Consider the following 288,358-nt stretch of genomic DNA (forward strand, 5'->3'; position numbering starts at 1 on the left):
GCTGGGGCGGGCAGGAGCTGACAGCTTTTCCCGTATCTGGGGCTCACAAGCATCAGGTGCATGGCGGGTCACCCTCCCGACCAAGGGTGTTAAGCAGGCTCGGTCTGAGTTCTGGGTGCGCCACGCCTGCCTTTCTGGTCTCTGCAGCAGCAACCCCAGCACCCTCAAAGCCTAGCGACCGAGAATGGGAGACCGTGAAAAAAACACGCGGCGGCAGGCCACGCCCAGAGCAGGCCTGCGCGCGCGCGCGCGCGGCCTCCCTCTTCCGGCCACGGGAGCTGGGGGCGGGGCCGAGAGCTGCGTAGGGCTCCGTCGTGTGGCGAGCGGCTGCCTCCTGCCTGCGACGAGCGGCGGAACCCGCGGGCCGCCTCGCAGACTGCTACCCCGCCGCGCTCGCGGCCGCCTGCGTCCTCCTCAGCAGCCCTGCGACAAGTCCCGGCTCCTGCTGCGATTATATTATTTTTATTTTTAATTCACAATTTCCCCTGGCCCTCAAAGCGTTTTTTTGTTTGCGGGCAAGAGGGAGTTAGAGGAGGGTAAAAAAGACTTTGAATGTGGGGCAAAGATGGAGGAAGGCGTCCAGGCCCCAGACTGGGACAGTGATGAAACTGTGATAGAGGGTTCAGTGACGGAGAGCGACCTGGAAGAAAAGGAGCTGAGAAGGTGACCATCATTAGGGCCACAGTGCCTCAACCCTCGCGCCAGGGCGGCCCAGGTGCCCTCTGAGGGGGTCAGAGTTTTGAGTGGAGATCGTGACCAGAACATGTGCTTGTGGGCAGGATCAGAGCCTTGTGGGGCAGCCGTGCCTGAGCTGAGAGCTTGTAAATAAGCAAACACAGTCTGTTCCCATCTACCCCCAACCAGCTAGGGATAAAATGAGGTTTGTACTAGGTGGCTTTATAGCATTTTTCAGAAGGCTTTCCTTTTGGGGGCTTTAAGTCTTTCTGCACAAGCAAAAAAGATCTTGGGTCTGAACTTAACTGCGTTTTGTTTCAAGAGACTTCATTTTGCTTCAAGAGACTCGTAGCTCAGTTCTAGGAAAACGGGTAACAGTTTCTCTCAAGAAAAGAATGTGTGATGGGGAAACTGGTCCCTGCCAAACTGGAAACGAATAGTTTTATACGAATCCAAAAAAGTCGGTATTTCAGGTTATCAAAACCTTTCTCTAACATATTCTCTGTGCTAGACACAGGGAAAAGAGGGCAGGGATGAGGCCACTAGGTCTGCTTCATATGTGCTCAGGGCTGTGTCTGGGACTTAAGTTGGATCGTACACAGAATTAGGTCATTCTCCTTTCCCTCTCTCTCTTCTCCAGGATTCTCCTGCCTCCTTTCCTCATCATACCCACTTGCCAGTTCATATGATCAGAAAGACAGGTTTCTTTGAGTGTTAGCCTTTTCACTATACAGCAGTTCCTTACAAGGGGGACAGCCTTTAGCACAGAGTTAAGAAAAGAGAGAAAAAAGGGGGATTCTGTCCACACTTCAGGCAATACAGACCCCTTTTCCCAGTTCCTCTGGTAGACACTTTCTCTTGAGTTTTATGTTCCCCAGTTGCCATGGTTGGTGTCTGCTCTGAGGCTAGGGCCAGCCTTGGGGCAGGGCTGGGAGGTAAGAGAGAAAGCAACATAAAGCCCTGGGCTTTGTCCTATACCTTCTGGCATGCAGGGGTCATTTTCCTTGGTCTTCTGGATAAAAATAGGTTTACTGTCTGTGCCCACTGGATGGTTCAAAGCTGAAAGACAAAAAAGAACCAAAAAACAAAACCGAAAACAAACTGAAACTCGTCAATAAATGGGTTGTTATTAAGATTTCACCTTCAGTCCCCAATCTACCTGCTATTGTTTACTTTTCAAGGTTCTCGAGTAGTTTTTAAAAAATATTCATTCGGAGTTTTTGGTTGTAATGAGAAACAGGCAGAGGTTGCTGTGAGCCAAAATGACTCCACTGCACTCCAGCCTGGGCGACAGAGTGAGACTCTATCTCAAAAAAAATAAAAAAATAAAAGTACCAGCAAGACTTTCTGTTGAACTAGACAACTGATTCCAAAGTTTATATCGTAAAATAAATAAGAGCAATTAGGGAAAGTCTGAAAAATAAGAACAATAAGGAGGTAATGACCTATAGGATATTAAAATATTTTCTGATATAAAATATTTTAAATATGATACTGGCACATAAAGTGACAGATCAATAAACAGCATAAAAACCCCCAAAATAGAATCACGTATATATGGGAATTTAGTGTATTACAGAGGTGGCATCTCAAACCAGCGAGGAAATGATGGGATTTTTCAAAAAATGATATTGGGATGATGAAGGATGTATGTAGAAAATAGTTTAGTTGAATCCATATTTCACACTGTACTCCAAAAAAAAATCCATATGAATCAAAGATGTAAATGTTAAAAAAAACCCAAAAAGTATTACCAGAAGCCAAAAAGGGATTCTTTTATAACTGTAGAGGAAGAAAGACATAATTATAATACAAAACTCAAAAAATTTCAATTATCAAGATTACAAACACATATACTCTTTGACACAGTGCTTCTATTTTTAGAAAATAGTGTTACCTCTGTCTTCCAATATATATACACTTAGAAAATATCTCTGAAAGAATTACAAAACAATCGAACACCTTGGTTGCCTGTGGGAAAGAAAGCTTATATTTGAGGGGACAGAGAGACATTTTACTACATACCCTATTATATTGTTTGTTTTGGAGACAGGATCTTACACTATTGTCCAGTCTGGAATGCAATAGTGCAGTCATAGCTCACTGAAGCCTCTAACTCCTAGGCTGAAGTGATCTTCCTGCCTCAGCTCCCTGAGTAGTGAGGACTATGAGCATGAGTAATCATGGCTAGTCTATACTGGTTTTTGAATTTTGAACCATATAAATATATTGTCTATTCAGAAACACTATAGGAAACATGAGCAATGAAAAGAAGCATGAATGAGATAGAAATCTGACCTAATTCTACCTGTATTAAGACTTTGGTATATTTTCTTCCAGCTTTCTATGTATGCTTTTGTGTGTGCACCTATAATTCTTTTACAAAGTTTGAATCAATTTGTACAAGTTTACAGTTTTCGCTTAACATTATTTTTAAACATTTGCAATGTCATTAAAATTCTTCCCTAAATTATTGATAGTTTTCTGTCATAAAGGGATAATTTATTGAAGCATTATATGATTTTAAAACAAAACATTTAGTTTGTTTTTAATTTTTTGTTATTGCAAATAACTCTGAGATAATTTCCTTAAGCATAAATTGTTGGGGTTTTAAAAAATAATTTCCTTAGGAAAGAATCAGGACTATTTTTTTTTTTGAGATGGAGTCTCGTTCTATCACCCAGGCTGGAGTGTAGTAGCATGATCTCAGCTCACGGCAGCTTCCATCCACCCAGGTTCAAGCCATTCTCTTGCCTGGGTCTGCTGAGTAGCTAGGACTACAGGCGCACACCACCATGCCCAGCTAATTTTTGTATTTTTAGTATAGATGGGGTTTCACCATGATGGCCAGGCTGGTTTCGAACTCTTGACTTCAAGTGATCTCCCCACTTCAGCCTCCCAAAGTGCTGGGATTACAGGCGTGAGCCACCGTGCCCGGCCCTTATTGGTACTTTTATTGGCATAATGTTAAATTTTTACGTTTACATATTAGAATATTAACATATTTATATTAGTTTTTTATTTTTAATTAAGATTTTAGTAGGGGCAGAAATTCTGCCTTTCCCCTCATAGGGCCCTGGTTAAGCCTAAGAATTAAATATGAAATATATTAAATACTTTAAATATTAAAACTTATGTAAATTTAAAATAAGTTTTATGGGACACAGGAGTCCTCATAAGGAAATGAAGACCCAAAGAAATGGCAAAACCTGGTTGGGCATGGTAGCTGATGCCTGTTATCCCAGTGCTTTGGGAGGCTGAGGTGGGCAGATCACTTGAGGTCAGGAGTTTGAGACCAGCCTGGCCAACAAGGTGAAATCCTGTCTCTATTAAAAATACAAAAATTAACCGGGCATGGTGGCATGCACCTGTAGTCCCAGCTACTCAGGAGGCTGAGGCAGGAGAATCGCTTGAACCTGGAAGGCGGAGGTTGCAGTAAGCTGCGATTATATCACTGCACTCCAGCCTGGACAACAGAGCAAGACTCCCATCTCAAAAAAAAAAAAAGAAAAAGAAAAAATTAAAAAAAGAAATGGCAAAACCTATGTGCTTTTGTATTGGGTTAAACAAAGAGAGGCAGTTGTGGAAAAGTAACTAAATTATGTAGGGAGGCTAAAGGAAGATAAGAATTATTTTAACAAGATCTGTTTGTACAGAATTCTCTTGGCTATTGAGAAATGTTTCTTTTCTCCTTCTACAGGGAGGGCATCTTTTACATAGGAGTTTTTATCTCCTGTTTTCAAGAAGAAAAAGGGAAGCATCTGCTGTTTTTCAAGTTGCCTTTAGCTCAGAGTAATCCGTATGTCACAGTGGCTTATTTTGGGGTGGCATATTCTGTCACCCTTCAAGGAGGAATTTACATAAAGTTCACCTTTTTAAGAGTATGGTTCTGAGTTTTGACAAACATAATTGTGTAACTACTATCACAATCAAGATATAGAAGTGTCATTATCCCCCAAAATTCTTCCATACCCCTTTTGTGTTATTTTTAAATTAAAAAAAAAATCACAAAATTTGGTTGGGTGCAGTCGCTCACAGCTGTAATCCCAGCATTTAGGGAGGTCGAGACCTGAAGGTCAGGAGTTTGAGACTAGCCTGGCCAACATGGTAAAACCCTGTGTCTACTAAAAATACAAGAATTAGCTGGGCCTGATGGCGGGCACTTGTAACCTCAGCTACTTGGGAGGCTGAGGCAGGAGGATCACTTGAACCTGGGCGGTGGAGGTTGTAGTGAGCTGAGATGGTGCCACTTCATTCCAGCCTGGGTGACAGAGTGACTGTGTCTGAAAAGAAAAAAACAAACAAACAAAAAACCTCACAACATTTTAAGAGATAAACTTACCCTTTTAGGGACATTAATAGATAATTTTACTTTTTGGAGGAACATTAGTAGATGGTTTACTTCTTGGAAAAATGCACTATAGCTATGGTATAATTCATATTCTAATAATGAATTTTTGATCCTTAGTAATGGTCAGTAGAAAAGAGCCAAGAAAATGCTTTTCTTTTTATAGCAGGAGCCTGTACTCACTCTCACAGAGGGTGTGTTATAATAGAAAAGTTAAGGATTAGAGTCCTTTTCATTGCCAACTTTTCTGATGCTGAGAACTGTTAGAAAGTTTTGTGTGTGTGTGTGTTTGAGACAGTGTCTCACTTTGTCACTTAGGCTGGAGTGCAATGGCCTGATCATAGCTCACAGAAGCCTTGAACTGGCCTCAAGCCATGTTCTTCCTTCAGCCTCCTGAGTAGCTGGGATTACAAGCGTGAGTGATAGTACCTGGCTTAATTTTTCATTTTTCATAAACAGCCATCCTAATGAGTATGAAGTAGTATCTTTGTGGTTTTGATTTGCATTTCCCCTATGATTAGTGATGATGAACATCTTTTCGTTTTGTGTACTTGTTGGCTATTTGTATTACCTCTTTGCAGAAATGTCTATTCAAGTCTTTTGTCCATTTTCCCGCCATTTAAATAGAAAAGATAAATATTTTAGTTTGCCTAATAGCATACTCATGGTATATCATGCTTATTTTCATAGCTCTGTATCCCTTACTAGATTTGGAGCTTCTTGGGGGCAAGGACTGTGTGTCTTCTGTCTTTGTTACCGTGATGTTCCCTTGAACATAGTAAGAAGTAAATCCAAAAATTAAAGGAATTCTGGGCCAGGTGTGGTGGCTCATTCCTGTAATCCCAGCACTTTGGGAGGACAAGGCAGGATCATTTAAGCTCAGGAGTTCAAGACCAGCCTGGGCAACGTGATAAGACCCTGGCTCTAAAAAAAAAAAATTAATTAAAAAAATAGCCAGGCATGGTGGTGCACACCTGTAGTCCCAGCTACTTGGGAGGCTGAGGCAGGAGGATCTCTTGAGCCCAGAGTTTGAAGTGAGCCAAGTTCATGCCACTGCACTACAGCTTGGGTGACAGAGAGAGACTGTGTCTCAAAATAAATAAATAAATAAAGGAATTCTGTCAGTGCATACTATGAAAATATATACTCAGATATAATCCTGGGATATTAATTTCAAGTTCTCTGGTATAGAGAAATGTGAAGGGAAAAAACCCACCAAGCACTGGTCCCTCAAATGATCTCATTTTATCTCTTTTCAAAAAGTTATTAAGGTTTATTAGACTAGAGACAATGATATTTGTCCCTTACCCCCAAATATTAAAAAACAATAACAGAATATTTGTAAAATTAACATGATGAGTCTTTATTTTTCATCTTGGATGTGTTTTCAATCAAAATGTACATTTCTGAATAACACTTTGAAATAGAAACATTAATAGTGGTATAACTAAGAATTTTAGCAAGTTTTGGTATAATAAAAATGATGGGTAAAATGTTAGTCTTTGTTTAAGACACATTAACAGCTTGTGCCTTCCCTTTTGGTATTTGAAAGGTTGCTGTTTGATCAAGACGCATCTCTTAAATCTGAGTTCGGTCTGCATCCTGATACAAGAGGAATGTGCAAAGGTGAGAATGATTCTTTTCATTAAGTAGTCCCTTTAGTTTCCCAGTTAGTCCTCATTTAATGTCATTGATAGGTTCTTGGAAACTGAGACTTTAAGCAAAATGAATTATAAGGAAACCAATTTTACCATAAGCTAATTTGTATAAATAACAGTTAAGTTTTTATAGCATATTTCTGGTCACAAGAACATCACCGAACTTCTAAATAAACACCAAACACTTCTGATAGTAAACATTGAAATAAATATGAGCTATACATACATTTAAGAAAGATTAATACAAACAAGTAACATAATTGTTAACCCAGTTATTCCACTTCAGGGTTGAGTGTGACCAAAGCCTATCCTGGCAGCTCAGGGCTCAAGGCAGGAACCAACCCCAGACTGGAGGCCATTCCATTGAAGAGCCTGTGCTCAGGGCTCAAGGCAGGAACCAACCCCGGCCTGGAGGCCAGTCCATTGAAGAACGTGCACACACGCGCGCGCACACACACACACAGACACACAGACACACACACGCACTTGTATTGGGACCATTTAGACATGCCAGTGAACCTAATAGGCACATCTTTGGGATGTGGGAGGAAACTGGAGTACCTGCAGGAAACCCATGCAAACATGGGGAGAACATACAAATTCCACAGAGAGTGGCCCTTGCTGGGAATTGATGTTGTTTTTTTTTTTTTTTTTTTTTTTTGAGACAGAGTCTCACTCTGTCGCCCAGGCTGGAGTGCAGTGGCACAATCTCAGCTCACTGCAACCTCCGCCTCCCCGGGTCAAGCGATTCTTCTGCCTCACTCTCGCGAGTAGCTGGGACTATGTGCACGCACCACCACACCCAACTGAATTTTGTATTTTTAGTAGAGACGGGGTTTCACCATATTGGCCAGGCTGGTCTTGAACTCCTGACCTCGTGATCTGCCCACCTCAGCCCTCCAAAGTGCTGGGATTACAGGTATGAGTTGATTTTTTAAAATCAATGTTGACATGAAGTTATTCAAGGACCTGCTGATTACCATTTCATTAACTTCTCTTTTCATCCTTAGTCTTGTTCCTTAATTTTACACAGACTTAGTTTATTAGGGTCTGTTAGACTAGCGACAGCACTGGGGATCATAGCTTCCAGAAGATGCTTAAGATTCCTAGAAAGGGCAACGGAGGTATTGAAGTGCCACCCATATAGCCTTTTTCCTCTTCCAAATCTCTAGCCTAGCCCTAGAACCTGTCTATTTGTAAAAGTAAATAATACTTTTTAATAACCAGTCTTATTTTTCCATATTAAAATTAGGGCACACACATCCTTAGTAAATATGCATTGTAAATGTGCCTTTCTTCTACCAATTCACCAAACATCCTGAGGCCACTTCTAGGTTGATTTAAACATTTCTAGAAAAATCTATCACTGATAGTCACTGTTCAGAAAGAACCAGTTCTGCAGTAGTTGTTTAAATGGTAGGTTGTTTCTCTTTATGATTTCTTCCTGTGAGCCTTTAAAAAAATCTTTTTTTGGAGGATGTCTGGAAATAAGTGTGAAATAGAAAAAAAAATTCCTAAACACCCACGAAGGTTTTCTAACTTTTGTGTATTTATGGTTCACAGTCTTTTCACTGTACATCATCTCACCTGATACCTAAGTGGGAAGTTACAGTTTCATCTTGGAATGCATTTTCTCACATGTAATTGGAAGGGACAGTGTGTAATATTGATCTCCAGGATGCCTTCTTATGATATATAAAGTACCACTAGAAAGGAGTTAGAGGTCTGTTTCAATATTCCAACCAAGTTTTTAAATTTTCTTTTCCAAATGGATAAATCTTTACTATGTCGCTGGTTATTAAAAATACTAAAATATAAAATTATATCATGTAGAAAATGAAAGGTCATGTTCCTTACTCTTCCCTATAATTCTACTCCCAATGATTGCCAGTCTTTAGTATTTGTGTATCCTTCTAATCTTTTGTATGCCACTATAAATATCTTTTTTCATAATTGGTATCATATTCTACATTTTTTCTTGTCTATATTTATTTACTTCAACCTTTTGTTTATTTACTTTCATGTTAAAGAAGTTTATTTAAGCACAAGATCCATGATTCAAAAGGAAAACTATCTAGCAATCATTTTTTAGACTCATTTATTTCTACTAAATGACAGATTGTTCTACATTCAACAGCTACATACAAAAAAAGTTATAAAATTGTCCTTGGTTTTGCAATGATAAATGAAAAACATTAAAATTCTCCAGTCAAACAAGGCATGCAAGGATTTTTATGTTGTTATTTTTTGTGTTAAAATAGAGCAAAATAACTTACTGAATTATAAAGGTAAGAGCTGAGTGAGCATGCTACTAATGGAGAAAGTGGGTATTTTCACAGAACCAGGGTTTTTTCCCATCCCAACTTCATTTGATGTCAATCAAAACCTTTCAATGGCCATATAGTAAAACAAAAGAATGCAATATGTTTGTGTACATACACTAGTTACTTTATGTGCAGTAAAGCAGCGGTCCCCAAACTTTTTGGCACCAGGGACCAATTTCATGGAAGATAATTTTTCCCAGGATGGCGGTTGGGGGTATGGTTTCAGGATGAAACTGTTCCATCTCAGGTCATCAGGCATTAGAGTCTTATAAGGAGTGTGCAACCTAGATCCCTCACATGTGCAGTTAACAGTAGGGTTTGCACTCCTATGAGAATCTGATGCTGCTGCTGATCAGACAGGAGGTGGAGCTCAGGTGATAATGCTGGCTTGCCTGCTGCTTACCTTCTGCGGTGCAGCCTGGTTCATAACAGGCCACGGATGGGTACTGGTCCGTGGTCCAGGGATTGGGGACCTCTGCAGTAAAGGAATAGAGAAGGGAAAATGAAAGAATAAAGAAAACTATGCTATATTAGGATATGGTAGAATGAAATTGTTTTGTAGTTGAGAATGTATTTCTGGTCTGTAAAAATGGAGTTATGGAATCAAGTAGCAGGTTTTCTTTCTTTTTTTAATTTTTAATTTTTAAATTTGTGGGTACATAGTAGGTGTATATATTTATGGGGTATATGAGATATTGAGGCATGATAATCACATCAGGGTAAATGGGATATCCATCACTTTAAGCATTTATCCTTTATGTTTCAAACAATCCAATTATATTTTATTATTTTACAATGTACAATTAATTAATTTTGACTATACTCACTCTGTTGTGCTAGCAAACAGTAGGTCTTATTCATTCTTTCTATTTTTTTGTGCCCATTAACCATCCCTACATCCTTCTCAGCCCGCAATATTTTTCCCAGTCTCTGGTAACCATCCTTCTACTCCTTATCTCCCTGAGTTCAATTGTTGTGATTTTGGCTCCCACAAATAAATGAGAACATGTGAAGTTTGTATTTTTGTTCCTGGCTTATTTCACTTATGACCTGCAGTTCCATCCATGTTGCAAATGACAGAATCTCATTCTTTTTCATGGCTGAATAATACTCCACTGTGTATATATATCACATTTCCTTTATCCATTCATCTGTTGATGGACACTTAGGTTGCTTGCAAATCTTGGTTATTGTGGATAGTGCTAAAAAAAAACGTGGGAGTGCAGATATCTCTTTGATATACCAATTTTCTTTCTTTTGGAAAGGAAAATCCCAAATACCTAGGGGTGGGATTGCTGGATTGTATGGTAGCTGTATTTCTTTTTTTGTGAGGGATTGCCAAACTATTCTCCACAGTGATTGTACTAATTTACATTCCTACCAACAGTGTGTGATGGTTCACTTTTCTCCACATCTTCAGCAGCATTTGTTATTGCCTGTTGTTTGCATAAAGGCCATTTGTAACTGGAGTCAGATGATATTTCATTGTAGTTTTGATTTGTATTTCTCCAATGATCCATGATGTTGAGTACCTTTTCATATATCTGTTTGCCATTTGTATGTCTTCTTTTGAGACATGTGTGTTCAGATCTTTTGCCCATTTTAAAATCTGATTATTATATTTTTTTTCCTATAAAGTTGTTTGAGCTCCTTAGGTATTCTGGCTATTAATTCCTTGTCACATGGATAGTTTGCAAATACTTTCTACCATTCTGTGGTATCAGGGTAATACTGTCCACCACTGGGACAGACCTAAAGTACTCCTGTGGCTACCACCACTGGGACAGATGTGGAGTACCCCTATAGCCACCACCATTGGGTCAGACCTGAACCCAGCACGGTACTGAGTCTTGCCCAAGGCCTGCTGTAGCCATTACCTGGCTACCACCTATGTTCACTACAGCTCTACAATCAGCAGGTAGCAAAACCAGCCAGGCTTGTGTCCTTCCCTTCAGTACAGTGAGCTCCCCAAATCCTCGGGCAGGTCTAGAGATGTTGTCTGGGAGCCAGAGATGGGAATCAAAAACCTTAGAAATTTACGTGGTATTCTATTCTACTGTGGCTGAGCTGGCACTCAAACCATGAGACACAGTCCTTCCCACTCTTCCTTCCTGTTTCCATAGGTAGGAGAGCCTCACCCCATGGCCATCACTACCATAGGCCCAAGAGGAATACTGCCAGGCTACTGCCAGTGTTCACTTAATGCCCTAGGGCTCTTCAGTCAGCTTGTGGTGAATGCTATCAGGTCTGGAACCCACCCTTCAGAGCAGTGGGCTCCCCTGTGGCCCAGGGCAGGTCCAGAAATGCTGTTCAAGGCCTTCTTGAATCAGTGATCCCAAAAGGCTGCCTGGTGCTCTACCCATTGTGGCTGAACTCACACCTAAGGTGGAAGACAAAGTCCCCTTTACTTTTCCCTCTACCTTTCTCAAGCAGAAGGCCTTCTGCACCTTCCTCACCATAGCCACCACAGCTGTCAATGTGCTGGGTCTCACATGAAACCACATGTCAGAATCTTAGGTTTTCTTTTAAGTAGACACCTCCTATCTGCTCTTGGAACACATCACGTGTATCTTCATCCACCATTTGTGTTTGTGTTATTGTTTGCCTGTCAAATTGGAATCTGATCTGTCTCGTTGACAAACCCTGTCATTCACAATAGGCTTTCATTAGTTTACTAAGTGGTGTATGACTCCTAATCCTAAACTGTACTGTATGACCATCCTGCCTACTATTTTCAAATTAATATGGTCATTGTTCTTAGTATTGACTCCTTGGTCAACAAAAAGTCCTTGGGGATTTTGTTGACCATCGCAGTCATTGGAGTCTCTCCAGCTGCTGGTATACAAAAGAGATACTAGGTCCATGTTAGAGTCTACCTCATCCTTTTACATTGCTACGTATTATTCCATTATATGAATGTACCCTATTTAATGAATTAATGATACTTAATGTTTCTCAATACTATTACAAAATATGAAAATATTAATACTTATACCTTTGCCTGCTTTTCTGATTTTTTCCTTAGAATAACTATCTAAAACTTTGTGCTCAGCTCTTGACATATATTTCCCCCTAAAAAGATGTCTCCTTCTCCCTACAACCAATGCAGGAAATAATTCAGTCTGTGTCAAATAAAAAGTATCTGATTTAGTTTGCATTTTCAAGGAATACCAGTGTTAGGCCTATTTTAATATAGATAATTCATAATTATTTTTTGTGTCTGAATTGCCTGCATCTGTCTCCAAATTATTTTCATTTTATTATTGATTTGTAAGAGCATTTTATATATTAAAGATAGCAAATCTTTGTCGTATATATTGTGAATAGTTTTACCGAGTTTTCTGGTTATCTTTTAATATTATTCATGATATATTTTGCAGTGAAGAAATTTTAAGTTTTTGTGTAGTAAAAGCTGTTGGTCTTCTCTTTTAGGGTTTCTTCTTTCTCTATCAGACTTAGAAATACTTCAGTGACCTCAAAACCATAAAGATACATTTTTAATCTTTATTTCCATTGATTATATTTATAGCTTTTATATTTTTAATCTTTGGAATATTTTGGCATATGGGAAAGGTAGGGCTCAAACTTTATTTTTTTGAAATGGTTAACCAATTTTCCTAATATCATTTATTGAATAATCCATCTTGTTGCCCCAGTTTAAAATACCATTGTCATATATTAAATTTCCATATATATGTGTGTATGTATGTCCATTTTCTACTCATTGTTTTGTTTCATTGACCTATTTGACTATTTCTGTGACTATTTCATCAGTACATTATTTTATCATCCTTAGCTTTAGTATAATATATTTCTATATATGGTAGGGAAGATATCCTGTTATACAGAGTAATTGGCCACAGCATTCATCCTAAGTTTCTTTGGTACAAACAGCAAGCTCAATGCAGTATGACACTTTAATCACAGTGTTCTTCCAATTTACCTTCTTCCAACTTTTGTTAGTGGGATTTTCTCTGAACTGGGTGGTTTTCTGGAATTCTAATGGAAGAAATGTATATATATATATATATATATAATTATTTCTGAGAGATCTCTTCCTTTTCCTGTGTTGTGTGATAAGCTGTGTCTTAGTCAGTTGGGGCTACTATAACAAAATACTATAGACTGGATGGTTTGATCTATAGATACTTATTTTTCACAGTTCTGGAGGATGAGAAATCCAAAATCAAGGTGCTGGCAGATTTGGTTCTAGGTGAGGACCCTCTTCCTGGATTGTGCAGATGGCTGCTACATTGCTGTGTGCTCACATGACCTCCTCTTTGTGCTCAGGGAGAGAGAGCTCTGGTTTTTCTCTCTCTTTTTATAAGGATATTAATCTCAGGAGGGATTATGAGGGCTTCACCCTCAATACCTCATCTAAACCCAACTACCTCCCAAAGATCTTACCTTCTAATATCATCACATTGGCGGTTAGGGCATCAGCATATGAATTTGGCTGGGGCGGGTGTGCACAGACATTCAGTCTATAACAAGCTGTTTACTACTGTTTGGGTTTCCTTGAATCCATTCCCATCTTTTGATCTATAGGGGGTATATTTCTATATTCCTTTCGTTTCCATTGTTGCTTCAGATTTTCAAAAACCAAAAATCTAGTAATTTCTTTGCATATTTTTCTATGAACTTGGAAGGTTAAAAAATATGGGCTCAGTTTGCCATTTTGGAAATAAAAACTGTGGCTTTTTTGGACTATGTACTAGTATTATGAGTTTCAAAAAACAATCTAAAATGAATTTAAAAAGGAATTTTTAAATTATTCTAGTGGTGTGTAAGTCTATGTACTTTCTATGCATATTGATTGCCTTTATTCATCCTGAGACAAATAAATATCAAGTATTATTTCATTCAGTGTAGTATATGTGTTTCCTCTTAATAATTAAAAAATATTAACACATAAAAGTGGCAGTTAAGAAATTGTGATATGCTACAAACATATGAAAAAAAGCTCAACATCACTGATCATCAGAGAAATGCAAATTAAAACCACAAGGAGATACCATCTCATGCCTGTCAGAATGGTGATTATTAAAAAGTCAGGAAACAATAGATGCTGTCAAGGCTGTGAAGAAATAGGAATGCTTTTACACTGTTGGTGCGAATGTAAATTAGTTCAACCATTGTGGAAGACAGTACAGGGATTCCTCAAGTATCTAGAACTAGAAATACCATTTGACCCAGCAATCCCATTACTGGGTATAAACCCAAAGGATTATAAGTCATTGTACTATAAAGACACATGCACATGTATGTTTACTGCAGCACTGTTTACAATAGCAAAGACATGGAACCAGCCCAAATGCCTATCAATGATAGACTGGATAAAGAAAGTATGGTACATATACACCATGAAATACTATGCAGCCACAAAAAGGAATGAGATCATGTCCTTTGCAGGGACATGGATGAAGCTGGAAGCCATCATCCTCAGCAAACTAACACAGGAACAGAAAACCAAACATTGCATGTTCTCACTCATAAACGGGAGTTGAACGTTGAGAACACATGGACACAGAGAGAGGAACAACACACACCAGGGCCTGTTGGGGGTTGGGGGGTGAGGGAAGAGAACTTAGAGGACGCATCAATAGGTGCAGCAAACCACCATGGCACACGTATACCTATGTAACAAACCTGCACGTTCTGCACATATATCCCATTTTTTTTTAGAAGAAATGAAAAAAGAAATAATATACTAGATGATTCTTGATAACATTTTGCATGCCTATAAAATTATTGGGCCATTGTCAAAGCAGAGCAATACAACTGTTGCAAATGATTTATGATTATGTTTCACTCTAGGCATGCCTTCTCCTGAGATTCAACTTGGATTTAAGCTCAGAGAGGATCTGCAAGAGCAAATGAATAAAAATAAGATGATGCCTGTTCTTAGCGAGGATACAGTATTACAGGTGTGTAGCATGTTGATTGAATACATACTCATTACAAATTGGAAATGCTATCACTCAGAGTGGCAAATTACTAATGATAATTCTTTTTGTCTATATTTTGCTTCTTTCCTCTTCGTATTAATTTTTATCTCTTTCTTAACTAGTCATTCTATTTCTTTGTTGCAACTTTGATGAAAACAATTGTTTTAGAAGGGAGAATTTAAAATACAGTTGATCCTTGAACAATTTGGGAGTTAGGGATGTTGACCCTCTGTGCAGTGAAAAATCCACATGCAACTTTTGACTCTCCCATAACTTAACTACTTATAGCCTACTGTTGACTGGAAGCCTTATTGATAGTCAATACATATTCTTTTATATGTATTATATACTGTATTGTTACAACACAGTAAGATAGAGAAAAGAATGTTAAGAAGATCATAAAGAAGAGAAAACATATTTACTATTCATTAAGTGCAAGTGGGTCATCATAAAGATCTTCATCCTATTGTCTTCACATTGAGTAGACTGGGGAAGAAAAAGAGAGAAAGAGGAGGGGTTGGTTTTGCTTTCCCAGAGGCGGCAGGGGTTGAAAAAAATTCATGTATAAGTGAGCCAACACAGTTCAAGCCTGTGTTGTTCAAAAGTGAACTGTGTTTTCTTTTGTCCACTCTTACACCTCTTATGTTTTTCACCCTTTGGTAGAGATGCAGATATGAGAGGAACAGACGTTAAAATAGGATGTAATAATTACGATTTTCATCTCCATTTTATATTAGGGATTCTTCTTAAACTTGTGAAGAAGATATAGCCTGTATGGTATAATTTGAGATATAGGCCACTGAAAAGACACTTCCGTTGTCTTATGTGTGTGAGTGTATGTATGTGTATGTGCCTGCCCACACACACACAAAGAATTTTTACTTTTTTTGTCTTTTAAAATATGATTTTGACATTTATGTCATTTCAAACTGCATGTAGATTTCTGAGAATAAATTTTTTTGGTGTACAGATTATTATCACCTGGGTACTAAGCATAGTACCCCACAGTTTTTTTTTTGTGAACCTTTTCCTTCTCCCATCATTCTCCCTCAAGTAAGCTCCAGTATCTGTTTTTCCCCTCCTTCTGTCCATGTGTTCTCATGATTTAGCTTCTACTTGTAGGTGAGAACATGCGTTATTTGGTTTTCTGTTTCTGCATTAGTTTGCTAAGGATAATGGCCCCCAGTTTCATCCATGTTGCTGCAAAGGACATGATCTCATTCTTTTTTATGGCTGCATAGTATTCCACCACGTGCCACCATGCCTGGGTAATTTTTGTATTTTTAGTGGAGACAGGGTTTTGCAGGCTGGTCTCAAACTCCTGACTGCAAGGGATCTGCCCACTTTGACCTCCCAAAGTTCTGGGGTTACAAGCATAAGCCACTGCACCTGGCCTGTTATTCTTTAACTTTTAATAGCCATTTTGACTGGTGTGAGCTGGTATCTCATTGATTTGCATTTCCTGAATGATTAGTGACATTGAGCACTTTTTTGGATGCTTGTTGGCCATGTATATGTCTTCTTGTGTAAAGTGTCTGTTCATGTCTTTTGCCCACTTTTTTTTTTTTTGAGATGGAGTTCTGCTCTTGTTGTCCAGTCTGGCGTGCAATGACATGATCTCAGCTCACCGTAGTGTCTGCCTCCCAGGTTCAAGCGATTCTCCTGCCTCAGCCTCCCGAGTAGCTGGAATTACAGGCATGCACCACCATGCTCGGCTAATTTTTTTGTATTTTTAGTAGAGACAGGGTTTATCCGTGTTGGTTAGGCTGGTCTCAAACTTTCGACCTCAGGTGATCCACCTGCCTCGGCCTCCAAAGTGCTGGGATTACAGGTGTGAGCCACCGTGCCCGGCCATTGCCCACTTTTTAATGGAGTTGTTTTTTGCTTGTACATTTGTGTAAGCTCCTTGTAGATTCTGTGTATTAGACCTTTGTCAGATGTATAATTTGCAAACGTTTTCTCCCATTCCATAGGTTGCCTGTTAAATGTTTTCTACCATTCTGTAGGTTGCCTGTTTACTCTGTTGATAGTTTCTTTTGCTGTGCAGAAGCTGTTTGGTTTAATTAGGTCCCATTTGTCAGTTTTTGTTTTTCTTGTGATTGCTTTTGGAATTTTCCTCATCAAATCTTTGCCAGTTCCCATGTCCAAAATGGTATTTCCTAGGTTATCTTTCAGGGTTTGTATAGTTTTACGTTTTATATTTAGATCTTTAATCCATCTTGAGTTGATTTTTATATATGGTATAAGAAAGGGGTCCAGTTTCAACCTTCTGTATATAGCTAGCCAGTTATCCCAGCACCATTTATTGAATAAGGAGTTCTTTCCTCATTGCTCGTTTTTGTCAGCGTTGCCAAAGATCAGATGGTCATAGGTGCGTAGCTGTATTTCTGGGCATTCTCTTCTGTTCCATTGGTTTATGTGTCTATTTTTGTACCAGTACCATGCTGATTTGGTTACTGTAGCTTTGTACAGTTTGAAGACAGGCAATGTGATTCCTCCAGCTTTTTCTTTTGCTTAGGATTGCCTTGGCTATTCAGGCTCTTTTCTGGTTCCATATGAATTTTAGAATAGTTTTTTCTGGTTCTGTGAAGGATGTCATAGCATTGTATCTGTAAATTGCTTTGGTTGATATGCCCATTTTAACGATATTGAGTCTTCCTATTCATGAGTATGGAATGTTCTTCTATTTGTGTCACCTATGATTTCTTTGAGCAGTGTTTTATAATTCTCATTGTAGAGATCTTTCACCTCCCTAGTTAGCTGGATTCCTACTTTTTTTGTTTGTTTGCTTGTTTGTTTGTTTTTGGTGTTGTTGTTTTGGCAATTGTGAATGGGACTATTACTTTTGGCTGTCAGTTTGGCTGCTCTTGGTGTATAGGAATGCTACTGATTTTTGTACATCAGTTTTGTGTTCTGAAACTTTGCTGAAGTTTCTTATCAGCTCAAGGAGCTTTTGGGCAGAGACTGTGGGGTTTTCTAGATATAGAAGCATGTCATTTGCAAACAGGGATAGTTTGACTTCCTCTGTTTTTATTTGGATGCCTTTTATTTCTTTCTCTTACCTGACTGCTCTGGCCAGGACTTCCAATATTATGTTGAATAGGAGTGATGAGAGAGGGCATCCTTATTTTGTTCTGGTTTTCAAGGGGAATGCTTCCAAGTTTTGCCTATTCAGTATGATGTTTGGTGGTGGCTGTGGCTTTGTCATAGGTGGCTCTTATTATTTTGGAGTTGTTCCTTCAATGCCTAGGTTATTGAGGGTTTTTAACATGAAGGGATTTGAATTTGATTGAAAGCCTTTTCTGCATCTGTTGGGATAATCATGTGGTTTTTGTCTTTTATTTCTGTTTGATGAATCACATTTATTGATTTTAATATGTTTGAATATGTTTGAATATGTTTGATGAATCACATTTATTGATTTGAATATGTTGAAGCATTCCAGAGATAAGGCCTGCTTGATCCTGGTGAATTAGCTTTTTGTTGTGCCAATTCACATTTGGTTTGTTAGTATTTTGTTGAGGATTTTGATGAGCATATATATTGATCAAGGATGTTGGCCTGAAGTTTTCTTTTTTTTGTTGTGGCTCTGACAGGTTTTAGTATCAGGATCATGCTAGCCTCCTAGAATGAGTTGGGAATGAGTCTCTCCTCCTCAGTTTTTTGTAATAACTTCAGTAGGAATGGCATCAGCTCTTCTTTGTACATCTGTTATAATTCAGCTGTGACTCTCTCTGGTCCTGGGCTTTTTTTAGTTGGTAGGCTGTTTATTACTGATTTAATTTCAGAGCTCATTATTGGTCTGTTTAAGTATTCAATTTCTTCCTGATTCAGTTTTGGGAGGATGTATACGTCCAGGAATTTATCCATTTCTTCTGGAATTTTAGATTTATGTGCGTAGAGGTGTTGATAGTTTTCTCTGATGGCTGTTTGCATTTTTGTGGGGTCAGTGGTAACATCTCCTTTGCCATTTCTAACTGTGTTTATTTGGATCTTCTCTCTTTTCTTCTTTATTAGTCTACCTAGAATTCTATCTGTCCAATTAATTTTTTCCAAAAAACCAACTTCTGGAGTTGTTGATCTTTTGTAAGGTTTTCATGTCTCTGTCTCCTTTAGTTCAGCTCTGATTTTTGGATATTTCTTGTCTTCTACCAGCTTTGAGGTTGCTTTACTCTTGCTTCTCCAGTTCTTCTAGTTGTGATGTTTAGTTGTTAATTTGAGAAATAAGATCCTTTTGAGACAAGCAGATGCTCAGGGAATTCATTACCACTAGAACTTCCTTACAAGAGCTCCTAAAAGAAGCCCTAAATATGGAAAGGAAAGATTGTTACCAGCCACTACAAAAACACACTTAAGTACACAGACCAGTGACAGTATAAAGCAACCACACAAACAGATCTGCATAATAACCAGCTAACAACATGATGACAGGATCAAATCCACACATATCAATACTAACCTTGAATATGAATGAACTTAATGTCCCCATTAAAAGACACAGAGTGGCAAGCTGGATAAAGAGGTAAGACCCAGAGGTATGCTGTCTTCAAGAGACCCATCTCACATACAGTGATACCCATAGGCTCAAAATAAAAGGTTGGAGAAAAATCCACCAAGCAAATAGAAAACAGAAAAAAGCAGGTGATGCAATCCTAATTTCAGACAAAACAGCCTTTAAGCAACAAAGATCAAAAAAGACAAAGAGGGGCATTCCCTTCCCTAGTCCATAGCAAGAAAAAGAAGGGCATTACATAATGGTAAAGGGTTCCATTCAACAAGAAGACTTAACTGTCCTAAATCTGTATGCACCCAACTCAGGTGCACCCATATTCATAAAGCAAGTTCTTAGAGACCTAAGAAGAGACTTGGACTCCCACACAATAATACTGGGAGACTTCAACACCACACCAACAGTATTAGACAGATGATTGAGGCAGAAAATTAACAAAGAGATTCAGGACCTGAACTCAACACTTGAACAAATGGACCTAGTAGACATCTACAGAACTCTCCACCCGAAGACAACAGAATATACATTCTTTTCATTGCCACATGGCACATACTCTAAAATTTACCCTGCAATCGGACGTGAAACAATTTTCGTCAAACTCAAAAAACTGAAATCATACCAACCACACTCTTGGACCACAGCTCAATAAAAATAGAAGTCAAGGCCAAGAAAATTGCTTAAAACCATACAATTACACAGAAATTAAACAACTTTCTCCTGAATGACTTTTTGGTAAATAATGAAATTAAGGCAGAAATCAAGACATTCTTTGAAATTAATGAGAGCAAAGACACAACATACCAGAATCTCTGGGGCACAGCTAAGGAGTGTTAAGAAAGAGATTTATAGCACTGAACACCCACATCAAAAAGTTAGAAAGATCCAATTTTTTTTTTAAAGTAAATGTCATGGGGAAAAGTAAGGGATGATTCTGTTAGCACCTTGGCATAAGTAAGTTAGCTAACCAGAGATAAGGAATGGAAGGAAAGATACATACATTTTAGTAGCAGAAACTGACAGCATTTCCCAAAAGTTAATGTGAAGGTCTACTTAATATCATACTTAGGAAAGTGTATCAAATAAATGATCTCTGATAAAAAGCAAAACATTTAACACCAAATATCTTTCCTTGAAATTGAGAGATCTATATTTGCCTTCTAATAACTCATTTAAAAATTAATTTTGTAACTTCTGAGTTCAGAAAAAGTAATATTTATTTCCTCTGGCTTCAGTAATTGTGAAATAGGAGGTAATAATTATTTTTCTTTCAATTTATTTCAGAAACATTTGCTATGTGATTGTTGTACCAGGAACTCTATTGTACCTCAGAACATGGTTTAAAAAGTAAGATTTTCAGACCCATTTGGGTAGCTTTTTAAAATATATGGATTCTCAGACCCATACTTGGGTGGAACCTGGGAATGTTCAGTTTTCAAAAGCCTTCCGATTAATTTCTAATATTCAGTCAGCTTGGAACAATTGCCTTAGAGGACTTGAAGAGTTAACAAATGTATTCTTCAAAACTTTATCATCAGATAGTAAACTAGCCATCTGCTGAGTATGGGCTTGTTATAAAATTAGATTAGGAAGGATAAGTAAAGTATTGGATATTTGGTTCTTTTTAAAAAACTTTCATTGGAAAAATAGATACCTCCTTTAACTTTCTTTTATATCCTACTTTTGTCTACAGTAAAAGGCAATGTAATCCCAGTATGTGAACATCTGTAGCAAATTTTAATTAATACTATTTTCTAAATTGATAAATGTTGCTTCTTTCATTGTTTTATCCTATGAAAATAAACCTTTTGAAATTTAACTATATGAGAGAAACTGATTTTATCAGATAAAGAAATTGAGATACCTGAAAAGGCACTTTCTCAGAGTTTTTTTTTAATTTGTTGTTTTGCAACTGGAATTAGATTTCTAAGTAAATTCTAAATAATTATGAAACAGGTTTCTAAATAAATTCTTCCCAGATTCACAGATACCAGTATTGATATTTCAACTTTAAAGAATACTGTTTTAGAAATGATGAGCTATTTTAAATAAGAACAAACAATGAAGAAATAGATCTTTGATTTGATGTATGTCATAGTAATTTTTTAAAATGTAGGCATCAATCTTTAAAAATATTTCATACTCCTCATTTTTGTTGGGTCTTATAAAATACCTTTTCTAGTTCTTTACATGTATGCTATATGGCAAGCAGTTTTAAAACTTTACATGAATAGATTTTGGTTTGTTTGGAGAGTTTAGTGATATGCCTGGAGAGATAATGGAGACATGGGTATGTCAAAATTAGGGGGGCATGATGGTTCATTTTATGTGTCAACTTGGCTGGGTCACAGAATGTTCAGATAGTTGGTCAAACATTAGTCTGGATATTCTATGAGTGTTTTTGAATGAAATTAACATTAAAGTCAGTGGACCTGAGTAAAGCAGACTGCCCTCCATCATGTGGGTAGGCCTCATCTAATCAGTTAAAGACCTGAATAGAACAAAAAGACCTGCCTTTCCCAGCAAGAGAGAATTCTATAGCAGGCTGTCTTTAGATTTTATCAGCACCATTAGCTCTCCCAGATGATTTCCTGCTGGCCTTTAAACTTCATCTGTACTATTGCCTGTTCTGGTTCTCTGCCTGTTGACCTTTAGACTGGAACTATACCACTGGCTGGCTGTGTCTCGAGCCTGACAGGTCACACTGCATATTGCACTTGCCAGTTTCCATAATTGTGGGAGCCAATTCCTTATAATAAATCTCTTTCTACATATGTACACATCCCATTGGTTCTGTTTCTCTGGAGGATCCTGACTAATACAGTGGGCATCACTGGTCTCATAGTCAGTTTTTGGTCATCTAGAAGATACTTGTTGATAGGGAGTAAAGATTAATTGAATCGTACAATTATTACCAGTAGGCCGCTTCTTCTGCCTCAGGACTATTTATCTGAGAGTTGTGAATACAACTTGAATCTCACTTTCCTTTTCCCTTTTGCAGCCTCCATCTTCTATCTTTATCCAGATTCAGAGAGAGAATCAGTTAAAATGAGCATTAAAGAGAACCTTGAAGGGGAAATAAATAACCAGAGGCTTGTTTGATGTGTGTGTAATAGAAGAAGGATCAGGGCTGGCAAGGCCAGAGCTTATGGAGAGATTATGCATTGCATGGTCTTTTAAAGCCCCAGTGGGCAGGTAACATTCTCTCTTACTAGCTGCCTCACTGAGTAATAAATTGCTGGGCTACTCAAATACAACGTGATTTTTCTAAAGTGAGGTACCCCTGACTCTACTGAGCTGATCACTACTGCCAATGGTATACTTTTCCTGGCTCTTTAATTCATCCTAACTTGCTTCCTAAAATTGCTGTCTCTGTTCAGAAGTTGCAATGACTTAGGAATATTTCTGGGAAGAAGTAGGATGAAAATGGGGCTTTAGCACCTAACTTAGCTGGAGTAAAGACAATTCTCATTCAGTGGTTAAATCACTGTGTATTTAAATTGTGTTTAGATCCTAGTGAGTGGATGTCAACATTTAAGAATACTGAAGCAGTACACAGATGGTACCATATGTCCAGAGGGAATGCTCTAAAAGGCAATTGTATGGATATTTGGAAATATTTTAAAATATCTATATACATGACCAAGTTTGGGTACCTCACTCTGAAAGAAAGATGTTGTTAGGAATTCATCCAGGTGCTTCAAACACTTATTGAATACCAGTAACTACTATTCTGGTCTACCAAATGTGAAGGTAGTTTGTGTGAGACATTCAGTGTGTCATGGAGAGCCAGGATTGGTTGGGCTGATCCGGCAAGCCAGACTTCTTCCACTCCACTCCCAGTTATCCATGAATCAGTGAAAGAGAATGTTCTCAGATAGCAGGAGATTGCTTTTTTGGTTGAGGATATAGAAATAGATTTGCTTCTTTTCTAGATCCTCTAAATTAACACAATTAACCTCTCTTACCTCTCACATCCTAGCTCCAAAACAAAAAAAACAACAAGAAAACTCTACGGTTTAATGGCCTTGTCAAAATGCAGTGGGGTAAAGACAGGGGAAGGTTCAGTCACATGTATTAAAAAGATAAATGCCAATTTGTGTTTCTTATGAAAAAATTGATTGACATGTATTCTTGCATATTGTTCATTAACAAATTAACAGCTCCAGCCCCTACTTGTATTCAATGGCATTAGCTCTTGGTTGGTAGTTCTGTCTGTAGAGGAGGAAATAAATCAGCTGTCAGGAGCAACCTTCCTTCCTACTTGCTTTCTTACCTTTTGCATTTACCTCTTGCACTTTTGGAGGCCAACATGGGCAGATAGCTTGAGCCCAGGAGTTCCGTGTAGAACCTTATGTAGGTACAGTCAAGTGAATAATTAGTCCTCAACAGGAAAAGTCACTGGTCCTTTAGTAAGATAAATGAAAATTACAAATATTTGAAAAATTACTTTGCAGAGACACAGAAATATCTTGTAAGTGTGTAGGTATACCCTGTTTAATTAATTCTTGGGAGTTTCTGGGTTTGTCTCTCGACATTTCTTCTCTCTGGCCTCTGAGCTCTGTAAAGCCTGCTTGGGAAGTATATACGTGTGAAACTAATGTAACTTTGGGGTGTTTAGGGATGCATTATCAGTACATAATACTGAGCATTAATTGGAGAAGGTTGAGGTTATCACATTGCTTTATTTGTGTTTTTTGATATGATTTGCATATTGCTAATTAACGAATTAACATCTCCAGCCCCCACCTGTATTCAGTGGCATTAGCTCTGTATTGTATTAGTGTAATCATGAAAATGCTTGCAAGTTCAGCCTAATGGCTTTATTTTCAGAGAGCTTTATAATTGATCATAGAAACAAACATAGAGGGCCCCTAAAGAGAAGTCTTTTTCTAAAGCTCTTAGATGCTGACAACATATTAAAGGTAAAGATTCCTTTTAAAGTGACAAAAGCCAGTAGGTTGTGAACTCTTAAAATGGAAGCATATTATCAGTGCATTTTATCTTTTTTGAAAGGGACACAACAACTTCAGATTTTCTGATATGAATTAAGAATTAGGCAGAATCAGTTTTGAATTGGGGTCTCTGTCACCCAGGCTGGGGTGCAGTGGTGCAATCACAGCTCACTGCAGCCTTGACCTCCCTGGGTTCAGGTGATCCTCCCACCTCAGCCTGCTAGGTAGTTGGAACTATAGGCATGGGCAACCATGCCTGGCTAATTTTTTTTTTTTTTTTTTTTTTTTTTGTTGTTGTTGTTTTTGTAGAAACTGGGTTTTGCCATGTTTCCTAGGCTGGTCTCCAACTCCTGGGCTCAAGCTGTCTGCCCATGTTGACCTCCCAAAGTGCTAGGATTACAGGTGTGACCCACTGTGCCCTGCCCAGTTTAGTATTTAACACTGTAACACAGAGGTCATATAATTTCTGGTCCTTAGGGGAAATATTAAAACTTAGAACTGGACGAGAATGGCTGTTCAGAATCATCACATATTAATGAAGAGGAAAAAACTAGGAATAAAAAAAGAGCACTTCTCTTTCTCTTCACTTAAGTTCTACTTTTTTGTGTGTGTATGGAAAGGAGTTATGATAAAGACAGAAGAGCCAAAACTATAAAACTCTTAGAAGAAAACATTGGAGAAGAGTATCGTGACATTGGATTTGGCAATGATTTCTTAATTATCACACCAAAAGCACAGGCAACAAAAGAAAAAATAGATAAGTTAGATTACATGAAAATTAAAAACTTTTGAGCGTCAAAGGACACCACCAACAGAGTATAAAAGCATCTTATGGAATGGGAGAAAATATTTGCAAATCACGTATGGTTTACAGAATATATAAAGAGTTCTTACAACTCCACAGCAGAAAAAAAAACAACTGAATTAAAAAATGAGTAAAGGGCTCAAATAGACATTTCACCAAAGAAGATATAAAAATGGCCAACGAACAGATGCTCAATATCACTAATCATTAGGGAAATGCAAATCAAAATCACAATGAAATACCACTTTACACTCATTATGATGACTATTATTTAAAAAAAAATACCCAAAATAACAAGTGTTGGCAAGAATGTAGAGAAATTGGAACCCTTGTACATAGCAGATGGAAATGTAAAATGATGCAACTGCTGTGGAAAATGGTGTGGCTATTCCTTAAAAAAGTTAAACATAGAATCACCTTAATGATTTAGCAGTTTCACTTCTGATTGTATATGCCAAAGAAGTGAAAGCAGGGACTTGAATAGATTTATTTGTACACACATGTTCATGGCAGCATTATTCTCAGTAGCCAAAAAAGGTGGAAGCACTGCAAGTGTCCATCAATAGATGAATAAACCAAATGTGGTACATACATACAGTAGAATATTATTCAGTCTTAAAATGGAAGAAAATGCAGATACATGCCACAACATAGATAAACCTTGAATACTAAGTGAAATAAACTAGTCACAGAATGATTAAAATTTTGTACCTCTTATATGATGTTTCTAGAGTAGTAAATCAATAAAGACAGAAAGCAGAATGGTGGCTGCCATGGGTTGTGGAGAGGGGAGTGGGGAGTTAGTGTTTAATGAGCATGGAGTTTCACTTTGGGAAAATGAAAAAGTTCTGGAAGTGCATGGTGGTCTTGGTTTTACAACAGTGTGAGTATACTTAATGCCAGAGAACTGTACACTTAAAAATGTACAGATAGTAAATAGATAGTAAATTTTATGTGTATTTTACCACAATAAAAAGAAGCTAAGAAAGAATAACACAAAAATTACTTTAAATGTTAATTTTTTTAGCTTGTTGCATTGAATTAACACTTATCAGTTGGAAAAAACTTTTTTTTTTCTAGCAGTCTCAAGATGAAACAGAACGAAATCAAGCTCTGTTACAGTAAGTATACTAATTTTTGGCTTCATTATGTTGTAGGTGTTTTTGTCATTTTGCACATCTAAGATGAATATTCATTTTTAAGAGTTTTAGAATTATTGTATATTTTTGAATAATTGCCCATTTTGTAGCAAAAGTATATGTTATTTTACATACATTCTAGATAAGTTTTATTTCATAAGAAGCATTGAATCAGATTAACTTGGTTCTCTATTATTTTAAAAGCGAATTTAAAGCATAGCTTGAAGGTGCAAATTTATGAAGGGGCTGCAAATAAATAAAAGCATGGCATGAAGGAAGAATTTGTAAAACTTATTGAAATTAGACTTTATAAACTTATTATACCTTAAGAAACTCGGCCAGGCGTGGTGGCTAACGCCTGTAACCCTAGCACTCTGGGAGGCTAAGGTAGGCAGATTACCTGAGGTCGGGAGTTCCAGACCAGCCTGGCCAATATGGTGAAACCCCATCTCTAATAAAAAATACAAAATTAGCCGGGTGTGTTGGTGGGCATCTGTAATCTCAGCTATTCAGGGGGCTGAAGCATGAGAATTGCTTGAGCCTGGGAAGCAGAGGTTGCAATGAGCTGAGATCATGCCACTGCACTCCAGCCTGGGCAACAGAGTAAGACTCTGTCTCGAAAGCAAGAAAGAAAGCAAGAAAGCAAGAAGGCAGGAAGGCAGGCAGGAAGGAAGGAAGGAAAGAAACTGTCCTTTCAGTTCTTTTAAAACAATGATTCTCAAAGTATGGTCTGTGAACACTTTGGGAGTCCATGAGATTCTTTTAGAGGGTCTGTGAGGTCAAACCTATTTTCATGATAATACTAACACATTAGTTGCCTATTTCATGGTATTTACATTTGCACAATAGTGCTAAAGTAATGGTGGGTAAAATGCTGGAGTCTTAATAGGAACCAAGGCAGTGGCACCAAAGAATACTAGTAGTCATTGTGTTTTTTCACTGACGTGTGCTCTCAGTTACATAAATAAAAAGAAGCCAGTTTCACTTAACACAATTTGTGTTTGATAAGGCAGGAAAATTATTAATTTTAGTAAGTCTCCACCTTTGAATATATATATTTTTAATATTCTGTGCGATGAAATAGAAAGTATGCTTAAAGCATTTCTGTGCATACTGCTATGTGATATTTACCTTTTTTTTTGAACCAGAGTCTCACTCTGTCACCCAGGCTGGAGTGCAGTGGTGCGATCTCGGGTCACTGCAACCTCTGTCTGCCAGATTCAAGCAATTCTTGTGCCTCAGCCTCCCAAGTAGCTGGGACTACAGGTGTGTGCCACCTTGTCTGGCTAATTTTTGTATTTTTAGTAGAGACAGGGTTTTGCCATGTTGGCCATGCTGGTCTTGAACTCCTGGCCTCAAGTGATCCACCTGCCTGGGCCTCCCAAAGTGCTGGGATTACAGGCATGAGCCACCGTTTGCAGCCATGATGTTTATCTTGAGTAAAACACCTGTGCACTTGTTTGAGTTGTAAGCATTGGAAGAAAACTGGTTTCACCTTTTTTTTTAACTTGAGAGGTGATTTTTTGATATTTTATAATAAAATATGTCAACATTAGGAAAACGTACATAACTCAGTGCATAAGTATTTTCTAAAAGACCAATGCATGATGTTACAAAATCATGTAAAGGTAAAAGACTCATTCAAAAGTGCAAGATAGACTATGGGTTTTAATGTAATAGAATGCAAAAAGTTCATTAATTTTGTTTGACTTTCCTACATTTCCCTTTTAGGAAAGTATTGTTGATTAAATAATTTTGCTGTAATATTGAAAAAAGAATATTTTAGGGGTAGAGGGGGAAAGAGTCCTCTATCCTCAATGAAGGTTTGCTGAAAATGAACAGACAAAAAGATTTATAGAATAAAAATGTATGTAAAGTTTATTTAATGTACATAGGGGAAAATCACAGGAGTGTGGTTACCCAATAACCCAGTGAGGTCCAGATGTTTATATACCATTCTTCATAGGGGAAGAGGAGATGGAGGATATAGCAGTAAATGATTTTCAGGGGAAATGAATACACCCAAAAAACAATGGCCTGGGACAAGTTCCTCTAAGTTTTGGGGAATTGATGGGAAGATGAGAGACAGAACTTCACTCTAAACAAAGGTTGTCTTAGGCAGATAAAGTCTTGGGTAGTCTCTTGGAGCTGCTGTCAGAAGAATAGATAAAGAATTTGTCTGGACATAGTGTCCTGTCACTTGGCCTTAGAGACTTTTAGTCTTTTCTCTGATGGTTAATCTTTCCTGGTTGTTTAATGAGATTCCTATGGAGGGGATTTTAAGACCATTTTATTTTATTTTTTCAAGAAGCTTTCTCAGTCAGATAAGGAAATTCTGGAGAGAGTCCCTTCAGGTGCTTCAAGAAAAAAAGGATCAGAGAAATGGGGTGGGGGGTGAGGGGGAAGCTCAGATGGAGACCTTGGTTCTGAAGCTTATTTCTCAGGCCTTTCAATTTTCTTTAATTCAGAGTACGCAGCTTGCCATAGCGTCGTATTTTGGGGTATTATTTTCTGTACCCAAGCAATATTCACAATTATCCAAAAAGGCTATTAAAATACTCCTCCCTTTTCCAACCCCGTATCTGTGTGAAGCCAGATTTTTGTTGTATACTTCAAATAAAATTATATATGGCAACAGATTGAATGCAGTAGCAGATATAGGATGATAGTCATCTTTCATTAAGCCACACATTAAAGAGATTATTAAAAATGTCAAAAATTGCAACTTCTCTCACTAATTTTTTTCATTTTGGAAAAGATAATTTTTCATAAAAATATATTAATATGTTCCTGGATTATTGCTGTCATTTAAAAATTTATACATATTTAATTTTGTTCTTCATTTTAATTTCTAATATGTAGATATAAATAAGTGTAAGACACCAATAATTTTTAAGAGTATAAAGGAGTCTGAAGATCAAAAAGTTTGAAAACTGCTATTGTTGTAAAATAACCCTTTTGCCCCAGCTACCAACATTATAAGTTCATTTAAAGAAACAGAAAAAAGAAAAGACTAAGGAAGACTAATATAGCATCCATATTCTCTCTGCCTAGAGAACCATTTGTTAACATTTTGGTACATTTTACTTTAGGCTTTATTTATATTTTTGTTTTTGTTCATACTTTCTACAAAATTGGGATCATCTTGCAGATAGTTTTGTATCCTGTTTTTAAATTTTAAGTAATAGTTTATCAAAGTTATTTTCTTGTGTCATAATGTTTTTAAAAATGTGAATTTTGATGACCTTATAATACCTTATTGTATTACTGACTTTACTATAATTCATTTAATTATTCCTCTACTACTGGACATTTAGGTTGTTTGTAGTCTTACCTAACATAAATAACTATTTGTAATAATTTAGATGAAGCTTTGCTCTATTTTCAGACTATGTCTTAAATACTCTTGCAATTAAGGGAAAAAATTCTGTTAAACTATGGTTTTATTTTGTTTTCAGCTTGTTCTTAAAGAATCACACTTTAGGAAAAAAATCAGCATTCTTTTCTATTTGCTTCAAAAATTATCATTCTACATGAATAGCTTAATTTTTATCTGAAGACAGCTTATATTGATCACTTCTGTTTTTGGATAGGAGAGAATGCTTAATTTATTATTCTTGCATAGGACTCCAGTAGCTGTGCCTACTGCGTTAAAAACTGCTCTTAAAACAGCTGAAATGAGAGGCTTTTTTTTTAAAGGAAGGTATCTTGATTACATTTATGCAGTAAATTAGGCTGAGAAAAAATATAGTTAGCTGATTGCCTTTCTTTAATCAGCTTTTAATTATCACAGGGCAGATGATGAAAATTGCAGATTAGGCATGACCCTTATTTTGCTTTTAACTTCTTCCCTTCGGTATTCCCTACCTTTTCTTTGCCTGCTGTGAAATACAAGAATGATAAGTAATGCCTGGAGAAATTTATCATTAATGACTCTCACTTACATCTAAAACTAATGACAAACTATCAGTGTGTTTGATGACGTAGATAGAAAAACTACGTATTTCAGGACCATTTTCTCCCTGACCTTCCTGCCCCTATTTGGCAAACAGTCACCTCCAAAGTCACCTTTAGACCTAAATGTAGTTTAGCTTGTATATACTCCTCAGGTCATTTATTATTTTTTCAGCTCTCTCCTTCATTTGTGCAGTTACTTGAAATGAAAATGTTAACAAATTGGTAATAATTGTAAAAATAATTGGAATGATATAGCAAAAAATTATCCTATTTGGAAAGCCCTTTAAGTGAAAAAGAAAAATTAAATTGTATTTGAATGAGAAACACTGTTTCTTTTTCCATTTTAAAATTTATTTTTATTAATTGATTTTTTAGGACTAGAAAAAATTGTTCAATGTTCATTGGGTCGTTTCGCCAGTCTGGACTTTCATTGAACCACCAAAATATTGAAGGTATGTTTTCGTGGTAGAGTCATATAAAGGAAATTAGTCTTTGCCTAAAAATAGAAGACTTAGTTAGATATACATTTATTTACAACTAGGCTGGTCAACTATATATGTATATTTTTTGTTTGTTTTGTTTTGTTTTGTTTTGTTTTGTTTTGTTTTTGGTAGAGATGTGGTCTTGCTATGTTGCTCAGATTAGCTTTGACCTCCTGGGCTCAGGCAAATTATCCTGCCTTAGCCTCCCGAGTAGTTGGGACTACAGGCATGCTCTATGGAGCCTGGCTTACTATATGTTTATAAATATGAAATCAGTGTTGCTATTGACTTGGATCATGCTTCATAGAGTTACCTATGGGAGTAGCTGCTCAGATGCCATTAGTATCTGCTACTCAAAATGTGATTTGGGGGCTGAAATTTGAAAACAAAGTTTGTTTCCTATGTTCATAAGATTTTTAATAAGAATTTCATGTCTTTCTTGACTGGCAGTCACACAGGCCAGTTTTGCCTTGGTTTGAGCTGTATTAGAGGATAGCTGTCTATCTCTTTGCAGTGTCTACCAATGATTCCTCCAGAGTGAATGTCAGGTATATTGTGTCACAGTGTAGTAAATATTTATAGTGTTTAATGATACCTAGTATTATAAGAAAAGGATACAAGGACATGGTAACATTTTGGAGAGATAAATTTAAAAAGCTCTGTCTTCTCTTGCTCTGTTGCTACAACAAAGCAGTACCACTTTTGCCCACCACCAGCTCTTACGTGTACTTTTACTGTCTAGAGTTTGGTCTTTAATATTGTTTATTCTTTAGCAAATACTTATTAAGCCTACTATATACCAAGTACGTGGGTGCTAAGGGTGTGAATGCTAAATAAACCAGGGATTCTTAAAGGGTAGCTGATAACTTTTGGAGCATGACAGTATCAGGATGAGCCTGAACATACAATTATTACTGAAAAGCAAGGATGCTTTCAGGGATGTCTGGGGCCAGTGCTGTAGGATAAATGGTTAGCTCAATGGTGCTGTGGCCAAACTGTGATAAACTGGCCAAACTGATAAATTAAGCAGGGATAAAAACCCAGGAATTTAGAGTTAATGGAAATAAGTTTGTGAAAAGACCATGAGTTCATAATGATAGTCAAAAAATGTTGAGTGTACAAAAGATTGTCTCAATACAAAAAGAAAAACAACTATAGCAGGATGTTTAAGAATGGGCTAGATGTGGTGGCTCACACCTGTAATCCCAGCACTTTGGGAGGCTGAGCCAGGATGATTGCTTGAGCCTAAGAGTTCGAGACCAGCCTGGGAAACACAGCAAGATCCCCCATCGCTACACACACACAAAATTATCCAGGCTATGGTGGTTCATGCCTATAGTCTCAGCTGCGCTGAGGCGGGAGGATAGCTTGAGCCCAGGAGGTTCAGGCTGCGTGAGCCATGTTTCCAGCCCGGGTGACAGAGTGAGACCCTATCTCAAAAAAGAAAGTTTTAATGACTAAGAATTGGGGGCCTGTTAATATCTGTGCATTTTTTAAATTAAATACATGTCTATTTATAAAACATAGGATATTTTTGTTTATCACTGTTAAGTAGGGAAAGAGTCAAGCAGTCCTGGAAAAAGTAAGAATTGTACCAAGGAAAGGAAGGCCCACCACACAGTATCAGCAGTGACACATAAAACATATAAAGTGGGGTCTGTGTCCCCAGATGACAAATTAACCTGATATCCAATTAAGGAGACTTTGGTAAATAAAAGCCTTAGATGGCCCTGCCTATCATGATAAGATACTAAACGGCAGGAATAAGTTTCTAATAACACTACATAACATATCAGTACATAATAAATGACAAGACAAAAGCTTTTGTAACACCAACCAACTAAAACTTAAAGCATTCTCGGACAAAACATTAGATTACAAAAAATAACCTTTGTGAAGTTTAAGGTATTTATTTATAAGTAAAGCCAGATAATTGGCTGGTCAGGTTGGAATAATCTTGAGAGAAATAATCTCATGCCCCAACAAAAAAATCAGGTAATCTATAATCCTGGGAAGGTATCAGAGTAAGAATTACTTTAATCTTAAAAAGGTATAAGAAAAAGTATAGAAATAAAGAAGAATGAATTGCAACAATGATACTGTTATTTTAGAATTAGTTTAAGAGCAGTAGTCTTTTATATATTTGAAATGGTAAAAAATTATTTCAAATTTTTAGTTTAAATTGTTTAAGGAAATTTAAGTTTATTATCAATGTTTAAATGATAAATAGTAATTTTCAAGTTTTCATGTCTTAGATATAGAAGTTTAGTAAATTGACCATTAAACAAATGTAACTACAAGTGGTAATTAATGTTCCTCTTTAAATATAAAAGACTTTCTGATTTTAAAAAAGTTTAATAAATATCAAATGGCCTAATATAATTCAGACTATGCCAAACATAATCTCCAAATTTAGTAAAAACCTATTTAGCACTCATTACAAGATGTAGTTATGGATTAAACAAAAAGAGTCATGTTTATAAAACTATAATGATATCATCTTAGAGGTTGAAGTCTTTTTGTGTGTGTGTGTGAGGATGTATTGAACAATTTGAGACAGAGGTGTCATGGATAATATCATGCCCTGGGCATTCCTTTTTCTTCTTTGGGTATTTTCTTTTCTTTTCTTTTCTTTTTTGAGATGGAGCCTCTCTCTTTCGCCCAGGCTGGAGTGCAGTGGCGCAATCTCTGCTCACTGCAACCTCCGCCTCCCGGGTTCAACCAATTCTCCTGTCTCAGCTTCCTGAGTAGCTGGGATTATAGGCACATGCCACCAGGCCTGGCTAATTTTTGTATTTTTTTAGAGACAGGGTTTCACCATGTTGGCTAGGCTAGTCTTAAACTCGTGACCTCATGTGATCCACCCACCTGGGTCTCCCAAAGTGCTGGGATTACAGGTGTAAGCCACCGCGCCCGGCCTCCCCTTTGGGTTTTGACTGTAACAGGTGTCATCAATATTTACACAAAAATGTATTTTTATTTTTCTCATACCCAATTCTAGTATTTATTTTAAAACAGGGTTCCACTATGTCCTATAGTCCCATAACTCCAACCTCCTGCCCATTTGGCCTCCTGAGTGCCAGCCATTAATGCCTTGTGATGCCATTGGCATCTGTGCACTGTTGTCACCACTCTCCTCAAACTTCTGGGTCACAAGTCTCATAGGCTGTTCCTTTAAAAGTGCCACATGGCCGGGTGAGGAAGTGCATGCCTATAGTCCCAGCTACTAGGGAGGCTGAGTTGGGAGGATCCCTTGGGCCCAGGAATTTGAAGTGGCAATGGGCTATGATTGTGCCACTGCATTACAGCCTGGGTGACAAAGCAAGACCCCCATCTCTAAAAAATAAAAAATAAAAAGTAGTGCCACATGCACCAGGATTATTGCTTTGTGTGTTTCTTGCTGCCCTAAAGCTGCTGTGACTAGAGATCCTTAGAATTGGTAGTTCTCTTCCATTCTGGCACTTCATTGCAGCTCTCTCTTGCCTTTACTCCTTTCAGAGTATTCAGAACAAGAAGCTCGTTTTATTATAATTCCAGACTATAGGTTAAATCACGTACAAGTAAATTATTAAATTGTTAGCTTTTATAGTTGACTGTGTTCTAATACAGACCTCTGTCCCAATTCAAAGGGTAAATTCTAATCAAATTGTAGAAAGATAAAGATAAGCAAACTACCTTAAGCAAATATAATAGCTTTGGCCTTAAAACACCTGTGTATAAGTTAAATTTTGTGTATAAGTTAAACCAGGCTTCTCTGGCCATTTTCTTTGAATTTGATGCTTTAGAATTATTTCTCATGTATACCATTATATTTTGCCTCTCTAAAGTGAAAGTAGAGAATTTGAAAATTCTTTTAATGATTTATTAAAGGATAGACAAAAATTCAAGAATTCTTTATGTATTTGTAAAAACTTTAAAGTAAAATTTGTAGTTAGAAAAGATAATTCCTTCTAAATGTGTTTGTTTTTAATATAGTAATCAAATTACTGTAAAATATTTTATTAAGTTTTTAAAATAGTAACTGTTGGCATAAAAGAATGATCATTTTGTCAACGAGAAGAGTCAAACTCTGTAAAATATTTGAAGAGATTTATTCTGAGCCAAATATGAGTGACCATGGCCTGTGGCACAGCCGTCAGGAGACTCTGAGAACATGTGCCCAAGGTAGTCAGGGCACAGCCTAGTTTTATACGTTTTAGGGAGACATGAGACATCAATCAATATGTGTAAGATGAAGTACATTGGTTTGGTCTGGAAAGGTGGGACAAACCAGAAGCAAGGTGGGGGCTGGGGGCTTCCAGTTTATAGGTGGATTCAAAGATTTTCTGATTGGCAATTGGTTGAAAGAGTTATTATCTAAAGACCTGGAATCAATAGAAAGGAATCGCTGGGTTATGATGATAAGGGGTTGTGGAGACCAAAGTTTTATCATGCAGATGAAGCTTACAGATAGCAGGGTTCAGACAGAGCAGATTATAAATTTTTTTAAACAGACTTAAGGTCTGTGTTGATGTTAACACTGGATGGCTTTTCCTCAATTCCAGAAGGGAGGAGGGTGTAATGAGGCATGTGTGACCCTTTCTTCCTTTCAAGGCCTGAACCAACTTTGGAATGCCCATGGCCAAGAGGGGTCCATTCAGATGATTGGGAGCCTTAGAATTTTATTTTTTTTGCTTTATAGTTTTGAAGATGAAGTTGTTAAAGACAACATGGGAGAAAATGTCTATAAGAGTTGTTTCTTTATGATTCAGAGAAGGAAGAAAAGTGAAATCTCTTTTTCTGTTTTTGAATTCTAATCCCCCAAAGATCAGAAATTTTATTTAAAAAAAACCTCTCCTTGCAAAGGTAGTTGAAGATGTATCTATTATTTTAAAATGTTTCTTTCATTGGTATTAAAATTTTAAGCAAGTAGAGATACAAAATGTTAAGTAAGATACACACAATGAAATATGTCATCACTTGTTGACAGGAATAATTCTAAACCAAGGATAAGAAATTATTTATTCTTATGACTTTTTGCTTATCATGCTGTGAGCAAGTAATATGCCATGATTTTAGCCCTCCTAACTGATTTTCATAGCTTTTTATCATTAAATTGCAAAGATGAAGCGAGGGAAAAAACAGGTTTATTATTATTTTCTTTTAGGATGTGAAGCTCAGCAAGAATATTTATGCTTCTTTTTCCCCCTGAAAAACCTGTCTTGCTTATGAGGATGCATTTTGAGGTTCAGCAGATAATTACTTGCTTTTACTTTAGCTATGTAGACATCACCTAATCAAAAGAAACCAAAAGAATGACTCAGATATATGCTTGAAATTCCAGTGAGTTCTGAATTCCTATTCAGGTGTGTCAGAATATTTGGGTCTTTTTTTCTTTTCTTTTTTTTTTTTGAGGCGAAGTTTTGCTCTATTGCCCAGGCTGGAGTGCAGTGGTGTAATCGCGGCTCACTGCAACCTCTGCCTCCCAGGTTCAAGCAATTCTCGTGCCTCAGCCTCCCAAGTAGCTGGGATTACAGGTGTGTCCACCATGCTGGCTAATTTTTGTATTTTTAGTAGAGACAGGATTTCACCTTGTTGGCCAGGCTGGTCTCAAACTCCTGACCTCAAGTGATCTGCCCACCTTGGCTTCCCAAAGTGCTGGGATTACAGGTGTGAGCCACCGTGCCTGGCCAGAATACTTGGGTCTTGATGATGAAAGTAAATGGGCTGGGTGTGGTGGCTCACACCTGTAATCCTCCCACTTTGGGAGGCCAAGGCAAGTGGATCACTTGAGGTCAGGGGTTTGAGACCAGCCTGGCCAACATGGTGAAACCCTGCCTCTACTAAAAATACAAATATTAGCTGGGCATGGTGGTGCGTGCCTGTAATCCCAGCTACTCAAGAGGCTGAGGCAGGAGAATCACTTGAACTCAGAGGCAGAGGTTGCAGTGAGCCAAGATCGTGCCACTGCACTCCAGCCTGGCCTACAGAGCGAGACTCCATCTCAAAAGAAAAAAAAAGAAAGAAAGAAAGAATGTAAAAGGAACAGTGGAGGAGAACTATCTTTTTTCCAAATCCTCCTTTAACCTAACTTGGGTGTGAATTGCTGTTTGCCAGCTTGGCTCAGAGGGGGCAGGGTGAGAGTAGATAGTGAATTTGCAGTCACAGAGGCAATGCAGCAATCCTCCATAGTGTCTAGGATGACCCTCTGTCCTTTTGACCCCTATAAGGGGCATTTCTTTTCATGCCTAACTCCAGACAGCATGAGTTCATTTAAGCTCTAAGTACCTGTAGTGGAAGAGATAATGACACTGAGAAAGTAGATAGTCTTTTTCCTATGTAGTTACAAATGCTGTACTTAGTATAATTCAGCCAAAATAGAGTTCTTGGTTTTTAGCTAAAATAATTCCAAATAGTTACAATTTTTTTGGAGCTATATAAAATTTTTTTTAAGAAATGCAAGAATTTTATAATTTCATTTCCAAAATAATACTTTTATACGAATAAATTTATGTAATATTAATAAAATATATGATGTGTCACTTGACTGAGGGAGTTTAAGTTATATGATTATGAAATGTCAACTGAGAAGGTATGTTTTTAGTGCTTCCATAAAACTGGAGTGAAAATGCATTGTTTTTTTCTAGGGCCTGAGGCTGAAAGTCCTGAAGTTTTGCCACACATAGAAAAGGTTGGTCTGTATAACAGAAATTAACTATGTAGATTGTGAGTTTAGATTTTTAAAAAAATTATGTCGATTAAAGTATCAAGCTCATTTAGACCCTCACCCTCATCTACTAAACCATTTCGGTAGGTAAAAATCTATTCTTGTCTAATCACCTCTTTCATGTTTATTCTTCCTTATTGCTAATAAAAGTGTTTTCTTGATCTGTGTCTCTTATCCAGTACTGTTAAGTCTCTTACTTTTTATCTAGAGTAGAAATACATAACTTGTTATCAAACTAGTTTCTGAGATAATGTAGCAAAGTTCCTTCCTGCTTTGGATTTGCTTTTTACTTGGTGCTATGGAGAATCAGAGGACTATAGGACTGGCTCTGCTTACAATGAACTCAAGCTTTCCTCAGGGATACTAGGCAATCAAAGACCTCCCCAGTGAGATAAAGTCTCACTTTGTTGCCCAGGCTGGAGTACAGTTGTGCAATCATAACTCACTGCCACCTTGAACTTCTGGGCTCAAGAGATCCTCTCACCTCAGCTTCCCCAGTAGCTAGGACTGTAGGCCCATACTGCCACACCCAGCTAATTTTTTTCTTTTAATTTTTTTGTAGACCCTGGATCTTGGCATCTCACCCAGGTTGCCCCTGTAGCTTACTTTATCTCAGCCACACCTTACACTTTCCTGCCTTCATGCTTTTGCTCAAATCGGGAGCCAGAAGATGGGAAATAACATAAAATTTGGAAACCAGATAGGTCTGGGTTCCAAGAATAACTGTTTATATCTGTAAGATAGGGACAGCGATAGCTGTCTTACAGGTATTGTGAGGACCGAGCAATGATGGTTCATGGTGTCTGGCACCTAGTTGGTGCTTAGTAAATGTGTGTTCCTCCATTCTTTCACTCCACAAATCTTTAATTTCTGGCTCAAGTACCTGTTCTTCTGTGGATCTATTTCAGATAATTCTGGCGATCTTGACCAAAGTAATTGCTCCCTCTCTAGCACTCATTATTTACTGACTATATCATTATTTTCAAATCACTTGTACTCTATAATATTAATAGATCTTCTGAGGAGAAGGATTTTTTTGGACAAAAATGTTTGGAGAACACTGTGTCCTAAAGTTCCCCAATGCACATGGTTTGGAAAGTCCTGTCGCAAAGTAACTTGTTTAACTTTGCTCAACCAAGTATTTTTCAAAGAATCATGAAAGCCCTCCACTGCCTCCATTTTTTTCTTCCCCAGAAAACTCATTTTTGCAAGACACTAGGCTTTGTATGTTATCAAGCAAATGGGCCTGCTGCCTGATGTGCATAGAAGCCAATGCTGTGGCATTGGCTTTTGAGGGAAAAAAAGGCTTTATTGTGAGACAGGCCAGCAAGGAGACAGGAGAGGCAGCTCAAATTTGTGTCCTCTATTTAGGGTCTGGAACAGGTTTAAGGGGGCAGAAGGTAAGGGAAAGGACTTAGGAATGTTGGCTTGGCAGAGTCTGATTAGAAGGCCTCGAATTTGACCATTTACGGTAAGGTATATTTAGGCAGATTTTAACACCAAATCTTTCTGGCCAGCAGACCTGTTGCTTCAGAAAGAGTACCAGTGGTCAGGTTCCAGTCATTTCTCAGTCTTCTTGGTTCAGGAGGAGGGGGAGTCATTTTTCGGTCTTCTTGGTTAAAGGTTCTGGCTGCGTTACATGACTTGCAGTTTTGGCTGTGTTATACCTGCAAGATGACTTGACATTCTGTTACCAACAAAGTACGGCCAGTTTGGGCTGGTTCTGTGGTTATAAATGCAACTGCTTGATATACACTAGTTTATGCCATTCATTTGATTTCATAAGTGTTCTATGACATTATTTGTATTCTGTTTAATGTCCTAGGTATTTATGTCTTGAATCTTAAGTTAGAAATAAATTGCTTTAAGACAGAGCCCAATGTATATACTTTATTATACCTGGTGCGGGGACTTCAAATAGTGGAGAGGCCTTGAACTGAGACTTAGAGAGTGAGTAGGATCTGGTTCTTGAATTTTGTTCATATTCCTTTTATCTTTCTGAGAAAATTATAGTTAGCATTGCTAACAAATAAATATGTTTTCTTAAGTGCTGTATGCTATTAATATATACAAAGTACCCAAAGGTGGCAGGTAGAAAAGGACAGGAGGAAGAATAAAGTGGTTTTGATTCTCTCACTCATACCAGATTAGAATATTAGAAGGCTTACGAGTTGCAGCACATCCTGTCAAAGGTATGGTGGATTTGATTTTTGGAAAAAACCAAAGTCATTGAAACCCATTCTGTTATTTAAGGCCGATAAAAAGTATTTAGTGTTTGAAAATTTTTCAGTGCCTTTAAAGCACATTATTTTCTTGAATGGCTTATAAACTCATTCTGAAAGCAATTTTGAAAGAGGGATTCTAACAGTATTTTGAGTATTAGAAACATTGTGAGGCTGGGCACGGTGGCTCATGCCTGTAATCCCTGTACTTTGGGAGGCCGAAGCAGGCAGATCACCTGAGGTCAGGAGATTGAGACCAGCTGGACCAACATGGTGAAACCCCGTCTCTCCTAAAAGTACAAAAAATTAGCAGGGCATCGTGGCAGGCTCCTGTAATCCCAGCTACTCAAGAGGCTGAGGCAGGAGAATCACTTGAACCCTGGAGGCGGAGGTTGCAGTGAGCTGAGATGGCACCACTGCACTCCAGCCTGGGTGACAGAGTGAGACCTCATCTCAAAAAAAAAAAAAAAAAAAGGAAAGAAAAGAAAAAAAGAAACATTGTGAGAACAGGTATAACCTATTAAGGTGATGTCTTAGAGAAATAATAGTCATTTAGAAATGTTAAGTTTAGTGGGTTTTTTTGCTTAAAATAACCACAACTCAGAGCCATTCATTCACAGCTAGGGCTTGTAATATTTATACATAACTGTACCCTCATTTCTCCACCTTTTCCCTCTGACCTCTTGTCCTTTGGCCTCTTTACTCCACATTTGCTTATTCCTACAAAGGTGGGGGAACAAAAAGAAGGTGAAATTTTATTCCTAGTTAATAATTTTATAAATCAAATAGGACATTTTGGCAAGAAAGAATTTTATAACCATTAATGGCTATGAAGCTTTGGGATCATCTGTTAATTTAACTATCCATGCCATCTCTACTTCTTCTGTTAGCACAGATAATTTAAACTTAGATGAATAATTTGCCATCCGTAATTATGGTCCAGCCAGTTATGCTCTTGGTCTATTATTAAATGTTTAACCATGTTTTCAGTAATTAGTGATTTCGTATAGGAAAGCAATAAAGAGTATTCCCTTTATTTATGGAAGGGAAGGAAAGTTGATGATAAATTTTGAGGGTAGCTTACAAACAAGATAAACTATAAAACTATAAAGTTTTCATTTTAAATACTTTATTGTATATGCTGTAATGATGTAATTTCTATTTGTAATACACAGGAACTAAGTGAAGGCAGAGATTCTCCTGAAGTTAGCCTTCTCTCAGGCACTGCTATTACAGTACCTGATACATTTGCTGTAAAGGAGACATCATTAATAGAGCCAGAGAAGATCTTAGCAGCACCAAATACATTTTTTGAGCCTAGAAAGGAAGTCACAATGACCATGACTTCTGAAGAAACTAAGGATGAAGAAAGCTCTCTTGAAACCTTTGTGTCTGCCTTAGAAAGTTTACTTACATCACCAGAAAGCACCCAGGAGGAAAGATTGTTTGAATTAGTAAGTGATTTTGATCGTAAAGAATTGATGAACCCATTAAGTGACTCTCTTAGTTCCATATCAATACCTTTGAATGCCTGGTCGGCATGTCATAGAGATTTACTAGAAAATGCAAAGGATGATGCATTGCCAGCTGAGTTATTGGAAGCCCTGAACACATTGTCAGAAGCCAAGGTGGAAACCATCTGTCACAGAAAAGAGGGAGGTAGCAGTCTCATTGCTAGAAATGAATGTTTAGAAGTGGGGTTCAATACATCTCAGACCAATGAAGATTGTACACAAATAGCAGAGGTGAATTTTGAATTTCTTTGTTCTACTCCACCATTTGAACATGGTTCCAAGTTAGCTGAGCTATAGGACAAGCATCTTTCAGTGGAGCAAGTAGCTGAAAATATGAGTCTATGATTTTGCCTTTTAAACTTCAACAAGTTTTCATTGTGTTAAAATCAAATCTACCCAAATATCAACACCAAGAAGATGCTTTGTGACTTGGAAGCATAGAGTGATCTTTTCAGAAGTTCCTAGGATAGAGCTTTCGAGGAGTTAGGAAGTTAAAAAAGAAAGGTTTCTTCTCAACAGGCCTGAGAAGACATACCTTTAGATTGCTTATATGTAGGAAGGAAAGAATTCTTTACTAAAATTTTCTCTGTTAGCTCAGAAAATCACTATGTCTACCTGGGTGCAGAGTACTAATGGGATACCCCACATTAATTTACATTTTGACATAGAATATATGCAGTTGGGATGCCAGAGGAGGGAAAAAATATACCTAGCTTAAGCAGAATTTTGACTTCTATGTCTGAGAATACTATCAGGTGGCATAGCTCTTGGGGTTTAGAATTCTTGTAGTATTATGCCTGGAGGCTCTGTAGTGGCCTATCACTCACAAAGTCCCTTTGTCATATTGACAGTTTCTTTGTCTTTAAAAATAATCTTTATTTTTTCCCTGATTATAATAATAATGCATCCTCATTATAAAACAAATTTTAAACCTTACAGAATTACATAATAATATGGTAACAAATATCCTCCACAGTTTCACTCTTTAGAGATAATCACTGTTAACTGTTTGGTGTATCTCTCTCCAATTATTTCCATCATATTCTATATTAGTTCATTTTATACTAATGGGATTATATTATATATAATGCCTTCCAACTTATTTTTTAAATTTAATAATGTGTTTTGTTTATCTTTCAATGTCAGCAAATGTAGCACTACTTAAATCTTTTAATTTGCTGAATAGTATTCCACTGTGTGAATATATTGTAATTTATTTAATCAATTCACTAATGATGGTCATTTGGATTGTTTTCTTTCTTTTCTTTTTATCTTCCGATTACCAAAATGTTTCTGTGAACATCCTCGTGAAGATTTATGTAACAAAATGCTGAGCTCGTGTTGCAGCATACATACCTGGAACACTACTGCATGAAGTTCTGTTTAACAAATCTCAAAACTGACATAGGATTTTTTAAAAACCAGAAAAAGAGAAACTAATTATGGAGATAGGCATGAAGATTAAACATTGCAGTGTTCTAATATGAAAAGAGGGAATATGAGTAAAGTGTGGGAAATTATGATTGGTATTAATACAGTGAATATGAATTTAGCAAGTCTTCAAAAGAGAAAAAAATAAACCCTCTTAAGTAGAAAGGAGACTTACTTAGAACAGATCAAATAATATACTCATTTACTCAGCTGTAATAAAAATATGGAGCTTGTTACCTTGAGAAGCTTTGCAAGACGGATATGTAAGTAAGCTGAAGAAAGGTTTAGATGATATGTATAAAGAATACATATGTTCATGGAAGTTAAATCTATAATGAATTATTAAGGGAAAGAACAATTCCTGATACCCTGTTAACCTTTTAAAATCAGTGTAATGGAGGTTATGTACTATCTTGTTCCACAAAATATCACTTGCTGCTGCTGTCAGATAATAAAACCCTAGGCTGAATAGTCCATTGATCTAGCCTAGTGTGACATTTCTAATGTTTTTGTAGATCTCTCATCATTCTACATTCCAAATTTCTTGCAAAATTAAAACGCCTAGAGTGACCATAGATTTGCCTTTGAATTTTCTTTTTTTTTTTTTTTTGTGCTAAATTTTCTTTTTTTTTTTTATTATACTTTAAGTTTTAGGGTACATGTGCACATTGTGCAGGTTAGTTACATATGTATACATGTGCCATGTTGGTGCGCTGCACCCACTAACTCGTCATCTAGCATTAGGTATATCTCCCAATGCTATCCCTCCCCCCTCCCCGCACCCCACAACAGTCCCCAGAGTGTGATATTCCCCTTCCTGTGTCCATGTGATCTCATTGTTCAATTCCCACCTATGAGTGAGAATATGCGGTGTTTGGTTTTTTGTTCTTGCGATAGTTTACTGAGAATGATGGTTTCCACTTTCATCCATGTCCCTACAAAGGACATGAACTCATCATTTTTTATGGCTGCATAGTATTCCATGGTGTATATGTGCCACATTTTCTTAATCCAGTCTATCATTGGTGGACATTTGGGTTGGTTCCAAGTCTTTGCTATTGTGAATAATGCCACAATAAACATACGTGTGCATGTGTCTTTATAGCAGCATGATTTATAGTCCTTTGGGTATATACCCAGTAATGGGATGGCTGGGTCAAATGGTATTTCTAGTTCTAGATCCCTGAGGAATCGCCACACTGACTTCCACAATGGTTGAACTAGTTTACAGTCCCACCAACAGTGTAAAAGTGTTCCTATTTCTCCACATCCTCTCCAGCACCTGTTGTTTCCTGACTTTTTAATGATTGCCATTCTAACTGGTGTGAGATGATATCTCATAGTGGTTTTGATTTGCATTTCTCTGATGGCCAGTGATGATGAGCATTTTTTCATGTGTTTTTTGGCTGCATAAATGTCTTCTTTTGAGAAGTGTCTGTTCATGTCCTTCGCCCACTTTTTGATGGGGTTGTTTGTTTTTTTCTTGTAAATTTGTTTGAGTTCATTGTAGATTCTGGATATTAGCCCTTTGTCAGATGAGTAGGTTGCGAAAATTTTCTCCCATGTTGTAGGTTGCCTGTTCACTCTGATGGTAGTTTCTTTTGCTGTGCAGAAGCTCTTTAGTTTAATTAGATCCCATTTGTCAATTTTGTCTTTTGTTGCCATTGCTTTTGGTGTTTTGGACATGAAGTCCTTGCCCACGCCTATGTCCTGAATGGTAATGCCTAGGTTTTCTTCTAGGGTTTTTATGGTTTTAGGTCTAACGTTTAAATCTTTAATCCATCTTGAATTGATTTTTGTATAAGGTGTAAGGAAGGGATCCAGTTTCAGCTTTCTACATATGGCTAGCCAGTTTTCCCAGCACCATTTATTAAATAGGGAATCCTTTCCCCATTGCTTGTTTTTCTCAGGTTTGTCAAAGATCAGATAGTTGTAGGTATGCGGCATTATTTCTGAGGGCTCTGTTCTGTTCCATTGATCTATATCTCTGTTTTGGTACCAGTACCATGCTGTTTTGGTTACTGTAGCCTTGTAGTATAGTTTGAAGTCAGGTAGTGTGATGCCTCCAGCTTTGTTCTTTTGGCTTAGGATTGACTTGGCGATGCGGGCTCTTTTTTGGTTCCATATGAACTTTCAAGTATTTTTTTCCAATTCTGTGAAGAAAGTCATTGGTAGCTTGATGGGGATGGCATTGAATCTGTAAATGACCTTGGGCAGTATGGCCATTTTCACGATATTGATTCTTCCTACCCATGAGCATGGAATGTTCTTCCATTTGTTTGTATCCTCTTTTATTTCCTTGAGCAGTGGTTTGTAGTTCTCCTTGAAGAGCTCCTTCACATCCCTTGTAAGTTGGATTCCTAGGTATTTTATTCTCTTTGAAGCAATTGTGAATGGGAGTTCACTCATGATTTGGCTCTCTGTTTGTCTGTTGTTGGTGTATAAGAATGCTTGTGATTTTTGTACATTGATTTTGTATCCTGAGACTTTGCTGAAGTTGCTTATCAGCTTAAGGAGATTTTGGGCTGAGACAATGGGGTTTTCTAGATAAACAATCATGTCATCTGCAAACAGGGACAGTTTGACTTCCTCTTTTCCTAATTGAATACCCTTTATTTCCTTCTCCTGCCTGATTGCCCTGGCCAGAACTTCCAACAATATGTTGAATAGGAGCGGTGAGAGAGGGCATCCCTGTCTTGTGCCAGTTTTCAAAGGGAATGCTTCCAGTTTTTGCCCATTCAGTATGATATTGGCTGTGGGTTTGTCATAGATAGGTCTTATTATTTTGAGATACGTCCCATCAATACCTAATTTATTGAGAGTTTTTAGCATGAAGAGTTGTTGAATTTTGTCAAAGGCTTTTTCTGCATCTATTGAGATAATCATGTGGTTTTTGTCTTTGGCTCTGTTTATATGCTGGATTACATTTATTGATTTGCGTATATTGAACCAGCCTTGCATCCCAGGGATGAAGCCCACTTGATCATGGTGGATAAGCTTTTTGATGTGCTGCTGGATTCGGTTTGCCAGTATTTTATTGAGGATTTTTGCATCAATGTTCATCAAGGATATTGGTCTAAAATTCTCTTTTTTGGTTGTGTCTCTGCCCGGCTTTGGTATCAGAATGATGCTGGCCTCATAAAATGAGTTGGGGAGGATTCCCTCTTTTTCTATTGATTGGAATAGTTTCAGAAGGAATGGTACCAGTTCCTCCTTGTACCTCTGGTAGAATTCGGCTGTGAATCCATCTGGTCCTGGACTCTTTTTGGTTGGTAAACTATTGATTATTGCCACAATTTCAGCTCCTGTTATTGGTCTATTCAGAGATTCGACTTCTTCCTGGTTTAGTCTTGGGAGGGTGTATGTGTCGAGGAATGTATCCATTTCTTCTAGATTTTCTAGTTTATTTGCGTAGAGGTGTTTGTAGTATTCTCTGATGGTAGTTTGTATTTCTGTGGGATCGGTGGTGATATACCCTTTATCATTTTTTATTGTGTCTATTTGATTCTTCTCTCTTTTTTTCTTTATTAGTCTTGCTAGCGGTCTATCAATTTTGTTGATCCTTTCAAAAAACCAGCTCCTGGATTCATTGATTTTTTGAAGCATTTTTTGTGTCTCTATTTCCTTCAGTTCTGCTCTGATTTTAGTTATTTCTTGCCTTCTGCTAGCTTTTGAATGTGTTTGCTCTTGCTTCTCTAGTTCTTTTAATTGTGATGTTAGGGTGTCAATTTTGGATCTTTCCTGCTTTCTCTTGTGGGCATTTAGTGCTATAAATTTCCCTCTACGCACTGCTTTGAATGTGTCCCAGAGATTCTGGTATGTTGTGTCTTTGTTCTCGTTGGTTTCAAAGAACATCTTTATTTCTGCCTTCATTTCGTTATGTACCCAGTAGTCATTCAGAAGCAGGTTGCTCAGTTTCCATGTAGTTGAGCAGCTTTGAGTGAGATTTTTAATCGTGAGTTCTAGTTTGGTTGCACTGTGGTCTGAGAGATAGTTTGTTATAATTTCTGTTCTTTTACATTTGCTGAGGAGAGCTTTACTTCCAACTATGTGGTCAATTTTGGAATAGGTGTGGTGTGGTGCTGAAAAAAATGTATATTCTGTTGATTTGGGGTGGAGAGTTCTGTAGATGTCTATTAGTTCCGCTTGGTGCAGAGCTGAGTTCAATTCCTGGGTATCCTTGTTGACTTTCTGTCTCGTTGATCTGTCTAATGTTGACAGTGGGGTGTTAAAGTCTCCCATTATTATTGTGTGGGAGTCTAAGTCTCTTTGTAGGTCACTCAGGACGTGCTTTATGAATCTGGGTGCTCCTGTATTGGGTGCTTATATATTTAGGATAGTTAGCTCCTCTTGTTGAATTGATCCCTTTACCATTATGTAATGGCCTTCTTTGTCTCTTTTGATCTTTGTTGGTTTAAAGTCTGTTTTATCAGAGACTAGGATTGCAACCCCTGCCTTTTTTTGTTTTCCATTTGCTTGGTAGATCTTCCTCCATCCTTTTATTTTGAGCCTATGTGTGTCTCTGCACGTGAGATGGGTTTCCTGAATACAGCACACTGATGGGTCTTGACTCTTTATCCAACTTGCCAGTCTGTGTCTTTTAATTGGAGAATTTAGTCCATTTACATTTAAAGTTAATATTGTTATGTGTGAATTTGATCCTGTCATTATGATGTTAGCTGGTGATTTTGCTCATTAGTTGATGCAGTTTCTTCCTAGTCTCGATGGTCTGTACATTTTGGCATGATTTTGCAGCGGCTGGTACCGGTTGTTCCTTTCCATGTTTAGCGCTTCCTTCAGGAGCTCTTTTAGGGCAGGCCTGGTGGTGACAAAATCTCTCAGCATTTGCTTGTCTGTAAAGTATTTTATTTCTCCTTCACTTATGAAGCTTAGTTTGGCTGGATATGAAATTCTGGGTTGAAAATTCTTTTCTTTAAGAATGTTGAATATTGGCCCCCACTCTCTTCTGGCTTGTAGGGTTTCTGCCGAGAAATCTGCTGTTAGTCTGATGGGCTTCCCTTTGAGGGTAACCCGACCTTTCTCTCTGGCTGCCCTTAACATTTTTTCCTTCATTTCAACTTTGGTGAATCTGACAATGATGTGTCTTGGGGTTGCTCTTCTCGAGAAGTATCTTTGTGGTGTTCTCTGTATTTCCTGAATCTGAACACTGGCCTGCCTTGCTAGATTGGGGAAGTTCTCCTGGATAACATCCTGCAGAGTGTTTTCCAACTTGGTTCCATTCTCCCCATCACTTTCAGGTACACCAATCAGACGTAGATTTGGTCTTTTCACATAGTCCCATATTTCTTGGAGGCTTTGCTCATTTCTTTTTATTCTTTTTTCTCTAAACTTCCCTTCTTGCTTCATTTCATTCATTTCATCTTCCATTGCTGATACCCTTTCTTCCAGTTGATTGCATCGGCTCCTGAGGCTTCTGCATTCTTCACGTAGTTCTCGAGCCTTGGTTTTCAGCTCCATCAGCTCCTTTAAGCACTTCTCTGTATTGGTTATTCTAGTTATACATTCTTCTAAATTTTTTTCAAAGTTTTCAACTTCTTTGCCTTTGGTTTGAATGTCCTCCCGTAGCTCAGAGTAATTTGATCGTCTGAAGCCTTCTTCTCTCAGCTCGTCAAAATCATTCTCCATCCAGCTTTGTTCCGTTGCTGGTGAGGAACTGTGTTCCTTTCGAGGAGGAGAGGTGCTCTGCGTTTTAGAGTTTCCAGTTTTTCTGTTCTGTTTTTTCCCCATCTTTGTGGTTTTATCTACTTTCGGTCTTTGATGATGGTGATGTACAGATGGGTTTTCGGTGTGGATGTCCTTTCTGTTTGTTAGTTTTCCTTCTAACAGCCAGGACCCTCAGCTGCAGGTCTGTTGGAATACCCTGCCGTGTAAGGTGTCAGTGTGCCCCTGCTGGGGGGTGCCTCCCAGTTAGGCTGCTCGGGGGTCAGGGGTCAGGGACCCACTTGAGGAGGCAGTCTGCCCGTTCTCAGATCTCCAGCTGCGTGCTGGGAGAACCACTGCTCTCTTCAAAGCTGTCAGACAGGGACATTTAAGTCTGCAGAGGTTACTGCTGTCTTTTTGTTTGTCTGTGCCCTGCCCCCAGAGGTGGAGCCTACAGAGGCAGGCAAGCCTCCTTGAGCTGTGGTGGGCTCCACCCAGTTCGAGCTTCCCGGCTGCTTTGTTTACCTAAGCAAGCCTGGGCAATGGCGGGCGCCCCTCCCCCAGCCTCGCTGCCGCCTTGCAGTTTGATCTCAGACTGCTGTGCTAGCAATCAGCGAGATTCCGTGGGCGTAGGACCCTCCGAGCCAGGTGTGGGATATAGTCTCGTGGTGCGCCGTTTTTTAAGCCGGTCTGAAAAGCGCAATATTCAGGTGGGAGTGACCCGATTTTCCAGGTGCGTCCGTCACCACTTTCTTTGACTCGGAAAGGGAACTCCCTGACCCCTTGCACTTCCCAGGTGAGGCAATGCCTCGCCCTGCTTCGGCTCGCGCACGGTGCGCGCACCCACTGGCCTGCGCCCACTGTCTGGCACTCCCTAGTGAGATGAACCTGGTACCTCAGATGGAAATGCAGAAATCACCCGTCTTCTGCGTCGCTCACGCTGGGAGCTGTAGACCGGAGCTGTTCCTATTCGGCCATCTTGGCTCCTCCCCCCCGAATTTTCAAGATAAATATTGATCAAAATCATTTTTACTTATGCTCTTAAGCTTTTAAATCTGCATTGTCCTTTATTACATTAATTATTATTAAATCTTTCATTATGTCCACATATGTCTATGAATTCTTGTACTTGGATCCTATAATTGGCATTTTAATTTAATCAAAGGTCAAGACAAAATTTAACTTCTTATAGTTTTAATTTTTTTGCAGTGTTATAATTTTTTGTGGATGTATTTACGTATTTGCAGACTCCGCAAGACCCAAATCCATCTGGATTGCAAACTTTGGCTCATCAAAATATCACTTCTTGTGAACCACTAAGTAATAAGAGAAATTCAAATTCAGTGACAAATAGCTCTGATCAGGAAACTGCGTGTGTGTTGAGGAGATCATCCAGACTAGAAAAACTGAAAGTAAGCAGAGATGCAAAGTACTCAGATCACATGTATAAGATGCCAGAAAAGATTTTACCAAAAATCCTTGGCTGTGAGGACCTAACAAATAATAACTCTTCAGCTCAGAATTTCAGGTATGCAATGAAATTATGTCTTTATCTCCAGGTATGCTATAGACATTATAGATAATTATATGCTTGGGGACATCAGGGTCAGTATACAGTTAACACAGGGGAAAGAGCTTTATTTTTTATATTATTGCTTTTTTTATTTTGCAGTTTTTGATCAGTGCCATACCACAGAGCAAGGCTTTTTCCTCGCAAAGAGCCTGCATCTTTTTCTCTAGAGGGTGAATAGAGTGGATAGTGGCATGCCAACTTGGGGAGTGAAGAGCAGGAGATTCAGAATACTCACACTTGTAGATGACTAATCCTAAAGAAGAGAAACCCACAGGTCGGGCAAAGAGAGGGCTAGAAGCCGTGATGACTGGCATGCCTGCTGCAGAATTACCTGCAGGAGCCATCTCCATGTTTAAAACTGCCACGCCACTTGAGAACAGCTCAGTAAAATACCCTGGAGTTTTAATATTGTATTCAAATATTGGTATAATTCTCTGTGAATGTTTGCAAAAACCATTATAGCCATTTAAAAAATACGTTGTTTTTCAAGAATGCAGGATCCGGCTTTAATGATTGATGGTAAAGAGAAGAATATGCATTCAGCAAGGTTCAAGAATGGAAAACAGATCAGGAAAAATGAACAATTTTCAGGAAAAAAAGGTGATGCATATTTTGAGTATTTTTCTATTTCTTTTACAGAAACAGAATTGGTAGAAAGGATTCAGAGATTATCTTTCTCAACTTTCTAATTTTGCTGATGAGGAAACTGAATTTCAGATAGGTTAAGTGTTTTTCCCAGAATCATACAGCTCATTAGTAGCATAATTGAGAATTGATCCTGAACTTCTGACTCATAGATTAGTACTTTTTTCTATAGTTCTGCTTTGGAAAGAGTAGTTACACACCTCTTTTTAAATTTACATGTGTGACTAACCTAGCATATGGCTATGAAAAAGCATATCAGGAGGAATAAAGGAAAGGACAAGGCACGATTGTTATTATTCTTAGATCTTATTTCTGTGTTCCTATAACATCCAAAAGATTGAACTAAAAAACTCTCAGAAGCAATAAGAGAATCTAGAAACATTGTTTAAAAAATAATAGATAGTAGAACAATTGGCAAAACTGAAATATGGGTTGTAGATGAAAAAATAATATTGTATCAGAGGTAAGTTTTCTGAATTTGATAATAATACTGCAGCGATATAAGTGTACATCTTTGTCCTTAGAAATATACATTAAAGTATTAGTGAGTAAAAGGGCATGATGTATAAAAGTTACTTTTTATGTATACATGTGTCTGGATGCATACGTATTTAGAAGAAAGAATGGTTTAAAGTCAATGGCAAAATGTTAACAAGGGGTGAGTCTTTTGTTCTATTTTTACAACTTTTCTGTAAGTCTGAGATTATTTCAAAAGAAAAAGTTTTAAAAATGCGATAAGCTGGAGTCAACAATTAATGCCTTTCACATATATATATGTATTAACTTGTTAGAAAGTGTAAAAGATTATCTCATTTATAATTGTTCCAAAAAGAAAATACTTTTATAACTAATAAGAAACGTATCATACTTATAAGAAGAAAGTTTAAAAATTCTACTGTGAGATGTAAAAAATACTTGAATAAATGGAAAGAAGAACCTTGTTCTTGACTAGAAAGATTCAGCATTGTAAGAAGGTTATCCCTAAATTATTCTAGAAATGCATGAGATCTCATCAAAAACAGATTTTTATTTATTTGCTAATTTTTTTGTTTTATTTTGTACTGCTTTTACAGGGATAGAGAGTAGCTATGAGAAAATTTCAAAGAAATACTAAATATCACCTAGAAAAGTAAATATGAGAGACTAGCCAAGAAAATTCTGAAAAATAAAAGCAAAAAGTTAGAGTGGCAGGACCTTTTCTCCATAGTATGAGAGCATATTAGAAAGCTACAGAAATTAAAGTCATTTGACACTGGAGCAGGAATAGACAGATAAATCAGTAAAACAGAATAGAGAGTTTAGATGTAGAAGCCAGCTACAGTGAGATATGGGAAAGATATGTAATATAGATGGCATCTCAAATTGTGGTGAAAAGAAAGACTAAGCAATAAGTAGTGGAAAACACAAACAAAATTGGATTTCCATAACATTACTTACACTAACTTTAATTTCAGATTGATCAAAGATTTAAATGAAAAATAAAAGTTGTAGAAGAAAACGTAAGTGAATCTTTCTGTAACCTTGGTGTGGAGAAAGTCTTTTTAAATCCTCTTGGTTTCTGAGTTTAAAATCATAAAATTAACTACATACCTTTAAAAGAATGATAAAAATTCTTTTAAAGAATGATAAAATTAACTACATACATTTAAAAAAATTGTATGGAAATATACCCTAAAGAAGAATCAAATATCAAATAGCTAAGAAATATTAGCATCATTTGACAAGGGTTTAATTGCATTAGTATGCAAAAAACTCTTATGAAACAGTAAGGATAAAGAACAGGGGTGTATGTCATGGCCTTAATTGTGGTGATGGTTTCATGGGTATATACTTGTCCCCAAGTATACTGAATTGTGTACATTAAATAAGTATCCCTTTTTACATGTCAGATAATAATAATAACAATAATTAATTAAAAAATTTTAAACTGGGGGAAAAAAGTAAAAAGAACATGAATAGATAAGGAACATGAACAAGCAGTTCACAGAAAAAAAAATACACACGCACACACACATATATAAGCACCTCAATCCAGTCTTATTGGTCTAGGACTTCAAGTTTGAGTTTTGGGAGGACACCATTCAGTCTGTAACACCTTCAGAGGTGAATTCTACAAAATATGTAAGGGAGAAATAATACCAGTTCATCACACAATTTTTCCAAAAAATTAAAGATGAGGAAACACTTCTCAACTCATTTTAATGAGGTCATCATTAAACTGATACCAAAATCAAAGACATTATAAGAACAGAAAATTAGACTAAGTATCCTTCATGAATATAGATGCAAAAATTCTAAACAGGCCACGTGCAGTGGCTCATGCCTAGAGTCGCAGTACTTTGGGAGGCTGAAGAGGGTGGATCGCTTGAGCCCAGAAGTTTGAGATCAGCTTAAGCAACATGGCGAAACCCTGTCTCTATGAAAAATGCAAAAAATTAGCTGGGCATGGTGGTGTGCGCCTGTAGTCCCAGCTACTCGGGAGGCTGAGGTGGGAGAATTACCTGAGCCTGGGAAGTTGAGGCTGCAATGAGCCATGATTGCACCACTGCTCTCCATCCTGGGCAATACCCTGGAGAAGAATATGGAGATCAAGACCCTGTCTCAAAAAAAAAAAATTCTAAACAAAACTTGAGCATATCAAATCCAACATTATATAATACATCATGACCAAGTGGTGTTTATCCTAGGAATTCAAGATTGGTTTTACACTTGAAGACCAATCGCTGTAATTCATTGTATTAACAAGCTAAAAAAGAGAAACCATATGATGATCTCAATAAATGCATAGAAAGCATTTGACAACATCTAACACATTTGTTCCTGGTGAAAATTCTCAGCAAACTAGGAATTCAACCTGACAATGGACATCTACAGAAATCATACAGCTTTATACTTAATTGTGAAAGACTAAATGCTTTCCCCCTAAGATCAGAAAATTACATAATTATAATATAACAAGTACAACTGGCACAGGCAGATTTGGAAGTAAAGACTGCTCTGATTATGGTAAGCATGCAATTTGTCTAGTGGGAAAAGAATGCTTTGTAGTCTGGTATACAAGAAGGTAGACTCAAAGTTCAGCAGTTAGGTTTGTTATACAGTGGGACTGAATCAAGGGAGTCAAACGGCAAGGCAGTTGATACGTCGTCCATTAAGAAAGCTGCTGCAGTACTCAGTTACCTTTGTAAGGTTTTAGGGTGGGGCAGGATAGCTAGATACAAATTGGAAAAGCTATCATCAAGCTATTCTGAAATTCAGAAAATCCAGATGAGTATTGCCCTCCAAATTGACAGGATTTGGAACATGTAAATGAGGAGCTTCAGTATTTTAGGAGGCACAGTGGAGAATTGATACTTGATATACATTATCTGGAAAAGTATTTTAATTGTGCATTTCTGGCTTAGTAAATAAAAACAATTGCAAGGATCAAGGCTGTGGTTCTCTGCTTAATTTCATTAATTTATTTTTAGCCAAGAAGGAGAATTTTGCATTCCCTTTTCCAGTCTCACTGGGATTAGTTTTTGTATCTTATATGCCTCTGAGATTTTCTCCTCATGGTTTTATAAGACATTTGGTAATATAACATTTTATTAAATTTGATAATATATTATTCTAGGTTTAAATAATCCTTTTCACCAGAACTTTTAAGATTATCTGTTAGTCTTTTCATATATGCACCTTTCATGGGTTTTCAATCAACACACACTGTTTATCATGATTTATAGTTTACTTCAAATATTTTAAGACTAGTGGCATTTGTCTCTTTTTCCTTTTTGTATGTAGATAATATTATAGTTGGGTTAATGGATGAATATTCTCATAATATAATATACTTCACTTCTAGACTATTGACTGAGTTAATCCTGTTACCTATGTTCGTGAAGTTTGTAGTTTGAAATATGTGGTTTGTAATCCGTATTCCTTCTGATATTCAAATAATGATTTTTTTCTTTTGTTCATTCCCTCATTTCAGAAAAAATGAAGGTGAACAAAATATCTCTTGGTAGCATTAACCGGAGAAACATTTTTGGAGAGAACTTAGTATATAAGGCTGCTCTACACGATGATGCTGATCTTGTTCATCGTTGTATAAAAAAAGGTGGAAATGTTAATCAGCCAAGTTATGCTGGTAAGTTAGGATTACCACCCACAGTTACCTTTAGAGTGGTTTGTAGTTTCAGCTGAATCACTCTTAGGAAAGTATAGCAAAGTGAGCCTAAGGTAAGTTCCAAACAGAAGGCTTTTGGGTCATTTTCCTATTGAAGTAGCTCATCACCATTATCTTTCAGGGAAGAGGGCAGGGTGAGAAGACTGGGTGGCAGGAGAAGAGCATTATGTTTCTCCTTCAAAGATTATGCCAGGTGGGTTATGTGCAGTAGCATCCAGAAGGTACCTGGGGCTGGCTTTGCATGGTCATTGTTACTATGAGACTCAGCCTTGAATGAAGGAGAAATGATGTCAAACACTGGAAGAAGCTGATGGTGCACTGAGCTATAGGGGAAAATTCATCATGAAATGGTAGATGTACAGCAGGAGCAGTGGCCAGGGAAATGGAAAGAATACAGTATGAAGCACAGAGGTTGGGACAGGGAGCTCAGAAAGTGCAGTATTTCTGCAAGGCTGGGTCACTGGTACAATGTTCCCTGTGGGTAGAATGTGACATGTTGTGCTAGAGAAGAGTGATTCCTTAAAGGTACTTAAGTACTTAATACACTGAACAATCCTTGGACAGCCTGGATGGTGCTTTTGGGTGTCCATACTTTTCATGTTGTTTCTAAACTTGCTCAGTTTAGAAACATTGCAAAGAGTCTTATGGTGCACAGAGATGGCACAGTAAAATCCAGGGACAAGCAAGTGATTTCAAGTGCACCCCCAGTACTTTACCTTAGCAAAGCCTGGGTTTACACTATAATCAGGATTTTAACAGGATATTATTTTAAATGTCATACCCAGGTTATAGCCCTGTTATAACCCTCAACCTTGTATTCTTATTTGCCAGCCACAGCACTTACTCTCTTGTTTTCAAGAGATATGCAGTTCTTTCTGTTGGTATTCTTTGTCTGCCCATTGAGTTCAAGAGTAGCCCTATATGCAGCCAATTTTGACTTTATGGATTTCTCAAGCCTCTCTTAACATGTTTCTTTGTATTAGCCTTTTGTTTTAATGTGCCAGTGTTAACATTCTCAGTGGCTGTTCCCTTCTTGTCTTCAGCCAGTTAATATATACCTTTTCCTCATTGTCTCAGGTACTTCTGTGACCTTCATGAATTCTTTATCCCTATCATATTTTCCTGCATTTTGAACTCACTTGTTCTCTACTTTTCCTTCCTTCTTTGCATCTTAGCTCTATCTTTATTTCTGGCTACCACATCCCACAGAATTACAGAGGACAGTGTTTCCACAATGTTTCCATTTTCAATAGAATCACCTGCAATGTTTGTTTAAAATGCAACCATCATTTCACCTCCCAAAACACACACACACTCACACACACACACAACAGAATCACCGGCAATGTTTGTTTAAAATGCAACCATCATTTTGCCTCCCAAAACACACACACACACACACACACACACTGTGTCTCATACACACACACACACACTCACTCTCTCAGCTATATGACCTCTAACGTGTTAGTTCAATGTAGTGAGCGTTTACAGTATGCCTTCTATGTACCAGATGCTGTGAAAACAAAAAGATTAATAATCTCTAGTAGGAAGATTTAAGTATACTTATTTTGTGGTACAATTTAAAAAAAGGCCCACTGCCCTGTGAGAAATGAACAAAATGTAATAGTGGACCAGTGGTCTTTTATATGTAACATTTTGAATTTTATAAGTCCTCATTTACATTTTATGATATTTTTGTCTTTGATTAAAAAACAAATTGCAGGGAGCTCAGAAAGAGCAATAATTCTTTTTCCAAAAGCAAAGGTGACAGCCATGAAGTAGGCTAAAAAAAACTCTGAATACTCAAAATAGATCACATTTTAAATTTTTGCCAAAAACCTCTGAGAACAATGCCTTGAGCTTTATTTTATGCAGAACTCTTTCTGATTCCTATACCTGTAACACATTGGAACTGAAAAAGAAAGGTTGGCCCAGACCAGGGTATTAATGATAGCCTGAAGTTTAAGTCAATAACAAAGCAAGAAATAGATAACATAAAATATGAGAGACAAAACTGTTTAGGACTATGTAATGTAGAAAGGAGTGCGCTTTATACTTCTGTGAGTGTTAACGATGGCTACATTACAGCATATAACAAATTTTAGTGTAATCGTAAATCTTTTTTAAAAATGTGTTATATTCTCTTTGAAGGAAATTTATAACTATATTCATTTTTTTAAAGAGATTTCCTCCAATTTCTTTTTTTAAATAAGTTTTTTTGGGGATCTCCCAACCTGCAGATTTGGGAGGTAATAAAAGATCTGTTGTAGAATGTGTTCCATCTTTATTTTGGAGGGGTGGTTTTACAATGCTGAAGGCATAATCCTTAGGGGAAGGAAAATTCTCTGTTACATTTGATTTCTTTCTGTAATCTGTAGTGATTTCTGTGGTCTTCAGTGGCTTTCTCTGCAGAATAAAGCGCCTTCTGGCTTTATTGACACTGGGAACTTCTTTCAACCCTGAAACTGATAATTCTTCCCTACTGAGTCATCCTTTTTTAAGTCTCACTTCAGGTAGCAGTCATTGTTTTTTCTGGAATTGGACACCATTTTTTACTTTTAATGGATACATAATTATTATATAACAAATAACTATAATTATATGTATAATATATGGTATATTATAAACATACATAATTATACATATTTATGGGGAACAACGTGATTTTTTAATACATGTATACGTTGTGTAATGATCAAATCAGAGTAATTAGCATATCTAACACCTTAAACATGTATCATTTCTTTATGTTAGGAACATTTAAAAATCCCCTTTTCTATTTCGAGACATGCAATACCTCTTTGCTGACTCTAGTCACCCAACTCTTCAATAGGACACCATCACTTATTCTTCATTTCTTTTGTGTGTGTGTGTGTGAGATGGAATCTCACTTTGTTGCCAGGCTAGAGTGCAGTGGCATGATCTTGGCTCACTGCAACCTCCGCATCCCAGATTCAAGCGATTCTCCTTTCTCAGCCACCTGAGTAGCTGGGATTACAGGCGCCCGCCAACATGCCCAGCTAATTTTTGTACTTTTAGTAGAGACAGGGTTTCACCATGTTGGCCAGGATGGTCTCGATCTCCTGACCTTGTGATCCACCTGCCTCAGCCTCCCAAAGTTCTGGGATTACAGGCGTGAGCCGCTGCGCCTTTCTGTTCTTCATTTCTAATTGCAACTTTGTACCCATTGACCGTCTCTTCCTAATTTTTCCCCTCCCACTACTCCCCTCAGTCTGTAGTAACCACTATTCTATTCACTGTTTCTTAGGATCAACTTTTTAGATTCTGCATATGAGTAAGAACATGCAGTATGTGTCTTCCTGTGTGTATCTTATTTCACTTAACATGATGTCCCCCAGGTTCTTCCATGTTGTTGCAAATGAAAGAATTTTATTCTTTTTTTATGGCTGATTAGTATTCCATTGTATACATATACCACATTTGCTTTATCCATTCTTCTGTTAATGGACACTTAGGTTGAGTCCATATCTTGGCTATTGTGAATAGTGCTACAGTGAGCATGGGAATTTAGATATATCTTTGACATACTGATTTCATTTCCTTTGGATATATACCAAGTAGTAGGATTGCTGGTTATGGTAGTTCTATTTTTAATTTTTTGAGGAATCTCCATATTGTTTTTCATTATGGCTGTACTAATTTACATTCCCACCAAAAGCGGAAAGGTTCTCTTTTCTCCACATCCTCATCAACACTTATCTTTTGTCTTTTTAATAATAGCCATTCTGAGTGGAATGAGGTGATACATTATTGCGGTTTTGATTTGCTTTTCCCTGGTAGTCAGTGATGTTGAGCACTTTTTTTGTATACCTGTTGGTCTTTTGCTCATTTTTAAATGGAATTATTATTATTATTATTATTATTTGGCTATTGAGTTGTTTGAGTTTCTTATATATTCTGCATATTAACCCCTTGTCAGATGCATGGTTTGCAAATATTTTCTCCCATTCTGTAAGTTGTCTCTTGACTGTTGATTGTTTTCTGTGCTGTGCAGAAGGTTTTTAGTTTGATGTAATCTCATTTGTCTGTTTTTTAATTTTGTTGCCTGTGCTTTTAAGGTCTTATCTAAAAAAGTATTGCCTAGTGTCATGAAGCATCTTTCCTATGTTTTCTTCTAGTAGTTTCAGTTTCAGTATTTACATTTAAGTTTTTAGTCCACTTTGAGTTGAATTTTGTATGTGTTGAAAATAAGGATCCAGTTTTATTCTTCTGCATGTGGATATCCATTTTTTCCAGCACCATTTATTGAAGAGACTGTTTTTTCCCCAGTGTGTATTTTTGGCACCTTTGTTGAAAAGCAGTTGGCTGTAGATGCATGGATTTATGTCTGGGCTTTGTATTCTGTTATATTGGTCTGTGTGTCTGTTTTTTTTTTATGTCAATATGATGCTCTTTTCATTAATAGAGCTAAGTAAGGTAATATGCCTCTAGCTTTGTTTTTTAAAAATTTTTTGCTCAAGGTTGCTTTGGCTGTTTGGGGGTCTTTTGTGGTTCTACATGAATTTTAGGGATTTTTTTTTTATTCCTGTGATGAATGTCATTGGTATTTTGATAGAGATTGCATTGAATCTATAGATCATATTGAATCTGTAGATTATTGTGACAGAATTAATTATTCCAGTCCATGAACATGGGATACACTTATATTTATATGTGTCCTCTTCAATCTGTTTCATCAATGTTTTGTAGTTTTCAGTGTAGAGATCTTTCACCTTCATCTTAAATTTATTCCTAGGTATTTTATTTTTTGGTAGCTATAATAAGTAGGTTTGTTTTCTTGAATTATTGTTCTGTATAGTTCACTATTTAGCATATAGAAACACTGCTTTCTGTGTGTTGATTTTGTATCCTAAAAGCTTATTGACTTTATTAGTTCTTACAGTTTTTTAATGAAGTCTTTAGGGCTTTCTATATATAAGACCATATCATCCACAACCAGGGACAATTTGACTTCCTCCTTTCCCATTTGGACACCTTTTATTTTTTTCTTTTGCCTAATTTCTCTCACTAGGATTTCCAGTATAATACTAACTAGAAGTGGTGAAAGTGGACATTCTTGTCTTTTTCCAGATCTTAAAGGAAAAACTTTCAACTTTTCCCTGTTTCATATGAAGTTAGCTATGGGTAAAAATAAAGCCCATATATGGGATTTATTGTGTTGGCGTACATACCTACGGTACCTAATTTGTTGAGAATTTTTATCATGAAGGGATGTTGAATTCTATCAAATGCTTTTTCTGCATCTTTTGAAATGATCATATGGTTTTTGTCTTTCTTTCTGTTAATGTGATATATCACATTTATTGGTTTGTGCATGTTAAATCACTCTTGTATCCCTGGGATGAATCCCAATTGGTCATAGTGAATAATCTTTTTAGTGTACTGTTGCATTCAGTTTGCTGGTATTTTGTTGAAGATTTTGCCCCTGTGTTCATCAGGGGTATTGTGGATTCATTTTTAAGCACCTCCTCCCCCTGCCCCATCATTGACTTTGGATCACTCACACTTGTATCTTGTTTTCTTTGGGAATTTTCTTCAGTAACTTTAAAATAGGATACTGGCTTTTCCTTGGAAGCCATATGTTTACTTTTATATTTACCTTATCTTTCAGGCATTCAGGGCTCAAGGAGAAAAGTAATATTTGGTTGTGGTTATTTTCTCATTTCTATAGTAGACATTTTAGTCTTTTTTTTTTTTTTTTTTTTTGAGTTGGACTCTCACTCTTGTCACCCAGGCTGGAGTGCAATGGCGCTATCTCAGCTCACTGAAACCTCCCCCTCCCAGGTTCAAGAGATTCTCCTGCCTCAGCCTCCCGAATAGCTGGGATTACAGGCGCTTGCCACCATGCCTGGCTAATTTTTGTATTTTTAGTAGAGATGGGGTTTTACCATGTTGGCCAGGCTGGTCCTGAATTCCTGACTTCAGGTGATTTGCCTTTCTCGGCCTCCCAAAGTGCTGGGATTATAGGCATAAGCCACCTCTCCTGGCCCATTTTCGTCTTCTTTAGGAAACTAATTTTTATTGTAGTTTGAGCAAAATCTAGACAAGGAAAGGAAGTTTTCTAGAAGGAAAATCATCATCTGCATTCCAAAGTTAATGACTTTTGAGTTTCTGATACTTAATTTTTCATCCCATCTAACTGGGACCTGTGATAGATAATCAAGTTAACCAATGTACATATTGGTAAGCAAATTTTCACAGGTTCCAGAACCTAAACAGTAAGGAATTCATACCTTCTATAAGAAACAATATTTGGGGGAAATCATTTTTGTATATACATTTTAAAAATAGGTAGTTTTAAAATATTCAAAAAGTTCACATGACCTATTTATTTATCCATATACCTACTATCTAGATTCTACATATTTATTTTATCAGATACCTATCCATCTTGAAATCTCTCTGTCCATCCATCAATCCATCTTTATTTTGGTGCATTTCAAAGAAATTATAGAAAACAGTGTGTTTTATTTTTTTTTATTTTTTATTTTTTATTTTGTTTGAGTCTACCATGTTCAACATGTGGCTTCTTTTTTTTTATCATTACTATTATACTTTAAGTTTTAGGGTACATGTGCACAATGTGCAGGTTTGTTACATATGTATACCTGTGCCACGTTGGTGTGCTGCACCCATTAACTCATCATTTAACATTAGGTATATCTCCTAATGCTATCCCTCCCCCCTCCCCACTCCCCCGACCCCACAACAGTCCCCGGTATGTGATGTTCCCCTTCCTGTGTCCATGTGTTCTCATTGTTCAATTCCCACCTATGAGTGAGAACATGCGGTGTTCGGTTTTTTTGTCCTTGCGATAGTTTGGTGAGAATGATGGTTTCCAGATTCATCCATGTCCCTACAAAGGACATGAACTCATCATTTTTATGGCTGCATAGTATTCCATGGTGTATATGTGCCACATTTTCTTAATCCAGTCTATTGTTGTTGGACATTTAGGTTGGTTCCAAGTCTTTGCTATTGTGAATAGTGCCGCAATAAACATACGTGTGCATGTGTCTTTATAGCAGCATGATTTATAATCCTTTGGGTATATACCCAGTAATGGGATGGCTGGGTCAAATGGTATTTCTAGTTCTAGATCCCTGAGGAATTGCCACACCGACTTCCACAATGGTTGAACTAGTTTACAGTCCCACCAACAGTGTAAAAGTGTTCCTATTTCTCCACATCCTCTCCAGCACCTGTTGTTTCCTGACTTTTTAATGATCACCATTCTAACTGGTGTGAGATGGCATCGCATTGTGATTTTGATTTGTATTTCTCTGATGGCCAGTGATGATGAGCATTTTTTCATGTGTTTTTTGGCTGCATAAATGTCTTCTTTTGAGAAGTGTCTGTTCATATCCTTTGCCCACTTTTTGATGGGGTTGTTTGTTTTTTTCTTGTAAATTTGTTTGAGTTCATTGTAGATTCTGGATATTACCCCTTTGTCAGATGAGTAGGTTGCAAAAATTTTCTCCCATTTTGTAGGTTGCCTGTTCACTCTGATGGTGGTTTTTTTATTGTGCAGAAGCTCTTTAGTTTAATCAAATCCCATTTGTCAATTTTGGCTTCTGTTGCCATTGCTTTTGGTGTTTTAGACATGAAGTCCTGGCCCATGCCTATGTCCTGAATGGTATTGCCTAGGTTTTCTTCTAGGGTTTTTATGGTTTTAGGTCTAACATTTAAATCTTTAATCCATCTTGAATTAATTTTTGTATAGGTGTAAGGAAGGGATCCAGTTTCAGCTTTCTACATATGGCTAGCCAGTTTTCCCAGCACCATTTATTAAGTAGGGAATCCTTTCCCCATTGCTTATTTGTGTCAGGTTTGTCAAAGATCAGATAGTTGTAGATATGCGGCATTATTTCTGACGGCTCTGTTCTGTTCCATTGGTCTATATCTCTGTTTTGGTACCAGTAACTTGCTGTTTTGGTTACTGGAGCCTTGTAGTATACTTTGAACTCAGGTAGCGTGATGCCTCCAGCTTTGTTCTTTTGGCTTAGGATTGACTTGGCGATGCGGGCTCTTTTTTGGTTCCATATGAACTTTCAAGTATTTTTTTCCAATTCTGTGAAGAAAGTCATTGGTAGCTTGATGGGGATGGCATTGAATCTGTAAATGACCTTGGGCAGTATGGCCATTTTCACGATATTGATTCTTCCTACCCATGAGCATGGAATGTTCTTCCATGTGTTTGTATCCTCTTTCATTTCATTGAGCAGAGGTTTGTAGTTCTCCTTGAAGAGCTCCTTCACATCCCTTGTAAGTTGGATTTCTAGGTATTTTATTCTCTTTGAAGCAATTGTGAATGGGAGTTCACTCATGATTTGGCTCTCTGTTTGTCTGTTGTTGGTGTATAAGATTGCTTGTGCTTTTTGCCCATTGATTTTGTATCCTGAGACTTTGCTGAAGTTGCTTATCAGCTTAAGGAGATTTTGGGCTGAGACAATGGGGTTTTCTAGATATACAATCATGTCACCTGCAAACAGGGACAATTTGACTTCTTCTTTTCCTAATTGAATGCCCTTTATTTCCTTCTCCTGCCTGATTGCCCTGGCCAGAACTTCCAACACTATGTTGAATAGGAGCGGTGAGAGAGGGCATCCCTGTCTTGTGCCCATTTTCAAGAGGAATGCTTCTAGTTTTTGTCCATTCAGTATGATATTGGCTGTGGGTTTGTCATAGATAGCTCTTATAATTTTGAGATATGTCCCATCAATACCTAATTTATTGAGAGTTTTTAACATGAAGGTTGTTGAATTTTGTCAAAGGCCTTTTCTGCATCTATTGAGATAATCGTGGTTTTTGTCTTTGGTGGTGTTTATATGATGGATTACGTTTATTGATTTTCATATGTTGAGCCAGCCTTGCATCCCAGGGATGAAACCCACTTAATCATAGTGGATAAGCTTTTTGATGTGCTGCTGGATTCGGTTTGCCAGTATTTTATTGAGGATTTTTGCATCAATGCTCATCAGGGATATTGGTCTGAAATTCTCTTTTTTTGTTGTGTCTCTGCCAGGCTTTGGTATCAGGATGATGCTGGCCTCATCAAATGAGTTAGGGAGGATTCCCTCTTTTTCTATTGGTTGGAATAGTTTCAGAAGGAATGGTACCAGCTCCTCCTTGTACCTCTGGTAGAATTCGGTTGTGAATCCATCTGGTCCTGGACTTTTTTTGGTTGGTAAGCTATTAATTATTGCCTCAATTTCAGAGCCTGTTATTGGTCTATTCAGAGATTCAACTTCTTCCTGGTTTAGTCTTGGGAGGGTGTATGTGTCGAGGAATTTATCCATTTCTTCTAGATTTTCTAGTTTATTTGCATAGAGGTGTTTATAGTATTCTCTGATGGTAGTTTGTATTTCTGTGGGATCGGTGGTGATATACCCTTTGTCATTTTTTAATGCGTCTATTTGATTCTTCTCCCTTTTCTTCTTTATTAGTCTTGCCAGAGGTCTATCAATTTTGTTGATCTTTTCAAAAAACCAGCTCCTGGATTCATTAATTTTTGAAGCATTTTTTGTGTCTCTATTTCCTTCAGTTCTGCTCTGATTTTAGTTATTTCTTGCCTTCTGCTAGCTTTTGAATGTGTTTGCTCTTGCTTCTCTAGTTCTTTTAATTGTGAAGTTAGTGTGTCAATTTTAGATCTTTCCTGCTTTCTCTTGTGGGCATTTAGTGCTATAAATTTCCCTCTACACACTGCTTTGAATGTGTTCCGGAGATTCTGGTATGTTGTGTCTTTGTTCTCATTGGTTTCAAAGAACATCTTTATTTCTGCCTTCATTTCATTATTTACCCAGTAGTCATTCAGGAGCAGGTTGTTCAGTTTCCATGTAGTTGAGTGGTTTTGAGTGAGTTTCTTAATCCTGAGTTCTAGTTTGATTGCACTGTGGTCTGAGAGACAGTTTGTTATAATTTCCGTTCTTTTATATTTGCTGAGGAGTGCTTTACTTCCAACTATGTGGTCAATTTTGGAATAGGTGTGGTGTGGTGCTGAAAAGAATGTATATTCTGATGATTTGGGGTGGAGAGTTCTGTAGATGTCTATTGGGTCTGCTTGGTGCAGAGCTGAGTTCAATTCCTGGATATCCTTTTTAACTTTCTGTCTCGTTGATCTGTCTAATGTTGACAGTGGGGTGTTAAAGTCTCCCATTATTATTGTGTGGGAGTCTAAGTCTCTTTGTAGGTCACTAAGGAATTGCTTTATGAATCTGGGTGCTCCTGTATTGGGTGCATATATATTTAGGATAGTTAGTTCTTCTTGTTGAATTGATCCCTTTACCATTATGTAATGGCCTTCTTTGTCTCTTTTGATCTTTGTTGGTTTAAAATCTGTTTTATCTGAGACTCAGATTGCAACCCCTGCCTTTTTTTGTTTTCCATTTGCTTGGTAGATCTTCCTCCATCCCTTTATTTTGAGCCTATGTGTGTCTCTGCACGTGAGATGGGTTTCCTGAATACAGCACACTGATGGGTCTTGACTCTTTATCCAATTTGCCAGTCTGCGCCTTTTAATTGGAGCATTTAGCCCATTTACATTTAAGGTTAATATCGTTATGTGTGGATTTGATCATGTTATTATGATGTTAGCTGGTTATTTTGCTCGTTAGTTGATGCAGTTTCTTCCTAGCATCGACGGTCTTTACAATTTGGCATGTTTTTGTAGTGGCTGGTACCGGTTGTTCCTTTCCATGTTTAGTGCTTCCTTCAGGAGCTCTTGTAAGGCAGGCCTGGTGGTGACAAAATCTCTCAGCATTTGCTTGTCTGTAAAGTATTTTATTTCTCCTTCACTTATGAAGCTTAGTTTGGCTGGATATGAAATTCTGGGTTGAAAATTCTTTTCTTTACGAATGTTGAATATTGGCCCCCACTCTCTTCTGGCTTGTAGAGTTTCTGCCGAGAGATCAGCTGTTAGTCTGATGGGCTTCCCTTTGTTGGTAACTCGACCTTTCTCTGTGGCTGCCCTTAACATTTTTTCCTTCATTTCAACTTTGGTGAATCTGACAATGATGTGTCTTGGAGTTGCTCTTCTCGAGGAGTATCTTTGTGGCGTTCTCTGTATTTCCTGAATTTGAACGTTGGCCCGCCTTGCTCGATTGGGGAAATTCTCCTGGATAATATCCTGCAGAGTGTTTTCCAACTTGGTTCCATTCTCCCCGTCACTTTCAGGTACAGCAATTAGATGTAGATTTGGTCTTTTCACATAGTCCCATATTTCTTGGAGGCTTTGTTCATTTCTCTTTATTCTTTTTTCTCTAAACTTTTCTTCACACTTCATTTCATTCATTTCGTCTTCCATCGCTGATACCCTTTCTTCCAATTGATCGCATCAGTTACTGAGGCTTGTGCATTTGTCACGTAGTTCTCATGCCGTGGTTTTCAGCTCCATCAGGTCCTTTAAGGACTTCTCTGCATTGGTTATTCTAGTTATCCATTCGTCTAATTTTTTTTTCATAGTTTTTAACTTCTTTTCCATTGGTTCGCACTTCCTCCTTTAGCTCGGAGTAGTTTGATCTTCTGAAGCCTTCCTCTTTCAACTCGTCAAAGTCATTCTCCATCCAGCTTTGTTCTGTTGCTGGTGAGGAGCTGCGTTCCTTTGGAGGAGGAGAGGCACTCTGATTTTTAGAGTTTCCGGTTTTTCTGCTCTGTTTTTTCCCCATCTTTGTGGTTTTATCTACCTTTTGTCTTTGATGATGGTGACATACAGACGGGTTTTTGGTGTGGATGTCCTTTCTTTTTGTTAGTTTTCCTTCTAACAGTCAGGACCCTCAGCTGCAGGTCTGTTGGAGTTTACTGGAAGTCCACTCCAGACCCTGTTTGTCTGGGTATCAGCAGCAGTGGCTGCAGAACAGTGGATATTGGTGAACCGCAAATGCTGCTGCCTGATTGTTCCTCTGGAAGTTTTGTCTCAGAGGAGTACCCGGCCATGTGAGGTGTCAGTCCGCCTCTACTGGTGGGTGCCTCCCAGTTAGGCTACTCGGGGGTCAGGGACCCACTTGACGAGGCAGTCTGCCCTTTCTCAGATCTCAAGCTTCGTGCTGGGAGAACTACTACTCTCTTCAAAGCTGTCAGACAGGGACATTTAAGTCTGCAGGGGTTATGGCTGTCTTTTGTTTGTCTGTGCCCTGCCCCCAGAGATAGAGCCTACAGAGGCAGGCAGGCGTCCTTGAGCTGTGGTGGGCTCCACCCAGTTCGAGCTTCCTGGCTGCTTTGTTTACCTACTCAAGCCTGAGCAATGGCAGGCGCCCCTCCCCCAGCCTCGCTGCCACCTTGCAGTTTGATCTCAAACTGCTGTGCTAGCAATGAATGAGGCTCTGTGGGCGTAGAACCCTCCGAGCCATGTGCGGGGTATAATCTCCTGGTGTGCTGTTTGTTAAGCCCGTTGGAAAAGCGCAGCATTAGGGTGGGAGTGACCCAATTTTCCAGGTGCCGTCTGTCACCCTTTTCTTTGACTAGGAAAGGGAATTCCCTGACCCCTTGCGCTTCCCAGGTGAGGCGATGCCTCACCCTGCTTCAGCTCACACACGGTGCACTGCACCCACTGTCCTGCACCCACTATCCGGCACTCCACAGTGAGATGAACCTGATACCGCAGTTGGAAATGCAGAAATCACCCGTCTTCTGCATCGCTCACGCTGGGAGCTGTAGACTGGAGCTGTTCCTGTTCGGCCATCTTGGCTCCACCCCAACCAACAGTGTGTTTTATCACTAAACACCCCAGCGTGAATATTATTAGAGTTCAGGGGTGTGTGTGAGTGTGTGTGTGTGTGTGTGTGTGTGTGTGTGTGTGTTTTCTGAGGTAACATTTTCATATAGTGAACTACAAATCTTAAATGTGCCATTTGATGAATGTTGACAGATACACTATCCCAGAAAGTTCCCTCATGCCTCTCTCAGTCATTCCTCACTCTCAAGATGCCACTACTGTTCTGATATTTTTCACTCTATATTAGTTTTGCCTCTTTCAATATTTCAGCATATTTCATGATTAAACATGATTTTAACTATAGGTTTTTATAGATGCTCTTTATCAGATTGAGGAGTCTATTCTTTTTTTAATATACTTTAAGCTCTAGGGTACATGTGCACAACATGCAGGTTTGTTACATAGGTATACATGTGCCATGTTGGTGTGCTGCACCCTTTAACTTGTCATTTACGTTAGGTATTTCTCCTAATGCTATCCCTCCCCCAGGCAACCGCCCAACCCGACAGGCCTCAGTGTGTGATGTTCCCTGCCCCGTGTTCAAGTGTTCTCATTGTTCAATTCCGACCTATTAGTGAGAACATGCGGTGTTTGGTTTTCTGTCCTTGTGATAGTTTGCTCAGAAAGATGGTTTCCAGCTTCATTCAAGTCCCTGCAAAGGACATGAACTCATCCTTTTTTATGGCTGCATAGTATTCCATGGTGTATATGTGCCACATTTTCTTAATCCAATCTATCATTGATGGGCATTTGGGTTAGTTCCAAGTCTTTGCTATTGTGAATAGTGCCGCAATAAACATACATGTGCATGTGTCTTTATAGTAGCATGATTTACAATCCTTTGGGTATATACCCAGTAGTGGGATGGCTGCATCAAATGGTATTTCTAGTTCCAGGTCCTTGAGGAATCACCACGCTGTCTTGCAAAATGGTTGAACTAATTTACACTCCCACCAACAGTGTAAAAGCGTTCCTATTTCTCCACATCCTCTCCAGCATCTGTTGTTTCCTGGCTTTTTAATGATCGCATTCTAACTGGCATGAGATGGTATCTCTTTGTGGTTTTGATTTGTATTTCTCTGATGACCAGTGATGATGAGCATTTTTTCATGTGTCTGTTGGCTGCATAAATATCTTCTTTTGAGAAGTGTCTGTTCATATTCTTCACCCACTTTTTGTTGGGGTTGTTTTTTCTTGTAAATTTGTTTAAGTTCCTTGTAGACTCTGGATATTACCCTTTTGTCAGATGGGTAGAGTGCAAAAATGTTCTCCCATTCTGTAGGTTGCCTGTTCACTGTTCACTCTGATGGTAGTTTCTTTTCCTGTGCAGAAGCTCTTCAGTTTAATTAGATCCATTTGTCTATTTTGGCTTTTGTTGCCATTGCTTTTGGTGTTGTCATCATGAAGTTTTGCCAATGCCTATGTCCTGAATGGTATTGCCTAGGTTTTCCTCTAGGGTTTTTATGGTTTTAGGTCTAACATTTAAGTCTTTAGTCCATCTTGAATTAATTTTTGTATAAGGTGTAAGGAAGGGATCCAGTTTCAGCTTTCTATACATGGCTAGCCAGTTTTCCCAGCACCATTTACTAAATAGGGAATCATTTCCCCATTTCTTGTTTTTGTCAGGTTTGTCACAGATCAGATGGTGGTAGATGTGTGCTGTTATTTCTGAGGTGTCTATTCTGTTCTGTGGGTCTATATATCTGTTTTGGTACCAGTACCATGCTGTTTTGATTACTGTAACCTTGTAGTATAGTTTGAAGTCAGGTAGCATGATGCCTCCAGCTTTGTTTTTTTTGCTTAGGATTGTCTTGGCTATGCAGGCTATTTTTTGGTTCCATATGAACTTTAAAGTAGTTTTTTCCAATTCTGTGAAGAGTCATTGGTAGCTTGGTGGGGATGGCATTCAATCTATAAATTACCTTGGGCAGTATGGCCATTTTCATCATATTGATTCGTTGTATCCATGAGCATGGAATGTTCTTCCATTTGTTTGTCTCCTCTTATTTCATTGAGCAGTGATTTATAGTTCTCCTTGAAGAGGTCCTTCACATCCCTTGTAAGTTGGATTCCTAGGTATTTTATTCTCTTTGTAGCAATTGTGAATGGGAGTTCACTCGTGACTTGGCTCTCTGTTTGTCTGTTATTGGTGTATAGGAATGCTTTTTGATTTTTGCACATTGATTTTGTATCCTGAGACTTTGCTGAAGTTGCTTATCAGCTTAAGGAGATTTGGGGCTGAGATGATGGGGTTTTCTAAATATACAGTGATGTCATCTGCAACAGGGACAATTTGACCTCCTCTTTTCCTAATTGAATCCTCTTTATTTCTTTCTCTTGCCTGATTGCCCTGGCCAGGATTTCCAACACTATGTTGAATAGGAGTTGAGAGAGGGTATCCTTATCATGTGCTGGTTTACAAAGGGAATGCTTCCAGTTTTTGCCCATTCAGTATGATATTGGCTGTGGGTTTGTCACAAATCGCTCTTATTATTTTGAGATACGTCCCATCAATACCTAGTTTATTGAGAGTTTTTAGCATGAAGGGCTGTTGAATTTTTTTGAAGGCCTTTTCTGCATCTATTGAAATAATCATGGGGTTTTTGTCATTGGTTCTGTTTATGTGATGGATTACATTTATTGATTTGCATATGTTGAACCAGCTTTGCATCCCAGGGATGAAGCCGACTTAATCATGGTGGATAAGCTTTTTGATGTGCTGCTGGATTCGGTTTGCCAGTATTTTATTGAGGATTTTTGCATCAATGTTCATCAGGGATATTGGTCTAAAATTCTCTTTTTTTGTTGTGTCTCTGCCAGGCTTTGGTATCAGGATGATGCTGGCCTCATAAAATGAGTTAGGGAAGATTCCCTTTTTTTCTGTTGATTGGAATAGTTTCAGAAGGAATGGTACCAGCTCCTCTTTGTACCTCTGGTAGAATTCGGCTGTGAATCTGTCTGGTTGTGGACCTTTTTTGGTTGGTAGGCTATTAATTATTGCTCAGTTTCAGAGCTTGTTATTCGTCTATTCAGAGATTCAACTTCTTCCTGATTTAGTCTTGGGAGGGTGTATGTGTCGAGGAATTTATCCATTTCTTCTAGATTTTCTGGTTGATTTGCATAGAGGTGTTTATAGTATTCTCTGATGGTAGTTTGTATTTCTGTGGGATCGGTGGTGATATCCCCTTTATCATTTTTTATTGCATCTATTTGATTCGTCTCTCTTTTCTTCTTTATCGGTCTTGCTAGAGGTGTATCAATTTTGTTCATCTTTTCAAAAAACCAGCTCCTGGATTCATTGATTTTTTTAAGTTTTTTTTGTGTCTCTATCAAGGAGCCTATTCTTAATTTGCAGAGTTTTTTTTTTTAATCGAGTTTATGCTAGCTTTTCTCATGTACTTTTCATACATCTATTGATATGACCATATAATTTTTCTCTCTTATTTCACCACTATGGTGAATTAGCTTTATTGATTTCCAAATATTAAACCAATCTTACATTCTTAGAATAAACTGTATCTGGTCATGATGTATCATTCTTTTTATATATGGCTGGATTCGATTTGCTATAATAAGGGTTTTTGCATGTATGTTCATGAGTAACATTGGCCTATAATTTTGGGGGAGAGATAATTCTTTTGTCTGTGATTTTTTTGAGGGGGATAATGCTTTTTTCTGGATCCTTTTAATCAAGGTTTGCTAATATTTTGTTAAGAATTTTAAAAAATCTATCTTTATAGATTTATAATTATCAGTGTATAATATTTTTATAATGCCTTTAATTTTGGTATCAGGGTTATGTCAGCCTCATAAGTTAAGAAGTCTTCTCAGCTCTTCTATTTTCTGAATGAATTTGTCTAACATTTAAGTTTTTTTTTTTTCTTTCTTAAATGTTTGACAGAATTAGGAGTGAAACCATATGGGCCTATAGTTTTATTTGTGGGAGAGTTTTGATAATAAATTCATTAATAGGTATAGGCTATTCAGATTTTCTGTTCCATCTTATGTCTGTTTTGGTAGGTTGTGGTTTTTTTTTAGTTGTATTATTCAATTTTATTGATTTTTTTCAAGAATCGATTTATGGCTTTTTTAGTTGTCTTTGTTATTTGTTTTATACTTTATTGATTTCTGTTCTTTTTCTGCCTTCTACTATTTTGGTTTTCTTTGTTCTTTTAGCTTTAATAAGGTAGAAAATGAGGTCACTGATTTTGCACCTTTTTGCCTAATATAAGCATTTAAAGCTTTAATTTACCTCTAAGAACTACTTTAGTAGTTGCATCTCACAGATTTTTATATGTTTTATTTTCATTGTAATTCAGTTTGAAATATTTTTAATTTCTCATATGCTTTCTTCTTTGATCCAGTGATTATATTAGAAGTTGTTTAATTTTAAAATGTTTGGGGATTCTCTAGATACCTTTCTGTTATTGATTTCTAATTTGACTAAAAAGAACATAAAGGATACATTTTACATGATTTTGACCTTTTTACATTTATTGAGAATTGATTATTGCATAATACATTATCTCCTTTGTTGAATATCCTAGGTGCACTTGAATGTTTATTCTTTAGTTGGATGTAATGTTTTATAAATTTCAGCTAGGTAAAGGTGTTGATAATGTTGTTCAGCTCTTCTATATCTTTATTGATTTTATGTCTCGTTGATCTATTTTTTTTTAGAGAGATGTTAAAATCCTCATAAATGTGATTGTGGAATTGTCTGTTTCTTTCTTTGATTCTGGCAGTTTTTGCTCCTTATATTTTGAAGCTCTGTTATTAGATACATAAAGTTATGATTGTCATGTCTTGTGATAAATTAACCCTTTCATCACCATGAAATGTCTGTGTTTATTGCTTGGTAATATACTTTATCTTGAACTCTACTATATATAATATTAATATAGACATCTAGTCTTCTTATGTTTACTGCTTATTTACGATATGTTTTTCTATCCTTTTACTGTATCTTTTTCTATCCTTTTATTTTCAACCTATCTGTGTCTTTATATTTAAAGCATGTTTCTTAAGATGGGAACAGTAGACACTGGGGACTACTTATGGGAGGAGGAAGGGAGTGGGGCATGGGTTGAAAAACTATCTGTTGGGTACTATGCACACTACTTGGGTGATGGGATCATTTGTACACCAAACCTCAGTGACACACAATTTACCCATTTAAAAAATCTGCACATGTACAACCTTAACCTAAAAGAAAAGTTGGAACAAAAATAAACTATGTTTCTTGTAAACAGCAGACAGTTTTGCTTTTTTTATTCATTCTGACAGTCTTACCTTTTAATTGAAAATTAGCGTGATTAGTCAATTTACATTTAACATAAATGGTTGGATTTAGGTCTGCCATTTTACTAATTGTTTTCTATGTGCTTAATCTGTTTTTTGTTTCTTTCTTTGTCTTTGCAGTATTTTTTCATAGTTACTCTAGGGATTAAGTGTACACCTCTAATGTTTCACAGTTATCTTTGAATTAATATTATAATACTTCATATGAAATATGAGGACATTGAATACATATAGTCCATTTATTCCCCCATATCCGTTGTGCTATAGCTATCATTTATATCATATCTACAGACATTATAAATGTTATAACTTTTGCTTTAAACAAGCCATATTCATTTTAAGGAAATTTATAGGGAAAAAACCTTATTAACTATATATTTACCATTTTGGGGTCCCTTCATTTCTTCCTCAAAACTTAGTAATTAATACTATAGGAGAAACTTCTTCCCTGAGGCAGTGGTTCTCAACTGGAGTGCTTTTGCTCCCACACCCTCCCCAGGGGACTTTTGGCAGTTTCTGGAAACATGTTTAGTTGTTAGAACTAGGATAGGAGTTTCTACTATCATCTGGTAGGTTGAGGCCAGGGATGCTGGTAAACATTCTGTGATACTCATAAAAACTAAGAAACATAAGCTGAGATTCGTAATCCCTGTTTTATGATGAGTGTTCTGAGAAGAGCTAGTGAAATTCTCTTTTGACGTGCAACTTTAAAGTTTTCTTACATCTGTCATATGATTTATTGGAATTTAATAAATATCTGTAACTTATACCATTGTCCTTGGCCAACAAAGAAAAAGAATATTTGCCTGTATGACTGGTTTTCTTGGAGCAGTTTGTGGTTTGTTAAACTACTATAAATAGCTTTTTGTAAAGAAGGAGAAAAAATGAATATATCCTTTTGAACTGAGTGATACGTAGTCCAGCCAGCTGGATACTTTAATGGAAGTACCTTGAACTAGAAATAAAACTTTTCTCCCCTCATCTCTGCAGAAAAGCAGCCTGCAACCAGCATTCACTTTGAGTTGATAATGACTCCTGCACAGCCTATTTATTTGGAGAGGTCAGGATTACTTTCAAATATTTTGTTTCTTTTCACATTTTTGCACAGCAGAGTTGAGGGGTAGGAGTTTGATTTGTCCTTCAGGTTTATTGAACCTACCAAATAATACAGTGTGCTTTCAGGTGATACTATCTTGACTCATGTAATCAAAATATTTTTGAAGAAACAACTTAGAATCAAAGTTGTTTTTTAAGGGCAAGCACAAAACATTATTAAGATGCCAAATATAAGCAAATGCCATATCTTTTTGTATGATAGGTTGGACAGCACTTCATGAAGCTAGTGTAGGAGGATTTTATCGGACAGCAAGTGAACTATTAAAAGGTGGAGCAGATGTAAATATCAAAGGAATATACCAGATTACTCCCTTACATGATGCAGTGATGAATGGACATTATAAGGTACTGTGATGCTTTTATTTGCAGAACAAATACTATATTTTGCAAATATTAAATATCTCTGGGACCACACAATAGAAAAACATACAGAAATTTTAGTTTAATTTCATTCTGCTAATGAATACTTAGAATTTATAATGAAATTTTACTGTGTGATGGGTTTGTTGTGTGTAATATGATAGGTGTCATTTTACATGTTACTTTTAATAACCATACAGAGCTTTTTGGTTACACAGTATTTTTTTCAACTTGTTTTCCTTTAAAACTCCTTTAATATGGTGCTTTATAGGGTTTAGAAGAATGTTTCCTTCTTATAGAGTGTTACGCAGTTATGTCCAGTCCTGATAGGAGGTTTACAGCTTTATGGAGTCTGGTGTCACTTTCATAATTGGCCTAAGGCAGGATAATGTTTCTGATCAGTTCAGCTTAATGATCAGCCAGGATATATCAGCAGGTTAAAATATCAGACTACTATAATTGCATACCAGTTGGTTAATAGTAACTGCAATAAATGGTAACATTAAGATTGTGAATTCTAGTATACATGGTTTATCTCAGAAACCATATTTATTTTAGCTTACTACATATTTTTTCTGGCCCCGGGACAACATTGCAAGGCTGAGGCACTTGCTGAAGATATCTTGTTATTCATTTCAGTTATTGAAAGTTGCCTCTGGGTTTAACAACTTCTAGGATGGGAAAGGGTATTAACTATCTGGGATTAAGAAGATTTGTTCTGCCTATTTCCAGAAGGAATGCCTAACACAGGCAGAGGTGGAGAAGGCTGCTGGGAGCCATGGAAATAGACAGGGCATATTCCTTCATAGTATGAAACAGTACTTCAGAAGGGTTTAGGCAGTTTTTTTTGTTGTTTGTTTTTCATTGTTTGTTTGCTTGTTTGATAATGTGTATCTTGGTGATGGGTGGTCATTTTTGCATATAGTTTAGAGGACTAGGAGGAGAGAATTCTTCCCAGGATCCAGTTTAATGGCCAGAAGAATGCAGGCTTGGACATGTGACAGTGTGAATCCTTTCTCCGTCAGAAGCAGAGAAACTTCATGCCAAAGCACTTCTTCTGTCTAACACCATAGCCCATTTGCTCCCTCACTTCCCAGAGCTGACCTATACTGATCAAGAGTCTTTTCTTCCTTTGAGTAAAGTGAGCCCTGAGCATTTTAATTTTTCTTCTTTTCTTTCCTATTTGTTCCTTTGCCCCACTTTGAACTTGGCTCCAATCCATTTCTGCCTCACAGTCTAGCATTGGCTGTCTCCTATTTGGCCTTTGCATATATGAAATAATCTCTGGTTCCTTCAGTGATGTTAAAGGAACCAAAGACACAGGCCTCTATTCCCAGAATCCAGTTTCCCCACTTACTGCATTCCCTCTTGCCATCCTCCAATCTGCCTGTGGTTCATATGCTCTTGGCACCATGGCATATCCTGACTAGTGGTGAGAGAAGAGAATGACAAGACAGGAGTGGAAGTCTAGAGAACAGTCATGAAAATTAAAAGCTGAAACCAGTAGTTGGTGTGATGTGAGGCAAAGATGATCAGAGAAATGGCCTAGGCCCTGGGTATTGGATTGCTGAAATGCCTTTGGTGTCACAGGAGTAAAGATGTCAAACAGGGAAGCCTTGGGAACCCAATGCTGGTCCTACTACCTGGGGAGTGTGAGCTTCTTTAAGCATTCTGGAGTGTTAAAGGAACTAGAATATATTATCTTACAGGTCTTAATTGTTTTATGGGAGAGATACTAAAAGATAATATCCTATTTTCTAAAAGTGAAAAAGCAGTAAAAAAAAATCCACATCTTACCATTCCATTAATTTGAAATATCCGTAATAGTCAAATCTATAGAGACAGATTAGAGATGGGGGGTCTAGAGGGTGGGGAATGGTGAGTGACAACTAATGGTTAAAGGGTTTCTTTTAGGGGGAATGAAAATGTTCCAAAATTAGATTGTGGTGAGGGTTATACAACCCTCTTAATATACTAAAAAACAATGAATTATATTCTTTAAATAGGTAGACTGTGTGGCATGTGAATTACATCTTAATAAAACTGTCAATAAATACATTTTTTAAAGAGTGGAAAAGTTGGAATTTGAGAATTACAAATGATCAGCTCAATGTTGTTCCTTAGAAAATGTGCAAAAAGTTATTAAATATATGGTTGGAAGACATAGGCAAGAATGTAGTGCTCTTTGGGAATTATAGGCATCACTAAGAACAAGTCATGCCAGACTAACCTTTATTTCTCTTTTATTAGGTTTACTTTGTTAGTAGGTAAAGGTAATGGCATTGAAATAAGCTATCAAAACTTTAACAAAGTTTTTATTTGAAGTATCCTGTAATCTGTGAGTGTATGGGATGTTGAAATGAAGGCGTTTCTTGGCACTGATTTGGGGATTCACATATATTGAAAAAATAGGCCTCAGACATGGTGATTATTCATTTTATGTGTGTCTACAGTGAACTCTTTTTTGTTTTTGTTTTTGTTTTTGTTTTTGTTTTAGACAAGAGTTTCCCCCTATCACCCAGGCTGGAGTGTAGTGGCGTGATCTCGGTTCACTGCCACCTCTGCCTCCTGGGCTCAAGCGCTTCTTGTGCCTCAGCCTCTTGAGTAGCTGGGATTGCAGGCATGTATCACCATGCCCAGCTAAGTTTTTGTATTTTTAGTAGAGATGGGGTTTCACCAGTTTGACCAAGCTGGTCTCGAGCTCCTGGCCTCAAATGATCCGCCCGCCTCGGCCTCCCAAAGTGCTGGGATTACAGGCAGGAGCTGCCACACCTGGCCTTGCAGTGTGTGAAATTGTGAAAATTGATCGTACGTTATATTATGTGGTAGAACTCTGGACTGTTTGGCTAGAACATGAACTGATTTTGTTACTGGAGTATTTTAAAGAAATCCCAGACATAATACTATTTTACCCATAAATACTTGAGCCCAAACCTCTAACAGATAAGAAAAAGTTTTTCATACTCGTGATATCATTTCACCTAATAAAAGTCGTTTCTTTATACCATTTAACATCCAGTCTATATTCAAATTTCTGAGGTTATCTAAAATATGTTTTTTTGTAGAAAGTTTTAATTTGAATTAGAATACATCAAGCTTCATACATCATATGTATTTGTAATGTATCTTAAATATGTTTTAATCTACAACAGTCCTTTCTATATTTTAGGGTTTTTATGTCTCCTATTTGTTGAAAAAAGTGGCTTATTTGTCCTATAGAATTTCCCAAATTCTGGTTTTGGCTCATTTTATCTTTGTGATATTGTTTAGCTTATTTCTTCACATATTTTCTGTAAATTGTTATGTTTTAATGGAAAATCTACTTAGAGACCACAGTCTGGGTGCAAGGTATGCTCATTGCTGTTGGATGTTATTGCTTTTAGGCATTTTCAGTGAACTATATCCTTTTAGAAGGAAAAAAAATCATGAGTTTATGCTGATATTTTCATTTCAGACTTCATAGCATAGATTTATGCTTAACTTTCATTCTCTACCTACTCGTATGTCTTTTTTTAAGCTAAACATTTGTTTCTTAATACAGTAATTGAATTATTTCTTTATCATCTAATATACTTACAATATTACTATTAACAGTGCCAGTATTACTATTAACAGTGAAACTACTAATGATGTTTATTTTGGTAGTTCTTTTTCTTAAAGTATATGCTATTAGGGATGAAGAGTCAGAATACTGTCTTTTGAAGTACAAGTTGAATATTCTTTATTTGCAATGCTTGGGACAAGCAGTGTTTAGGATTTTGAATTTTTTTTGGATTTTGGAATATTTGGACTTTAAACCTTTATGATCACATGGTCCATACCATGGAAGTGGGTACAAAAAATTACAACTCTGAAAGCATAAGACACTGAATCACAACAAAGGACACAATCTAATTGTAAAAGCTATAAAATGTCTTGGAGAGAAAAATGCCATACATATCACAGGGAGAATACAAGTCAAATCCCTTAAAAATTATTAAGACACAGCAACCTAAAAATTCTACCTTTCAAACTACTTTACATTGGGAATTTAAGGCCAGCTAGGGAAATTGAAAGCAATGGTAGATACGATTAAATCTATAATTCATATACAAGCCATATACAAGCAAAACATAAAGAATTTATGCCTGGATATTTACATTTTGTTCAGCAAAGAAAATACAGAATGCATTGGTTTCTTTCAGGAAAAATAGTTTTATAAGGAGGTTGCTATAAGAGCTGTGGTGTTTATCTCTGGAGGTTTTGTGTCAAATTCAGGATCAAGGAGCATGAGAAAAAGGTACAGAGGAAGGGAAAAGGCAGAAGCTAGAGCCTCACTCTTCTGGAAATCCAGTTGGTGATCCCAAGGGAGTGAATACATTACTTTGGCAGTAACTAATACTTTGGCAGTCCTTTCGCCAACTATCTACACTTACCAATTCCTCTGTAGCCCAATACTTGGAATTCTGACGCCTGCTTATGTACTCTCTACCTTTAAAAAGCTCTCTCCTCACCAAAGAGTAATAAATGACTTTCAGTGAGTGTCCACCTACTTTAAACCTACATTCAGGTTCTGTATTAATTATCTGTTGCTACCTAACAAATTACCACAAAACTTAAAATAATAATAAACATTTATCATGTTGCGGTATCTGTGAGTCAGGAATTTCAGAGTGGCATAGGTGAGTTGGTTCTGTCTAAGGGTCTCTCATGAGGTTGTAGTCAAGATGTTGACTGGGAACACAATCAACTAAAAGTTTGGGGCTGGAAGATCTGTTTCTAAGGTGGCTCACTGACATAGCTACAGGCAGGAGCCATGTTCATTGCCACATGGACCCCTCCATAGAGCTGCTTGAATGTCCTCACAGTATGACAACTGGCGTCCCCCAGGGTTAATGAATCAAGATTGAGAACAAGGAGGAAGCCACAGTACTTTTTAACCTAGCCTTAGAAGTCACATACTGTCATTTCTGCCATATACTATTTGTTAAAAGCAAGCCACTAAAATTCCAGCCTGCACTCTTGAGGAGGGAAATCAGGCTCTACCTTTGGAGGCAGGAATGTTAAATTTACAGACATATTTTAAAGCCACCAGGGGTTCTTAACCGGAACAAGAAGAGAAATTTCAGTAAGTGGCTATCATCACAATCATCACTTATTTAGCTTAAACAGTAGGCCCCTTAAGGAAATACACTTCTACTTAAAGCTTGCCCATGGCTTTTCACCTTTGATCATACTATTGATTCAAGTACTTTCCTCCCTCTAGAATCAGCTGACTTTCTTACATAAGAAGTTAGTAGGATAGAGAATAAAATTCTTTCAAGTCCAGGTTGAGCATCCCTAACCGAAAAATCAGAAATCCAAAACTTTTTGAGTGTTGACATGATGCCATGAGTGAAAAATTTCACACCTGATTTCATGTGATGATTGCAGTCAACACACTGGCACACAACATACCATTTATTCAGTCACCCTAAGAGAAAAAGACCCTCTTAGCTCCCTTCAGCTGCAATTCAGCTTTTCTGGACATGCCCAGATTCCCTCATGCAAGCACATCCACAAAGGGTAATAAAATAGCGCACGTTCAGACCAGACACACCAACACCAGGTTCCCCACGTTGCCCCACATGGGGCCAAGACCTATGTGTATTACTCACTGTGGGTTTTTTGCTTATTTTCTTCTCTGTGGTATAAATATATTATTGAAAGTGTCAAAAAGGCCTGCATCATACCCATAGCGTAGTGCAAATATTCCAAAATCCAAAATTCTAAATACTGCTGGTCACAAGCATTTCAAATAAAGAATATTTAACTTGTACTTCAAAAGACAGTATTCTTTCTCTTCATCCCTAATGGAATATACTCTAACAAAAAGAACTACCAAAATAAACATCGTTAGTAGTTTCATTGTTAATAGTAATACTGGCATTGTTAACAGTAATATTGTAAGTATATTAGATGATAAAGAAATAGGTAATTCAGTTACTGTATCAAGAAACAAATGCTTAGCTTAAAAAAAAGACATACAGGTAGGTAGAGAACCAAAGTTAAGCATAAATCTATACAATGAAGTCAGAAATGAAAATATCAGTATGAACTCAAGATTTTTTTTTCCTTTCTAAAAGGATATATTTCACTGAAAATACCTAAAAGCAATAACATCCAGTAGCAATGAGCATACCTAGCACCTGGGCTGTGGTATCTAAGTAGATTTTTCATTAAAACATAACATGAGAACAGTATGGGAGAAACTGCCCCCATGATTCAATTATCTCCCACCAGGTCCCTCCCACAACACATGGGAATTATGGGAGTACAATTCAAGAAGAGATTTGGCTGGGGACATGGAGCCAAACCATGTAATTCCACCCCGACCCCTCCTAAATCTCATGTCCTCACGTTTCAAGACCAATGATGCCTTCCCAATAGTCCACCAAAGTCTTAACCCATTTCAGCATTAACTCAGAAGTCCACAGTCCGAAGTCTCATCTGAGACAAGGCAAGTCCCTTCCACCTATGAGCCTGTAAAATCAAAAGCAAGTTAGTTACCTTGTAGATACAATGGGGGTACAGGCATTGGGTAAATACAACCATTCCAAATGAGAGAAATTGGCCAAAATGAAGGGGCTACAGGCCCTATGCAAGTCCGAAATCCAGCGGGGCAGTCAAATCTTAAGGCTCCAAAATGATCTCCTTTGACTCCATGTCTCATATCCAGGTCATGCTGATACAAGAGGTGGGTTTCCATGGTCGTGGGCAGCTCCGCCTTTGTGGCTTTGCAGAGTACAGTCTCTATCCTGGCTGCCTTCATGGGCTGGTGTTGAGTATCTCTGGCTTTTCTAGGCACATGGTACAAACTGTCAATGGATCTACCATTCTGGGGTCTGGAGGACAGTGGCCCTCTTCTCACAGCTCCACTAGGTAGTGCCCCAGTAGGGACTCTCTGTGGGGGCTCCAAGCCCACATTTCCCTTCAGCACTGCCCTAGCAGAGGTTCTCCATGAGGGCCCTGCCCTTGCAGCAAACTTTTGCCTGAGCATCCAGGCATTTCCATACGTCTTCTGAAATCTAGGCGGAGGTTCCCAAACCCCAATTCTTGACTTCTGTGTACTTGCAGGCTCAACACCACGTAGAAGCTGCCAAGGTTAGAGGCTTGAACCCTCTGAAGCCACAGCCCAAGCTCTACATAGGTCCCTTTCAGCCATGGCTGAAGCAGCTGGGACACAGGGCACCAAGTCCCTAGGTTGTACACAGCATCGGGACCCTGACCCTGGCCCTGGCCCTGGCCCATGAAACCATTTTTTCCTCCTAGACCTCTGGGCCTGTGATGGGAGGGGCTGCTGTGAAGATCTCTGTCATGCCCTGGGGACATATTCCCTATTGTCTTGGGGATTAACATTCAGCTGTTTATTACTTATGCAAGTTTCTGCAGCTGACTTGAATTTCTCCTCAGAAAATGGGATTTTCTTTTCTATTACATTGTCCGGCTGCAAATTTTCCAAACTTTTATGCTCTGCTTCCCGTATAAAACTGAATGCCTTTAACAGCACCCAAGTCACCTCTTGAATACTTTGCTGCTTAGAAATTTCTTCCACCAGACACCCTAAATAATCTCTCTCAAGTTCAAAGTTCCACAAATCTCCAGGGCAGGGGCAAAATGCTGCCAGTCTCTTTGCTAAAACATAACAAGAGTCACCTTTGCTCCAGTTACCAACAAGGTCCTCATCTCCATCTGAGACCACTTCAGCCTGGATTTCATTGTCCACATCATTATCAGCATTTTGGTCAAAGCCATTCAACAAGTCTGTAGGGAGTTCCAAACTTTCCCACCTTTTCCTGTCTTCTTCTGAGCCCTCAAAACTGTACCACCCTCTGCCTGTTAGCCAGTTCCAAAGTTGCTTCCACATTTTCAGGTATCTTTTCAGCAGCACCCCGCTCTACTGGTGCCAATTTACTGTTTTAGTTTGTTTTTTACACTGCTGATAAAGACATACCTGAGACTGGGCAATTTACAGAAGAAAGAGGTTTAATGGACTTATAGTTCCATGTGGCTAGGGAGGCTTCACAATCATGGCATAAGGGGAAAGGCACTTCTTACATGGCAGCAGCAAGAGAGAGAATGAGAACCAAGAGAAATAGATTTCCCCTTATTAAACCATCAGATCTCATGAGACTTATTCATTACCATGAGAACACTGTTCGTAGAGAAACCGCCCCCATGATTCAATTATCTCCCACTGCATCCCTCCCGCAACATGTGGGGATTATGGTATTACAATTCAAGATGAGATTTGAGTGGGGACACAGAGCCAAACCAGACCACCACTCCAGTTCTCTTTTGCCATTTGCATGGTATGTCTTTTTCCATTCTTTGACTTTCATCTTGTTTGTTATCTTTGAATCTAATGTATGTCTCAGATAGTATATTTTTAAAAAGAATCACATCTTACCATCTCTGCCTTTTGATTAGGTTGTTTAATCCATTCATATTTAATGTTTTTATTGATATGGTTGGATTTAAACCTGCCATTTCCCTTTTTGTTTTCAGTCTATCTCATCTTTTTGTGTTTTTCCCACCTATACTGCTTTTTTTTTACATTAAGTGAATATTTTCTGGTGTAACAATTTAATTCCTTTAATTTCTTTTAGTATATTTTTGAGTTATGCTCTTAGTGGTTGCTCTAGGGCTTCTTAAGTTATCAGAACTGACTTCATACTTATGCTAACCTTTTTCCAGTGAGATATAGAAACATTGTTTCCGTATAACAAAATTATTTTTCCCTATTTTTGTTCTATTACTGTTATACGTATTATGTTTGTATATTTTATAAATACAATATATTGTTACAAATATTACTTTATATGGTCTTATGTCTCTTAAAGAAGCTGAGATAAGAAGAGCAAGTATTTATTTATAGAGTTTATTTTATTAAGCTTCCTATTTTACATTTCTGGTTCTGTGCATGTTTTCCTGTAGATTCAAGTTACCAACTGGTATCATTGTTTTACTCCAATTCAGCTTTATTCTGATCTGCCTCTTTTGTGGTATTATTGTCAAGTATATTACATTTATAAATGTTATAGGCCTTATAATACAATATCATATTGTTTTATGCCACTGCTTTTTAAATCAGTTAAGGGAATAAAGGAAAATAAATATACAGTCATATTATCTCCCATAATTATCTGTATAATTACCATTATTCATATGCTTTTTCATGTGGATTTGAGTTATTGTCGCTTGCTTTCAGCCCAGTTACCTTTAGTATTTCCTTTAAAGCAGGTCTTCTACCAATAAATTCTATCAGCTTTTTTTTTTATCTGTGAATGTCTTTATTTTGCTTTCATTTATAGTTTTGCTAGATATAAGATTCTTGCTTGGCAGTTTTTTTCCTTTCAGCATTTTGACTGTCTCATCCCATTGTCTCTGGACCTCATTGTTTCTAATAAGTGAGATGCTAATTTTATTGGGGTTCTTATCTAAATAAGTTCTTTTTCCTTTGCTGCTTTCATGATTTTATCTTTGACTTTTAACATTTTGACTTTGATTATGTCTAGATATATATCCCTTTTGTTTATCTTTTTTGGAGTATGTTGTGCTTCTTAGATGTGTGCATTAATGCTTTGCATCAAATTTGGCAAGTTTTCAGCTATTAATTCTTTGAATATTTTTTTCTGCTGCTTTTTCTCTCTCCTGTCTTTCTGGAACTCCTGTAATGTGTATGTTGTTGTGCTTAATGGTGCCCCATATTTCTCTGATGTTCTATTCATTTTTCTTCATTCTTTTAAAAATCTATTCTTCTGATTGTGTAATCTTTATTAATCTGTCTCTCCAAATTCAGTGATTCTTTTTTTCTGTCAGCTTAAACTTCCTGTTGAGGCCTCTGGTGAATTTTTCTTTTCAGTTATTATACTTTTGAATTCCAGAATTTCCATTTGATTTTTTTAAAACTTTCTGTTTATTAATATTCTCTATTTTATAAATTATCACCATATTTTTTTCTTAATTCTTTAAACATGGCTTTCATCAGCTCTTTGAACATATTTATAATAGCTGTTTTAGAGTGTTTTTTTCCACGTATAGGCCCTCTCAAAGCAGTTCCTGTGGCTGCTTTTTATCCTGTGTATGGGTCATACTTTAGTGTTTCTTTTCATGTCTGTCTTTCTCTCCTTCTCACTATCTCTCTCTCTTTTGAGACAGAATCTCACTCTGTTGCCCAGGCTGGAGTGCAGTGATGTGATCCTAGCTCACCGCAGCCTCGAATTTTTGGGAACAGGTGATCCTCCTGCCTTAGCTTCCTGAGTGGTTGGGACAATAGGTATGCACCACCACACCCAGCTTTTTAAAAAATTATTTTTACTTATATTTTTTGTAGAGATGGAATCTTGCTTGTGTTACCTAGGCTGGTTTAGAACTGCTGGCCTCAAGTCATCTTCCTGCCTTGGCCTCCCAAAGCACTGGGACAGGCATGAGCCACTACATCCGGCCAAAACTGGACATTTAAGATAATGTATTATAGCAACTCTGGATCCTGAGTCCCCCAACCCACATGCCCAACTTGGGTTGCTTCTTTGTTTGATAAGTTGTGAAGTCTATTTCCCTCACAGTGTGCAGTCTTGTGACCCTGTTTGCAAAATTTTTTTCTTGTTTTTATCTTTATCCTGGTTTCCAACAGAATACCCTTGGTTCAAGACCATTTAGTGGTCAATTACTGATTGGTTAGAGGTTGTGTTTAACCTTCCTGAATCAGAAAGATTTTTACATTTTACTGTTGGATCTGGTGTGGCTTATAGACTATGTTCATTCTTCACGGAGTTTTGAGTTTGGCCTACATTTAGCCAGGGACCAGTAACTCAGAAGTTTCTTCTCTAGCATCTCCTCGAAGGACATTGCCTTGGATATACACAACATTCTTCTGGGCCACCAAGATGGACTATAGTTTTAGCCAGGCTCTCTTTGACTATCTATTCACTAATCTCCTAAGCTTCTGACTAGTCTGCCTCTATTATATCACAGCCATCTGTTACTCTTCACTCATTGCTAACTCTCTGTTCTTGGTGTTTTCTTTTCTTTTGAAGGGTAGCATACATTTGCAGGTGAGTAGTTTCATTAACCTATTTACTGTCTCTAAAATCTTGGCAGTTCTTCATTTCATTCTGTCTCTTTCAGTCTAAGATGCAGTGTTTCTGCAGACAGAGCATTTTCAAAAAACCTTGTGAGTTTACCATGTGTGTCACAGGGATTCATGCTGTTAGACAACAGGGTCTTTCATAGATCAGGGATTCATACCACTAGACAGCAGGATCTTTCACAGATATTTCCACAGGCCCACCTATATTTCTGGCTTCTGCTAAGATGGTTGAATGGGTCCATGAGTCACATTCCTACTCTCTTCAGCATTAACAAAGGTTTTCCAGCTATGCCCTTGGCCTTCTCTACAAAGCACACTTTTCTTACAGGAATCTCCAACCTTTACCATCTTTTCCAATCTCGATGGACAGAATTTCCCAAATCATCAAGTTCTGGTTCCTTTTTGCCTAACAGTTCTTTCTTCAATTTATCTTTTTCTCCTCACATTTTACTATAATCCCCAAGAAGAAGCCAGGTTGCACTCTCAGTGCTTGACTTGGAAATCACCTCAGCTAAACCTCTAAGCTTAGCATTTACAAGTTCTGCTTTCACACAACTTGCAGGACAGATCTAGGTTTTCTGGTACTGTATAGCAAGGAACGCCTTTCCTCCAGCTTCTAAAAACTTGTTCTATATTTCCTTCTGAGCCCTTGCCAATAACACCTTTAATGCTCATTTTTTCACCAACATTCTGTTCATGATGATATATGCATTATCTAAGATGATACAGGTTCTCTCTAATATGCTCCTCCTGAGCCCTCCCTGGTAGGATCTTTAACATCCACATTTCTACCAGATGTCTGTTCAAGACAATCCAGGCTTTCCAGTTCCAAAGCCACATCTACATTTTTAGGTATTTGTTACAATAGCACCCCACTTTCTGGTACCCAAATCTGTATAGGTTTCCTATGACAGCTATAACCCAGCACAAACTGGGTGGCTTAAAGCAACAGAAATTTATTCTCTCACAGCTCTAGAGACTAGAAGTCCAAAATCAGAATCACTGGGCTAAAATCAAGATATCAGTGGGGCTTGACTCCCTCCAGAGGCTGTAGAGGATAATCTGTTACTTGCCTCTTTCAGCTTCCAGTGGCTGCCAGCCTTCCTTGATTTTGACTGCATCACTTCAACCTCTCCCTTGACTTTACATCAGCTTTTGCTCTGTGTGTGCATGTGAAATCCTGCTCAGCCTCTTTCTTAAGGATGCTTGTGATGGTATTTAAAGCTCACTGAGATAATTGAAGATAAGCCCCTAATCTCAAAATCCTTAACTTAATCATATTTGCAAAGGTCTTTTTTCCAAATAAAGTTGACATTTACAAGTTCTAGAGATGAAGACATGGATATCTTTTGGTGAGGGTGGATGAGGGGGCATTTTCAGCCTACCACGATAAGTGCAGAGGAACTTTGACTTTCCACTTAATACCTTTCTGTAATTTTTAACTTTTTTTGCAATGTGCAAATATTGCTTTTATGATTTTAAACATGAATTAACATTAATACACCAGAAGGACATGCACACATACATACACACACATCTCAGAGTACGAAGTGATTAAAAAGTAGTTTCAAAAGAGATATGGTATACCTGAGACCACCTAGTTATTATCTCAAAAGAGAGATATATACTTTAAAAGCCTGGCACAGTGGCCAGGCACAGTGGCTCACACCTGTAATCTCAACACTTTGGGAGGCCGAGGTGAGTGGATCTCTTGAGGTTAGAAGTTCAAGACCAGCCTGGCCAACAAGGCAAAACCCCATCTCTACTAAAAATATAAAAATTAGCCAGGCGTGGTGGTGCACACCTTTTCCCAGCTACCTGGGAGGCTGAGGCACATGAACTGATTGAACCCGGGAGGCAGAGGTTGCAGTGAGCTAAGATCATGCCACTGCACTCCAGCCTGGGCAACAGAGCAAGACTCTGTCTCAAAAAAAAAAAAAGGCTGACATAATGTAAATTTGTGATAATCATTTTATTATAGGAAGATGAGGAAAGTGTACCTGCTGTGTCTGTGAGTGGCACAAACTAGATAATATCAAAGGTAAGAGAGAAAGATTCAAACTACTTTAGTAGGCTAGGATGCTTTCTTATAAAAGGAAATATATATACACTTTTAATTTTTAGGTACATACACTGGATAGAAATTTATATCTTTCCTCTCATTCCATACATTAACATGGAAATTTAGGCTTCTTTTAGTATAATGTTACTTAAAGCCTACTCACCATATCCTTCCTGCCCTACATTCATTCTTTTACTAAACAATACTTTTTAGTATTTACTTCACGTAAGATACTAAGATAGTCTCTGGGAATATGAAGACATATATCTGTAGTAAAAGCTTTGAAGCAACTTAAACATTCATTAATAGGGTACTGGTGAAATAAATTATAGTACGTTCACATAGTAAACTATTGCTTAGCTGCTGAAAAGAATGAGGAAGTGTAGTCTACACTGATATGGAACAGTTTCCAAGGACTTGTTAGGAGGGTGGGGGAAAGAAGGCAAAATACAGAGTGTATATAATATATGACCATTTGTGTAAGAAAATATATATACATACATATTATGTATACATACATACATACATACCTATTGGACTAGACTATTGCTGGAAAAATTCCAAATAAATTAACCACGGCTGACTCAGGAAAAAATAATAGTACAGGGGTAGAGGAGGGAAACTTATTTTGCATTGTATTTTTGTCTGAGCCTTCTGTATTTTGAACCATATTCATTAATTTCCTGTTGAAAAATAATAAATTATTTAAGAAAAAGATAGTCCCACCCTCAAGAAAGTTAGAGTACACTAGGAGAGACTGATATGAAAGAAATAAGTATAATATGGAGTATATTGGGCAGTAATATGTGTGTGAAAAGAAGGAGAAGTCGTTTTTCTCTGGGCAGCAGTGGATGGTGAGGCATTGGGGGAGCTCAGGGAGAGCTGTATAGAGGAGGTTGTTTGAGAAGTAGTAACAGTAGTAATAGATTGACCACTTTTTCACCGACAGTCTGAGGAGGAGCAACGGCAGCACAGGTATAGATGGAAGACATAATTATCTCCTGGAACCTGTTAAAATTATATTTACTACTACAGAACCCAGTCCTAATTCTTGGTGTATTTGCTAACTTCATTTCACTAGCAGCTGAGCCACTGATGTTTCTACCTCAGCCTTTCTTGCCTCCTGCCTTTCTGCCTGCCTGCTTTCCCACCTTCCATCCCCCTTACCTCCTTCTGCCTTTCTTTTCTTCCCTCCTTCTTTCTTTTTCTCTTTCTCCCTTTCATTCTTCCTTTAGTCTTTTTTAATGAGAAGAAACTCATGTATCAACAAATTAAAATTCAGTAGCAACTACATTAATTCTTTTTTTATTGGACAAGGATTTATAGATAAATCCAAACTGTGTTTTTGAAAGAGATATTTGATGTTACTTAGAGTAGTCTGCTAGCACACATTCACAGTAATACACCCTCAATCTGGGTTCCCTTACATAAACAACCTTTTTCTAGGTGGCAGAGTTACTTCTTCTGAATGGAGCTGATCCATTATTTAGAAATGATGATGGAAAATGTGCTTTGGATGAGGCCAAGGATTTATGTATGAAGCGTCTCCTTGAGAGATATATCCCTAAACATCAAAAATGCCTTACATCAGGTAAGATTAAACTGCCCTGTAATAGCTATTTGTCACATCAGTGAAGTTACAGAAATTTAATTTAGAATTAAAGAAATTAAATTTATTTTTCTCATGAGTGTTGAGAAAATCCATCCAATAGTGTCTTTTCTTCATTCTTTTAATAAATCACACTGACTTGTTTGCAAATGCACATAGGACTCTAAAAGAAAAAAGAAAGGTAATACTTTTCTGCAGGTTGTACATTGCAAAGAGTTAAGAAACCTTTTATAAATTTGTTTCTTTTCCCCAAAATCCTTTGACTAAATAACATGATATGATCGCCTTTGGTTATGTCCTTTTCAGTGAAAATGGCCAGGATTATTTATATTCATTCCCTAAGAATATTTTCTTATGGCTATACTTTTTCCCTCTCATCCACTGCTCTATTAAATTGAACAACAAAAGAACTTGATCTATAGTTTTCAATAAAAAATTATGTAAACACAATTTAAATACATGACATACTCTTTATAATCTCTAATACATTTGTTAGATTTTTTGGTAACAACTCTACATTCATCTGCTCAGGATTCTGCAGTGGCTCTCCCTTTAATCTAGAAGAAAAGCCAGTATCCTTACAATAGCCTAGAAGTTCCTGTTATCAGCTGGCCACCGTACTGGTTAACCCCTTTTACCAGTACTTTCTACCACCATTACTCAACTTCAGTCATGCTGGCCTCCTTGCTTTTCCTCAGATATGCCTCCCCAAGTCTTAGTTCAAATGTCACCTTCTCAACGAGGCCTAGACCACCCTACTTAATACTGCAACTGCCCGCTTCTTACCCTCACTATATTAGTTATCTATCAGTATGTAACAACGAATCCTAATACTTAGCAGCTTAAAACAACAAACATGTTTTATCTCACACAGCTTCAGAGGGTCAGGATTCTGGGAGCAGTTTAACTGAGTGGTTCTAGATGAGAGTCATAGGTTGTAGTCATCTCAAGTTGCAACTAGGACAGGAAGATCCACTTTCAAATTCACAAATGATTGTTGGCAAAACTCAGATCATTGCTGGTTGTTGGCTGAAGGCTTTAGCTACTTGCCACATTAGCTTCTCCATAAGGCTGCTGACAACCTGGCAGCTATCTCAGAGCAGGTGACCTAAGAGGAGGAGAATGTACCTTAGACAAAAGCCAGTCTTTTCATAACCTAATCTTAAAAGTGATATGTCATCACTTTTGCCATATTCTGTTTGTTAGAAGTGAGTCACTGAGTCTGGCCCATACTCAAAGGTAGCAGAATTAAGCTCCACCTCTTAATATACATGGATACATTAAAAATATATCCATAGATTCACAAAAATCTATGGATATATTTTTAGAATCATTATACTCACTCTATTCCCTCTAACCCTGCTCTACTTAGACATTCCCCATAGCACTTATTACCTAACGCATTAGACAGTTGGCTTATTTTTTATTTTATGTCTTTTTCCTCCAGAATCTAAGCTCCATGAAGGAGAAGATCTTTGTTTTGCCTGCTGATTAATATTAAAGTGTCTTGTACATAGTAGGCATTCAGCAAATATTTGTTGAATAAATATTGTCAGTCCTCTGAAACAAAAACAAAAACAAATTCTTTCCATTCAAGAGATCCATATGTGCTTCATTCCCATTTATTAAACTGTATTTTAATAAAAAAAAAATCCCCAACAGATATTTTCTCCCAAAGGCTTTTATATATTATTATCTTCAACAACAAAGGCTTCTACCTTTGCAGTTCCCCCTTTGTGTGCAGGAAAGTTTAATCTGAAAATCCTTCTCACCATGAAGTGAGTGGGTCTCCCTACATGTCCTGTAGTTCTCCCTTAATAGAACAAAACTTAGGCTGGCAGTGGAAACCTATCCTCTGCTAAAGCTCTGTGTCTTCCTGGGGACAAATAATACAGCTGTGGCTGTTGTCACTTCTTTGATACAAATATAAATTCAAAGTTCTTTGGTGGCAAGTAATCAACTTAAGGCTGAAAAGGGAGTTTCTTGACAGAACAACTCAAGAATTAAAGGAAAAGCTGAAGATCCAGACCTTGGAAAGGTCAAGAATAAAAGCAGCTCCAGGGATCTAGGCAGCAGGAACCAATGGTATCTCTCTTCAGAGAGCTGCCTATGAGGTTATGTGCTGGGCAGGCAAAACAACAGATGCTCTCTAACCCACCTCCACTGGAATTTATTTTCTATGAAGAGTCATTCATTCATTCATTCATTGTATCAGGGTTGCTATGTATCAAACACTAAATAGTGCTAAAGCCTGATAATACAAGATGAATAAGAAACAGGGATAGCAAGCAATTACGATGAAGAATGTGATAAAAGAATGCTCAGGCCCTGTGAGAGTACATAAAAAAGACACATAACCCAGGCTCCTTCATGTCCAGGAGGATAACAGGACAGATATTACATATCTATTCTTGGTTAATGATTAAGTGTCAACACAAACTCTTTGATAAGTCTATTAGAAAAGATCTTTTCCCGATCTAAATGGTTTTAAATGAAATTTAAAGTACATCTCTGTATTAGTTTGTTCTCATTGCTGCTAATAAAGACATACCTGAGACTGGGTAACTTATAAAGGAAAGAGGTTTAATTGACTCACAGTTCTGCAGGACTAGGGAGGCCTAAGGAAACTTACAATCATGGTGGAAGGGAAACAAACACGTCCTTCTTCACATGGCAGCAGCAAGGAGAAGTGGAGGGGAACAGGCCTTTATAAAACCATCAGATGTTGTGAGACTTATTCACTATCAGGAGAACAGCATGAGAAAAACCTGCCCCCCATGATTGAATTACCTCCCGCTGGGTTCCTCCCATGACACATGGGGATTATGGGAGATACAATTCAAGATAAGGTTTGGAAGGGGACACAGCCAAACCATATCAATCTCCTTCCCAGCTGGGTTCTATTTAATATAAAACAGTTCTTCCAATTATTGTTAGGTGTGTCTGTTATTGAAAATTAGGTGCAGTTGAGCAATCTAACAACCAGTCATGACAGTAGTTTTTCTTTAGGGTTAGTGGATCTATTTTATTATTTTATGGATACTTATTTTATAAATCATATACTTGATCAAGAAATGCAGTTGTCTGAATGCTATTGACAAGAACTAAGTCCTGGATCAAAATATTCTACTTTTATAGTAAAGAGAAAACTTCATTGATAATTGAAGGCTACCAGGAGGTAATTAATTAATGGTTCATTAGAGCAAAAAACTTCCTTCCAAGTAGCCAAATTGCTTGAGAAGTGAGACAGACAGTAACTTGTTGAAGCCAGGTCTATACAAGCACATTAAGATAAATTATTAAAACAATCGTATTAACATTTTAAACTATATGGAAAATTGCAAATAAAATTCAGTTGGAGGCAAAAGTATATTTTTAAATTGTTGCTTTGATAATCTGCTTAACTGCTTGACTTATTTATTTTAAATAATTACAACATGCATTGTTTTGCTCTTCTGGAAATGCTTCCTACAGCATTCTAGTCCTTTCTCCAAATCCAGAATCCCCTCTTCACCAGTGCCCACTTTAATCTACTCCTACCCAGTGAAATTTCTTTCATGTAAAGGAATCCCAAATATTTCTCCGTAGGACTAAGCTCCCTCTCTTCCTTTGTGAGAGAATTTACTAAGATGGGTTGCATTACCATGCTTCACCAGATGGTTTGAATATTTCTTAAGTTTAAACTTTCAAATTCCATGATTAATTATCAGCCTACTTTTCAATATGAATGCAAAATTAGGTTATTTAAGTAAAGAATATTTGTGTGTAAATAGAGAATATTATTTCACTTAAATAAGTAGAAACAGAGTATTCAAGTTCCAGATGAAGAGCTTTCAAGTATGGGAATGATGAATAAAGAACTTTCCTCATATAAAATATATTTGCTGCTTTTCTAGCTTAAACTAAAATATATCTACTTTGATGTAGGACAAGGATTCAGTCCTAACTTTATAGCCTCATAGGCTATAAAGCTTATAGGGTAAATTAACATTCCTAATTTTCTTATCTGTAAACTTAGGTTTATAATATCTCTGCATCTACCTGTATACCTATGGGATTGTTAATGTGAGGACTGAAGTTAATATATGTAAATATCTCAACACAGTACCCGGTACATTATGGGAACTCAGAGTGGCAGAGGGAAAATAATATAGCTATATCACCAAATATCACCACCTCAGAATTTATACCTGGGTATTAAGTTGGTTGTATTAGGGAATGTAAAGTCTTAAAACTCAGAGAAAATAAAGCCCTGTTCTTCCTTCCAGATTCTCTTAGGAACCATGTCCCTTGCAGGGTGGTTTCTGGAAAATACGATTTTTCTACTCTTTTATTTAAGATCAAAGGTTTGGAGAAGGTATAGTGTCCTTTTGCTCTTAGAAAATAATAATAACAATAATAATGGAGCACTTTCTCTATACATAGGATTCATGTAAACACTTTACATGGATTATATAATTCAATCTTCACCATTCTATGAGGTTGAAACTATTATTAGCTTTCATTTATGGGCATTTTATGGAGGCAGAGACGTTAAGAAATTTGCTCAAGGTCAGCCAGCTGCTAAGCAGATGAGAATCAAGACTGAAACTCTGGAGTGAGTCCCCAGAGACGGTGCTCCAAAGGAATAGCACCTTTTTGCTTGGTAAAAGGACATTATGTTTGACTTTTTCACCTGTATAATGTGAATGAATCAATGTCATACTTCATTATGCAGCTCATAATTTGATTGCTATCATGAAAGTTATCCCCAAGAAATAAATTAAATTGCTCTGTTTTTGAATTACATCCTCATTAAAATATTTTACATTTCTAGCTTATATTTAGGGAAATTTGTGTTATGTATCACATACAAGATGTTCATTCATTTATTCCTTCCTCTGTCAAATATTCTTTGAATATTTCCTGTGTGTAAGCCATTGTTCCTAGGTTTTTATCTTTTGTAGCCAAATGCATATATAGTTAACTTTAATGCTACTTTCAGTACATAAAGGAGGCTATGAAGAGACACTAAAATACATTCCTTTTATTATCAACTTAGGCTTTTTAAAAATAGCCTTTTTCCCCCTGTGCATTCACAAGATGGTTGGCCTTTTCCATCTGTGTATGTTTTACTTTAAAGAGAATGCAGCATTCAATTAGGACCTTATTAAGCAGGCATATTAGGAGACGATAATCTAATTAATTATAAAATAATTTTTCACCTTATAAAAGTAGCTTGCACGCAGTTACATAATCTATTGAATAAAAAGGTCATATCTGTCATATCTGGATATATCTGTGGGGAAAATAAATACTGAGTTTAATGCCAATCTTTAGTGTTAGTTATTTTGTTAGATCTGTTCTGCTTTCCCTATAGAAATGTTTTAGCTCTCTTAAGATAGTATTTGATTTCTAATATGGAACTTATAGGAATGTTGTATGTGCCAATTTTAATATAAAATGTTTGCATAATTTCACTTATTCCACTTGGTTTTCTCGTGGCAAAGGACTGGTGGGTTTTAGAAGTCTAAAGTCTAAATACTAGAAGCTGTTTCATTGATTTTCTCTTTTTGTTTACAGCTCAAAGGAGTAGCATTGACCCACTAGACATAGAGGATGTGTACCAACACAAGGTATATCTATGTTTAGTAATAAACATTTTTATAGGGATGTAACTTCTGGTTGTTTCATAGATTGTCAAAGGGAAGAGAAAGACTGCTGAAGCTTTAGTAATAATGACTTCACATTTGCTTTTAAGACACTAGAATAATTGCATGAGAATCAGAGGGTTCTGGGCTGTTAGTTTGTGGCATATCTGGGCACGCTAATATACTGGTAACCATTTCCTTCCTCCTCCTCTTTATGGAGCTTAAGGTTTATCAACTATGTCTAATTTCCTGTGGCCTAAGCATAGTACAGGAAAGAGTCAAAGGTATTAGCCCATCCCTTCAAACTTTACATCGTGGGCAGTTACTCTTCATCTGGTACTTGAGTTGTGTGAATGAGAGGAAGCTGTGTTCCTGTTTTAATCTTAGCAGCCCATAATAATTTTTTCATACAGACCAGTTGAAGAGCATATCTGTCTTCCTGTTTTTAAGTCAATTTTTCTGCTTCCATCCCATAGTTCTCCCAGATACTAGAAGAAGAAACCCCTAATTCTAGCTCCACCTATATAACAATTGGGAGAGGAGAGTGTTTCTAAAGCATTTGTGTAAAGCTTCTTGTAAAGTTTATAGAGTCTGACTACTGGAATCTGCTTTCTTTGGTTTTCTCTTGCTGTTTACAGCTCAAAGGAATAGCACCAATCCACTAGACACAAAAGATGTACACCAACACAGAGTTTCCTTGTAAAGGAAACTTTGATCTGACTAATTTAAAAGCCTATAAAAATTAAGTAGATTAAAATTTTTTATTATGTTTAATAAGATTAGTAGTGCTACAATAGTGGCAAGAAGGAATTAAAATCTACAGTAGCAAATAAAGATTAGTATACATACTGAGTCTAAATCTATTACATTTGCCTTTCTTCTATTAGTCTGCATTTCTGAAATATCAGGTTGGCTATATCCCAGCAGGATCTGTGGTTAGATTGAATTAGAAAATAATAGTTTGAATCAAATAATAGTTGATTTATCAATAATCCAGATTGAATTGATATAGTACTACCGCTGAAAATTAAAGCTAACTATGTATTTTTTTTCTATAGAAACCAAAGTTCAGTTCTAAAAGTCACATTTGGCATGTTTATAATGAAAATTCCAACAGACAGAAGCTGGAACATGTAAAAGTCAATAAAGGAAGCAAAGAGAGTTTATTTATAAATAAAGAAGATGTATATGAATATTACCAAAAAGATCCCAAAAACACAAAATTTGGTAAATCTAAGCATAAACAATCAACTCTTAACCAGATATACTCTACAGGACTCAGAAAGGGCAATCTCCATAATGTCAAAGATCCCAACACAAACGTGCCAAAAGGTATAGGAAGAAGAAAAACACAACATAAAAGGACCCAAGTAGATGATGTAGACTGTAATCCAAGAAAGACACTAGCTGTCTCTCCTTCCAGGAGAATAAACAGATTGGTTACCTATCAGCAGCATATTCCAGAAACCCATAATGACCTTCCAGAAGAATTGTGTGAACCTTCCAGCTTAACTCTGTCAAGCCTGAAAAATGGATTAGATAGCAGTACTGAGGCTTGTTCAGTTTCCAAAGAGATACACATCCAGAACCTGGATTTATCAGATAGTCAAGAAGTTCAATGCTTGGAATTAGAATCTGTTGACCAAACTGAAGCTGTTTCTTTCCCAGGACTTTTATTACATAAAGAAATCAAGTTACCAGTTGTTACTACAGATAAGCAGCCTCACACTCTCCAGGAACAACACCGTGTACTTTATAAATCTCATGAAAACAGTAACTTGGTCCCAAAAGATGAGAGATTTAACAAATGGGAAAATTCTTTCCTATCCTTTGTAAAGGGAAATTCTGATAATGATGGTGATGATGATTGCTCTACCTCTGAGAAGGCTATAACATCTAAAAAGGTGTTGTGTTCTACAGGTGGCAAAAAACACTATAATTTTAAGGAGAATTTAACAAATAAAAAAGAAATGGGTTTTCAACAGTTTTTACTTTCTGAAGATCATCTTTCACAGGAAAATGAGTTAAAAGCAGTCAGCCTAACCACACTTCCAGAACAGGAAGCTGTTAATTTTTCTCATTCAGATAATGCAGTTATTTCTGAACATGTTGCAAATTATGAACAATGCATATTTGGACCTTCTTTTGATCACTCAAATGGCAATCCTGAGCAAAATTCCCTGGCTTGTATGAGAACACTTTTGACACATGAGGCTTCAAAGTTGACTAATCATGTGGAGCTATTCAAAAAGCCACAGGATTATATTCCCAGGGCACCAACTTTTTTAATGAATCAAACAGATACACATATTGTGGAAAAGGTGGCAAAGAATTGTGACACTGAGAGGAATTACATTGACAGAGACCAAAAAATAATTTATTCAAATGAGCCTTTATCCATAGTTGTTCATTCTCAAGTAATAGAAACAACTGAAGTTGAAAAAAGGAGACAAAACCATCTAGAAAGTGAGACTATACACGATATAGATTCTCATTCCACTGACAATATGAGTAAAGAATTGGCCAACATCTCAAAACTTAGTCAAAGAGAAAAGAAGGAAATTTCTCACAAACCAGGTATTAGTAATATTTCTTAATCTGTACATATTTCCTATAGATTTACTTATTTTTATAGAAATTTCCAACTGAATTGTATTCAACCGATGGCCAAACTGAGAAGAATGAGGATATGTGGGCCATATTTTGAGATGCCACTAAACCTAGTAGTTAAGTAACAGTGATTACTTCGAAAGTCAAAACGATGTTATCAAAGACGGTTGCTAAGCTGATATTGACTGATGGTAATAAACAGTTTTTTTTATAATTATTATTATACTTTAAGTTCTGGGATACATGTGTAGAATGTGCAGATTTGTTACATAGGTATATACGTGCCATGGTGGTTTGCTGCACCCATCAACCCATCATCTACCTTAGGTATTTCTTCTAATGCTATCCCACCAGTAGCCCCCCCACCCCATGACAGGCCCTGGTGTGTGATGTACCCCTCCCTATGTGTTCTCATTGTTCAATTCCCACTTATGAGTGAGAACATGCGGTGTCTGGTTTTCTGTTCCTGTGTTAGCTTGCTGAGAATGATGGTTTCCAGCTTCATTCATGTCCCTGAAAAGGACATGAACTCATCCCTTTTTATGGCTGCATAGTATTCCATGGTGTATATGTGCCACTTTTTTTTATCCAGTCTATCATTGATGGGCATTTGGGTTGGTTTCACGTCTTTGGTATTGTGAACAGTGCCACAATAAACATACATGTACATGTGTCTTTATAGTAGAATGATTTATAAGCCTTTGGGTATATACCCAGTAATGGGATGGCTGCGTCAAATGGTATTTCTGGTTCTAGATCCTTGAGGAATCACTGTACTGTGTTCCATAATGGTTGAACTAATTTGCACTCCCACCAACAGTGTAAAAGCATTCCTATTGCTCCACATCCTCTCTAGTATCTGTTGTTTCATGACTTTTTAATGATCGCCATTCTAACTGGCGTGAGATGGTGTCTCATTGTGGCTTTGATTTGCATTTCTCTAATGACCAGTGATGATGAGCTTTTTTGCATGTTTTTTGGCCACATAAATGTCTTCTTTTGAGAAGTGTCTGTTCATATCATTTGCCCACTTTTTGATGGGGTTGTTTGTTTTTTTCTTGTAAATTTGTTCCTTGTAAATTCTGGATATTAGCCCTTTGTCAGATGGATAGATTGCAAAAATTTTCTTCCATTCGGTAGGTTGCCTGTTCACTCTGATGATAGTTTCTTTTGCTGTGCAGAAGCTCTTTAGTTTAATTAGATCCCATTTATCAATTTTGGCTTTTGTTGCCATTGCTTTTGGTGTTTTAGTCATGAAGTCTTTGCCCATGCCTATGTCCTGAATGGTATTGCCTAGGTTTTCTTCTAGGGTTTTTATGGTTTTAGGTCTTATGTTTAAGTCTTTAATCCATCTTGAGTTAATTTTTGTCCCCTGAGGGTAAGGAAGGGGTCCAGTGTCAGTTTTCTGCATATGGCTAGCCTGTTTTCCCAACACCATTTATTAAATAGGGAATCCTTTCCCCATTGATTGAATAAACAGTATTTCTATCACTCTTTCTGTTGCTTTTTAATATAGTATTTATTTAGCATCAGGAAACCTAACAACATTTTGATAGCAGGAAATTGTTAGGTCTATTCATTTCAACTATCTACTATATTCCCATCAGAGCTGCAACCAGCAAACTTTTTGTCTGTTACATAAAAACATTTTTAAAAGCTTCCATTTTCTTAAACAGTCCAGTGTGGAACAGAAACTTTAAAAAATTAGAAATTTTATTTTCTAATTGTATAACCAGGTAGGAGAACAACAACACTGATATTGTAAAATGTTTGTTTCAGATGAGGAATTAACTAATAACATCAGTGGAGATGAAATAACTATAAGAAATTGTGAGGAGATAAAAGAAAAAACGGAGTCAGAAATTCACATGCCTACTAATAGCCAAGAACACAAAACAGTTCAGAATTTCAGAAAAAGACAAAGTTTCTTAAAAACTACCTGCAAGCTAGGTTTGTATTCCTATAATTGTATAGGTTAAAGTTTACAAAATCAAGCCCAGCAATTCACTCTACTTCAAGGAATTTCTAAACTTTCAGATATATTGTTTCTTTTTGTAGTTATTCACTGACTTATATGACTATTTCAGCGATATTTGTTGTTAAGGCATCACTTGATAATCCAATAATCTTTAAATATATTCATGTCATACTTCTTTCTATGACTTCTAGTTTATTATATTAGAGGAGATAAGGTAAACTGCAGACACAGCAAGAATATTCAGTGGGGACAGCAGGTGTGAAATGTATCAGATTCTTTAGATACTTCCATTCAGCCCTTTTAACATAAGGGAAATTAAAGAAACATAGCCATTAGTTTGTTTTGTGTCAGATGAGTGAACTATGTGTGTTTCACAGTATGGACAAGCTAAGCATCCTTTGATAGTTCTTGGAGATAGTTCTGTCATAAACAATAGGCTGGACCACTTCAGGTTAAACATTATTCACTGAATGTTGATTTACATACTGTCTGTTAAGAGGTAGGAAGGACACTGAATTAGGCATTCTCTATGAATATTCTTTCATTTTCCCCCTATCATGTAAACTGAAATCCTCCTTATCCATACCTCCTATAGTGGGTTGAATGCTGGCCCCCCAAAACATGCCCTGTCCTAATCCCTGTAGTTCGTGACTATTACCTTATATAGTAAAAGCATGCCTATTACCTTCTTTGCATATGTAATCAAGTTAAGAACCCTAAGATAAGGAGACCATCCTGGATTATCCAGGTGGGCCCTAAATCTAATTACTGTGTCCTTATGAGAGAAACACAGGGAGATTTGAAACACACAGAAGAAATGATGAGATGAAGGCAAAGGAGCAATGTAGCCACAGCCAAGGAAGCCAAGGAATGCTGACAGCCATCAGAAGCTAGAAGAGGCACAGAAAGATTCTCTCCTAGAGCTTCCAGAGGGAGTACTGCCCCGTTGACACTTTGACATTGATTTCTGGTTTCCAAATTATGAGAGAATACATTCTGTTGTTTTAAGTCACCCAGTTTGTGGTAATTTGTTGCAGCTACCACAGGAAACTTCACACCTCTCTAGCAGCACTTAATCATATTTAAATGTAATTTTTAACATGTCTATTATTCCACCAGACTGTAAGCCACTTGAGCAGAGAACTGCTCCAGAGGTAAGAATTTTAGATAGTGACATCTGGGATTCCCTAAAACAATGGCAGGCTTACCTCCTGCTGATCACCCAACAGTGAATTCAACTATGCCCGAGTTCTGCCACATTCCCCTCACCCTCCACAGATTTCCAGTTAGGATTTTAGTTTTCCTCACTAAAATATGAATGAACAGATAGTCAAGGATCGACAAGTATTTGCAGAAAACACCAATATGAAAGATATCAAAGTAAACTAAGCAGACCAAAGGAACCCAGAAGAAACAGAAACTATACAAGAATCAAGAAGCATCTAATATTTTTTCCAAAAAGGTATAGAAAAGAGGGGACAATAAGAGAACAATACAGAGCTTTTAGTTGTTGAAAACAGAAATTAAAATAAATAGATAATATATAGATATGTGCGGCAGGGTTACAAGGCAAAGCTTTACAAGTCTACTAAGGACAAAAAAAGAAAAAGCTGAAAATAGGAGAGAAAAGATAAGATAACATTAAAGATCACTCCAGGAAATCCAGGGAGAATAGCGAGTGAACAGTAGAAGAAATCATTAAAGAAAGAATACAAGAAATGAGATAGGCATTTCCATATTGAAAGTACCACTTAGTGTCTAGTACAGTGAACAAGACACCTCACTGAAATTTTAGAACAGGAATAAAGAGAAGATCCTGAAAGCTTCCGAGAAGAAAAAACTGGTCACATAATGGAGAGAAATCTAAGTATTTAATAGCATTATACTTATTAATAGTAACATCAGATTCCAAACTACAGTGGAGTTTTTGAAGAGGTTTAGGATGAGTACTATTTGTTTCCTTTTGAATTTCTGTCAGATTTTGTTATTTTATGTTTTTAGTCAAATGCTGTACAAACTTATGATGTTAGTAACATTGAGAAGTTTTTGAGTTTTTGCTCCAAAATGTATATTACATGGCTACCTTCTTTGCTACAAACACACCAGGAACAAGAATTTATACCATCCACAGTAAGAATTATTGGGAGAGTTTGTTGTTGTTGTTGTTGTTGTTTGAGACAGGGTCTTGTCTGTCACCCAGGTTAGAGAGCAGGGGCACAATCACAGTTCACTGCAGCCTTGACCTCCCAGGCTCACATGATTCTCCCACCCCAGCATCCCTCAGTAACTGGGACTACATGCCACCACACCCTGCTAATTTTTTTTTTTTTTTTAAACGGAGTCTCGCTCTGTCACCCAGGCTGGAGTACAGTGGCGCGATCTCAGCTCACTCACCCTGCCAATTTTTAAATTTTTTTAAGAAATGTCATCTCCCTATGTTGCCCAGGCTAGTCTCAAACTCCTGCTGCCTCAGCCTCCCAAAGTGCAAGGATTACAAGTGTGAGGCACTGTGCCCAGCTGGGAGAGATTTTTCTATTCAAACTTGCAGTCTGCAGGCCTGCAATCTTAGATATAATTTTCAAATATATTCTCTGTCTCTCATATGTATATATATATATATACACACACACACATAAGTTTTTAATTCTTCCAATAAATAATTTTGGATTGCTAATCTCTAAAGAGCAATATGTTTTTGTCTGGGTGCCAGTGGAAGAGATATATGAGACTTGTTCTTCCCTGTGATTCATATAACCCAAGAATCCATTTTTTAGAGAATGGTTCTCTAATCTTTTTATCTCTTGCCCTGAAACCATATGCATGGTTGATGACATTTAGGAAGTAGAGCAAGAAGATTGTCCCAAAGTTTAATGCAGTGATTCTCAAACCTTACTTTGCATCAGAATTACCTGAAAAGCTTGTTAAAACACAGATTGCTGGGCCCTACCCTCAAAGAATCTGATTCAGTAGGTGTGTTAGTTGTCTCTATTACACACTTATTGTCTCATACTTTCTGTAGGTCAGGAATCAGGCATGGCTTAGTTGGGACCTCTAACAGAATTGTTCATAGGCAGCAAAGTGTTGGCCAGGACTGGGGTCTCATCTGAAGGCTCTACTAGGGAAGGATACACTTTCAAGCTCATGTGATTGTTGGCAGAATTCAATTTCTTGAGGATGGTTGGCTGAGGGCCTCAGTTCCTCACTGGTGATTGGCTGGTGGCCATCCTCAGTTTCTTGCTGGGTGGGCTTCTCCAACATGGCTACTTGCATCATCAAAACTTACAAGCTGAAGGCAATACAGCAAGTCTGCTAGCAGGACAGAAAATGTTACAATCTCTTTTAACCTAATCAGTTAAATGAAATACCCTCAATATGGAAATATTCTATTGGTTAGAAGCAAGCTATTCAAGAGAAGAAGAGTACACAAAGTCATAAATACCAGATGGTGAGGATCATTAGGAGCCATTTTAGTCTGTCCTCCAAAGTAAGTTTGGAGTGGACTGGGGAATTTGCATTTCTAACAAGTTTCCTCCATGGTGCCGATACCACTGATTTAACAAATATTTTCTGTTTCTTCACCCTATCCGTTTATTTTGCTTTGCATCTCAGTCTGAAGCTTCTCTAATGCAGTTCCTTTCTTCCTTCCTTCCTTCCTTCCTTCCTTCCTTCCTTCCTTCCTTCCTTCTTTCTTTCTTTTCTTTTCTTTTTTTTGAGACGGAGTGTATCTCTGTTGCCCAGGCTGGAGTGCAGTGGTGCAGTCTTGGCTCAGGGCAACCTCCACCTTCCAGGTCCTAGTGATTCTCCTCCCTCAGTCTCCAGAGTAGCTGTGATTACAGGCATCCACCACCGTGCCTGGCTAAGTTTTGTATTTTTAGTAGAATGCTGGGATTACGGACATCAGCCACTGTGCCTGGCCCTGATGCAGTTTCTATAGAAAACAAACCTTCAGGTTCCTGGCTTTGGGTTGGAGATCTGGGATAAGAGAAGTGGTTGCTAGTCAGTTGAGGGTTGGGGAAGGAAACTTGGAGTCCCAACTTTTCTATGTAAAAGATCTTATATAAAAGATATTAACCAACTGCCCAGCACCCACCCCCACTGTTCCACACACCTGCCTTCCATAGTGCCTCATTTCCCCAAGTGTGGAGTGCGTGAGTTCAGATTGGCTCTCTCTCTACAATTCCCTTTGCAGGCACTTGTGTTGGAGCATTCCCCATTCTGCCAAGTCAGTTCACTGTTCTCCATCATTGACTTTCTAATCCCCCCAAATTTGTTGAAGTCTTTGTCCTTTATTGTTTCCTCTTTCATTTTTTTTATATGGTACTTTAAAATTTCTTTTACTGTCATTTTAGCATGGTTTTGGCAGGAAATAGGGGGAAAACATGATCAGTTCATTACTTTTAGTTCCAACTTAAGTCTAACTTGTATTGCAAGGAAGAGATTTAAAAAACAAAATCTTTGGTTAATGATATTGTACAGCACATTTTGTGAAAGAAAAATGGAAAACCATAGGCCATAGTTTGTTACTTGGCACCTATGTGATCAGGAATACACCCATTGAGATACAGAATGGCTGTAGAAAGATGATTTTTTATAATATCTCAGTTATCTTGAGAAAAATATTATTCATTATTAAAGGACTACTGAGAATTAGATGAGTGTAGATAGAACTGAAGCAAGTTAATTTGTTTTAATCAAGTGTTTGATAGAGTAATTAATCAACTGCTAGAATGAATACAAAGTAATGTGCTTAGATGCTTATTCTTCACAAATTATATATTAAAACAATAACAGCAATGATAACATTAATTGATGTATGTTTCTGTGTAGTGTGGTATTTTGAGGAAGTTGTTACGTATTTTCTAAGATCCTTTATAACAATCAGCATTTGGCAGAAAATAAACCTCTTGTTTGGCAAATTTACAGGAATGAAAACAGGTGGGATCAACAAGAGGAATGCCAGAGGGGAAAGCCAGCTTCATTTAGCCGCCAGAAGAGGAAATCTGTCCCTAGTGAAAGCCCTGATAGAATCTGGAGCAGATGTGAATCTAAACGATAATGCAGGTTTGGATCCTTTTAATTTAATTACCTTTATAATTTGAACTCATTGAAATACACATTTCAAGACCTCCTGCCCCCTCCAATTTGTTCCTGGCTGATACGTAAGTGATAACTTTGAACAATCTTTTTTATATTAGTGTTTAGTTGAATACTAAGATTTATCATTGTTAAAAGACCTTTTTCCTTTGAAACAGTTTTTAACATCCGTTTGGGAGCATCAGAGAGGGTAGACAGAATGGGGAGTAAAGGGAGTTAGGCCTTTTCCTTGGAAGCCTCAAGTTTATCCTGTAACTTTGGTGAGAATGCAGAATTTTCTCATTCTCCTATCCCTTCTTCTCTTTTCTCCTCCTTTTATACTGTTCCTTTTTCTCTCTTTATTTTTATTCTAAAACTATGAAAAATTTACCTAACATTTTGCTTAAGCACAAAAGAATCTTCTCTGAAGAATTCCACAGGGAAAAACTCAAAGGTTAATTAAACCAGGTGTCATTTTAAAGAGAAATGTGGCAATGCAAAGATACACATAGGAAAGTCAGACGCTTTAATATCTGAGTTGAAACAAATCAAAATGAGTAGTATTTACTCTCATTGTGTTTTGCATTCTGTGAGTCTTTTGCTTTGGCACTTATATCAACAAATATTTGTGATGAGACCAATTTGTTTCCAAAATTAAACATAAATTATAAGTCCATAGTTTTTAGTATTATTTCTTGTTCAATACTTAGTATATACATATGAATCAATATGGATATTGCATTAATGCAACAAAACCTTAGTAATACAGATATTACATGAGTATTGATTCGCATGAAGCAGGGTTTTTTTTTTCTTTTTCTTTTTTTAGGTTGGACACCACTTCATGAGGCATCTAATGAAGGATCTATTGATATAATTGTAGAGTTATTAAAAGCTGGTGCTAAGGTTAATTGTGAAAATATAGATGGAATTCTGCCCTTACATGATGCCGTTGCAAACAATCATTTAAAGGTACAGTGCACATCACATTAAGATCTTACTACTTTTTCTTAGGAAAATGAATGAAGAAAATGAAGATATTTTAAACTGAGAACTAAAATGATTCAGTAAAACAAGTGATTTTTTTAAAACCTGCTTCAAATTACAAATGAAGATACAATAATATATATGGATTAGAAAATCTACGTATCCTAATGAATCATTTCTCCACTATTTCTTCATCACAAAATACATGCAAGTCAGAAGAGTAAAAGTAAACACAACCCATAAATCTAATACATTATATTTTTAATTGTCTAAGATAATTTGCTGTTGTGCACAGAAGAGTCTAATTATAGTGATGATATGTGTGACAGCTAGATTTTTTTAACTTAAAATTTCTCAGTGGGTTAGGGGTAAAAACATGAATCATTTGTTTTCCGGGTGTTTGTTGTATCTTTTTCTCCTTTGTTTTTCTTTATCAAGCACCCATTGTAAAAATATCACAAGAAAAGATTACGAGGGTCATTATTTCAATGACACTGACTTTCAAATCTCGACCTTAAGATTCTTCAGATGTTTACACTCATCTTTCTGTTTGACAAAGCATAGGAGAAAACCCTTATTATTATCCATAGACAATATAGACTTCAGTAATAATTTTTTCTATTGTTACTATTTGTTTTATAATAAAATATTTTTAATTAAAGTATCTACTTTTTTATTATTATACTTTAAGTTCTAGGGTACATGTGCACAACGTGCATGTTTGTTACATAGGTATACATGTGCCATGTTGGTGTGCTGCACCCATCAACTCATCATTTACATTAGGTATATCTCCTAATGCTATCCCTCCCCGCTACCCCCACCCCATGACAGCCCTGGTGTGTGATGTTCCCTACCCTGTGTCCAAGTGTTCTCATTGTTCAGTTCCCACCTAGGAGTGAGAACATGTGGTGTTTGGTTTTCTGTCCTTGTGATAATTTGCTCAGAATGATGGTTTCCAGATTCATCCATGTCCCTGCAAAGGACATGAACTCATCCTTTTTTATGGCTGCATAGTATTCCATGGTGTATATGTGCCACATTTTCTTAATCCACTCTATCATTGATGGACATTTGGGTTGGTTCCAAGTCTTTGCTATTGTGAATAGTGCCACAATAAACATACATGTGCATGTGTCTTTATAGCAGCATGATTTATAATCCTTTGGGCATATACCCAGTAATGGGATGGCTAGGTCAAATGGTATTTCTAGGTCAAATGGTATTTCTAGTTCTAGATCCTTGAGGAATCACCACACTGTCTTCCACAATGGTTGAACCAGTTTACAGTCCCACCAATGGTGTAAAAGTGTTCCTATTTCTCCACACCCTCTCCAGCACCTGTTGTTTCCTGACTTTTTAATGATCGCCATTTTAACTGGTGTGAGATGGTATGTCATTGTGGTTTTGATTTTCATTTCTCTGATGGCCAGTGATGACGAGCTTTTTTTCATGTGTCTGTTGGCTGCATAAATGTCTTCTTTTGAGAAGTGTCTGTTCATATCCTTCACCCACTTTTTCATGGGGTTGTTTGATTTTTTCTTGTAAATTTGTTTAAGTTCTTTGCAGAGTCTGGATATTAGCCCTTTGTCAGATGGGTAGATTCTAAAAGTTTTCTCCCATTCTGTAGGTTGCCTGTTCACTCTGATGGTAGTTTCCTTTGCTGTGCAGGAGCTCTTTAGTTTCATTAGATCCCATTTGTCAATTTTGGCTTTTGTTGCCATTGCTTTTGGTGATTTAGTCATGAAGCCCTTGCCCATGCCTATGTCCTGAATGGTATTGCCTAGGTTTTCTTCTGGGGTTTTTATGGTTTTAGGTCTACATTTAAGTCTTTAATCCATCTTGAATTAATTTTTGTATAAGGTGTAAGGAAGGGATCCAGTTGCAGCTTTCTGCATATGGCTAGCCAGTTTTCCCAACTCCATTTACTAAATAGGGAATCCTTTCCCCATTTCTTGTTTTTGTCAGGTTTGTCAAAGATCAGATCGTTGTAGATGTGTATTATTTCTGAGGGCTCTGTTCTGTTCCATTGGTCTATGTATCTGTTTTGGTACCAGTACCATGCTGTTTTAGTTACTGTAGCCTTGTTGTATAGTTTGAAGGCAGGTAGCGTGATGCCTGCAGCTTTGTTCTTTTTGCTTAGGATTGTCTTGGCTATGCGGGCTCTTTTTTGGTTCCATATGAACTTTAAAGTAGTTTTTCCAATTCTGTAAAGAAAGTCATTGGTAGCTTGATGGGGATGGCATTGAATCTATAAATTACCTTGGGCAGTATGGCCATTTTCACGATATTGATTCTTCCTACCCATGAGCATGGAATGTTCTTCCATTTGTTTGTGTCCTCTTTTATTTCGTTGAGCAGTGGTTTGTAGTTCTCCTTGAAGAGGCCCTTCACATCCCTTGTAAGTTGGATTCCTAGGTATTTTATTCTCTTGGAAGCAATTGTGAATGGGAGTTCACTCATGATTTGGCTCTCTGTTTGTCTGTTATTGGTGTATAGGAATGCCTGCGATTTTTGCACACTGATTTAGTATCCTGGGCCTTTGCTGCAGTTGCTTATCAGCTTAAGGAGATTTTGGGCTGAGACGATGGGTTTTCTAAATATACAATCATGTCATCTGCAAACAGGGACAATTTGACTTCCTCTCTTCCTAATTCAGTACCCTTTATTTCTTTCTCCTGCCTGATTGCCCTGGCCAGAACTTCCAAAAGTATGTTGAATAGGAGTGGTGAGAGAGGGCATCCCTGTCTTGTGCCAGTTTTCAAAGGGAATGCTTCCAGTTTTTGCCCATTCAGTATGATATTGGCTGTGGGTTTGTCATAAATAGCTCTTATTATTTTGAGATACGTCCCATCAATACCTAGTTTATTGAGAGTCTTTAGCATGAAGGCTGTTGACTTTTGTTGCAGGCCTTTTCTGCAACTGTTGAGATAATCATGGGGTTTTTGTCTTTGGTTCTGTTTATATGATTGATTACGTTTATTGATTTGCATATGTTGAACCAGCCTTGCATCCCAGGAATGAAGCCCACTTGATCATGGTGGATAAGCTTTTTGATGTGCTACTGGATTCGGTTTGCCAGGATTTTATTGAGGATTTTGCATCGATGTTCATCAGGGATATTGCTCCAAAATTCTCTTTTTTTGTTGTTTCTCTGCTAGGCTTTGGTATCAGGATGATGCTGGCCTCATCAAATGAGTTAGGGAGGATTCCCTCTTTTTCTATTGATTGGAATAGTTTCAGAAGGAATGGTACCAGCTCCTCTTCATACCTCTGGTAGAATTCAGCTGTGAATCCATCTGGTCCCGGACTTTTTTTGGTTGGTAGGCTATTAATTATTGCCTCAATTTCAGAGCCTGTTATTGGTCTATTCAGGGATTCAACTTCTTCCTGGTTTAGTCTTGGGAGGGTGTATTTGTCGAGGAATTTATCCATTTCTTCTAGATTTTCTTGTTTATTTGCGTATAGGTGTTTATAGTATTCTCTGCTGGTAGTTTGTATTTCTGTGGAATCAGTGGTGATATCCCCTTTATCATTTTTATTGCGTCTATTTGAGTCGTCTCTCTTTTCTTTTTTATTAGTTTTCCTAGTGATATATCAATTTTGTTGATCTTTTCAAAAAACCAGCTCCTGGATTCATTAATATTTTGAAGGGTTTTTTGTATCTCTATCTCCTTCAGTTCTTCTCTGATCTTAGTTATTTCTTGCCTTCTGCTAGCTTTTGAATGTGTTTGCTCTTGCTTCTCCAGTTCTTTTAATTGTGATGTTAGGGTGTCAATTTTGATCTTTCCAGCTTTCTCTTGTGGGCATTTAGTGCTATAAATTTCCCTCTACACACTGCTTTAAATGTGTCCCAGAGATTCTGGTATGTAGTGTCTCTGTTCTCATTGGTTTCCAAGAACTTCCTTATTTCTGCCTTCATTTCGTTATGTACCCAGTAGTCATTCAGGAGCAGGTTGTTCAGTTTCCATGTAGTTGAGCGGTTTTGAGTGAGTTTCTTAATCCTGAGTTCTAGTTTGATTGCACTGTGGTCTGAGAGACAGTTTGTTATAATTTCCGTTCTTTTATATTTGCTGAGGAGTGCTTTACTTCCAACTATGTGGTCAATTTTGGAATAGGTGTGGTGTGGTGCTGAAAAGAATGTATATTCTGTTGATTTGGGGTGGAGAGTTCTGTAGATGTCTATTAGGTCCCCTTGATGCAGAGCTGAGTTCAATTCCTGCATATCCTTGTTAACTTTCTGTCTCGTTTATCTGTCTAATGTTGACAGTGCGGTGTTAAAGTCTGCCATTATTATTGTGTGGGAGTCTAAGTCTCTTTGTAGATCATTAAGGAGTTGCTTTATGAATCTGGGTGCTCCTGTATTGGGTGCATATATATTTAGGATAGTTAGCTCTTCTTGTTGAATTGATCCCTTTACCAGTATGTAATGGCCTTCTTTGTCTCTTTTGGTCTTTGTTGGTTTAAAGTCTGTTTTAGCAGAGACTAGAATTGCAGTCCTTGCTTTTTTTGTTATTTTCCATTTGCTTGGTAGATCTTCCTCCATCCTTTTATTTTGAGCCTATGTGTGTCTCTGCACGTGAGATGGGTCTCTTGAATAGGGCACACTGATAGGTCTTGACTCTATCCAATTTGCCAATCTGTGTCTTTTAATTGGAGCATTTAGCTCATTTACATTTAAGGTTAATATAGTTATGTGTGAATTTGATCCTGTCATTATGGTGTTAGCTGGTTATTTTGCTCGTTACTTGATGCAGTTTCTTCCTAGCATCGACGGTCTTTACAGTTTGGCGTGTTTTTGCAGTGGCTGGTACCGGTTGTTCCTTTCCATGTTTAGTGCTTCCTTCAGGAGCTCTTGTAAGGCAGGCCTGGTGGTGACAAAATCTCTCAGCATTTGCTTGTCTGTGAAGGATTTTATTTCTCCTTCACTTATGAAGCTTCGTTTGGCTGGATATGAAATTCTGGGTTGAAAATTCTTTTAAGAATGTTGAATATTGGCCTCCACTCTCTTCTGGCTTGTAGAGTTTCTGCTAAGAGATCCACTGTTAGTCTGATGGGCTTCCCTTTGTTGGTAACTCGACCTTTCTCTCTGGCTGCCCTTAACATTTTTTCCTTCATTTCAACTTTGGTGAATCTGACAATGATGTGTCTTGGAGCTGCTCCTCTCGAGGAGTATCTTTGTGGCGTTCTCTGTATTTCCTGAATTTGAATGTTGGCCTGTCTTGCTAGATTGGGGAAGTTCTCCTGGATGATATCCTGAAGAGTGTTTTCCAACTTGGTTCCATTCTCCCGTCACTTTCAGGTACACCGATCAGATGTATATTTGGTCTTTTCACATAGTCCCATATTTCCTGGAGGCTTTATCATTTCTTTTTACTCTTTTTTCTCTGAACTTCTCTTCTCGCTTCAGTTCATTCATTTGATCTTCAATCACTGATACCCTTTTTCCAGTTGATCGAATGGGCTACTGAAGCTTGTGCATGCATCACGTAATTCTCATGCCATGGTTTTCAGCTCCGTCAGGTTATTTAAGGTCTTCTCTATGCTGTTTATCCTAGTTAGCCATTCATCTAATCTTCTTTCAAGGTTTTTAGCTTCTTTGCAATGAGTGTGAGCATCCTCCTTTAGCTCAGAGAAGTTTGTTATTACCGATCATCTGAAGCCTTCTTCCCTCAACTCGTCAAAGTCATTCTCTGTCCATCTTTGCTCCATTGCTGGCGAGGAGGTGCATTCCTTTGGAGGAGAAGAGGCGCTCTGATTTTTAAGAATTTTCAGCTTTTCCTCTCTGGTTTCTCCCCATCTTTGTGGTTTTATCTACCTTTGGTCTTTGATGATGGGGTTTTGGTGTGGATGTCCTTTCTGTTTGTTAGTTTTTCTTCTAACAGTCAGGACCCTCAGCTGCAGGTCTGTTGGGAGTTTGCTGGAGGTCCACTCCAGACCCTGTTTGCCTGGATATCACCAGCAGAGGCTGCAGAACAGCCAATATTGCAGAACGGCAAATGTTGCTGCCTGATCCTTCCTCTGGAAGCTTTGTCTCAGAGCGACACCCGGCAGTATGAGGTGTCAGTCGGCCCCTAATGGGAGGTGCCTCCTAGTTACGCTACTTGAGGGTCACAGACCCACTTGAGGAGGCAGTCTGTCCGTTCTCAGATCTCAAACTCCATGCTGGGAGAACCACTACTCTCTTCAAAGCTGTCAGACAGGGACGTTTAAGTATGCTGAAATTTCTGCTGTTGTTTGTTCAGCTATGCCTTGCCCCCAGAGGTGGAGTCTACCGAGGCAGGCAGCCTTCCTTGAGCTGCGGTGGGCTCCACCCATTTTGAGTCTCCCCGCTGCTTTGTTTACCTTCTCAAGCCTCAGCAATGGTGGACACCCCTCCCCCAGCCTCGCTGCCACCTTGCAGTTTGATCTCAGACTGCTGTGCTAGCAGTGAGTGAGGCTCTGTGGGCGTGGGACCCTCTGACTGAAGCGCAGGATATAATCTCCTGGTGTGCTGTTTGCTAATGAGAGGTGATAACATGCTAGCAACCCTCGCTCGCTCTCGGTGCCTCCTTGGCCTCGGCATCCACTCTTGCCACACTCCAGGGGCCCTTCAGCCTGCCGCTGCACTGTGGGGGCCCCTTTCTGGGGTTGGCAGAGCATGGAGCCCACTCCCTCTTCTCATGGGGAGGTGTGGAGGGAGAGGTGCAGGTGGGAGCTGGGGCTGCGTGTGGTGCTCACGGGCCGGTGCAGGTTCTGGGTGGGTGTGGGCTCGGTGGACCCTGCACTTGGTGCAGCCAGCCGATGCCTGCTGGGCTTGATAGGAGGCTGGGTCCCGTGCGTGGACCACCGTTCCCTCTTTGTGGGGCCGTTGGCCAAAATGGCGGTTCTCCATCTCTTTCTCTCTTCTCCTCTTTTCCTCTTGGTTGTGTGGGACGAGCTCCCTCTGGGCTACCGGAGTGCCCGGGCTAGGTGCTACAAAGTCCCATGGCGAGGGCCAGTGAGAGGTGAAGCTGTCTGGGCTTCTGGGATAGATGGGGACTTGGAGAACTTTTCTGTCTAGCTAAAGGATTGTAAACGCACCAGTCAGTGCTCTGTGTCTAGCTAATTGGGTGGAGACCCGGAGAATTTTTCTATCTAGCTAAAGGTTTGTAAACGCACCAATCAGCACTCTGTGTCTAGCTAAAGGTTTGTAAATGCACCAATCAGCACTCTGTGTCTAGGTAATCTGGTGGGGACTTGGAGAACTTCTGTGTCTAGCTAAAGGATTGTAAATGCACCAATCAGCGCTCTACATCTAGCTAAAGGTTTGTAAATGCACCAGTCAGCGCTCTGTCAAAACAGACCAATCAGCTCTCTGTAAAACGGACCAATCAGCTCTCTGTAAAATGGACCAATCAGCTCTCTTTAAAATGGACCAATCAGTAGGATGTAGGTGGGGCCAGATAAGGGAATAAAAGCAGGTCGCCACAGCCAGCAGCAGCAGCCCACTGAGGTCCCTTTCCACACTGTGGAAGCTTTGTTCTTTTGCTCTTTGCAATAAATTTTGCTGCTGCTCACTCTTTGGGTCTGCACTACCTTTATGTGCTGTAATACTCATGGTGAAGGTCTGCGGCTTCACTCTTGAAGCCAGCGAGACCACGAAGCCACTGGGAGGAATAAACAACTCCAGACATGCCACCTTTAAGAGCTGTAACACTCACTGCAAAGGTCTGTGGCTTCACTCCTGAGGTCAGTGAGACCAAGAACCCGCCAGTAGGAAGAAACTCTGGACATGTCCGAACATCAGAAGGAGCAAACGCTGGACATGCCATCTTTAAGAACTGTAACACTCACCACAAGGGTCCACGGCTTCATTCTTGAAGTCAGAGAGACCAAGAACCCACCAATTCTGGACACGCTACGACCATTGGAAAAGCTCAGTATTAGGGTAGGAGTGTCCCGATTTTCCAGGTACCATCTGTCATGGCTTCCCCTTGGCTAGGAAAGGGAATTCCCTGACCCCTTGCACTTCCTGGGTAAGGTGATGCCCTGCCCTGCTTCAGCTCACACTCCGTGGGCTGCACCCACTGTCCAACAAGCCCCAGTGAGATGAACCTGGTACCTCCGTTGGAAATGCAGAAATCAACCATCTTCTGCATCGCTCACGCTGGGAGCTGTAGACTGAAGCTTTTCCTATTCAGCCATCTTGGGACCTCTTCAGTAATAATTATTGGTTTGAAAAAATAGTTAAGGAAACCATCAAGAACAATATAAAAAATTCCTTGGATCCCTCATTGATACCTATTTATCTATCTCTAGATATTTTAAGAACCTGGTAACTTTTTAATGTAATTTTGTGAAAGGATATTCTTGCTGTTTTCAGCCTACACATAGCTGTGTGGAGGATGTTATTACTGAATTTATGATCTGCTAAGAGATGTGCATTAATGATTAAGAATATAGCAGAGTGGGTGAGCTAATGTCCGATGTGGCTTCTTTTGGCTAAAAGAAGCTGTATTAGTTTGTTCTTGCATTGCTATAAAAAACTACCTGAGGCTGGGTGCTTTATGAAGAAAAAAGGTTTGATTGACTCACAGTTCTGCAAGCTATACAGGAAGCATGACTGAGGAGACCTCAGGAAACTTAAAATCATGGCGGAAGGTGAAGGGTAGTAGGCACTTATTCACATGGTGGAGCAGAGACAGAGAGGGAAGGGGGTGATGCTACACACTTTTAAACCACCAGATCTTGTGAGGACTCTGTCAAGAGACAGCACTAGGGGGATGGGGCTAAACCATTAGAAACCACCCTCATGATCCAATCACCTCCCACCAAACCGCATCTCCAACACTGGGGATTACAATTCAACATGAGATTTGAGTGGGGACTCAAAGCCAAACCATGTTAGAAGCCCTTTGGCTTTTACAGTATTTAAATTTAAAAAGAATAGACAAATTATCAAGATCATATGGTCACAAAATGGAAGAAAGGAAACAGAATTATTAAAGTGATGAATCTGCTGGTTTTTTATAGAGGGAAAAGACCACTTAAAGTGAAACCACTTGGCCAGGCATGTTGGCTCATGCCTGTAATCCCAGTACTTTGGGAGGCCTAAGCAGGCAGATCATGAGGTCAGGAGATTGAGATCATCCTGGGTAACACAGTGGAACCCCGACTCTACTAAAAATACCAAAAAAAAAAAAATTAGCTGGGAATGATGGCAGGTGCCTGTAGTCTCAGCTACTTGGGAGGCTGAGGCAGGAGAATGGCTGAACCTGGGAGGTGGAGCTTGCAGTGAGCCAAGATCGCACCACTGCACTCCAGCCTGGGCAACAGAGCTGGACTCCATCTCTTAAATAAATAAATAAAATAAAGTGAAACCACTTAAATAATTATCAGAGTTTCATAGTGGGAAAATCAGGTTTTTCAACATTATTCTGAGGAATGCCACATAAAACATAAAGAAAGTTAATTTTCTTATTCGTATTTGTGTTGCAGGTCACCAGCTTCACCCCTACCTTTGGAGACTTGTTAGAAGGACTTACAGAACTTATTGTGTTTGTACTCATGGCTGAGATTTATTACAGCAGTGTAGTAAGGATACACATCCAGATTGTAAGAGAAAAAGACACAGGTAGAACCTGGAGGTATCAATTTGAAGGTTTTCTTATGCTCTCTTCCTCGTGAAGAGCCACATAGGGCTTAATCTTCCCCCAGCAGTGAAAATGTAGCAACACATATGTTATGGTTCCACCGAGGGAAGCTCATTAGAGACTCAGTGCTCAAGATTTTATTGTAGGCACCCTTTGCCTAGCACATACCAAAATCCCAAAGTCCCAGAAGCGTAAACCACATTGCTTGTGTAGACAGTTTAAGCACAATGAGCCACTCTTATCAGGCAACGTTTTCTATCAGTGTAGTATACTGTTTACAATCCAAGTTCACAGGTGCCAACTAATGGCCAACTCTTCTATGTTAACTCTTTTCTAAACAGTGTTATATTTAGGTTCTAATTGAAATGTGTACTAATTTATTGGGGAATCTGCCCTGATATTCACGTAAGTTCTTTTCTATTTTCCCTAATCATCAGCCGGGTTGAGAAATAAAGAGACAGAGTACAAAAGAGAGAAATTTTAAAGCTGGGCATCCAGGGGAGACATCACCTGTTGGTAGGTTCCATGATGCCCCACAAGCCGCAAAAACCAGCAAGTTTTTATTAGAGATTTTCAAAAGGGGAAGGAGTGTGCGAATAAGTGTGGGTGACAGACATCAAGTACTTAACAGAGTAATAGAATATCACAAGGCAAGTGGAGGCAGGGCGAGATCACATGACCACAGGACCGAGGCAAAATTAAAATTGCTAATGAAGTTTCGGGCACCATTGTCGTTGATAACATCTTATCAGGAGACAGAGTTTTGAGATCAACCGGTCTAACCAAAATTTATTAGGTGGGAATTTCCTCTTCCTAATAAGCCTGGGAGCGCTATGGGAGACTGGAGTCTATTTCATCTCTGCAGTCTCGACCATAAGAGACGACCAAGCCCGGGGGGCCAGTTCAGAGACCCACCCCCAGGTGCGTATTCTCTTTCTTAGGGATGTTCCATGCTGAGAAAAAGAATTTAGCAATATATCTCCCATCTGCTTTTGAAAGAAGAGAAATATGGCTCTGTTCCCCCCAGCTCACTGGTAGTCAGAGTTTAAGGTTATCTCTCTTGTTTCCTAAACATTGCTGTTATCTTGTTCTTTTTTCAAGGTGCCCAGATTTCATATTGTTTAAACACACATGCTCTACAATTTGTGCAGTTAATGCAATTTTCACATGGTCCTGAGGTGACATACATCCTCCTCGGCTGACAGGATTAAGAGATTAAAGTAAAGACAGACATAGGAAATCACAAAGGTATTGATTGGGGAAGTGATAAGTGTCCATGAAATCTTCACAACTTATGTTTAGAGATTGCAGTAAAGACAGGCATAAGAAATTATAAAAGTATTAATTTGGGGAACTAATAAACGTCCATAAAATCTTCACAATCCACGTTCTTCTGCCATGCCTTCAGCCAGTCCCTCCATTTGGGGTCCCTGACTTCCCGCAACACTAATTTCTAGAATAGCAATAAACTGAATAAAGTTTGTTTTATTGGCCTAATTTTTCTGGCAAAGTTGTATGTCAGCACATAGGACATCCTTTATCTCACAGTTGATTTTTGCATCATGTTGTCAAGGAAGATTGTGAGTGGAAAAAATGTGAACTCAAACTATGTTTTCTCCTAGTATCTCAATAACAACAGTCAACACAGAAGACTTCTGTGACCACATGTGTGGGAGTTTCCCCCTACACTCCAGGCAAGCAATCAATTCTGTAGCAGATACTAGCTAGGTGTAACAAAAAGACAAATGAGACTATTAAAAACAAAAATCAACCTGGTAGATTTAAACCCAGCCTTACTGATAATCATTTTAAGTGTAAATGACCTAAACGCTCCAATTAAAAAGCAGAGATACATTGGATAAAGAAGCAATACTCAGTTAAATGTAGCATACAAGAAACTCACTTTAAAAGGCACCTAGCCAGGCATGGTGTCTTACACCTGTAATCCCAATAGTTTGAAAGTCTGAGATGGGAGGATCATTTGAGCCCAGTAGTTCAAGACCAGCCTGGGCAACATAGTGAGACCCTGTCTCTAAAAAGAAAAAAAACAAACCTCTCTCCCTCTCTCCTTCTCTCTCTCTCTCTCTCCTCTCTTTCTCTGTGTGCATATGCACAGATAAGTTATAAGTAAATTAAGTAAGTTTATGGAAAAACATGTGCCTTGCAAACAATAATCAAAAGAAAGAGTGGCTTTGGTAACTGATATGCTTAGGCTTTGTGTCCCTACCCAAATCTCATCTTAAATTATAATGCCCTATAATCCCCATAATCCCCTTAATCCCTGCATTTCAAGGGAGAGACCAGTTGGAGGTAATTGGATCATGGGGGCAGTTTCCTCCATGCTGTTCTCATGATAGTGAGTGGGTTCTCATTAGATCCAATGGTTTTATAAGTGTTTGGTAGTTCCTCCTGTGCTCATTCTCCTTCTGCTGCTTTGTGAAGAAGGTGCCTTGCTTTGCCTTTGCTTTCCGCCATAACTGTAAGTTTCCTGAGGCTTCCCCAGCCATGCTGAACTGTGAGTGAATTAAACCTCTGTCCTTTATAAATTACCAGTTTTGGGCAGTTCTTTATAGCAGTGTGAAAACAGACTAATACAGCAACATAAGACAAAGTAGAATTTAAAGCAAGTAATATTGCCAGGGAGAAAGAGACATATTTCATAATTATAAAGGGGACAGTTTGCCAGAAAGACATAACAATTCTAAGAGTGTGTGCACAGAAAAACAAATTTTAAATACATGAATAAATGGAATTGAAATGAAAATAAACAAATTCACAATTAAATTGGAGACTGCAATTCTTTTAATAAATGATTTGTGAAGTATATACCCAGGATATAGAAGCCTTGAAAAACATTATCAACCGTGTTACCTACTTGACATTTATTGAAGATGCCAACAACAATGGCAGAAAATCCATTCTTTTCAAAAGCTTACAGAACATTCAGCAATATAGACCAAATGTTGGACCATAAAACAAGTTTTAATAAATTCAAGATACATGAAGTCATACAAAGTATGTTCTTTCACCAAAATGAAATGCAATGACTAATCACTAACCAAAATATTTCTAGAAAATCCCCACATATTTAGAAATTAAACTGTATACGTCTGAATAACTCATGGGTCACAGAAGAAATCACAAGAGAAATTAGAAAGTATTTTGAACTGAATTAATGTATCAAAATTTATGGGATTTAATGAAACTAGTATTTATATGGAAATTTAAAACTTCAGTGCTTATGTTAGAAAAAAATATAAATTCAGTGACTTTGGGTTTGACCTTACAAAGCTTGAAAAGCAAAAAAGGAGCAAAATAAGTAGAGATAACAGAAATCAATAAAATATAAAACAGACAATGGAGAAAATTAACAAATGCAAAAGTTATTCTTTGAAAAGACGAATAAAATTTATAAACCTTTAGCCAGATTTTAAACAAGACCAAAAGAAGACACAGGTTACCAATATCAAGAATGAGGGGACATTGCTGTAGATCATACAGAAAATAAAAGGTTAAAAAGGGATTATTGTTACAACCTTATGCCAATAAATTTAACAACTTAAATAAAATGGACAAATTCCTTGAATGCACCTATCAAAGCTTACCCACAAAGAAAAAAAAATAGCCCTTAGAACCCTATATATGTGAAAGAAAATGAGTTGGTGGTTTAAAAACCTTTTCAAAAAGGAAATTCCAGGTGCAGGTAGTTTCACTGATAAATTTTACCAATAATTGAGGAAGAAACAAATGAACCGTACACAAACTCTTCCAGAAAAGTAAAAAGGATGTACTTCCCAAGTGATTTTATGAGGCTTGTATTATTTTTATACCAAAACCAGCCAAAGGCGTTACAAAAACCCAAAACTACAGACCAATATCCTGTGAGGACACAGATGCAAAAATCCTTAAAATATTAGCGTGTTAAATCCAGTAATATATACATACAAATATTACATGACCAAATGGAGTTTGTCCCAGAACATAAGATTAGTTTATTATTTCAAAATCAATGTGGTTTACCAAATTAACAGATCAAAAATGAAAAACTACTTTATTTCAACACATGCAGAGAAGGCACTTCAAAAAAGTTAGCACTCATTCATTATTAAAAGAAGAAAAGCTCAGTAAACCAAGAATAGACGTATCCTTCCTCAATCTGATAGACAGCACCTTCAAAAAACCTACAGATGACATCATACTTAGTGGTAAAAGGCAGAATTTTTTTCCCCTAATATCAAGAACTTAACAAAGATGTTGCTCTCACTTCTTTTTTATTTTTATTATACTTTTGGGATACATATGCAGAACGTGCAGGTTTGTTATGTAAGTATACATGTGCCATGGTGGTTTGCTGCATCCATCAACCCACCATCTACATTAGGTATTTCTTCTAATGCTAACCCTCCCCTAGTCCCCCACCCCCTGACAGGCCCCAGTGTGTGATGTTCCCCTCCCTGTGTCCATGTGTTTTCATTGTTCAACTCCCACTTATGAGTGAGAACATGCAGTGCTCTCACCACTTCTGATCAATATTATGCTGAAGTTTCTAGCCAGTTCAGTAATGGAAGAAAAATAAATAAAAGACGCACATGTATTTGGAAAGTAAAAAGTAAAGCTCTCTTTGTTTCATATACTATGACAATGAAAAACTGTTTCTATTTTATATGACATGATAAAATAATTTACTAGAATTAATAAGTGAATCTAACAAGGACTCAACTGTATTTCTGTATAACAGTAATGAACAATTGGAAGTTGAAAATTTAAAAATACCATTTATCATTATATCAAAATATTAAATAATTGGGGATAAATGTTACAAAATATGTCCAAGACCTTTACACCTTTACACTGAATACCTCAAAACATTGCTGAGAGTAATTAAAGAAGACCTAAATAAATGAAGTGATATATTGTGTTCATGGCTTAGAAGACTCAGTATTTTTCATGTGTCATTTCCACCCAAATTGATCTATAGATTCAGTACAAATACAATAGTCTTAACAGGAATTTTTGAAGAAATTGTTAGGCTGATTCTAAAATTGATATGGAACTCAAAATAGCTTAAAATAGCTGAGACAAATTTGAAAAAGAATAATGTTGGAGGATTTATATTATCTATAGTGTGTAGATATGTGTTCCATAGCTATAGTAATCAAGACAGTATGTTACTAGCATAAGTTAGATTAGGATTTCTGAACCTTGACATAAATGACATTTGGGGCTAGATATTTCTTTCTTAAAGAGTGCTGTCCTGTACTTATAGGATGTCTGATAGCTTCTCTGACCTCTACTCACTAGATGCCAGAAGCACCCATATCCTCTAGTTGTGACAACCAAAAAATGTCTCTAGACATTCCTGAATTTATCCTGGGGCACAAAAATCATCCCCAGTTCAGGAGCACTGAGTTTTACTTATACAACAATTGAACAAAATAAAAGCATTGAGAAATAGAGCCTCATATATGTGTTCAGTTGATTTTTTTTTTTTTTTTTTTTTTGAGATGGAGTCTCACTTTGCCACCCAGGCTGGAGTGCAGTGGTGCAATCTCTGCTTCCTGCAACCTCTACCTCCTGGGTTCAGGTGATTCTCCTGCCTCAGCCTCCTGAGTAGCTGGGACCACAGGCACACACCACCACACCCAACTAATTTTTTTGTAGTTTTAGTAGAGATGGGGTTTCACCATTTTGGCCAGGCTGGTCTCAAACTCCTGACCTCAGTTGATCTGCCCACCTCAGCCTCCCAATTAGTTGATTTTTAACAATGGTGCAAAGGCAATTCAATAGAGAAAGTATACTCTTTCAGCAAATGGAATTGAAATCCTTGGATTTCCATTTTTTTAAATGAACCCTTAATTTTCATCATATATAAAATTAAAACTTGTCTCTCTTTGGGGATTGCTGAGCTTCCTGTGTCTGGATGTCTAAATCTCTTGCCAGACTTGGGAACTTTTCAGCTATTATTTCATTAAATAGATTTTCTATCCCTTTCATGCAAAATGGTACACTTGGAAAAACAATTTGGCAATTTTTATTATCTGAAACATATTACATATTTACAAAGTATTGGACCACCCCTTGCTGTCTATTTACCTAAGAAAAATGAAAGCTTTTTGTCCACACAAAGACTTGTACTAGAATGTGGATAGCAGCTTTATTCATAATAGTCTCTAACTGGAAGGGACCCCAAATGTCTATCAGCTGGTAAATGAATAATTAAGTTTTTAAAAGGAACAAACTTTTTTTTTGAGATGGAGTCTTGTTCTGTCACCCATATTGGGGTGCAGTGTCACGTTCTCTGGTCACTGCAACCTCTGCCTCCCAGGTTCAAGCAATTCTCCTGCTTCAGCCTCCCAAGTAGCTGGGATTACAGGCATGCACCACCATGCCCAGCTAATTTTTGTATTTTTAGTAGAGACGGGGTTTCAGCATGTTGGCCAGGCTGGTCTCGAACTCCTGACCTCAGGTGATCCACCCGCCTTGGCCTCCCAAAGTGCTGGGATTACAGGTGAGAAACAAACTGTTGATATACACAATATGGGTGAATCTCAAAATCATCATGCTAAGTCAAAGAGACCAGACACAAAAAGTGCATTCTGAGCTCATTCATATGAAATTCTACAAAAAGCAAAATGTAAAGCAATAGAGGCAGATCATTGGTTCCCAGAGACCAAAGAGTCTTGGTAAGTGATTGCAGAGGGGCAGAAAGGATTTTTTGTGATGGTAGAATGTCTCTAAGTCATTATTGTAGTCGTGATCACTTCAGTAAGGCTGATTTTTTTTTTAACAGGTAAAATGCCTATTTCTTGGTCACATAATCTTTGCTAATCTCTTTGGCCCTCAGGCCCACTCCATCATGTTACCTAGAGCTCCCTCCCAACTTTAGCTTTAGCTTTTCCTGTTTAGTGCTTTGTTACCCTGTTGCTGTTTAGACTTTTCCTGTGGATGACTATTACTGAAAAACACGATCCAGGGTCCCAGTCTCTCTGAGCTGAGTTCTCTGTGTTCTCCAAATTAATATATTAAGTGAATCTTTTTTTGTATATTAAAGTCGAGGCCTAGAGAAGGCCTCATCTTAACACATTGGCAGAATAGTCATTATTAATATAGCATATGTTTTTAAGACTCTAGAAGTTTACTTTTCTGAAATTCACTTTCTGTCTTCTCCATATAAAGTTTGAAATAAATTTCTGCAAATTAAGGCCTACATCTCCAGTTTGCTAAATTAATCTCGAGATGGTCTCAGGAATCTGTGTTTTAAAAGAATTCAACAAGTGATCTTACTGATCAATCAGGCTTAGAAACTACTGGATTGAGGTAGTTTCTGACCCCATCTTTTAAAAACAGATAAATAAAATCTTCATAAAATCTAAATAAATAGAAAAATAAAATATTTTATCATTTCATACCTTTACTCAGACTTCACTAAGGTGTACAAATGCAGATTTTATCAAAAGTCTTTGCAGAATACTTTTTCACATGCCATTATCTGCTGTCTTTTCACTCTCTAAAAGAAAGCAGGGTATTATGGAGCTAGTTTTATTAGGTGACTACTATGTGCCAGACATTTTACAAGGGCTCACTATTTAATTCTCATAGATAATAAAAACGAAGTTAGAGATGATAAGTAACTTGGCCAAGGATGTAGCTAATAAGTACCAGGAGTGAGGTTTGTGCTTGGCTTTAAAACAAGGGTATTTTTCTTTTCTAATATATTTGTATAAATTTAAAGGGTACAAATGCAGTTTTGTTAAATGGATATATTGAGCAGGGATAAATTCTGGGCTTTTAGTGTAACCATCACTCTAATAGTGTACATTGCACTCATTAATTAATTACTCATCCCTCAACCCCCTCCCACCCCTACCCTTCTGAGTCTCCAGTGACTATTATTCCACACTCTGTCCATGTGTACACATTATTTGGCTCTTACTTGTAAGTGAGAACATCCAGTATTTGACTTGTTCCTGAATTGTTTTCACTTAACAACATAGATGGCCTCCAGTTCCATCCATGTTGCTGCAGAAGACATGATCCTGTTCTTTGTTATGGCTGAGTAGTATTCCATTTTGTGTGTGTGTGCGTGCGTGTGTGTGTGTGTTATTTACCACATTTTATTTATCCGGTCATCCACTGGTGGACACTAAGGTTGATTCCATATCTTTGTTATTGTGAATAGTGTTACAGTTATCATTTGAGTACAAGTATCTTTTTAATATGATGTTTTCTTTTCCTGTGGGTATATACCCAGTAGTGAGATTGCTGGATTGAAAGGCAGTTCTACTTTTAGTTATTTGGGAAATCTCCATACTGTTTTCCATAGAGGTTGTACTAATTTTCATTCCCACCAACAGTGTATAAGCATTCCCTTTTCTCCACATACTCATCAACATCTGTTGTTTTTTGTCTTTTTAATAATAGGCATTCTATTGGCATAAGATGGTATTTCATTGTGGCTTTAACATTTCTCTGATGATTAATGATGTTGAGCATTTTTTCATATGCTTGTTGGTCATTCATGGGTCTTCTTTTAAGAAATGTCTATTCATGTCCTTTGCCAGTTTTTTAATGGGGCTATTTGTTGTTTTGTTATTGTTGTTGAGTTGTTTGAGTTACTTGTAAATTCTGGATATTAGTCCTTGTTGGATTCATAGTTTGCAAATATTTTCCCCCTATCTGCAGGTTGTCTGTTCACTTTTTTTTATTATTTCCTTTGCCATGCAGAAGCTTTTTAGTTTAATATAGTTTCATATGTCTGTTTTTGTTTTCGTTGCTTATGGTTTCAAGGTCTTATGAATTCTTTGCCTAGACAAATGTCAAGAAGAGTTTTCCCTAAGTTTTCTTATAGAATTTTTATAGTTTCAGATCACAAATTTGATTTGTCTATATTTGATTTTTTATATGATTAGAGACATTCTTCTACATATGGCAATCCAATTTTCCCAACACTATTTATTGAAAAAGATATCTTTTTCCCAGTGTATGTTCTTGTCAGCATTGTCAAAGATCAGTTAGCTATAGATATGTGGCTTTATTTTTGGGTTCTCCATTCTTTTATTATTTTACCTTGATCTATGTGTCTGTTTTTATGCCAGTACCATGCTTTTTGATTATTATAACCTTGCAGTATAATTTGAAGTCAGGTAATGTGCTCTCTCTAGCTTTGTTCTATTTGCTTAGGATTGCTTCTGCTATTCAGACTGTTTTTTTGTTCCATATGAATTTTAGGATGGTTTTTTTCTCATTCTGTGAAAAACGATGTTGGCATTTTGATAGGAATTGCATTGAATCTGTATATTGTTTTGGAAGTATTCTCATTTTAATTATATTAATTATTCTGATTCATGAACATGAAGTGTTTTTCCATTAGTTTATGTCCCCTGCAATTTCTTTCATCCGTGTTGTATTTTTTGTTCTTTCACCTCCTTGGTTAACTATATTCCTAGGTATTTTATTTTATTTTTTGTAGCTATTGTAAATGGGATTGCCTTCTTGATTTGGTTTTCAGCTGGATTATTATTGGTGTATAGAAATGACACTCATTTTTGAATATTGATTTTGTATTCTGAAATCTTACTGCTTACTCAATTCAATTATCAAACCTAAGAATTTTTTGAGGAGTCTTTAGGCTTTTCTAGGTTTACGAGCATATTGTCAGTGAACAGAAATAAATTATTTCTGACTTCCTCTTTTCCGACTTGGATGCCTTTTCTTTCTTTCTTTTGCCTGATTGCTCTGGCTAGGACTTCCAGTACTAAGTTGAACAGGAGTGGTGTAAGTGGGCATTCTTGTCTTATTCTAGTTCTTAGGGGAATTATTTTTTTTTTTTTTTTTATTTTTTTTTTTTATTATACTTTAAGTTTTAGGGTACATGTGCACATTGTGCAGGTTAGTTACATATGTATACATGTGCCATGCTGGTGCTATATCTCCCAATGCTATCCCTCCCCCCTCCCCCCACCCCACAACAGTCCCCAGAGTGTGATATTCCCCTTCCTGTGTCCATGTGATCTCATTGTTCAATTCCCACCTATGAGTGAGAATATGCGGTGTTTGGTTTTTTGTTCTTGCGATAGTTTACTGAGAATGATGGTTTCCAATTTCATCCATGTCCCTACAAAGGACATGAACTCATCATTTTTTATGGCTGCATAGTATTCCATGGTGTATATGTGCCACATTTTCTTAATCCAGTCTATCATTGTTGGACATTTGGGTTGGTTCCAAGTCTTTGCTATTGTGAATAATGCCGCAATAAACATACGTGTGCATGTGTCTTTATAGCAGCATGATTTATAGTCCTTTGGGTATATACCCAGTAATGGGATGGCTGGGTCAAATGGTATTTCTAGTTCTAGATCCCTGAGGAATCGCCACACTGACTTCCACAATGGTTGAACTAGTTTACAGTCCCACCAACAGTGTAAAAGTGTTCCTATTTCTCCACATCCTCTCCAGCACCTGTTGTTTCCTGACTTTTTAATGATTGCCATTCTAACTGGTGTGAGATGATATCTCATAGTGGTTTTGATTTGCATTTCTCTGATGGCCAGTGATGATGAGCATTTTTTCATGTGTTTTTTGGCTGCATAAATGTCTTCTTTTGAGAAGTGTCTGTTCATGTCCTTCGCCCACTTTTTGATGGGGTTGTTTGTTTTTTTCTTGTAAATTTGTTTGAGTTCATTGTAGATTCTGGATATTAGCCCTTTGTCAGATGAGTAGGTTGCGAAAATTTTCTCCCATGTTGTAGGTTGCCTGTTCACTCTGATGGTAGTTTCTTTTGCTGTGCAGAAGCTCTTTAGTTTAATTAGATCCCATTTGTCAATTTTGTCTTTTGTTGCCATTGCTTTTGGTGTTTTGGACATGAAGTCCTTGCCCACGCCTATGTCCTGAATGGTAATGCCTAGGTTTTCTTCTAGGGTTTTTATGGTTTTAGGTCTAACGTTTAAATCTTTAATCCATCTTGAATTGATTTTTGTATAAGGTGTAAGGAAGGGATCCAGTTTCAGCTTTCTACATATGGCTAGCCAGTTTTCCCAGCACCATTTATTAAATAGGGAATCCTTTCCCCATTGTTTGTTTTTCTCAGGTTTGTCAAAGATCAGATAGTTGTAGGTATGCGGCGTTATTTCTGAGGGCTCTGTTCTGTTCCATTGATCTATATCTCTGTTTTGGTACCAGTACCATGCTGTTTTTGTTACTGTAGCCTTGTAGTATAGTTTGAAGTCAGGTAGTGTGATGCCTCCAGCTTTGTTCTTTTGGCTTAGGATTGACTTGGCGATGCGGGCTCTTTTTTGGTTCCATATGAACTTTAAAGTAGTTTTTTCCAATTCTGTTAAGAAAGTCATTGGTAGCTTGATGGGGATGGCATTGAATCTGTAAATTACCTTGGGCAGTATGGCCATTTTCACGATATTGATTCTTCCTACCCATGAGCATGGAATGTTCTTCCATTTGTTTGTATCCTCTTTTATTTCCTTGAGCAGTGGTTTGTAGTTCTCCTTGAAGAGGTCCTTCACATCCCTTGTAAGTTGGATTCCTAGGTATTTTATTCTCTTTGAAGCAATTGTGAATGGGAGTTCACTCATGATTTGGCTCTCTGTTTGTCTGTTGTTGGTGTATAAGAATGCTTGTGATTTTTGTACATTGATTTTGTATCCTGAGACTTTGCTGAAGTTGCTTATCAGCTTAAGGAGATTTTGGGCTGAGACAATGGGGTTTTCTAGATAAACAATCATGTCGTCTGCAAACAGGGACAATTTGACTTCCTCTTTTCCTAATTGAATACCCTTTATTTCCTTCTCCTGCCTGATTGCCCTGGCCAGAACTTCCAACACTATGTTGAATAGGAGCGGTGAGAGAGGGCATCCCTGTCTTGTGCCAGTTTTCAAAGGGAATGCTTCCAGTTTTTGCCCATTCAGTATGATATTGGCTGTGGGTTTGTCATAGATAGCTCTTATTATTTTGAAATACGTCCCATCAATACCTAATTTATTGAGAGTTTTTAGCATGAAGGGTTGTTGAATTTTGTCAAAGGCTTTTTCTGCATCTATTGAGATAATCATGTGGTTTTTGTCTTTGGCTCTGTTTATATGCTGGATTACATTTATTGATTTGCGTATATTGAACCAGCCTTGCATCCCGGGGATGAAGCCCACTTGATCATGGTGGATAAGCTTTTTGATGTGCTGCTGGATTCGGTTTGCCAGTATTTTATTGAGGATTTTTGCATCAATGTTCATCAAGGATATTGGTCTAAAATTCTCTTTTTTGGTTGTGTCTCTGCCCGGCTTTGGTATCAGAATGATGCTGGCCTCATAAAATGAGTTAGGGAGGATTCCCTCTTTTTCTATTGATTGGAATAGTTTCAGAAGGAATGGTACCAGTTCCTCCTTGTACCTCTGGTAGAATTCGGCTGTGAATCCATCTGGTCCTGGACTCTTTTTGGTTGGTAAACTATTGATTATTGCCACAATTTCAGCTCCTGTTATTGGTCTATTCAGAGATTCGACTTCTTCCTGGTTTAGTCTTGGGAGAGTGTATGTGTCAAGGAATGTATCCATTTCTTCTAGATTTTCTAGTTTATTTGCGTAGAGGTGTTTGTAGTATTCTCTGATGGTAGTTTGTATTTCTGTGGGATCGGTGGTGATATCCCCATTATCATTTTTTATTGTGTCTATTTGATTCTTCTCTCTTTTTTTCTTTATTAGTCTTGCTAGCGGTCTATCAATTTTGTTGATCCTTTCAAAAAACCAGCTCCTGGATTCATTGATTTTTTGAAGGGTTTTTTGTGTCTCTATTTCCTTCAGTTCTGCTCTGATTTTAGTTATTTCTTGCCTTCTGCTAGCTTTTGAATGTGTTTGCTCTTGCTTTTCTAGTTCTTTTAATTGTGATGTTAGGGTGTCAATTTTGGATCTTTCCTGCTTTCTCTTGTGGGCATTTAGTGCTATAAATTTCCCTCTACACACTGCTTTGAATGCATCCCAGAGATTCTGGTATGTTGTGTCTTTGTTCTCGTTGGTTTCAAAGAACATCTTTATTTCTGCCTTCATTTCGTTATGTACCCAGTAGTCATTCAGGAGCAGGTTGTTCAGTTTCCATGTAGTTGAGCGGCTTTGAGTGAGATTTTTAATCCTGAGTTCTAGTTTGATTGCACTGTGGTCTGAGAGATAGTTTGTTATAATTTCTGTTCTTTTACATTTGCTGAGGAGAGCTTTACTTCCAACTATGTGGTCAATTTTGGAATAGGTGTGGTGTGGTGCTGAAAAAAATGTATATTCTGTTGATTTGGGGTGGAGAGTTCTGTAGATGTCTATTAGGTCCACTTGGTGCAGAGCTGAGTTCAATTCCTGGGTATCCTTGTTGACTTTCTGTCTCGTTGATCTGTCTAATGTTGACAGTGGGGTGTTAAAGTCTCCCATTATTAATGTGTGGGAGTCTAAGTCTCTTTGTAGGTCACTCAGGACTTGCTTTATGAATCTGGGTGCTCCTGTATTGGGTGCATATATATTTAGGATAGTTAGCTCCTCTTGTTGAATTGATCCCTTTACCATTATGTAATGGCCTTCTTTGTCTCTTTTGATCTTTGTTGGTTTAAAGTCTGTTTTGTCAGAGACTAGGATTGCAACCCCTGCCTTTTTTTGTTTTCCATTTGCTTGGTAGATCTTCCTCCATCCTTTTATTTTGAGCCTATGTGTGTCTCTGCACGTGAGATGGGTTTCCTGAATACAGCATACTGATGGGTCTTGACTCTTTATCCAACTTGCCAGTCTGTGTCTTTTAATTGGAGAATTTAGTCCATTTACATTTAAAGTTAATATTGTTATGTGTGAATTTGATCCTGTCATTATGATGTTAGCTGGTGATTTTGCTCATTAGTTGATGCAGTTTCTTCCTAGTCTCCATGGTCTTTACATTTCGGCATGATTTTGCAGCGGCTGGTACCGGTTGTTCCTTTCCATGTTTAGCGCTTCCTTCAGGAGCTCTTTTAGGGCAGGCCTGGTGGTGACAAAATCTCTCAGCATTTGCTTGTCTGTAAAGTATTTTATTCCTCCTTCACTTATGAAGCTTAGTTTGGCTGGATATGAAATTCTGGGTTGAAAATTCTTTTCTTTAAGAATGTTGAATATTGGCCCCCACTCTCTTCTGGCTTGTAGGGTTTCTGCCGAGAAATCCGCTGTTAGTCTGATGGGCTTCCCTTTGAGGGTAACCCGACCTTTCTCTCTGGCTGCCCTTAACATTTTTTCCTTCATTTCAACTTTGGTGAATCTGACAATTATGTGTCTTGGAGTTGCTCTTCTCGAGGAGTATCTTTGTGGTGTTCTCTGTATTTCCTGAATCTGAATGTTGGCCTGCCTTGCTAGATTGGGGAAGTTCTCCTGGATAATATCCTGCAGAGTGTTTTCCAACTTGGTTCCATTCTCCGCATCACTTTCAGGTACACCAATCAGACGTAGATTTGGTCTTTTCACATAGTCCCATATTTCTTGGAGGCTTTGCTCATTTCTTTTTATTCTTTTTTCTCTAGACTTCCCTTCTCGCTTCGTTTCATTCATTTCATCTTCCATTGCTGATACCCTTTCTTCCAGTTGATCGCATCGGCTCCTGAGGCTTCTGCATTCTTCACGTAGTTCTCGAGCCTTGGTTTTCAGCTCCATCAGCTCCTTTAAGCACTTCTCTGTATTGGTTATTCTAGTTATACATTCTTCTAAATTTTTTTCAAAGTTTTCAACTTCTTTGCCTTTGGTTTGAATGTCCTCCTGTAGCTCAGAGTAATTTGATCGTCTGAAGCCTTCTTCTCTCAGCTCGTCAAACTCATTCTCCATCCAGCTTTGTTCCGTTGCTGGTGAGGGACTGCGTTCCTTTGGAGGAGGAGAGGTGCTCTGCGTTTTAGAGTTTCCAGTTTTTCTGTTCTGTTTTTTCCCCATCTTTGTGGTTTTATCTACTTTTGGTCTTTGATGATGGTGATGTACAGATGGGTTTTCAGTGTGGATGTCCTTTCTGTTTGTTAGTTTTCCTTCTAACAGACAGGACCCTCAGCTGCAGGTCTGTTGGAATACCCTGCCGTGTGAGGTGTCAGAGTGCCCCTGCTGGGGGGTGCCTCCCAGTTAGGCTGCTCGGGGGTCAGGGGTCAGGGACCCACTTGAGGAGGCAGTCTGCCCGTTCTCAGATCTCCAGCTGCGTGCTGGGAGAACCACTGCTCTCTTCAAAGCTGTCAGACAGGGACATTTAAGTCTGCAGAGGTTACTGCTGTCTTTTTGTTTGTCTGTGCCCTGCCCCCAGAGGTGGAGCCTACAGAGGCAGGCAAGCCTCCTTGAGCTGTGGTGGGCTCCACCCAGTTCGAGCTTCCCGGCTGCTTTGTTTACCTAATCAAGCCTGGGCAATGGCGGGCGCCCCTCCCCCAGCCTCGCTGCCGCCTTGCAGTTTGATCTCAGACTGCTGTGCTAGCAATCAGCGAGATTCCGTGGGCGTAGGACCCTCCAAGTCAGGTGTGGGATATAGTCTCGTGGTGCGCCGTTTTTTAAGCCGGTCTGAAAAGCGCAATAATCGGGTGGGAGTGACCCGATTTTCCAGGTGCGTCCGTCACCCCTTTCTTTGACTCAGAAAGGGAACTCCCTGACCCCTTGCGCTTCCCAGGTGAGGCAATGCCTCGCCCTGCTTTGGCTCGCGCACGGTGCGCTGCACCCACTGGCCTGCGCCCACTGTCTGGCACTCCCTAGTGAGATGAACCCAGTACCTCAGATGGAAATGCAGAAATCACCCGTCTTCTGCGTCGCTCACGCTGGGAGCTGTAGACCGGAGCTGTTCCTATTCGGCCATCTTGGCTCTCCCTCCCGGGGAATTATTTTCAGCCCTTCCCAATTCAATATGATATTGGCCATAAGTTTGTTGCATATGGCCTTTATTATTTTGAGGTATGTTTTTTCTACTATGCCTAGTTTGTTGAGAGTTTTTATCATGAGGGGATGTTCAATTTTATCAAATGCTTTTTCCACATCTATTGAAATGATTATGTAATTTTTGTCTTTAATTGTGTTTGTGTAATAAATCACATTTATTGGTTTGTATATGTTGAGCCATCCTTGCATCCCTGGTGTGTTATCTTTTTGATGTGCTGGTGGATTCAGTTTGCTAGTATTTTGTTAAGGATTTTTGCATCTATCTTCATCAGGGATATTGGTCTGTAGTTTTTTTTTGTTTGTTTGTGTTCTTGTCAGACTTTGGTGTCAGGGTGATACTGGCTTCATGGAATGAGCTAGGGAGGATTCTCTCCTGCTCAGTTTTTTTTTTTTTTTGGAACAGTTTCATTAAAATTGGTACCAGTGCTTCTTTGTATGTTTGATAGAATTTACTGTGAGTTCATCTTGACCTAGGCTTTTTTTTTGTTGGGAGGATTTTTTTTATTGGTCTGTTCAGGATATCTAGTTCTTCATGGTTCAGTCTTTCAAGGTTTTATGTTTCCAGGAATTTATCCATTTCCTCTAGGTTTTCTAGTTTGTGAGTGTATGGTAGAGTCTGATGATCTTTTGTATCTCTGTGGTATCAGTTACAATGTCTTCTTCATTTCTCATTATGCTTATTTAGATATTCTTTCTTCTTGGTTAGTCTAGATAGCAATTTATCAACTTGTTTATCTTTTCAAAGAACTGACTTTTCAATTCAGTGATCCTTTGTTTTTGTTTTGTTTTGTTTGGTTTGGTCTCCATATCATTTAGTTCTACTCTGATCTTTGTTATTTCTTTTCTTCTGCTAGCTTTGGGTTTGGTTTTTTCTTGTTTTTCTAGTTCCTTGAGGTATGATGTTAGGGTGTTAATCTGTAATCTTTCTATTCTTTTGATATAGGCATTTGATGCTATAAACCTCCCTCTTAGCACTGCTTTGGCTGTATCCCAGAGGTTTTGGTATATTCTGACTCCATTTTCATTTGTTTCAAAAATTATTTTAATTCTTTCTTAATTTTGTCATTGAACCAAAAATTATCTAGGAGTGTGTTGTTTAATTTCATGTATTTGTATAGTTTTGAGAATTCCTCTTGATATTGATTTCTAGTTTTATTCCATTGTGTTCTGAGAAAATACTTGATGTGATTTCAATTTTTTTCTATTTTTATTGAGGCTAGTTTTGTGGCCTAACATATGGTCTATTTGGGAGAATGTTTCATGTGCTGATGAGAAGAAGGTATATTCTGTGATGTTGGATAGAATGTTCTGTAAGTGTCTGTTGCGTCCATTTGGTCTAAAGTTCAATTTAACTCCTGTGTTTCTTTCTTGATTTTCTGTCTCAGTGATCTGTCTAGTGCTGTGACTCGGATGTTCAAGTGCCCCAGTATTATTGTATTGCTATCTGTATCTTTCTTTAGGTTTAGTAACATTTGTTTTATGAATCTGGGTGCTCCAGTGTTGAGTACATATGTATTTAATATTATTATATCCTTTTGTTGAATTGATATCACCCTTTATCATTAAATATCATTTTCCACCCCTCTATCTTTTTTTTTTTTTGATATAGAGTCTCACTCTGTCAGCAGGCTGGAGTGTAGTGATGCAATCTCAGCTCACTGCAACCTCTGCCTCCCGGGTTCAAGTGATTCTCCTGCCTCAGCCTCCTAAGTAGCTGGGATTACAGGCGCACACCACCACACTCAGCTAATTTTTGTATTTTTAGTAGAGACGGGGTTTTACCATGTTGGTCAGGCTGGTCTCAAACTCCTGACCTAATGATCCGCCTGTCTCAGCCTCCCAAAGTGCTGGGATTACAGACGTGAGCCACCACACCCTTTATCTTTTGTCTATGTGTCTTTACCAGTAAAGTGAGTTTCTTGTAGGCAGCATATAATTGGTTCATTTTAAAAATCCATTCTGCCTATCTATATCTTTTAAGTGGAGCATTTAATTCACTCACGTTCAAGGTTAATATTGAAACATGAGGTTTTCTTCCCGTCATGTTGTTATCACTAGTTGTTTTATAGATTCTTTGTTTCTTCATTTTTTTTCTTCTGCGTCTTTGTGATTTGGTTCAGTTTTTTCTTTATGCTATGCTACCTCTAGACCAGTAGAAAAACTAAGAGGTTATCCTTAATAATTTCTACTGGCCCATGTGCTCCTAAATTTATCTGCCTCTTTATCCTTGGACATAAGCAGAAAAATTAAAAACATACTTTATCCACTGGCATATAGTATGTCTCCATTTTAACAAAATCCTGACCATCTTTTCCTAACTAGAAAGTTTTTCAGTGGTGAGTTACTTGCTTGCCTCTTGCAAGTGGGATCATTGTTTTTCACTAATTGACTTATACTATAATTTTTTTTTTGAGACAAGGTACAGTGGCACTATCACACAGCTCACTGAAGCCTTGACCTCCCAGGTTCAAGTGATCCTCCAGCCTCAACCTCTCAAGTAGCTGAGACTAGAAGTGTGTGCCACCACACCCAGCTAATTTTTTACTTTTTTATAGAGAAGAGGTCTTACTATGTTGCACAGGCTGGTCTCGAACTCCTGGGCTCAAGCAGTTTCCTGCCTCAGCCTCCCAAAGTGCTGGGATTACAGGCATAAACCACTGTTCCTGGCTGACTTATACCATAATCTAGTTAGTAACGATTCTTTACATTGGTCAATTATAAATTTATTTTTAACACACAATTTAAGAGTTACTCAGAGCAACCTTATTTATATTAGACATTTTTTTCTCCCCAAAATATCACATCCTCTTTGACCTTAGTTTCCTTTTAGCTAAAACGATGGGGTTTCTAAGTTTCCCTCTATCTTTAATATTCTGTGAAGTTTGTCATTTAGTATACAAGTGGCCAACAAACATATGAAAAAAATGTTCAGTACCACTAGTCATCAGAGAAGTACAAATCAAAGCCAGAATGAGATATCATCTCACACCAGTCAGAATGGCTATTATTTAGAGGTCAGAAAATAACAGATGCTGGTAAGGTTGTGAAGAAAAGAGAACACTTGTACACTGTTGGTAGGAATGTAAATTAGTTCAACTACTGTGGAAAACAGTTTGGAGATTTCTCAGAGAACTTGGAACTACCATTCAACCTAGCAATTCCATTACTGGGTATGTACCCAAAGGAAAACAAATTGTTCTACCAAAAAGACATATACACTTGTGTGTTAATTGCAGCACTATTCACAATAGCCAAGACATTAAATCACCCAAGGTGACCATCATTGGTGAATTGGATAAATAAGATGTGGTACACATATAACATGGAATACTATGCAGCCATAAACAAAAACAAAATCATGTCCTTTGCAGCAACATGGATGCAGCTGGAGGCCATTATTCTGAGTGAATTAATGCAGGAACAGAAAAATCAAATTCCACATGTTCTCACTTATAAGTGCAAGCTAAACATTGGGTACACATGATCATAAAGATGAGAACAGTAGATACTGAGACTATGAGGTGGGGGAGAGAGGGAGGAGGGCAAGAGCTGAAAAACTCTCTGTTGAGTACTATGCTTACTACCTGGGTGATGGGATAATTCATACCCCAAACTTCAGCATCATGCAATATACCCATGTAGTAAACCTGCACATATATCATTTGAATCTAAAATAAAAGTTGAAATTTTTTTTTTAAGTTTGCTGTTTAGGACACATATTTCTGTATGGAGAATATTAAAATGGGTATTAGGTTTCTAAGCTAGTTCATAAAATGTCCTGAACAAGTAGAGTACATAAAATATTGTCTAAATATAATGTTATTCAACTATGTCTAATCACAATTTATAATGTTGTTTTTAAGCAACTCTTACCCCACTTTTCTACCCTATCCTCCAGCAGCTTGGGGAAAGACAAGAGGCAGTGTTAGAGAGATAAATTAAATCCTTCTGGGTGTCAGAAATTCCACGTTAAGATGCAAGTGGCTTAATCTGCACAACATCTAGATCTGTGCTGCCCAATATAGTAGCTACTAGGTACTTTTGCTATTTAAATTTAAATTAATTAAATAAAAAATTGATTTCTTCAGTCACATTAGCCACATTTCAAATGCTCAAAAGCCACATGTGACTAGTGGTTACCTTATTGGACAGAGCAGATATAGAACATTTTATTATCACAGAAAATTCTACTGGGCAGTACCGATCTAGAACTGAACCTCCCTATGCCTACTTCTTACTGCAATGAAGGCAGCATATTGTACTTTCATGTCTTTGTGTTTGGTTCTCTTGTGAGGACTAATCAGTCCAAATTGGATTAGTTTGCAATTGCCACATCAATTTTAATAAAAAATTTTCTTGACCTGAGTTTGAAAACGTTCTTTTGATAGCTTTTAATGCTTGGCAGTGGTGTTTGTGATGAAAACAGAAATTATTCATCTTTGGTGTCCGTAGAGATAACTTTGAAAAAATACTTTGTAGGCAGCTGAGATTCTACTACAAAATGGAGCAAACCCTAATCAAAAAGGTCAAAAACAGAAGAGTGCTTTGGATGAAGCAGATGATGAAAAAATGAAAGAATTACTAAGATCTTATGGTGCTATTGAGACTGTTAATAGAGATGAGAGTGATGCTATAGTCAATGGTATGTATATCAATATTGCTGCTATTTTATATAGAGATATATCTCTGCTTAGGAAAATCTTCTGATTTGTTGTGTAAATTGTTTCATAACTGGGATAGATGTGTCCTATGTTTATTAAACTCTTCAAAAGCCATTATTTATTTTTAGAAATTGGCATTTACAATTTGGTTTAATTTATAGATCATATGACCCTACTGGATTGGAGTTACATGTTGAAATGAAACCTATAGCATTCATCAAGCAAACATTAATGTCCCTAACATTGGGTTTGAGATAGAGACGTAATTGAAGCCAGGCAGATCAGTTTAGTTGTAGTAGGGCTGGAAAAGGGCGACATTATACTGAAGTTTTTGCAGCTAAGAGGAATATAACATATATTACAATGAAAAGAATATTTCAAGGGAATGTACAATCAGGCAAAATTTTATGAACCATTTTAGCAATACTTTATATTTTATTAAGTATTGAGGGGAGGGAATTGTTCTTCCTTTTCCCTCATGCTCAAACCTTGACTCATAGAAGAAGATACTCAGGAATGTATCTATATTCTCACCATGAGGGAGAATGCTGGGGAGAGCAATTGTGTCACACACTTCTCCCCTAGCCTACCAACATCCTTACCAACTGTTGATTTCCAAGGAAGAATTACTGATATAATTCGTCAGAGCTAAGGATATTCATTGTGTTATATTTCACCAGTGGGCTAGATTATGGATAGGTCAAGGTCAAGAGTGATACAAATTTCCTCTTTTCATTGCCTGCTTCCATATAGTAAGTCCATAGGGTCAGGGTCTTTCTTAGAGGCCCAGCCATTTCACTCTCCCTCTTCACAGCTATACCTGAAAGTTCCCATGATTTAGATTAGCTCAGCTTATCAGGGAAGTCTGCATTTGGAGTTGTTGATAGATCTATTATAAAGTGATAGATCTATTCCCACATATCTACTGTTTCTTGTTTCCTTGATCAGGTACCCCAAAGGATGAAGAATATAGGGTACAATGATAATATAGAGAAAGGGAATCCAGAATGGGAGTAGGGTCCAAGAGAACTTTACAGAGGCAATTAATCAAGTCATATTGGTTAAGAGCATGGACTTTGGAATCAGATAAGATCTGGTTTCAGTTCTAGCTGTGTGACATTGGGCAACTTCTTGAACCCCTGTAAGCCTCACTTTCCTCTTCTGTAAAATGGATATAATAAACTACCTACTTCACAGGTTCATATGAAGATTAAATAAGATGATTTATGGAAAGTTTTTGGCACCCAGCATATGACAAGTGCTCAGTAAATGCCAGCCATAAGTAGCCAATTAATGATGATGATGAGTGTTGGTTAAGATATTATAATAGTTGTAGACTTGACTTATCCTTCTCATCCCCATCACATTAAAACTGAAAAATGAAACTATATTTTTGCACATTCTTATTATATTTTCTAATTTTACTTTTTAAAGAAAAAATTCATGCTGTCCGGTCTAAAACACATAAACAGTGTTTTTGTGATGATGGCAAAACTATTGACTCATCTTCCCTTTCACACCAAGAAAGATCAAGTGAAAGCCTTTCTGTGGTGAGTGAAGTTAAAATTACTTTGTTCTTCATCTTAGAAAATGCCATTCTTTGAGCCAGCCAGTTAGTTATTGGCTAATGGCAGTACTTTCCATTTTAATGACACAAAGACAGAAATTTTTTATTTTTTTATTTTTTTATTTTATTTATTTATTTATTTTTTATTATTATTATACTTTAAGTTTTAGGGTACATGTGCACAATGTGCAGGTTAGTTACATATGTATACATGTGCTATGCTGGTGCGCTGCACCCACTAACTCGTCATCTAGCATTAGGTATATCTCCCAATGCTATCCCTCCCCCCTCCCCACACCCCACAACAGTCCCCAGAGTGTGATGTTCCCCTTCCTGTGTCCATGTGTTCTCATTGTTCAATTCCCACCTATGAGTGAGAATATGCGGTGTTTGGTTTTTTGTTCTTGCGATAGTTTACTGAGAAGGATGATTTCCAATTTCATCCATGTCCCTACAAAGGACATGAACTCATCATTTTTTATGGCTGCATAGTATTCCATGGTGTATATGTGCCACATTTTCTTAATCCAGTCTATCATTGTTGGGCATTTGGGTTGGTTCCAAGTCTTTGCTATTGTGAATAATGCCACAATAAACATACATGTGCATGTATCTTTATAGCAGCATGATTTATAGTCCTTTGGGTATATACCCAGTAATGGGATGGCTGGGTCAAATGGTATTTCTAGTTCTAGATCCCTGAGGAATCGCCACACTGACTTCCACAATGGTTGAACTAGTTTACAGTCCCACCAACAGTGTAAAAGTGTTCCTATTTCTCCACATCCTCTCCAGCACCTGTTGTTTCCTGACTTTTTAATGATTGCCATTCTAACTGGTGTGAAATGGTATCTCATTGTGGTTTTGATTTGTATTTCTCTGATGGCCAGTGATGGTGAGCATTGTTTCATGTGTTTTTTGGCTGCATAAATGTCTTCTTTTGAGAAGTGTCTGTTCATGTCCTTTGCCCACTTTTTGATGGGGTTGTTTGTTTTTTTCTTGTAAATTTGTTTGAGTTCATTGTAGATTCTGGATATTAGCTCTTTGTCAGATGAGTAGGTTGCAAAAATGTTCTCCCATTCTGTAGGTTGCCTGTTCACTCTGATGGTAGTTTCTTTTCCTGTGCAGAAGCTCTTTAGTTTAATTAGATCCCATTTGTCAATTTTGGCTTTTGTTGCCATTGCTTTTGGTGTTTTAGACATGAAGTCCTGGCCCATGCCTATGTCCTGAGTGGTAATGCCTAGGTTTTCTTCTAGGGTTTTTATGGCTTTAGGTCTAACATTTAAGTCTTTAATCCATCTTGAATTAATTTTTGTATAAGGTGTAAGGAAGGGATCCAGTTTCATCTTTCTACATATGGCTAGCCAGTTTTCCCAGCACCATTTATTAAATAGGGAATCCTTTCCCCATTGCTTGTTTTTCTCAGGTTTGTCAAAGATCAGATAGTTGTAGATATGCAGCGTTATTTCTGAGGGCTCTGTTCTGTTCCATTGATCTATATCTCTGTTTTGGTACCAGTACCATGCTGTTTTGATTACTGTAGTCTTGTAGTATAGTTTGAAGTCAGGTAGTGTGATGCCTCCATCTTTGTTCTTTTGGCTCAGGATTGACTTGGCGATGAGGGCTCTTTTTTGTTCCATATGAACTTTCAAGTAGTTTTTTCCAATTCTGTGAAGAAAGTCATTGGTAGCTTGATGGGGATGGCATTGAATCTGTAAATTACCTTGGGCAGTATGGCCATTTTCACAGTATTGATTCTTCCTACCCATGAGCATGGAATGTTCTTCCATTTGTTTGTATCCTCTTTTATTTCGTTGAGCAGTGGTTTGTAGTTCTCCTTGAAGAGGTCCTTCACATCCCTTGTAAGTTGGATTCCTAGGTATTTTATTCTCTTTGAAGCAATTGTGAATGGGAGTTCACTCATGATTTGGTTCTCTGTTTGTCTGTTATTGTTGTATAAGAATGCTTGTGATTTTTGTACATTGATTGTATATCTAGAAAACCCCATTGTCTCAGCCCAAAATCTCCTTAAGCTGATAAGCAACTTCAGCAAAGTCTCAGGATACAAAATCAATGAAATTTTTTATTATAAAAGATAAGATGGTGAACAGAATGGGCTGGAAGTTATGCTATGTGGTTAACTCTTAATTATCTGCTTTGAATACAGAACTATGGAGTAGCTGCTATCCTTTATACCTAGTCTGAGTTCTTTGGCTACTTCTTGTCCATAGACACTGCCACTGTCATAAATGTGTCTTCACTCACTTCCATAAGTGTCTAGGAGATACAGGATGTAGAAAAGATTCTGGAATCCAGACAGAGAAGAGGATTAAGCAGCCTGGTTTAGCTGCCCTCGATCCCATATGGTTTATAGTAATAAACTTTGCTGCGAAACCCATCATGTAAAGGTAACTTTTGAAAAAAAAGAACATAGCAGTTGCTTAATAAGATATACATATTGATTGAAATTCTTAGTTGGACAAAAACACAAAGCTTAACTAGACACAAAATCTTAACCAGGGTAGCATCCTCAATGAAACCTTGTTTTAGATAAGTCTTGGCGCATAGTGTCCAAGACTGAGTACATCTACAATATGAGCAAAGGAGAAAGGAAAGTTGGCACCAAAAGATGTTTTCTTTATCGTAATCTGTGGATAGAGCTTAGCCTGGGCACAAATTCTGGCCTTTTGTTTGCTTTTATAACCATAAATCATTCACTGTATGAAGCGGTAAACCTTAGTGTTGTTTTTATTTTTGCTTGATTTTATATTTGTATTTTATAATTTCACTTTGATGCATTTAATAAATGACAGCAGTAAGATTGCTTTACCAAATAATTAGGTTATTTTATTATGTACTTTTAAAATATCTTTTATGGGCACCAAAGTAAAATTTCAGGGCAACATACTTCAGAAGGCTTTGAGGACCTACATGTTTTAGAAATGAATGTGTATGGAGAATATATTAAAGGATAGGTAATATGAGTCAAACCATCAGTCATCATTAATGGAGCAATGGCTATGAACCCACAATGTTGAAACCATATACAAATATAAAAGGCATGCTTCTGCCTACAAGATCTCATTGTCCTGATGAGGAAATATAATGTACAAGACATTATTATGTTAGTGTTAAATTATGTAGCACCGAATTTCTTAATTCTGAGAAAAAGGAAATCAGCATGGATTGGATAAGTCAGAAGTTTCCTGTATGAGATGGGTTTTATATGATTATAATATTCACTATTTAGCGGATTCTTACTTTGTGCTGACATTGTCCTTAGCATTTTCATGTGTTATAGAATTCAGGCACAGAGAGGACAAGTAACTTGCTGGAGTCACCCAGATAGGAAGAGGTGAAGCTAGGATTTACACCCGAAAGTCTGGTTCCAGAGCCCACTCCACGATTCTCTCTCTCATAGGGAAAGAGAAGGATCAGGGCAGAGTGAATTGAAAGCATTCCAGGAAGGAAGATTAGTACTGACAAGGGCATGTAGGAGTGGTATTAAGTCCCCTTTGTGAATTTTTGAGAGCATAGTGTTTTGCATTTCTAAGATTATGTATAAGATTTTAATAGTGTGCAATGAAAGTCATAAGGCCTTAAAGTGAACTTTCAATGTTATGTGATTCATTTTTCTCCTACACCTATAGTTTCAACAGAAGTCAGTGAGAAATTGATTTCTTATGATTGCTACTTTTACATTCTATTTTCCAGGAGATCTACTACATAATTCAAAATGTATTTGTTTGCTTTTGTTCAAATCTGCAACATTTATACAGTTAAGCTTATACAATGTATGAGTACATTTTGAGCATAAAGAGGAATGAGCATTTTTAGGAACACTTTCTTTAGTATTTTATTTACTCTGTGTTTGTCAATGGCATATCAGAGAGCATATCTACCCCTTTATAATGAAGTTTCAAATATTTTTATCTGATAGCATCAGACCCTCAGTGCCGTTCTACAAGATATAGAAGAAAAACAAGAATATTTATTAGAGTTTGAAATAAGAAACCCTGAAGATGCAGGTAAATATAGACTCATACTCAAGTATGATATTTTCAGATACCCAAGGTCATCTTCTTAAGGTACATATTTATTTCAAAGCTCACAAAGGCTGAAAAAGTGGTCTTGTATTTTTATGTGAGAGGATTTAAAGTGCTAGGAATTATTAATATCATTAAAAGTAGACTTACTTTAAAAGTAAGTCTCAAGTAGACTTGTAATGATAGCTAAAAGGCTGATTTTATCATGATGCAAACCAGTAGTTTGTGTTGTTAAAGATACTTCTAGATGCTGGCGGGCGCTTGTAGTCCCAGCTACTCGGGAGGCTGAGGCAGGAGAATGGCATGAACCCTGGAGGCGGAGCTTGCAGTGAGCCAAGATCGCGCCACTGCACCCTAGCCTGGGTGACAGAGAAAAAAAAATACTTCTAGATGCAAAGTGCTGCAAGAGTAATTTGAGAGACATTCAGAACTATGATCAGAGATAAACTATACCAGTGATATGTTTAGATAATCCTATGACAGAAAATGTAAGATTGTGACAAGAGATGAGATTACGTTACCCTGTGGGTTGTCAGCTTCACCCAGCTATGGTAACCCTTAAAAGTAGATCAGAAATAGTTCAGTGGAAGGTGGTGCAGCAGTGACACAAGGTAAGCAAATCCTCCTACTTTCAGAAGAGCATATGTAACAGGTGGATGTCTTACTGCAAAGATATCTTCCTGTTTTCAAAACACTGAAGATTCAAAATAGCAAATTAGACTTTGATCCCTGACCTAATAATCTTATTTTCTCAAACTTCAGTGAATATATGCAAGCCCTTGATGACTCACATATGTATTTTTTGAGTTATGATTTATAAGGTGGAAAGTAGTTCCTGATAAATTCAGATCTGTGAATGTAAAAATTAGGTAAAAGTAGTAGCTAACAGTAAGGTAATTTAAAGTACCTCATCAACCTTTTGTATAGCAGGATATAACTGTTCATCTCTTGTCCTAACTCATGTTTGCATAGTCTTTAAAAAAATCATCTCCTTTAAAATTTTGCACATTCTACTTTTCGTCCTGGCCTAACATGGTACGTGTTATGTTTGGAGGAAACTAATATAAAATAATTCATACCCCCAAACAAAAATGTACAGTTAGTATATTTATTTCGTTTACTATTTGTAATATCTTTTGCATCCAAGATGATTTTTCCAAGTTTATAATTTTTTTCATTATGAAAGTCATACAGATATACTTCAAGAAAAAGAGAAAAATGCTAAAATTAGCTACTGTCCCATCACAATATTTTGTTGTTTTATTTCCAGGCCCCCCTCCCCACATTTTTTTTTTGTCTAAGAACATAGTAATGCAATTGGACCTCAATAAAACTCTTAAAAACATAGTTTTGACCATGATATATATGGTAATTTTGCATTTTTTTCATAGTCTTCATTCTTAGTGTTTAATAAATGTTCCACAGCTTCCTAAATTTTTCCCTTTTTGTTGAACATTTGATTTCCAATTTTTTGCTGTTCTACAATATGTAGCTTTTTCCACACGTATTGTCTTCTTAGGAAAGATTAACAGAATTGTAACTATTGGGTCAAATTATATAAGCATTTTAAATCTATTGATTTATATTGATAAATTCTATTTTATAGATAGTACTAATTTTCACTTTGTAAGTGAAAATACTGATGCTACTAGCAGTGTACCCATTAGTGTCTTTGTGTACACTGCTAGTAGCATCAGTATTTTCATTTTAAATAACCTTACGAGTTTAATAAGAAAAATATGCCTGATATTTTCATTTGCCATGTTGCTAATTAGTGGTGCTTTTTTTTTTGAGATGGAGTTTCACTCTGTCACCAGGTTGGAGTGCAGTGGTGTGATCTCAGCTCATTGGAAACTCCGCCTCCCAGGTTCAAGCCATTCTTCTGCCTCAGCCTCCCGAGTAGCTGGGAATACAGGCGCATGCACCATGCCCAGCTAATTTTTGTATTTTTAGTAAAGACAGGGTTTCACCATGTTGGTCAGGATGGTCTCGATCTCTTGACCTTGTGATCTGCCCACCTCGACCTCCCAAAGTGCTGGGATTACAGGCATGAGCCACTGCGCCTGGCCCAGTGGTGCTTTTTCACTAGTTTTATTCACTATTTTGAGAACTGTTTCTGTTCTTTGTTTATTCATCAAGCGGAGCCTATTTGTATAATACAATTATTTACTCCTTTTCTACCATAACTGCTGCAAATACTTTTTCAGCCACTTGTCTTTTTCTTTGCAATGTGTGTTAGTTTTTGTTTAAATATATACAATTACAAATTCTGTAGAGTAAAAATTCATTGGCCTTTTTCTGTTTATTTGAATGCCTCTAAAATTAGAAACTTCTCCCCACCACCCCCAGGTTTTTGTAGTTTAATTTTATTATATTATAACCAATACATTGAATAATCTTGATGCCTTTATTTTTGTCTTACTGCCCTTAAGGAAGGAGAGGTAAGGCAGTGGGACCCTGGAGCTCTTGGATGGTAACTAATTACTGACTGTGGTTGGCTCTGCCACTCCCTGACAGGTGTTTAAAACTCAGTCTCTGGAGAGCAGTTTTCTAAGACTCTTCTGAAATTTCTCTATGGTCCATCAGGCTGGAACTTCTATGATGCGGGCAATACACATTGCCCTTTCCCTGTGCCCTCTCAGTCTTCTCTCAGCTTCTATTTTTTTTTTTCTGATGGACCATCCTACACAGACTCTCACTCTCAGATGGAAGTCCTCATAGGCAGGGTCACAGGGCAGGCTTCACAACAAGTCCTCAGGACCTTTGCACCTCAGGCCCATTGTTAGAAGGGAAGACAATTACTTCTCAGCTCAGCAGCAACTTTCTTTTGGCCCTGCTGTGGTAGCTCCTCATTTTTCAAGGTCTCTAGGTGTTCAAGAAGGAAGCCAGATACCAATTCATTGTCATGTCAACTTAGAGTTCAGCTAGGTTCTCTAAATAATCTTTTGAGGAACTTACCCTATTAGGCTTGAGGTAAAGAAGAGAAGACCGTTTACCCCTTACTCTTGCTGCTGAATATGCAGATTCCCACTCAGGTAAGCAACTGCTCTCTAAAGAAATCTTTTTTCAGACTCACCCTCCTCCACATCTGACACTTGTGATAGCTTTGATCTGGCTGAGGGATCTGAGTAATGAGTCCCATTTTGTACATTTCTTTGAAAATTTTTCTTAAAGAGACCTTGCACTCACTTTTCTATCAGTTGTCAACTGAACTGCTTCAACTGAACCGAGGCAGAAAATTGCCATTGTTAACATTTTGTATATTTTTCCCTAAGTATTTTAATGCATAATTCATCTGAAATTTTTTTCTGTATTTAAGATAAGGATAGAATAGGTTTACTCCGTATTACTACCCTATTACTCATCCCTATTTGTTGAATAATTTCTCTCATCCTCATTGTTTTGTAATGTCTAATGAAGTATTAAAATCTTACACATATTAGGACAATTCTAGATTCTCTTTAATATACCATTGATTAATATCATCTTTGATAAAGAAGTGTGTGATACCAAATTATACATAAAATTTATTTCTGTTGTTTCTTAGAGAAACATACAGAATATTTTAAGTTACTGTAGTATGTTATTTTTACCTATGGTTTAAAATTCAGTTGGAAAAGCTGGGATGACAGGGCACATAGATAATTTAAAATGTCTTTTAATAAACAGTGTCAAATCTGCTGAACAAAATTATATCTAAATTCTTATTGATTGTACACATTTTCCCCCTTTGTTAGCATATGCATCATATCGTGAAACTAATCCTTAGCCACAGTATTAGGGCAATAGAAACTACTCTGAGGACACTGACTCAATACTTACCAAATCATTTGTCTGATTTGCTGAGGGAATTTCTGAAACAAATTCTACCTCTGAACTTCATGTCATTTTCTACCACAGATTTTCTCAAGTTACTTTAACCAGAAAAATGTGCATTGGTCCAAAAAATTAGGAAAAATTTTAAGAAAGAAAGCCGAAAGTGAAAGAAACAACAAGTAGCTTAAAAGAATTAAAATATATGCATTTAACCCTTTCGGTTTCCTACTTGGGAATCTGGATTTGTACATAACCCACATTTATGGGTAATCATGTGGATCTGTGTTGGGAGAAAGGTCATTATGCCTTTACTTGGAAAGCAAAGGAAGAAAGTCAGGAAAATTTAAGTAATTATTGTAATGGTGGTTTGTAAGATCTATAGGTGACCTTAGGTATCATATAGTACAATGTAAATGTTATAAATGCAAAGAACAAGAACTGATAGCATGATTCTATTTTTAGAATTAAAAAATTCTATTTTTAAGTGCATATAATGTATAATTATATATAGTGTAAGCATTTAAAATAATAAATATATAACACAAATTTTACAAACATACATACCCCTAAAGTATTAACAGTAACCACCCTTGTTGAATACATTAGAGAAGAAGCAGTGGGGTGAGTAGGGATACTCTTACTTTTCATCTTTGTAAATATTTATATGGCTTGAAAAAATTTTACAATGTTAATGTATTCCTTTTGTATTTTAAAAAACTGAAATAATTTTAACAAACAAAATATCTTCCTTTACTACCTTCATTTCACAGGTAAGAAAGCTAACCATATAAGTTACATGTCCAGGCTCACAGAACTTAGTGGGGCAGCAGGATTAGAACTCAGGCTGGCCTACTGTTTTACAGCATTCTTATCTATACACTTCAGGGCATTTGCATAGATTGACATTGTTAAATAAGCCTTAATTGAGATATCTGGGCTATTAATATTGGGGAAGATCGTAGGGAATAACGCTTTTTAAAATTAACAATAGGGCTAATTCTCTTATGACCAAATTTGACATTCACTCTCCCTCAGTTAGCTAACTTTTTATTGTCATGTTTCTAGAACAATACATTGAAAAGATGTTAAAGATAAAAAAGATTATGGATAATGTGCTTGCCAAGCAGAAAGCAGAAAGGGATGATCTGGCTAAAAAATACAGGTGAGTAGAAAAAGAAAAAAAAAGAGTGCTTTTGAGTTTCTAGAATTTATCCATTTTTAGCTGCAATAGTTGTCTAGAATTTCTTAAGAATACAAACACTGCTTGGGGCCAAATAATGACTTTATGAGGTTGTCTAATCTGTTACTACCATGGAAAATTATACTTCCCAGAAAGGTATTTTTCTACACTATTACTTGGAATAGTCAAAAAAGAACATTTCGGTATCTTAAAAAGTTGTCTACAGTGGAGAATTTTATGAAAGCCTTTCTGGTTGTGAATCCCACAGGCAAATTTATTTCTTTAGCACACTCAAATTTTCTACACTAAAAAATGTTTCTTTTTTGCTGTCACAAACGTCCTTCTAAGCAGTTGATCAATCAGTTGATTAATTTTGTGTTTTATTGTATTTCTAAAATCTCAAGGTCCTTAAAGAGTTTTATCCTGATTATATTGGTTATATACCTCTTCTCATATTTTTTTGTGAAAAAAATGTTACATGTTTTTTTCTTGTTTGGGCATTATTTTTTATTAGTTTTTAATAGGCTTAGCTACTTACACTCCCTATTCTTTATTCACATTCAGTTTTCTAAATATGTCCTTATATATTCTTCTCCTATAATCATTTAATGTCTATTACATATTCAATTTTTTTCTGAACTTATTTTAAAAAATCAATTTTCTGTTTTTATTTTTAATCCCCATTTTGCCTTCTTCTCCAGTGAATAGCTAACACAAGTTCCCTTCTGTTTCCTCCTTGTTTTCCTGTCAATATAAAGCAGTGAGCTTATATAACCTACATATGGGTAATTTTAGGGGACTTTGGAGAGGCTTGCTTGAATTTCCTTTAGTGTCCTGTGGTTAACAATGTGCTATACCTGGAATTTTCAAAAGTTCCTGATCAATTGGAGTTTCAATATGTAAATTCTTATTAATATTGCTATAAGACTTCACATCTTGGTGTGGATAATCTAAAGTTTTGTGTCTGAACTCCTTGTTTCACATAGTTTTAAGTTTGGTATTATGTATTTCTTTTGCATTTTATGCTACCAGTTGTTTGCTAATCTGAATCCTTCTTGCTGACTTTTTCACTTATGTATACTACTTATTTTAACATCCAGTCTGCTGGGAGTTTAGTATCAGCTCTAAACCTTGATAGGAGAGGCAAGATATATCTATATTATTGCTTTTCCTTAAAACAGCAGCTCTTAAACTGTGGTCCAGGGACCCATGGTGGGGTTCCTGAGACCATTTCACAGGATCTGTGAAGTCAAAACTATTTTTTAATAATAATAGTAAGATGTTATTGCTCTCTTGCTCTCATTCTCTCATGAATGTACGGTGGAATTTTTCAGACGCCACATGATATATGATAAAGCCTGATAGAATGTGTTGTGTATTCTTTTGTTTAAAAAGTTTCTCAGTTTTAATTTCTAAAACAGTAAATACTGATAGATATTCATATACACAAAAGCTGTTTGGGTTCCTCAGTAATTTTGAAGAGTACAAGTAGTTCCCGAGACCAAAAAGTTTGAGAACCACTGAAAACAAAGTGTCCAATAATCTGAAGGTCAGGGTGGGATTGGTGGGCATAATCAAAAGACAAAAGTATGAAGATGTGAAAAGCCATTTCCTCTTTCTTAGTCCTCAAGGTCTTGAGAAATTCAGTTTGGGGAAGACACACAGAATGGTGCTTTCCTCGGTAGTCCCTCTGGACTTGGAAGTGTCTTCATACAGGTTCAAAATACAACTACAGTAATTACTTGGGGAACTAACTTTTCTCAGGTCTAGCTGAAGTATGATTATTCACAAAACAATCTTGTTCTTCCAAAGCTAAGAGAACCTGAATAGAACTTTCAAACTGTACTTACTAATAAACAGGTAAGCAAGCCCCAAATTTAAAGAACGATGGCTCTCCTTAGCCACCAATTGCTACCTTCCAACCAATGACTAAATAGATGTTTAGATAGATGATCCAAGTTTTGTTTGTCTTTTAGAGTTGACTCCCAATTGATAATAATTATATGAATATAAAATCTTGATAACCTTACTGTCACCTCCTTAAAAAAAGGGCACACTTAGTTAAATAAAGGAATCAGTTTCCTCTCAAAGGAAATATTTTGCGTCAACAGGCTGCAGGTGGTCAGATTAAAAAAATCAAAGGCAGTAAATTGCACAGGCATAGTTTTGTGTATTTTAAAGTGATTAAAATTTGGAGACAAAGTATCTTTAACCTCTAAGTGACCGCTTTGAAAAGTTTTCTGCTGTTATTGCATTTTTTCTCTTTCTGTTTCTTCCTATAGGGTATCCATAGAGTCATTTAAGCATGGAGCCCTGAGAGAACAATTGGCCAACTTGGCTGCAAGACAGAAGAGCCTTTTAGTTGTGGCAAAAAAACAGAAAAAAATAAGCCTGAAAATTCAAAACTGTAAGAATGTTACATCATTGCCTTGTCTTAGTTTAAGGAAGCTCCCACCCAGATCAGAAATCTCTAGTGAAAAGGACAGCCAAGAGCTCACTACTCTGGAAAATTTAGAGCATCCCCAATCAGGTTCACTTTCTCCTGTTTCTGGAAGCATGCAGGAAACACAATTGTCTCCGGAAACTTGGAACTACAGCCAAAATACCAACGTTTGTCTAAATTCAGAGGCAGTGAGAAGGGGAGAATTTTCTGGAAATGATATGAATTCTAAACAAAATGTCAGTGATTGTACCTTGGATGGTTTTCCAAAATCCAGACATTCAGATGGCACAGAGAAGAATAAATTACCATCCCAACCTGTTGCTTTTATTGGTCAAACAGAATATTCACAGAAAGAGAATGATCTTACAGAAGCTACCGACAAAGACCATGAATTCTATGTTCCTTCCCCAGTAATCGGCAAATTAAATATTTCAGAAACTGCAAGTGTCCTTGCCGAAAATGCTGCCCATCCATCAAATATTATTTGTGATCAGGACCTTTCCAATTATGATCCCAAAAGAGGAAACAGAAAAACAAGTTCCCAGCAATCACCTACAGGGGCATCAGAATCTCTGGCACATCAAGGGATTGCTGTCTTAGGCAGTGATACAGTGCATCAGATGAAACCATATCTTAAAAAACCAGTTTCTGTTGTTCCATGTGCAGATGACAGTCAGATCTCCTCTTCCTCTGGATCTGGGCAACAAGATACAATAAAAAAGCCTTTAAACTACAGTACAGCTCCTAAAAAGAAATGTATTCAGATAAAAGATTTGATATTACTAGGAAGAATTAACCCAGGAAATAACATTCTGGAATTCAAAACACAGGTATTCTATATTTTTTTCTCTAAAATCATGCAAATTTTATAAATGAGTAAATGTTGCTGTCACATAATATAGACATTTAGCTCTGATTAGGGAAATGGGGTTTTGCTGAGCTTCCTGAATGGAGGGACACAACCATTGTATTCTTAGCAAGTGAATTCATATTTCTGGAATTGCCCTGATACATTTATTTTTATTTTACTTTTTTTAATTTTAATTTTTAAGTTCCAGGATACATGTGCAGGATGTGCAAGTTTGTTACATAGGTAAATGAGTGGCATGGTGGTTTGCTGCACCTGTCAACCCATAACGTAGGTATTAAGCCCAGCATGCATTAGCTATTTTTCCTAATGCTCTCCCTCCCCCAACTGCACTCCCCAACAGGCCCCAGTATGTGCTGTTCCCCTCCCTGAGTTCACGTGTTCTCATTGTTCAGCTACCACTTATAAGTGAGAACATGCAGCGTTTGGTCTTCTATTCTTGTGTTAGTTTGCTGAAGATAATGGCTTCCAGCTCCATTCATGTCTCTGCAGAGGACATGATCTTGTTCCTTTTTATGGCTGCATAGTATTCCATGGTGTATATGCACCACATTTTCTTTATCTGGTCTGTCATCAATGGGCATTTGGGTTGATTCCATGTCTTTGCTATTGTGAATAGTGCTGCAGTGAACATACATGTGCATGTATCTTTGTAACAGAATAATTTATATTCCTTTGGGTATATGCCCAGTAATTGGATTGCTGGGGCAAATGGTATTTCTGGTTCTAGATCTTTGATGAATCACTACACTGTCTTTCACAATGGTTGAACTAATTTACATTCCCACCAACAGTGTAAAAGCATTCCTATTTATCTGCAACCTCGCCAGCATCAGTTGTTTCTTGACTTTTTAATAATCGCTGTTCTGAGTGGTGTGAGAGGGTATCTCATTGTGGTTTTGATTTGCATTTGTCTAATGATCAGTGATGTTGAGCTTTTCTTCGTATCTTTTTTGGCCATATGAATGCCTTCTTTAAACCTGACAAAAACAAGCAATGGGGAAATGATTCCCTATTTAATAAATGGTGCTGAGAGAACTGGCTAGCCATATGCAGAAAATTGAAACTGGACCCCTTCCTTACACTTTATACAAAAATTAACTCAAGATGGATTAAAGGATTGGAGGTTCCAAGATGGCCGAATAGGAACAGCTCCAGTCTACAGCTCCCAGAGTGAGCGACTCAGAAGATGGGTGATTTCTGCATTTCCAACTGAGGTACAGGGTTCATCTCACTGGGGCTTATCGGACAGTGGGTGCACCCCACGGAGTGTGAGCCAAAACAGGGTGGGGCATCACCTCACCAGGGAAGTGCAAGGGGTCCAGAATTCCCTTTCCTAGCCAAGGGAAGCCATGGCAGATGGTACCTGGAAAATTGGGACACTCCCACCCTAATACTGTGCTTTTCCAATGGTCTTAGCAAATGGCACACCAGGAGATTATATCCTGCACATGGCTTGGAGGGTCCCATGCCCACGGGGCCTCACTCACTGCTAACGCAGAAGTCTGAGATCGAACTGCAAGGCAGCAGTAAGGCTGAGGGAGTGGCGTCCGCCATTGCTGAGGCTTGAGAAGGTAAACAAAGTGGATGGGAAGCTCGAACTGGGTGGAGGCCACCGCAGCTCAAGGAGGCCTTCCTGCCTCTGTAGACTCCACCTCTGGGGGCAGGGCATAGCTGAACAAACAGCAGCAGAAACTTCTGCAGACTTAAACGTCCCTGTCTGACAGCTTTGAAGAGAGTAGTGGTTCTTCCAGCATGGAGTTTGAGATTTGAGAACGGACAGACTGCCTGCTCAAGTGGGTCTGTGACCCCTGAGTAGCCTAACTGGGAGGCATCCCCATTAGGGGCCAACTGACACCTCATACTGCCGGGTGCCCCTCTGAGATGAAGCTTCCAGAGGAAGGATCAGGCAGGAACATTTGCCATTCTGCAATATTGGCTGTTCTGCAGCCTCTGCTGGTGATACCCAGGCAAACAGGGTCTGGAGTGGACCTCCAGCAAACTCCCAACAGACCTGCAGCTGAGGGTCCTGACTGTTAGAAGGAAAACTAACAAACAGAAAGGACATCCACACCAAAACCCCATCTGTATGTCACCATCATCAAAGACCAAAGGTAGATAAAACCACAAAGATGGGGAGAAACCAGAGCAGAAAAGCTAAAAATTCTAAAAATCAGAGCACCTCTTCTCCTCCAAAGGAATGCAGCTCTTCACCAGCAATGGAACAAATCTGGATGGAAAATGACTTTGACGAGTTGAGAGAAGGCTTCAGACAATCGGTAATAACAAACTTCTCCGAGCTAAAGGAGGATGTTCGAAACCATCGCAAAGAAGCTATAAACCTTGAAAGAAGATTAGACGAATGGCTAACTAGAATAAACAGTGTAGAGAAGACCTTAAATAACCTGATGGAGCTGAAAACCATGGCACGAAAACTACGTGGTGCATGCACAAGCTTCAGTAGCCCATTCGATCAACTGGAAAAAGTATATCAGTGATTGAAGATCAAATGAATGAAATGAAGCGAGAGGAGAAGTTTAGAGAAAAAAGAGTAAAAAGAAACGAACAAAGCCTCCAAGAACTATGGGACTATATGAGAAGACCAAATCTGCATCTAATTGGTGTACCTGAAAGTGACAGGAGGGAGAATGGAACCAAGTTGGAAAACACTCTTCAGGATATTATCCAGGAGAACTTCCCCAACCTACCAAGGCAGACCAACATTCAAATTTAGGAAATACAGAGAACACCACAAAGATACTCCACGAGAAGAGCAACTCCAAGACACATCATTGTCAGATTCACCAAAGTTGAAATGAAGGAAAAAATGTTAAGGGCAGCCAGAGAGAAAGGTCAAGTTACCCACAAAGGGAAGCCCATCAGACTAACAGCAGATCTCTTGGCAGAAACTCTACAAGCCAAAAGAGAGTGGGGGCCAATATTCAACATTCTTAAAGAAAAGAATTTTCAACCCAGAATTTCATATCCAGCCAAACTAAGCTTCATAAGTGAAGGAGAAATAAAATCCTTTACAGACAAGCAAATGCTGAGAGATTTTGTCACCACCAGGCCTGCCTTACAAGAGCTCCTGAAGGAAGCACTAAACATGGAAAGGAACAGCCAGTACCAGCCACTGCAAAAACATGCCAAACTGTAAAGACCGTCGATGCTAGGAAGAAACTGCATCAACTAACGAGCAAAATAACCAGCTAACATCATAATGACGGGATCAAATTCACACATAACAATATTAACCTTAAATGTAAATGGGCTAAATGCTCCAGTTAAAAGACACAGACTGGCAAATTGGATAAAGAGTCAAGACCCATCAGTATGCTGTATTCAGGAGACCCATCTGATGTGCAGAGACACACATAGGCTCAAAATAAAGGGATGGAGGAAGATCTACCAAGTAAATGGAAAACAGAAAAAAGCAGGGGTTGCAGTCCTAATCTCTGATAAAACAGACTTTAAACCAACAAAGATCAAAAGAGACAAAGAAGGCCATTACATAATGGTAAAGGGATCAATTCGACAAGAAGAGCTAACTATCCTAAATATATATGCACCCAATACAGGAGCACCCAGATTCATAAAGCAATTCCTTAGTGACCTACAAAGAGACTTAGACTCCCACACAATAATAATGGGAGACTTTAACACCCCACTGTCAACATTAGACAGATCAACGAGACACAAAGTTAACAAGGATATGCAGGAATTGAACTCAGCTCTGCACCAAGCAGACCTAATAGACATCTACAGAACTCTCCACCCCAAATCAACAGAATATACATTCTTCTCAGCACCACATTGCACTTATTCCAAAATTGACCACATAGTTGGAAGTAAAGCACTCCTCAGCAAATGTAAAAGAATGGAAATTATAACAAACTGTCTCTCAGACCACAGTGCAATCAAACTAGAACTCAGGATTAAGAAACTCACTCAAAACCACTCAACTACATGGAAACTGAACAACCTGCTCCTGAATGACTACTGGGTACATAACGAAATGAAGGCAGAAATAAAGAAGTTCTTGGAAACCAGTGAGAACAGAGACACTACATACCAGAATCTCTGGGACACATTTAAAGCAGTGTGTAGAGGGAAATTTATAGCACTAAATGCCCACAAGAGAAAGCAGGGAAGATCTAAAATTGACACCCTAACATCACAATTAAATGAACTAAAGAAGCAAGAGCAAATTCAAAAGCTAGCAGAAGTCAAGAAATAACTAAGATAAGAGCAAAACTGAAGGAAATAGAGACACAAAAAACCATTCAAAAAATCAATGAATTCAGGAGCTGGTTTTTTGAAAAGATCAACAAAATTGATAGACCGCTAGCAAGACTGAAAAAAGAGAGAGAAGAGTAAAATAGATGTAATAAAAAATGATCAAGGTTATATCACCACCAATCCCACAGAAATACAAACTACCATCAGAGAATACTATAAACACCTATATGCAAATAAACAAGAAAATCTAGAAGAAATGGATAAATTCCTGGACACATACACCCTCCCAAGACTAAACCAGGAAGAAGTTGAATCCCTGAATAGACCAATAACAGGCTCTGAAATTGAAGCAATAATTAATAGCCTACCAACCAAAAAAGTCCAGGACCAGATGGATTCACAGCTGAGTTCTATCAGAGGTACAAAGAGGAGCTGGTATCATTCCTTCTGAAACTATTCCAATCAATAGGAAAAGAGGGAATCCTCCCTAACTCATTTTATGAGGCCAGCATCATCCTGATACCAAAGCCTGGCAGAGAAACAACAAAAAAAGAGAATTTTGGACCAATATCCCTGATGAACATCGATGCAAAAATCCTCAATAAAATACTGGCAAACCAAATCCAGCAGCACATCAAAAAGCTTATCCACCATGATTAAGTCGGCTTCATCCCTGGGATGCAAGGCTGGTTCAACATATGCAAAACAATAAATGTAATCCATCATATAAACAGAACCAAAGACAAAAACCCCATGATTATCTCAATAGATGCAGAAAAGGCCTTTGACAAAATTCAACAACACTTCATGCTAAAAACTCTCAATAAACTAGGTATCAATGGGATGTATCTCAAAATAATAAGAGCTATTTATGACAAACCCACAGCCAATATCATACTGAATGGGCAAAAACTGGAAGCATTCCCTTTGAAAACTGGCACAAGACGGGGATGCCCTCTCTCACCACACTTATTCAACGTAGTGTTGGAAGTTCTGGCCAGGGCAATCAGGCAGGAGAAAGAAATAAAGGGTATTGAATTAGGAAAAGAGGAAGTCAAATTTTCCCTGTTTGCAGATGACATGATTGTATATTTAGAAAACCCATCGTCTCAGCCCAAAATCTCCTTAAGCTGATAAGCAACTTCAGCAAAGTCTCAGGATACAAAATCAATGGGCAAAAATCACAAGCATTTCTATACACCAACAACAGACAAACAGAGGGCCAAATCATGAGTGAACTCCCATTCACAATTGCTTCCAAGAGAATAAAATACCTAGGAATCCAACTTACAAGGGATGTGAAGGGCCTCTTCAAGGAGAACTACAAACCACTGCTCAACGAAATAAAAGACGACACAAACAAATGGAGGAACATTCCATGCTCATGGGTAGGAAGAATCAATATCGTGAAAATGGCCATACTGCCCAAGGTAATTTATAGATTCAATGCCATCCCCATCAAGCTACCAATGACTTTCTTCTCAGAATTGGAAAAAACTACTTGAAAGTTCATATGGAACCAAAAAAGAGCCTGCATCACCAAGACAATCCTAAGCCAAAAGAACAAAGCTGGAGGCATCACGCTACCTGAGTTCAAAGTATACTACAAGGCTACAGTAACCAAAACAGCATGGTACTGGTACCAAAACAGAGATATAGGCCGGGCACGGTGGCTGACGCCTGTAATCCCAGCACTTTGGGAGGCCGAGATGGGTGGAGGTCAAGAGATTGAGACCATCCTGGCTAACACGGTGAAACCCCATCTCTACTAAAAATACAAAAAAAAATTAGCCAGGCATGGTGGTGGGCGCCTGTAGTCCCAGCTACTTGGGAGGCAGAGCTTGCAGTGAGCCGAGATTGCGCCACTGCACTCCAGCCTGGGTGACACAGCGAGACTGTGTCTCAAAAAAAAAAAAAAAAAAAACAGATATAGACGACCAATGGAACACAACAGAGCCCTCAGAAATAATACCACACATCTACAACGATCTGATCTTTGACAAACCTGACAAAAACAAGAAATGGGGAAATGATTCCCTATTTAACAAATGGTGCTGGGAAAACTGGCTAGCCATATATAGAAAGCTGAAACTGGATCCCTTCCTTACACCTTATACAAAAATTAATTCAAGATGGATTAAAGACTTAAATGTTAGACCTAAAACCATAAAAACCCTAGAAGAAAACCTAGGCAATACCATTCAGGACATAGGCATGGGCAAAGACTTCATGACTAAAACACCAAAAGCAATGGCAACAGAAGCCAAAACTGACAAATGGGATCTAATTAAACTAAAGAGCTTCTGCACAGCAAAAGAAACTACCATCAGAGTGAATAGGCAACCTACAGAATGGGAGAACATTTTTACAATCTACCCATCTGACAAAGGGCTAATACCCAGACTCTACAAAGAACTTAAACAAATTTACAAGAAAAAATCAACCCCATGAAAAAGTGGGTGAAGGATATGAACAGACACTTCTCAAAGGAAGACATTTATGCAGCCAAAAAACACATGAAAAAATGCTCATTATCACTGGCCATCAGAGAAATGAAAATCAAAACTACAATGAGATACCATCTCACACCAGTTAGAATGGCAATCATTAAAAAGTCAGGAAACAACAGGTGCTGGAGAGGATGTGGAGAAACAGGAACACCTTTACACTGTTGGTGGCACTGTAAACTAGTTCAACCATCGTGGAAGACAGTGTGGTGATTCCTCAAGGATCTAGAACTAGAAATACCATTTGACCCAGCCATCCCATTACTGAGTATATGCCCAAAGGATTATAAATCATGCTGCTATAAAGACACATGCACATGTATGTTTATTGTGGCACTATTCACAATAGCAAAGATTTGGAACTAACCCAAATGTCCATCAATGATAGACTGGATTAAGAAAATATGGCACATATATACCGTGGAATACTGTGCAGCCATAAAAAAGGATGAGTTCATGTCCTTTGTAGGGACATGGATGAAGCTGGATACCATCATTCTCAGCAAATTATCGCAAGGACAGAAAACCGAACACTGCATGTTCTCACTCATAGGTGGGAATTGAACAGTGAGAACATTTGAACACAGGGTGGGGAAAATCACACACCGGGGCCTGTCATGGGGTGGGGGTGGGGGGAGGGATAGCATTAGGAGATATACCTAATGTAAATGACGAGTTAATGGGTGCAGCACACCAACATGGCACATGTATACATATGTAACGAAACTGCACGTTGTGCACATGTACCCTAGAACTTAAAGTATAATAAAAAAAATTTTTTTAAAGGTGGATTAAAGACTTAAATGTAAAAACCCTAGAAGAAAATCTAGGCAATAGCACTTGGGGCATAGGCACAGGTAAAGATTTCATGATGAGATCGCCACAAGCAATTGCAACAAAAGCAAAAATTGACAAATGGGATCTAATTAAACTAAAGAGCTTTTGCACAGCGAAAGAAACTATCATTAGAGCGAACAGGCAACCTACAGAACGGGAGAAAAGTTTTACAATCTCTCCACCTGACAAAGGTCTAATCCAGAATCTACAAGGAACTTAAACAAATCTACAAGAAAAAAAACAAATGATCCTATTAAAAAGTGAGCAAAGGACAAGGACACTTCTCAAAAGAAGACATTCATGTGGCCAAAAAACACACCAAAAAAAGCTCAACATCACTGATCATTAGAGAAATGCAAGTGAAAGCCACAATGAGATACCATCTCATTTCAGTCAGAATGACGATTATTAAAGTCAAGAAATAACAGATGCTGGCGAGGTTGCAGAGAAATAGGAATGCTTTTACACTGTTGGCGGGAATGTAAATTATTTCAGTTCTTTAAAAATTTTTAGGCTTATTGTATGGCTTAGCTCATATCCTGAAGAATGTTCCATGTGGAATTGAGAAGAATATGTATTTTCCTGTTGTTAGGTGAAGTTTTCTATAGATGCCTGTTAAGTCTAATTGGTTTATAGTGCCTTGTTAAAGTCTTCTTTTTCCTCACTGATCTTCTGCCTGTTTGGTCTATATGGTAGTGCCCCCTTATATGCAGGAGCTATGTTCCAAGAACCCTAGGGGAAGCCTGAAACCACAGATAGTCCCGAACCCTGTATATACTGTTTTTTTTCTATATATACATACCCATGATAAAGTTTAATTTATAAATTAGGCACAGATTAACAATAATAATAAAAGAAATGATTATAACAGTATGCCAGCATCACTACTCTTTTGCTTTGGGATGTTATTAAATAAAGATTACTCAAACCCAAGCCTTGCAATCTGATAACCTAGATTTCTACCAAGTGACTGATGGGCAGGTAGCATATGCAGTGTGATTACTCTTGACAAAAGGATGATTCACATCCTGGTCAGGATAGAGTGGGACAGTGTGAGATTTCATCACACTCCTCAGAACATTGTGCAATTTAAAACTTGTGAATTGTTTATTTCAGGATTTTTTTTTTTTGAGACGGAGTCTCACTCTGTGGCCCAGTCTGGAGTGCAGTAGTGTGATCTCCGCTCACTGCAAGCTCTGCCTGCCGGGTTCACGCCATTCTCCTGCCTCAGCCTCCCGAGTAGCTGGGACTACAGGCACCCGCCACCACGCCTGGATAATTTTTTTTTTTTTTTTTGTATTTTTAGTAAAGACAGGGTTTCACTGTGTTAGCCAGGATGGTCTCGATTTCTTGACCTTGTGATCCACCCGCCTCAGCCTCCCAAAGTGCTGGGATTACAGGCGTGAGCCACCATGCCCGGCCAAGAATTTTTTATTTAATATTTTCCAACCACTGTTGACCATGGAAAGTGAAATTACAGATAAGGAGACTATCATACGTTATTGAAAGTGGGATATCGAAGTATTTTACTGTTGAACTATTTCTCCCTTCATTTCTGTTAATTTTTATTTCATGTGTTTTCATGCTGTTTTGTGTTTTAAGTGCATATATGTTTATAATTGTTATATCTTCCTGATGCATCGAGCCTCTTAGCATTATAAAATGTCCCCCATCGTCTCTTGTAACAATTTCTCTTTTAAGATCTAGTTTGTTTGATATTGTATAGCCATTCCAGCTTTCTTATGGTTGCGGTTTATATGATATACTTTTTCTATCCTCTTACTTTCAATTTACTTGTCTCTTTGAATCTAAAATCTGTCTCCTATATGCATTATATAGTTGGGTCTTATTTTTTTTAGTCCAGTCTGATAATCTCTGCCTTTTGACTAGGTTGTCTAATCCATTGACATTTCATATTGTTATTAATATTGTTGGATTTATGTCTTCTATTTTATTTTTTGTTTCAATATACCTCATATCTTTTTTTCCTCTGTACTTCCTTTATTGCTTTCTTTTGCAATCGGCGAATATTTTCCAATGTAGAATTCTAATTTCTTTAATGACTTTTCATCATATTTTTTGAGTTGTGCTTGCAGTAGCTGCTCTAGGACTCAACATTTTCACTTATCAGAATCAGCTTCAGATTCATACTAACTTAATTCCAGTAAAATATAGAAATGTTACTTCTGTAGAGCATTATTCCTTTTCCTTTTTATATTATTGTTATACGTATTATGTTTATAAATTTATAAACCCAACAATACATTGATGTAATTATTGCTTTGTAAAATTTTGTGACTTTTAAAGAAGCTGATAGAAGAAAGGAAAGCAATACATATTTATAGCTTTTGTTATACCTACCTTCTTATTTATCCTTTCTGGATTGTTACATTTATTTTTGTAGATTTGAGTTACCATGTGGAGTCATTTCCTTAGCCCAATAAAGCTTTGCTCCCACCTACCTCTTTTGTGCTACTGTTGGCAAATATATTACATTTCTATAAGTTATAGGCCCAGCACTAACTTCTGTATCTATCGTTTTTTATAATTGCTTTTTAAAATCTGTTGAGACAAAAAGAGAAGAAATATGCATTTATACTGTCTTTTATAATACATAATTACCTTTACTGGTACTGTTATGTTTTTTCATGTGGATTCATATTAGCCTATAGGGTCATTGGCTTTCAACCTGAAGAATTCCTTTATTATTTCTTGTAAGGCAGATCTCTTAGCAACCAATTTTCTCAGTCTCTCAGTTTTTGTTTATCTGGGAATGTCTTTATTTTGCCTTCATTTTTAAAAGATCGTTTTCCTAGATATAGGATTCTTAGTTAATAGTTTTTTCTCTGTACACTTTGAATATGTCATTCCACTGCTTGTGGCCTCCATTGTTTGATAATAACACAGCTGTTAATCTTCTTGCGTTTCCCTTGTAAATGATGAGTTATTTTTCTCCTGCTGCTTTTAATATTTTCTCCTTGTCTTATGACTTTTGATATTTTTACTATGTGTCTGTGGATCTCTGCATTTATCCTACTTGAGTCATTGAGCCTCCTGAATGTGTAGATTAATGCTTTTCAGTAAGTTTGGTAAGTTTTTTTTTTTTTCTTGTTGTTGTTGTGACACAGCTTTGGTCTTGTTGCCCAGGCTGGAGTGCAGTGGTGCAATCTCAGTTCACTGAAACATCCACCTCCCAGGTTCAAGCGATTCTCCTGCCTCAGCCTCCCAAGTAGCTGGGATTACGGGAGCTTGCCACCATGCCCAGCTAATTTTTGTATTTTTAGTAGAGACAGGGGTTTCACCACGTTGGCCAGGCTGGTCTCAAACTCCCGACCTCAGGTGACCCACCTGTCTCAGCCTCCCTAAGTGCTGGAATTACAGGTGTGAGCTACCGTGCCCGGCCAGTTTGGGAAGTTTTTAGGCATATATTTCTTCAAATATTTTTTCTGCTTCTTTTTCCTCTCCTTCATTATGCATATATTGGTATGCTTAATGGTGTTCCATATTTCTCTGAGACATCTTCATTTTTATTCTCTTTTCTTTGTCTTGCATACTCTGTATCAATATCTTCAAGTTTACTAATTCTTTCTCTTGCCAGTTTAAATCTGTTGAGCCTCTTTGGTAAACGTTTTATTTCAGTTATTTTATTTTCCAACTCCATAACTTCTATTTGGTTCTTTTTAAATAAATTTTTCTTTTTTATTGATATTCTGTATTTGATGTGACCTTGTCATCATTCCTTACTTAATGTCTTTAATTATGGTTTTCTTTAGTTCCTTGAACATATTTATAATGGTTATTTTGAAGTCTTTGTTAAATCCAGTGTCTGGTCACTCTCACAGGCAGTTTCTCTTGTCTGTTTTTTTTCCCAGTGTGTGTGTCATACTTTGCTGTTTCTTTGTATGTCTCATAACTTTTTGTTGGAACTGGACATTTTAGACAATGCATTGTAGCAACTCTACCCCACCTTCTCTTGGACTTCTTATTGCTATTTGCTTGTTTGTTTAATTACTGGCTAGATTGTTTTAGTGAAGTCTGTTTCAGTGAAGTCCCCACTTCAGTGCTAAACTTCCAATGTTGAGCCTCAGGGACTAAAGCCTTGGCCACCTCTTTCCCTGACCTCCCTGACCACCCATGGCTCTTAAGCTCCACTTATTGCCCATTGACTGTTTTATTGTTTTCAACAATGTCCTAGGGGGACAAATTGCTTTACAGACTAATCCAAGCAAAGGTGGGCTCCTTTGAAGGGATAGTTCCCAAGGTCAGTGTTTGAAGTTTATTATGAACCTAGGAAGGCTCCTGCCAGCTCTTTTCCCAGTTGTCTCTTGCAAACTCGCCTGCCTACAGCTTAGCCTACATCTCAAATGAATCTACCAGTCTACTCACAATTGCCTTTTACCACAACTTCTACTATTTCTGATAGTGCCCTTGAGCTTGAACTTCTTCATGCTCTGTTGCAAATGAAGTTAGTTCCTTCGGGAGGAGATTAGGAGCTATCTGTTCTAAGGCCTGCTTCTCTTCTCAGGCAGAATCCCTGAGCCGTGGCCCTGGAGCTGAGGGTGGGGCCAAAGGTGATTTTTCGAGTGATACTCTTGCTTTAGGAGCTGAGAATTCGGCAGAGGGGAGGCAGTAGCTTCATGTCTTTTCCGTTTGCCTCTCCCAATGTGAAACCACCACCTTACAAGCCAAGGCAAGGGTGATTGGGATCCCAGCATTCTCCGTGGTGCCGTGCCAAAGGTGGAGCCTCTGTCTCACCACTCAGAGCTGGGCAGGAGAAGGGAGCCTCCACCCTTTGGTTATAGCTGCTGGCAACTTAGCCTTAGCAACAGTAGCTGGGGGCAGGATGAGAAATGCTGAAGTTATGCCCCTCCCAGGAAGACAGCCCTGTAACAGGGAGCCCTGTAGTCTTGACTACAGCAATCTAGAGTGGAGTCTCCACTTCACAGAGCTGGGTGTGGGGAGGGAGGATGCAGTCTTGGTTCAAATACCATAGACTCTCACCTTTTTAATCCGATTTTTGTAGATTTTGTTGACTAGATGGTTCATCATTTGCTGCATGCCCTTATGACCATTTCTAGATACATTAAATTTATATACAAAAGTACATCAGGTGTTAGGGTATATCTGGTCCCTGTTACTTTGTTATGGCCAGAAGCAAAAATTCACATATTTCAGCTATTTTTGACCGTAATTTCTGTTTTATTTTTCACTTCAGGAGACTACCCACAAAGCCAGTATTTTATTGAATGGTAAACTTAAGGTAGAAAGTGGTCAGATTTATAAAAACCCAGTCACCTGGCTCAAGGATCTTCTGGGAGGCAACAGTTATGTGACCTGGAATTATGCTTGGAGTAAGGTGGGTCATTCTTAAGTTTATCTTTAACTTCATTTTCAAATGGAAAAGTACATATTTTTATGATGAAAGTATTTTTTAAGGAAATCTGAAAGATCTCCAAGCTAGTTTTGTATTCATGTGTTCATTCTGTATATGCTATATGCATATCATGCTACATGCATGTCACAGAATGAACACATCACTTTCTCCCACAAGTCCTATTTGCCAGAATTCCCCATGGGCATGGTTGCATAGCTGACTGGACCTTCCCTTTCTTACTCTTTACCTAGTCTCAGAACTTTTAATGCCTTTAATCTTCCCATTTGATCTCCCAAGGGATTTCAGGTCTTTGTATGGAAAATTTGGAACCACTGGTGTATTGGTAACTTAGTTAATATGTTATTATTCTAATGAAGTAAAGCAAAATCTCCTAAATACAAAAGAAATGGGCAAGAGGCCTAAGGCCCTCAGATATTATCATGTATTTTTATGTTTGAACATGTCCTTATCCACGAATTGCTAGCCCTTCAAAATGAATTACTTTCATTTAGACCTCCTAGACTTAGTAGCCTCCCTGTCAGTTCTGGCTTCTGAGTTATAAGCCCAGTAATGACTGATATTCTTGAGGTCTAGTGTTCATCCACCTGCAGACTTCAGGGACAGTCTTAAAATTATTCTTCAGGAAAGTCTGAATCTTCAGACATCTTCCATGACTGTTTCGAAGACTAGAAGATACACTCAACCTCTACTATTACAGTAAACCTCAGTGTACCAGTAATAGGAAGCACAGCTTTCTCTCCTCTTTTTTGTTTAACCCAGGTCTGCCCACTCTCCCTCCCAGTCCCCTTTGTGCCCGTAAAGTCTATATTCTGTGTCCCAGATTCTGTGCCCCAACTCTGCATTCTGGTCTCCTAGACCTCATTGGCAAGTGTATCTAGCACTGTTTCAGTTCCTTCACTTACATCAGCACATTCTGGATTCTATCTGCTATATGGTCTGTCTGACTTTTTCCCAAAGTTTGTTTTTATTTCCCACTCCTGGAGTCACCGGGCCATCTGCTTTCAGTTCATCTTAGCCCCTTTACCCAATCCTTTCCATGGATTCTTAATTCATATCTAAATGTTAGTAATTAGCATCTTGCCCATGAAAATCCCTTTTTGTTACAAGGTTTCTTAAACTTATGATAGATTATACTGTTTTGCTGAAACTGAATCTTAGCTCACAGGACAGATAGCATACTGAATGCTGTAGCTTAGGTTCTTTTGAGCTCAACATGCCTGTGCTGCAGTGTGCCTGGTGATGACTCCATTTGCCCACTCTGTTTCTCCATTAGAACTACTGTTATTTCCTGCCTTTGAATAGCTGGCTGTAACATCATTTGGCCCTTACTCTGTACTAATGCCTCATTTACATATCTCATTGACTCTAGCATTTTCTCATAGCCATGTCAATTAGAGTTACACTGTTTAGCACCTATGTGATAGTGAAGCCACATGCAAATGTGGGCACTAAAAGTAGGGCAATTATCAGATATAAAATATTCCTACAGATTATCTAAACAGGCTTATTTTCTTTAGATTATCAAAAAAATGAAAACAGAGTTTTAAAAATTACTATTGGCACTGATGTACTTCTAGTAAATACCCCAAGCTGAGAAACATTACCCTAGTGATTTTCTTTACAATATTTAAAAGGCTCTTTTAAAGTCTTTTAAAGTTTACCACAGAAACCTCTGCCTCTTCTTGTCTTGGAGTAACTCCTGAATTCAGTCACTTCTTGAGGAAAGGAGCTTTTTGCTACATGGGTAAATGTGAACATTTCTACTGACTAGTTCTGAGAGTGGTGGGGGTGGTATGGGACCAGGAGTGGTTGGTGGTCAGGCAAGGAATGCCAGAAAACAAGGTATTGCCCTGTATCTGACAGAGTGACAGAGCCAGTAAGTGCAGAGATGACTCAAACTCCCAACCCAAGCAGCTGCTGAACAGCTTTGCCAAGGAAATCCTGATGCTTACTCAGAGAGGGCATCACTGACTTCTGTCCTGCAGCCTCCCAGCTGTTGGACAACATTCTGGTGTGGCCGAGTGATTTGTGGGTGGGAGGCAGCAGACCAAGCTAGTTCCTGGTTCCACTCTTTATAAGTTATATTATCTGGGCAATGGTTTTCAATCACACTGGAATCACTTGAGGGCCTTTAGAAACCGCTAGTGCCTAGTAGACTCCAAGCCCATAACTTCTGATCTAATATCTAGGTGGGGATCAAGTGGCAATATTTGAAAAACCATTCCAGGCAATTCTAATGTGCAGCCTCAGTAAGAATGATTAATCTAGGTCAAGCCATTTCACCTTTCTGAACTTCAGCTTTCTTATGTATAAAATAAGTAGTACTAGGTGATATCTAAAGACCCTTCCAACGTAGCGATTGTGGAGCTTGAATAGCACTGTTTGATTTATAAAGCAGTTTTACGCAACAACTTTATGAGGCAGGAAGATCAACTATTATTTCTGTTCATGGATATGAAAACAAAGGTTTGGGAAGTTAAGTGACCTGATTTAGCCTCAAGGCCAGCCAGAACCAGGACTAGAACCTGATCTTCTGATTCCCTGTACATTCTTTTCTGTATTTATAAAGGCACAAGAGAGGCACACATTCCTTTCATTAGAAACAGGTCGCTCTGAACTCAAAAAAGCACACAGTACAATCTAGCCACCTTTATGAATGTATGCAAAGCCTTAGTCATGTGCAGCAACTATTGCCCACTTCCACAGGAAAAATGCCTTTCTGTGATACAGTTGCAGGATGAAAATCGTAAGAATCATAAGAATGGAAATGATGGTTTATTTTTGTAAATACTCAACAGTGAATTACTGCAGATGAAAAGTAGGCTGGTATTTTAGGCAGTGCTTCAAGGAACACTAGACAGATCTCTTCTGCAAGCATACTTCCCATCCGGATGCCTCCCTGAATTTCCATCCTTATTTCCACCCTTTCCACTCCTTTGGATTTAGTGATCACTTTTTTCTGTGGTTCCCCTCACCCCCCACACATACTTTTCAAGAACAACTCCTCTCACCATCATGATTAGGAATATCAAGATATGGAAAGGTTGGGGTGGGAGCATAGAAACTGATGGAAATTATTCATCTCAACAGACAGCCTTATTCTGTCAATTACTCACACTCTCAATGTGTCCTAAACCTCCTATGAACCTAGCTTCTACTCAGCTACATTTTAGAACAGAAAGAAGAAGGAGATGGTTAGATATGTGATCTCTTTTAAAATACAAATATCCAGGAGTTTTGGATCCTGAAAATAGAAATAATGTGAAGGGCTTTCTCTTGCCTCTAGCTACATAGAGTGTTGGGAGTATGAAAAAAGAGTCTGGAATGGGGAGGTTGGTACCATGAAGGTGAGCTTTACCTGCATCATCATTTCCATAGAAACGGCTCTTCCAAGGCAGTTTTTGCACTTTGAAACTACTTTCTGTCTTATATTATGAATTCCTAAAGAAATATTTTATTTGAGAAATATTTTTATTTTCTTAGCCACAATGTATTTTGTGTTACAATGAATTTAAAAGAAAACCTACAGTTTTTTATTGGTTTCTTTGCTCTTTTTCCACCCCGAGATAAAAAGCAATTATTCTTTCTTCCTTCTACTCCTCTTGGAGCAGTGAAACTTTGTAAGATTGACTTCTTAAAACTTGCAATGGAATAAAAGTAGTTATTTGATCATCCATGAACAGATTTCTTTTCTTTCTTTTTTTTTTCTTTTTGAGCCAGTCTTGCTGTCTTGCCCAGGCAAGAGTGCAGTGGCCTGATCTTGGCTCGCTGCAGCATCTGCCTCATAGGTTCAAGTGCTTCTCCTGCCTCAGCCTCACAAGTAGCTGGGACTATAGGCGTGCACCACCATGCCTGGCTAATTTTTGTATTTTTAGTAGAGATGGGGTTTCACCATGTTGACCAGGCTCAAACTCCTGACCTCAGGGGATCCCCCCACATCGGCCTCCCAAAGTGCTGGGGTTACAGGTATGAGTCACCATGCCCAGCCATCCACGAACAGATTTCTATTAGTCAATACCAACAAATGGTTTTTCTGAAGATATATGAAAAATGGGATGATACTTTCAAATAAAATGGAGTCCCAGAAGGGAAGTATATGCAAAGGTGGGTTATGTTTCATTCTTTTTTGATGCATATTAGTACATAAGATGTACAGAAATATTTATTATGGCAATTAATAATGACAATACTGCACTTTATTTCTTCCAAAGACCTTACCAAAATAAAGTTAATTAATAATTTCACTTGGCTCATTAACTACATTTCCAGAATACTGGCTGGCTAAGTCATCTATTTTCCTCAAACATGCATGTGTGTGTATGCACATGCGCGCACACGTGCGCGCGCACACACACACACACACACACTCACATTCTACACTCCCTACTTTTTCCCTAGTATGATATTGGAGAATCAGCATAGACTAATTTCTAAGGAATAATGGAGTGTTGTAAGAGCTTCAGGGAAAGCATCAGTGGCCTTAGGACAAAACACCCCTCCAGTTCTACCTTTTAGCAAAGCAAGAACACAACAACCTACAGATATCCTCACCGAACATGCCTTACACTAAGCTCCATCTCTCTTACATGTTCTCATCTGGCATCCTATCAGCTGCCCTTCATCAAAATGGGTTTTGGACAGTGAAGTTGCTGAGATCACTGGAGGCTATGTTGTCCAAAAGCCTAAGAACTTAGCCTCCAGCTCTTCCTACCATGCCTCTGTCAGAGTAGGCATATGAGCTAGATTTGAATCCAGAGAAATTTAGTTCAGGATTCAGAGTTTGAGTCATACACAAATGTAATGACTGCCCTTATGCTTTAGCCAACTGGAGGTTTTTCATGACATTAATATGAAATGCACATTTTCTAGAAGTGATCTAGTGTCTGTTCATTCTGAGGTCTATTCATTAACCTGTTCAATAAATCACTCCTACCTAATGGAAAATAGATTTTTAACTCAGTGGATATTCTTAAAACTCTGTTCTTTGTCTGAATTACCTGCAGTGGAATATGTAAGTCACCTTATATTGCCCAGCACTAACTAATAAAAATATTTTTAAAGTCTGAGATATAGGTGAGAACATACTGAGCCTGCACTTTGATGGATTTATGAGATGTGTTGGACATTGTCAGGGCATAACACATACAAAATCTATTGTTTCCAATAACTGGTTGTTAGGAGAACTGACAAATGGCATTCAGGGGCCTCTCCTCTACTTTCTATGGCAAGTAAGAAGGGATTGACACATTGAGTAGGCCAGGTCTGTTCCATTTTCATTGCCAGGCTTTGTTTGGTCATAGGATTGAGTCCAAAGGGTATCTGTACCTTTAAGATCCCCTAGACCTTTCTCACTGTGTTCAATTTAACATTTATTGAGTACTCGGAATGTGCTAGACAGTATGCCAGATGCTTTTCATGCATTATCTCTTTTAATCTTCATAACCATTTAATAAGCTGGAGGCACTTTTTTTTACAAACACAAATTGAGGCTTAGGGAATTTGAGAATCTTGCTTAAGAGTTGGGACTTCACAGCTGGGCATGGTGGCTCACACCTGTAATCCCAGCACTTTGGGAGGCCGAGGCAGGTGGATCATTTGAGGTCAGGAGTTCGAGACCACCCTGACCAACATGGCAAAACCCTGTATCTACTAAAAATACAAAAATTAGCCAGGCGTGATGGTGCACACTTGTAATTCCAGCTACTAGGGAGGCTAAGGCATGGGAGGCTGAGGCATGGGAGGCTGAGGCATGAGAATTGCTTGAACTCAGGAGGTGGAGGTTGCAGTGAGCCAAGATCATGCCAGTGTGCTCCAGCCTGGGTGACAGAGTGAGACTCTCTCAAAAAAAAAATTAAAAGAAAAGAAAAAGAGCCGGGACTTCAGAGTCTTTTATCCAGTATCGTCAGGCACTCTGTGAACTGCTGAGGGTATTTGAATGAATATGATATAGACCTGTCCTCAAGGAGCTTATGGTTTAATAGAAACAGATGTATTAAAACATAATTTCATTTATATGAGGTAAGTACCATGACAGAAATATGAGTAAAGAAGCTTTGGGAACCTAGAGGAGGATCATTACTTGAAACTAGAGGTTATAGGGAGGCATCCTGGAGGAAGGGATGTTCAAGTTGAATCTTGATGCTTTGCCCACAGTGAACTAACCTCTGGAGGTATGTTAATAGATTGTCCTCAAGCTAAGAGTAAAGAACCCAAAGACTCTTGGGCCCAGAACATTTCTGGCAGAATTTACCAGTTCTGCCTCATCCCTGCCTTTTTGTGTGTAGATATTTCTAAGCTCTGACCATTTGCACTGATAATGATATAGCTAAGTTCACAAACCACCAAAAAAAATGGATGTCCAGACCTGAAATGTTATTAATTTAATCAGTTAAATATGTGATTTCTTGAAAAGTACCATTACTTTTATAGCTTAATTTTATTAATGTAACATTAAATTTTTAAAGTTATAAAGTAGCAGATGCTGGATTAATAGTTGTTGAATAAGTGAATAGGTGAGTGAATTAATATCACACAACAAGGGTCAACACATTTTTTTCTGTAAAAGGTCACATAGTAAATATTTTGGGCTTCATGGACGTGTGGTCTGTGTCAATTATGTTATAGCATGAAAGCAGCCATAGATGTTAAGTAAATGAATGAGCATCACTGTTTTCCAATAAAACATTATTTACAGAAAAGAAGGTTGTAGGTGGGATTTGGCCATGGACTGAAGCTTGCTAATCCACAACATACAACAATCAAAACCTTATAAAAATTACAATGTTCAGGACATAGGTGTATTTCCTTCTTACAGAATGTATGATTTATAAATTTCGTGCTTAATTATGTGCAGGTAACGTATCTTGGGAAGGAGCTTTTAAAGTATGTTTCTGAGGATGCACCCATACTTCCAGAACCAAACTCAGTACCTCAGCAATATCAACCTTGTCTTCCAGGTATGTACAGAACAACACTCATTTCTTCGTTGTGGGATAAAACACCAAAACCTACTGGAAAAGCACTCATTTTATTTTGTCTTTTTTCTCATTGATGTGAAATTAACAATCATTATAATTAACTATTTCAAGGTGAACAATTCAGTGGCATTTAGTAAATTCACAATGTCATGCAACCACCCACCTCTATATAATTCTAAAACACTTTCATCACCCCAAAAAGAAACCCTGTACCCACTCAGCTGTTGTTTCCCATTCTCTGCTCCTCCCGATTTCTGGAAACCACCAGTCTGCTATCTGTCTGTATGGATTTACTTATTCTGAATATATCATATAAATGAAATCAATATATGTGACCCTTTTTGTCTGACTTCTTTCACTTAGTATAATGTTTTTGAGGATCATCTACATCATAGCATGTATCCATACTTCATTCCTTTTTGTGACTGAATAATATTCCATTATATGGATATACCATAATTTGTCCACTCATCCTTTGATGGGCATTAGGGTGCTTCCCCCCCATTTTTTTTTTTTGAGACGAGAGTTTTGCCCTTGTTGCCCAAGCTGGAGTGCAATGGCACAATCTCAGCTCACTGCAACCTCTGCCTCCTGGGTTCAAGTGATTCTTCTGCCTCAGCCTCCCGAGTAGCTGGGATTACAGGTGCGCACTACCAGGCCCGGCTAATTTTTTGTAGTTTTAGTGGAGACGGGGTTTCACCACGTTAGCCAGACTGGTCTCAAACTCCTGACCTCAGGTGATCTGCCCGCCTCAGCCTCCCAAAGTGCTGGGATTACAGGTGTGAGCCACCGTGCCTGGCCTGGCCTGCTTTCCCCTTTTTAGCTATTAGAGATAGTGCTGCTATGAATAGACATATGTATATTTGTTTGAGCACCTGGTTTCAATTCTTTTAGGTGTGTGCCTAGGAGTGGAATTATTATACAGGTTGAACATCCTTAATTCAAAAATCCAAAATCTGAAATCTCAGAATCTGAAATTTTTTCAGTGCTGACATGCTAGTACAAGTGGAAAATTCCACACCTGACCTCACGTGACAAGTCACAGTCAGAACTTTGTTTCATGTTCAAAATTATTAAAAAGATTGGATCAAATTACCTTCAGGATTTGTGTATAGGTGTATATGAAACATAAATGAATTTCATGTTTAGACTTGGGCCAATCCCCAAGATATCTCATGTATATGCAAATATTCCAAAATTTGAAAAAATCTAAAATCCAAAATACTTCTGGTCCCAAGCATTTTGGACTAGGGATACTCAATATTTATTACATAGTAATTCTATGTAGGAAGCACAGCGAATCTGTTTTCCATAGCAACTGAATCATTTTACATTCCCAGCAGCAATGTACAAGGGTTCCAGTTTTTCTGCATCTCTGCAACACTTGTTATTTTCTGTTTGTTTTATAGCACTCAGTTTCTAACCTTAGTTAATTCTAGGAGAATTTAAGAAATTACCCCATCCCTCACAATTCCTTTCTCTGAATCTATGCTGTACTTACTTTGGATAGATTTTTAAGTATCATATAAAAGGAAAAAATGAGTGTTGTTTTTCTTTCTGAAGACATGATTTGGTTTTGTTTATTTTCTAAAAATAAGCATTAAAATAAATCTTTGCTTATTAGAGTAAACTAATACCCTTTATCAGATGGAATAGCCTTTAGCCTGAGAAAACTAAAGAGAATGTAGTCTTCACCAGTGAGCAGCAGATTTTGAAATGATCTGGAAAAAGGCAGCACACATTTCTGAAAAATAGCCATAACTACAGTTATATTACCCTCCTATGCTACAGCATTCCCTCTTTTTTTTCCTAGTGTCCCTGTCTTTGACCATTTGGGGACAATACAGAAGAGAGGAGGTACAAAACAAAAAATGATGATACTGTGATAACCAGGGCCAAGAATTAAACAGAGTTTCTATCACCAAGTCCCTACCCAGGGCCTCCCTGGGACTGTTCCTTTCCTATAACAAGCCCCAATAATTCAAACTACATTCCTTTCCTAACTTTTGCACCCTAATTTCTCAGGATCCTCCTCTGTCATAAAAACTGGCTCCATTAATAGGGTGCATTCTCCACAGTTTTCTGAAGATAGCCTCAAAAGTGTTTTTCATCATTTTTGGGAAACAGATAACATTAATAACTGGTAATATTAATAACTGGTAACATTAAAACAGGTAACATTAATAAGTGTGGGGAAGTTAAAGGGCTTAAGAAATTGAAAAGAGTTCTTGTAGTAGTTCATGGCCTTTGGTTCCTAAGCTGACTACCTATCTAATCTACCTAATCAAATCATGGGGTAAGGCCCAGTAACCTGAATTTTTTAAAGTGACTCTTACACAGCCAGCCTGACTATAGACTTTGGATGACTAATAGTATTTGATTTCTTGTGCAGATAATAATTTGACAGTCCTTGATATTCACCCCTTTACTTTGATTCCTGAGGGTGGAATTGGAATTGCTAAAGTACTCTATCCTCTCTCTCTCTCCGCCCCTGTTGCTCCATCCCTTTCTCTCTCTCTCTCTCTCTCTCTCTCTCTCTCTGCCTCCTCCCCACCACCCGCCCCAAACACACACTTGAAGGAAAACCAAACAAATGCTTTCTTCTTCTGGTTTCTAACCTAAGAGTTGAAGCAGAGCAGTAAGTATTTCCTTCTATCATGAAGGTCATCTGTTCCTCAGATTTTCTAGTTCTAGGCAGGCATTTCCAACCCTAGATAAGTATCTCCTTCCTCAGAGGGCAAACAATCTCCCTTTTAAGTGAGCATGAAGTCAGAAATGGGTTCTGAACTGCTATTTCTGTTGCCTGTAATATAAACAGTTTCCTGTTATTTATTTATTTTCACAAATCCTGATTTTTCTTTCCATTAGATATTTCAGAAAATTTTTATGTTATTGCGCCATTGGACTCCAGCCTGGGTGACAAGAGCGAAGCTCTGTCTTAAAAAAAAAAAAAGAAAAGGAAATTTTAATGTTAATTTAAGAACCATGGAGGTAGCAGTGTGCCAACCAGCTTCTTGCTACCTTGGTCTGGACTTAAGAATCTATAGGCAGGGCCCTGCTGGCATTCTGTAGGCTGCTGTTGGAATTTTGTTTGAATCTCCTTAATTAGAATTCTTCTGTAGCTGGTTTTGTGGTACCTGACAGAAACCCAGAGACCTGGCAAGTTAGGACAATGCAAAACCCTCTAACCCTATTACAAGAAAAACACTCAGGAGAGAATCTTTCTCCCTCTTCTGCATATCAAAATATCATCATGGAAATCATGGCTCTGACACTGTAGAGACCAGAAAGTCTAAAAAAAAATAATAATTTTGTGTGGCTTTCATCAGCCTACCTCAGGTCACAAACATAATCTGTTCTCTTATGCTTTTTGATGACCATACTTTTTAGAATACTGTTTTTGGGGAAATAAGGGGAACTAGGAAGATATTTTTAGTTTATTATTTTATTTTTTAAATCATCTCTCCTAAAATGTCAAGAAAGAGCTATTTGTATTTCCCATCGGTAGGGTGACCATTATCCTGATTTGACCAGAGCAGTCCCCTAATTCAGCAAAATTATTACTAACGTTTTGTTTCACTTTCAGAAGTTGCTTGTTTAGATGACCCAGTACAGGAACCAAACAAATCAATGTTTGAGAAAACAAAATTTGGACAAGGTAAAAAAAAAAAAGAAAATATTCAATTCCATTTACTTTTATAAGTGTTTAGATTCTACGTATTGTGCAAATAGATCAAATAGATGGTCAAATATTATGCATATCACTCCATATTATAAATAATTGCTGGTTACATCATCTTTATTTCCTGATAGACTAAGAAGATCTTTGATTTCAGAGAACTTTTATGAACTCTTACTTCTTATATTCTTCAATGCCTGGCACACCATAGCTTTCCAATAAATGCTCATTGAATAAATAAATGAATGAATAAGTAAATGAAAGCATGAATGTGATTTAAAAGATTGCTGTTTTAAAGCTGGATTTACTTTGATTGTCTTAAGAGGTGGACATACCTAGATCTTATAGGCTATAATGGAATTTGTGGTGAAGAATTTAACAAATGGTAAATGGGATTTTGGTTAGTTAATACTATCTCCTTTATCTGAACTTACTGTTTCTTTTCTTTCTTTTTTTTTTTTAGACAGAATCTCGCTCTGTCACACAGGCTGGAGTGTGGTGGCACGATCTCGGCTCATTGCAGCTTCGACCTCCCATGCTCAAGTGATCCTCCTGCCTCAGCCTCCTATGTAGCTGGGAGTGCAGGCATGTGCCACCATGCCCAGCTAATTTTTTTTTGTAGAGAGGGAGTTTCACCATGTTGCCCAGGCTGGTCTCGAACTCCTGAGTTCAAGTGATCTGCCCACCTCAGCCTCACAAAGTGCTGGGATTACAGGCATGCACCACCATGCCTAGACCTGAATTTACTGTTTCTAATTGTGGGATATAAGAGGGATGGCCTTGGCCGGGCGCGGTGGCTCATGCTTGTAATCCCAGCACTTTGGGAGGCCAAGGTGGGTGGATCACCTGCGGTCAGGAGCTGAAGACCAGCCTGGCCAACATGATGAAACCCCATCTCTACTAAAAATACAGAAAATTAGCCAGGCATGGTGGCAGATGCCTGTAATCCCAGCTACCCGGCAGGTTGAGACAGGAGAATTGCTTGAATCCAAGAGGCGGAGATTGCAGTAAGCTGAGATCATGCCACCGCACTGCACTCCAGCCTGGTCAACAAGAGCAAAGAGTAAAACTCTGTCTCAAAAAAAAAAAGAGTGGTGGCTTTCACATTTTCTCAGCCAGAAATTTAAAAGCGAATTCTCCCTCTCCCTCTTTATGCGAAATCATAAAGAATTCTATTTAAAGTTGTTAATCAGTATTTCCTAAACTTATTGAATTAGAGGATATCTGTTCACATTCAATAGAACAGATAGCAGAAGCCTCAATATCCAATCTGTTTACATATCATTTCGGATACATGGTATCAAGAAAATCCTGAATCATGAAGACAAATGATAAAAATTTTTAATCTTGCCATCTTACAACTTTCTTCAGTGAATCAGAGATGATGGAAAAGCTTTATTCTGAATTGTATACAAAAACTAATTAAATTGATAACTCAAGTCAATGCATTAATGGACTCCAGAGTGTTAAAATGTGGTATATTAACACATTTGAAGGTATGTGTTCTTTCTAATTAAAGACTTGAAACATAAAAACACAAACCTTTAAAAATGAAATTCTGTTGATGAAATATTGATGAAAACTGTGAACCATCCATGATCTCTATAAGTCCTTTTAAGTTTTAAAATGGAGTGAGTCTATGGGGCATTTTCCCTTGAAATTTCAAAACTTCCTCCCAAGCCTCTCGCCTTTTTGCCTGTTTGGCTATTGTTCCTCTTCTGTGTTATTGAGGGAATCCTCACTGATATTTCAGTATAAACTGGAAGGGAAAAAAATAAGCATTTCCAAATTTCTACATTATTTGTTATCACTAGGTATGGACGTATTGACATATTTTTCACAAAGTTGTTTCTTTTTTAATTCTGTTGAGATAGATCACGTTTCATTATTTACCAGGAAAACCAATTTTATATATTTATGTTTCCTGTCACCATAGTACCAAGATACTCAAAACACATTAAGCTAAGTGTATTCATCTAAGCAAAAAAATAAAAGTATCACCTGAAGTCTTTTATTTCCCAAGCCATCATTATAATAATTTACTAATTATATTTTCTTTCATGGGGAGCTAGCATCATTTGTTCATTTGAAAATAGTACATGCTTTTCCAGAAAAAAATAGGCTATTTTTTTGTTCCTAATAAAATGGTCCATTTGATAAAACGATCCTACTGATAATCTGTTGTAAATAAATGACTTTAATGACAGAGTTTTCTTCATTTCAGTTCTATTATCATGCTTTGTCATTTCTCTGTAGAAGTATACATAATAGAACACAAACATCCACAGGTGCTTCTGTTTTATGTGGTTAAGCGCTTTTTAAACCTCGAACACCCAAAGATGGGTACCTGATAACAGTGCATAGGGTGTTTATTTCAGCTCTTATTTACCACTCTCGATTCTTTTTCATTTTTTTAATCATAATTTTTTTCACTCTGGTATCATGATTAACACTCTTTTAACCTAACTCATAAGGTAGATAATATATCTACCTACAGGAAAGGAAAGAGAAGAAAATTAAATATTTGTTGATTGTCTGCCATGTGGCAGGCCCTCTGCTATGTTATTTTGTATACATTAGACCATTTAAGAACTTCTGTTTTTTTTTTTTTTTTTTTTTGAGACGGAGTCTTGCTCTTTCACCCAGGCCAGAGTGCAGTGGCGCTATCTCGGCTCACTGCAACCTCCGCCTCCCGCCTCCCGGGTTCATGCCACTCTCCTGCCTCAGCCTCCCGAGTAGCTGGGACTACAGGCACCTGCCACCACGCCCAGCTAATTTTTCGTATTTTTAGTAGAGACGGGGTTTCACTGTGTTAGCCAGGATGGTCTCGATCTCCTGACCTCGTGATCTGCCCGCCTCGGCCTCCCAAAGTGCTGGGATTACAGGCGTGAGCCACCACGCCCAGCCAAGAACTTCTTTTTAGTAGAATTTCAGGGTTTGTTTTTGTACAACCAAATACACAAAAAAACCTGAACACTTTACATATAAAATCAAGTACCTCAGACCCAATTCAGGTTAATAAACCACCTATTAGATTTTAATTCCCCCCCCCCAAAGAATGAGGGCTTAAATAGTTTTAAACTTCTAAATAATTATACTTCAGGTTTATTTCTTGATTTTAGTAGTTTTTCAGGTGGCTTTTAATCTTATCAGTGTAAATCTGTATCACATTATTAATTTAGGCCAGGTGCAGTGACTCATGCCTGTGTTCCGAGTACTTTGGGAGGCCGAGGCAGGAGGACTGCTTGGGGCCAGGAGTTTGAGACCAGCCTGGGCAACAAAGTGAGACCCGGTCTCTATTTTAAAAATGGAAAAATTGGCTGGGCATGGTGGGGCATGTCTGTGGTCCTAGCTACTTGGGAGGCTGAGGCAGGAGAATCGCTTGAGCCCAGGAGTTTGAGGTTGCAGTGAGCTATGGTCACGCCATTGCATTTCAGCCTGGGTAAAAACAACAAAAAATTATTAATTTAGTTTTAAATAGCAAATTATGTAATACTCCATCACCATATTTAGCTTTTAGGATCCTTTTATTTTTAAAAAAGGCATTGAACTTTATATTAAAATAACAATAATGGAATATTTTCCCGATATAACTAGAGCATATGTATTTTTACTACCTATGGAGATAATTGTTAATCATTTTGTTTTTGATTAGAATTATATTTCTGATCCAGAATTGTGATATGATAGAAAGATATGTGGTCTTTGTCGCTAATTCCTGCCACAGTGCTTCTAAAACTCTTGGAATTTTCCAAGTGATAAGAGTGATATAGGCATCTTTTGTTCTAATGAGACGACTCTTGGCTGTCCCCTAGATAGCGTCAGGATGAGGGCTGGTCATCAGAAAGACCAAGCCTTGATTAGAAGCTTGGAACTTTCAGCTCCACACTTCAACCTCTCAGGAGGAGAGAGGGGCTAAAGATTGAGTTAATCACCAGTTACCAATGATTTAATCAATCATGCCTACTTAATGAAACCTCCATTAAAAACCACTAAATGACGGGGCTCAGAGAACTTCTGGGTTGGTGAACACATCAGGGTGCTGGGAGAGTGGCATGCCCAGAGATCGCATGGATGCTCCTTGTCCTATGCATCTCTTCCATTTGGCTGTTCCTGAGTTGTATCTTTTATAATAAACCAGTAACCGGAAGTAAAGTGCTTTCCTGAGTTCTGTGAGTCATTCTATCCAATTATTGAAACTTGGGGTGGGGTAGAGGCACTATGGAAACCCTCTAATTTGTAGACAAGTTAGATAGAATTGTGGGCAACCCAGTAACTGATATCTGCAACTGGTGTCTGAAGTGAGGGCAGTTGTGTGAGACTGAACCCTTAAACCTGTGGAATCTGAAGTTAACTACAGTTAATTAGTGTCAGAATTAAATTGAATTGTAGGACAGTTGATTGGTTCGACCAGCGGTTAGTGTGAGGAAAAAAATCCGCACATTTGGTGTCAAAGTGTCATGAGTAAAAATATCTCATTAGAATAAATATATATATATTCAGAGTAAGCAATGTTTCATTCCATAACCCTAATGAGATATAGAGTGCTTAATATGTAAGAACAAGTCTGGGAAGACTGAGTTCAAAAATTTTAGACTTAAAAGTGAACCTCATGTATCAACTACTCTTGGGCCTGTTTGGTGAAATATCTTTCCATGGAACAGTAATAATTACTAATGGATCCAGAGTAAAACATCCTATAAATGATATTGAACATTTTACATGCAACATCTAAATCTTGATACTTCATTTCCTCTGTCACCCTCCTCCCCTCAACATTACTGTCAGAGCTAAAGTGGAAGCAAAACTCTAGTGTTGGAAAGCTTTCAGTCTTTTTAGGTGTCTTTATCTGTTCCCATCTCTCTTCACTGGCCCAAAGCTTGGTGGGAGTAGTTTTAAGGGCTAAAGTAAGGGTATGGTTGGATTGGTGGTGAAATTTTTCTCACTTTTCTTTTATATTTAAACTTCCTGTATTTTATACAACCTATTAAGTTCCTATTAAGTAACAGTGAGTATATTGAGTATTATAATTGAATTATTAAATCAAGAAGATAAAATTTAAGTCTCAGTTTCCTAACTTCTTAGGTTATTTCCCTTTCTTGTCTCGCATGCTTTGTATTAAAGTATCAAAAAGTGCTAGGCAATTGTGCAATATTATAAAAGCAGATAAATAAATTTTAGAAGGATAAGATAAACTCTGGATTGTTATCATTGGTTACCTGGGCAGGAAGGAGAGGTGGAACAAGGAGAAGGTGGGGAAAACCATACCTATAGGCCATACCTGGAGCATGTACAAAAGTGAAACCCTAAAATCTCAGTAATAGAATCCTTGAAACCAGAAGGAAACATCCCAGGATAAACTGAGGAGTGAGCACAGACTGGGGCTTCCAGAAGAACATCTCCATTCTAGAACTGTGTCTTTGGCTGCAGTAGTTACAGGTTATTATTTATTTCTCAGAAGACTGATAATAGAACTCATAATACATTTTACTTATTTAAGGTAGGTGTAATAAACTGCATATATGTTGTGACTTTTAAGAAAAGAAAAAGCAAACAATTTTTTAAAATATTATTACATACTGGTATTTGTGCTTTTGTGTAGAAATATATAGACATGGAGCAAAGGTTTGTTCAAGTTTTAAAAAGGAAGAAGCTAGGGAGGTTCTTTAGCTCTAACTTTGCTGAATGTTATTTTCCTGAAATGATTCAAATAATTTTGATGCTCTTATATAATAAAATAACCTAGAAATGTTATTAAAAATTCAAACAGAACAAAAATTTGAAATCAGTTTGCTGTATCTTTACCTTTACTTTAAAAAAAATCTTTTAGGTTCAGGGGTACATGTGCAGGTTTGTTATATATGTAAACTAATAACTCAGATGTTTGGTGTACAGATTATTTTGTCAACCAGGTACTGTATTCTTACATTTTACTTAAATGGGGATTAGCCTGTTTGGCTCAGTTGGGGATTATCCTAGTTGGCTCAGATTTCTCTATGTGTGTGTTTTTTGTTTTGTTGGTTTTCCACTCACATATATAGGGTATTTTCTTGTGGATCGCAACAAAGAAAATTTGAAGTTGGAAGTAGTGGTTAGCCAAAAGTGCAGGATCCTGCTAAAGTACATAGTATGGGACAGCACTGGCTGGAATGAAATGGGTAGGGAATGCTATGGTGGAAGGAGTTTAGGGAGACCTAGTGCAGTAGAGGAGAAGGAGCAGAAAAGATTAAGATGATGAGAACAAGTGTGTTGTAAGGATGATCTTTCTTTTTCTTCCATTCTTATCACTATGGAAAGGAAACTGTTCTGTAAGAAACTATTGGTGGCCTTAACACTATGCTTTGTGATCTGACATGCATGTTCTCAGAGCTTCATTTCCATGGGTTTACCCTGGAAGTGCCGCCTTCTGCTACTGAGGAGCCAGCCACTTGTAATTTCCTAAAGTCCTATGATTATAGGAAATTGAGAAGTATATGTATGCTGACAGTGAACTTGAGTGGAGTTGGGGATGGGATTTTGACTGCCATACCTGCAGAATACTAAAACAAGCTGGAATATAAACTATATAAGTCTTATGGCTGTACTAGCCATTCATGGCTAACCTGTTGAGAAAGATATAAATCAAAATCATGATACCCTATTGACTTTAGTAATAAAGTCAGCCCTGCTTTAAAAAAAAAATTTTAAAAAGAGGAGGTGGGCCTAAAATGGCCCTATTCTGTTAATTCATTGCAGTTTTTAAGGGAGAGAGAGACCAGGTTTATCTCCAAGCAAAGCTAGTTTAGAATACAAAGTATTATTAACTAACACTTTACAGTTTTACAGAAAGCTTTCACATTATGTGGTATTTTCTCATTTGACAAAGATCAGTGATGGGAATGGTAAGGCAAAAGGAAAAAAAGGTTTAACATTAGCATTTTTAAATTGAAAACTCCACTTCCAGAAATTACTAAGCTAACAAATATCCATAAGAAAGCACTGTTTTCCAAACAATTTTGTTATATCATCTCAAGCCTCCCAAGCTCAAGCCACTTTATTTTCAGTGTATTAATTGAGAAGATGGGCATGTTGCTGCCTCTGGAGCCACTGCCTACTATTCTGTACTTTGGATGGTGATCTTCTCTGTGTAAACAACATAGTAATGATTTCTTATTAAAAATAAGATGAAGCTCACCTTATTTGAAGTGTGTCTGGCCCTCCCTTTAAAACAAGCACTTTTATTTAGGCCTGTGACTTTTTTTTTTTTTTAAAGAGATGGAGTCTTACTTTCTCACCCAAGCTGGAGTGCAGTGGCAGGATCATAGCTCACTGCAGCCTCAAACTCCTGGGCTCAAGTGATCCTCCCATCTCAGCCTCCCAAGTAGCTTGGATTATAGGCTTGAGCCACTGCACTTGGCTAGGCCTGTAACTTTTGTAGCAAGACTTCCCTTTTGGAGGGAAATGCTAGTGTTTTATGCCCACAAGTCCACCTTGCTCTGATTTTTCCCAACTTTTCCCAAGTTAACATGTGGCTGCATCATCTCAAGAGGATCAAATGAGATGAAAAGTTCCTAAAACAATCACTGTGGAACAATAGGAATTACCGTAGTTATAAAGATGGCTGCATTTATATATCAGGTCTTACACTCCGACATCCTAATACCAATACCTTAACGTATGGATATTTCTGTGTGTATTCATCTTTTCAGCCATCTATTCATCTGCCCTCATGTATTGGAAGTTTTGTAATATAGTTATTATAGTAAAAATGATACCAAAATTGGCATATTTTATGGAGCTTGTATTTTTTCATATCATGATCCTCTACGTGCTTAAATATTTGTGATCTCTCTGTGCCTCCAAAGAGAAAGCCCCAAGGTAGACCTAGTGGTCTTTGCAGAGTTCAAAAGTTCTGTATTATGTAAGATTAGGTTTGGCTGCATGCAACAGAAAACCCCAAATAGCAGTGGTTTCAACACACAAAGATTTAGTCGTTCATTAGAAGTCTGGATCCATAGCATTCCAGATGAGGCACAGCAGCAACACAGAGTCACCAAGTCTTTCTACTCCATCTTCCTTTGTACTGGTTTACATCTTGAAGTAAACTCATGGTCCAAAATAGCTATGAATCTCTAGCCATCACATCTGCATTCTAGGCATTAGAAATAAGGAAAGTAAGGAGGCAAAAAAAAAAGGGCTTCCTAGCTGTCTGTCCCCTTAAGGAGCCTCCCCTGAAGTCAAACACAACACTTTGATTTTATCTCTTTAGCCAGAGTTTAGTCATATGCCACACCTAGCTGCAAAGAAGTCTGAAAAATATAGTTTTTCTGTGTGACACATTGCCTATGATTGTTAATGAGGAGAAAAACAAAAAGGCAAAAATAGAGGTAACTAATAGCCTCTGCCAAAAGTCCTTTTTAGGAAGCTATAAAATAATAGTTAATGTCAATTTAGACAAAGTAAATTGTATTGGGTAATCTGGCACATTGCAGGAAACTTTACATTGGAAATTCACACAGTGGATTCACAACAGGGTAATGTGGTTGGAGTCATGCTGGCTATGAAGGAGTAAAGACTATAAGAGAGCACAAGTGTAAAGTGATGGGGCTTTGTGTGTACCCTCTTAGCTAGAGGCCTCCCTGCTCTGCACCTTTGGCACCACGTCTAGGAACTGCCAGTGCCATGGTGTCAAAAGATTCCTGCCCTATCCCTAATCATTTCTGCTATGCTTTATTAAGAACAGTTTTTCGGCCGGGCGCGGTGGCTCATACCTGTAATCCGAGCACTTTGGGAGGCCGAGGTGGGCAGATCACCTGAGGTCAGGAGTTCGAGACCAGCCTGGCCAACATGGTGAAACCCCGTCTCCACTAAAACTACAAAAAAATTAGCCGGGCGTGGTGGTGGGTGCCTGTAATCCCAGCTACTTAGAAGGCTGAGGCAAGAGCATTGCTTGAACCTGGGAGACAAAGGTCACAGTGAGTTGAGATTGCACCATTGTACTCCAGGCTGGGTGACAAGACCGAGACTCCACCTCAAAAAAAAAAAAAAAAAAAAAAAAACAGCTTTTCTCAGATGTCAGTTAAACTGTACTTGAATTAGGCATTATGATCTTGTTGATTTTGCTGGCAGTTTCATATAACATTGTGGAAAGTGATAATAAGAAGTATTGCAGCTACTTCCAGCAGTCATTTCAATGTGTTGCTAAATAATGATGTATATTTTTAAATATTAAATATTATTAAATATTAAATATTATTAAAATATTAAATATTAAATATTTTGAAAAGTTACAAAAATGAGTTACCTCAAAACTTCATTTTAGTCTTCATAGAATAAGAACTATAAGCAGTGGTTCTCTAAAGCAGTGGCTGAATTAAATATTTAAGTGTATAGATACTTCAGAGCTGTTACCAAAACATGAGCTTTTAACTGTGTTTTACTTGGAACACTAGATTTAAGGAAACATTTACGCTCCACTGAAGGTGCCTAGTGAACTAAGGAATACAGTTTTGGAACAGAATTTTGATACATACAGATATTAAATTCCTGACCTAATTAGCTCCATGCTCTGATTAATATTTGACCAAATCAATGCAGACAAATTTTGTTTTATAGGGACAAGATCTCACTATGTTGCCGAGGTTGGCCTTGAACTCCTGACCTCAGGTGACCCACCCATCTTGGCCTCCCAAAGTACTGGGATTACAGGCATGATCCACCACGCCCAGCCCCAGACAAAATTTTTAATAGACACTTTCCTAGTCCTAGGAACTTTAATGGATGCTAAGTATATGAAAGATGCTTATGCTAAATACTAATCAGGAAGATGCCCATGAAAATAGTAGACAAATTTTTCTACCATCAGAATGGCAAAACTTAAAAAGACTGATAATATTCAGTATTGGCAAAGATGTGGAAGAAAAGAACAGGTATTGTCACACATAGTCTCATAATACTGTTGGTGGTAGTATAATAGGATGCACTTGGGAGGGCACTCTGGCAGAACCTCTTAAAATGTAAAATGTTTACAGACCCCTCAACTCAGTAATTCTGCTTCTGAGTATCAATCCTATAGAAGTATTGGCACATGCCTGAATAGTGAAAAGTGAGGAATAAATTATGAATTATAAACAAAATATGGTAGATGCATTAAGTTTTTCAAATCATAACTAAAGTGGGGGACAGTATCTTATAGAGGAAAAGACCAGTGTTAAATAATAGTGTTTAAATGATGAAACTAGGCTAATTTTGATGAAAAGAATTTAAATTAATATGTAAAGATTTATTTCTATGGGTTTTTCGTAAGAAAAAAAAGTTCCTTAACTTTTATGAGATACCTTGTTTCCGGAAGTCTATAAAACAAAGCTCCTAATAAGGGAATTACTATGTTTACATATGGACCATGTGTAAAAAAGTTTAAATTCTTTGGATTATAAGTGATGATTTAAAACCCACATCAGACCGGCCTCAACCCCTCAAAAAGGAATTTTATTGACTCATTTACATGAAAGACGAGGAACAGACCTTCAGGTTTCATTCAGGGTTCAAAGAGCATGACAGAGCACCAGTTTCTCTTGCTTTCCATTTCTCAGCTCCATTTCCTCATTTTGGCGCCATCCTAATAGCCTTTCTTCTCATCATCCCAGGGCTACACGCTTCCAGGTTCAAGTCTAAAAAAGAAGACTCTGTATGTGACTCTTTGCCAAAATACCCAATAAAAATCTCATTGCACTTTGGGAGGCTGAGGCGGGTGGATCACCTGAGGTCAGGAGTTCGAGACCAGCCTGACCAACATGGCGAAACCCCATCTCTACTAAAGATACAAAAATTAGCTGGGTGTGGTGGTAGGCACCTGTAATCCCAGCTACTTGGGAGGCTGAGGCAGGAGAATCACTTGAACCTCAGAGGCAGAGGTTGCACTGAGCCAAGGTCGTGCCATTGCACTCCAGCCTGTGCGACACAGTAAGACTCCATCTCAAAAAAAAAAAAAAAACAAAACAAAACTCATTACATGTCACTTCTCTCTGAATGGGATATGTTCTGACCCCTGAATCTATACCTGTTCACTCACTGGTGTAGATCTAAGCAAATCAGGAGGTTGAAAACAACTCTACCAGAAGCATGTGGGCCAAGTATGAAGAAAGGGTTGGCCATACAGAGGTGACACTCATAGTGTTGCTATCTGTGGAATAAGATTCAACTTGCTGAATGATGTACAGCTCATATAGCCAATCTCAGAGAAAAAAAAAAAATCTCTCAGACTGTCAGGGAGCTTGAAGAAACCAGTTTTAGGACCATTGGCCCCATAGACTGGCAGAGCCAAAAGGAACCCTCTTTATCATCACTCCTCTCACATCTCAGAGATGGAAGTCTGGAAAAGTCATATGACTTGCTTGAGATCACACACCAAGTTTGTGGCAGAGGCAGGACTAGAAATCTTGCAGCCTAATACTCTTTTTAGTACTAAATAATAATAGCGTCTAGTATTTATTGTTTGCTATGTGCCCGGCGGTATGCTAAGAATTTCACATGCAAAATCTCACTTAATACAACTGTTTTATTCTCCGTTTATTGGAAATTGAGGCAGAGAGGAGCTTGTACAACTACCTTCAGAAGCTTCCACCATCCTTTTTCTGCTGATGTTTTAGACTTCAAACAGGCCCCTCTTTCCCAAGATCAACCAATGCTGGTTCATAGCTTTGCCTTGAGTACAGAAAATAGGTTGAGGGAAAAGGTCCTGATCAGAAAACCTGTCATGTGTGCTCTCACATAGACTTGACTGGATTCTAGGATTTGTAATAGCAAAATTTACATCTTAAATTTCAGAGGGCAGTTTTTAATTTGTTGATACTTCTTTAAACAGGAACTTCCAGAGAGTCACTGCAAAGCATCCCACGTTATCTACAAATAAATGAAATACTATTAATCAGTGATCAAGAATTTCTCCCATGCCACATAATGGATCAGCATTGGAAGTTTTGTGTGGAAAGTGAGGAACTAACACCCTAAAACCTTGGTTTCTTAAAATTTTATTGGATATTTGTTCAAATTATCAACAAACATTTATATTTCATCTTGTATAATCTGGTGGGCCTATTTTAACATACACTTTATGAGTTGCTATTTAGGATGTATGTTTACTGTTCTTAAGATGTATGTAACTGTTCAACAATTATATAAGATTAATGCTTTTTTGCCATTGAAATAAAGGCACATTTGAACTAGACCATATTGATTGGCTCTCTGGCTTTCTTTTTACTAATATAAACTTAAAACTAACTTTTCAATCAACACCTCTACCTTTGTATAAAAACAATTGATCCCTAAGGAAATGAGGATACAAGTAAGTGTAATCCATGGATAATTGGTCCTAAAAAGGCCCAGGTTAAACAAATCCCTTAAGAACTTAAAGTCCTAATACCTTTCACATTTCCTTTGAAGTTTTTCTCAAAATCAAAATGTAAAATTATGAAGGAGGTTTAAGTTTCATAAAATTTAGTGTAGATAGGATTGTAGCTGTGGTAAGTCTTGGAACAAAGAATGAATCAAGTGTTGATCTGGAGTCTGATCATTTAAAATAGAACATCCTTCACCTTTGACTTTTGCTACATTATCACGAAGACTTTTTTTTAAAAAAAGATATATTTAAGAGATTTTTCAGTTTTCTCAAGGGTCTCTCTTAATCCTTTGATAGCTAAGTTACTCTTTCCTTGTCCTTCATTACCCCAGTTTCCCAAATAAGCTTTTGGCTCCATGGCCTTCTTTATCCCTTCTCTTTCTTTTGAGTATAGAAGTCAAAATTGCAATAAACATAACAGGCATACCTCAGAGATAACTGCAGGTTTACTTCCAGACTACTGCAGTAAAGCGAATGTCAACTAAAGGGAGTCACGTGATTTTTTTCCCCCCAGTTTCTATAAAAGTTATGTTTACACTATACTGTAGTCTATTAAGTGTGTAAAGCCATATCTTAATCAATGTATGTACCTTAATTTAAGAATATTACTAAAAAATATGAGCATCTGAGCCTTCAGCAGGTTGTAATCTTTTTGGTGGTAGAGGGTCTTGCCTTGATGTTGATGGCTGCTGCCCAATCATGGTGGTTGCTGAAGGTTGAGGTAGCTGTGGCAATTTCTAAAATAAGACAACAATGAAATTTGCCACATCAATAGACTCTTTCTCTCATGAAAGATTTATCTGTAGCATGCATTGCTTTTCAATAGCATTTTACCTACAGTAAAACTTCTTTGAAAATCGGAGTCAATCCTCTTACACCCTGCTGCTGCTTTATCATCTAAGTTTATAGAATATTCTAAATCCTTTGTTGTCACTTTTAGCAGTCTTCACATCACCACACCAGGAGTAGATTTTGTCTCAAGAAACCACTTTCTTTCCCCATTCGTAAGAAGCAACTCCTTTTCCATTCAAGTTTGATCATGAGATTTCAACAATTCAGTCACATCTTCAGGCTCCACTTCTAATTCTAGTTGTCTTGCTATTTCCACCACATTTGCAGTTGCTTCCTGTACTAAAGTCTTAAACCCCTCAAAGTCATCCATGAGGATTGGAATCAACTTCTTCCAAACTCCTGTTAAGGTTGATATTTTGATCTCCCATGAATCACAGATGTTCTTAATGGCATCTAGAATGGTGAATTCTTTCCAGAAGGTTTTCAATTTATTTTGCCTGGATCAATCAAAGGAATCACTATCTATGGCAGCTGTAGCCTTACAAAATATATTTCTTAAATAATAAGACTTGAAAGTCAAAAGTACTCCAGTAATATTTTGAAAGAAATCTTCTATTCTGAGCTGTCCATCTCAACAGTGGGCTTTAAATATTCAGTAAATCATGCTGTAAACAAACAAATGTGCTGTCATCTAAGCTTTATTGTTCCAATTCTAGGGTACAGGCAGAGTAGATTTTGCACAGGGCTCTAGGATTTTCAGAATGGTACATGAGAATTGGTTTCAACATAAAGTCACCAGTTGCATTAGTCCCTAACAAGAGTCAACCTGTCTTTTGAAGCTTTAAAACCAGGCATTGACTTCTTCTCTTTAGCTCTAACAGTCCTACATGGCATCTTCTTCCAATAGAAGGCTGATTAATCTATAATGAAAATCTGTTTAGCATAGCCACCTTCATCAATAATTTAGCCACGTCTTCTCGATGATTTACTACAACATCTACATCAGCACGTGCTGCTTCACCTTGCATTTGTATTGTAGAGACAGCTTCTTTCTTTAAATTTCATGAACCAGCCTCTGCCAGCTTCAAACTTTTCTTCTGCAGCTTCCTCACCTCTCTCAGCCTTCATGAATTGGAGTTAGGGCCTTGCTCTGGATTAGGTTTCGGCTTAAAGGAATGTTGTGGCCAGTTTGATCTTCTATCCAGACAACTCAAACTTTATCTCAGCAATAAGGCTGCTTTGCTTTCTTATCATTTGTGTGTTCACTGGAGTAACACTTTTAATTTCCTTCAAGAACTCTTCCTTTGCATTCACAACTTACCTAATAGTTTGATGCAAGAGACCTAGCTTTAGGCATATCCCGGCTTTCAATATGCCTTCTTCACTAAGCTTAATCATTTCTAGCTTTTGATTTAAAGTGAGAGGTGTGCAACTCTTTCTTTCACTTGAATACTTAGGCCATTATAGGGTTACTAACTGGCCTAACTTCAATATTGTTGGAACAAAACAACTATAATAATAATATCGAAGATCATTGCTCACAGATTACCATATCAGATATAATAATAACAAAAAAGTTTGAAATATTTTGAGAATTACCCACATGTGACACAGACACAAAGTGAGCACGTGCTGTTGGAAAAACTGGTGCTGATAGACTTGCTCAATACAGGGTTGCCACAAACCTTCAATTTGTAAAAAAAAAAAAAAAAAAAAAAAAAAGATAATATCTGCAAAGTGCAATAAAATGAGGTGTGCCTGCTCTCATGCAAGTCCAGTGATTTTGGTGGGTGGTGATATGGTGTTGCTTTTTGAATATTTTCTTATTTTAAACGTATAGAACATTAAGATACATCTTTAGAGTATATAAGAAACTGCTTAACAGTGGCCTCTGGAGAAATAAATTACGGGGCTGGAGAACCAAGGAAAAAGACCTACTTTTGACTACATGTACCTGGAAATATTTGTCTATTAATAAAAGTTTAAGGACATATTAAATCGTTTTATTTTTCTTCCTTCAAGAGTCCAATGCAAATGTTCAGGATAGAATAACCCTACATATTGTTATATTTGAGAACCAACAGAAAATTATATTGTTTCACTATAATTTCCTTGGAGTGCCTGTTTTTCTAATTCTTAAATAATCTGTATGAGACTTTATTCTGTATTTTGCTTTATTATTTAAGAAGACAATTAAAATATGAGCCATTTGAGAATATATGTACTAATTAAATTTTATATATAAATAAAATGTAAATTGTTGGACAATGTTTAATGCAAGTACTGGCTTATTAAAGAAAAATTATATACCTTTGCATGCATAATATATACACATATACTGGTATATATGTAGATAAAGTATATTATACATGCATACTATATATAAATATATAATATATACTTTTTAATAAATAGCTCCAAAAATGTGTGTTTCTATGCGTGTGGGGTGGAGGTGGGGGTATGTTCAGTAAAAGTTCTAGAATGCTACAGATACAAATGTTTATAGTGCCTATCCCTAAGGAAGCTAGACTGAGGAGGATGAAAGGGTACTTTTATAGTTTACTTTCAACTTTAAGAAGAAATTAGGCACACATGTCTTTTGTAATTAAAAAAAATTTAAGATAATAATTTTTAAAACAGGCATTTTGTCTAGTGATTACAATCTATGAAAGTCATATATGCTAAGTTTTTAATACAAAAGATCTTGCAATTCTAAGTTTTCATTTTGGTGATTAAATTCTTGATTTCCCAAGCCCTTTTACTCTATTTTATATACCAACTGGTGACTGAAATAACATCCATTGCCCTTCAGGCATGCTGAGCATTGCCCAAACTAAACAACAAAAGGGTCTACTCCAACCAGAGTTGGAGAGAACTACCTTACCCTAGATTATCTCTGTGAGAAGACTAGGCAATTTGGGATGTTAGCTACATGTTTTACCTACTCTGGGTTCTAAATGAAAGCTTTAGGCTTCTGACCCTAAACCATAGATGAAAAATATCTAATCAATCTCCTACGTGGTATTTTTATCCTTTTTATAAAACTGATTTTTTGAACATCTCTGGAATACTCCATACCCAAAAAGGAAGCCTATTGCTTTTCAAACAGGTAGTCCTCAGTGTTAGAAAGCTGGAACCCCTATGTTCCAGGCCTCACAACTCTAAATGATAATACTTCTTTTTTTTACAAGCTGAATTATTATGGCACAGCTTCCACTGGCTTGGCTGTTGGAAGATTCTAAACATACATTGCTATGGCTTAGCGGTTCCCTCTGAAACTCATGTTGAAACTTAATCCCCAATGTAGCAGTGGTGGGAGATGGAGCCTTTAAGAAATGACTGGGTCGCTGAGGCGGGCCGATCACGAGGTCAGGAGATTGAGACCATCCTGGCTAACACAGTGAAACCTCGTCTTTACTAAAAATGCAAAAAATTAGCCAGGCGTGGTGGTGGGTGCCTGTAGTCCCAGCTACTAAGGAGGCTGAAGCAAGAGAATGGTGTGAACCTGGGAGGCGGGGCTTACAGTGAGCCGAGATCGTGCCACTGCACTCCAGCCTGGACGACAGAGCGAAGCTCCCTCTCTAAAAAAAAAAAAAAAGTGACTGGGTCATGAGGGCCGGGCCTCATAAACAATAAATTAATTTTTTCATGAGTTAATGGATTAATGGGTTATAATGGGAATGGGTTAGTTATCACAAAAGTGGGTCTGTATAAAAAGCCAGGTTGGCTCTCTCTGGTCAACTCCCCCGCCTTGTGATGATGCCCTGCACTGCCTCGGGGCTCCAGAGAGTCCCCACCAGCAAGAAGGCTCTCATCAGATGTGGCCCTGAGACCACGGATTTCCCAGCCTCCAGAACAATAAAAACCAAATTTATTTTCTTTATAAATAGCCCAGTCTCAGGTATTCAGTTATAGCAACAGAAAATAGACTAAAACATACATCTTGTCTCTTCCTTCTCAGTTTCTCTTTCATTCAATCCCTTCAACTTCCTCTCCTGAGTTGAGTTCTTATCAGTGCCTGTCTGGAGTATATGCAGCAGCAATCCTAACCCATTTTTCATACTCCCACTCTTTCCCTTATTATACACCTGTGACACACTGCTGCCAAATTATTCTTCTTAAAGATCTATGTTGCTTCCCTGCTGCTGCAAAAGTAAAATCTAGGCCCAGTATTCAAGATTACCTAACTATCTGGCCCTAACATAACCTTTCAACTTTACCTCCCAATGCTCTCTAACCTTTGACCTTAAACTCCCTTTTCATTTCTGTTATGGGCTGAATTGTGTACCCCAAAAATTCATATTTTGAAGTCCTAACCCCTAGTACCTCAGACTGTGACTGTATTTTAAAGATAAGATAAATTACAATAAGGTCATCGGGGTGGGCTCTAATCCAATCTGACTGATATCCGTATAAGAAGAAAAAATTGGGACACACAAAGGAACACCAGGATACATGCACACAGATAAAAGATCATGTAAGGACACAACAAAAAGGCAGCCATCTACAAACCAGGGAGAGAGGCCTCAGAATGAAATCAACCATGTGGACATTTTGACCTTGGATTTCATACCTCCAGAACTCTGAGAAATAAACTTGTTTTAAGCTACCCATTTTGTGGTATTTTGTTATGGCAACCCTAGCAAACTAATCCCTAACTCTCCCCTACATTTGTTTACACTATTTCCCCTACTTAGAATGTTCCCTCCTCTCTCTGCCCATCTGTGTTTTTCTTATTCTTTGAGGCCTTTCCTCAGATATGACCACCTGTGTTGCTTTCTCAGACCATCCCAATCCAAGCACTTAACATTTACTGCATGGCTATATTAGACTGTTCTCACATTGCAATAAATAAATAACCGAGACTTGGTAATTTATAAAGAAAAGAGGTTTAATTGGCTCACGTTTCCGCAGGCTGTACAGGAAGCATGATTCTGGCCATCTGCTTGGCTTCTGGGGAGGCCTCGGGAAACTTATAATCATGGCAGAAGGCAAAGGGTAAGCAGGCATGTCTTACGTGGTGGGAGCAGGAGGAAGTGGGGGGAAGTGCCACACACTTTTAAACAACCAGATCTCATAAGAACTCTATCACGAGAACAGCATTAGGGGGATGGTACTAAACCATTAGAAACCACCCCTATGATTCAGTCACCTACCACCAGGCCCCACCTCCAACACTGGGGATTACAATTGAACATGAGATTTGGGTGGGGACACAGATCCAAACCATATCACTGACATTACTAGTTTTCTGTTTATGGTTTATCTACCTCACGTATCTGAAAAACTTATTGAGAACAGGTTCAGGGTTTTACACTTTGTATTCCCTATAAAATATCTTGAACATAGTAGGTGATCGAGAAATATCAACCAGTTAGTGTTTTCTGATACAACAACAGAAAACCCTACTCAAAATGGCTTAAGCAATAAGGAAAATTTATCATTTCATTTAACAGATCCAGAGGCAGGAACTTCAGGGTTGATTAAGTCTTCAACTCAACAATGTCATTATTGTTTTCACCATTCTTCTTGGTCCCTTCACAGTGCCAAGATGGCTGTGCTGTTACAGGTTGTTATACATGTAGAAATAGCATCACTAGGATAAGGAATTAGACATTTTTTCCAAGACATTTATTTTGGAAAGAAACCTTCCCTGAACACACCCTAACCCCAGGAAACTTGTGTCTCATTGGCCAGAATTGTACCACCTACCATTCCTCTCTAGCCAGGGAAGTGGTGTTACCTTAATTGGTTGAGAGAAGTACATGCACATGTGCAGGTGAGCAGTCCGCTGCACAAATTCCAGACTCTGCCAGCTAAAAAAACAAATAAACAAGCAGAAACAAAATGGGGGAGGGAGGATGGAGGAGATTGGGGTAAGAGCTAATATTTATTGAGCACTTATATATACCAGTCATTGTTATAAGCACCTTTGATGTATTAACTCATTTAATCCTCACCACAACTTAAAAGGTGGGAGATTATTATTATCCCCATTTTGCACATGAGGTAGCAGGTGCAGGATGAAGTAAAGTGACCACATAGCAGCTACCAAATGGTGGAGCAGGGATTCAAACCTGGTAATCTGGCATCAGAGCTCATGCTGTTAGGCACTATGTATGTCTCTTGCTCAACCAAAAGTATTTACCTGAAAATATATGTTAAATTATTAAAACAGTGTCAGAATCATTCTGAGTAATGGTGGCCGTATTGATTCCTTCCACTTATACATGCTGGGGAAGTCAACTTTTGCTCCCTTCGAATGAATGAAAGGCAGACAGGGCAGACAGAAATACTCATTGAGGGCCAAGCCTGGGTGGCTCACGTCTGTAATTTCAACCCTTTGGGAGGCTAAAGCAGAAGGATCACTTGAGCCCAGGAATTTGAGGTTACAGTGAACTATGATTGCACCACTGTGCTCCAGCATGGGTGAGAGAGTGAGACTCTGTCTCTAAAAAGATAAACATAAACTCACTGAGAGAAAATGGAATGCAGAAGCCTCACTGATAAGTTCTAATATAAACATATTAGTACCTGCTCTTGAGTTTCTCTCTTTTCCATTCTAGCGCATTCCAGGAAAAAAAAAAAAAAGAAAAAAAAAGCTTTTTTCAAATCTTATTCCGTTTGAGATATTTCTCAAATTCAATGTGCACTGGGAACTAGCTTGTTGCTTTTAAGTGAATGTATGTGCCCAGTGGGCCTGGATTTTAAGTCCCTTTGGATTTTCTGTGCTATTGAAGGCCACGAGCACATCAGCTCTGCATGTGTTTCTTTGGAGTCCCTCTCCAATTTTTTTCTCATCTCATTTTGTTGAAGCCTATTTTAAGGAAACGAGGGACACATCTTTCTTAACATGTAAAAGCCAAGAAATGTGATTCATTTCTCCTTAAACTTCATTTTAATGTTCTTATGTCCCTAATTTTTTTAGCCATCTAAATAAGAGGAACAGAATTTGAGGCCATGTCAAATCAACTTGCCTCAGACTTTAGCCCCTAGGTCAGGATTTGTGGTTAACTTCTCAATTCCTGGACATATTTTTAAGTTCCTATTTTTTTCTTTTGGGCTACGATGCTTTTTAAGCTTTAAAGTAGAAATGGTAGATGCAAACATTTGAAGCTGTAATGTCAATACTGGTATTCTAAAAGTTAAAAGCAGTTAACATTTATGTTTTTGGCTGTTCTCAAGACATCTTAAAGTTCCGTGACGTATGGCAATTTGGCTGAGATATGAGGTTCTATGTTATCCTTCAAAGCTGGAGGCAAGGAAGTGGTAAGGCAAGTTGTCTAGCTGGTGGGTGAGCCTCACCAGTCACCTTACATCTTTATCTCAGCATAGCTTTTTTGTTCTCTGTTCCTTATTGCCTACACAGTAACTGTCATGAAATGATTAAATAGAGCAAAGTCAAAACTATTTTTCTTTGTGTAAAAATGGCCCCAAAAGAAATGCTGATGATGGAAATGAAAAGGTTTAAGAAAATGTGTCTTAGCCCCCACCCAAAATCCAGGATAAATAAAAAAAAATAGACAGTAAAATTTAGAAGAGCCCAGCTCTGTGACACAAATGACTTTATATGTAGTAATGCAAGCCCAGAGAGGCCCTAGCCCTCTGGCATTGTGGACCGTCTTTTCCTTTAGAAGCACTGTGGGATGACTTGAGCCTCGCAGTCCACTAACACCCCACTTTTAGTACCTCTACCCCATTTCTCTACATTTTCCCTAAGAAGTTACATTCTCCCACTATGGCTGCTTTTCTATGAAACTCTCCATCAGCCTGCTGGTCAGGTTGGTCCCTGGACATTGCTGTCAGTCTCTAGTGCTGTCGCCACCTCCTCCATCCTTCTGCCTTATGCTAACCTCACCCCACCTGGTTCCTTTTTCCCCACAGCACCATCCATGCCAGCTGATGTGGAACAAGCTTTGCTTAAGGCTTGCTGGCAAAGAGGAAAGAATTATAGCACAACACAGCACAGCAAATAGCTTAAAATGACTGGACGTGACCTCTACCACAGAGAATTTCTCCTTGTTGACATTCTCTTCAGACCTGTTTTTGGCAGAGGATATAAGTTCTAGGCTGACATCCCAGCTCTACCAATCCCTAGTCATAGAACCTTGTAATCCTCCCCAGTCTCATCCTATGTCTGTAAACGGGGCTGCCAATGTGCCTCCCTCCTACAGTTTTTGTGGGGGATTAAATGAGGTACTCTGTGCAAAGCAGGCATCACAGTGGCTGATACATAGTGACTGCTCAATAAATGATAGCTGTTGTTATTATGAAGATTATATGGGCCAGGCTCTCCTCTTTCTTTCTAAACCTCTAATTAGCAACACTGCTGCCTCTCTCTCTCTCTCCTCTCTGCCACACACACACACACACACACACAAAGAAAAACAACTCCCTTATATCCAATACAGCAGAATCTTTGAGAATGAGTCTGAGCATCAGTAGTCCCAGGGACTAGGGTTTGAATGTGTTCTCCAAAGTTCATGTATTGGAAACTTAATCCTCAATGCAACAGTGTTGAGAGGCGGAACCCTTAAGAGGTGATTACATCATGAGGGCTCTGCCTTGGGCTTTAATACCCTGCCCAAGTCTGCCCCCACCTAAGAGATTCTAATTTCATTGGTCTGGAGTGGGTATCAGTATTTTTAAAATCTCCTCCAGGTAATTGCAATGAACAGCCACTGACCTCCGCAACCTGCTGTTATCAATTCACTTTTCTTTCCCACCAACCCTCTATTACTGTAGTAATGCACGTTTCCCAGACAGTCCTATTAAAAGAATCACCTGGGATATGTCTTAAAACTATAGATTCCTGAGCCCCACTCTAGGCTTACTGAATCAGAACCTGCAGCAAATTTTTTTCCAAATGCCTAGATGAGTCTTATCAGGCAAATGTGAGGAGCATTAATCCAAGCTATCTTAGTCCACTCTCAGTTGGTTAATATGTATTTTATTCATTTATTTAACAACGATTTAATGAGCACCTAATATGTTCCCAACATTTCTTTAGGTGCTAGGAATACAGCAGAGAATAAGACAAAGCTCATGCCCTCAGAGATAGTATGTCTAGGAGCAGAGTAAACAAGCAACAATTTAATTTCAGATAGTAATAAGTGTAATAAAGACCACAGAGCAGGAAAAAGGCCAACAGGTGATGTGGAGGTGGGACAGGCCGTTGTTCTAAAAAGCATAGCCAAGGAGGGCCTGTTTTCAAGAAGTCACATCTGAACAGTGAACTGAGTAATAACTGCTTACAAATTCCATTGCAACCACACTTATATAATTTTTATTCTATATGTCTCATGTGTCCTGAATTAGATGGGATTTTCTTTTGGTCAGGAACTGTCTTTTATATTTTTGTACTCTCCCATAGCAACCAGTGTAGCACTATGCACAACCAAGACTCATTGAATCACACTAGAATCAAAAGCATTTCAAGCTTAAATATACTTTTAAAGACAGCCAGCAGAAGATTCAGCAAGTTACCTGCTTGCTAAGCAAAGGAAAATCCAGGGAAACACATTAAATCATCAGATACTCAGCCCAACACTAGACTTCCTGCTTGCTTTCCGTTGCTAGTCATAGTTGCAGATTCTTATCAGAAAATTTTCAAAACATGCCAAGATCTGGTCGTCTGTGTATAACTTTACACATTGGTGAGATCAGATACTGAGTTTTAATTGTCAATTTCTGCTGGCATACCATCCTGTAATGTAATTTCTTGTTTTTTACTCAGCTTCCCCTGAACTTCTCAGTGTTCTGAGTGCCCTCAAAGTTTCATTCAACCCCTATTTCTTTAAGATAATCAGCAAAGTTCTGCAGAAGCCCACTAGATCCTATTAAGTCTCTGAAGGCCTAAAGGAGACTTCAACACACTTGCAAATCCTCTGAAGGTTTAGTGAAACCAGTTCAGATGTCTGGGGAAGGTTTTTCACAATTCCAGTTTGAGATTCACGTAGCTTTTAGAAAAACTTTCCATTTGTTGCAGGATTCTCTTTTTCTTTAAATGCTTTCTTTGGACCAAAAACAATGCAATAAATACTGGAAGGCTGTCCCACGAGCCAACATCATGGGGACATTCCTAACTGAGGAATATCCATGCAAATATGCTTCATATCAACTCTATAAATGATTTGCTGTTTGACCTTTGCGAGTTACTTGACTGAGCCTTGGGATCCTTGGTTATAAAATATGATGTCCCCTTCTCTGATGACACCCAGGATTGTCATAAAGATCAAATAAAATTACTGAAAGAAGAGAGCACTTTTTTTCTTTTCTTTTTTTTTTTTTCTTTTTTTTTAAGAAGGAGTCTCACTCTGTCACCCAGGCTGGAGTGCAATGAAGTGATCTCAGCTCACTGCAACATCCGTCTCCCAGGTTCAAGCGATTCTCCCGCCTCAGCTTCCCAAGTTGCTTGGATTACAGATGCCCGCCCCCACGCCGGCTAATTATTGTATTTTTACTAGAGACTGGGTTTTGCCATGTTGGCCAGCCTGGTCTCAAACTCCTGACCTCAAGGGATCCTCCCGCCTCAGCCTCCCAAAGTGCTGGGATTACAGGCATGAGCCACTGTGCCCAGTGAAGAGAGCACTCTAAAGCATGCTAATTGTTATAGCATTACAGCATGCTATTAGTACAGTAAGAGTAATTCACTATGTTCTTATACTCAGGATGGTAGGTATTTGCATCCCTTCAGTCTTTCATTTCTGCATGAAACTCAAGAAGCAAAATTCTGCCAGGCATGCTCTTCCCCTTGGAGCTGTGTTTCTGATAAGCTCTCCTTATTTCTCTTTGCTTTTTCAATTTTTCCCTCACAGATGTGTTTGAATCACCCTCACCTTTGAGTGAAGTCTTGTAGCCGTATCCTCAGTGACTGTGCCCCTTTGGCTGAATTCCTCGTGTACAGCTGCCATTTGGTCCCTAGATTGTCATTTGGCTCCAGTTAGTTGGCTCTTAGTGACTCCTGTCTTTATGTTCTCAGTGCAAGGACTACCTCTGTAACTAGAGTTTCTTGGAGGGCAGGGGCTGTGACTTACACCTCTTTGCATCCTTAGCTCAGGCAATATGTTTTTATTAACAATGACTTTTGGAGACTGCACCAGGTTAAACAGCATTCTCTGAAAATTCTTGTCCACCTGGAACCTGTGAAAGTGACCTTATTTGGAAATAGGGTTTCTGCCAAGTAATCAAGTTAAAATGAGGTCATACTAGATTAGGGTGGGCCCTATGTCCAATGACCAGTATCCTTAAAGAAGAGGGAAATGTGTTTGCAGAGGACACACAGGAAAAGGCCAGAGACTGGAGTGATGCAGCTGCAAGCCAAGGAATGCCAGGAATTATCAGCAATCACCAGAAGCTAGGAGGGGGCACAGCGGGATCCCAGCCTTGCTAACACATTGAATTCAGGCTTCCAGCCTCCAGAGCTATGAGGAAATACATTTCTATTGTTTTAAGTTGTGCAGTCAGTGGTATTTGTTAGGCAGTCCTAGGAGAATAACACAGGAATGCTGAGCACAATGAGCATGCTTACAGTGTGGCAGAGACCATTCTGGGGCCACTACCATCTTTGGGCAACCCACTTTCAGAAGACCTGCAGGGCCGGTTACAACAAGGTTTTAAGGGATGAAAGAGAGTAACTTGGCCAAGCGCAGTGGCTCACACCTGTAATCCCAGCTCTTTGGGAAGCAAGGCAGGCAGATCACCAGGTCAGGAGTTCGAGACCAGGCTGGCCAATATGGTGAAACCCGTCTCCACCAAAAATACAAAAATGAGCTGGGCGTGCTGGTGTGCGCCTGTAGTCCCAGCTACTCAGGAGGTTCAGGCAGGAGAATCGCTTGAACCCAGGAGCGGAGGCTGCAGTGAGCCGAGATTGCACCACCTTACTCCAGTCTGGGAGACAGAGCAAGACTCCGTCTCACAAAAAAAAAAAAAAAAAAAAAGAGCGTAACTTAAGGCAGTGAGTAGAAAGGAGAGGGAAACAGCTGGGTATGGTCTGAGAATAAAACAATCCAAAACAAAAATTGCAAACTTTATGATGAATAGGTTTTTAAGAAATAGTTTGCTTTAGGACAAAATAGTTGATTTGGAAGTTGGAAATAGAGGAGCAAGTGAGTGAATGGATATCCACTTTATGACATGATACACGCAAAATAATAAAATTGACCTCTTTAGGAGGAAGTGCATGTATTTCCTAGCATGGCTTGTTTGAGATGTGTAAGCTGTGGTTAATGATGGCTAGTGGTCCCTTTAAATTCCAGTCTTGGAGACCTCAGTGGTTAAGAGCATGGACACCATTCAGACCACCCACTTACTGGCAAGTTATTTCACCTCACCTGCCTCCCTCTCATCATCTGTAAAATCAGAATTAAAATAGCACCTCCCTCATAAAGTTGTGAGGATTGAAAGAGTTAATCCGCATAAATTGCTTACAACAGTGCCCAGGGTGGATAATAGAAGCCTTAATTGTTTTTACCATCATGACTATCGCCATCATCATGTGCAAATGAGGGAGACCCAGGAAGTGTAAATTATTATTCCAGAAAGAGGCGGTCCCATGGGGAGAAAATGAAGGCAAAGCTGGCCATTTGCTTGAAAGTACGTCTGTAAAACGAATATTAAGACACTTGCTCTCTGAACACAGGGAGTTTTTAAAAAGGCGTGGGGGCTGGGGTAGACTTAAAGTCTCTCTACTGCTTTGGGCAGATTCCAGATTCTGGGAGTGAAGCATATGGGGACCCATGTGACCCTCCCTCTTTGAGATTCACTGGGTCCTAGGTCCTAGGTCCTACCCAGCTCCCCACCCAACAGCCATGCACATTGCAGGCCCTCAGTCAACACTGATTGACGCAAGGGATAAAGGAACAAACCGACTGGGATTGACTTGTCTGGTGCCACTCCCTGCCTTGAAAGGCAAGCCCTGGGAGCCCCCGGCCCCGAAAGGACGTGGAGCCTCGCGGGAGACTCCTGGAAGTGCTTGAATAGCAAGCACAGCGTGGCGCGCCCGCTTTACAAAGTTAGCATATTCACAAGAACCCGCTCGGAAGGCCAAGTCCTTGATGTCGGCCAATTGGTTAAGTAGCTGTGTGCTTTCTTTCCAGTGCACTTATTTGGTGATCCCGATTGGCGTCCGCACAGCCGCCACCCTCACTCTCGCTTGAGGATAAAAAGCAAGCCGATTTGGCATGTAGGCACTGTTTGAAAAACAACTTTGCACTCTAGTTATTCGGCAAAAAGCTCCACCTTCCCACGCTGCTGATAATATTTCTCGCGGCTGCGTGGGACACTCCTCGTCTCACCCATGAGAGCCAGCTGCCTTCTGTCTGGTTGGGCGATTCCTGCAGGGCCTGAGCCTCCGCAGAGCCCGGCGTTCAAGGAGAAAAAAGGAGCCGCGGATGTGAGTTTGCTTTGTCACTGCCTTGTGAGCGACTTTGGGCAAGTTACTTAGCTCTCCTGACCTCAGATTTCTTGTCTAATGTGGGAGGGAACCGAACGTGGATGACGCTCCGGGCAGCGGCGGAGAGCCGAGATCACCGCGCGCGCCTGAGAACTTTGTCCGAAGCGCGGCCCGGGGACTGGGAGCGCAGGGCAGGGAGCTCCCTCTGCGGGAGCGCGGAGGCGCTCCTACTTTCGCCGCACGTCACGGGGGCCGCTCAGCGCTCTCCCACCCCGGGCCGGGCGAAAGCGGCTCCCCAGCAGGGCGACGGAGGAGCGCGGCGAGAGCGAGCCGCCGCGGAGAGCCTGGGAACCCAGAGCGCAACCCTCGGCCCCCGCCGGGGCGGCCTCCGCAGCCGCACGGACCCCGCGTTCGGGGCTGGCCCGCTCCCTCTCGTAAGTCGACTTGGCCACGCGGGGGAGCGAGGGTCGCCCGGGGCTGGAGATGTTAACCCGGTCTCAGCCTCGTCTCCGCCGGGACGCCCCGACCCTCTGCTCCTCACGACTTTCGTTTTCCCGCCGGGGAAAACTTCGGCGCCGCGTCCATCTCCAGGCGGCAGGCGGGGGCGCCCTCCCTGAGCCGCGCGGGGAACCGGGCTGAACCCTGGCCTCTCTCCGCGCCTGCAGGAGCCCCGGGGCCACCAGAGCGCGCGGCGGGCGGACACAGCGTCACGGGTCGGGTGGGCGACCGCGGCGCGCGCCTAGCAGACGCCGCAACTTCGGGGCTCCCCGCGGCAGCCGCCGCCTGCGGCCAGACGCGGGGAAGTTCCCCGAGGCCAGCGCGGGGAAAGGGCGGCGGGCGGCGGGCGCGGAGCGTGTCCTGGATAACGGGCGCGGGCCGCGGCGCCGGCTTCCTGGGCTCGCGGGCGGAGTGGAGCCGCCAGGCTGGAGTCGCGAGCGCGCCGGCGCCGGGCTTTCCCGGGACTCTCCCCAAGTGCCAAGAAGCGGCTCGTGGGCGCGCCCTTGCCGGGAGCAGGGGCATCCCGCCGTCCTGGCCCTTCAGAGCCCAGCGCCGCCCAGCCTGGCCCGCGCCGCTGCGGGGCGCAGGGGGCCCGGGGGAGCTACTGAGCCCGGCTTCGTGACGCTTGCCTTTCGGAGCCGCTTGCCGCTTCTCCGCAGCCCTGGACCAGAGGGGACAAGCGATGCTGCCCGAGCCCCCGCCCCTGGGCTTCGGGACAGGGACGCGGGGCGCCTGAAAGGACTGCTACCGCGGCTTCTGCGCCAGGGCAACCGGGGCTGGAGGGGGCCTCCGAGTTGTTCTTTGGGGGCGGAAGCTGCGGGCCGCGCCTCCCAGGCCGCGCCCTTCCCAGAGACCAGTTTCTGGGCTTTTTAAGATCAAGTTTTTTGTGCCGCAGAGCGGGCCGGGATCGTCTCCCTGCGAGGTGGCGGTGCCTACCACAGCGGGTCGGGAGCTTCTGGGATCCGAGCCGAGAAACGGGACGCTCGAGTCCATTTGCAGTCTTCACGTAGGAAACGGTGCTAGGTAAACGGGGCGAGTGGGTGTTTTGTAAATTTAAAGACTCAGCTTTCCCTGACGGGGAAGTTTTCCGAGTCACGTAGTCTGGGAAACAGTGTATTGTCCCCTTTTTGGGCAGGCAGAGAGGCGATATTGGCCTTGGGGCACTTTTTAAATTCATTTTTTTCTTTTTTTTTTTTTGTCTTTAAAAATGGAAGAGCAACAAACCAGAAGATTAACAGAGTTGGGGCTAATATAATGCGTTTAATTGTCTCATGTGAGTAGACAGAAGTCGCCCTTTTTGATCTTGCATTCATAAAACATGTCCCTATTAAAGCATCAATAAACCTAAAACATTCTAGAAACTAACAGTTCATTCTGACAGCTTTTGTTGATAGTCTCTTAAGGAAGTAAAATCTTTAAAAGTGAAAAAGTGAATCATTATAGAGAGCATATCCTATGTTGCACTTTCTAAGGATCCAATTTTGTGTGAGAAATGACCAATTAAGATGTGTTGTTGATTTATCTCTTTCTGGTATCAGGAGAGAAACAATAGCCAAGGAACTGTGTGGCCGCTGAATTTTCTATGGGGAGACCGAAAGGAGTTTCCTGCTGCGGGGTGGTGGTGGGATGAGAAGGTTTATACTCTTTTCTTTGGGGGAAAAAGTTTATACTGATTTGCTAAATGTCACATCTCCTGCACAGAGGTAGGTGGGGTGAATGGCATAGTCGGGCAGTCAGAGTTAGCACTTTATGGCACCTGGCCAAGTGCCTTCAAGATAAGCAGGCCATAAATACAGGTGCTTCCCAAACTGACTTTGAATGACCTATGGTTGTTTTCTAGGAAGGGAGGGGGAGAGAGAGCAGGTAGAGGGCCCTGTACCGGACGGTGCTGTTTCTGCCTCATCCTTGACCCACGCGTGCTGGGTGCATGACCTGGTGACCTGGGGCTTATCACAGCACCACATAGGAGAGGTAAAACGGAGTCAGCTTCAGGGGATTTCCTTCTTAGGCTACAAGGCGGGAAGAAAGCAGTGGGACAGTAAAAATGAGCAAAGCAAGGCTGAAAAGTGAGTTCTTCAGGCCACCTGTGTTGAGCACTGGCTGTGAACCAGGCGCGCTGGCTGCTGTGAGGCGCAGATGTGCTGCAGCTCACTGCATCTGTGCTGAGGCAGGAGGCCTTGCTGGGGAGACTGAAGGTGGGCTCAAGGATGGGTGGGAGCTGTGTAAACTTAAGCAGCCATGGGGGAGGGGAGAGGTGAGAAAGGGTAGTATTCCCATCCCCGGGAATGGTGTTTGCTGAGACCAGAGGAGAGGAGAGCCTGAGAGGTGGAAGAAAAGACAGGCTCAGTATGACCTGAGGGGAGGATGGAGAATGGCACCGGGGAGGCCAGCAGATACCACTGCCAGGTGATGCCAAGGGGCATTGTGGCGAGTGGATCCTCAGGACAGTTTCACACCTGATAGTACGCAGATGAGATATGGATTAAAAGCAAAACAAAACTCCAGCTGCCCCGTGGAGAATGGACTTGAGGAGCCCCTAAGTAGACAGGGCTGGGTCAGAGGGTGCAGGAGGCCTGGCAGTTGAGACTGAGGTAGTGCCAGTAGGGATGACACGTTGGGCGGATTCAAGGCCAGCTCTGGAGAGACCTGGGGCTGAGTTTTGTGTAGGGTGTGAGAGCAGATGAATTTTGTGTAGGGTGTGAGAGTGCAGCGTGACTCCCTCTAAGCTTGGTGCTGGTATTTACGGAAACAGGGAACACTGGAGGAGGAAAGACAAGTTTGGTTTTATTGGGTCTGGGCAGCTTTCAAGGCTCCTAAGTGGAATGGCTTCCCTAGTGGCCACATAGTGCACTCGCTGGCTGACTCTCCAAAGATGGTGGTCCTCTGTACGAGGGGTGTGGTCTGAATCCTGGGGTGGATGGGGTGGGGCAAGGCGGTGGTGTCTGAGGACTGGAAGCTGCTCCCAGAGTGAGAGGTGGGACAGAGGGCTAGGTACTTTAAGATGAGGGAGCCTTAGACATATGTGAATGCGATGGAGCGAGTTGGAAGGAGAAGCTGAACACACAGGATGTCTGGATCCCCTCCCCCTTGGATTGCGATGGTATTTTGATATCAAGCTCATGTAATGTAAACTGTCAACATCTTACAGAAACAGTGTTTTAAAGCACGTGTGACTGTGAGTGATTTACTTCACAGATCATACAAATGTAATGTTTAGGAGAAACATGGATGATAATCACGCAACAGAGATGCAGCATGGCTAAGAGCAAGGCCTCGCAGTGAGACTGCTGAGCTCCTGGGTCTGACTCTGTCACTGCCTAGCTTAGGACCAGGCCCAAGCTTCCTGACATTCCTGTCTCAGTTTCCTGGTCTCTGAAATGGCACCACACCTAAGGGGTACGTGCTCTACAGCACCTCCTTGTGGGCTGTTCTAAGGATTGCCTGTGTGCATTATGCAAGCACATAAAGTGCTCAGTAAACCTTAGTGCTGGTGGTTTTATTATCATGATGCCATTTCTATCATTTCTGGTTGTAGAATCTGAAACCTAGAGAATGTTGAGAACCTGTCCAAGCCCATACAGCCAAGGAATGGCAAAGTTAAGGCCAGGATCCGATTTGCCTGACTCACAAGGCAAGGCACCTTCTACTTAATGTGTCAACAAGTGTCAGGTGCTCGATGCTGTATAAAATTAACTGTAATAAAGGGATCCAGTCACTGCTTGCCAGAGTGTAGTGAAGCAAAGCAAATAACATCAACATTGAGGCTTACAGACTTTTCTCAAGCAATTTAGGTATGTTTTGTATTAATTTGCATTACTTTGCATGTCATTTATATGCATTCCCATATGCTTGTAATTTTCCTAGTGGGATCTAAAGACTGAAGCTTCAAGTATATAAGAGAAAAGAAAATCAGGAATTGAATGCAGCTGTTTCCATCCTAATAGATCTCTGGGGATGGTGGGCTCAGTGTGGGCATTTGGAGACAGGATTGGATCAGTATTTACTATTTTAGATGTGGGGAGCCAGATATCATTTGATAAAGGTAGCTCACAACTTAATATGTTATGAAGTTTGATCTGCTGAACGTAACAGAAAAATACAGGCAAAGTGGAAGAAGACCAGAGGAAAAATGTCTACCATATAAGATGCCAGAAAATGAAGCAGAAACAGAAGTCTGCTTTAAGAAGCTGAACTAATAAGAAACACTAAGGGGCAGAAAGTAAAGATTGAATTTCTGCTAAGCGATATGAAATGTTAGAAAGAACATAATCTTAATCACAAATGTGTGAGGCTTCAAAACCAGTAAATTCTTCCCAATGTGGATTTACTGAGAAACAGGCCATCGGGTCTTAGTGGAATCTTAGAACTACAGAGTATTACAAAAACAAACTACAATTTTGTTACTTAGAGCAGCGGTTCTCAAAGTGTGGCCTCAGGACCAGTTACATCAGCATCGCCTGGGAACCTGTGAGGCTCAGCAATTTGTGTTTTAATAAGTTCTTTAAATATTTAGAGCCAGCTTTCACTCCTCTATTGAGTCATTACTTCTTCAGCCTTAACCTTTCCAGGTCCGTCTTGTGGTCACTAGCTTCTCACTGGGCTGCTTAACTTCTATCAGTTACTATCCAGCAGAGGGATGTAGCCAGACACGAACTCATTTCTCAGGGTGTCTGCTCAGTACAGAGCAGAGTGGGTTGGTCCCTTCCTTAGTCCCAAGGTCTAAACTGTGGAAATGCTTTCCTCTTTGGGTGGTACTATTCATAGAAACAGGGATTCGCAGCCTGCATTCAGCTTTCGCATTTTGCAGCTTTGTGGTCCGCATGCTGTCCAGGAGCACGATGGTTTTGGTTTTGTTTTTGTTTTGCTGCATTTTGTTTTCTTTTGACAGTCTCGAACTAAACTGTGACTCATGCCAAATGTATGGTCAGCCAAAACACTGAACTGTCCTCTAGAGATGCTCTTGTCAAACCACGTTTCTCCACGAACCACAATTCTCCATGAACCAGGTTTCTCAATTAACGAATACAGTTAATTTTTTGCATGTGTTAGTTTTGTACTTCTCTCTGTTAAAATTTATCTTACTAGATCCAAGTAATCTGCTTGGTTCCTATTTCTGTTATTTTCCATATAAGCTGAGTCTCACCTTTGTGTCCTTTGCCAATTTGGGTGCTGATATCCTGGTTGAGGGGTTAATAATAACGTGAGCATCTTTGTTAGAGGCCTTCCTCACAGTTAATGAGGCTCAAAAACTTGGCATCTTTTGCAGTCCTTCTGGGTTAACATCAGAGGAATAGTTGTCATCAGTGCAATCATTGTTTGCATTTAAATTACTGTTATTCTAAAGTCCTCCTGCACATGGTTTCTCTTTATAGGGCCCATGTTCTGGAACTGCATCCTCGGTCACTGTCCCAGTGCAGCCATCTGTAGCACCTCCTCAGTAACTGATGGTGATGTTCCTTTCCCTATGCTGTTTATACCATCAGCCTGGGGTTTTCTTTGGAGGTGACACAAAGGTAAGTTTCAGTTTATTTATAGTCAGATTAAGATGAATTCAGAAGCTTCAAAATAATAGGAAGCAAAAAATTGTGCCTTGTAATTTCTCTCTGCTTTACCTACCTCCCCCAAGCTCTAAAACCTAAGAGTTTTGTGCTAAAGTCTAGATTTAACCAAGAGATTCAGGTTATTTAATTAAAAAAAAAAAAAAAAACCTAAAATGTTGCTCATACATGATTCTTAGAGGAGTACAATTAGGTAATAGAATTGCAGAAAATTGTTTTTAAAGGCAAAAGGCAGAACAACTTTGTGGTAGGAATGCTTTTAGCCATGGTTTCTAGAGCATGAAAAAGTACCTGGAGTCCTAAACTGTTGTATCATGATCCTTATCCAATCCAAGTCAAGCCTCCCCCCAAACCCCACACACAGTGAAATTCCAGCCTTAAACCAAACCTCAACATCTCAATAAAATCCAGCCACTCTCCTCCTCCAAGATGCTCCAAAATGCTTCCAAACCTCTTTTGATGCCATGTGCTCCCTTGCCACAGTAAGCAAATCAATAATAAATAAATAAAATTGAAAAAACACCTGGTGATGATAAAGTTCTTTGTAGTCTCAAGTAAATCTCTGTTGTAGGGAAGGCAAAAATTTACCTCTACACTCTTACAGTTTTTCAGTTGGGCCTGAGAATTAAATTGACTTAAGAAATATCAACAGGAGACAAGCACACAAATTTATTTAATATAAGTTTTATGTGACAGGAGAGCCCTCATAAGGAAATGAAGCCCCAGAGATGCAGTGAGAATTGAACACTTATATAGTGGATTGGAGAAAGTAGGAAATTATAAAAATGTAGCAAGGCAAAAAGAGGCCTGGGCTAGGGTAGTTAACTGGGAGAAGCAGCTAGGAAGATAAGGGTTGTGTAACAAAGTTTGTACAAATTTTTCTCAGCCACAGCTTTCTGTCCTTGATAAGACTGTTAAGTAGACTGTCTGTCAACTTTCTCATTTCACTTAAGGATTTCATCTCCTGCTTCTAAGAAACAGCACGAAGGGCAGAATGGTCTTGTACCTGCTATTTTGCAAGTGCCCTTAACTCAAAAGTCAATATCAGAGTGGCATATTTTGGAGTGGCCTGTTCTTAACTCCTTCCCCAGGAATCCTCTGTGCTTCTAGCTCTTTTATTGCTTTTCATTTCCCTCCCCTGTGCAACCCCGTCTTCTCTTGTTGGTTTTCTGGGTTTTCTGGTTTCTAATCTAGTTAAGGGGAAAACTGGCAAGGATGACCCTTTGGAGAATTGCTTCTTGGCTGTGCCCGGGCTTGTCCAGTCAGCCTGTCTGCTCTTGGGTAGGTTAGACCTGTTTCCAAAGAGTCTGCAAGCCCTGACATTTCTCATGGTCATCTACAAGATCTGGACAGTCCACGAGAGAGCAGCTCCTTCAGATTGCAGCAGAGGGTGGACAGTTCGGCCCAGGACCAGAAGGAACAACACCTAGCAGAGTTCCTGTGGTTGCCAAGGCTCCTTTTTTTCTTCCTTCTCCTGCTCTCTGTGTCACTGCAGCATATTTGCAATATTTGTGCTGTGTCCTTTCTCTACACCCCCACATTCTATCTCAGTGGAGCAAGGAGGAGCTCACTCTGCCCAGCCATCACCTTCTACCAGGTTCCTTCTTCCTTTAGCCTTTCCAGCAACCCTCCTGCCCTCCTCTGAGGTTGGCAAATTCAGAGAGACATAATGGCAGATGTGTCAGGAGAAAGAAATGGAATGATACACAAGGTAGACACGAATTAGGTTGCAAAGTTACAATGTGAAAAAAACATTAATGGAATGATTGTAGAGTTGAAAGATGGGATGCAGAACTGGAGAAGAGATCCTCAGAAAGGAAGAACATCATTTCAACTGATGTTGAACATTGAATTGAACATCATTCATTGAGTTGAACATCAATTCAACATCATGGCAAGAAAATCCCTGAATGTAAAAAAAACATTTCCAAATGCTAGCTAGTGACTTGTCTTTTCTGGAAAATTTCTATAGAAAAGAAATTCAAATGTGACAAAATAACTGGGATTTCTTGAATTGTGTTATCAGTCACTTAGGACGTCACTGTTTATTTCTCTCTGCATTCCTCCAGGCAGTAGAGTTTCTAGTTGTATCTCTCCAGAATCTAACACAGTGCCTCCCTAGCACATGGTAGGCACACAGTAAATGTTTGTGGGATGGATGGACAACCAGGATAGAAATTGGATATCTAAGAATATAAGGTTTATATAGGGGATATTCTTGAATGAGTGAAGGCAGGAATTCAAACAGGTATTTGTACACCCTTGTTCATAGCAGAATTATTCGCAATAGCTGAAAGGGTGGAAGCAAAGCAAATATCCACTGACAGATGAATGGATGACCAAAATGTAATGTATACATACAATGGAATATTATTTAGTCTGAAAAAGGAAAGAAATTTTGACACACACTACAACATGGATGAACCTCGAAGACATGTTAAGTAAAATAGGCCAGTCAAATATTGGACAAATATTGTATGATTCCTATGATATAGATGCCTAGAGTAAACAAATTTGTAGAGACAGAAAGTAGAATGGTGGTTGGCAGGGCCCAGAAGCAGGATATTGTGGGGTTAGTGTTTAATTTGTATAGAGTTTCAGTTGGGGAAAATGGACGTGTTCTGTGGATGGATTGTGGTGATGGTTGCACTACAATATGAATGTAATTAATGCCACTGAACTGTACACTTAAAATTGATTAAAGTGGTAAATGTTATGTATATTTCACCACCATAATAGAAAAAAAGAATATGTTCATCAACTAATTCATAAATAAGAAACAAGAAAAGTTATTTTTATAACAACGAAGTGAACCAGATAATACTTGGTAAGTATAGGTTATAGCAAGAAGACAGCAATGACACTAGATCTAAAAAATATTCAAAACTGTGCTACTAAAACTGTGTTGCCTGAATCCTAATATGAGGCAGAGACTTAGAGCACTTTCATTCTGCCCTCGCCCCATTATCCCTATGATTCTTTTTTTAAAAAATCAATTTTTTATTTTGAAAAAATGTCAAACCTGAAGAAAAATTGTAAAAATAGTACAAGTGGGCCCTTGTCTGATTCTTCCTTGACCATGAGAAGTGTGGAGGCCTTTGATGTGGTTTCTGTACCAGTCTACCCCGCGGAAATCCGTGGCTGTTGCCTTTGGAGATGGTGTCTGGGTGCGGGAGTGCATGCAGCACGCTGAAGCTGAAGCCCAGTCCTTGTTTACAGAATGGCCACTGGTCAATGACACTGGGCTGCTTCAAATGCTTTTGATCCCTTACCGTCATCCAGCCCTGTGCCAGGCTGGTTTTCCTGCCAAAATGTGCCCAGTGCATTAGCTCATTTAGTCATCGCAGTAAGCATGTGAGTCAGTGCCCTTGTTCCTCTTTCACAGATGAGGAGGCGGAAGGCTACTAGATTAATGACATTATTAGCAGCAGACTCAGGACTTCAGTTCAGAACCATTGGCTTTAAATTCTAAACCTGTGTGATGTACACAGAAGTAAAGCAGGAAGGTAACGTGGAGGGGGGTCCAGTGTGGGGCAGAAGGAAGAGGAATGGGGTCAGGCAGCAAGGGGAGGGAAAAGGGGCACATTCAGGCGGTGGCTCAGAACTATTCAACATGGTACTTGTTGAGTTGATATCTACATGGTACTGATAGCTATTTGTTGAAAAGCTGGTTCCAAAGTCCCCTGTTACATAACAAGCTCTCAAGAAGACAGCCCACCTGCAAGGTGACCTTCAGGGATTATGTGACCTGTACCCTGCCTGTGACTAGAAACCATACACAGAGGAAGTTTGCCATCAGCTGAAGAGTGCTTAACTGAGGCATGGCGAGCAGACTGCACAGTTCTTGCCAACATCAGAGTTAATTTGGTAAATCTTGGCATCTGCTTTCCTTCAGATATTTACCTAAAGCCTCCATCTGCCTCTAAATATAGATGGATGAGAAGTTCAGCATCATTTAAGACACATTATTTTGCACTTGGCTATATATAGGAATGTACTGTTGTATAAGTAGCCACTTTAATCTGGTTTAAATTTAATTTGGCTCCTGGACATGCGTATGTATATGTTGGTTAAGCATTTCCTTTTCCTACGGTCATCTTTCAAAGTGCACGTTGCTTAAACATATAAGGGCTTACTTTTCTCATGTAACAGGAATTCAAAGTGGGTGTTTGCTGGTGGTGGTTCAGTGGCTTGAGGATACGGGGGCTGAGGTCTCTGATATTCTCTTGGTCTGTTCCTCATGGTCTCACGGTGGGTGCAACAATTCTAGCCATGATATTGGAGTTCCAGGCAGAAAAGTGGAAGAAGAAGAAAAGAAAGAACAAAATGGCGTACCTCCTACCTGAATCAGGCCCCTATAGGAAAACTTTCCCAAAATCCCACATTATATTTTATTCCTCTACAATAGAAGTTAGAGAAAAGTCTTTTCAAGAGACGTGTTTCTGCCACCAACAATATAGGGTTCTCTTAGTAAAGAAGAGAGGATGGATGTTGGAAGGCAACTGGCTCTCCACCAGAGCCATATATAAAACCCTTACCTATGGATCTGTTTCTGGATTTCATCCCACAGATCTCTCTTTATGCTGGCACCAGACCATACTGTTTGAACATCATAATCTGTTGGAAAATCTGAAGAGTCTGGTTTTTACTTTTGCTTTGTATACAGTTGACATATATGTTGGCTTAGACACTTAGTAAACTAAACAATCTTTTTACTTTTTATTAACCTGAAATAAAACCTACGTATTGAGAAAGACCTGTTAACTTAATTAAAACTATGGCTAGAAGGGATCCTTGTAGGAGATGGCTGTTGGAGAGCTTTCTGGAATCATTTCTAGATTTGACTTTTGGTAGGTTGAAATCTCTGCTTTTGAAATTCCTGTTGTGGCGGAATTTTCCCAAGCACTGCAGATTTTTATTTCTTCCATCCTTTTAACTTAATTTTTGAATTCCTGAGTCTTAATTTTATTGTGTCTAATATGCACACAAGATCTGAGAGCAATATGTACATTTTAAGCCAAGAAACACACAGATCTTAGCTAAATGATGAAGTCATGCCAAGAGCTGCCAATCCTGTTTTTCAGTGGAAGTGCAGAAGCATGTTGAAGTCTCCAGCTGAGCTCCCCGCCATATTGGAAGAACCCAGAAAACAAACAAGCAAGCTCTTCTCATGACTTAAAACTCAGGGTTTTAAGGGTGATGATTTTAAACTCAGGGTGTCTAATCCATTCATGAAGAGTGTGGTCTGGCCTCAAGCCATTTCTGACATCAATACCCTTGATTCATGTCTGTTTATCCCTGTGCTGCCTCTGCGATGGACATTGGCGATTCTACTTTAAATGCACATTTAGAAATCAGTTACCCATACCTCTTCAGCTAGCCATGGAATCTTTGAGGAATTAATTTTGGCCAGTTGAAAAATATGGAGTTAGCCATATAATACCAAAATAAATGCTTCCAGAAATTTCTGAGGGGGGAAAAAAAGCATACCATGTAGATATTAGGTGGAGAAAGTTATTTTCTTTCTAGTGCATTAGATACACATTTTCAAAAATAGACATGTTTTTCAATTCAGTTTTTCTACTGTATAGAAAAAGAAGCCAAAATATTCTCAACCCATATTTTTAACTTAGAACATGAAACATAAAATGTAGTTTGGCTTTATGTTGTGTCAAGCTAAGTGAGAAGGGCAGAGAAGACGGGGATCCCAAGAAGGAATGAAACCTCTTTGATAAAGCTTGAGAGGCAAAGATCTATGCATTCATTCACCCCTTTTTCATAATCCTTTATACCTAAAAAGAAGCAGACATTTCCTGTGAGCTTTTTCATCAAACTGAAATTTGAAGGCATAAGTATTTTTGAAATTCACCATCTTCTGATATTTTTTAGAATTTTCTTTAGAGAAAAACTGTTAATGTTTTACTCCCTGTTGAGGGTCACAATCTATTACAAAACAAAAACTTTTCATTCAGTTTCATTGTATGTGGCCCTTTACACTTCCTGCTAAAGACTTTAGCCATGTATCTTTGCCCAGCTAGATACACACACAGTCAGCTTTTGATATTTGCCCTGTGGACCAGATGAAATAAAGCCCAGAATCAAGTCTACTGTTTCCCAATTGGTGTGACCATGGGCTGAATTCTGCGCTTCTTTTTGTTGTTGTTGTTGTTACATTGCTACAGCCCAGATTTCCAATGACCTTGAGAGGTCTATGCCTGGGTGTGTACATCCTGATGTGGGTTGCTTATTTCCCATGTAATCTTACAGGTCCTTTATTTCTGCCCAAATGTGAGAGGCTCCAGTAAAGTTTCTAGCTAGAAGAATTATAATCTATAGAGGTGGTTGATAGAATTATTTTCATGCTCAGTGTTTTCCTTTAGGTCTCTATTCTCCAAATCTTGCAGGTAAAGTAGTCCTTTATTCAAGGAAGATGATGACGTTCGTAATTGCAGGCCTAGAGAGAAAGCTGTCAATTGTCATACATTCCACAGGAACATCAAACAGAGCTCCTTTAGATGAGGGCATCTCAATTCACTGAGCTGAGCCAGTCTCACTGATGTGTGATCTGAGTGACAGAGGACTGGCAAAGGCCCTGGGTGAGGGTGTGTTTGTGTATTCACATTGCTGCAGAATCTTCAGTACTGCTTTGTGGGTTCCGTGGTCCTTAGGGATGGCTTCACCAAACAGGGATGCAAGAACAAGTCATTGCATTTTTGCAATACCTGGAGAATTGCCCGTAAAAGATAATGAACTTACAGGAAAAGCTTATAGCTTTTGCAACACATACTTACAGACCGCGTTTAGCCGATCATAACTGCATGAAACTGGTTGCACGTGCTCTTGGCTGTCTTTTAAATAATTTTTTTGGTTATTAATCTTTTGAAAAATATCGAGCATACTGGGGAAAAAAACAACTCTAAAGATTAACTACATTTCTTCCTGTCTCTCAAAATCCAAGACAGGTGTTTGTCTACATAATTCTGAAACTTTAGGGACAATTTATACTCCAGATATTAACAAAAAAGAATGCTGTCAAGTAGTGAAAAACCAATAATGATTAGAATGTCAGAATTAAGGGAATAATGAATGTACTGTTTTAGAAAAGTAAAACCAACTTATAACACATTGACTCTTTCTCAGTTTTCCCAAGAAACCATTCCTCTTGTGGAGGTCCTCATACCTGACATTTGCATACCAAAGTTGTCTTTTTCCCCATGGCTTTCACATACATTACATCATAAGACTTTCACAGTTGCACTGTGGGATAGAAAAAACATTATCCCATTTAACACATGGGAAAGAAAGATTTGCCAAGATTAAGTGATGTGCTAGAGTCACTTGAAGAATTTTTTGTGGCAGAGCCCAGACTAGAACTTAGGTCTTCTGACTCTGTCCCATTGAGCAACTACCCCGTACCAGGTATGGATGTCTTTAGTACTGGGGGTAAAGTAGTGAGTGAGGCCTTCAAAGACCTTATGTTTCTGTCTCAGGACAGGTAATAAGCAAGTAAAGTAACTACTCCTTGTAGCAAGTGCTCAGAAGAAAACAAGGAGTGTGATAGGAGAGAGATTTAAGAAGGGTTAATCTGGGAGGCGGAGGTTGCAGTGAGCTGAGTTCACGCCACTGCAGTCCAGCCTGAGCGACAGTGCGAGACTCTCTCAAAAAAAAAAAAAAAAAAAAAAAAAAAACAGTTATCAGAGAGGACCTGAGGAAAAGCTATTTCTTTTCCTGGAGCAGCTGGTCATGCTAGGATCCAGGAAAAGTAGTCTAGACATGGGAACAGGAGTTGCAAAGGTCCTGAGGCATGGAAGAGACTAGGATGTTCTAGGAACTTTTAGAAGGCTGGTGTTGCTTAGAGTTTTGTGAGAAAGACAGAGTAGAATAAGATGAACTCGTAGAGTAAGGCAGCCATGGGAACTGCCTGGGCCTTTATGGACATGAAAAGGATTTCTTATTGTATTCTACATGACGTGAAATCCCAGTGAAGGGTTTTAGATGTAGGGAGTGGGATTAGGGAGGGAAGTGATCTGATTTGTATGTTTAAAAAATCATTTTGGCTACAGTACAGAGAATGGATTAGAGGAAAGCAAGGGAAGCCAGGTAAGGTTATTTTGTATCTAGGCAAGAGTTGATGCTAGCTTGGATTAGAGAGGTTCCCATGGAGTGGAAAGAGGTGGGTGGATTTGAAATACATTTTGGTTGTAGAACAGGCTCTACTACTGCCAGGAGATTGGAAAGGCAGTCTCGAATTGTGGTTAGTAGTATAGGCTCTGAAATTGGACCATAGTTGAAAATTGGACCATGGTTGAAAATCCTTGCTCCTCCAATATACTAGCTATATGAACTAAGGTAAGTTATTTATCTTCTGACTTGATTTCTTAATCTGAAAGATGAGGATAATGATAATCGTACCTATCATAGATTTACTGAATGGAGTGTAGAATAATTGAATGGAGTATAAGGTAAGAACAATAAGAGGCTCACGCCTGTAATCCCAACACTTTGGGAGGCCCAGGCAGGTGGATCACCTGAGGTCAAGAGTTCGAGACCAACCTGGCCAATATAGTGAAACCCCCGTCTCTACTAAAAATACCAAAAAAATTAGCCAGGCATGGCCTGTAATCCCAGCTACTAGGGAGGCTGAGGCAGGAGAGGAGAATCGCTTGAACTTGGGAGACAGAGGTTGCAGTGAGCCGAGATTGTGCCATTGCACTCCAGCGTGGGTGACAGAGTGAGACCCTGTCTGAAAGAAAAGAAAAAAGAAAAAAAAGAACACTGAATAAGATCATGGAAATAGTGCTGTCTCTTAGCGTCGATCATTAGGAAGGGACAGGTATGTGTCGCTGACTCTGGCAACATGAAGGCTTTTGTTGACTTTAGCCAGAGCAGGCTCCATGGAGTGGGGAGTGGAGCCAGGCTGGACCAAATGCCACCATAAGGGACCTGAATAGGGGCAGTTGGGCATCCCTTCTCTGTCCAATCCCTTGATAGGGAGCAGTTGGATGGACACATATTGCTGTGGTCTGAATATGTTCCCCAAAATTCATGTGTTGAAATTTAATCACCAGTGTGAGAGTATTAAGAAGTGGGGCCTTTAGACGGTGATTAAATCATGAGGGTAGAGCCCTAAGGCATAGGACTAGTGCCCTTATAAAAGATGTTTTGGGGGAGCTCATTCACCCCTCCCCCCCTTTGCCCTTCTGCCCTCTGCCATGTGAGAACACAGCAGCAAGGCACCATCTTGGAAGCAGAGGGCAGCCCTCACCAACACCAAATCTGTGCCTTGATCTTGGACTTCCCAGCTTCTAGAACTGTGAGAAATAAAAGCCTATTGTTTCTAAATTATTCAGTCTAAGATACTTCATTATAGCAGCGGGAATGAACCAAGACACATATGTAAAGGGGGAAAGGTGTTCCCAGTGCCCCAGGAATGAGATGGGGTTAAATGATGGCTAGACACATTTAGAGAAGAAATATGGGCTCAACCACCTGTAAAGTTATTTTCCGTTTTAATATTGCACTTCTGGGCTTCTTCAGGAACTGTGGGTTTATTAATTAAGGATTGGTGGAGAAGACCTAGATACATGAATTCTATTATTTGAATGGTTTTTTTCGTGTAGAAAAGTATGTTTACCTCTGTTAGGATTTGTTTACTCTGTAATAATTTACAGACCCAGTTTAGCTTAGGACTTGTTCATAATATACTGTGAAATGAAAGAAACAGGTAAGACAGTGCCTATATAGTGAGACTGTTATAAAGCAAAGCCAAAAAAAAAAATGTGTTTCTTAAAACCAGTCTGGAAGAATATACTGTCTACAAGATATTATTACCAGGTGATGGGCCCCTGGTGAGCTTTATTTTCGTTTTTGGACTTTTCTGATTTTTTTTTTTTTTTTTTTTAATGAAAGTGGTTTGGGTTTTTTTGTTTTTCTGTTTTTTGTTTTTTTTGTTTTGTTTTGTTTTGTTTTTGTTTTTTTGAGACTGAATCTTGCCTTGCCCAGGCTGGAGTGCACTGGCATGATCTCAGCTCACTGCAACCTCCATCTCCCAAGTTCAAGCAATTCTCCTGCCTCAGCCTCCCAAGTAGCTGGGATTACAGGCATGCGCCACCATGCCCGGCTAATTTTCTGTATTTTCAGTAGAGACGGAGTTTCACCATGTTGACCAGGCTGGTCTCGAACTCCTGATCTCAGGTGATCTGCACTCAGGCTGATCTGCCTCAGCCTCCCAAAGTGTTGGGATTACAGATGTGAGCCACTGTGCCCGGCCTGAAAGTGTTTACTTTATAAAAAGAGAATAGAAAATCTTTTCCTTTTAGAGACCATATCTTACTATTATTTGAGAAATGCTTGTCCTCAATTTGTATTGGATTTCTGACCGAGTCATACCTCTCCTTGTGTTTTGCATAGTTGCTATGTTTACCTGCTCACAATCTGATTATTATTTGCTTTTGCAATCTTTCCTCCAGAACAATAAGAATGTAAGGTCATCTAGGCAAGAAACTTGTCTTTCCACTCCTCTGCATGACTCCTGGAGTGCTGTGGGAGTGTGGAGGAACTGCATCTGACTGAGTCATCCTCCCACCTAATGGTCTCACTCCAGAACATCCCCTGGGCTTGGCAATGAGCGAGTCACCAAGGGAGAATCAGTGACTTCATTGAAATCAAGGAGCTGCAGTAGCAGGATGTTAGCTTATTCAGCTAGATCAGGATGCTTTTTAGTGAGTTCGTCTTTATATTGATCTTCTTAACTGATGATTCTTCTTAGTAAGGCTTTAGACAGAAGCAAAAGCCCTGACATTTCTAAATCAATGAGCTCTTCATATCCTATTTCTCAAACTGATATGTAATAATACAATGTTTAAGAACTTTAAGGTGGCCTGAAGAGGGAATATTCTCCACATGAAGAGAAATTTAACCCAGAAAGTTTTCTAAAACAATTAGCAATTCTCTGTGCTTAAATGGTGTCACAGATAACTATAAGAACAAATGAATCGATAAAGTCATTGGTGACAGGATACGGGACAGGAGTAACCAATGGCAGAGTCCCTCAGGATAAGCTTGCTTTCTCTTCCTTGAATTGATTCTATGGGCTGGAAGACTGACTAACCTCTTCATTAGCTCATTGATCAGTCTCAGCCTCTGACTGCAGAGACAGAATGTGATTCCTCACCCAGCATTCCTCCAGGCTCATTCTCCATGGAAATCATCTCTTAAACAGGGTGGAAGAGCTCCTCGACCACGTTTGGGATCCATTCCTGTTCCTGTTCTAGGACATTTAGAGAAGACATAGTAATGAGAAAATTTAGTCAAGTGCCAAAACTGTTGCAGGAAATATGGAGAATTTTTTCTTTATATTCTGAGAGACACTATTGCATAAAGGGTTAAAAGTGCAAGTCTGGAACAAGACTCTGAGTTCAGGTTCCATTTAAAGCACTTTCTAGAACTGTAACCTTGGGCATTTATTTAGTTGTCTTACAGTGCCTCAGTTTCCTTTCTTATAATAGAGGGATAACAGTAGTACCTACCTCATCGAACTCTTGAGGGGATTGAATTACATCTAGAGTACTTAGAACAGTGCACCTAGTGACAACTCTTGATTGAGTGATTCTACATTATTAATAACTACAGTATGGCCCTTGAACGACACAGGTTTGAACTTCAGGGGGTCCAATTATACACAGGTTTTTTTTTTCAAGTAAATACAAATTGAAAATGTAGTATTTGCAGAATGCAAATCCCACGTGTATGGAGGGCCAACTTTTCCCATACCTGGTTCCTCAGGACTAACTGTGGGACTTGAGTGTGCATAGATTTTGGTATGGACGGGGGCCCTGGAATGAATCCTCTGCATATACTGAGGGATGAATATACATAAAATTAATAAAGAGCATTACATGGAGGCCTTCGGGCACTAATTCTAAAATACTGAATTTGTTAAGACTTTGTGGAGAAATAGGAGGTAGATTGAAAAACAGGACAATAAGCCACAGGTCTGGGCAGGATCTTTAAAGAAGCCATGAAGTCCCTAATCATCTCAGATTTTCCAGTACCTGCAGGTATCAACAGTCAAGTTGCAAAACAGCAAAGATGGCGGCCTGCCCATCCCTCTGGGAGCTGCATCCCAGGGAGGTTTGAAACCTCTGTCAGTCAGAAAGCGCCAGCGTGGGGTTAGCTGGAGACCCCGGTTGGGAGGTCACACCCGGTGAGGAGGAACAGGATCATAGAGCCGCTTTAAAAAGCAATCTGGCCACATTTTCCTAGAGTAGTCCAGCCCCATTTTTAACAAGAAAACTGGCCTTCAGAGAGCTTAAATAGTTTGACCAAAGTCTTACAGCTACTAAGAGTTTGTCCAGGGACTCAAGCCCAAGGTCTGTGGCATCCTGAAGCCCAGCTCCTTTCTTCCTCTCTCCCCAGTGCCCCACAACCTGTTCCTGAAAAAAACTCAGGCATTCTTGGTCCCTAAACTCAACCTTACTCTGTCCTTTTTTCCTCAGTCTCCTTCCTCCCATTCTTGACTTACCATTCCCCTTTCTTCCCTGGGAAAGGAAGCATCTGTACTTCTTTGAAAGTCCTGGGTTTTTAAATTGCCAAGGTAAGAAGAGTTAGTTGAAGAGCTGCTAATGGTTGTAGCCATTTAGCCCTGAATGCAGTCGTGCCTACCTAGCTGGGATGTCCCTGAATGCGGTCGTGTCCACTTAGCTGGGGTGTCCCTGAATGCAGTCGTGTCCGCTTAGCTGGGGTGTCCCTGAATGCGGTCGTGTCCGCTTAGCTGGGGTGTCCCTGAATGCGGTCGTGTCCGCTTAGCTGGGGTGTCCCTGAATGCGGTCGTGTCCGCTTAGCTGGGGTGTCCCTGAATGCGGTCGTGTCCGCTTAGCTGGGGTGTCCCTGAATGCGGTCGTGTCCGCTTAGCTGGGGTGTCCCTGAATGCGGTCGTGTACGCTTAGCTGGGGTGTCCCTGAATGCGGTCGTGTCCGCTTAGCTGGGGTGCACCTCTGTGTTCTTGCTGCTTCCTTGAAGGCTCCAACAATGCCTGGATGGGTTGGGAGAAGAACATGGTTTGAGGGAAATGCTTCATTCAACATCCCTATTGGGACTTTAGTGAGGAGTAGGTTTTTACTGAATTATTATAGACCATATTTCACCTGAGTTATAGCCGTCAAACCTTGCAACAGCTTTTTCAGTTCTGTCATCACTAGGAACTTGTGCCTATGTGGCAATAAACTCCACAACAGGTCAGACCTCCTTGTCTACCCGGGCAGGTAGAAGGGGAAATACCTCTTCTCCTGTGGGTGGGGCATTATTTGTAATGTAATTGTAAGACCACTTCCTGGCAGCAAAACACTTGCCTGCTTCCTGCCCATAAGCCTTTAAGAGGGAAAGTGCTGGGTGCAGTGTTTGCAGAAGGTGACATTGCTAGCCTGGTCTCTTAGGAACCATGTGGCCAACATGACAGCCAGCCCTAGCCCAGCTGACTCTGGTCAGACCTAAGGAGCTGGTTCCCATTCCTCCAGGCCCGGGGCCTCTACCAGTGCACCTCCACCCCCTGCAACTTGTGTCCCCTGGGGCTGTGCTGCTCTGGGGGTGTACCCCCTGCAGAGCCCAATGGGAGGATCCCAAGGGTGTTATGCAGATGTTCTTTTCAGAGGAAGCCAAAGCCAGCAGAACAAAGGTTGGAGACCGGTGGTCCTCTCCAACCTCCTGCCAGCATTCCCCTCACTATTAGTGCCCACCGCAGCTGGGAAGAGGCCAACATCCCCTTTTAGGATTTGACAGAAACTCCATACCAAGTGGCTTTGCACCTATGCACCTCTTTGGGGAAAGGAATGCTTTTCAGTTAAAGGTATTTCTGTGCGTCCATAAAAAAGAATGAGTTCATGTCCTTTGCAGGAACATGGATGAAGTGGGAAGCCATCATTCTCAGCAAACTAACACAGGAACAGAAAGCCAAATACCTCATGTTCTCACTCATAAGTGGGAGTTGAACAGTGAGAACACATGGACACAGGGAGGGGAACATCACACACCGGGGCCTATTGGGGGGTGAGGAGCAAGGGGAGGGAGAGCATTAGGACAAATACCTAGTGCATGCGGGGCTTAAAACCTGGATGATGGGTTGATAGGTGCAGCAAACCACCATGGCACGTGTATACCTATGTAAGAAACTTGCTTGTTCTGCACATGTATCCCAGAACTTAAAGTAAAAATAAATAAATAAATAAATAAATAAAGGGATGTCTGGCCATGGTAAGCAGGTGAAGGGGTTTTATTTTGATTTGGGACAGGGTAATATTGGAGAGGGCTGCTCCTTTCAAAGGATATCAAAGGCTGACCCCAAGACAAACAAACTCTCCCCCTTAAAGATGCCTTGGTCGAAGGTATATCAGAAAGCGAGGTGCCTGGGCTGTCCCATTTTCCTACCCTTCTTTCTTTGAAATTCACTCTCATTCCTGGCTCTCAGATGTGGGCCCCTGAGCCAGTTTCCAAAGGACTTCTCACTGGGTGCCTCCCACCTCTTCCTTCCCTGGATGTCCTGTGAGCTTCTATGTCTGGGCAGGCAACCATGACCTCCTGCCCAGCTCAGACTCTCCCAACCCGGGTTAGAGTCAGTATGTGTGTGCCCCAGGCCTTCTCAGGAAGGGCAAGGATGCCTGGATGCAGAAGAGGCCCTGGAAATGAGTGACAAGGCAGGGAGCTGGCCTTTGTCTTTTTTATTTAAGTGTGAAGATGATAGTTAAATGACATGACAACTCTGGGAGACTTGGTAAATCTCTTTAGAATGGGAGGTCTTTTCTTTTTACCACTGTGGTGTCAGGGGGAAGTGCTAACATTAATTAGAGACTCCATGGACTAATACAGTGAGAAAAGAAATAGCCAAAATTTACTTTGAGTTAGACCCCTTCCAATTCTAGCCATTTCTGTAAGCTACATACTATTTATGCCTAATAACCATGAATTAAGACAATGACACACACACACACACATACACACACACACACACACCCCTATTTGGGATTGATTAGTCTTCTACTGTACCACAACACCCAATTCTACACGTGCCCAGGCTTCTGGAGTTGCAGTGGGTTGCCTTGTGTGTCAGGCAAGGGAGTGGGGACAGTTTTCCACAGCTTTAGAACAACTGGCAAGAACCCTGGCCTTGAGCCTGAGTGATGGGACCCTGTTCAGTGTGCTTTGGAGGAGCAAAAAGCTGAGACCAATCAATAGACCCCAGGCTATGAGCCTGACCAGGAGTCTCTTAACCTGGGTGCTGATGCAGCAAAGATGCTGTCTGGACTTGGCAGTGGGGATGGAGAAGAAAGGATGGATTTGAGGCACATTTATGAGGTGATATGTTGACATGGGTATGAGTGAAATGGACAAGTTGGGTAACTCTAGTTTCAAACATGGGCCATGAGTGGATGGTCTCGCCATAAGTTGAGACAGAAGACGCAGGCGAGGTGATGATGTTGAGTTCAGTTTTGGACTCGTGGAGGCTGAGTGCCTGTGGGATATCAGGTAGTGATGTCCATCCGGCAACTGCAGGTCCACCTCTGAGGCTGGGGCAAGAGGTGAAGGCTGGAGGGAAAGGTGTTGGAATATGGAAAGGCATCAGTGTGGAAGGTGGAATCTAGAGATGGGGGCAAGTATGCAGGAGAAGAGAAGTGAGCAGAGGATAGGAGCCTGGGGCAGTCCACAGAGGAGAGACGAGATGTGGCTGGAAAGGCGCGATTCTGCAGTACAGTTGATGGTGGTGAAGATGTGGTTCTTTAAACAGAGGGATTTAAGCGGAGGTGAATGAGGAAGGTGGGATCTCATTCCCAGGGGAGAGTTTTGTCAATTGGTCTGTATAGATGAAATCTACAAAATTAAATTGGGTTCCAAGTTCTTGGCAATTCTCTTGAATGAAATTGGATACAATGATTGTCTTCCATTTAAGGTTTATTGAGATATGTTAGGAAATTGCACATGGGTGCTCAGACCCCACCAGGTCTCGGTATCTGAGCCTCCTGAAGCAGCCCTAGGAGCTCTGCCAGCCTTCCTGTCCTGGAGCCTTGGGCTAGTACTTCCTGGGCCGCCCTTCTTGCTGCTCCCTATAAGTACATCTGTACCCTCCTCCTAGTCAGCCTGTTTTCATCTGAAAAAGTAATATAATCATTTTTAAATGCAAATGATACTAAAAGATATTCAGTGATAAGTAAATCCTCCTCCTACCTAGGCCCCATTCCTCAGTCCTTTCCCACTCTACCCTGCAAAGCAATTCCTGTTACCAGTGTTGTGTGTATACAATATCCTTTTGGAAACACTACAGCTGTGGGCTGAATCCAGCCAGCTGCCTGTTTTTGTAAATAAAGTATTATTGGAACTCAGCCACACCCACTCATTGAAATATAATCTCTGGCTGCTTTCCTACCATAACGGGCGGAGTTGAGTAGTTGTGACTGAGACAGTATGGCCCACAGATATGGCCCAAAAATATTTACTATCTAGTCCTTTAAGAAAAAGTTTAGGCTGAGGGTGGTGGCTCATGCCTGCAATCCCAGCACTTTGGGAGGCTGAAGTAGGAGGATCACTTGAGACCAGGTGTTCAATTGAGACCAGCCTGGGCAGCACAGTGAGACTCCGTCCCTACTGAAGAAAAAATTAGCCGGGCATGGTGGCACACACCTGTGGTTCTGGCTACTCAGGAGGCTGAGGCAGGAGGATCGCTTGAGCCCAGGAGTTCAAGGCTGCACTGAGCCATGATTGTACCACTGCACTCTGGCCTGGGTAACAGAGCAAGACCTTGTCTCAAAAAAAAAAAAAGAAAAAGTTTGCTAGTGTATGTTCTTTGTATGTATAGACATGTAAGCATACTAGACATGCTTCTGCATTTTGCTTATTTTTATTTCACAGTATATCTTAGAGATTGTTCCCCATTGGCATGTACATGCAGCATGCTCTCAGGCCTTTTCACATATTATAGCATGGATGTAATTTAATCAATGCACTGTTCAAGGATGTTTGAGAGATTTTCTGTCTTGCCTGAATACAAAACAATGTAGGGAACCTCGTTGTGCTTGACTTTGCATACACAGGGGATCTTCAGGGTGGGTACATTTAAAACTGACAGGTGTTGCCAAATTGCCCCCCAACGTAGTTTTTACACCCCACCTACTACTCTCGGTGAAAAATCAGGCCTTTTTTATTTTAAGGGCTAAATTGCTAATCCCTGTGTGAAAATGGGTGTTAACAAAATAAAAAATAAGGAAAATATACAGGCTTACCCAATTTTGTTATCTATACATTTTACAGTCTCTAATACTTAGCATAGCTCCTTTGCGTGTCTGCCCACCACCCTTCTTTCTGAACGTGGGGTTCCCTGGGCTTTCCTTGTTTGACTTCAGACCTGGATCTAATAGGGATCTGGAGGTAGAATCAAGACGAATGTTCCCTTTGGCCTTAGGTGAGTCCTTTGCATCTCTGAGGCCCTGTTGATGACATCCAGTTCTCTAGACATCTGCCCAAACCAGAGCAATCCCTCCTCAAATATGCTAAGCAGAAATGCAGACAATATAAGACACACTATATTTATATTTTAGGAGTTTACATTACCTTCCCTTCTGTTTGGAAACCAACATCTCTCAAAATTAGATATAGTTAACACAGAATACCCCAAAATACCACCATTCTTCATAATTCCATTTCCTTATTTCTGGATTCTTTCAAGGGTAAAAACATTGTTTCATTCATCTTTGGGGCAGCATTCTGCCTAGTATGTGGTAGGCGCCCAGTAGATTTTGGATAAACTGACCTGATTTTCTGTTAATATTCCAACTGGATTATTTCTTTCTCCTCTTACAGAATGAAGATATTCAAATGTTATTTTAAACATACCCTACAGCAGAAAGTTTTCATCCTGTTTTTAACCCTATGGCTGCTCTCTTTGTTAAAGCTTCTAAATGTGAGACGACTCTTTCCGCAAAAAGACATTTACTTGGTTGAGTACTCCCTAAGTACCTCGCCTTTTGTAAGAAACAGATACACTCATGTTAAGGATGAAGTCAGGTATGAAGTTAACTGTTCGGGTATCTATGAACAAGAGCCTTTGGAAATTGGAAAGAGTCTGGAAATAAGAAGAAGGGACATCATTGACTTGGAGGATGATGATGTTGTGGCAATGACCAGTGATTGTGACATTTATCAGACTCTAAGAGGTTATGCTCAAAAGCTTGTCTCAAAGGAGGAGAAAAGCTTCCCAATAGCCTATTCTTTGGTTGTCCACAAAGATGCAATTATGGTTGAAAGGCTTATCCATGCTATATACAACCAGCACAATATTTACTGCATCCATTATGATCGTAAGGCACCTGATACCTTCAAAGTTGCCATGAACAATTTAGCTAAGTGCTTCTCCAATATTTTCATTACTTCCAAATTAGAGGCTGTGGAATATGCCCACATTTCCAGACTCCAGGCTGATTTAAATTGCTTGTCGGACCTTCTGAAGTCTTCAATCCAGTGGAAATATGTTATCAACTTGTGTGGGCAAGATTTTCCCCTGAAGTCAAATTTTGAATTGGTGTCAGAGTTGAAAAAACTCAATGGAGCAAATATGTTGGAGACGGTGAAACCCCCAAACAGTAAATTGGAAAGATTCACTTACCATCATGAACTTAGACGGGTGCCTTATGAATATGTGAAGCTACCAATAAGGACAAACATCTCCAAGGAAGCACCCCCCCATAACATTCAGATATTTGTTGGCAGTGCTTATTTTGTTTTAAGTCAAGCATTTGTTAAATATATTTTCAACAACTCCATCGTTCAAGACTTTTTTGCCTGGTCTAAAGACACATACTCTCCTGATGAGCACTTTTGGGCTACCTTGATTCGGGTTCCAGGAATACCTGGGGAGATTTCCAGATCAGCCCAGGATGTGTCTGATCTGCAGAGTAAGACTCGCCTTGTCAAGTGGAATTACTATGAAGGCTTTTTCTATCCCGGTTGTACTGGATCTCACCTTCGAAGCGTGTGTATTTATGGAGCTGCAGAATTAAGGTGGCTTATCAAAGATGGACATTGGTTTGCTAATAAATTTGATTCTAAGGTGGACCCTATCTTGATTAAATGCTTGGCAGAAAAGCTTGAAGAACAGCAGAGAGACTGGATCACTTTGTCCTCAGAAAAGTTATTTATGGATAGAAATCTCACTACCACATCATGATAGTAAAATCAGGATGGAAATAAGAGGGTGCCTGATAAATGGAGTCAGTATGGAATTGAATACTATACTATGCCCAATACTGTTTAAACTCAGTCCTCCCATATTTTAAAAGGTGTCCAAAATTCCATACACAAGGGAAAGTGATCTAGCCTTTGATGTTATTAGCCTGCAGTTGGCTAGGTTTTTTTAATATTTGTTTTTGCTTGTAATCTCACTGAGCTAAATCAGAGATCTTAAACATTCAGTCAGTCATCAAACATTATTGAGCACCTAACTATATGACAGGCACTTTTTTAGAGACTGCGGCTTATCCTCATCATAGCAACCTCGGTATCTTTAAGTTCTCCACATAACAGTCAGGATTCTACTGAAGAAGCTTTTGAAGTTTGTGGTAATCGTCTGATCATATAAACCACCCATTTCAGAGTAGTGTTTAAGTACTGTGACCAACACTCCACTTGTCTCTTAACTCAGCTTCCAAGACATTTCTTAACCATTAGAGCAGAGGAGGAAAGACTCACTACCTCAGAAAAATCTCAAAGAATAGTCCAATTTCCTGCTTGCCAAAGCATAATCTGCCTTTTGGTGCATTACTTGGTCAATTCAGGGTTGAGGAGACTGTTGGGGGGCATTTATAGTGTATGAAAGTTAAGGAAGGGGGTGAGGATGTGGGTTGGGACAGGTAGTACCTAAAGAGGAGCGAAGGGATTTATACAACATTTTTATCATGTTACAAAACAGTATCATGAATGGCCTCCTTTTTAGTTCAACTGTTTCTTTAAAATGCATTTACTGATTAAAAATAAGAACTGACCAATAGCTCCAAGTGTCACACACCAGAACATTAAGCCTAAGTCCTCAATTCATAAGTTATCATTCTAGATAAGTTTCTTTACAATGGAATACTTTCTATGGAATCATTTTAATTCTGTTGTATGGAACTATCAAGCTAAGAGTCACTAAACTTTCTTGAAAAGGTTGTGTGAAATATGACAGCTTTCTAAATTAATTTTTATAGTCATTTAAAATTTTTTCTTCTCTGGCAACTGTCCAACTGGAATCCATATTTAAAGTGATAAAAGCTCTAAGTTTCTTGCAGTCTTTTTCTCAGCTTAGTTCCAGAGAGAAAAAAGCTAATTTTCCTAAGGACACAGCAAGAATATTCATTAAGGATATTTTCTAAAACCCACACTTGAGAAAACCACCCAATGAGTCAAAAATATATATATAATATATATATGTAATATATATTTGTTATATATTATATATAGAACAATTCCATTACATATATATAATATATAAATATATATATTATATATACATATATTATATACACGTATATAATATATATTATATATTATATAATATATTATATATTATATATATGTGTGTATATATATTATATAATATATATTATATATTATATTATATATTATATATTATATATAATATATATTATATTATATATTATATATTATATTATATATTATATATTATATATATTATATTATATATATTATATATATTATATTATATATAATGGAATTGTTCTAGAAGTAAAATGGGGTAGGAATGGGGTTCTGAGAATAGGCAATAACATTTTCACCAGTCTCTTGGGAAATTGTAGAACTCATGTAAAAATTTCTTGGTCATGATATGTCTCAATGGCAGCCTCAGTAAATAAAGATGTAGCCTCAGAGATTATATTTAAAGATGTGGTAAATCTAGCCCAAAATAGGACAATTTGGAAGATTTAAGTATTACATATTTTTTAAATGTCTGTGTTCTCAATGTGAAATGCACTTTGCTCATTTTAAAGTTCATAATACTAACTGCCAACTGACACCACTTCTCGCTCCCTTTCTTCTCTTGAACTCATTTTTCTCCCTTTTTATTTACACCCTTCAAATTACTTCATTCTTCGGAAATAACTATTACCAAGCCCCATTCTTCAAAATAAGTAAACATTGTATATAGCCAAGTTCTGCAAAAGATCTATACCAGTTCACTCATGTGTGACTGTGGACAGGTAAGTCACTTTGGTCTCTATGAACCTCAGTTTTCCAGATCTTTGAAATGAGCACTTGGATGCCTATCCTTGCTTCCACACAAGTGTTTTTTTTTTTTTTTTTTGTGAGAATCGATTGAAATAGTATATGAAGTGGTTTGAAAATAGGTACAAACTATTGACATTTCAATGTCAGAGAGTGATACCCATAGTAGTATAAGACAAAGGTCCAACCCCATTGAAAGGCTTAAACATTTACCTTTTCTGAAAAACTATTGAAATATAAAGAGAGTCCCCAGTCACAGGGGCAACTTCTGTAACCAAATCCAGATCTGAGGAAACTCCTGTAACCCCATTTGGGGTTTCTTTTCTAAGTCAATAGGGTTACAGGTTGGTACAGTGACACATTGAGAATGGGGCTACAAATACTTTTCCCACCATCTAGGATGAAATACACGAAATCCTGTTGAAATCTTGGTTTTTATGCCTTTGGTCATCAGAATAAACGTAAATGCTGAAAAACAAATAACCTCCTGATCCACTGTCTTGCCTCCTAGTGAGAAATGATTCTATCCCCTGTTTACTGGGAAATTTCCAAAGTTGTTCATCACTTAAATGCCGTATTCAAAGGGAACATGGAAGGATGAAGCGGAGAAAGTGCCTTCGAGACATTCACACATTTCTCTGGACTCAGTCTGTTAACATATCAGGGAGCTTGTCAGATCACACCTTTTTGCCTTGGAAATCCTACAGATTTCCTGTACGCCTTCATATCTGATTCTTCCCTAAAACCTTTGGGTATGATTTCCTCCCTGGTCTTAAGAATGTCCTGCAGTCTGTGTTTTATAATTATTCTTTGTATTTATTGAATCTAGACTTTAAGTTATTCAGAGATCAGACCAGAACCTTAGAGTTTCTAAACTGTATGTGGATATTAAATAATATTAATAATGAAAGAGCTACCAAAATAGTCTATATTGTGTGAACAGTCTCTTGGGATATTAGACGTGTTTAAAGACCAGTGTTGCTGCTATTTTTAATATTTTGGTTAATTTAAGTGAAATGTACATATTTAAATTTGAAGATTTATCTTGCCCTTCAGAATGTGAAGATATACTTGCATATATTTTGACATATTTCATGGAAAATAAAAATGATAATCCACTTTGTGAATGTAAGTGAATGTATTCTTATGTATGTTATTATAAATGATTTTTGTTTGCACTGATGATGAAATGAGAGTTTTGGGGGCTTTTTATACATTTATATTGACTGGTCTCTAAATCTCCTATTTTGTTTTCTTATCATTTTTGAAATACAGTTCCCATTACATGAGTTTTAAATAGATTGGTGTTTCATTTTGTATTATGCTACTACTAGATGTTGATTCTCTGGTATTGTAAAATAAAATGTGCTCCAAAAACCCAAACCCTTGGACTTTATGAGCTTTCCTTTCTCTGGTTTTGCTGATTCCCCACAAAGATTCTTTCAGTTTATGGCACTTGCCCCTTATTTAAAGAGCAGCGTTTATTTCACTTCAGTGTAAAAGAAATTCAGCATGTGTATTATACACAATATAGGCACATGAACTTAAGCCATTTAATTTGGTAAAGTCTCAAAGAGTCTTCCAGGATTTACCTGTCTTCCTTCTACTTCAGGTTGGTTTCTCCTATAAGATTAATAAGATAAATACTCTTGTTTGCTTGATTACTTTATGGAAGTAGTTTTCAATAGGGTAAGTTGAACTTTTTATCTCAGGTCCCTCACTTCCTGGAAAATCAATATTCTTCCCTTTCTACATTTTTTTGTTTTTTTTGAGATGGAGTCTCGCACTGTCGCCCAGGCTAGAGTGCAGTGGTGCGATCTCGGCTCACTGCAACCTCCACCTCCCGTGTTCAAGTGATTCTCCTGCCTCAGCCTCCCAAGTAACTGGGATTACAGGTGCCCGCCACCACGCCCAACTAATTTTTTGTATTTTTAGTAGAGACGGGGTTTCACTATGTTGGCCAGGCTGGTCTCAAACTCCTGACCTCGTGATCCTCCCAAAGTGCTGGGATTACAGGCATAAGCCAAGGCACTCAGCCAAGATTCTTCCCTTTCTTTGAAGGTCTCCTGCCTTGGTTGTGAGCACGCAGACACTCCCGTGTCCCCAGGCCTTGCTGGTGGAGGATTCCTGATGAGCTTCTGCTCTGTTCTCCCAGCTCTACTGAGCTGAGTATTTGTTATCATCAACCCCCATCCGCTGAGAAGCTCCCTGGCCATTTTTCTTTCACCATTTCTAAATCCATAACAGTCACCAGCCTACCCAGTACGTAGATATGCCAGGGGTTTGCATATTTCACTCACAAATCTCAATCCATCTCAAGGAATAAGGGGCATTTGGGGAATCTTCAACCTAAAAAAATAAACACTGTACTCAACCTAAGGTTAATTCTAGCTCTTACCAAGCTGGACAACTGTGCAAATTCACAGTAATTTCAGGAACAGGGGACTATTTTTTGGTGCCAGTGGTGGTGAGGCGGGTCTATACACAGCATCTTATTAAAGACTGATTTGATTCCTACATAAGTTTCATATTTTTTTGTTCCCATTGGCACCTACAAATCTACATCTAAATTGGGACAATTGGCTTCTAGTTACATGAAACTGATTATGAGGAAACTGTGGCAAGAGAGAATGAATAGATGATTGCAAATTTGTTCTCAGTACTGGAAAAAAAATCTGGTGATGCAAAACAGATGGCTTCAGAGACAGATGATCAGGGTGTCAACCCACGTGGACACACCAAAGCCACAGGAAGACTCTTCATCAGGCCTTACATACAACCTTCCCACAGAACAGCAAAGCACGCCCTCCTGGAGCACCCTCGGTTGAATCATGCATAAGACAAACAGCCAGAAAAGAATCTCAGGGAAAATCATGGCCAGGAACCTGGGTAAATTTATTTTTTTGTTCTTCTTGTTTCTTGTTTTGTTCTTTGTTGTTTCTCATAGAACAATAAAGGAAATTAAACAGAAACCACGAATATTCATAATTCTAAATCCTGACAAAAGCATTATAGTTCTCTGAATGCTCTTATCTACATACACGTGTTTTGACATTTGCCCGCACTGCCAATATTTTTACAATCACTGCCATGTTGCTACATGGTCTTTATGGCTATGTAATGGTCATACCACAATTCACTCAGCCTCTACTTTATTGTAGGACATTTGAATTGTAAACTACTTTTCTTTTTTTTTTGCTGTCATAAATAACAGTGCTATGAACAGTGTTGTTCGTACAGCTTCTCCTTTCCTTGAATTACTTCCTTATGATGCATTTCCATGAGAGAAATTATAATCCTGAAGAGAATGGATTTTTTAATTGATTGTTTTTCATGTATGTTTGTTATAAATCAACTTCTCAGAAACTGTGCAGGATGCTTGGTTGATGTGTACAACTACAGCCTCTACTTATGTGAAATTGTATTCATTTATTCTGATAAATGGCTATTCAGATTCTCAAAGTAAGCAAAGACTTTTGCCTAAAACAAGGATGTAGTTTTTCCTCTAGCAGATAAAAGATGGTGTTTTAATGCATGGGTAGTAAAGAGCTATTTCAGAATAATGTTCTTAAAGGCTTAACTTTGATGACTGACTCCATTCCAGGAAGGATCTAGAAGTTGCTAGTTCCTTCTAATATCCTTTCTTTCTGGCATCCCTGGTTTTATTCTGAGCAACAATATGACCAGCTGTTAATTCCCAGCTTCCCTTTCAACTATGGGGTGGTGGGCAAATGAGTTTAAAGCCTAAGTCACTGGGTGGGACATCTGAGAGTGCGCTTGGAAGGTGATTTACCTAGCTTGCCTTCTCCCCAACTCTCTTGCTTTTTCCTGTGCCTAGAATGTTTGTTATAGCTGAAATTTCAGCAACCATTTTAAAACCATGAGGATGGGAGTTATATGGCAGGGACAGAGTGAAAATATGACATCTGAATCATCCAAGACTACCTACCTGCAGTCTCCTTTTATGGAAGGAAAAACTTGGTATGTGCTTTAAGCCACTGTCATCTCAAGTCTCTATTACTAACAGCTGGACATGATCCCTAACTTACACAATGTTTGTCTAGGACACTGGTTTTCAAACTCCAGTCTGCATCAGAATCATCTGGAGGCCTTCTAAAACACAGATTGCTCCCCGCCTTTCCCTCTTTCTCATTAAAGGGGAGGGAGATTTGCATTTCTAACAAGTTCCTAAGTGAGATTGATGCTGTTCTAAACTATGCTTTGAGAACCACTGTTAGGATATCTTTCCTGAACATTATTTCAACATTGCAAGCATTAGGCTGATTTTAATATTTAGAAACCACCAAATTTTGCAATAAGCATACATACCTCTTGATCCTAAGACACTATAGTTAAAAGTTCAGAAATATTTTATATGTTGTTTTATATGCTTTCTCTACATTGTTGAAGAGGTAGCTATCTATATTTTTAAAATAATGACCAAAGTTGATGCATTGCTGTAACTATAGGTCCTCCTAAAATTGTTTTCAACCACATGGCTGCCATACTTGTAACTATTTTATAAAATACAATGAAAAACAAATGAATTTTGGAGGGTGTGAGTAACCTGAAATCATGGGGGTGAAATCTCGAGTTCAGACCTATGTGTCATTCTATAAAACAAAGATGTATGCTAGTGAGACGGCCTCTACCCAGCTAAGAAAAAATTTCCATGGGAAAAAAATTATGAACTCTAAGGAGAATACAAAGTGGTACAGGTGTAGCTCGGCTAGAGATACAGTTTACATAGTCAGGATCGTGTAAATGTTAAATATTGACCTAATCAATGCTACTGATATAATTTACAGGCAACATGAGGGGATAGAAAGGACGAATATGTTGGGTAGGAGCGTGGGTGGGTGTAAAAGACATCAAAATCATCTCAATGATCGGACTAGGTAGACAATGCCTGTAACTGAAAAACCAAATAGAGGAATAGAAAGATGTCACTCCAATTTGTGGAAGCAAAACCAAAAGAACCACTTCAGAGAGTTACAACTAGTCACCTCCAAGGAAAGGAAAGGGGGAATGCTGATTCTGTTTTGCAACAAGCCTTGCAACAAGCCTTGCAACCAGGTCTTTAAACTTTGAAATAAAAACTGGGGAAACAAATAATTAACTGGTAAGGAAAAAGACATGATCTGTGATCAGACTGCTTGTAATCTAATAGCTAGTGCAAAGAACCAGAAACCTTATAAGGGTGGCTAGTGTTTCTGTCTACTCAGCCCTTCTTCCATCCCAGAATCTTCAGAGCACAAAGAGCCCTCCTGGCTACTGAGGTGGTCAGGTGACCCAAGCTGGGCCAATTACAGCCTCTCACAGCCAAGGCCACACTAATTGGTCTAAGGAGTGGGCGCCTGATCTAAACGGGGCTAATCAGGGCTCTTGGGACTTGTTAAATTCCTGCCAGAGAATAAGAACCTCTTGTTCCTTTTTCTTTTTTAATCACAAAGCATAAGGATGTGGGCTTGCTAGCCCAGCACAGCTCTCTCTGTGTCCACACCTCACCACGTGGACAAGTTTGTATCAGCGAATTAATGTTCCAAAAGGAACAGGGAAGAGAAAGAGAATGACAGAGGGGGTCCTCGAGATGTTCAAAGCAGTCAGTCAATCATTGGTGACACCAGCTCCACCTGCCCTTAGGTTCATTTACACAGCCCAATTCAATCTCTCCTTTTTGTGTGTTTACACAAAATTAAATTAAAGTTCACTTATGGTCATAAAAACTACCTTGTAGTCATAATACACAGTTGAATACCAAACAAAACTTATGGAAAGTTTCAAGCAAACACAGAGAGAGAGAAGAGCATGATGAATCCCAACATCCTCATCACTCAGACCCACTATTGTCAATATTTTGACAATCCTATTTCATCTATCCACCCCTTCACCCCATTTTCCCACAGAAATATTTTAAAATAATTCTAGATATCAAATTATTTTACTTGTTAATAATAGATTGAACCATATGAAACTGCTGTTTTTGTAGGTCAGAAGTGGTCAACTATTGGCAATATTCTGTGTTCTGACCTAATATTTCAACAGTGTCAGGTCCACGGCCACGACTACGCCAAATGTCCTGCTTGGGGTTAGATTCCAGCCTCAGCTGAGGTCTGAGGCAAGTGGGTGGATGGGCGAATAGCTGAAAGAACACTCGGGGGGCTGTAAGTAGGTGAAATGTAATTTTATTCAGCAGCTCTCTCATCAGCAGCTCTCTTACACTGTCCACCTGTCTGCTCTGGCTCTGCGGCTCCTGCCACTCCCATGCTTGCAGCTGGACTCCCTGGCCTGCAAGGCCAGCCACAGGGTCAGCAGCCTAACTCTTTCCCTCTGGGCACAAGCCAGTTCCTGGCTCCCCCTCTGTCTGCCTTCGAGGCAACTGGCTCTCCCTTACAGGGGTCCCCAGCATTACTCTCTCTCTGGGCAGCAGCACGCAAGCTGTGCCGTGCCATGCCGTGCCGTGCCATGCCAAACTGAGCCCCGTGCACAGCATCAGCAGGGCAGTTATACCTTCTACAGACAATAGGGGCTCAGAGCCAAGTATGAACTTACACAAACAGGTTATATAACAAGTGGAGTATGCACCTGTGCCCTAAACTCGCTGAGTCACTCTGGCCTGGATGTCCACCTCGGCCTATTCCTTGACCAAAGCACATCCATGTACCTTATGAGTCTCCTAACTGCCAAAAACTCTTTTTTCCTGACATAACCACTAAGCCATTATCACACCTAACAAAATTAAGAATAATTCCTTAATGTCTAACAGTGAAACCATTTTCAAAATTTTCCAACTGTATCATATGTGTCTTTGTATTCGCCATTTGTTTAAATCAGGATCCAAACAAGGTCTACACATTAATTTGGTGAAAATAACTTTGTAAGTGATCTTACTCTGATTTAGCACTGTCACTTAAAAGGAACCTAGGCAACTAATATGGAATGGTGGACAATCTTCAATCAACAACATTTAGAAGAATTGTCTCAGCTCCTTGTGTATATTACTAAATATACATATATTGGATTAATATGTTATATATATAAAATCTTACAGATTCCAGGCATTGTGCTTTTTGCTTCACAGGTTTTCTGCATTTGCTTTTATGAAGTAATTGCCAGTATCATGCCAGGAAATGAGAAAGGGCCCCAGGGAGGCCAACAGATATGGCTGAGGTCACCAGCTAATGACTGTCAGAGCTGAGATTGGGATTTTAAGTTGTGTGGCTCCCAAGTCCAAGCTCTTCGTTGCTATACCCAACCTGTGCTTTTTGCGCTGGTCCTGGTGAGCATTAATATGCCAGACATATGCCTATTAATATTTTATTCCACAAATGTCTCGGTCAGCTCAAGGTGCTATAACAAATGCACCACAGGCTAGATGACTTAAACATTTATTTCTCACACTTGTGGAAGCTGGGAAGTCTAAGAACAAGGTGCTGGCAGATCTGGTGTGTGGTTAGGGCTCTCTTCCTGGTTTGCAGGTGGCTGCCTTCTCATTATATCCTCGTATGTCTGAGAGCTTCAGAGATTGAAAGCAAGCTTCTGTGTCTCTTCTTATAAGGGCACTAATCCCATTTATGGGAGCTCTACCCTTATGACCTAATTGCCTCTCAAAGGCCCTATCTCCTCTTATGAGCACATTGGGGGTTAGGATTTCAACATACGAATTTGGGGGAGGGAAGACGCAAACATTCAGTCTGTAGCAACAAAGTACTGAGATCTTGTAGGAAAGGAGCTTATAAAAGTAAGCCAGGATTGAGGAGTTGCATCCCTGTGACTCAGGGGAGTCAGTATGTAGGACCACCCTCTGCACTTCCTCTCTCTCGTCATCCTCCCTCTGCATCCCCAGCCCTCCCTGTGGTGCTCCTCTTCCCCTGACCTGGCTTGGCCTCTGGTCTTCCTCCCCTCACTTCCTTACTCCTAATGTTCATTCCCTTTTGCCTCTTGCTTTATCTGCTTTTCCACTCAAGTTTTTTAAACTGAACCCTAGCCTGCAAACTAACCTCAACTCTGGTGGATGTTCATTTATAGCATTTTTTGCTCTGGTCAATCCAGACTAATTAAACCAGTACTGGTATTTCAGACTGAAGAGTTCAATCCCCTTCCCCTGTCAGAAGATCTAATTCACTCCACTTAAAACATGTTACTGGTGGCTCACGCCTGTAATCCCAGCACTTTGGGGGGGATCACGAGGTCAGAAGTTTGAGACCAGCCAAGGCGGCGGGTCACGAGGTCAGGAGTTTGAGACCAGCCTGACCAAAATGGTGAAACCCCGTCTCTACTAAAAATACAAAAATTAGCTGGGCGTGGTGGCACAAGCCTGTAATCACAGCTACTCAGGAGGCTGAGGCAGGAGAATCGCTTGAACCCACGAGGTGGAAGTTGCAGTGAGCCGAGATCATGCCACTGCACTCCAGCCTGGGCAACAGAGTGAGACTCCATCTCAAAAAAATAAATAAATAAAAATAAAAAATAAACATGTTACCCCCGGTGACTCACAGCAGGCACAACATCTATGCTGAGTTGTGAGTTTCTCTGCTTACATCATGTGGTCATCACCTGGCTCACGTAGCAGTTCCCAGGGAGATGTCTGCTTCAAGAGAACAACAACTGGAGAGAGAGGAGGATCATCTTGTTAGCACTTCACAAACTTTAACGGGCATAGAAGTCTTACTTGTGGGTCTTTTAAAATGAAAGTTCTGATTTGGTATTTCTGGGATTGGGCCTGAGTTGCTACATTTCTAACAAGTTCCCTGGTGGTGTCAATGCTGCTGGTCCATAGACCCACCCCTCTTTAAAATGCAAGAATCTAGATCACTGGTTCTCAGCACCTGCTACACATTAAAACCCTCTAGGATGCTTTTTATTAGGATAAGCTTAGGTGCAGGGAGTCATAGGAGCTCCCAGGGGATTCTAATGAATAATCAGTGAAAACCACCACATTGGAGGCTGTAGTGGCAGCAGGAATTGGGTGGCCAGCGGAGAGATTCCTGGCGGGCGGAAGGTGCAGCATGGTCATGGGAAAGTGGAGGTTCTGGCTCCGGAGGGTCTTTGTTCCTCTGCATGCCCTGCCTCCCTTCGCTGTCCCTCACCTTTGCTCTCCCTTTTCTCTATTGTCCCTACAAATCCACCCACTTCCTAAAGCATCTTCTCAACAAGAAAAAAAGCTGAGCCAACTGAAAACCAATACTTTTCTTAGATCCATCAGAAAATTGAAGTCACAGGACAAACCTCACTTTGAAAATTGGAGACACAGGCAAATAAAGAGGATCCCAACTTACCAAGAGTAGAAGCCCACATCTGGAGCACACAGGTAGGAGCACTGAAACTGAAATTGAAAATTTCTGAATGCTCACTGTGGGCAGTGTTGAGTTAAAAATTCCAGATGCCCCAGTTCTAGGGACACACCCCGGCTTTTGTTTTATCTCGAGGGGCCCCACCAAATTCTCAGGGTGAAGACTGGAGAAAAATTTCTTCATGCTTCCAATAGAGGGAGGGGAAAAAAGCTGTGGCTTCCAGGAAATAAATCTGAAAAAGATGTTGGGATTCAAAAACAACCGTAAATCTGAGCAAGCATGCAGCTCAGCACAAAATCAGTGATGATGAGTTATTAGATGCTAGGCACCACGCTAGGTGCTGAGGATTGAGGATAAGTAAGACTGGCTCCCTCTCCTCCAGGAACTCTAGTCTAGTGGGAAATGCATATGTGCAAACAACTGTGTCAGAGATTAATTGTTACTGCTCCTCATGTCTCATCTCTCCTTCTTTCATAATAATAGAACCCTCCTTTTAAGCTGAGCATGTGCATCTCAGCATAAAGAGTACATATCCCAGCCTCTCTTGCAAGGCAGGTATCATCATGTAAGAAGTATTCGCCAATGAGATGTAGTAGAAGTTTTTTGTGCAACTTTCTGAGACATGTTCTTAAAATAAGGGATGTCCCAGTGCTAACCCCCGGTAACTGTGGATATAACCTTAGTCTGGGAAAGGGTCATGCAGATATAATTAAATCAAGGATTTCAAGAAGAGATCATCCTGGATACAAAGGGTGGCAGCTCTCCTCCTTTATCTTTCTACTGGCTGGAAAGCAAATATCTTGGATAATGAGGTGGAAACCTCAACCAAAACCCTGGGTTTCTGATTATTATAAAGTCACTATACCAGCCTGTATATATGTAACTCTAAAGAGACACAGCTTGATACACTTGGTATACTTGAGCCATTTGCATGCATTCTTTCATTCCACAAATGTCTTGTGAGGGCCTTATATGCTAGGCACTGGGCATACAGCAGCAAAATACAGCCACAGAACATGCCCTTAAAGCCAGCTTTTTTATTTTTTGTAATTTAACAAAATACAAAAATTTTATTTTGATATAATTTCAGATTCCACATTGAAATTTTATTTATTTTTTAATTTCCAACTTTTATTTTAAGTTCAGGGGTACATAATATGCAGGATATGCAGGTTTGTTACATGAGTAAATGTATGCCATGGTGGTTTACCGCACAGATCTTCCCATCACGCAGGTATTAAGCCCAGCATCCATTAGCTTTTCTTCCTGATCCGTCTCCCTCTTCCCACCCACCCACCCCCCACCCTCCAATAGGCCCCAGTGTGTATTGTTCCCTCCCCACCTCCGTGTGTTCTCATCATTTAGTTCCCACTTATAAGTGAGAACAGGCGATATTTGGTTTTCTGTTCCTGCATTAGTTTGCTAAGGGTAATGACCTCTAGCTCCATCCATGTCCCTGCAAAGGACATAATCTCATTCCTTTTTATGACTGCATAGTAGTCCATGATATATGTACCACATTTTCTCTATCCAGTCTATCACTGATGAGCATTTAGGTTGATTCCATGTCTTTGCTATTGTGAATAGTGCTGCAATGAACATACACATGCATGTGTCTTTATAATAGAATGATTTATATTTCTTTGGAAACCCAGTAATGGGAATACTGGATTGAATGGTATTTCTGCCTCTGTGATCTTTGAGGAATCCCCACACTGGCTTCCACAATGGTTGAACTAATTTACACTCCCACCAACAGTGTAAAAGCATTCCTTTTACTCCACAACCTTACCAGCAGCTGTTGTTTTTTGGCTTTTTAATAATCACCATTCTGACTGGTGTGAGATGGTATCTCATTGTGGTTTTGATTTGCATTTCTCTAATGATCAGTGATGTTGAGCTCTTTTTCATATGTTTGTTGGCTGCATATTTGTCTTCTTTTGAGAAGTGTCTGTTCCTGTCCTTTGTCCACTTTTTAATGGGGGTTGTTTTTTTCTTGTAAATTTGTTTAAGTTCCTTACAGATATTGGATATTAGACCTTTGTCAGATGAATAGATTGCAAAAATTTTCTCCCATTCTGTAGGCTGTGTGTTTACACTGTTGATAGTTTCTTTTGCTGTGCAGAAGCTCTTTAGTTTAATTAGATCCCATCTGTCAATTTTTGCTTTTGTTGCAATGGCTTTTGATGTCTCCGTCATGAAATTTTTGACTGTGCCTATGTCCTGAATAGTATTGCCTAGGTTTCCTTCTAGGGTTTTTATGGTTTAGGGTTTTACATTTAAGTCTTTAATCCATCTTGAGTTGATTTTTTTATATGGTGTAAGGAAGGGGTCCAGTTTCAATTTTCTGCATATGGCCAGCCAGTTCTTCCAGCATTATTTATTAAATAGGGAATCCTTTCCCCATTGCTTGTGTTTGTCAAGTTTGTCAAAGATCAGATGCTTGTAGGTGTGCAGTCTTATTTCTAGGTTCTCTATTGTTTTCCATTGGTCTATATGTCTGTTTTTGTACCAGTACCATGCTGTTTTGGTTACTGCAGCCTTGTAGTATAGTTTGAAGTCAGGTAGAATGATGCCTCCAGCTTTGTTCTTTTTGCTGAGGATTGCCTTGGCTATTTGGGCTCTTTTTTGGTTCCATTTAAATTTTAAAATAGTTTTTCCTAGTTCTGTGAAGAATGGCAATGGTAGTTTAATGGGAATAGCATTGAATCTCTAAACTGCTTTGGGCAGTATGGCCATTTTAATGATATTGATTCTTCCTATCCATGACTGTGGAATGTTTTTCCATCTGTTTGTGTCGTGTCTGATTTCTTTGAGCAGTGGTTTGTGGTTCTCCTCAAAGAGGTCCTTCACTTCCTTTGTTAGCTATATTCCTAGATATTTTATTCTTTTTGTGGCAGTTGTGAATGGGAGTTCATTTGTGATTTGGCTGTTGGTTTGCCTGTTGTTGGTGTGTAGGAATGCTAGCGATTTTTGCACATTGATTTTCTAAACTGAGACTTTGCTGACGTTGCTTATCAGCTTAAGAAGCTTTTGGGCTGACATAATGGGGTTTTCTAGATATAGGATCATGTCGTCTGCAAACAAAGATAGTTTGACTTCCTCTCTTCCTATTTGAATATGCTTTATTTATTTCTGTTTGCCTGAGTTCCCTGGCCAGAACTTCCAATATTATGTTGAATAGGAGTGATGAGAGAGGGCAACCTTGTCTGTGCTGGTTTTCAAGGGGAATGCTTCTAGCTTTTGCCCATGCAGTATGATATTGGCTGTGGGTTTGTTATATATGGCACCTATTATTCTGAGGCATGTTCCTTCAATACGTAGTTTATTGAAAAAACAAATTTTTTTTTGAGATGAAGTCTTGCTCTTGTCACCCAGGCTGGAGTGCAATGGCATAATCTCGGCTCACTGCAACCTCCGCCTCCTGGGTTCAAGCAATTCTCCTGCCTCAGCCTCCCGAGTAGCTGGGATTACAGGTGCCTGCCACCATGCCTGGCTAATTTTTGTATTTTTAGTAAAGACAGGGTTTCACCATGTTGGCCAGGCTGGTCTCAAACTCCTGACCTCAGGTGATCCGCCCGCCTCAGCCTCCCAAAGTTCTGGGATTACAGGCATGAGCCACCGCACCCGGCCATTGAAAGTTTTTAACATGAAGGGATGTTGAATTTAACAAAGGCCTTTTCTGCATCTATTGAGATAATCATGCAGTTTTTATCTTTAGTTCTGTTTATGTGATGAACCACATTTATCGATTTGCATATGTTGAACCAGCCTTGCATCCTGGGGTTGAAGCCTACTTGATCATGGTGGATAAGATTTTTGATGTGCTGCTGGATTTGGTTTGCCAGTATTTTGTTGAGGATTTTGCATCAATGTTTATCAAGAATATTGGCCTAAAGTTTTTTGTTGTTGTATCTCTGCCAGGTTTTGGTACCAGGATGATGCTAAAGCCAATTTTTTCTGTTCCTCTTACGAGCCAAGTTATTTTCTAACTCAGAGCCTTTGTCCATGCTGTTCTCTCTGTCTAGGGCAGCACTGTTCAGTAGAACTGCCTGCCATGATGGAAGTGTTCTACGTCTGTGCTATCCAATATGGCAGCACAGACATGTAACTACTGAGTACTTGAAATGTGGCTAGTGTGACTGAGGCATTGATTTTTTATTTTATTTTAATTAATTTAGATTAATTAATGTGGCTCTACTCTACTGCTTTCCCCAAATGGCTAACTCCTTGAGGTGGCTATGGACCATGAACATAAATTCTTTGACATGCCTCCAGTTGAGAGATGGGGTCTCTATCCCTTCTCCTTGAATCTGGGTGGGCTTGTGACTGAATGGTGGTAGTGACATTATGTGACTTCCAAGGCTATGTAAGACAAAGCCTTGCAGCTTCTGCCTTGGGCTCTTGAAGGTCATACTCTTGGGGCACTTGCCCCCAGGAAGCTGCATCTCAGAACCCAGCCACCCCACTGCGTGCAGCTGAAGCCACACAGGAGATCACATGTAGTTGCTGCATCCCAGCCTAGGCCTACCATAGAAACTACCACAAACCTGGTGGTTTAAAATATTCTCTTGCAGTTCTGGAGGCCAGAAGTGTGTATTCAAAGTGTTGGGAGGGGATGGCAGGTGCCATGCCCTCCTAGCTTCTGGTGGTAGCTGGCAATCTTTAACCTTCCTTATGCAGGGAATCAGAATATGCCACCAAAAACATGCCACTTAGGCATGAGGATAATTTTGAGCTGAAGGCAATTGAGACACAACAGATGCAAAAGGAGCTCTCTATTCTCCCTGTTTCTTCCTAAAGGCAGGGTACAAATTTCCCTTTCTGAAGGTGTTACAACCCACTGTCCCGCCCCCCACCCCACCCCTCCTGGTCCCGCACCGTGGCCATATCAGGAGGAGAACAACCATTATCACCGGAGACAGAACATCAGACGGATTTCTGTCTGCACAAACTTTATCTTCCATAAGTTTCCTCCATATATTTATCTTCCCACAAATTACTGAGCCTAGAAGCCCAAATCCCTTTTCCTGTCTTGTCACTTCTCAATAAACCCATTGCTGTTTGTTTAGATGGTAATGGTATATAAGCCTGAAATTCTCTCCACCCCTTTTGAGTTATTTATCACTCAGTTCTCCTTCATGCATGCATGTTGTGCACATAAGTAAACTCTGTGTTTTTTTTCTCATGTTAACTTGTCTTCTCCAAGTTTGATTTGCAGGCCTCAGCTACTGAACCTAAGAGAGTAGAAGAGGTGTTTCCTCCCCCACACTTGGCTTATAGACATATTACTTCAATCTCCACCTCCACCTCTGTCTCCATATTGCCTTCTCCTCCACGTTTCTCCTCTACTCAAATATCCCTCTATTTTCTCTTAAGGACACCAGTTATTGGATTTAGGGCCTACCATCAATACAAGATGATCTTGAGAATCTTAATTTGGTTACATCTACAGAGACCCTTTTTCCAAATAAGTATTTCACATTGACAGGTACCAGAGATTAGGAGTTGAACAGCAGGGCACAGTGGCTCATGCCTGTAATCCCAGCACTTTGGGAGGCCGAGGCGGGCAGATCATCTGAGGTCGGGAGTTCGAGACCAGCCTGACCAACATGGAGAAACCCCGTCTCTACTAAAAATACAAAATTAGCTGGGTGTGTTGGCACATGCCTGTAGTCATAGCTACTCAGGAGGCTGAGGCAGGAGAATTGCTTGAACCCAGGAGGCGGAGGTTGCAGTGAGCCAAGATCGCCCCATTGCACTCCAGCCTGGGCAACAAGAACGAAACTCCATCTCAAAAAAAAGGAGTTGAAAATATTATTTTGGAGTCACTATTTAGCCCACTATAGCACCTGAAATATGAGTGAGGAAGCCTGGAGTTGATTCCAGCCCCCAGCTGTTTGCATTACCCCTAGACATTCAAGTCTTCCTGGCTAAGACTCTAAACATTATAGAGCAGAGATATGCTATTTCCACCATGCCTCATTGAATTTCTGACCTAAAGAATGTTTTAGCATAATAAAATGGTATTGTTTTATGCCACTAAGTTTGGGATAGTTTATTATGCAACAATAGGTAACTGGAAATTCCTATTCATCTTTTAAGCTCAGTTCAAAAAACATGTCTTCAAAGACATCTCCTTAGCTATCTCCTCTATGGTCTAAATTATATTTCCCTCTCTTTGCTTTTCTTTTATGACACTAATCACAATTTGTAATTATATATGCACTTAGGTGTTTTGTTTTGTTTTTTAAAATGTCAGTCACCCTCACTAGACTTCCGTTTCATGAGGGCAAGGACAAAGTTTGTTTTATTCAGCACAATGTCCTATGTGTGCCAGGTACACAGCAAATGCCCAATAAATATTTGCTGAATGAATGAAATTCTGGTCTTTCTGTGACTGAATCTACAACTGACATTTCCTTGTCATCTGAACTGAGACAGCTCCTGGAAAATATTGTTTATTTTGCCATTTTAGCTTTCAGACTAAATAAGCTAGAATGCAACAAGTGGGAAGCAACATTTTCATTTTCTATGATTCAAACACTAGTTCTTGCTGTTCCAGTTCCCTGTATTAAGTAATTGCTGTAGTTTTCAATTGTAGTGAAAAGAAGTGAATACAAAGATAGCTAGGCTATGAGATAGCCTCTTCAATTTTTAAGAAAGCATCTGTAAGTATACAGAAAGAACCTCAAATTGTCCTTGTGCATGAGTAAGCAACAATCTCATGAAACATTCTTCCATGAAATGAAAGATTAATGACAAAACAAAATGAATAAGTTCTTCCTGATATCTTGATCAACAGACATCTTTTTCTAGAAAGTTCACTGGTACAAGTCCCACTATTATTTTTGTTGGAACAATAACATATATAGGATATAAATTAAAAGGCAAAGCATGTTAAAGGAGGCCAAAATTAGTCAAATAAAACTTATAATTACTTGTACAAATTACCACAGGGATAGAGCATAACAGAAGTCAGGAAGCAGGTAGGAATTTTAACAAAAGCTGAGCACCAGCAGTTGGCACTCCCCTGTATGGCTGTTACTCTTCTCACTGTGGTTGGTGGTGAACAAAGTATTCCTGCCCTACCAGGCGTATCCAGCTTGCACACAGTAGGAATTTTAACAAGATCTGGAAGGCCCTACATGATCACATTCTAACTGTGCTTTCTTAGATTCCGTATTTGTCTAACAGTATCAGACTAATAGCCAAAGTTATTTCCATTTTCCCTGTGATCCAGATCTCATACTCTGAACCACCTTCTTATCTAACTTGTACAAACCACACCAGGATTTCCCCTGCTTTAAATCACCCAGAGCCAGGTACCAGATAACTAAAGCCAACCCCTATAGCCCAAAGCTCAGTGACATTACTTAAATTAGACTTTCCTAAGCAATCTCCCCTGCCCTGCCTTGCCTTACTTGCAAAAACGCCAATAAAGGCTCTAAACCATGCTTTCCCCTTGCTCCTACCTCCTGACCACACCTATTGCTTCCCCAGGTGGCCCAGTGTGGCCTGGCCTGCCCCGTCCTCTCAGAAACTATAAGTAATAAATTCTTCTTTCAATGGCATTAACCTCTCCAGGTTGTCACTCAGCCACCATAAATTAAAATCCTGCGGGTACAATTGAGACAGATCAGCCCTTAGGGGCTTTGTGGTCGCCGTTTCCTCTGCCTAGGCCTCTCTTCCCTCTGTATCCACACTGCACCCACATGGCTTCCTCACTCACTACGTTGAAGTCTCTGCTCAAGTATCACCATATTTGAGAAGCCTTCCCCAAGCACCCTGCTAACTAACTAGAAACCCCTCCTACTTCTAATGGTCTCTACCTGCTTTGTCCTGCTGTATTTTTCTTCATAGCTTGTATCACTACTTGACTTATTATATATTTATTTGTTTTGTGTCATCCTCATTTCCCACCTCACATAACATAAGCTTCATTAAAGCAAAACATGCTGTTTCATTAACAGCAGAGTTCCTACCACTTAGAACAATGCCTGGCATGTAGCAGGTAAAACATATATATATATATATATATATATATATATATTTTTTTTTTTTTTTTTTTTTTTTTTTGAGATGGAGTCTCGCTCTGCCGCCAGGCTGGATTGCAGTGGCGTGATCTCCGCTCACTGCAAGCTCCGCCTCCAGGGTTCATGCGATTCTCCTGCCTCAGCCTCCCAAGTAGCTGGGACTACAGGCTCATGCCACCACAGCCAACTAATTTTTGTATTTTTAGTAGAGATGGGGCTTCACCATGTTGGCCAGGATGGTCTTCATCTTTTGACCTCATGATCCACCCACCTCGGCCTCCCAAAGTGCTGGGATTACAGGCGTAAGCCACCGTGCCCAGCCAAAATATATATTTTTCAATGAGTACACTTCATTTGTTCAGAGCACCTGGTCCATCAATGAACACATGAGTGGTCTCAATCCCCTTCAGATTTGTGACTCTCACTGGGGCTGGGTATCTGTAAGAAGCCAGTCCTCTGGATCAATATGACACGAATTTGTAAAAGGGAGTAAGCAGTTTAAAAATATATCCTGGGAAATCCCAGGATAAAGTCTCAAGCAAGCAGGTTTATGGAATCAATACTGGGGACTCCTGGGGATTAGAAAAAGGAGCAATTGCCATTCCTGAATTATCTGACCATATGGTATTCCTCTAAAAATCTGCTTTGTCTTGGATTTTGGGCTCTGTGACACTAGGGGGAAAGGAAAATATTTCACTTTATCATATAGAAACAGCATCTTGCCCTCTAATGGGGTTGAAGCAGGGTCTGGGAAGCATTTTGGTAACTGTTGGCACAGACATCTTCAGGGTGGACAGGATGCATTCCCTACAGATGGAGCCTATATTATTTCTCTCTGCTAGGCAGCTCCCCAGTTGTACCTCCCAGCCCAACACAAGCGCGTAGTTGACACTGGCAGCCTTTCTCTCCCAGTGATCACAAACGCTGTAACCACTTTTCAAAGGAAAGCTGGGTATACCAGATGCTTGTAATAATGTATCTCAAAAAGTCTGTAAAACATTTAGAGTAAAGACAAATAAGACTTTAACAATGATGACCGGAAATTCGGAGGCTTAAGAAGGAGACCATTAGGGAAGAAAGAAACGAAATGAAGGAGGGAAGAAGGATGAAGGAAGGAAGAATATCTACTCTCTAACAAGACACAAGAACTTATATTCATCATTTGTATGCCCATTGCCTCTAAGAAAAAAATCTCCCAGGCGGGCGCGATGGCTCACGCCTGTAATCCCAGCACTTTGGGAGACCGAGCTGGGTGGATTGCCTGAGCTCAGGAGTCCGCGACCTGCCTGGGCAACATGTTGAAACCCCATCTCTACTAAAATACAGAAAATTAGTTGGGCATAGCAGCGTGCATCTGTAGTCCCAGCTACTCGGGAGGCTGAGGCAGGAGAATCACTTGAACCCGGGAGGCAGAGGTTGCAGTGAGCCGAGATCGCACCACTGCACTCCAGCCTGGGTGACAGAGTGAGACTCTATCTTAAAAAAAAAAAAAAAAATCTCCCAAATAACTTTCCATACAGTATGATTTGGAAGCCAGTTAACTACGGACTTTAAGATATTTTCCTTTATCTAACCCAGATACTCAGAACTAAAGTCAGATCAATTTTTCTCTTGTCTCAGAGCTTAAAGGCATTATAAAAGGTTACTGAAATGAAGAAAGTGAGTCTGAGACTAAGAATGTGTCATCTTCAGACTGTGCAGGGGAGAGATCTGGTCATCCCCACGGAGCTGTAGTCTGCATGATATCCAGGGGGAGTGCTGTAAGAATGCAGCCATGCCGACTCGTTTACATATCACCCATGCCTCTCTGCAACTGCAGAGTTAAGTAGTTCCGACAGAGATGGCTTGCAAAATCTGAAAATATAGAATATCCAATACTTTACAGAAAAAGGTTGCTGATCTTTGATAGCTATTAAAGGAAGAAGGTGACTAATCAGGCTACCATGATCTGCTTAAAATATTTCTGAGGACTCTATGATGCTCTTCTTCCATTTCATTCCTTTTTTATTAAGCAAACTCCTAAATGTAATTAGATTTTCTCAACTATGCTTCCCTATTAAGGAAAGAATGTACAGACTTACAAGAATTTCCAATCATTCTTGACAGTTATATTTCTCACTGTAAATGACTAAATTGGCTTTCCAGTACAGTCTCATAAATTCGCATAGGGTACTACAGTTTTCAGCAGTCCAGCATCTCTTGACATTAGGCTGTCAATGGGGCAGATCTGCAGGGCTAAAAGACCAGGCCCTAAACCTGTGCCCATGGAGTCAAAGCCCCATGAGGTCTGACCTCACATAACAGTTATATTTGCATCCTTTGGGAGATCAGGAAAGAATTTGTGCAAGGAATGTCTTTGGTATATGCAAACTTGGATTTCTAGGCCTTTTACCGCTGACCTCAAGAGAATTTGCAAGACAATAATTGAGGCTGTAAGTGAAGAGGAGAGACTAAAAGCTTTTGCTCCTATTCAGGAAATCATGACTTTTGTGCCATTTGCTAATGAATCTGATTATGGCATGGGGCTTGAGTTGAGAAAATGGACCTCTTTTGCTATGGCTCACATTATTTTCATAAAGTTGCTGGCCAGCTTTTACCTCTTGCATATAATCTGTTGAAGAGGAATCTGTTTGCAGAAGTTATTGAGAATAATCTGGCAAACAGAAGAGAACTTAGACCAACTTGCTGCATGAGTAAGGTGGCTTTGTTTAGTGTACAGTGTTTCAAAGGATTAGTATTAAACTTGTGATTTTTGTTTTGTTTTTAAGGAACACAAAAAATAAACATTTATTTAAAATAAAGATTTCTAGCTCTTACCTTTTAATTTAAAACAATTTATTGCCCAGGCACGGTGGTTCACACCTGTAATCCCAGCACTTTGGGAGGCCGAGGAGGGCAGATCGCTTGAGCTCATGAGTTCAAGACCAGCCTGAACAACATAGTGACACTCCATCTCTGCAAAAATACAAAACTTAGCCAGGCATGGTGGTGTATGCTTATAGTCCCAGCTACTTGGGAGGCTGAGGTGGGAGGATGGCTTGAGCCCAGGAGGTGGAGGTTGCAGTGAGCCAAGATCATACCACTGCATTTCAGCCTGGGTGGTAGAGTCAGACCTTGTCTTAAAAAAGAAAAAAAATGACCAAAATAATACATGAATAAAGGTTTAAAACTCAAAAAGCACACGGCTGAAGCAAAAAATATGCTCACCTCCCCACGGCCTTCCTGATCTCCAGTTCTCACTACCCAGAAGTAACTATTTTCAGCCCTTCTCACTGTTTTTTATATCTGCCTTCATAATTCTAAATAACATGCTAAACAAAACTCCTTACAACACAATAAAATACAGTTTATTTATTTTATTTTTGAAATCATCCCCTTGGACTCATTCTACACTGATTGTTCCTGGGCTTGCTGCACAGCTGTAACCCCAGAGCTTCCCTTCTGCATTATTTTGGGTCTTCCCACAATCTCCTGCTAGAGGTTTCTGATTTTCTGGATCCTGTGTCTTCCTCTGGGTGTTTCAGCCTGATTGATGGAGCACATTCTCCTGTTGCTTCATGAGAAAGAAGGAAGAGAAGGTAAAATTTTTGTTACTCTGTGTGTTTGAAATTGTCTTCATTATATCCTCATATTTGGTTGATAGTTTGTCTGGGTATAAAATTACAGGTGAAAATTGTCCTCTTAGAGGTTGTGGGCATTGGGCCTCTAGTGTCCTGTGTTGCTATGCCATTCTGATTTCCAATCCATTGTATGCTTTTGAAGTCCTCTTTTTTTTTCTTTTTTTTTTTTTTTTGAGACAAAGTCTTTCTCTGTCACCCAGGTTGGAGTGCAGTGGCACAATCTTGGCTCACTGCAAGCTCTGCCTCCCGGGTTCATGCCATTCTCCAGCCTCAGCCTCCCGAGTAGCTGGTACTATAGGTGCCCGCCACTGTGCCCGACTAATTTTTTTTGTATTTTAAGTAGAGACAAGGTTTCACCGTGGTCTCGAACTCCTGACCTCGTGATCCACCTGCCTTGGACTCCCAAAGTGCTGGGATTACAGGCATGAGCCACCACGCCTGGCCTGAAGTCTTTTTCTCTCAGATGTCCTGGACTTTTATCATGGTATACCTTGGTGTAGATCTTTTTAAAATTCATTGAGCTGGGCAGTCAGTGGTCCTTTTAAATCTAGATGCCCCTGAGCCTCAGTTTGAGAATTTTTTTCCTTTTTACATAGTTACTGCCCTTCATTTCTTCTCTATTCTCTTTTCCTAGAGACCCTTTTAATTGAAAATTTGGGCTGTTAATGAATCCTATAATAGTTTTGTCTCTTTTATATTTTCTCTGTTTGTCTTTTTGTTCAACTGTCTGAAAATTTTCTTTAATTGTACATTTGATACCTTCCATTGAGATTTAAATTCTGCTAACATTTTAAATTTTAAAAACATTCTTATCCTCTGCAGATAAAAAGAAAATTATGACATCCTGTTCTTCTTTCAGGTATGCAGTGTTTTCTCCTAGGTCTCTGAGGATTTTAATTATAAATTTTAAAATGTTTTCTTCTATTCCCCATATTATCTGTTTTGTTTGGTTCCTTTTCTACCTTTGTTTTAGTCTCTGTGTTTCCTTTTAGAGGCTCCCACAATCTGGTAATCCGTTGCTGGAAAGAATGAGACAGGTACTTGTTCCCCCAGTGATGAGAAAGTAAGATGACACAGAAGTACCGTCTCACCATAAACAATTAGAAAACTGAAAGAAAAAAGAGAAGAAACTCTTTTTGGATATAGGCCAGTGGGAAGCATAGGGCCGTGATCATGGAGAAAAGGGGAGCAAGTGAGGTGAGCTTTCCATTACGTAGGCCTGTGCCTGGAGATAATGCCTATACTGAGGTTCACAGAGGGTAATGTGGTTTGGATACTTGTGCCCTCCAAATCCCATGTTTAAATGTGATCCCCAGTGTTGGAGGTGGGGCCTAGCAGGAGTTGTTTGGGTCATTGGTGGAGGATCCTTCATGAATGACTTGGTACCATCCCTTTGGTGATGAGTGAGTTCTCAGTCTATTAGTTCACATTGAGAGCTAGTGGGTTAAAGGAACCTGGAAACTTCTCCCCTCATTCTTGCTCTCTCTCTCACCATGTGGCACGTTTGCTCCCACTTTGTCTTCTGCCAAGAATAAAAGCTTCCTGAGGACTCACCAGAAGCTGAGTAGATGTTGGCGCCATGCTTCTTACACAGTCTGCAGAACTCTAAGCCAAATACATCTCTTTCTTTATAAATTACTCTCTCAGGTATTCTTTTATAGCAATACAAAAGAGACTATACAGAGGGGAAATCTAAACAGAGACTGTAGTTTGGAGAGGTCAAAGTGGCTAAAATTTTCAGGGCAGAATACCTAAAAGACAGGAATTTCACTGAGCTCTAGAAATCTACATGGGGACTCTCATGAGATTTAGGTTGAAGACCAATCTGTTTGTGCATATGGTGAAGTTCCACTAGGCTGGACAAGAACAACCTCCAAGGAGAAAACAGTTGCAAGGAGCTTTGAGACAAATAAATCTCAGATATCACATAGGGCTGAAAACCATTCAGGTTCCCACCAGTTGGAGTAGAGAGGTTTTATTGAATACCAAAGACCCCAGGAGGGCTATGACTTAAAAGTAGAGCTAAATTGCTTTAGGGTAACAGACTCTAGAACTACCTTAAAAGAGATAAAAAGCCTCAAAAGGATAAAACTAATCTAGAAGTAACTTAAACTGCCTGCCAGGAAAAATTCAATACTCTCTAAAGGCATTCAAAGCTCAGCACTTGATAATATGAAATTCACCATGTTTGGCATTCAGTCAAAAGTCATGAGCCATGTGAAGAAGCAGGACCATGAAGCCTATGACTAGATGAAAAATCCATCATTAAAAACAGAAAAGAACTGATAATGATGATGTAAGAACATGAAAGTAGCTGTTATAAATGTGTTTTCTATGCCCAAGGACATGGACATGATAAGAAGTGAAATGGAAGGTACAAGAAATCAAATGGAGATTTTTCAGAGATTAAAAGTATCTGAAATAGAGACTTCCAGTTTCTATTCCACATGTACAGAGCTTGGAAGTTGCCACTCTGTCCTAACAAGTACAAAGCTGAACAGGCTAAAAAACCAGCTCTTCTTGGATCTGTAGGAGAGGGGAAGACACAGGGCAAACCACTGTCCTCAAGGCTGGAAAGACACAGAGGCCTCTAGAAGGAGTCACAGCTTACTGGGCAGAGACTCAGGAGCAGAAACTGCTGTGGGAACCAGTTTTAGGAGGGAAAACCTGAACTATAATTGATGAATTTCCAGAGGGTCAGCATGGACAAGTCTGAATGTTAAAAACTCCAAAAGGACCCAGTCATAGGGAAGTAGCCACACTTTTGTGAGTTTTACCTCGAGGAGCTTGACCATGTTCCGGCAGTACATACTGGAGAAAAAATCCCTAATGATTCTGGCAAGGGGAGAGGAAAAGGAACTATTTTGAAATATGCCAAAGCATTTTCTTCTTAACAATGCCTGCCCTCAGGAGAAACTATTTATCCAGATCCTTATATGCTGGTGTTTTTTCAGAGCCTAACTGACCTTGGAGAAGGGAAAGACTCCTTTCTGGCCCACTGTAGCCTTCCTGTTCCATCTAACTGGGGAGAGGAACTGAGAAAAACTAAATTACATTACATCTTTCTAACAGGTAACAGTTTGTTCAAAATATAATAGCAACAATGTATTCCATTGCTATTCTTATGTTTGTATCTTATGTGTATACTTGCTTATATGTAAGTAAAATGAATGACAGCAAAGATACAAGGGACAGGAGGGAAGAAATAGGATTACAGTTTGAGTATCCGTTATCCAAAATGCTTGAGAACAGAAGTGTTTTGGATTTCAGATTTTTTTCAGATTTTGAAATGTTTGCCTTATACTTACTGGTTCAGCATCCCAAATATGAAAATTCAAAGTCCAAAGTGCCCCAGTGAGCATTTCCTTTGAGTGCCATGTCAATGTTCAAAAAGTTTTAGATTTTGGGGCATTTCTGGTTTCAGATTTTTGGATTTGGGATGCTCATTCTATATTTTGTTATTAAAAGGTACCCGTGCTACCTGTGTGCTGTTATTTGAAAGCAGACTTGGATTCATTGTAAAAGCATTTTGCAAACTCCAGGGTAACCACTAGAAAAAGCAAATAAAGAAGTATAACTAAATGCCAAAAAAAGGGAGAGAAAATAGAATAATATAAATGTCCAATTAAAATCACATAAAGGACCAGGCACAGTGCCTCACACCTATAATCCCAGCGCTTTGGGAGGCCAAGGCGGGTAGATCACTTGAGGTCAGGAGTTCAAGTCCAGCCTGGTCAACATGGCAAAACCTCACCTCTACTAAAAATACAAACAACAGCCAGAAATGTTGGTATGCACCCATAATCCCAGCTACTCAGGAGGTTGAGATAGGAGAATCACTTGAACCCAGGAGGCAGAGACTGCAGTGAGCTGAGATCACACCACTGCACTCCAGCCTGGGCAACAGAGTGAGAGGCTGTCTCAAAAATAAATAAATAATAAAATAAAATCACAAAAGAACTGACTGTGGGCACTATGGGTCATGCCTATCAGTTAGCCATGCTCTGCAAGAAGCAATAAAGAAAATAAATAAAATACAATAAAATCACAAAAGGCAGAAAAAGAGTAGAAGGCAAAAACAGAAAAAAAGAACAAGGGCAACAAATAGAAAATAGTAACAAATATGGTAGATATTAATTCAAATATTTCAACAATTACTTTGAAAACCAGTGGTCTAAATACACCAGTTAAAAGACAGAGATTGTCAAAGTTGGTCACAAAAACAAGACCCAACTCTGTGATATCTATAAGAAACCTGCTTTAAATATAAGGACACATACACACTAAATTTAAGTGGATGGAAAATAGTATATGATGTTAACAATAATCAAAAGAAAGGAAGAGTAGCTATATTAATTTCAGACAAAGCAGACTTCAAAGTAAGAAAAATTACTGGGGATAAAGAAGGGCAAAATAATAAAGGGGTTAGTTCCCCAAGAAGACATAACAATCCTTGACACGTAACCTAACACAGAGCATCAAGCTACATGAGGCAAAAACTGAGAACTGCAAGGAGAAACTGATGGACCTACTATCATAGTTGGAGACTTCAGCACCCTTCTATCAGCAATGGACAGATCCAGAAGGAAAAAAACATCAGTGGAGATATAGTTGAACTCTGTTATATATCTATAATGCCATCAATCAACTAGATGTAATTGACTATTTCATCCAACAATAGCAGGATATACTTTCTTCTCAAGCTTACATAGAACATTCACCAAGACAGGCTATGTTCTGTTCCATAAAACATACTCTTATAATTTTTTTTTGAGATGGAGTCTCACTCTGTCACTATATTAGTCAGGGTTCTCTTAGAGGGACAGAATTAATAGGACATATAGTTATATAGATATACAGATATATGGGAGTGCTGGGATTACAGGCGTGAGCCACTGCACCCAGCCCTTCGCTATCCTTTTAATGTCCATGGGATCTATAGTGATGTCCCTTCCCTCTTTCATTTCTGATGTTAGTAATACATGTCCTCTCTTTTTCTTAGTCAGCTTGGCTAGAGGCTTATCAAATTTATTGATCTTTACAAAGAACCAGCTTTTATTGTAATTGATCTACTCTATTGATTTTCTATTTTCAATTTCATTGATTTCTGTTCTAATTCTTATTATTTCTTTGGATTTAATTTACTCTACTTTTTCTAGTTTCCTAAGGTGGAAACTTAAATTGCTGATTTTAGATCTTTCTTCTTTTCTAATATATGCATTCAATGCTATACATTTCCCTCAAAGCACTGTTTTTTCTGTAGCACATGAATTCTGATAAGTTGTGTCTTCATTTTCATTTAGTTCACAAATTTTAATATTTTTCTTGAGCTTTCTTTGACACATGTTATTTAGAAGTGTGTTGTTTAATTTCCATGTATTTTGGGATTTTCCAGTTAATTTTCTGTTACTGATTTTGAGTTTAATTCCATTGTGATCTGAAATCAGGCATTAGTGTAAATTCTGTTATTTTAAATTTGTTAGGCTGGGCACAGTGTCTCATGCCTGTAATCCCAACACTTTGGGAGGCCAAGGTGGGTGGATCACCTGAGGTCAGGAGATCGAGACCAGCCTGGCCAACATGGTGAAACTTTGTTTCTACTAAAAATACAAAAATTAGCCTGGCGTGGTAGCACATGCCTGTAATCCCAGCTACTCAGGAGGCTGAGGCATAAGAATCGCTTGAACCTGGGAGGTGGAGGTTGCAGTGAGCTGAGATCATGCCATTGCACTCCAGCCTGGGCAACAGAGTGAGACTCTGTCTCAAACAAACAAACGGATAATGAAGGAATACAATGAACAACTCTAAGCCCACAAACTTGATAACCTAGATGAAATGAAATAATTCCTTGAAAGACACAATCTGCCAAATCTCACACAAGAAGAAATAGATAATATAAATAGGCCTATATCTATTAAAGAAATTGAATCAATAATTAATAACCTTCTAAAATGGAAAGTACTATGCTCAGATGGATTCACTGATGACGTCTACCAAATATTTAAGGAAGAAATTATACTAATTCCTTACAGATGAACTAAATAAAAGATATCCCATATTAATGTACCGGAAGACCCAATATTGTCAAGATGTCAGTTCTTCCCAACTTAATCTGTATGTTCAATGCAATCCCAATCAAAATTCTAGCAAGTTATTTTGCAGATATCAACAAACTCATTTTAAGGCTTATACAGAGATGCAAAAGACCCAGAATAGCCAACACAATATTGAAAGAGATGAACAAAGGTGAAGGACTGACACTACCTGACTTCGAACCTTACTACGAAGTTATAATAAAGTTAGTATGGTGTTGGCAGAAGGATAGACAAGTAGATCAAATGGAACAGAATAGAGAGCTCAGAAATAGACTCACATAAATATAGTGTACTGATCTCTGGCAAATGAGAAAAGGCAACAGAATAGAGCAAAGACAGTCTCTTCGACAAATGGTGCGGAAACAGCTGGACATCCACATGCAAAAACATTAATCTAGACATCAACCTTACATTCTTTACAAAATTAACTAAAAATGATCCTAGATCTAAATATAAAACACAAAACTATATAAACTTACAGGAGAAAATCGAGATAACCTTGGGTATGGCAGTGACTTCTTAGATGCAACATCAATGGCATGATCCATGAAAGAAATAATTGATAAGCTGGATTTCATTAAAATTAATAACTTCTGCTCTATGAAAGAAAATGTCAAGAGAAGGAGAAAACAAAGCACAGACTGGGACAAAATTTTCCAAAAGACACCTCTGATAATGTACTCTTATCCAAAATACACGAAGAACTCAACAATATGAAAACAAACAACCCAATTTTAAAAATGGGCCAACGACCTTAACATACACCTCATCAAAGAAGATATGTAGATGGAAAATAAGCATATAAAAAGATGCTCCACATCATCTGTCAAAGGGGAAATGCAAATTAAAACAATGAGATACCACTAAATATCTATTAGAATGGCCAAAATCCAGAACACTGATAACACCATACACTGGCAAGGATGTGGAGCAACAGGAACTCTTACTCGTTGCTACAATGCTGGTGGGAGTGCAACATGGTACAGCCACGTTAGAAGACAGTTTGGCAGTTTCCTACAAAATTAAAAATACTCTTACCATATGATCCAGCATTGTATTCCTTGGTATCTACCCAAAGAAGCTGAAAATGTATATCCATGTGAAAATTGCACATGGATGTTTATAGCAGCTTTATTCACAAATGCTGAAACCTGGAAGCAACCAAGATGTCCTGCAGCATGTGAATGAATCAACTGTGGTATATCCAGACAATGGAGTATTATTCAGTGCTAAAAAGAAATGAGCTATCAAGCCATGAAAAGACATGGAAGAATCTTAGATGTATATTACTAAGTGAAAGAAGCCAACCTGAAAAGGCTACATACTGTGTGTTCCCAACTAAATGACATTTTGGAAAAGGCAAAACTATGGAGACATGAAAAAGATCAGTGGTTTCCAGGGGCTAGTGGGGAGGAAGGGACAAATAGGTGGAGCACAGAGGATTTTTAGGGAAGCGAAACTATAGTTGGCCCTTTAACAATGAGGGATTGACATACGTGGATATTCTTTTCAACAATATGCATAGATTGAAAATACAGTATTTGAGGGAAGCAAAGCCTGAGTATATGGACTGCCAACTTTTCATATATGTGGGTTCTGCAGGGCTGACTGTGGGATGGGAGTAAGTGTGGATTTGGTTATATGCAGGCAGTCCTGGAATCAATCCCCCACGTATACCAAGAGACGACTGTACACTGTATGATACTATAATGGTGGAACACATCATACATTTGTCCAAATCCACAGAATATGCAACTCCAAGAGTGAACCCAAGATAAACTATGAACTTTGGGTGACTATGATATGCCAATATTGGTTCATCAGTTGCAATAAATGTACCATTGTGTGGGGAATGTTGATAATAGGAGAGGCTGTGCAAGTGTGGGGTCGGGAGTATATGAAAAGTCTCTGTACCTTCCTTTTAATATTGCTGTAAACCTAAAACTGCTCTAAGAAAATCAAGTCATATATATTTTGTTCCATATCTGAAATGAAAAGTGTACTGGATAAGATTCACTGATTAGATACTGCAGAAGAAAAGATCTGTAAACTTGATGATATAGCAAAAGAAACTACCTAAAATGAAACACAGAGAGACAAAAAGACAGAAAACATTGAATAGAGCCCCAGTAAACTGTGTGAAAATAGCAAGCTTTCTAACATACATGTAATGGCAGGGGCAGGGTGTGTGGAGTACAGAAAAATATTTGAGAAAAGAATGGCTTTTTTTAAAGTCCCCAATTTGATTCAAACTATGAATACACAGATCCAAAAATCTCAATTGCAAGTAGAAGAAACATTAAGAAAATCACAAATGGCCAAAAATCAATAATAAAGAGAAAATCACAAAAGCAGCCAGATGGGGGAAATTTACGTTTAGAAACTGAAGACAAAAATTAAAGTAGACCTTGGTTGGGCACGATGACTCACACCTGTAATCCCAGTACTTTGGGAGGCCAAGGTGGGCAGATCACGAGGTCAGGAGTTCAAGAGCAGCCAGTTCAAGACCAGCCTGGTCAACATGGTGAAACCCTGTCTCTACTAAAAATACAAAAAAAAAAAAAAAAAAATTAGCCGGTTGTGGTGGCACACGCCTGTAATCCCAGCTACTAGGGAGGCTGAGGCAGGACAATTGCTTCAACCCGGGAGGCAGAGGTTGCAGTGAGCCAAGAACATGCCACTGCACTCCAGCCTGGATGACAAAGTAAGACTCTGTCTCAGGAAAACAAACAAACAAACAAAACTAAGTAGACCTCAGTAGAAACTATACAATTCATAAGACACTGAAGTGATACCTTCAAAATAACCCAGATAGTAGCCATAGTACCCAACAGGTAGTTTTTCAGTCCACATCCCCCTCCCTCCCCGCTCTAGTAGTCCCCAGCATCTATTGTTTCCATTTTTATGTCCATGTGTACTCAATGTTAAGCTCCCAGTTATAAGTGAGAACATGCAATATTTGGTTTTCTGTCCCTGTGTTAATTCACTTAGGGTAATCGCCTCCAGCTGCATCCATGTTGCTGCAAAGGACATAGTTTTGTTCTTTTTTTGTGACTGTGTAGTATTCCCTGGTGTTTATGCACCTCGTTTTCTTTATCCATTCTACTGTTGATGGGCACCTAGGTTGGTTCCATGTCTTTGCTATTGTGAATAGCATGCATGTGTTTTTTTTGTAGAATGATTTCTTTTCCTTTGGGCATATACTCAGTAATGAGATTGCTGGGTCAAATGGTAGTTCTAAGTCCTTTGAGAAATCTCCAAACTGCTTTCCGCGGTGGCTGCACTAATTTACGTTCCCACCAACAGTGTATGAGTGTTCCCTTTTCTCCACAGCCTTGCCAGCATCTGTTATTTTCTGACTTTTTAATAATGGCCATTCTGACTGGCGTGAGATGGTATCTCGTTGTGGTTTTGATTTTCATTTCTCTGATGATTAGTGACGATGATCATTTTTTCATATGTTTGTTGGCTGCTCGTATAGCTTTTTCAAACAACCAAAAGCAGAGAGAATTCATTGCCAGCAGGCCTACAATACAAAACAATGTTAAAGGAAGGTCTTCAAGAGGAAGCAAATTGATACCAAATGGAAATTTGGATTTACACTTAACGATGAAGAATGCTGGCCAAGCGTGGTGGCTCATGTCTGTAATCCCAGAACTTTGGGAGGCTGAGGAGGAATGAAGAATGCTGAAAATTATAAATATGTAGGTAATTATAGAAGACATTTTTTCTTATTTTAAATTTTATTTTGAATATAATTATTTAAATTTTAAAAAGATGTATTGCAGGGTTTAAAATACCTGTAAAGTAAAATTTATGACAATAATAAGATTCAAAAAAATAAGTCAGGATATAGGCAATTTGTATAACACTCTCAACTGATTTGACTAATTAGCAACTATAGAACATTCCACCCAGCAACAGAATACACATTCTTTTTAAGTGAACATAAAACATTCACCAAGGTAGAACATATTCTGAGCCATAAAACAAGTCTTAATACATAAAAAAGATCAAAATTATACAAAGCATATTATCTGACCACAACACAATTAAACTTAAAACCAGTAACAGAAAGATATCTGGAAAAACCCCAAACACTTGGAAATTAAACAATCATACTTCTAAATAACCCATAAGCCAAGGAAGAAAATCACAAGAGAAATTAGGAAATACTTTGAACAGAACAAAAGTGAAAACCCCACATAACAGCATTTGTGGGATGCAGCTATAGCAGTGATTTAAGATAATTTTTAGCATTAAATGCTGCTTTTAGAAAACAAAAAGGGTCAAAAATTAGTGTTCTAAGTTTCCACCTTAAGAAACTAGAAAAAGAAGGGCAAATTAAACCCAAAGTAAGCAGAAGAAAGGAAATAAGATCAGAAATCAATGGAATAGAAAATGGACAAAGAATAGGGAAAATCAGTCAAACTAAAAGTTGGTTCTTTGTAAAGATCAGGAAAGAGGCACTTGCAAGAAGGTGTTGAGGGATAGGTTTTATTAAAGTAGAGTTTCTCAGGCTTAGTTGTACATTAGAATCACCTGGGGAACATTTAAAACTCCTGACGCTGGGGCTGTGTACTTTTGACCAATTAAGTCAGAATCTCCAGGCATTAGCACATGTTAAAGCTTTCCAGGTGATTGTAATGTGCAGCTGAGTTTGAGAACCACCGTTGAGAGATCAGGCAAGGCCCAATCTCTTCACAGTGGAACACCACCCCTCACCCAACTACCCACTTGTCAGGATCTAACTTAGGCTAGTCAGAGGCTCCAGAGTCAAATCCTCTCATCTCCTGCATGGATTTTTATATGCCTGGCTGCTGGTGTTGCGAGGGTGCAGTAGGAGAAGAAGGATGAAATCTCTTCATTTGGTATGTAGACTTTCACCTAATTTCAATAGGGTGTCTCAGGCCTGGCTTGGATTCCCAAGTCTTCTCTGATTTGGTTTCTCCACAGAGTAAACCTCCAGTCTCCTGTCAGGATTGGAGAAAGGGCATCATCTGCAGTGTAGGTCAAGAAGGGAATCTGGGAGCCTTGCTGCTCCCATTTATTTAAGCTGCCTTGTTTGCAGCCCTTCTCTGCACCCCTGCTTTCCGAGTCCCAGGTTCTGCCATGTTCGGCAGAGTGAGTTACCTTCTTGCTGCCTTCTCCTACTGCAGGCTTGGGGTTCTGTTTCCCTTGGTTTGATAAATCAGTCAATGCACGTTCTTCTCTTTCCAGCTCCCAATATTTTTTTCTGTTGATTTTTTTCTCAGTTGTCTCCATTTCCAATCCCTTAGAACTTGTGGTTTGCCTTCTTTCCCCCTTTACTATCACTTTAGTGGGATTTCATGAGACAGTGGAGATAAAAGTGTCTAATCTACCACATTTAACCAGAAATTTTCCAGAGCCTTTTTAAAAAATCAGAGTACTTAATAATGATGTTAAAAGAGAAACATTTGACAAATTACATTTAGTAGAGTTTAATTGGGCAAAAAATGAATCAGGCAGTTCTCAGCACCAAAACAGGTACAGAGAAACTGGGGCTCCCATGGAGTTTAATACTCTGTTCGAATAATACTTATGAACAGAAACAGAAATGCGATGTACAGAAAATGGAAGTGAGGTACAGAAACAACTGGACGGGTTACAGTCCAGTGCTTGCCTTATTTGAACATGAGCAGGTGGCTGCCTGCTACTGACTGAAGCATGGCTGCTGTGATTGGCTGAGACTCAGCTATCTGTTAGAAAAGCATACTCCTAAGCTGGGTTTTCAGTTTATTTACATACTAAGTTTGGTTGCAGTTATTATGTAAGGACTCAAGTATGTCAGTATGGTGGCTTTTCTCAGGCCAAATTTATTTTAACAATGGTAATCACTTTTAACTCAGTTACCTTCGCAGGAATGCAGAATGAGAGCTGTGTTGGTCTCTGGGATATAAGTATGATCACAGCAGATGATAATGGTTTTCCTGCTCCTATTTCACAATCTTAAGTCTCTAAATAAAATGAAATTGGATTGCAGAACTCCAAATCTAGTACTTTTAGAACTGATTGCAAAGATGGTAGTATTTTGTTAGTAAGAGTTAAACCTGCCTCATTAATACTCGTGTGTTTTGTTCTCCCATAATGCTTCTAGTGGTAGCAATCCTACTATGTTGTATTGACCAGAAAAAAAAAGAATATGTAACTTTTTGTCTTCTCATTAGGAAGTCATAGTAGACATGTCGTTTCCTGGATATCAGAAGCGTGTCTGTACTGGTTTACTCTCCATACTCTTCCCTTGGGTTTTTAACCCTACATTTGAACCAAGGGAAAAGATGCTGGCCATTGCAGCCATGGTCTTCACACCGCAAAGCTACAGCAAAGCAGTGGATTAAGCACCTACCCAGGATGGAGACCACCTGGGTTCTAGCCTGGGCGTTGTCACTCTGTAACCTGATGACCCTGGGCAAGACAGGCCCCCTCTCTGGCCTTCTGGGTTTTGTAGAATAAAGGGGTGATTTGGCTAACTTCTCTGGATCTTTCTAGCTTGACAAACACTGTCTATACGAATTCTTACTGAAAATAAATGTCCCCAGAAGGATGTAGAGACATAATCTGCTTTTATGGAGAAATGACTCAGAAGGGCTGGGCCTCGCTCTACCTTCACCACCTCTTTCACTGGAAGTACCTGAGGGCAGTGATCACTTCCGGCATTTCAATTCTTATATAGAATTGGCCCAAATATTGCTCCCTCTTCTCAGGTAACCCAGGCTGGGGCTAAAAGCATGTCTTTGTGCTTTTATGCCAGGTTCCAATCCCTGTCAGTTATGGTTTGTGGGTTGTTTTATTTCAAACAAAACAAATATAATGATTATATTTGGGCTTGAGGTCATTTGGGGGTTCTGAGATACTCCCCACTCATAACCAAGGCAAGGTCTGGAGCTAGAGGAAATAAACAGCCTTATAGACAAATCACATGAAGCTGTATAGATGAGCTGGAACCTGCCTGGTCCAGTTGGTTGTAATACACCAGGCATGCACTGTATGAAACAGGCCACTTGCAGGGTGTTATGTTGAATTATGTCCCCCAAAAAAGCAATCTTGAAATCCTAACCCCCAGTACCTCAGCCTGTGACCTTATTTGGAAATAGGCTAATTCGATGTAATTAATTATGATGAGGTCCTGCTGGAGTAGTGTGGACCTTTAATCCATTATGACTGGTGTCTTTATAAGAAGATGTTGAGAAAATACAAGAGGAGACTCTGTGAAGATGGAAGTGGAGACTGGAGTGATGCGGCTGCAAGCCAAGGAATACCAAGGACTGCTCGCCACCACCAGAAGCTAGGAAGAGGCAGGGGAGGAGTCTATCCAGAGTCTCAGAGGGAGCATGGCTGTGTGAACACCTTGATTTTTGAGACTTTTAGCCTCCAGAGCTGTGACAGAAAGTGTCCCTGTTGTCTTCAACTATCCAGTTTGGGTGGCTTACTTTATTATGGCAGCCATGAGAAACTAATACATAGCTAAGGTCAAGTCGCCTTTGGCCATCACTAGCTATCATCTAATTAAAAAGGCATCAAACAAATGTTTAAACCTGGTAAGCTTTGAATATAATCAAATGATCATCAATATTTAAACCCTCAAGGTAGCCAGTGAGTGAAATGGAAAACTTTACACTTTCCAAGATGAATGCCTGCCATCGACCCATCTATATTTAAAACATTGGACTTTGCTTCTTGGGCCTTATTGACCTTCTGTCAACAAATGATTAAGTATTTATCAAGTGCCAAGAACTGTGCTAGGTGCTGGGGATACAGATATCAATAGGGAAGAATGTGCACCCCATTCCCTCCCAGAGTTCACATTCTTGTAAGAAACACAGACATTAAATATACTATTTGAAATAATAAATTGAAAGATTCCATCCATGGAAAGGACCACAGTAGACAAGTTCAAGATGCCATGTCAGCATGTAATGGGAAATCTGACTGGCAGTGTGAATGTTAACCCCTGCTTTCCAGAAAGCCTCACTAAACCAGCCTGATTTGTAGTCTTTGCTCAAATACTCCCACCATGGCTGATGTCAAGCTCTCCTGCCACCACAGCAGGGTTAGCTAGCACAAGATGCACACACAGTAGCAGGCCACTCTGTTCTATTTCCACCACACATTCCATTCTATTTCCATTGTGACCTCAGGAGCACAAATGTAAAATATAATAAAATAATTAGAACATGAAAAGTTTTAAGTGTTTCTCGCATTTGTTTTTATTATAACTTAATTGTAAATGTATACCACTTAATTTATAATAATGGCGGTGTTTAACAATCAGCTCGCAAAATTCTACCTTTCGCAAGCTGGGAATAAGTTTGGAGCAGAGGGTTAAGGAAGGCTTTCCTGTGGAAGTGACACTTAAAATGATGAATGAATTAGAATTAGCAAAGTACAGAAGAGGGGAGGATGACCATTCCAGGCAGGAACCGTGGCAAGTGAGGTCTTGGGATTTAAGACAGCCTGTTACACTTGAGAAACCGAAGGCAAAGAAGGTGAGGAAAAATATGGAAAAATGAGGCCAAAAGAAGGACAGGGACCAAATCACGCATAGCCTTGTAGTCCATAGAGAGGATTTTGAACTTTATCTTAAATACAATGGGAAACTATTGAAGGTGTTAAGCAAGGGAGTCACGATCAGATTGAGGTATTTGAAATATCCTTATGCTCTGTGCGTGGAATAAAACACTCAAGAATGGATGTAAGACACATAGAGCACAAGCACCAGAAGAAAAAGTAGATGAATTGGCCTTCAACAAAGTGAAAAACTTTTATACATTGTTGGGGTTCAGAAACCGATACCCCAAAGTATGGCGCTTTGACATGCTGAACTGAGCAAGAAGCCTCAAGGTCCCTCTGACCCTCCCCCTGCCTCTTGCCTCTCAATCTTTTATCTCTCCCTAAGCTCAGGATGAAGTTCTCTAAGTTCTCAAATCTGCCTAAAGTCTGGACTCACCAAAGAAGAAAGCAATTGCTCTTTCGTCCGGGCCACCAACATGCCATCCAGACTGAGGAAGACCCGGAAACTTCAGGGCCACGTGATCCACAGCCATGACCCTATAAGGGAAGCACCAGAAGCACCCTGGAGGCCACGGTAATGCTGGTGGCACGCATCACCACAGGATCAGCTTCAACAAATACCACCCAGGCTACTTTGGGAAAGTTGGTATGAGGCATTACCACTTAAAGAGGAACCAGAGCTTCTGCCCAACTGTCAACCTTGACAAACTGTGGACTTTGGTCAGTGAGCAGACATGGGCGAATGCTGCTGAAAACAAGACTGGGGCTGCTCCCATCACTGATGTGGCGCTATTGGGCTACTACAAAGTTCTGGGAAAGGGAAAGCTCCCAAAGCAACCTGTCATCATGAAGGCCAAATTCTTCAGCAGAAGAGCTGAGGAGAAGATTAAGGGAGTCACAGGGGATCTGTGTCCTGGTGGCTTGAAGCCACATGGAGGGAGGTTCATTAAATGCTAACTACTTTTTTTTAAAAAAAAAAAAAAAAGAAAAGAAAAAAAAAAAAAGAAAGCAATTACCTCTGGTCCCTTCCTTGGGTTTTCATTAACTGAACTCATATTGCAGAATGACTGAAATCTGTTAACACACCTGGACAGACTTTTGTCAAGAACCATCGTCGGCTCTGTGGGTTCAACAGACTTTGTCCTTCAAACAGACTTTGTTCTTCAAGCCCCCTGAATTCCCCTAAAAATCATTTACTATCCCTGCTAAAATTATCCACAATGCTTTGTCTCCCTTCCCCCACTAAGAAGGGAATGTAACTATCTGTGCTCCATTGTGGGGTTGGGTAATCATTTTATGGTTTTTTCCCACACAGGCTAGTAAGTTTGCATATCATTTTCCCCTATTAATCTGCCTTTTTTCAGGTGATTTTTCAGCAGAACTTCAGAGGGCAAAGGGGAAGTTTTCCCTTGGCCCCTGTAGCATCAAAGGATACTACCAAGAGACTGAAAAGACAATTCACAGAATGGAGAAAATATTCACCAAATCACACATCTGATAAGGGCCTAGTATCCAGAATATATAAAGGATGCTTACAACTAAAAACCAAACAATTCCATTTTAAATGTGCAGGTGGAGGCTGGACGCAGTGGCTCACACCTGTAATCCTCAGCCTTGGGAGGCTGAGGTGGTTGGATCACTTGAGGTCAGGAGTTCAAGACCAGCCTGGCCAACATGGTAAAACCCCATCTCTACTAAAAATACAAAAATTAGCCAGGCATGGTGGCACACGCCTGTAATCACAGCTACTTGGGAGGCTGAGGCAGGAGAATTGCTTGAACCCAGGAGGTGGAGGTTGCAGTGAGCCAAGATCATGCCACTGCACTCCAGCCTGGGTGACAGAGTGAGATGCCATTTTAAAAAAAATAAATAAAATGTGCAGCTGAGTGTGGTGGCTCATACCTGCAATCCCAGCATTTTGGGAGGCTGAGGCAAGAGGATTATTGAGGCCAGGAGTTCAAGACAGGCCTAGGCAACAGAGTTAGACACTGTCTCTACAAAAAATTTAAAAATTAGCTGGGCATGGTGGCATTCACTTGTAGCCCTACCTACGTGGGAGACTGAGGCAGGAGGATCGCTCAAGCCCAGGAGGTTGAGGCTGCAGTGAGCTATGATCACACCACTACACTCCAGCCTGGGTGACAGAGCAAGGCCCTGTCTCAAAAAATAAATAAATAAAAATGGACAAAGGACTCGAATAGACTTTTCTCCAAAGAAGAAATGTATACAATGGCCAACAAAGCACATGATAAGATGCTCAACATCATGAGTCAGTAGGGAAATATAACTTAGAACCACAGTGAGATACCACTTCATACCCACTAGGGTGACTATAATTAAAAACAATACCAGAAAATAATAAGTGTAGTGAGGATGCAGAAAAATTGGAACCCTCATATTTTGCTGGTGGAAATGTAAAATTAGGTAGCTGCTGTGGAAAATTGTTTATTGTTCTTCAGTAAGTTAAACACAGATTACCGTATGACCCAGCAATTCCTCTCAAGTATGTAACCCTGAAAATTTAAAAGAGATGGTCAAACAAAAACTTAAACACAAATGCTCATAGCAGCATTATTCACAATAGCTAAAAGATAGAAACAACCCAAATGTCCCTCAACTGACGAATGCGTAAGCAAAATGTGGTATATCCATACAATGGAATAGTATTTGGCCACAAAAAGGAATAGTACTGATACATGCTACAACATGGATGAACCTTGCAAACATTATCCTGAATGAAAGAAGTCAGACACAGACGCCACATATTATATGGTTTCATTTTTATGAAATATCCAGAATAGGCAAATCCACAGAAACACAAAGCAAATTAGTGCCTGGAGCTGGAGGAAGGGAGGAATAGGAAGTGCTGCTTAATGAATATGGGACTTTCTTTTGGGGTGATGAAAAGATTCTAGAACTAGATAATGGTGATGTTTGCACAACATTGTGAATGTGTCAAACCCCACTGAACTGTATACTTTAAAATGGTTAAAATGGCCAAGTGTGGCAGCTCATGCCTGTAATCCCATCTCTACAAAAAAATAAAACAAAATAAAAATTAAAAAGATTGGGAGGCTGAGGCAGGAGAATGGCTTGAACCTGGGAGGCAGAGGCTGCAGTGAGCTGAGATTGTGCCACTGCACTCCAGCCTGAGCGACAGAGCAAGACTCTGTCTCAAAAAAAAAAAAAAAAAAAAAATTAGATGGTTGAAATGGTAAATTGTTTATGTATTGTGCCACAATTTTTAAAAAAATGAATGCAAGGAGTCTGCGAGGAGAAGGGTCAGTCAATGATATCCACCAAGCTTCTGACAATAGCAACACATGGGTGGCAATGATATTTATCAAAATTGGAAATTCCAAAGGTAGAAATGGAAAGACCTAGAGTTCCTTTTTGGGCATGTTGTGACTGAAATGCCTGAGAAACATCTTAGTAGAATTTCAGGAGGCAGTCTGCTACCTGCTGTGTCTTCCTTATGCTTGTGACCTCATATTTCCAGGTGGCTGCTGCATCTCTAGGCTTCCTGTCCCTGTGCCATCAGAAAAGAAGGTGTGAGGGAGGAGTGCAGGAGGGCAAGAGAAAAATGTCTTCCCAGAAACTCAGCGTATGTCTCAGTGGTCAGGTGAGTGTCCCCTGGCCACCCTTTGCTGCAGGGAATGGGGTGGGGGAATAATTTTACTCAGCACCATCCAAGGTAAATAAAGCTGGACACTAAAGTGGTAAGGACGGCTTTTAGCCCATAATACACAATTGTAGTAGGGAAGAGGGTCCAGTGTGAACTGAGCTCAACTCTGATTTGCACAGAAGTGAGTGGGTATTTTAAAGGGAGAATGGTCCTGGTGCTGTGGCTCACACCTGTGATCCCAGCACTTTGGGAGGTGGAGGCAGGAGGAGTTGAGACCTTGTCACACACACACACAAAAAAAATTAGCCAGGTGTGGTGGCACATGGCTGTGGGCAACAAAACGAGACCCTGTCTCGATAAAAAATAAAGGGAGAATGAGGCAGCAGGGAGGGGTTGAGTGGGGCTCAGTAGAGTTAGGGTGAAAAATTACAAGGGTTGGTGAGTGTAAATGCCCATGAGGCAGCTGCATCTGCCAGCTGGCATTTATTGAAGTTAGGATTCCACACAGGCTGGGAGACAGAGGCCCCTTCCTTCCTGATGATTATCATTGTAAAGGAATTACCTTCACATGCTTGAGTAAGACACCCCGAGTTGTAGGTGATACCTAGATATCTCAAAGGGGCAGCAAGAGGATCCTCAATTGTAAGCCCTTTATAGTAAATGCTCTGAAAGTGGTGGGGCTTATCCTCAGGGGTTGGCTAAAAACAAATAGTGAATTCTCCTCGAAGCCTTTGCTCTTCTCAAGCAGGTACTTTAAGGGGCACTTTAACGACACTGGAAACGACCCTAGTGTCTGGTCAAGTCTCTTAATATGGAGGGTATGCTCCATTCTCCATAATGGGATTATTACGCATTGTATGCCTGTATCAAAATATCTCATGTACCCCATAATATACATACCTACTATGTACCATAGTAAGTGCATAAGTATATGCACCTACTATGAATTAAACATAAAAATACATAGTAAAATCCTTGCAGTCAAAGATTTTTTAAAAATACATGGGCCGGGCGCAGTGGCTCACGCCTGTAATCCCAGCACTTTGAGAGGCCAAGGCGGGCAGATCGCAAGACCATTGTGATCCAGGAGCCAAGAGATCAAGACTATCCTGGCTAACACAGTGAAACCCTGTCTCTACTAAAAATACAAAAACAAAATTAGCCGGGCATGGTGGTGGGCGCCTGTAGTCCCAGCTACTTGGGAGGCTGAGGCGGGAGAATGGCATGAACCCAGGAGGCGGAGCTTGCATTGAGCTGAAATTGCACCACTGCTCTCCAGCCTGGGCGGCAGAGCGAGACTCTGTCTAAAAAAAAAACAAAAAACCATATATATATATATGGAGGGTTATCCAGGTGCAGTGGCTCACACCTGTAATCCCAGCACTTTGGGAGGCTGAGGTGGACAGATTGCTTTGAGCTCAGGAGTTTGAGACCAACCGGGCAACATGGCGAAACCCTGTCTCTCAAAAAAATATAAAAATTATCTGGGTGTTGGTGGCTTATGCCTGTATTCCCAGCTTCTCGGGAGGCTGAGGCTGGAGGATCACTTGAGCCTGGGAAGCAGAGGTTGCAGTGAGCCGAGATTGAGCATCTGTGTTCCAGCCTAGATGACAGAGTGAGACCCTGTCTCAAATATATATATATGCATATATATGGAGGGTAAAGTGTGGAAATCATTTGTGCCAAGAGTCTGTCATTCTTATAGGCCAAGGTTGAGGCCTAACCAAGAAGAGGGCTCAGAGGGGCCTGGCTAGAGTTTGGCCAGGGAGAGGATTTTTGTCAGGTTGTGCCACTCCTAAACAAAACTGTGTTTCTGCTTGGTGAAGAAGCAGCTGGAATGGATATCAGAGAGGCAAATATCAGCGTCTTTCTTACCATGTAATTAATGTCGTGAACAATTTCAGCAGAATTTGGTCAGGAAGTCTTGAAAATAATATCAGGTGGAGATTGAATATCTTCTTAACTTGTCTGAGGCTGAGTGATTTCAATTCCTTTCATCTTTCCTTATCGTTTGTTCATATTTGTCAAAAATGTAGTCATTTCAATAACTTTTCCCCAAGTCACTTTGACTTTCCAACATTCCCTGTGAGCTCAGATTTGGAGTCATCTTTCTTATAAAGGAAGGATAGCAAGGTATGTGTGTAAGGTTGTATAAGGTATGTGTATTGGTGCTGTGCTCTAGGAAAGCAAAGTAAAATAACCACACAGGTGAGAGACTGAGAAAGACAAGAAACACCTGAGTGATGCAGTCCCTTTAAAATTACCAGGCCCAGCAAAGCATAGGAATGAGGCATCAGTCATGCCGCACTTCCCCACCTTGAGCTGAATAATCATCTCTTGAAACCGCCTGCTGTATGGACTCTAAACTGAGTGTCGCCACCTAGCAATGCCATACTCTGAACGCCATAACTCATACCCCATAGTTTAACAATGTATATAGCCAATACTGATGAATGTTACTTCTGGGAACCAATGAAAATTCTGAAAAACAGCGTTTGTAATCACCTCCTCTCCTGATTTGTCCTTTTTTCTTTAAAAACTCATGCCTGCCCTTTGTTCTCTGGAGCACTCCCCAAAGCAACTTGGAAGAGTTTCTCAGTCGGCAGTCCCCACCATTGGCCCAAATAAACTCTCTACCTATATTAATTTTCCTCAGTTTCTTTCTTTAGCTCGATGCTGTGTTCTGACAAAGATTCTTTGCTTGGCCAAATTTTAGGCTCCTAAACCTTTTAGAACCTATCAGCGCACTTCCTTGGGAAATCCAGTTTTAGCAAAGAGCCCAGCTAAGTCAGTTTCACAAGAATCCCCCCCCCAGCATCCACCCTTGATATCTGATCCCCGCTGATATCTAATGAGGTTCCTCGTCCTCCACCATCCCCCAGGTGAGGTCTGATCACCCTGGCCTGTCTTCAGCAAGAATCCTGTTAGGCCTGTCTAGTCAGAATCCCCCTTACCCCTGATGTTCCCTCTTAGTAGTTTTCCATCCACTGGTCCCCACCCTCCTCCTTGGCTATAAATTTCCACTTACTCATGCAGTGTTCACAGTTGAACTCAATCTTCCTCCCCCACTCCAAAACCTCATTGCAGTTGTCACTGTACCTATAGTGAGGGCCTCAATAAAGTCTTCCTTACTGTGCTTTAATAAGAAGGATTGAATAATCTTTTCTTTAGCAATTCCTAACTTTTGTTTGACACATAGGATATTAATAGCATGTGGAACCAGGAAAATTTCAGTTACCCATGACTTGGTGATAATAACGTTCTTATTCTATCCCAGCTAGAATTTTCATTGTTTGGCCTCTGCTCAAAGATGGGAACATTTAAGGAATAAAACAACCTTTCAGCTCTTCATGTGTAAGCCTAACCTAAACCAAATTTAGTTTTCAGTTATAAAAAAAGACATGCCATTTAAAAAATGTCAACCAACACAAAATGACTGAATTTTTACACTTCACTTTTAAAATGTGAATACCCTTAGAAACATCAGGATTGCTATTCCAGGCACACACACATAGAGGAGTGTTTATTTCACAAAGGCAGGTGTTGACTACTAGAAATAAGTCATATATTTGAGAATCATTAGGGCAAGTAGTGTCTCAAGAGGCCTGTGTTTAATGTTGGCTTTGTGACTAAGAGAAAATATCCCTTTCTCATCTGCACCCCAAGGCTCTGTGGCCTCATTTATAAAACATACAATGATTCCTCTAGGTAATTCTACTTGTGAGCATTAAATTCCACCCTGTATTTTTTTCTCTTTGCTGTTTTAAGGAAATAAAATTTAGAAATTAAAAATTGAAAAGGCAGACCGCGATATGGTGCACTGGAAAGAGCCCAGCTTTTGGAGTCAGGACACCGGGGCACTGCGGCTCTCATCCTGCAGCTCCTAATAGATCTGCTGTGTCAGTCTGGGCAAGTCCCTCCACGCTTCTGAATTTCTGTTTCCTTATCTGTAAAGAAAAGGTGGGGGGGATGGCGGTGGAGTGGGGCAGGCAGGATAGGCTTTGAATGGCTGATCCCTAAGATCTCTTCAAGCCTGAATATTCTGTGACTTTTATTATATAAGCCAAGGTGTTGTGTAGTTGCAGTGGTAAGTTATGCTTCCAGCTGCAAGTAACAGGAAAACTGACTTACTATGGCTTCATTTTTTTTTTTTCCATAATCAAAAGATTTAGAGATAGGCAGTCCATTGGTTAAGTGGCTCAACAATGTCAGGGATAGCAATCTTTTTTTTTCCTTCTTTTAAAAATACCTTTAAAGAGGTATACTTGATATGGAATAAATGCCACATAAAGGGTGCAATTTGATAATTTGACATTTGTATATGCCTATGAAACCAACCCAACAACCAAGATAGTGAACATGTCTATCACCCCCAAAAGTTTCTTGGTTCCCCTTTATAATCTCTCCCTCCTGTCTCTTCCTGTACTCCTCAGGTGACCATGGACCTGCTTTCTGTCACTGTAGCCTGATTCGAATTTTCTAGAATTTTCTATAGAGTAGTATGTACTCTTTTCTGTCTGGCTTCTTTCATTCAGCATAATTATTTTTAGATTGATCCATGTTGTAGTGTGTATCTATAGTTTCTTTCTTTTTATTACTAAAGAGTATTTCACTTATGGATATATTATGTTTTGTTTATCCATAAATGTTGCCCACTTATTGAAGGGCATTTAGGTTGTTTCCAGTTTTTGATTATTACAAATAAAGCTACTAAGAACATTTGTGTAAAAGTCTATGTATGGCCATGCACAGTGGTTCATGCCTGTAATCTCAGCTCTTTGGGAGGCCAAGCTGGGTGGATCACTTGAGATCAGGAGTTTGAGACCAACCTGGCCAACATGACGAAACCCCATCTCTGCTAAAAAATACAATTATTAGCTGGGCGTGGTTGCAGGCAACTGTAGTCCTAGCTACTCAGGAGGTTGAGGCAGGAGAACAGCTTGAACCTGGGAGGTGGAGGTTGCAGTGAGCCGAGATCCTGCCAGTCATTCCAGCCTGGGTGACAAAGCGAGACTCTGTCTCCAAATAAACAAAAACAAAAAAATGGTATGTATGAACTACATTTTCTTTCCTCTTGGGTAAATACCTAGGAGTAGGATGGCTGGGTCGTATGGTAAATAAATATTGAATTTGTTTTAATAAAACCCCAAATGTTTTCAGTGTGGTTCTACCATGTTACTTCCCTACCAGCAGTGTATGAGAGTTCCAGTTCTTGTACCTCCTTGCCAGCACTTGGTATGGTGGTTAAAAAAGAAAGCTTTTAGCCATTCTAAAAGTTGTATAGTGTATCTCATCATGGATTTTTGTTTTTGTTTTTGTTGTTGTTGTTGTTTTGGTTTTGGTTTTGGGTTGTTTTGAGACAGAGTCTTGCTCTGTCGCCCATGCTGGAGTGCAGTGGTGTGATCTCTGCTCACTGCAACCTCCGACTGCCGGGTTCAAGAGATTCTCCTGCCTCAGCCTCCCAAGTAGCTGGGACTACAGGCATACACCATCATACCTGGCTAATTTTTGTATTTTTAGTAGAGACGGGGTTTCACCATGTTGACCAGGCTGGCCTTGAACTGCCAACCTCATGTAATCCGCCCACCTCTGCCTCCCAAAGTGCTGGGATTATAGGCATAAGCCACTGTGCCCAGCGCATTGTGCTTTTAATTTGCATTTCCTTAATGATGTTGAGATTCTCTTTATGTGCTTATTTCAGTACATTTTCTTGGTAAGATGACTGTCCAAAATTTTCCCCACTTCTTTATTGAGTTTGTTTTCCTGTTATCAGGTTTTCAGAGTTATATATTATTTTTACCAGATGTATGACTTGCAAATATATCTCCCAGTATGAGGCTTATCTATTCATTCTCTTGACTGTGTCTTTCAAAAACACAGTTTTTAATTTCGATAAAATTCAGTGTATCAATTATTTCTTTTATGCATCGTGCTTTTAGAGATATATCTAAGAAATCTTTGTGACCCAGAGTTACAAATGTTTTCTATATCTTCTAGAATTTTGTAGTTTTAGATTTTACATTTATATCTATGATCCATTTTGAATTAAATTTCGTAGATAGTGTGAGGTATGGACCAGACTTCACTTTTTTTTTTCTACATGGATATTCAATCTATCATTCTAGCATCTAGTTTGTTTAGAAAACTATCTTCCTCCACTGACTTGCTTTTGCAATTTTGTGAAAGATCAGTTGTCAATATATGTGTGAGTTTATTTCTGGTCTCTCTGTTCTATTTATTTGTCTAGCTTTGTCAGTATTATCCTGTCTTGGTTATTGTAGCTTTATCATAAGTCTTGAAATCCAGTAATGTAAGTCCTACATTATTTTTTTCCTAAAGATGGCTAGCTATTCTTGGTCCTTCGCGTTACAATATGAATTTTTAAATTAACTTGTCAATTTCCACAAAAAAAAGCCTCTTGGGATTTTGGTTTGGATTGTATCAAATCTATAGACTGGGGAGGAATGACATTGTAACAATATTAAGTTTTTAGATTCATGAAAACATTTTACCTGTTCATTTATGTTTTTAAATTTTCTTGCAATAATGTTTACAATATACAGACATTAAAGATTTTTTTGTTAGATTTATACTTAGGTATTTCAGGTATTTTATGCTATTGTAATTTGTATTTTTTAATGTCAATACCTGATAGTTCTGTGCTAGTGAATAGGAATACAATTGATTTTTTAATGTTGTACAAACATCCTACAACATTGCCAAACTAACTTATTCATTATAATAGCTTTTTTTGTAGATTCCGCTGGATTTTCTGCAGTTTATGCTGTCTATGAATAGACAATTATATTTCTTTCTTGCCAATCTGGATGCTTCGTATTTCTTTTTCTTCCCTGATTGCCCTAACTAGCACCTCAAGGACAATATTGAGTAGAAGTGTTGAGCAGTCATCCTTGTCTTGTTCCTGAACTTAGAAGGAAAGCATTCAGTCTTTCATCATAAGGTATGTTGTTAACTACATTTTGGTAAACGCCTTTTATCAGGTTATGGAAGAGTCTTCCTATTTCCAGTTTGCTAAGAGTTAGTATCAGGATTAATGCTGAATTTGTTGAGTGCTTTTTCTGCATCTATTGAGATTATCATATGGAGTTGGTTTTTATTTTATGTGGAGAAATACATTGATAGATTTTTCAATGTTAAACCAACTTTGTATTCCTATTATCTGTTCAGAATTTTTGCATCTATATTAATATGGGACATTAGGCTATAGATTTCTTATAATATTTTGGTTTAATTTTCGTATGAGTAATAGTGGCTTCGTAGAATGAGCTGGGAAGTATTTTCCTCATTTTCAATTTCTTAGGAAGAGATTCTATAGTATTAGTATTATTTCTTCCTTAAATGTTTGGTAGATTTTATGAGTGAAGCCATCTGGACCTTGAGTTTTATTTATTGGAACACATTTAATGACAAATTCAATTTCTTCAATCAATATAAGGCTATTCAGGTTGTCTGTGTCTTTCTGAGTAAACTTTGGCAATTTGTATAATTCAAGGTATTTTTTTCCATTTCATCTCAGCTATCAATTTTATTGGCATACAATTATTCATAATATTCCATTATCCTTTTAATATTTGTAGAATCCGTATCCTTTTAAAATTTGTAGAATCTACATGTAGAATCATGTAGAAATGATATCACCTGTATAATTTCTGACATTGGCAATTTATATCTCCTTCCTGCCTTCTTGCCTTCCTTCCTTCCTTCTTCCTTCTTCCTTCTTCCTTCTTTCTTTTTTTTTTGAGATGGAGTCTTGCTCTGCCGCCCAGGCTGGAGTGCAATGGTGCGATCTCGGCTCACTGCAAGCTCGGTCTCCCAGGTTCAAGTGATTCTCCTGCCTTAGCCTCCCGAGTAGCTGGGATTACAGGTGCACACCACCACACCCAGCTAATTTTTGTATTTTTAGTAGAGATGGGGTTTCACTATGTTGGCCAGGCTGGTGTCAAACTCCTGATCTCAGATGATCTTCCCACCTTGGCCTTCCAAAGTGCTGGGATTACAGGCATGAGCCACTGTACCCGGCCTCTTCTTTTTTTGTTTGTTTGTTTTTTTGTTTTTGAGACAGGGTCTCACTCTGTCACCCAGGATGGAGTGCAGTGGCATGATCACAACTCACTGCAACCTTGACCTCCTGGGCTCAAGAGATCCTCCCACCTCTCAGCCTCCTGAGCAGCTGGGACTACAGGCACATGCCACCATGCCTGGCTAATTTTTTGTATTTTTTGTAGAGATGGGGTTTTGCCATGTTGCCTAGGCTGGTCTGGAACTCCTGGGCTCAGGCAGTCTGCCCACTCAGCCTCCCAAAGTGCTGGGCTACAGGCATGAGCCACTACGCCCAGCATCTTTTTTTTTTTTTTCCTGATATGTTTTTTCAATTATATTGATCTTCCAAAAAGCTGTTTTTTTGTTTCATTGATCTTCTCTATTTTTCTTCTGTTTTCTACTTTATTGACTTCTACTGTAGGGGCCAAGGGAAAACTCCCCCTTGTTTTAGTTTCCCCTTCATCCTCTGAAGGTTCACTGAAAATCAGCTGACAAAAGGCACATTAATGGGAGAAAAACCATACAGATTTATTAACGTATACAGTAGTCATACAAATATAAGAACTCAAATGGCCAGATGGTTGGCACTTTTATACCATCTGGAGATTACAAAAAGAATAGGGGCTTAAAGCATGGCAAAACAGGTTATGGTGGCCAGACAGGTTACAGGAGAGAGAAGAGGAAAGCCCTGGCTAGCAAGGGCAGTCTTGCTAGGCAGATGAAACCTCAGAGATAGCAGCCCTCACAAAGAAGAGATGGTAGCCAGTGGGAAGTGTTCCCATCAGACTTTTAAAGGTTTCAGACTCTCACTAATATTTCCTAGATCTGGACAAGGGGCCTTCAGAGAAAGCCTGTTTGCATCTGTAATTTACTTCCTCTACAAATGCAAATCACCCCCAACAAAAGATAGCTCCACAGGGCTACTTCTGCTTGCAGGCCCTCAGACCAGCCATTTCAAAATATGTTGAAGTCTATTTTGGGGTAAAATATTTTGGTTTCTTTCACTAATCTGATCTTTATTATTTCCTTTCTTTTGCTGACTTTGGGTTTTATTGGCTTTTTTTCTGTGTTTTGTTTTGTTTTGTTTTGTTTTTGAGACAGAGTCTTGCTCTGTCTCCCAGGCTGGAGTGCAGTGGCATGGTCTTGGCTCACTGCAACCTCCACCCCCTGGGTTCAAGCAACTCTCCTGCCTCAGCCTCCAGAGTAGCTGGGTTTACAGGGTGGCGTGCACCACACCTGGCTAATTTTTGTATTTTTACTAGACATGCAGTTTTGCCAAGTTGGCCAGGCTCGTCTCGAACTCCTGGCCTCAAGCAATCCACCCATCTTGGCCTCCGAAAGTGCTGGGATTACAGGCGTGAGCCACCACGCCCAGCCTTTTTTGTTGTTGTTTTGTTTTGTTTTAAGATGGATGTTAAGACCATTGATTTGAGACCATTGATTTTAAGATTTTTCTTCTTTGCTAATATAGATGTTTAGTGCTATGGTTTTCCCCTTAAGCACTGTTTAAGTGGCATTTCATAAAATGTATTATGTTTTTTCCTTTTTACTTTTTTTTTAAGTTCAAACCACTCTGTAATTTTCCTTTTGATTTCTTTGATCATAGTTAGTTTCCAAATATTTGGAGATTTTTCAGAGATCTTTCTGTTATTAATTTTTATTTTAATTCCATTGTGGTCAGGCAACATCCCGTAATCCGTTTGGGTGGTTCCCTTCCTGGTCTTAGGTGGTTTCCTCACATGCATGTGGTGATCAGTACTTGGCTGAAGCTCAAGGAGGGCCCTGTGCAGATCTCTGGATTGCTGGCCGTGCACAGCAATCTCTTCTGTGGTACTCTGGCCTGCAAGATTTAGCGGCGTTGTTCTTGGTGGCTTGGCTCTATCGTCTCAACTTAGTCTGCTGGCCTCTGCCTGGATTCCGCCTCCTCCACAGCCTGAAAACTCTTTCAAGGCGGTAATCCAGGGCAATCATAGCGCTCACCTTCCCCACCCCCACACCCCAGCCCTTTTGTATCTCTATTCTTCTTGTCTGATGTCCTAATGTCTTAAAAAATCTGTCATTTCATATATTCTGTCATCTTTTATGTTCACTTCAAGCAGAAGGGTAAATCTAGTCTCACTTTGACCAGAAACAGAAGTCCCTGAGTGGGCTAGCATCTTAATCCTTCTCTTGAAACTTTCCCTCATGCTTAGGGCCTAATAATCCCAAAATGGCTGTTCTATCACTAAGCATTATATTTACATTTAATGCAGATTTAATGCTAATCATGCTTGTCCATGTCATTATAAATGCAAAATCTTTTCCGAAATGTTACCCAACAAACTTACTTATATAGCTCATTGGCCACAATGAGGTTACCTGGCCATCCTTATCTGCAAGGAAGTCTGGGAAAACAGGAAACAGTGTTGTCATGATTGGTTTATGTTTAAGTGTGATTTAACACTGACATATTGCCATCCCAAAAGAACTAGAGAAGGAGGGGGTGGGGAATACAGGATACTGGAGCTCTGTAACCGAGGCAACCAACCGGGTCCTCTTCACAAAGTAACACCAGCTTATCTCTCCAGTTGGGTCTTTTTGCCTTGGGTACAGTCCACCCAGGCTTTTCTGACAATTGGCTGCTTTCCAACCTTTCTATATTTGATAAGGGTTTCTGTGTCCTGAAGGCTGGGGATAACATTCTAACACCCTCTAGAAGTTACTTCTCACCTTTGGGGAGATCTTTGAATCTCTAAAATATCAGACCAAAAAGAAATCATCAATTAAACTACTAATCGTTTCAGCCTCTGTATTTAAATTTTCTGTTATTTGCTTTTAACTAAAGTTAAAAGAGCAAGTGGACATAGAATCCAAGTGAATTCTACTCCACTAACTTTAAAGGTCAACTCAGTAAAGTACATCTAAGGGTCCATTGCTTTATTTATTCTGCCTGGTTCACTCAGAGGTGATTGGAGAAAATAAAGATCCAGTTGTTTCTAGCATTCTCCCTAGCAGTTATGGCCGAGAAGTGTGAAGTTTCACGTAGATTGATGGAGCAGTTCAAAAACTGCAAGCCTAACTTCTAGACCCAAGGAGGCATTTTCTTTGGCCAGGGAAGGATCATTCTGTGCAAATGGTTGGAGTTTAAGTTTGGGTCACTGGCAGAGTCTCTAGGCACTTAGGTGTTAACTTTACAGTAGAGGAAAAAGCAATTATTTTTACACCAACATTTTAAGTCCTAAGATTAACTTTAGAAGTATCAGGAAAAGGGGAAAGTAGTTCTTATCTTCACCTAGTAAAGACAAATGACCTACTTTTTAATTTAGTCATGTAAAAATACATTATGTGAAGAAAATCAAATATTCTGTCTTCCCTGGATACTGAGACTAATTCTCCATGAGACTTTATTTGTTTCATGAAACAATTGAGTAAATTCTCAGAAGAATGAACTGCTAAGGCAAATGTGGCTTGAGAAAGAAAAATCCTAAGGTTTAGGTGATTAGAGAGTCTAAAGATGGGTTGGCTGTGGAAGAGTATTAGAGGAGAGAGGACTAGCTTGTAAGATAGTATCTGGCTGGAAGAGAGGTAGGATGAGATCCGAGAAGAATTCACAGGCACTCCATTGGGCATTTCTTATGTTCGTAAGAATGGGCTAAGTTATGCTACAGTAACAAACAAGCCCCAAATCTCAAAGGTTTAACACAATAAAAGTTTATTTCCATCTTAGGCAATGTCTTTTACGGGTCAAGGCAACTCTCTAGGGCAGTTGTCCTCTGTGTGGTACCCGACTTATCCAGGCTGCTTCAATCTTTTGGGTCTTCCATCTCAGCATACAATCTTCTCCATGGTTGCCTAAGTTGGGGAAGAAAGAGTTGGGAGAATCACACTGTCTCACCTGGAAATGATGTGTATCATTACACTGGCCACGATAACTAGTTACATGGCCCTATCCAACTGCAAAGAAACTGAGAAGTATAGTCTTCCATATGCCTAGGATAGGAGAAGGAACAGATATTGGTAAATATAGTGATATTGAACATACTACTTTAATTCACAAGTCTTGTCTTAAAGAAGAATTCTGTACCAAGTTGTCCCTGAGTTCAGAATGTCTTTCCAGAAGGGGTTTGGGGCAATCTTGTGGCTAAAAGAGGTGTGAAAGGGACTTATTTTTAAGCTGCATTTACATATCAAGAAATAAGTCTTTATTTAGATTGAATGTTTATTTCAGGCAGCTTTGGGGGATGCTAATGGAGGCTATGTAGAAGTGAGCAAAATCCTCCAATCCCACCTCCCTCCCCTTCCCTACCTTGGCACTTACAGTGTCAGAGTTTCTTTATAAGTGCTGTAAGTGTGATACAGTGAGCAATTGCACATTTGGTACCAGCCAAAACCCCAAATGGGCAAGCCACCAATGGGCTACTGGTGGCAGGGAGGCCTGGGAAGCAGTGGCAGGCTCCCTACAACGTAGTACCTCAGTCTGTGCTGATATCTTGTTCCAATCTGTTTCCTGTAAACATCAGCAGCTTTCACACCTTGCATCACAGTAACGTGTCTTCTCAGAAAAAGCAAGCAGAAAAGCAAAATCAGTAAGATTATTGCTGCAACTCTTGGACAACAAATGTGTCTCCTATTATGATTAAGACTGTGCATTTGTGTCTGAAAGAACAAGAAAGTGAAGAGTAATTATGCATGCAGTTTTATCAGTGGGAATGTGTCTGCTAAGCATTTACCTCAATAAATGAGCTGAGAGGAGGGCAGACAGGAAGACATGCAGTCAAATGATTCACATCCCTTTGACACTAGAAGTTTCTGATCAGTCTAGGGAATCGGAAATCATACTCTATAAGGGACAGAGATTGTGAGAGTTTTATCATCTAAAACAGTCACATTGACCCTTCAGGTGGCATTGACAGTCATTTTCCAATCTGCCAAATATGGTAACCCGATGCAGGCATTGTGCTTTGTGTCATCTCAAGGCTCAGTCTGTGTTGCACACCAAACTGTAGTATTTTATGAGTCTGTCTAATGGAAACTAACAGCAAATACATTTGTCTTTAGTGGTCCTGATGGCAGTCCCCAGATGTGCAGAGCGTTCCTCCCGCTCTCTGCTAACTCGGGACACCTCTGGTTATGATGCCCAATCTTGAGAATTCCTCTCTAAATCATCCTGTCTTTGTTTTATTCCCTTAGCTGATTCTCTTTATTCTGAAAACTATTGTGGTTAGTAGATAATAATTAACAAGTTTTCTGTCTTATCAATTAATTATTCAAATCAATTTATTATAAGTCTTCAAATGTGTCAATCCAGCCATTTATCTATGTTTTCCCCTCTATTCAACAAATATTTTTTGAACAAAATGCTGTATGTAAAATATGCTGTTGGTGACATGGAGGATTTGGGGGGAAAGGGATTGGTCAAATAGAGCTAGTAAAGGTACCTAAGCTTCTGGGCGGGACACCAACAGCAACCACTCCAGGAGGCAACATTTAAGCAGAGATTGGAATGACAAGAAAAAGCTGGTCACACCAAATACAGAGGAAGAGTGAGCTTGGCAAGTCTAGGGCCTAGAAGAAGGTCAATAGGCCTGCAGTGTAGGGGGTGAAGCTCTAGAGAGAGTGGTATCAGAGACCAATCACACAGAACTTTGTCAGCCCAGAAAGGCTTTCAAAAGACATCGGTGGTTTTAGATCGGGGCACATAATTGAATTCTGGATTTTTCTGATGTGAGCCCATCTCTGGCCTAAAGTTGCCTTCCATTTGTAGTGTGATACTAGTGTAAACAAAAATTATGGGAGGCCATTTTTTAGGCTGAGCTCTAGCACTAGGCCGCAACAGACCAGTCCAAACCAAAATGAAGTCACTCATGCTAAATGCCACGTAATCAAACTGAAACTTTAAGGAAACAGATAGGTCCCCACAGCCCTGTATTTGCTGAAAACAGGAGAGATTCCAGTCTACCTGAGTTGGCATAATAAGGAAGTCCCCTCTGTTTAACCCTTATCAAAAAAGTAACCTGAAATTGACCAATCACTTTTTTTTCTTGTTCTGTTTTCTTGTCCCCACCTTGCAAAACCCACCATTCTACCATTGCCCAGAGTGGGGGTGGCGGTGGGAATGGGGGACTCTGATTCTATTCTTTTAGAATGAAAGCCACCCCATTCATGAATTACAAACAAAAGCCAAATTCAGTCTATAACTAAATTTGTTGGAATTTTGTCTGACACGTTTTTCCATTTAAGATCATAATATAAAGTGTCCTTTTAAAGTAAATACATTTAAGGAAACAGAGCAAGGCCTTATAAAAATATTAAGTAAATAATACAGAGATAGCTGAATTGTAAAGGTGGAAACACTGCCCTCAGGCAGAGCAAAATGAAAGAATCTTTTGGGGTCCCAAACTGCTTAGGAAATCAGATGCCCAGTGTTTTGCAAGGATTTGAGAAGCCAACAAGCTATAGAAGAAGGCAGATGGTGTTCTGAAAGACCCAAGGTGTCTACATAAAGTTAACACAGAATATTCCTTATGCCCTGGGTCACCTGACTGATGGCCAGGAAGCATCAAGGCTTCCTGTATCTTCCACACACACCATTTAGAATGCTGGTTATTGTCTCTTTGTAACTCTGCATTTTAATTTACCTTTTAAGTTGCTCTTGATAATTATTTTAAACAGATTTCCCCAGAACAAAATATTAGGGGAAAGGGAGAAGGGGATGCACAGTGTAATTTATTCTCAGCCTTATACCCCGTTAAGAATGGCCTCAAGATTACAGAAGCATAACTCTGACAATTGAATATCCACTGACACACAAAATTAAAATGCCAACAATTACATTTGTTTAAATGCCAAGTTTTCCTTAAGATTTATTTAAAAATCTACATTTCTGAAAATATCTGCACTTCTGAAATCAGATTCAGTCTCACAACATATGTTAAAGAAGAAGAAAAACCTTACCAGGATATACAGAAACCTGATTTTTTAAAATGTGCCTTGAAGTTATGATATAAATGTAAAAGAAGTAAGACTCTCAATCTCATTGTTAAAATGAGTCAGCATTTGGTATTTCTATCATGCATGTGATAAAAAAGTGCTAATAATGCTTTTCTGACTTGACACCAATCATACAGGTATACAGGTAAGGACACAGATGTCAATACATTAGTACCAAGGTAGCGAATTATGAAGACAACTGTCTCAGTCTGTTCCTGCTGCTATAACAAAATACCTTAAACTGGGTAACTTATAAATTATAGAAATTTATTTCTCACAGTTCTAGGGGCTGGGAAGTCCAAGATCAAGACACCAGCAGATTCAGTGTCTAGTGAGGGCTGCTCTGTGCTTCATGGGTGCCACCCTGCTGCTGTGTCTTCATATGGCAGCAGGAGCAAAAAGGGTCAAACTCCCTCCAGCCCTTTCATAAGGACACTAATGTCATTCATGAGGGGAGAGCCCCCATGACGTAATTACCTGCCAAAGGCCCCACACTTAGTACCATCATTTTGTGGTTAGGTTTCAATATATGAATTTTCAAGGGACACAGACATTCAAACCATAACAACAGCCAATCAGACTTGCAGGTTTCTAAAGAGTCTTTAGACTCTTGCAGGATTCCTTATTCAAATCATGCCTTCAAGGTCCCATTACAATTCAAATCATGCCTTCAAGGTCTCATTACAATTATACACCTTCATACAAGTCTTCATGTTGCACAGGACAACAAGAATAAAGGTTCTTGCAAGGTTTTACATTCTAATTCCTTATCAGTGCTGATTCTGTTAACTGATCTATGACATAAATGATCCTCTCCCACTGAAGCTTCAGGGGAAAGAGACACCTTCATCTTTTTATGAGCCTCTTTTTGTTCATTATGATATCTTGCATTTTTAAAGCCATGTGCCAGAATTTCATCAGTCAGCTTTCAAAACAAGAGTCAGGCCTGTAGAGCCCAATTTTATTTTCTCCAAAAGATTTTATTGTCTCTAAAAATAGGGACAGGGATAAAAAGAATTTTACTGGAATACAGTTAAATAGAAGTGTAGCAGTACGAGCCGCAGACAAAACTCCTCAGACACCAAGTTAAAGAAGGAAGGGGTTTATTTGGCCGGAGGCATCAGCGAGACTCCTGTCTCGAGAGCCGAGCTCCCCGAGTGAGCAATTCCTGTCCCTTTTAAGGGCTCACAACTCTAAGGGGGTGCGCGTGAGAGGGTTATGATCGATTGAGCAAGCAGGGGGTTCGTGATTAGGGGCTGCATGCACTGGTAATTAGATCAGAAAAAAACAGGATAGGGATTTTCACAGTGCTTTTCTACACAATGTCTGTAATCTATAGATAACATAACCAATTAGGTCAGGGGTTGATCTTTAACTACCAGGCCCAGGGTGTGGTGTCAGGCTGTCTGCTTGTGGATTTCATTTCTACCTTTTAGTTTTTACTTTTTCTTTCTTTGGAGGCAGAAATTGGGCATAAGACAATATAAGGGGTGGTCTCCTCCCTTAGAAGTATATAGCATTAACCATTCATAGTACTGGTAGCACAGGTGCAAAAGGCCCCAGAAGCACAAGAACTGGTTAAGCGAATCAGGGAGCCGGTGTGCTGTGGAACAAAAAGTGATTCAAAGGAATCTTTAGACTGAATATGAATAGATTTAAACTCAAACCTTGTTTACAGTACAAAAGAAAAAATTTGAATTTGTGTATTTGTGTGCATATACTATTGACATTTACTAAGACAAAAAGGTTCATTTAATATAGTTTTCTTTTTTCTCAAAAAGTGGTTATGAAACCAATAATGTATCTTCAATTGAGGGAATCTCAGAACTAAAGGAATGTGGCACTTCTGTTGTCAAGGAACTATGTGTTAACATGCTGGTCCTGGCTCTGAAAATGTGTTGCCAGCTCTCAAGTTAGACAAGGGAAAATAAATCAATATGGCCTGATGAAATGGCAGAACATAGAAATAGTTACCATAAACACTAAGTCAACTCATTGACTTTATTAGAATTGTCTCAGGGCAAGGCATTGACTTTCTGTTAATTTTTTATTAAAAGAATATTCTTCAAGTAAAATAGTGCACTGTAGAATCTTTGAGTCTAAAAGGGCTAAGGGCGATTCTCTTTCTAATTCAGGTGTCCTGTCTATATAAAGCTCCTGAGGATTGTGATAAAGTCTACAGAGACATTAGTTGTTTATAAGTTTCTTAATAGAATATGTAGGGCAGGTTGCATTTCAGTTCAGAAAAAGTAACTAAGGTCCAAGCCCTCTAGATCGGTTTTGATTAGGTTGGCTGAATCACAAAGATCTAAAATAAAAGCAGTTTAAAGAAGGCAAATATTTATTCCCATATTGTTCTGGCAGTTTGGTTCCATGAAGCCCTCAGAGACTCAAATTCCTTCCAACCCAGAGTTTCACCATCTTCTAGGTATAGTCCTTTTCCTTATGGCAAAAAAAAAAAATGGTAGTTAGAGCTCCAGCTGTCATATCTGCATTCCAGGTGGCATAAGACAGGCAAAGAAGAAATGAGCAAAGTGCACATTGTAGTAGCTGTTGCTTAAAGAGCATTCCCAGAAGCTGCCAAAAGATATTTCAAGATATATATATTGACCGGGATTTAGTCACGTGGTTATGGCGAGTTGCAAGGGACCAAGCAATACTTTTATTCTGGGGGACTAGAGTCCAGCTAAAAATTGGAACTCTGTTAACATGGAAGAAGAGAAGGATGGATAGTGAAGGAAAAACCGCATTCTCTGCAAACTTCTTAGCTAGCTCTATTAAAACTGGTGGTTGTTTGATAATTTTAAAAGTCAGTCAAAGCAGGGAATCACAAAAAAAAATTAATGATATTTACCTTAAATATTCCTTTTAACTTCTAACATATCAGAGTACGTTCATTCATCACTTTCTTTGCGTATGAGGCTGCTATTCGGAGTCTTGCATTCTCTAAGCAGACATCATTTTAGCTTCCTTAAAGAGAAGCAGGAACTTAGAGAATCTTAAACACTCTAAGGAGTATTTAAAGTGTTTCTACAATCCCCCAAATCTATAGTTGTTTCTTCTACACCTAATTCTATGGGATCTTTTTAATTATTTTGATATGAGGTCTTTTTATTGTTGTTGAATTTTGGTCTTTTTTAAACAACTAACTTAGCTTCCATAAAAACAGCTCCCTTTCACACTCACATTTTTCCCAATTAAGTGATATTTCTAAGGTGGATGTTAAAATGGAACATTTCCATTATCTCAGTTTTTTTTTTTTTGAGACAGATTCTCACTTTGTCATCCAGGCTGGAGTGCAGTGACGTGATCTCGGCTCACTGCAACCACCACCTCCCAGGTTTAAGCAATTCTCCTGCCTCAGCCTCCCAAGTAGTTGGGATTACAGGTCCCCACCACCACGCCCAGCTAATTTTTGTATTTTTAGTAGAGACCAGGTTTGTCTCGAACTCTTGACCTCAGGTGATCCACCCACCTTGGCCTCCCAAAGTGCTGGGATTACAGGCGTGAGTCACGGCGCCCGGCCTCCATTATCTCAATTCTGACTGATGCCCACAAACTAAGCACAAAGTTTATTAAGCACCCACACATTCTGAAGAGAGGACCCAGATTATCCTTACAGAACTTGCTAAGGAATATGACCAAAAATTTCCAACATTATTTAGCTTGCCACCAACTCCCAGGCCACGTAAGAGATTAGGTAAGAGCAGTGAAAAAGGCTGATAAAAGGAATTTCTTTGAAGTTGGGGTCAGGGAGATCTTTACATGAATTGCCAGAAGAGCATAATGTGTATCCTTAGAGTTGAAGGTCACCAGGACTAGAAGCTGGATTGTACCTAGAAAGGTTTAAAGGTAAGAAGCTTCCTCTGGCTGCAGAGGAGGAGAGAGTAGTACAGTAAGAACACCATCGTACTTCCAGCAATGTTGGGCAAGGATGTGTATTTCCCACGGGCCAGTGTGGACACTGAAGACAGCTGGGCTTGATCATTTTGAAAGGACTCTGTTCGAAATGCAAATCAAAACCACTATGAGATACCCTCTTACACCAGTTAGAATGGCAATCATTAAAAAGTCAGGAAACAACAGGTGCTGGAGAGGATGTGGAGAAATAGGAACACTTTTACACTGTTGGTGGGACTGTAAACTAGTTCAACCATTGTGGAAGTCAGTGTGGCGATTCCTCAGGGATCTAGAACTAGAAATACCATTTGACCCAGCCATCCCATTACTGGGTATATACCCAAAGGACTATAAATCATGCTGCTATAAAGACACATGCACACGTATGTTTATTGCGGCATTATTCACGATAGCAAAGACTTGGAACCAACCCAAATGTCCAACAATGATAGACTGGATTAAGAAAATGTGGCACATATACACCATGGAATACTATGCAGCCATAAAAAATGATGAGTTCATGTCCTTTGTAGGGACATGGATGAAATTGGAAATCATCATTCTCAGTAAACTATCACAAGAACAAAAAACCAAACACCGCATATTCTCACTCATAGGTGGGAATTGAACAATGAGATCACATGGACACAGGAAGGGGAATATCACACTCTGGGGACTGTGGTGGGGTGGGGGGAGGGGGGAGGGATAGCATTGGGAGATATACCTAATGCTAGATGACGAGTTAGTGGGTGCAGCGCACCAGCATGGCACATGTATACATATGTAACTAACCTGCACAATGTGCACATGTACCCTAAAACTTAAAGTATAATAAAAAAAAAAAATGAAAAAAAAAAGAAAGGACTCTGTTCAAGAGATCTGCCTGCCAGGGCAATGTACTCATCAGAAGTTAAGAGCTCAGGGGATGGCCAGACATGGTGGTTCACACCTGTAATCCCAGCACTTTGGGAGGCCAAGGCCGGTGGATCATATGAGGTCAGGAGTTCGAGACCAGCCTGACCAACATTTTGAAACCTCGTCTCTACTAAAAATACAAAATTAGCAGGGCGTGGTGACACATGCCTATAATCCCAGCAACTTGGGAGGCTGAGGCAGAAGAATCTCTTGAACTTGGGAGGTGGAGGTTGCAGTGAGCTGAGATCACACCATTGTACTCCAGCCTGGGCAACAGGAGTGAGACTCCATCTCAAAAAAAAAAAAAAAAAAAAAAAGCACCGAGGGGAGAGGAGAGTTATAACAGCCAACCAGAGGGGGCATTTCCTGCATGGAGGAATGGTGAAGGGGAAGATCCATGTAGTGTTAGTGATGGCGGGTGGATTCTGAAGGACCCACAAAAGTGCCCCACGAGAGAAAGAGCAAACTTCAGGGCATGTGCCACTCAGGGGCACTGGTGTCACATTACAAAGTCACTGGTCACATATGTTCCTTTTCTCTTTTGCTGCCCACTTTCATCCCTGAATATCTGGACACAGCAGTGTCTGGGGGAGGAGGCATTAGGAGTAGGATGAAGGGATAACAAAGAGCCAACCAGGCCCCCAGTGAGATTCTGAGCCTGAGTCGGGCCCAACCTGGAGGAGAAGGTGAAGCTTTGATATGAAACTGGATGGCACCTTTTAACAACTAAAAGTGGGGCCATTTATTAAGATCTGAAATCAAATGGAAATGCTATGGGATCTGCTGGAGAGATCACCCAATGGCAGGATGGAAAATCCAATGCAGCACATCTGAGAAAGAATAAAGTTGATTTTTTTTTAAAAGTTTGCATACCTCCAACTTCTTTCTCAATACATTAGGTACATATTTAATGAAATTACATAATTTTAAGACTTGGTACAATAGGCACAAACAGGTTTGGAAACAGACGTAACTTACTCCTGGTAAGTATACCATTAAAGAAGTGGGAAAAGAACAGCTCACGTGTTGTAGAGAGAGGCAAGGACATTCGTCAACCTGGTTAACAGAGAGAAGAGATAGCATCTAGTGAGTACCTTAAATAGAGGCCTGTGAATATTACCATTTCCTTCTTTGAACACCTATCTTTATAAGAGTAAAACCCACTTAGGGGTGATACATGAAAAAAAAATCCAACATATAAATGAATACAATGAAATATACTTTAAAAAGCACTTAAGAGATCATTTCAAGTATTGGAGTTGCGTAATAACTGAATAGCTCTCATTTATCCTCTTCTTTTGTATAGTCGAAATTCCACCTATAACCAAACACAGGTCCAGTTGATCACTGCTTACAGAGTTCAATTAATAAGATTGAGGTCTGCTAGAAAGTGCCTTTATTACAGAGCTTAGCTGAGGGGAAGAGTTACAGGCTCCTGCCTTAAGGGTATGCTTCCACTTTCAGGCCAGAAAGCAGAGGCTTTAAAGGAGAACCTGGCATGGGTCGCACAGAGGGGAGGAGACAAGGAAGTGACTTGTTGGATGTCTTATCTAACAGGTAGTCTGGCTGGCGCCATCGCAGGCAGAGCTAGGTAGCAGACTGACCATAGTCCCCTGGCAATCTGGTTGGGGAGAGTCCCCTTGGAACAGAATTTATATTGTAAATTAGCTGTTGCCTCGAGGCTGTCTTCTGGTGGGGAAGAATCCTGAAGGGTACCTGGTTCGGTTCAACATTCGGTTCTTAGAATTTCTAAGCAAACATATAGTTAGATAAACTGGCAGTGCAGGGAGTGCCTGGTGGAGAGAAGGTAAAGGTTATAGTTGCATTCCTAAAGAGTTAAGTAAAAGGTGAACAACACACAGGGAAAAAGAGAAAAGGTAAAAGATAATTTTTAGGAAAATGGGGTACTTGGTTACACCCATAATAAGATTTTTTTTTTTTAAAGAAGTTATCTATTGCAATCATTATCAACTCGTCTCGGGTTACTAACTCCTTTAAGAATTTGATGTCAGCTCTGGGCCCTCTCCATAGAAAATTCTAGATAGGCCTACTCATGAAAATCTTGCATACGGCTTCAGGTAATTCATGAAATTCTTGAAGGTCATCCAGAGATCCCACAAGAATCCCTGTTTTCTAGTCCATCCGCTTTAGTTCCTAATGAGTAAACTAAGTTCCTGGAGGTGAGATGATTTGCCTAAGGTGATGGGAGGAGTCAGTGGCCCCAGAGCTGCTGTCTCACTCTGTCATCCACATTTATATTATCCTCTTAAATCAGAAAGGAGGGGACATCCCAGAATGCAGCACAGTGCCATCAGGGAGGAACCTCTACAGGGACAATCAAGTGTTTTATCCGTCTAAACTTCTGGATTTTCTGATTTCTTTAAATGAAGCCTTCATTCACCTAGTCACCCAAGTGTGAAGC

General features: G+C 39.0%; 2 protein-coding genes and 1 pseudogene across 14 annotated transcripts; all 3 read left to right on the forward strand.

Moving 5' to 3' along the window:
- The first annotated feature begins 286 nt into the window (after positions 1 to 286).
- Positions 287 to 185,224, forward strand: ANKRD31 (ankyrin repeat domain 31). Of its 10 annotated transcripts, none has more exons than XM_055367812.2 (26): positions 337 to 663; positions 6,576 to 6,649; positions 14,823 to 14,932; positions 26,304 to 26,341; positions 30,692 to 30,768; positions 37,425 to 37,468; positions 40,902 to 41,180; positions 49,580 to 49,860; positions 50,396 to 50,505; positions 54,524 to 54,679; positions 74,071 to 74,213; positions 88,847 to 88,991; positions 94,572 to 94,624; positions 95,698 to 97,216; positions 99,029 to 99,199; positions 104,151 to 104,288; positions 105,130 to 105,272; positions 135,280 to 135,442; positions 136,896 to 137,011; positions 140,969 to 141,056; positions 145,956 to 146,052; positions 148,353 to 149,343; positions 162,180 to 162,320; positions 169,213 to 169,315; positions 172,923 to 172,994; positions 184,858 to 185,205. In XM_055367812.2, the coding sequence occupies exons 1-26, from the start codon at positions 566 to 568 to the stop codon at positions 185,001 to 185,003; spliced, it is 5,496 nt and encodes a 1,831-aa protein (XP_055223787.2). In that variant the 5' UTR covers positions 337 to 565; the 3' UTR covers positions 185,004 to 185,205. The 10 variants fall into 10 exon arrangements, with proteins under 10 accessions (XP_055223790.2, XP_055223791.2, XP_055223787.2 ...); XM_055367811.2 differs by having other exon boundaries at positions 351 to 663; positions 26,301 to 26,341; positions 184,858 to 185,224; XM_055367815.2 differs by lacking the exon at positions 40,902 to 41,180 and having other exon boundaries at positions 287 to 663; positions 26,301 to 26,341.
- Positions 185,225 to 198,703: 13,479 nt separating this feature from the next.
- Positions 198,704 to 226,104, forward strand: GCNT4 (glucosaminyl (N-acetyl) transferase 4). Of its 4 annotated transcripts, none has more exons than XM_055367819.2 (3): positions 198,704 to 200,010; positions 205,447 to 205,587; positions 223,474 to 226,104. In XM_055367819.2, exon 3 carries the CDS (start codon positions 223,475 to 223,477, stop codon positions 224,834 to 224,836), a length of 1,362 nt encoding a protein of 453 aa, XP_055223794.2. In that variant the 5' UTR covers positions 198,704 to 200,010; positions 205,447 to 205,587; position 223,474; the 3' UTR covers positions 224,837 to 226,104. The 4 variants fall into 4 exon arrangements, with proteins under 4 accessions (XP_055223794.2, XP_030859259.2, XP_063556747.1 ...); XM_031003399.3 differs by having other exon boundaries at positions 198,704 to 199,576; XM_063700677.1 differs by lacking the exon at positions 198,704 to 200,010 and adding an exon at positions 200,108 to 201,097 and having other exon boundaries at positions 201,289 to 205,587.
- A 36,838-nt stretch (positions 226,105 to 262,942) lies between these two features.
- LOC101142989 (large ribosomal subunit protein uL15-like) lies at positions 262,943 to 263,423 on the forward strand (annotated as a pseudogene).
- The last annotated feature ends 24,935 nt before the right edge of the window (positions 263,424 to 288,358 follow it).

Source organism: Gorilla gorilla, chromosome 19 (genome assembly GCF_029281585.2).
Source record: "Gorilla gorilla gorilla isolate KB3781 chromosome 19, NHGRI_mGorGor1-v2.1_pri, whole genome shotgun sequence".
NCBI classification, from domain to species: Eukaryota; Metazoa; Chordata; class Mammalia; order Primates; family Hominidae; genus Gorilla; species Gorilla gorilla.

What these genes read in the sequence shown, in the direction of transcription:
- ANKRD31 (XM_055367811.2), top strand. Translation starts at nt 566, where the DNA reads ATGGAGGAAGGCGTCCAGGCCCCAGACTGGGACAGTGATGAAACTGTG. An exon ending in TCTTCAGCTCAGAATTTCAG is followed by an intron (nt 49,861 to 50,395) that starts GTATGCAATGAA and finishes TTGTTTTTCAAG; the next exon opens with AATGCAGGATCCGGCTTTAA. An exon ending in GATCTGGCTAAAAAATACAG is followed by an intron (nt 146,053 to 148,352) that starts GTGAGTAGAAAA and finishes TTCTTCCTATAG; the next exon opens with GGTATCCATAGAGTCATTTA.
- GCNT4 (XM_055367819.2), top strand. Translation starts at nt 223,475, where the DNA reads ATGAAGATATTCAAATGTTATTTTAAACATACCCTACAGCAGAAAGTT.